General features: G+C 38.2%; 1 protein-coding gene across 4 annotated transcripts; it reads left to right on the forward strand.

Moving 5' to 3' along the window:
* The first annotated feature begins 15625 nt into the window (after positions 1-15625).
* Positions 15626-237890, forward strand: GLRA2 (glycine receptor alpha 2). 4 transcript variants are annotated; one of them, XM_050775257.1, is made up of 10 exons: positions 15626-15837; positions 16266-16443; positions 18545-18678; positions 64477-64544; positions 71381-71604; positions 92259-92341; positions 95037-95174; positions 96902-97116; positions 184244-184393; positions 236335-237890. In XM_050775257.1, the coding sequence occupies exons 2-10, from the start codon at positions 16376-16378 to the stop codon at positions 236611-236613; spliced, it is 1359 nt and encodes a 452-aa protein (XP_050631214.1). In that variant the 5' UTR covers positions 15626-15837; positions 16266-16375; the 3' UTR covers positions 236614-237890. The 4 variants fall into 4 exon arrangements, with proteins under 4 accessions (XP_050631214.1, XP_050631212.1, XP_050631213.1 ...); XM_050775255.1 differs by having other exon boundaries at positions 15833-16443; XM_050775256.1 differs by lacking the exons at positions 15626-15837; positions 64477-64544 and adding an exon at positions 64636-64703 and having other exon boundaries at positions 15846-16443.
* Positions 237891-288358: the final 50468 nt, after the last annotated feature.

Raw genomic sequence — 288358 nt, forward strand, 5'->3', positions numbered from 1 at the left:
ATTTAAACTAATACAACCACTGTGGAAAACAGTGTGGAGATTCCCTATAGAACAGAAAGTAGAACTACCATTTGATCCAGCAATCCCCTTACTGGGCATCTACCCAGAGGAAAAAAAAAAGGTTATAAAGAAAGGATACTTGCACACACATGTTTATAGCAGTACAATTTGCAGTTTCAAAAATATGGAACTTGCTCAAAGGCCTATCAGTAAATGAGTAGATAAAGAAATTGTGGTGTGTGTGTGTGTGTGTGTATGTATGTGTATATATGTGTGTGTATATATATGTATATATATATTATATATATATATATAAAAAAATGCAATACTACTCAGCACAAAATAATGGCATTTGCAGCAACCTGGATGGAGTTGGAGACCATTATTTTAAATGAAGTAACTCAGGAATGGAAAACCAAACATCATATGTTCTCACTCATAAGTGGGAGCTAAGCTATGAGGATGCAAAGGCTTAAGAATAATACGGTGGACTTTGGGGACTCAGGGGAAAGGGTGGGAGGGGGTGAGGGATAAAAGACTACAAATTGGTACAGTATATACTGCTTGGGTGATGGGTGTACCATATCTCAGAAATCACCACTAAAGAACTGATGTAACCAAACGCCTCCTGTTCCCCTAAAAAACTATGGAAATAAACAAGTTTTTTTTAAAAAAAGAAAAAAGAAATATTAAAGGTACAAAAAAAAAAAAAAAAGAAAAAGGAAATGAAGCTTGAATTGCTGAAGACAGCATTTAAATTGTCATTTAACATTCTTATATAAAGTAAAATAATTCCAGTATCTTGGACTCTGAGAACCTGTTTCTCTCTCTATTTGGCAATACCTTTTTAAAGCGGTAGAGAGTTTTGGAGTAGGATTAATACCAGGTAAGCCTTGAATTAGGGAGAAAAGCCAGAGAAAGAAAGATTCTTTAATTCTCCAGTTAAAAATGTTAATTCTGGTCAACAATTTTTTTTAGCATTTGAAAACTCCTCAGGATGCCCCTTCACCTTTTTACTCCCTTTATTTTTCTCTTTGCTTGTCTTCATCTTCCTTGGTTTTTCTTTCTGCTTTATTCCAGTGTGGTGTCCTAGTATAGTTTTAATCAGATTAATCTGTGCACAATCCCTGCCTTTCCTAATAAAATCGCATGTTTTTGCCTTAAAACCCATTAATATGCTGTATACTGTTTATATTTACCCATTTGTATAGCAATTTCTATGTTTACCACTTTTTTTACATCTTATAATTTCATTTTGAGAGGATTTTTCTTCTTCCTGAAGTAGTCTTTTATTTTATTTTTCTTTCATTCCCTTCCTCAAGTTCTAATGGTAGTAAGCATTTCAGTTTTGTCTGTTGAGTATATTTATTTCACTCCTGTTTTGTTTTTTAAAAGAACTTTGCAGATATATAATCCTATGTTGGCAGTTACCTTCCCTGAGTACATTAAGTCATTTCACTGATTTCTTGTCCTGTTATTATTGCTGATAATTCAGCCATTCAACTGTCACCTAGTAACTTTAAAAAATCTATTTCTAACTGATCTGAAGGTTTTTTCTTTGTCTTTAGCTTTTAAGTTTCATGTTCCATACAATGTATTCAGGTGTGGAAATTCAGAATTTTTCCTGAATTTCATTGGAATTCCTAATCCTGATGATCCCAGTTTTTTAAATCAATTCTGAAAAATTTTAGCCATTGCCTCTTCAAAAATCAACTCACCTGTTATTTCTTTGAATCACCTACTTGATATGTGTTAGATCTTTTCCTTCTATCCTCGGTGTTTCTTAACTTCTCTTTGATGTTTCCAAATTATTTGTCTCTGTCTGCTATTTTCTGAATAGTGCTTTTTGTCTGTCTTCCAAATCAATACTTACAAGTTAAATCTAATATTATTTTAAATAGTTGGACTTCTAAATGTTGATTATTATACTTTTCATTTCTAGATATTCTATTTGGTTATTTTTGAGTCACTTGTCTCTTATTCTTTGCCTTTGTAATTGTTAGACATATTTAATACATATATTCTAGGTCTGATAATTCTAATATCTGAAGTGTTTGAGTATCTTAGCTATTACTCATTGCTTCTCCTGGCTCTTACTCATGATGTCCTTGTTATGTCATGTGTCTTGTGATTTGTGTTTGCAAATAATATCCATTAGAACTTTAGCTGAAGAAAAACCTTGAGATGTGTGTTGAAATTTGTTTCTCCCAACTGAATTTTCATTGCTTCTATCAGAGATACTTGGAATCACCAACTTAAAATAACTTTAAATACATTTTTGGTTTGAGGTGTTTGGATCATAGAGTTACTACTAATTATAATCATAAACCTGTATGATGTTTTCCCTTGTTCACAAATTCTCAGACACTTTTAAGTTCCATTTAGAGTCAAGTTTTGAATAGGCATGTTTCTGGCTATCCCTACTTTTGTATAGCACACTTCATGGCTCATATAGTAGAGGGTCTTCAAATAGATTATCCACCTTACCTTGGCTCTAGGCTTTCTCTCTTATCCCCTCCCTCCCACACCAATCTGCATTAAAACTAAAGTCATAGGTGTTTGGAATCAAAAGGTACTCTAAACTAATCTGTCTTTAGCATTTAAATGTCACTCTAAATTTATGCTTTCTTGCTTTGGACCTCTGAGAATTTTTCTTACTTCATGGTCAATTCCCCTTTGTTTTTAAAAACATACATTTTAGCCATAAAATTTAGATGTTTTGTAGTGAAAGGTTTTTCAATCTATTTAATCTTATTTATTGCTTGAATTAGATGTCATAGAACTCTCTCTGCAAATATTAATACTGGCAATTCCTTTACCTAACTGTTGTAACTAATCTTCAGAGACAATGCCCCAGTGAACCGTACCTTCTGGAATTCACACCCTAGAGAAGTCTCCTCCTATGTTGAAACTGAGCCGGCCATACATAACTAGTAAAATGGAAGAAACTGTGACACTATATGACTCCCAAGGCTAGGTCATATGAAGCCTTGTAGCAGCATCTTCCTTGTTTTTTTGGAAGGCTCACTGTTGTGATGTACCTTCTTATACCCAGCCACCATGGTGTAAGGAGCCCAACCTCCAGAAAGAGGCCACATGTAGGTCCTCTTGTAACTGTCCCAGGTGAACTCCTATTCACTATCCAACAGCCAGTACCAAATACCAGTCATATAAACAAGCCATCCTGGAAGTTTGGCCCAGTTGAACCTTCAGATGACTCAAGCCTCAGTTTCCATGTAACAGCTAGAGAGATCCCAAACAAGAATCTCTGGATGAGCCCACTCAATCTACTGGATCATAAAAGATATTAACAAATTATTGCTTTAAACCAGTAAGTTTTTGGATAGTTTGTTACACAGCCATACATTACCAGATCAACAGTCAAGACTTTTTGAATTAGTAGCCCTTGTATCTCTTTGCAAATCTGTAGTCTAACATACTATGCTGATATTATAGGGCATTTAAATTTTCAAACTCTTAGAACAAGAGCACCTAATTTTTGTATCATATATAATCTAAACACATCAATGTGTATATGAGTATATAAAGGTCGATAACTAATAGAGATACTATTTACTCTATGAGTACTATTTACAACTATATGAAGGTCGATAACTAATAGAGATACTATTTATTCTAGGTATAAATTATTTAAATATGAGTGCCATTTAAAAAACATTAGAAGGTTGTATTAGTTCATTCTCATGCTGCTATAAAGAACTGCCCAAGACTGGGTAATTTCTATAGGAAAGAGGTTTAGTTGACTCACAGTTATGCATGGCTGGGGAGGCCTCAGGAAACTTACAATCATGGCAGAAGGGGAAGCAAACATGTTTTTCTTCACATGGTTGCAGGAGAGGGACTGAATGCCAAGCAAAGAAGGGAAAGCCCCCTATAAAACCATCAGATCTTGTGAGAACTCACTATCATGAGTGAGCATGGGGGTAATAACCACCTTTGTGATTGAATTACCTCCCACCGGGTGCCTCCATTGACATGTGGGGATTATGGGAACTACCATTCAAGATGAGATTTGGGTGGGGACACAGCCAAACCATATCAAAGATCATATAAGAACACATCTTCATAATCTCAGTATTGAAAAATATTTCTATTCCAAGATAAAAACAGTAAAAACCATAAGGGGAAAGATTAATAAATGTTACCAATAATATTTTATTTATAAATTTTATAAATTTTATTTAAAACATTTGATTTATAAAATTTATAAAATTTATTTTAATATGATCAATAAAGTAAAAAGCTACAAACCAGGAAATATTTGTAAGACATACAACTGGCAAAGGATTGTTATAAAATAGTCTTTATACATATAGAAGACAAAGGAAACAACTTAATTGAATAGTTTTCAAAAAAATTAACAGGTATTTCACAGATGGAACACAAATGGTCAGTAAACATATTGAAATGGTACTGAACCCTTAGTAATCAGATAAATGTACACCAAAATCACAGTGAGATACTATTTAACATTGTCCAGGTTAGCAAAAATTAAAGTCTGAAGAGGCCAAGTGTTGGTAAAGATATAAAGTGATATCTTTTTTACTTAGTTATAACCTTTTTACATTATGTCAAGGGCATAAATTTTATAACACTTTAGAAAACAACTTGGCATCCTCTAATAAAATGGAAGCTGTGCATACATTAGGACCCAATAGTTCTTCTTCTAAATATGCATGCTAGAGAAACTTTGCACATGTACAACAGAAATGTATAAGAATATTATGCAGCATTATTTATTATAGCAAAAAACATAAAACTGGAAATGATCCAAAGCCCATCAGCAGGACAATAAATTGTGTAATGTTCAAAGGATGGAGAAATACAGCATGAAAATGAATGAATCCTTGATATGTACAGTTACATAATATTGACCAAAGTCACAGAACACATTCTCATTCTCATTTTACTGTCTAAAACATGAGAAATTAAACTGTGTGTGTGTGTGTGTGTGAGAAAACATAAAATGCTAAGAAAATGTTTCAGTATAAAAGTTAACATAAGAGATCACATAATAGACTACCATTCAGTAGGATTCAGAGGTGTTGGTGATTTTTTGTGTCTTATGTTATCTGTGGCTACAGGGCAATTTACTTTATTATTATATATAATTTATATGTATTACACACATTTGTATGAGTGTGTAATATTTCATCATATGCCATTTTCAAAATGCAATGAATATTTCAATTAGCAGTGAAGTTAATCAAAAATGAAGCTTAAAAAGAAGTCTGAGAGAGAAATCCCAATCCAAGAAATGAGTAATGGGAACTGATGTAAATATTCAGTTTCTCAAATGAGTATTTAAAAGTTAGAGGTGACATCCTCAGTCTACTTTATATAGGTTTCACTCAGCTTTTTCACATTTCAACTATAGTCAGATCCCATTATTCTATTGTCATGTTTATCATGACACCTTCCAAGGCAGCATGCACCCAGGAAGCTTACACACTGCCCAGGCCTACATGGGTTACTTGGCAGCCCAGTAGCTATATTTTCATTCTGGGTTATATGTCAGATTAGGTATTATGGAGTTAGTATGTCATATTCCTGATTAATAACATATTTGAGGCTCTAACAAGATTAATTTTATAAACCTGCAAGGCTAAGAACCAGGATTTAGACTGTGAAGAATACATGGATGAATGCATTTTGAAATATCTTGGGTATCAGTAAGCTGATCTCCCTAGATACTGTAACCTAGAGCCCGATTTTCATAATATTTATTTTCCTTATTTTCACGTATAGATAGGTCATAAGTCCCTACAAAGAAGAAATAATGTTTCATATTACTTTGTATTATCTTCAAAGAAATAACAGTATTTTGCATACAGTAAATACCTGACTAATATTCGTTGACTGGTTGATTGGTATAGGACTGTTGGGTACACATGCACTAATGAGTTAGCATCTATATTACGTTTCAAAATAATAATAAAGTCATCATTGTCTATAATGAATGTAATTCCATGTCAGCTACAAAATGCTAACTTACTTGCAAATATAAAAATATTGCTATTGTTCAAGTTCAAATAATTCACTCTTTCCAAATTCAGCTTCTTTTCAGCATGCTCTGAATCCAAGACAATCCAGAAGAGGCATTTTATGGGATGGGGGGTAGACACTCATGAAGTCAATAACAAAAGTTTAAAATGTGAGAACTCCCCAAAATACATTTTTCAGTGAGGGCATCATGATAATGAAGGTGATGTCAAGGGATTTCTCACATCAGTGGCAGAACCAAACTTAGAAGATTCTATGACAAGTGCTACTGCAACAATCAATCTCATTGTTATTCATTATTATCATCTTTAGAATTGTAGCAAAGGAGAAATCTTTCTAATGCATCCAAGTGGAATTACATTTTATTTATTCTCCAAATTATTGTTTGTCCTGTTAATGTTTATGAAAAGAAATGCTGCATTTCTCACATTAGCCAACAGGGAAGCAATCACTTGCCATGAATCATCACTGGAAATATAAATTGTTTCAAGCATTTGACACATTTGTGGCCTGTGAACATTGAACACTAATAAGCAGAACTCCAGTCCTAAAATGATTTGTCTGACTTCCAAACAATTTAATCCAGAAATGTTCTGGACAGACATCCAATGGCCTGCATGGAGCCTGGAAGAGCAGTGATTTCCCATTTAGGCTTCCTGTCCTTGAAGCTTGCCTCTCTGTATGGTGGGCATCTTTATGCCTTCTGCAAAATAAAAAGGAGAGAAGCAAGCTGGATTTTTGAAAGTGAGAGAGAGTAAATGCAGAGTGACATCAGCTCTAAGTGTTCTTGCTCTGTGGACAATGCTGGCCATTGAAAACAGCTTCAAATTCTTCAGTGCCAATGCTTGTAGCAGCCTGCACAAATCATCATACAGAAACTATGCTTTGTTTTCATTTTTTATTCCTGTTCTTCTAACAACTTATCCAACAGAGTGGGATCTATAATATGCCTTTCATTTCCAATATAACCATTGCAAGGAAATAAAGGACAATATAAACCATTGCAAGGAAATAAAGGCCAATCACTGGCCATGAAAGTCAAGAGCCATTGTGGACTCTGCAGTGGTAGCTCAGAGGTCTCACTTTGAGAGAGAGAGACTCTCTACGATCCCTGAGATATTTGTGAGGTTTAATTTAAGGTGTCACCTTGGCTGGATTAAGAAATACCTAGAGAATTGGTAAAGCATTATTTTTGGGTGTGTCTGTGAGGGAGGGTGTTTCCAGAGGAGATTGGCAGATGAGTCAGTGGAATGAGTGGGAAAAATCCATCCTCAATGTGGGTGGGCACCATTCCATAGGCTGGGGTCCTGGATAGGACAAAAAGGCAGAGGAAAGGCAAATTCATTTCTCTCTCTCTCCTGAAGATAGGACACATTTCTCCTGTCCTTGAACATCAGGGTTCCAGGCTCTCCATCCTTTGGACTCCAAGACTTGCATCAGTGCCCTCTCCCAGGTTCTCAGGCCTTTAATTTCAGATTGAGAATTACATCATTTGCTTCCTTGGTTCTGAGGTTTTTGGACATGGACTGAGCCATCCACCAGCATCAGGGTGTCCAGCTTGCAGATGGCCTATCATAGGACTTCTCAGCCTCCATAAGTGCATGAGCCATTACACCAATAAATCTCTGTCGTATATCTATATAGGTATACCTCAGAGATATTGTGGATTTTGTTCCAGACCATTGCAATAAAGTGAATATCATAATAAAGTGAGTCATGCAAATTTTTTGGTTTCCCAGTGCATATAAAAGTTATGTTTAGTGTATTAAAGTATGCAATATTATGTCTAAAAATAATGTACATATCTTAATTTAAAAAATACATTATTGCTAAAAAACGCTAACTATCATCTGAGCCTTCAGTGAGTTGTAATCTTTTTGCCGGTGAAGAGTCTTGCCTCTATGTTGATGGCTGCTGACTAAACAGGGTGGAGGTTGCTGAAGGTTGGGTTGGCTGTGACAATTTCTTAAAATAAGACAATATCGAAGTTTGCCACATAGATCGACTCCTCTTTTTATGAAATATTTCTCCATAGGGTGCAACGATGTTTGATAACATTTTGCCCTGAGTAGAAACTTCTTCCAAAATTGAAGTAAATCCTCTCAAACCCTGCTGCTGCTTTATCAACTAAGTTTATGGAATATCCTCAATCCTTTGTTGTCATTTCAACAGTGTTCACAGCATCTTCACCGGGAGTTGATTCTAACTCAAGAAACCACTTGCTTTGCTTATCCATAAGTAACAACTCCTCATACGTTTAAGTTTTATCATGGGTTTGCAGCAATTCAGTGACATCTTCAGGATCCATTTCTAAGTCTAGTTCTCTTGCTATTTTCACCACATCTGCAGTTACTTCCTCCATTGAAGTCTTCAACCCCTCTCAAAGTCATCCATGATAGTTGGCATCAACTTCTTCCAAACTCTTGTTGATATTTTGACATCCTCTCATGAATCACAAATGTTCTTAATGGTATCTAGAATGGTAAATCCTTTCCAGAAGGTTTTCAATTTACTTTGCCCAGCTCCATTAGAGGAATCACTGTCTATGGCAGCTATAGATTTACAAAATGTATTTCTTAAATAATAAGACTTGAAAGTCAAAATTATTCCTTGATCTGTGGACTGCAGAATGGATGTTGTGTTAGCAGGCATGAGAAAAACATTAATCTCCTTGTACATCTCCATCAGGGCTCTTGGGTGACCAGAACTCTTGGGTCCATTGTCAATGAGCAGTAATATTTTGAAAGGAATATTTTTCAGAGCAGTAGGTCTCAAGAGTGGATCTAAATGTTCACATTAGCTGTCATCCAGGCTTTGTTCCATTTATAAAGCAGATGCACAGTAGAGATTGCATACTTTTTAAGGACCCTAGGATTTTAAGAATGGTAAATGAGCATTGTCTTCAACTGAAAGTCACCAGCTGCATTACCTCCTAACAAAAGAGTCAACCTGTCATTTGAAGCCTTGAAGCCAGGCATTGACTTCTCTCTAGCTATGAAAGTCCTAGATGGCATCTACTTCCAATAGAAGGCTGTTTCGTCTACATTGAAAATCTGTTGTTTACGCTAACCCCCTTCATCAATGATCTTCGTCTGATCTTCTAAATAACTCGTTGTAGCTTCTACATCAGGACTTATTCGAGCATGTTGCATTTTTATGTTATGGAGGTGGCTTCTTTACTGAAAACTCATGAACCAACCTCTGTCAGCTTCAAACTTTTCTTCTGCAGCTTCCTCACCTATTTCAGCCTTTATAGAATTGAAAAGAGTTTTGTTGGGGCCTTGCTCTGGATTGGACTTTGGCTTCAGGGAATGTTGTGACTACTTTGATCTCCAGTCCAGACCACTTGAGCTTTCTCCGTATCAACGATAAGGTAGTTTCACTTTCTTAACATTTATGTGTTCCCAGAAGTAGCACTTTTAATTTTCTTCACGAACTTTTCCTTTGCATTCATGAGTTGGCTGTCTGTGCAAGAGGCCTAACTTTTGGCCTTTCTCAGCTTTCCATATGCTTTCCTCATTATGCTTAATCATTTCTAGCTTTTGATTTCAAGTGAGAGACATATGACTCTTCCTTTCACTTGAATACTTAAAGGCCATTGTAGGGTTATTAGTTGGCCTAATTTCAATATTGTTGTGTCTCAGGGAATAGGGAGGCCCCAAAAGAAGGAGAGAAATGAGAATGGCCAGTCAGTACAGTAGTCAGACCACACACAACATCGATTGATTAAGTTTGCCATCCTATATGGGTGTGGTTCATGGTGCCCCAAAACAATTACAGTAGTAACATCAAGGATCACCATTCACAGGTCACCATAACAGATATAATAATGAAAAAGTTTGAAAGATGGTGAGAATGTTGTCATTTCAACAATGCTCATAACATCCTTAGCAGGTGTAGATTCCATATCAAGAGATCACTTTCTTTTTTGTTCATAAGAAGTAACTCCTCATCCATTCAAGTTTTATCATGAGGTTGCAGCAATTCACTCACATAATGTGACACAGAGACACAAAGTGAGCACATGCTGTTGGAAAAATGGTGCCAACAGACTTGCTCAATGCAGGATTACCATAAATCTTCAGTTTGTAAAAAACGCAATATCTGTGCAGCACAATAAAGCAAAGTGCAATAAAACAAGATACGCCTATATATACATATCCTATTGGTTCTGTCTCTCTGGAGAACTCTAATACAATATTATAGGTAGTTAAGAAATGACAATCACTAATACTGATATCACAAGCCATGTGGCTTAGTAAATATAATGGCCACGCATCCTCATGCCAGAGGTCTTCTCACCTAGAAATCTATTTTAATCTACGGCCCTATAGTGAGAAGAGAGTCTGTTTGAGACAAATAAATCTCTACCAAAATTCAGGAGGTGCGTTTTATCAAGGTGAAATTGTCTTTATTGTTCTCTGTGAGAAAGCATCTCTAACAACAAAAGATTTGGTAAAAACAACTTCTTGCCTTCTCTAATTTGCCTCAAACCTCTACTTGGTGGGTGTCTATTGTAAATTAATAGGTCTTTTTTTTACCTTCTACTTCATATTTTCAAGTGGAGGAAAGAATGTACTTGAGGAGGACATTTTTTCTGTAGGAAACCTTTCAGTAAAAGTCCTGACACAGGATATTGATATATTGGATATCTTTTGACTCTTTATTTGAGGAAATGGATGCTGAGACTCTTAATATGGGCATTCCATTCAACATATTTGTGTGTGTGTGTGTGTGTATCTTAATATAATAGTAACCAAAGTTTAATGGAATGGAATCACAAAAATATAATTATTAAAAGTAGTTGTGGGCGGCCGGGCGCGGTGGCTCAAGCCTGTAATCCCAGCACTTTGGGAGGCCGAGATGGGTGGATCACGAGGTCAGGAGATCGAGACCATCCTGGCTAAGCCCGTGAAACCCCGTCTCTACTAAAAAATACAAAAAACTAGCCGGGCGAGGTGGCGGGCGCCTGCAGTCCCAGCTACTCGGGAGGCTGAGGCAGGAGAATGGCGTAAACCCGGGAGGCGGAGCTTGCAGTGAGCTGAGATCCGGCCACTGCACTCCAGCCTGGGCGACAGAGCGAGACTCTGTCTCAAAAAAAAAAAAAAAAAAAAAAAAAAAAAAAAAAGTAGTTGTGGGCATACAGTAGGCTTTCAGTGACTTAAAAAATAACAGCAATCACATGTAGTGAGAAATAATTTTGTTCATGAGTAGTAAATATAAAAAGTATGACTGTCACTTAATCATATAGACTTGAGAAAATTGATCAATTTACACAAACTATAGATTCCTCATGAAAATATATAGGTATCAATTATTTTTCTGCCATATAATGTGGGTATTTTGAAAACTATAAAGCATTATGTATATGTTAGAGGTTCTTAAGTTTTATCAGTATCAGTAAATGATATTGACATTAAGAAAAGTGTTTTTGTTTATATCTATCTTTTAAAGTTTAATATGTAGCATCATGTAGACCAAATATTGTGTGTTGGTCCTTATGACATCATAGGATGCGTCACAATCTTTTCATTTCTCTTGTAAAAAGAGTACAAAATAAGGTTTCCACATGTCTCAACCAGTTAGAATTTGGTAAGTTAAAGGCATAGGAGAATTAGACTTCAGTTTCCATTGCATTGCAAATAAAACCTTTTCAAAGCTCCTAAGTCTTACTGTCCTTGAAAGTGGAATTGTCCAGTGAACAAAGTTAAAACATGAATTTTAACAGTGAGTAAATGAGATTAAATAAATTAAGTAAATGAGATTAAGACTCTAAAAACACATCTTCAGGTCTGATTTCATGTGATTTTCAAGAGTATTCTACATGGAAATATTTTATGTAACATGTATTTATGTAATTATGTAACACTTTATGTTATATATGTATTTTACATATTATGAGAATGAGACTGAGAAGGATTAAATTACTTGTCCAGTCACATAACCAATGAGTATTAGAGGTAGAACTTGAATCAAGGATATTAAATTCATAATCTTTTACCTTGAATTTAATTTTATGCTTTAGACTGCTGAGCCACTGAACTTGGTTTCCTTTCAAATAATCATAGTTCTTAACTTGTTACTTCCCTAACAAGTAGTTTTTTGAAAGAACTATCTGTGAACTATACATATGTACTTATATTATTTTGTTTAAGCCACAAATTTCTGATATATATTTAAAATTATATACTAGTTATCATCAATACCATTATGATGATTGTCATTATCATTGAATGTATGGCGATATAATGGTGGACCAAAACATGTACTCTCTCTGTCCATTGCAAAGCTTGCTACATAAGCAAACAGTCATACACATGTATAAATACAATGATGATGAGCTCCTTGAGTCAGAGTTGGAGAGTACTATGAAGGCCTGTAATAGAGTTGTTAGAATAATGCAGGTCAGGAAAGGTCTCCCAGAGATTTGAAAAGTAGGGTGGTATTAACCAGACAAAGATGGGGGACATGAATACTTCATGAACAATACAGTAAGCATTAGGGACTAAGAAAAAAGACCAATATGGCTAGAGGGGAAGAAATGAAATGGTTAGTGGATGAGATGAGGAACAATGTAGGCATGGGCCAGACCATGTGGAACCTTTAGGTCATTAAGTAGTTTCCTTGCTCTACACAAATATCAATGGAGAGTCATAGTATTAACCAGGGGCTGTGACATAATCAGATTCTGATTTTGAACAAATCACTCTGGTTTCAGCATACGGGATGAGGTAATAGAAGACCAGCTGTTGGTTCAGGTAGATTAGTAAGAGGATGGCTGCAGCAGTACAGGCAAGAGATAAAGATATCTCAACTGGGGTCATGGAGGTTGAGATGGAGGGAAGTGGGAAGATTTGGGAGAAAAAATCAATAGGGATTGGTGAAGAACTAGATATGGTGGATGATGGAGATGATGCCTTGGCCTTTGGTTGGTAACAATGAAACAGACACAGTAGAATAGGAGTAGGAGTTGGAGGAATTATCAGAAGTTCGGTGTTGACATGAGTTTGAGGAGCTTTTGAGACATCCATTAGGAATTGTTTAGAAAGCAGTTGGATGTATAGGTCTGGGTAGAAATATACATTTCTGTGTCATGTGCATAAAATGATAATGGAAATTATATTACCGTAATATTTTCTAAGCGAGTGTAGTGCGAGAAGAGGAGACAGCCTAGAATATAGCCTTTAGGAAATACAACTTTTATAGGCCAGGTAGAAGAGGATATGCCTGCCAAGAAGACAGAACAGAAGGCAATCCAGGAGTGCACTGTGTCACAGGGTCAATAGAGGGAAGTGTTTCAAGGAGGAAGAAAAGGCCAACGACATTAGGTACCATGGAAATGTCAAGTAAGATGAGAACAGAAAAATGTCTTTTGGACTTAGTTACAAGAAATTCACTGGCAGACTTAGTGAGAGCTGTTTCTGTGGATTGATAGGGCTGGAATCCAAATTTAGGAGAGCTGAGAAGTAAAATGAGGAGGCTAAACTAGATCCTCTCTAATGTCCCTTACAACTCTACAATAATATAATGCTGTGATTTCATGCTGCTGGCCAGAGTCTCCTTTGTCACAGATTTCCTTACTCATCCTATTCCTGGTTAATAACACAACTCTTGTTAAAAGAAATTATTTGGCTGGGCATGGTGACTCACGCCTGTAATCCCAGCACTATGGGAGGCCGAGGCAGGCAAATCACAAGGTCAAGAGATCGAGACCATTCTGGCCAACATGGTGAAACCCCATCTCTATTAGAAATACAAAAATTAGCTGGGCATGGTGGTGCGTGATTGTAGTCCCAGCTACTTAGGAGGCTGAGGCAGGAAAATTGCTTGAACCCAGGAGGTGGAGGTTGCAGTGAGCCGAGATCACGCCACCGCACTCCAACCTGGTGACAGAGTGAGACTCCGTCTCGGGGGGCCAGGGGTGGGGGGAAGAAATTATTTACAAAGACTATATTACTTTAAGCATCATTACAACCTTAAACAAATTTGACAGAAATCATTTTCTTCTATCTTTATACCTATATTTTGTTTTAGAAATAATCTTGAACACAAAAAAAATCTTGTGCTATTTTTCCATGTATAACCAATTGAAGAAATATTTCCAGGAATTGATTTTATATATTTTTTTGGGTCAGGACAGCAGGGATAAAATCAGGTCTAGAGTTTCCATGTGGATGAATTTGGAAGTGAACAGATTTGAAGCTGCAGTCCAGGGATGTCTCACACTACACCATACTGTTTTTCTTTTAAATTGAATCATTTTCTCTAGGCTTTGAAAGTTAAGAAAACACATTTGAAGAATTGATTTTGTATGTAAATAGAATGCTTGGGCACACTGCATTTCATCTAAAAAGAGATTCCTATATTTTCACTGTCTTACTGGGATAGAAATCTTATGAAAGGGCATATAGACTCTTGCTACTCAAAGTGTGATCTGTGGACAAGCAGCATCAACTTCAGCTAGGAACTTCTCAGAAATGCAGAATTTCAGGCCCCACCCCAGACCTACTGGATCATAATCTGCATTTCAGCAAGATCCTCTGGTGATTTATATTAACATTAAAAGGTAAAAAGAACTTGCCATCTTTTTTCTCTGAATCTACTTCTTAAAAACATAGAATTCATTGTTACTCTACTATGATATTTAAACTGATCCAAAGTTTGTCATTTATGGAATAAAAATTAATCATATTATTTTGTTTTAAAATTAAGACCTCCGGTAAAGTGCATAGGTGACTAACAAGGAATATTTCACAAAAAAATAGGTTACTCTCCTAGCTTATAGTAGGACATGCGCTTTTTTATTTCCCCTTCCCAGAAGCTGCTAATTATCCGCATTGGACTATCTACCCTTCTTCTTTTTTATTAATAATAATATTTGTAATTTTAATTTGAAATAGCAGGGCTACTTGTCATACTTTTGTACAGATTTATGAACTTCATTATTTTCAGTCCCTTTAGCCAATTTAGGAGAATACCATATGCACTTTATTACATGACTGTTCCCAGTGATTAACATCTGGAATGGGCAGATGAACTAAACTCCCAGTTGCACTTTTCCTTGCTCCATTTCTAACATGGAGCCCTGCTCTAACCGTTAACCATGGCAAGAAAAGATTGCTACTGCCCCCTGCCGGCCCATTGTCTCATTTCCTTTTCTACAAATCTGTGACTTGAGGATGCCCAAGGATTTTGAGCCACTGAAGAAAGCTCAGTTGGAAGGGGCTTTCCCTAGTAGAGAGGTAGAGAGATCCTTTGGGAATAGGCGGCTAAAATCAAATGAAAACATTAAAAAGGCGAGGAAGGCATAAAGGACTTCTAAATTAAATTATCGATCTTCATGAACCTTTTTCTGCACACGGGCTTCTCTGTGCCAAGGAAATGTTTCCTTCTCTTCAGCACAGGACTCCTCTTTTGCCTCTGGCTTCCACTTACAAAGAGTGAACTGTCCACACCCTTATTATAATTTCAGTACTCTGAATCCTGTTCTCTGTTTCCCTCAATTTCGTTTTCCCACGATTAAACCTTATTCCCTTTTCTGTTTCAAACTCCCGTCCCGCCCACCCACCGACAGGCTAGCATTTCCAGGAGCTCAGACCCCACTTCCCTCACCCTCTCCAGACCTCTGTTCTCCTCTTGCTGTCATCGTACCCCCTTCAGTACCCCCTCGCTGAATGGCTACTCTTTGCCTTCGAACAGCAGGCACGTCCCCTCTTGAATGCTTTTCTCCGACCCCCGCCTCAAGCAACTGAAAAAGGAAACATGCGCACTTCAGAGCTTGGAGCTGTCCGAGTGCTGAAATTTATAGGCTGGGTAAGATCACGTCTCCGTCTCTTTCTATAGCCCTCATTCCAGCACAGGATCTCAGCAATTTTTCTCTCTTTCCCCCACCCACTCCAGCGCGCAGAGTCCTTTCTTCTCTCTCATTTGCAACTTCTTTTTAATAGGAAACATTTTCTAGAAAAAGGGCTTTGCTAAACAGAAAAGATATAACACAAAAGCCACAGCTATCTAGCATGGCATTGTCACCAACTCCCTTTGCATGGTGATGCGATTAAGGTAGAAGCATTTTTATTATTCAGGAAAAGGAGCTGGGGGATTCATCAGTTCTGAGGCTTTGTCTTTCTGGGTTAGCTGATGGTCCCAAGCCTCGGTTTGACCTGACCATGATGCCCAGGACTGGCACTTTTTCTTTTTTCTCAGCAAACTGTACAAAACCAAATCTCTTTTTGATTTTCAAGGAAACTAGGTTCCTGCCAAATTTTGAATCTGGACAGTAAAGAGATACTTTGTCCTAGCATCTTTCTGGAATCATTTCGGGATATTTTCCACAAGCAACACAGAAACAGGAATGAACCGGCAGCTAGTGAACATTTTGACAGCCTTGTTTGCATTTTTCTTAGAGACAAACCACTTCAGGTAGGTGAAACGACTTTGCATGTTGATATTTAAATTGTTTAAAAGAGAATGTGTCATGTAATTGTTATGTATTTCTCTGTGCCCTGGACTATATTATTTTAATTTTATAGAGGAAAGTTATATATCTTTTGTTCATTTTAAGAGCCTAATAATAGTGGGAGGGTGGTAAATTTTCACAAAAGCAAGTTTTATGATGCATAGCCGCACTCTATGCAATTCAACACACATTTTCACAGCCAATGTGATATTAAGGTAGTCTGATGAGTTGCATGCTCTTTACATTTCTATATAAGGGTGATATTTTTGCTTTCAAATTTTTCTGAAAGTAATTTAAAGGGATATTGGGTGCAGTGTTTTTCATATAAGATGATTATATTAATTTGGCAGGAGCATGCTCATTTTAGATAAAATATAAAAGATCCCTAATTCTCAGCCAACTTGAGACTTCTATTATATTTCAGAAACTGGAGGCATACTATGAGGATTACAATTTAGGAATTTTCTTGAAATATCAAAAATTTCTTTTTACTACTATATTCTACTATTCAATCTGTTTGGAAATTGATTGCCTACCAAAATTTAATTAATATGACATAATTGTATTTATGTACGTATGAGAAGTGGAGTATGCATAATTAAAGTGAGAAATTACTATTTTCATGCTTGCATTTTCTACATAGTTTGCGAATAGTTATCAAATCAATTGATACCTCAAAATATCAAATCATTACCAGTAAGTAATATAGTCATCTAATGACAGAGAGTAAAAGACTCAGCAGAGACAGGAGATGCTCTTACAACAAAGTATAGAACTCTAAATTTAATTTTCATTAAATTTTATGGCATTTTTTCACAGAACCAAGATAAATGGAACACATAGTAATAATGCTATGAATACCGGGAAAACCCACTATGTTCCTTTCAGGTTTACACCTCCTACTATGATTAAGAAAAAATATAGGCTGGTTTTTATTAGAATCATCATCATCATCATCATCATCATCATCCTCACCACCACCACCATCATAATCAAATAATACTTGATTAATCAGATGATTCTGCATATGAGAATGTGAGTATTTATGCATGATCATATCAATTTTTAACTCCTACAAAATATTTATATCATCTTTGCACTTATTTTGAATACCCCTTCTTTGAAAAACGGGCAAGAATGTGGTATTTTCTTAGTGATAGAATTCAGAAGACACTATTTGTTAAACTATTGAAAACAAAGCTTATAAAATATATAGTTTAGGGAAGAAATTTCAGTTAACCACTATGTATTGTGAAATAATTAATTTTGCTACAAAGCAAATACACTATGTCTAATAAGCTCTTTATTACTTTTAACAGGAAAATGAAAATCTGAGAAATTTTTAACCAACTTTCAGTGTTTTGGTGATAAAAAGTCAAAATGATTTAGAAGTGTGTTTTCATTAATATTTTTTAGAGAGCCAACAATTTAAATGCTTATATATAAATAACTGATAAAATAATAGAAGTCACATACATGCTCACTGTTGACCTATTTTAAAATGAAATGAAATGTCCAAATGAAGGTTCTCTTTTAGATATCACATTGAAAAATATTAATAGTTGATAGTTGGATTAGAACTAGCAGATGGGAAAATAAGCAATGAAATAATAAGTTTGTTCTGCCCATCTTATTGTATATTTCTTATAAAAAGTAGAGGACTTATATTTAGGGCTGAAATGCTGAAACAATTTTTTAAGTCAGATAGAAATGATTTTAAGACAATCACACGAATTGAAAAAACATCTCATTTTTCTGAATAGTTTTAACTATATATACATAAAATCTACAACCCAAAACTACATTGTCTGTTCTCAAACATCTTATGGTTAAAGTTTGGAAACTTGAGAGATGTGACTCAGGATTTATAGTTCCCATCATTTAAAGTTAACTTTAGAACATGTACAAGTTCAGAAGTTGGCCAAAGAGTTTGGATTTTTCTAGTTTTCTTCATACTAACATATCAAATATCTTTACCAAAATGTAATGTTAAAAATGCAGTGAGCATTAGTTCTTAAGGGATGCAAATGAAATTGTTGCTAAAAGAGTTAATGATGTGTTTAGGACGGCTTTCTGCAAAGACCATGACTCCAGGTCTGGAAAACAACCTTCACAGACCCTATCTCCTTCAGATTTCTTGGACAAGTTAATGGGAAGGACATCAGGATATGATGCAAGAATCAGGCCAAATTTTAAAGGTAGGTTCCACTTAAACTTACATTAAGCCTTTGAGAAATCTTCTAGATGTTTGAATAGTTAACTGAAAAACATTTTCAGAGCTTTTAATTAAAATGACAAGTATAGTGTTCATTTTGCTGTTATTTTGCACCAGTTACTGATATTTTCATTTTACCTGTCACTTCCCACATTTGAAAACTTTCCTAGTTTGTGTTCTCTTTCATGAATAAAACTAGTGTCATAAATTATGGCCATAGTCCCTATTTTTTCGTAAGTGGGAATGTGGCTGAAAGTGAATACAAGAGCAAGTGACAGACTTGACTTGCTTGAATATCTACCAGGATGCATGCAAGTTTCAATGGTTACTCCAAAATATTTGGTTTTGATTTTAAATACCTACATCAAAGTAGAGTTTAAATCTCTATAAAATATGCCACTTTACATACTTTCAGGCCTCTTTAATTTTTAGACTTTGTAAGAAGAGGTTCTAATTTTTTGTTCCCTTTTGTTTAAGTATTCTCATTGTTTATTTGAAATTGTTTATTTGAAATCAACAGAGATCACAGAATTGTAAAGTGCACATGTCAAAGATGGTGGATACTTTCTTTGTTCAATTAGAAGCAAACCAATGTTTTTTGTTTTTATTTGTTGAACATTACAAAAATGTAGTTAATAGTCTGCAGAAATGCTTTTTAAATATATTTAGTTTATTTTTATTCTGAATCAGAAAAAAACGAATAAGAATCAATTATTAATAATTGAATCATGTTGATGCTTTAATTTTTAAATACATAGTTTAAGTGATGTTGTCTTTTTCTTGTAATGAAATTTAACATAATGCATTGTGAAGTGTTTATAACATTTTGTAAAAGGAGAAACCTATAATGTTCTGGATATTATATAGCAATTCATGCATTGCTTACTTTTGTTTATTGGCAATTTAATGGCACACTTTTCTTCAGTATTGATTAATTTGTATTATTGGCAAATATAAGCATGAAAACTAAATTTTAAATTCATTTCTTCTTTAAATGTTACACCTCTGAGTATACCCAGCTATGAGCATATTTTATAAAGAAATATGTCAGAATTTTGGCAAAACAGTATTTTTTAAGTATCTCCAAGAGAGACAACTGAACTACATTCAGAGAAGTTTTTCTGAAAAAAAAAATCTTCATGTTCATCCCGTTTCTTAATTTTGTGGTCATTGCTTTGGAAGTCAGTATTTGAAATAAAATCTTGTGAATAACAAACTGAGAACCAGCTTTCAATGGGATTGCTCGTTCATATATTTATCCACTAAGCCACTCAACAACTTTTGAGTCTGGATTATCTGCAGAATACTAACTGTTGGGTGCTTTGTAAAATTGGGAGATGAAACAGTTTAGGTGCTTTTATCAAAAATTTTAGTGGAGGGAGGAGATGTTACATGCATACTTTTACTATTAGATAGAAATAGGAAAATACCATTAGGAAATATAGGTAAATTGCTACAGGATTTCAAGAAATGGAAAGATAATTTCCTATTAAGATATTCATGGAAAGCTTTATAGAGAAGGTTCAGAGATGGAAAATTGTTTCACGTTTACAAGCATCTTGTTTCATAGCTGTTATTCATTTCTTTCTAAAAATACTTTTTCAAAAGGGCAGGAAAGTGCAAAGGGTAATAAAACAAACACGCATGTTGACATTGCTACTTTAAGTGACCACACAAGAATGAGCCATTGTTTCCACGTCCAATTTTTTCCTGGTTCTTCTGGGGATATCACCTTTGGGAAATGATATCTATCATGGTTCCAAAGGATAAATAAATGAGGAGAATGTCAGGTTCAGCAAAGTGTGGCCACGTTTTTTTTTTTTTTCGATGTATCTACTACTTAAAAGTCTAAGTACAGGATATTTTAATGACTTATAAAAAAGAAATGGGGCGGATATCACAGAAGACTCTAACGTTAGTGGGCTTCATTGAGTTTTATCTCCCTCTCCCTTTAACTCTTCACTTCAATGAACACTGCTACCTCTTCATAAAATTTATTTACATAGACCATTTATATCAGATCAATTATCTGACATCTCCCAAAGTTCTCTTCATTTGGGGGAGCTTGGTTATTCCTGGATTTAAAACACTCCCCATTATTTTAGACTAAAATAATTTTTTCTTGAAGTTCCCATGGAATTTTAAATGTCTAATATCCTTCTACATATTTATATTTTATCAATCCACTCCCACACCACATCTGAGAGGGCAGGGAAGTACCTTATTTTATATATACATACACACATAAAATATTGGTAGTGTAGGGAAAATAAGTTATCCTTTTCTCCAGGATAAGGAAATTAGAACAAAGACAGAGAGGAAAAGGTAGATCAATTATGAAGATTAGTGCTTCCAACTAGTTGTTGTAGTAGAATGTGAGGGTGGTAACTTTTGAGAGACCAACCAGTAGTCATAGTGGCAAGCAAAGATGATCTTAGCTGAGGTGAAGAGAAGGAAAGAGAAGACAGAGAAAATAGGGAACTTGTAACAAGGAGGAGGCTTAGATAAACACTATAATACTTACCATAGTTGATTAGTAATGTATCAATGAGGAATTTAATATAGTCAGTAGAAATGAAAGAGATTAGGAAATGTGATTGCATATAGAATAGTGACAGTCTCCCTGTAACTGTGAAAAAGCAATTGTCTGTGATAGCTATAAACATGATACTGATGATGATGTTGACAATTAAAATAACGGTGACTGATAAGAAGATAGAAGGGCAAAATTTGACCACCAGAATAAAATCAAGAGCCAAATATGGGCCACTGAGGTAAACAGAATGGTTATTCTAGAATTCTTATTAAATATTAGCATATTTCTCTGTTTACCTTGCTACCCTGCATTGGCAAGGGCAAAAGAAATGCATACGTATAATTTTTCTTATTGGAAAGAATTTTTCCTGTATACATTTAAGTCAGTAAAATATTGCATGTCTATTCCATAACCCTGATGGGCTTTGAAAGATGTCATAATGGGCATATATATAAGAAGGAAAAATGGATGTAAGCTAGAAAAGATAACTACCAGAAATGATTCAGACTTAGACTCTGTAATTGAGAGATATTCTTAGAAACTACAGGGGAAAAAAACAGCTTTTCTGATGTGTTGAAGCACAAGTGTATAAACAAAGTCATGAGTCAGAGTTGTCAATTGAATTTTATCTATAAGATCCATAGAGACCTGTTTCAGATCTTGTCAAAACATACATTCAGTGAAAATCCTCAATTCAGATAAAAACACAAGCTACATCCATTCACAATTACCTGGTTCTGAAACCATGGTAAATGTTGATTCTATATCAAGAGATGAGCCTCTTTCCCCACTTAGGTGACTTGTCTCATTTTCAGTTGATTTATCATGGTGTTATTCCATCATCCTATCAGATATTCTTCTGTCAGCATTATTGTATCTTGAAAATGCACTTTAAACATTAGGCATTTAATGAAATGTTCAAATCTGGGCAAAATGCATTAGTTCTGTTTCTTTCTCTTTGAAACAAAGCCTTTATGTGTTTTAATGAAATTTTCTTTGAAAATAAAATTAACTTAGCGTTACATCCTAGTTTTCATCCCAATGTGAATAAATACATTTCACTAAAACATTCTTTTTGGGATAGAATCTAGAGTAGATAATGCCAGGAGATAATTATTCATTCCACTTCTTTGTGCCTGCCATGCACACTATTTTTTCCCACATCTAGAGACCTAAGTTGGAAAGTGTAATGTGTGACATTAAAACCTACATTTGCCTGAAATATGTTTTTCTGCAATTTCCAAAGAGCTAGCAGCTCAAGAGGTGTTTCAAGTATCATAGATCCACTTCCATGAAACCAGAGGTCTTCAGATTTTGCCCCTTGAAAATGATCATGTCTGTAGCCAAGTGGAGCTAAAGTTCAAATGTTGTGAATACCAATCCCTATAGAAGGTGCTTGAGCACAAGCGTCCAGCGGGGACACTTGGAAAGGGTGCTTCTTTCAGTTAGTGATAATGCAACCCCATCATCGCCATTTCTTTGATCAGCCTGGTGGGCATCAGACATTACTATGGAACCTGAGAAAGAAGATCAAAATGCTTGCAAGTATCAGAAGCATTGTGCCTGAGTGCAGAAAGTAGCAGAAGCCTCCAGGCACCTGAAAAAGTAACTTCATGGTCATGCTGACATTGTGGTTTTATTAGGAAATACAGACAGTAATTGGCCCAATTATAAATCACCTTGGAAGTGATTATGGAATTATCTGGATTATCTGCTTGACAGTTACCGTCCTCACAGAAGAATTCGTATCCTCCCTTAATTCTAGGTCTCCCTTAATTAATCAAGAGGCCTGAGGTAAATCACTCTTTAATGGCTGAGATGAAAAAAAGCCCTAATGGTACTAAACCCACATTGAAACATATGAGAGTAATTGTTAAAAAGTATACAGAAAAAGAGTTTTCAGGTGTCTACAAATGTCAAATATGAGTCAGAGTTGTCAATTATAAAACTTTTAAAATGATAATAATACAGCATATGATTTTTTGAGACATTATCTTTTAATTATGAAAGCAGTCATTTTAAAATGGCCTAGAACTAAGCCCAATTTCGAGACAGTTGACACTCTCATTAGGGAAATTACTCTTGGCTAAATGTATAGGCTATAGTTATCAGTGGGAACCATTCATTGAAGAAATTCAAGGACAACTAAGGGAGAATAGAAAGAAGGAAAGGAAGAATAGATTTATTTTAGGATAAATTATTATAAAATTACCTTGCAAAGTACATACAGCATGGGGGACTATGTATATATTAGTATGTCTATATATATGCACAAATGTTGTGTTTATATATGCAATAGAATGTCCCTAAAAGATACACAAGAGAGTGGAAATATCAGGTGCTTCTAAGAAAGGTGACTGGATGCCAGGGAGACAGGGGTAGGAAGAAAAGTTACTTTTCTCTGCACGCTTCTTGAATGCTGATCATTACATGTATTTCCAATTCAAAAGGGTAATTGTTAAGCACTTCTAGAGAGGTAAAGCTCAAGGGAGCGCCTCTCTTGGGTAGTATGGTCCATGGTGGCAGATTAGAGTCAGTGTCACTCTTACTTTAAGTGCAGTAACATGCACGTGGCCTGATTTCAATAGTACCCAAGCCCTTGAAAGAAATCCCTTGCCCAATAACTATTCTAACCTAGCTTGCTATTATAATGGCTAAAATTACAGCACTGTTGCTTCTGTTCTTGGATTAAAGATTTTATTTCATATTAAAACCACTTGATGGAAATGACAGTAAGCCCAATTAGTCTTTTACTCCATAATTTGAATGAGAGTATTTGGTTGTAGTCTGGCACTGTGGAAGAATATTGATGGTGCAAGGCATTATAAAACAAGACAATAGGGGGAAAAGGTTATTGAAAGGAAAGGCTGGGAGTAACAAAGGGAAACATATATGATAGTTTCGTTCAGAGACAATATTGATGAAGATTTTTGAACATCAAAAATCACTGGCTGTGTCACAATTTATTATACAAATGTGTTGGTTGGTGTTCATACAACTTTTGTGTGCTGTATGAACACCAATCAACACATTTGTATATACTAGGCTCCTACTGTGGACCCACAAGGTTTTTTGGGGATTTGAAGTGGCATCAAGAGGGCATCTACAGCATTCTAGTGCGCCCTGGTAAAGCATATTCCAATAAGTCTGTCAGCATGTCTTTTATTCCGTAGTGACAGGGTAGTATAGTGGAAAGAGCCCTGAACTTGGATCCAGAAGACCTATGTTCATGTCCTGGTTCAGCCATTTTTGAGAAAAGATGTCTTCACCTATCTGTGCCTCAGATTTTCTTCTGCCTTTACCTACCTCACTTGGGTTGTACTGAGGATCAAATGATACCATGAGCGTGAATTATTTGTTTTCAACTGTTACTAATATACAGATAATTTGAATTATTATTGCAATTCCTCCATTTTTCTTTTATAGTCAACACTTACTGTGTATTGTGAAAACAGCTGCTTGATTTTCTAAATGGAAGAAACAAGTTAGAGAAATTCGGGCATCTCAGATTCCTACCAGAGTACCCATAATGTAGATGTCATATGCCTCCGTTGGTTTTCCTTTTATTAGTTCGGTGGGGAAATTTCCAACCTGAAATGACTATTTCATATTCCTAAATAGAAAACAAAGAGGGAGCCATTTGTGGGAAGGAATTATCTTTACACATTCAAATCCCATCTCTGATTATTTTCTTGGACTCATTTTAAAAAATAAACCAAGTAAGAGAAATAGAACAAATTTAACTTAGTCCTATAAAGGACGACCTTAAATTTAACTGAAGATAATATGACTGCCATTTCTGATGTATTTTTCTTGTCCAGTTACTATAGTTGCAAGGTTCATTGCACAATAGTACTGAAATGATTTCCTATTTTAGAATAAGTATTTAAAAGAGAGCATTTGGTCTCACAACATGGCAGGTTAAGTGCACCAGAAATGGAAGCCCATAATTTTTTTAGTCTTTGAGAAAGTACTGCATTGCTCCTTGATTGATTCTGGGTGACCCCATATCCTTAATTTTCATTATTGAATGAACTTAAATATTTTATCCTTAGTTTATAGAGCTTGCTGGTCCTCCATGTCCTGAAGGATAATTCAGTCAATTTTGCTGATAATCTGAGACTTAGATGGCAACAATATTCAGGTCTCTTGGTGCTTAATGAATGGACAGTATAATGTGTTCAGTTGGGGCAGTTAGGTTTAGAATAAGAAAAAAAAATAGTCATTTGTTTGTTTTTGATGGTGTCGGATAATTTTCTTGCTATGTTGCATCAGCCATTGTGGAACAGGATCTTAAAAATTGAACTGTGTTTGATGAAGCCTCAATAACAAGGTCTTTGGAAGCATTCTGGGCTCTCTTTGGAATTAACGCCTAGGATGCTGTCCTGACTGTTGCGTGAAGCGTTTGCTCATTGACTTCTTTCCTGAGAGAGCTACTCTGCACACTTATGACTGATTACAGACACTTTCAGCCATGCAGAAGCCACTAAAGGAAGCATATGAGCAAAAGGCATAGGCCTCAAATGGATATTCTAATGTGTGCAGTACATGTAAGAACAAAGTCACTAGGTTACTCATTTGGAGTCTAGTTTGGCCAGCCAACAAAGTGGTTATGAGGCAAATACAAGAGAGAGAAGCTGGACCCTTTCTTTGACTCATGCTATGGTTTGTGTACCCATCATTCCATTATTAATATGATACACCAAATAGTGGCTCTGTATACTCATCCAAAGGGCAAAATAAATTCTGGATTCAGTAAAAGTATGAAAAGTCCATAGGCAATTATCATTTGAGAAAAGGCATCTTCACCATCTGTGAAGTATGTATATGACGGATAACTCTTGTTTTCTGTTTTTTCTTTTTTTCTGATGAGGGTGGAACATATTTTCTTGTGGGGAAGAAAAACCACACTTACCTATGCACTGTCAAAGCAATATAATAAATTTGTGGCAAGGGAGTATAAATGTAGGTACAAAAAATTACATGTAATAGTTTCACATCTTTATATTTGAGTCTAAACACACAGTTAATTTGTTAAATCTTTTAATAAATAATTAGTGACTAGTCACCATGTGCCAGGCACCATTATTAGGTGCTAAGTATAGAGTGGTAAATAGAAATTTAAGCTTTCAAATGTCAGTTCTTACTATCTCACTTAAATAAAAACTGGAATATAATTTGTAGGTTGAATGCTTATTATCCAGGATCTTTGCAGGAAAGAGACCACACATTTCAATGGCATGAGAGAAAAAAACAACCCTTAAAGGGAGAGTGTAGTATTCTGGGACTGTCAACAAAACTGAAGAAGCAGGGGAGGGAGTGATTACCAGAACCTGGTGAAGGCAGCTATATAGAAGGGTCACCTAATGAAACCTGTGGAGGAATGTAGTCAATTTGTGCTATCCTAGCAGGAAGTAAGCCTGAGAATAAATATCCAGACCTTGCCCTCCTCCCGTTTTCTATTCTCCTGTGGGAGCCTTTCATTAGCCAGATTCAACTAACAGAGAGCAAGGGAGCCCACTGATACAAACCCTGAAGGACAGCTTCCTAGGGTACAGAGAATAGAATAGAGGGGTTGGGGTGGGGAAATGGAAGACAACCAGCACAAATGTCAACTTATGAGCAAACTCACCCCTCACCATTCAGGTGGTTGAGCAGACATCTCCAACACTGATGACAAATTTAGTAAGCCGTCTTTGATCAGTTTGGAGACCATTTGGATATATTATCCTAATAGATAAGTGCTATCCCCAAAAGCAGAGAAGAGAGAGAAATACAGTGTAATGTGATTGTTCTGTCTCCTAAACAGAAAACAGGAAGATGTGCAATAAATGGATTGGTGTATATGTGTGTGCGAGAGAAAGAAGGAAGGAAGCGGGGAGGGTGCAAGATGGGGAGGAAAGGGAGGAGACACTAGAAATAAAGGGAGAGAGACAGGAGGAGACAGAGGGGAGAGAAAGAGAGAAAGGAAAAAATGAGGGATAGAGATGGGAGGGAGAAAGAAAAAGAGAGATCTTCCTGTGGAGCATATGAAAGTAATTAATACAGTTTCCTTTCTGTCTGATTGAATATATTTGCTAATATTAACGTGCTCGTCCCTACAGTAATTCCCTCCAGGCTCCCCATGCTGGGATATGTTGTGGGTTTGGATTTGAGCAGAAGACTTAATGCCAAGTCTCTCTGGGGAAGCATTTATCAGATAAATTCTTTCCCTTCATGCTCTTTTGTTCGGCATAGATCTGGAGAAAGGGTGTTAGAAGAAAAGATTGGGTAAGGGGTTAAAAAGGCATGAAGACCAGGGGCAGAGTAGTGTGCATTTCTAGGAAATGGAGAGTTCTGGGAACAGTTGCTCATTTCCCACTCCTTGGCTGGTTTGATTATCACAGTTGTAATACAGCTACTTATCTTGGCAATTCTCCTATGTTAGGAAAAGCCCAGGACTACTTTACCGCACAATTTTTACCTCATTTTAAAACCAAATGTACATAGAAGGTAATATAATGTATCTTCTTCTAATTTATTTGCATTTAAATACTTCAAAATGTTGATTTCTAAGAACCACTTCATGACCAACAAGACAGTCAAGATTTCTTTTATCAGGCTTTTACTAGAAAAAGCATTTTGCCCATTTCCCACCACCCAAATAAATGCATTCAGAAAACAAGGGATCTGTTTATTTATATTTGAACCTCAGAGTCTCTGAAAAGTGAATGAGACACACATTAGGCAAACCAAACTTAAGTTAGATGATGTGATTCAGGAAAATTTATAAATATAATGTACAGTGCTCACAATGGATTTCTCATATTCTACTTTTTCCTTTGAATTAACTCTGGTTTATTACGTAAGCGTTGTATGTAGTGTGCCAAATCAAAGGGTTTAGGATTTAATACCAAAATTAACAATCAACCAGATGTGTATCTCAAGCTACATTTTTCAGAAGACCTGCTTCAGAGCCACCTGAGAGTCTGGTTAAAAAGGCAAATCCTGGGCCCCACACCTCTCCATCTACAGAATATATGGATGATGGGATCTTGGAGTATTCATTTTGTCAACTTAAATCTATAAATTTGGAAAAGGAAAGGAGACTTTATTTCTTGTAAAGGGTTCTAGTCTTCAAGGTGATCATCCTGCAGCCTGGGAAGCATGTCTTTGGACAAGACTAGAGACAGGCACTTCAAAGGAGGAGTGGTTGGGATAGGAACTTTATGTTGAACAGGTTGGCTAAACATACATATTCAACAGGTTACAGAAGGCTATGAATATTCACAAAGGTGGTTCTGATGCATGTGTATAAAGTAAACATGCATGTAACATACAACCCATGTTCACTTTGAGGTGGAGACTTAATATTTAAATGTCTTACAATTAAAGCCTATATGTCAAAAGGCCTTTTTGGGACACAGAGGCATGCAAGAGTGAGCTCTGTAAACCAGCCAGAATCATCAGTCCATGGTTCGTGGTCTTCTTATTAGGAGAAAGTTACTGACATCAGTCTCTTGTCCCATCAAAACTGTAGTTATGGTTGATGGAACAGGGGATCAGTTAGTCAGCCTCTGTGAACTGGATGAGTTGTAATTGTTTTAATATTGCTTGAGACCAGTCCTTATTTAACTGCTAGAGAAAAAAAAAAAAAAAACTTTGTGGCAGTTAGAACACAGTTTATTCTTTAAGTGTAGGGGTGCATGACTTACCCCTTGCCTAGCATGGTTTTAGGTCCTGTATAAAATTTCATATCTCATTGCCACAAAGAGTCTGTTCTGTCAGTCTTATGATCTCTACTTTAATATTAGTGCTCATCAGTTGTTGTGTCTAAACCCCAAAAGAGAGGAGGTATAATGAACTGTGTCTAACCTCCTGTCCCATTGTGGCTGGGAACTCAATTTAAAGGTTTTTCTGGAGTCCCCTTGGCTACAAGAGGGTCTATTCAGTCAGTAGGGGCTTAGGATTTTATTTTAAGTTTACAACTTTAACGAAGTCATTACTCCCTATAGGTTAAGACCTACAGGACTAGAATAAGACATTTTTGCCCTTATATCAGAAGGATGATACCTTCTTTATAGTACTTTTTCCCCAAGATCCTATGTGCCCATGTTGTTTTACGGAATGAAGGGGGGAAAATCCCACAAGAGGAAAAAAATACCGAAATTGAGACTCATGAGGCCTGATTTTAACTCCAGTTTTGACAATTATGACCTGGAGTATGCCACTTAACCTCTCTGGGAGTCACTTTTGTTATCTGCAAAAAACAAAAAAAGACTTAGAACAAGATGTCTGTTTACTTCATTTCTAACTTTGATGGTCCCTGTTTCTAATAGCCTAAATTAATATCTTTGGGTATGTCCTTTTGTAAATTGTTGACTTACCCAGAGAACTTGGATGCACCCAGTCTTCTGAGATAATGTTTCCTTTCTGGGAAATTATTAATTCTGTCCAGCATTTTTCACAGTTGCCTCTACCTTATTTCAGCTCCCAATATTTCAAGAACTGTTATTGCAGGGAAGACCCTGGAAACTTATGAGGCGATTACTGAAGAAATAAGCTATTACAATTTTTGCCTTGCTCTTGGTTTGGAGGTAGCAAATTCATGTCCAAAGGCTGCTTCTGGGAAATGTAGCTATCAAGTTTCTTTAATTCAGCGTCTGGCCAAAGATGTTTCCCAAAATTCTAGTCCATGAAATGTTCTCTGATATAAGTTTTTAAATGTAAAGTAAGTATAGGAAATTCTGCAAAACATCCTTTGAGAGAGACCTAATATCCATTTGCATATTAAAAATTGTGAGAAAATATGTAGTAAAACTAAGTACACAAATAAGTATTTTAAAAACTTTTTTACGCCGGGGTTTGCCTGATGTTCACTTGATCACAGATTTCTTATCATGAGTAACATCCTGGAGAACCAGTGTTTAATGGAATACCTTGGAAAATGTAGTTTTGGTCAAATCCAGAAACCTAAACAAATTTTGCCATGAAAATAGATGATAATGATGATGGGGAACTTAAATATACATAAAATATAATAATTTGCTAGAAAGAGATTATTCATAAGAGTGAGAAGGGTCCGGCATTCAGTAAATGAGGCTTTCATTTTGATATATGTTCAACATTAGCATTATGATGCCACAAGAGAATTACTCTACAAGTTAGAATATTATTGCAGTCTATTTTTCTCCTGCTTCATCTACATGAATGAATAAATAAACAGTGGCATTTTGAAAAGCATAGAGAAAAGAAATTAGTCAATACATCAAAATACTTGGAACTAATAATCACCTACTGTTTTAGTCTTTATGATTTACAAAGCTGACAAATAATAAATACATTTAAACAAGTGATCTTTAACCTTGAACTAGAGACATTTCTTCGGCAGTATATGACAAAGTTTCACACCTGTATGAAGAATTTTCTTTTGGATTGCTATCTTCTTTTTCAGGCAGCTTTCAAAAATGGGTAAGTCTTGTAGTTGTGCAATTTCCACTCATTTGCTGAGAATATTTTTTCCATCACTTCCTTGCAATGAAATTTTAAAAATTTAATTATATACTAAAAATCTCATTTAAAATGGAAATCATGCAATATTTATCTTAAATAACTTGTGCAGATTTAAGATTAACTTCCTATTTATTAGTATTAAATCATTCTAAGTTTCTCTGCTTAAAAATGATAATGTTTCATATACTTCAATACATAAATTTCCAGGAAACACTATTGAAAATTGTTTGCAATGAAGATGGATGCAGAAAATGAAATGTCTTTGAAATATCACTAAATGTCTTGGGGAAAGGATGATTACATATAGATATTCTTAAATATAATATATATTTAACTTTTAAATTACTAGTTTCTCCCTCATGCTTTCTCTGAGAGTGTTTGTCAAGTAAGCAAGCATGATTTTTTGTCTTCCTTCTTCTCACTCCAGGCTCTTAGGAAGAGATAAATAACAGAGTAGAGGTACGGAAATAGTAAGCCACCTCAGACTTAATCAGTGGCTCCTGAATCATGTCATTTATTTTACACATGTGATGGAGCCCCTACACATTCTATATCAAACTAATCCTTTATTTGAGACAAAGTATCCACAGTGATGACATTAGCATTGCTAGTATTCCACTGTACAGCCCACAGATAATGGGATACCAGTTGTCTTAGTGCATTTTGTGTTGCTATGATAAAATACCACAGACTGGGTAATTTTGAAGAATAGAGATTTATTTCTTGCAGTTCTGAAGGCTCAGGAGTCCAAGACTGAGGAGCCTGCATCTGGCGAGGGTCTTCTTGCTGAAGCATCCCACGGTAGAAAGCAGAAGGGCAAGAGGGCATAAGGAGGAAGGGGAAGGGAACTGAATTCATCCTTTTATCAGGAAGCCATTCCAATGAGAACTAACCCACTCCCATGACAATGACATTAATCCATTCATGAGGGCACAGCCCTCACGACCGAATCATCTCTTAGAGGCATCACCTCTCAACATTATTGAATTGGGGATTAAATTTTCAACACATGATCTTTGGGGGGGTACATTAAAACCACAGCACTGATTAACTTTGTCTTTTGATTGAGGTTGGCAGTCTCAGATACACTGCATCTTGAAGAAGAACTGAATAAAGGTTAACTATAAAGAAGTTATTTGGGCAGGCACACATTTGCTTACTTTGACTTCGAATTTTGTTTTATATAGTCTGAGTGCCTGACTTAGATCCTTTGCTATCATTTGCTTCCAGGGTCACAGCTTCTCCATTTCCAAGGCACAGATGGTGTCATTAGATATTGGGGTATGAGAAAGTGGCTTTGCTGAATTATTACAGATGTCAAGGAATATGAACAAGAGGATAAGATTTTCTTTGGAATCCTGAAATTTGCTTTCCAAAGGAAGTATATACAGTGTCTTCCCAAAATATAAAAATTTAAGACATCATCCCTGTTTGAAAGGAAATGTTACATATGCCCAGGGTCATGCCTTGTGAATAGGAAGCCCCAGCACTGAAAATTTCACTTTTTTCAGAGGCCTTTTTAAATAGATGAATGCCACGCTACCTGTTCTCTCCAAAATTTAAGGTCACAGTTTGTTAATAAGGTTGCCATACTATTCAGTATTTATTTTATCTGAAATATTATTTCATTTCCTAGAATCCATGCCCACTCTGTAACCAGTGGCATGCTTAACCTGATCTTTATCAAACTAATCCTGTATTATCAGATATATTTTATCGAGCTCTCCCAACATAAAAGGAATTATCCACAGTCTGGAATATGTGTTCCTTTTATTTCCCCCAAGTTTCTGACTCACGTTTGTTTATCATGCACATATGCCTCATTTAAGTGCATCCTTTAATCAAATATTCTGAGCAAATATTCCCACTTAAAACCCAGCAGGCGGCTTCCTGTTCCATAGATCTCCTGAATGCCAACAAAGTTTATAACATGCAGGGCTTTCCGCAGAGTGTATGAATTTGTGACTTGGGGCAAATATCTTAAACCCCATTAAGAAAAGGATTTCCTTGGCAAAAGAATACACTTATCTCAAGGAGAAAACTGCACAATTCTACTTGTCAACCAGCTCTGCAAATAGGATAATTACACACGTGGGATTTTTTTTTTTTTTTTTCTGCCTACAGTTGAAACTCGGTTTGCAAATGGCTCCTGGGTAAAAAGTCTTCTATAGCACCTCCATTCCCCAAAATGAGTTCATTTAAGAGGTGCCAAGGTATAGTTAACAGCACTGTACTTTGGCTGAAGGAATCTTTGTGAAGCTCAGTAAGAATGGATTGACACGTGAAGCTTTCATGATTGAGTTATTCCTTCATCATGGGGCCTCTCTCATTCCCTCACAGATTGAAAAGAATATAATTATTACATAAAAATTTGGAGCCATGTGCTAACAATATGTGCCATAACAAACCGTGTATACATAAAGTCTCAAACAAGCAGGTACCCTCTCAGTGTCCAACTTTTCATATAAATGCCAGAATAAATTATCCACTTCAGTGATAAAGCAAAGCACTTGAGGGTATTAACAAAAAGTGTCCATCAGTGACATCATGTAATATGCTATATACATCACAGAATGACACCTTTAAAAAATATTATTGATTTTTGATGGGTGATGTGGCAGGTGCAAAGAAGGCAAAGAAATAAAGATGGGATAATAAATAGATCGTAAAGGAAAGCTAAGATCAGAAATAAACTCCTGTACTTTTTATAGAAAATCCATAGTGCAGCTGCTCTGGGGTGCCTGATTGGCTATATCTTTATCTGAATGCACAGAAAAAGCAAGCTGAGCTGTCACCCAAGGGAGTGCAGAGCTCAAAATACTAGTATCCTTGATATTCTAGGTCTCTCATGACCCTTGAAACTCTCCTAGGCCTTCTCATCACTTTGGATAAAGTGCATACACTTGCACATGCCTCACAAAGGTTTCTATGTTTAGATGCTTTACTACATCTATCTGAGGTTGAGTTTCCAAGAAGCAGACCCTGTGCAAAAGAGATTTACTAAGAATAAGCAATCAGGGGAGACATATAAGAGAGTGAGGAAATGAGACAAGGAAGTGGGAAAGCCAAGCATATATGTTGTCAATTTCAACATCTTCATTCCACATCTCTAGCCACACCTTCCCACTCTATGTTCCAGCCTCGATGCCCCATTTGCCATTCCTCAAACCTTTTATTTCTGGTGCTTGGCACTTGCATTTCTCTCTACCATGCCTGTCTTTCCAACAGCTTACTCTCTACTCAGACTTCAGGTTAATGTCATTTCCTCTAGAAAGCCTCTCTTAAACTACAAATCCCAACCTTTCCTATGTGATCAGTCTAGAGTCTATCTTATGATTAGTTGCTTCTCTATTTCTTTCCATCCTAGATTAGTTCAAGAAGGCTAGGATTGAGCTTATCTCATTCTACATTGTATCTCCAACACTTGACAGTAGGTAGGTTGTCAATAGACATTCATCAAGTAAACTTAAAAATTGACAATACTAATCCTTAATCTCAGAATCTGTACCAATGCAAACTTGAATATTAAGAACTGAACTAAGTTATTAAATTATTATGTGCTAATAATTGTGATTCACTTAAAATTCATGAAGTCCTTTCATGTGTATTATCTCATTTGACTCCTTACTGCATTTTCTTGAAAAGAAAACAGCCAGAATTTTATCATTCTTGTTATGTAGGGGAAGAAAAAGTTATTCTGTTGCCAAATAGGACTTGGACAAACACTATCTTTCCTTACATATAACCTAGGATGGAGGGGAGTATAAGTCATTAGAAAATGACAACAGGGACACTCATTCTCCATCTGCAATACTTTATTGAATATATTTGTAACATAGCTACTGCCCTTTCTATTACAGGTTGAACTGAATTCATCTTTGAAGCCCCAGGTTTTTGTGCATTTTCTGTTTATCTAGAAGCTTAATAAATATTTAATGTTGAGTAAGTGGATTTATTTACATGTAGACATGTATCACGCATTTATTATGCATAGGACACTGCACTAAGTACAAAGTACAGGGTGATTCAAAGGAGAATTGTTACCTTATCAGCATTCTAACCTGCAACTTTACTATCCCACCTTCTTCTACTTTACCACTGTTTCAGTACCAATATCCCATTTATAAAAAGTTTTCTTTTCCATGCCTAATACTGAACACAGATGGATATTGGCATCTAACTTATCCAAATAGAATCTCCGGCCTAAGGCACTCTCCCACTCAGTGTCTGCAGTGTTCAGTAAATAAAACCAAAGGCGCATAAATCATACATGTTGATAATATTGGATATACCTGGATTGCCAGGGAGTTCTGACTGCTAACGTAATATCAGGTTCACTTCATGGCTATGGCCCATACTTCCTTCCAACCAGTGGAGTCTGTGGTTGGGCATCTTCTAAAATTCTCCTCTTGAGCCTCATCTTCCAGCTTTACAAGAAAATTGAAGAGTAGTTCTCAAGTTCAGGATTCTCCCAGATTATGAGGCAGTGAACCAAAAATCTTTACAAAAGACTAGGGGGGCTAACTAAGGTATCCACTAATAGTGATGGCCTTTATTTTTCTCTAGAGGGCCCTTGATACAGGAGAACTCAGTTCACTGAGGGGGAAAAAGAAGTAGCTCTAGGCTTTATAAAAGAGGAGGTGCTTGAATTTGGTCTTGAGAGACAAACAGGTGTTCAATGAATGAAAAGGAGAATTAAAGATAGAGAACTGTCCACGTCTGGAAAGAGCATTGCTAGTTTGGGGGATAATAAAAGATGAGTATATCTAGAGGAAGTAAAAGGTGGAAATCATAGAAGATAAGCCTACAGCATAAAGTTAGTTAAGGCCACAGTGTAAAGAAGATTATTGAAGCATAGATTTAACCACAGGTAACAGGAAGGCAATCAAGGTTTTTAAGCAGAAAAGGAGCATAATTACGTATGATTTCTAAGAAGATAACTCAAGATACCTTTCTTTTTTTTTTTTTCATATGTATTGTTCTGTTCTCTTCTTTTTTTATTTATTTTTATTATTATTATACTTTAAGTTCTAGGGTACATGTGCATAACGTGCAGGTTTGTTACATATATATACTTGTGCCATGTTGCTGTGCTGCACCCATCAACTCGTCAGCACCCATCAACTCGTCATTTACATCAGGTATAACTCCCAATGCAATCCCTCCCCCCTCCCCCCTCCCCATGATAGGCCCTGGTGTGTGATGTTCCCCTTCCCGAGTCCAAGTGATCTCATTGTTCAGTTCCCACCTATGAGTGAGAACATGCGGTGTTTGGTTTTCTGTTCTTGTGATAGTTTGCTAAGAATGATGGTTTCCAGCTGCATCCATGTCCCTACAAAGGACACAAACTCATCCTTTTTGATGGCTGCATAGTATTCCATGGTGTATATGTGCCACATTTTCTTAATCCAGTCTGTCACTGATGGACATTTGGGTTGATTCCAAGTCTTTGCTATTGTGAATAGTGCCGCAATAAACATACGTGTGCATGTGTCTTTATAGCAGCATGATTTATAATCCTTTGGGTATATACCCAGTAATGGGATGGCTGGGTCATATGGTCATTAAAAGTCAGGAAACAACAGGTGCCGGAGAGGATGTGGAGAAATAGGAACACTTTCACACTGTTGGTGGGATTGTAAACTAGTTCAACCACTGTGGAAAACAGTATGGCAATTCCTCAAGGATCTAGAACTAGATGTACCATATGATCAAGATACCTTTCAAAGGATATATGTAAAAGGTAAGGGACCAGGGTGCCAGGACAATCATCCACAAAAGAGAGATGATGAAGGTTTGGGTTTAGGGAGTGGCAATGGGTTAGAAAGCAGGGGCAAGATTCACAAGATAAACTTAAAGTAAAATTGCATCAGACAAGATGTAGAGGGTACAATAGAAAGAGTAATGTTTGACTCAAGGTTCCATTTTGAGCAACTGAGTAGACAGTGATTTTGTTTATTCGTGTAAGGGACATACAAGGATATCTAATCTACAGTTGAAAATGTTAATCTGGAGCCAAGAACAGATACCAGAGCTATAAATGTAGGAATAGTAGTCATCATATAATGACAGTATTGTTAAGATCACCCAGTGAGAATGTGTAGAATAAATATAGAAGATGAATAAGAATAGGATTTCCATGAACATGAACATTGAAAGAATAAGAGGAAGAGAAGGACTCAACAAGGGATACAGAGAAAGACTGGTTAGAAAATCTGGAGGAGAACCAGAAAGAGACGCAGTCATTGATATTAAGGGAAGAGGGAGTTTTGCAGATGAGGAAAGCAACCACGACAAGTGCAGCAGCTGAGTAGAAAGAACAAGAGAAAGAGGTCACTGGATTTGACCATTGGGACATTTTTGACCTTAGCAAAGTCAATTTCTCTAGAGTGGTGATACCAAAGCCCATACTGAGTTGGTAGAGTAAATGAGATTTGAGAAAGTGGGGAAAAGTCAGTCTGTAGATTTATCATTTAAAAGATTGGTGCCAAAGAGAAGGAGAGGGATTGAATATTAGATTACAGAGTTTGAGGAAAGGGAGTTTTTTTTTTTTTTTTTTAATTAAGATGAGAAGGGTACATTTGTAGAATAAAGGAAAGGGAGATTGAAAGTATGAGTGAGATAGAGGATAATTGATGGAGGAGAGTTCTGGAAGGAGCAGGAAGAATCAATCTCATAAGGTAGATGAAGAGATTACCCTTGCACTGAAGGAGGAATACCATTTCCTTACTCTGATAATAAGTTTTACAGGTGGAGAGGAAGGCAGTCAGATAAGTTCACATCCAATGATCTGTATGTTCTTGGTGAAGTAGTATTCTGTCATCTGCCATAGAGGGGCTGCTGCCACAAGACTGGGCTGCTCCTGGGCACAGTCACCATGAAGCTAAAAAGGACCACCAGGCCCTTGATGCTTTGATACGTGCCATCTTTGCTACCAGGACAGAACACAAAGATTCAAAAAGCATTTAAAAATTTTAAACACATCATGAAAACAGACTTTTCTAAAAAAATTATACTTCTCAGTTGGCTTATTGAGTAGGAAGATACTTTATGTTTTTCAAACATATGTCCCAGAAGATCAAGCCAGAAGGTATTATGCACAATTCTCAGACAAAAGATGAACATAAGAAATGGGACTCAGTGTCCAAGTTATCCATCAGCTGACTTCTTAGCCAGTGCTTTATTCCTCACTGCACCCATCCATATATTTCACACCATTTTCGTTGTAGGAACCCAGAAATTGTTAATAATAACATTGCTGGTTTATATTAATGAGTCCTTACTATGTGTCAAGCATTTAAGCACTTTGCATATTAACTCATTTAATCATTCCAATAACCTTATAGAGAAGGTTATTATCATACATGTTATTATAATCCCAATTTTACAGATAAGAAAATCGAACAGAAATCTTATTTGGTTGCTTATGGTCATTCAGCTAGTAAGAGTGCAGAAATGGCTTTTGATTCCAGGCAGTCAAGCATGAGTCTGCCCTCAGTACTATTAGTGGGATAGTAAAAACCTTAAAGATTTGTGTTGCTCTACACCAAGCCTATAATCATTTCTTAATTACAGCCATGCTAGGGGCTTGTGAATCTGGAGGCGTGCCTAAGGGTGTGTTTATTATTTAACTTTACATCCTCAGATTTGAGCACATTAATAATCCTCCATAAATATTTGATGAATAATCACATGAACGAGCAAAGATGATTCCTCTCCAAACACCCAGCAGCTTTCTGCTTGGGATGTATTGGAACTACATTGCAGATCGTGGGGTGGAGGTGTAGTAGAGAACAGTTGGCGGCTAAGGAGAACAGAATAGATACAGGGCCTACTGCCTCCATGGACTACACATTGTATGATTTTGTCTCTGACTAATGGCATTTCATAAACATTTTTTACATCTTTCAGTGCAAATTTGTGATGGACTTAAACATATTTCAAGAAAATGCTATGATAGGCCGGGCGCGGTGGCTCAAGCCTGTAATCCCAGCACTTTGGGAGGCCGAGACGGGCGGATCACGAGGTCAGGAGATCGAGACCATCCTGGCTAACACGGTGAAACCCCGTCTCTACTAAAAAATACAAAAAACTAGCCGGGCGAGGTGGCGGGCGCCTGCAGTCCCAGCTACTCGGGAGGCTGAGGCAGGAGAATGGCGTGAACCCGGGAGGCGGAGCTTGCAGTGAGCTGAGATCCGGCCACTGCACTCCAGCCTGGGCGGCAGAGCGAGACTCCGTCTCAAAAAAAAAAAAAAAAACAAAATGCTATGATATACCAAAAACATGCCCTTTTATATGACATTTTATCTAGTCCTGTAGTCTGCTTCCTAGAGTTTTTCTCTAGGTCCTAGGAATGTTTTCATTTAACAATGTTAAATCATTTGGGCAGAGTGAGAGAAAACTGTAAGTCTGAGACATGAAGTCTATAATTTATTCTCTTTAGTATTACTTTCCAACACACACAAAGAGCCCAAGCTTGCTCAGGGAATAGGAAAGGGAAAACTTTGGGGGCTGCTTACTGGGATGATGTTCCTTCAGAACTAAGGAGACTGCTCTCTTAAATAATTTACTTGTTCTTTTCTTAAGCAGAGGAAGTACTTGCTGCTTATGTAGAAATTCAAGTTAACTTTGTAGCAAGGTACAAATTAATTACAAAGTATTTATGAGGGACATTTATGATGTGCCTAATGTATAGCAACTTTGGGAACTTATAGAAGCAGTGATAGGCAACTTTTTTATTATTATTATACTTTCAGTTCTAGGGTACATGTGCACAACAGTGCAGGTTTGTTACATATGTATACATGTGCCATGTTGGTGTGCTGCACCCATTAACTCGTCATTTACATTAGGTATATCTCCTAATGCTATCCTTCCCCCCTACCCCCTCCCCACAATAGGCCCTGGTGTGTGATGTTCCCCTTCGACAGGCAACTTTTGTCCTTAGCAATGCATCATCTTCCTCAGCAAATGAAATAACAGACATAAAACAAGTCTGAGCAACAGAAGCCAACTCCTGTCTATATAATTATACAGCTATATATGGAATTATGTCATGGAGACTAGAAGTTCTGAATAAGGGGAATTGATAATGGCTGAAGTGTAAGGAAGAGGTGGAAAATGAGGTGAAGACTTGGAGTATGGGTGGGGTATACAAAGTCAATGTGTTCCTCATGATGTGCCTGACAACATATTAAGTATGTCATATGCATACTCTTATTTGTTCTCTACAAAATTGATAAGTACTACTCTTACCAATTTCGTTTTTCCAGATCCAGAAACTAATGTTTCAGAATCCTTAGAGCTGGCACAGCTGTGAAAGACAGAGAAGCTGGTCAAATCCAGGCAGTCTGGTGCTGAGGCCCACATACTCAGCAACTGTACTACACCTTATGGTGGCCTAGGCAGGCTAATAGTGTCTGTGTTTGCAAATATACAGTTCATATGACTGGAGATGAATGTTTTGAGAGGTATGCATCAACCCAAGCCAATACCCAAAAAGACTCAGTAGGATTCTTCCCTTTTGACTTGGCAGACTTTCTACCTCCATTGCCTGAGGGTAGGAGAATGAGGCCATTTCTCATCACAGGACTTGCTTTTCTATAATACTGCTCTATTGTGTCTGGTACAACACACAAAATTAGAGACTCTTTAAAACCTCAACAAATCTTGTCTCTAGCATGAAAAGATCATGGGTAAAAGCCCTGTTCTGTTTCATTAGCAACTCTCATGTCCTCAAATTATAACCGACTCAAGGTCCCAAGGTGATGTCACTGTCTATTTCCATGAGCACACAGGCAATGATGGTGTCTAGTGGGAGAATGACCTCCTCAATTTCAAGTGTTAACTCAACTGTGATGAATGAGAGGAGGCCACATGGCTTCTTCAATCTTGGAGGGACAACTGTATTCAGCTCATTATCAGAGATCGTCTCACATTGAGATGGAGGTAGAAACATGTAATATCGAAATCCAGACACAGAACAGTTTCTCCATCACCTTAAAACTGTCTAACAGTGCAAAATGTGGGGGCCTTCAAATCAGAGAAAGGATATGCAATAAAGAGCAATTATGCAGATTCAGCCTTCAATTGCTGATTATACTTTGGCTAGTGATATATACTCACTATAAAATAGAGCCATATCTTCCCCTCCTCTGCACATGAAGAGATACATCAATCCATTGCAAAGAACCTCTGCTCTCCTTTCCCTTTCTCCTTTTCTCGTGCACAACTTGTTGCCTCCTCTGCTATGTTCCCTTAAATAGTACTGCTATTATCACATGACATTGTAATTAGTCTAATCCATGTCTTTCTGCCTTGACAGACTCTGGTTTTTTGGAATGCAAAGATTCAGTACATTTTGGTATTCCCAGGACCTTACAAGGCACCAGTGTCTGTGTCTTTCCCATAACCCCAGTCCCTTACCATATCAACTTGACTTCTACGTGGTAGCAGCTGCATTTCTTTGTTGAGGGCATTCTCTGATCCAAGCCATTTTGTCCACCCTTGTGGCAGACCAGAACTAAAGGTGAATTAGTGTCTCCTGACAGTACTCTCATCCAATGACTGATGGAAATCAATTTAACATACACCAGCTCCTTCTCCCCTTGGGCAGAATAGCTCTGAGGAGTCCTTCTGTGCTGGCTTCCAGAGTTGCTCATGGGACAAGGCTTAATTTGCCATCAGAAAATAATGGACTTATTAACACACCTTTTCTTGTTTGCCTAACCTGTCTCACTTCCCCACGTCTCATCCAGCATATTACTTACATCCCTAACAAATGACTTTCACCTAAATCCTGACTCAAGAAGAACACAAACTATGTAAGCACCCAATATACAGAAGGACTTCAAAAAATGTCCTTTTAATAAAATTGAATTACAAAGATGCATAGTATAGCATGAGATAAAACATGGAAGTGCTATGCTACATAAGCGCTGGGAGGCTATCAGTCAAATTTGAGCACTTGTAAACACAACAAGCACCATGATTTCAGGATTTCCCTTTGCAGTAGGAAGGCGGCTGTCCTAGTTGTTAGTAGAGAAGAGTACATTATCAGAAGCTCTGGCTTCTATTTTTAGACCTCTTGCTGACATAGAAAACCTGTTTCCTAACAGTACAGTAGTGACCTTCCCACCCTCAGAGAAATGGTGCAGAATGCCTAAGGAAGAAACAAGTCCCCATTTGTGGAAGCCACAGAGGAACAGAGGAGGGAAATGAGAGCTTAGGTACTAGTTGTTGGCAGACATGGTGTTTTAAGATCTCTTTTGACAGCTAAATAGAAAGTGCTGGGTTGCCTGGCAGTGCAATGGCCTTGAACAGGATTTAGGTCTCCAAGCTGCTAAAGCTTGGCTCTGAGCCCAAGATGTCCAAAGAGCAGTAATCTCTTTCTTTTTTTAAAACCTCACATTAAAAAATAATTTTCCAAAATAAGGTAAAATCATGACCCTTATACGGTTATATAATTAATACATGTTAAAGATTTTATTTAACTCATTAGTCAATGAGGGAACCAGGCAGATGGTACAATCAGTTAAAAAAAAAAAAAAACCTCAAAGAACAGAACAGACACATCTATAGATAAAAATATTGAAATAAATGTGCAAATCGATGCAAAATTAGCCTCTTCCACAGTGGGGGAAGGAAGTCACTTGAACCTCTACAGGACAGAATTTCCATACCTATAAGCAAGGGATATTTTGCATTACTATTAGTTATAGAATTTGCAGAGTTGTAAAACAGCTCCCATAGAATCAGAGTCGGATAACACTGAAAGGTATGCTGTATAGACAATGTGTAGATTTTACTGAAGCATAATTTTTCTTTACACTCATGATCGTTAGATTTAATAATGCAATATTTCTCCAATAAGGGGGAATTCGACTTTTTCCTAGAGCTTACTTATACTTTTAAAATCAGGTCATTTTCTTAACACTGTGTGTAGGGATGAGAGTAATCAAATGCAGGGCAGAGATAACTATGCTTGAGAAAAGTACATCTGATTGTTAAGTAAAGAAAAAAATCTCAAGGTTCAGGAGGAAGATCCTTCCTTGATAGGGGAAGGAAGGAGATGGTAACAGAAAAGAAGTAGCTGATATTTCACATTTGCATTATCTCATTCAGTGCTCCCAATGAACCTGAGAGTTAGGTGAAGATACTTCTCCTTTTACAGATGAAGAAATGGGAGCCCAGAGTAATTAAGTAGCCTACATAGGGTCATACAAATAGTATCTAGTAGATCCAGCATTTAAACCTAGTCCTTTTGGCCCTCAAGTTTATGATTGTTTCCATTATGCCATACTGTACTGGTAAAGGATGATGTTAGGAGGGAGGGCAACAGTTAAAAATTTCCTGACTCCCACCTCAAACAGGGCAGTTCAGCAGTGGTTTCGAAGAAGCATGTAGCAGTGCTTCTCATTGGTGATTGTCATATTTTTGTCATAATTTTCTCATTCTGTTGAGTGCTCTGGAGAGATAAACAGAATTGGCTTCTGATCTCATAGGCTTAGCTTAAACAATTGATTTAAATGAATTACTTCTTGAAGCTGAAGAAATGAAGGCTGATTAACTGGGTTAAAATGCCTTAAAAGTTGTTCTGAATCAGATTTCCTGGGATGCCACTAAGAGTTCCTTACATAAAAATGGCTTACATTCTTATCAATAGTATTCATTGGACATTTATTGAATGCCTACTATGTGCTCAGTACTACATTAAGTGCCAAGGGAACACTACAGTGATTCAGATAAAAGTCATGCCCTGTCCAGAGCAAACTAGAAAAGATAAGACACATACAAAAATTGACCATAATACAACAAGATAAGGGTTATATGTAGAAATGCTGGGAAAGATGATATTCATATAGGGAGAATCATGAAGAATTTCATCAATTAGGTATCATTTGGTTTTGGAGGATAGGATTTTTAACTTGGAAACAATTACGTATATGTGTGTGTATCCTATCAGCCAATTCCATTATTATAACTCCGAACATAGTATAGTTTCTTCTTAAAAATTATTAATGCAAAAAAATTCTATTTCCAATTTGTCAGGGCCTAACAAGTTGGTGAACTTGTTATTCATTTCACAAAGTAGTAGAGGATTCAATTAACTTGAGAGAAAGTCATCTTTAATTCTATTTTTGTTACTTCCTAAAAGGAAAGGATATGTCATTTGGGTTCATGAAAAATTCTCAGGTCTTTATATTTCAAAACTAATTCCAAATGGCATTCAAAATCCTTTTCTTCTAAGGCTAACTGGCTCTTTATTATCCACCCCAATCCCAAATAGCAAGAATCCCATGTTTTCCAGCAATTCTTTGTCTGATGACATTTTATTATAGCATAAATAGAAATACATATATAAATTATTCTTACAAATTGTTCTTAACCTGAAGGTTCCATTTAGTCTCTGAGATCTTTAAAATAGGAAATGAAGCTTTTTACCACAAGCAAAGTGTTCTGAATCTCCCAAAACATAAACTCTTCACTTTAAGGTCACTATGATCCTGCAGTGAACAAAAAAGCAGCAGTTCACTTGTATTGTTAATGTGGTTCTTTGTTAAATTTTTGGTTCTCTGACTCATCTCCAAATATCGGAGTCTTGGTTGACATCTCTCTTGCTACCATCACCCTTAAATCTTCCCCTACCTACCTCCATAAATGGCTTCTTTCTAATTGTGGGAACTGGAAATGTGTCAAATTATTAAGAATTTTTGCTTGTTAATTAATTTATTTAAAAATGAGTGTTAAATAATAAATCCTCACAGAAAGGCTAAGGTCTATAGCTTTGAGGATTTAGTAAGGCATTCTACAGCAACTGATTGGGTAAGTTTGTTAATAACGTTTAGATACATGGAATACCAATTAACATAGGATTCTTCAAGTTAAAATGGTCTGAATGTCACATCTACAATCCTCATTGATTTTGGGAAACCTCTTTAAATCCTTTTTGTAATGTAAGGTATTGAATAAAAATTCCATGCCCATAAAAGGTAATTATATTTCTAGACTTTAATTTTTCATGTGTAATTGTTAAAAATAGACTTTAGTGTAACATTAAGTCATAGTAAGTGTCATGCTAACTCTCTGGGTTTGCTTTTAAGTCACTAAAATATGAAAGTTTATCTTCTTGTATTATTTAAAAATCAATAAATTTTTTAAAGGCAAAAAAAAAAAAAAAAAAAAAAAAAAAAAAGGCTTAGTAAAAATGCCCTCTCTGTGATACTTGGTTGGGCATACACGTTTTGTTTCATCTGACATTTCTTGCAGAGTGACTCAAGAGCTTTTCAGCAAATTGTTTCTGCCTTGTCCTTAATGCCTGATTTTCTTTTATTTAGCACCACAATTTACCATCTACTTGTAGGTAATAATTAGTAGAAGACCAAGTATATACTAGACACATAATGGGTACTCAATAAATATTTGTTGATTTAATGAGCAACTGAGGATTTGTAACATGCAAATACACAGAATTCAGCAAATGTCTGCAAATTCAATTTTCTGATTAACAAACCCAACAAACGAGTGTAAATTCTATTATACTGCCATGTTTTCACCTACAGTATGTCTAAATATTTTTTAAAATCCACACTCTTTGCTGAAACATATGAGACTTTCTCATAAGAAAGTCATATGACCAAGGCATATTATGACACTAGCATTTGTTTGGTGAAGCAGAAGAGTAAACTGAAGCTCATTTCGTTATTACATAAAATGTGATCTTTGTTAAATAAACTTTCTACTCATCCTGCAATTTTACCTGCTTTTTATAATTTAGTGGTTATCAACTGAGGAGATTTTGTGTCACAGAGGACATTTAGCAATGTTTAGACACATTTCTGATTGTCACAACAGGGGGTGTGGGGGATGTGGTGCTACTGGCATCTAGTGGGTAGAGGAGGGGGATGCTGCTACACACCCTGCAATGCACAGAACAACTTCTGACCAAAAGAATGATTTAGCCCAAAATGCCAATAGTCCCAAGGTAGAGAAAGCCTATTTTAAATAAAGAAGCTGGCTGCAATAATCTCAAGTTCATGATGGCTACATGGGTTTTCCAGACATGAAGAATGTTTATACATAATTCCCAGAAACAAGAAAGGTGTAAAAGGTGGTTGGGTCCTGCCGAGAAGTCCTGTAAAGCTAAGAAGAAAAATCAAAACAAAACAAAGTTTACAGAGAAAAGAGAATGGAAATAGGATAAGATGGCCATTATTTCAGTAAAGATTAGCATAGAGGATATTGGAAGTTCTAAGTTGTAGTCTCCAAGATTTCAGTTTATATTAAAATGGGTTTGACAATGTATTTCCTACATAGGCATATTTTTACAATCCAATGAACGTGCAACAATGATAGTAATACTACTACCATTACTATAAATAATAGTAACTGTGATCTATTAAGGAACGATTACATGCCTTCCATACATTATTATTAATTATCACAATTACCATCAAAGTAAGCATCATTATTTCTATTCTGCAGAATTAACAGGCTCAGAGAATTTTTGGCAGCTGTTTAAAGTTGACAGGTGGTAATAATCAGAGCTAGTGTTAAAGGTAAAACAGACTAGTAGCCACCATACTTCAAATATATCTTTAAGTAGTATGACCCAAAGTCCAGGTTTTCTCAGGACAGTCCTGGTTTCTGCCTGATTTTCCTGTATAATTATTAATAGCACTCATTCACTCTTAAAAGTGATCACTATGAGACGATGGATTCTCTCTTATATCTTCTCTTTAAACTGTGGAGAAATCCACATCAGGCAAATATAGAAACTTGCTGGCATTCTCAAAGCCCTTTGACATGTATCTGAGCCATGTGTTTATTTGTCCATTCACTTATCTTTGTGTGGGAGCAGTTGACAACTGGTGGCCATTTGTGGGAAGGACCTGCAGAAGATGCTATTTGGTTCTTGATATTTAAGCTACTTTAGGTGTTAATTAACTGCTTTGTCTAGAATTTTTTTTTTTTTTTTTTTTCCTGAGACAGAGTCTCACTCTGTTGTCTAGACTGGAGTGCAGTGGCACGATCTCAGCTCACCACAACCTCCACCTCCCAAGTTCAAGTGATTCTCCTGCCTCAGCTTCCCGAGTAGCTGGGATTATAGGCATGTGCCACCATGCCAGGCTAATTTTTGTATTTTTAGTAGAGACAGGGTTTCGCCATTTTGGCCAGGCTGGTCTCAAACTCCTGACCTCAGGCGAACTGCCCGCCTCCGCCTCTCAAAGTGCTGGGATTACAGGCGTGAGCCACCACCACCCATCTGCCTGGCAATTTTCTAATTTCTATCAGCATGGCTTGTCCAAAGCAAATGGTTTTGCTAGCTATTTCATCAGGCTGTGGGAATCAGTAAGCATCCAGCATATTTACTTCTCTGAATGTTTTACCTTTTGCACAAACCTGGAATGTCAGCAAACAAGCTGAAGGCAGTAAGACTGGTAAAATCATTTGAGTATGTGTTGAGCAGAAGAATCAATGATACATAATTTATCTATGGTGAATTTTCAAGTGGATTAAAACAGCACAGTGGGTTAGGTTGTGGGGCCATTTCTTTTTTTCTTTTCTTTTTCTTTTTCTTTCTTTCTTTTTTTTTTTTTTGAGACAGAGTCTTGCTCTGTCACCAGGCTGGAGTGCCGTGGCTGCAACCTCTACCCCACTGGGTTCACGCCATTCTCCTCCCTCAGCCTCCCGAGTAGCTGGGACTACAGGTGCCTGCTACCACACCTGACTAATTTTTGTATTTTTTTAGTACAGACGGGGTTTTGCCATGTTGGCCAGGTTGGTCTCAAACTCCTGACCTCAGGTGATCCACCCACCTTGGCCTCCCAAAGTGCTGGAATTACAGACATGAGCCACCGCGCCCAGCTTTTTTTTTTTTTTTTTTTTTTTTTTTTTTTTTTGAGACAGAGTTTCGTTCTTGTTGCCCGGGCTGGATTGCAATGGCACGATGTAGACTCACGGCAACCTCCGCCTCAATTGTGGGGCCATTTCTAATTACAATCATGACATTTAAAAAATTTCTCTATTTTTTCAGATTAAATGCCTTAAATTCTCCCTTATAAAGGGAGTGCCATGAAGAAAAGTCATTCCCTCTCCCTTATGATCCTCCCATCCTCCAAGGCTCTCTCTTTCATGGGCATCAAAGCACCATGCAACACAGGAAGCCATAATAAGAAACAGGGCTTACTCATGTTCAGATATCAAGGCTCTGACCCTTAACTCTACATCTTCCTGCTTCCTCTGTGTGCTTTATTTTCCCCCTTTGTCTATTGAGCTAATGGAAAGAATCTTTATGCTAGACAAAATCCTTTTATTCTAAAGGAAATTTAATTTCTGTATATATCAGGCACGTACATTTAATATTCCATTCCTATCCAAGGCCACACATTAAAGCAATTGTGGTACTTGAAGACACATTAAATTATTTATGAGAAATTGCAAAGTGAAAATGCCATTTTTTTCTATTTGTGACAAGAGAGAAAAATAATATTATTTTCATCTTGGAACTCAAAGATTTCCCTCTGTTCTCAAGTAGTCTTTTACCTTAAAAGGATGCTGGGAAATAATTAAGGAGAACTAACAAATAGTGACTAATTGTCTTGGTGTTACACGGGATACCCTATTCTTTCCCAATGTTTATTTTTAAATAGAATCCGTCATAATGCTTTTCAAAAAATAATATTTGGCCAGGTGTGGTGGTTCATGCCTGTAATCCCAGCACTTTAGGAGGCTGAGGTGGGAGGACTGCTTGAGTCCAGGAGTTCAAGACCAGCCTGGGCAACACAGTGAGACCCCCATCTCTACAAACAATACAAATTTTTAAAAATTAGCTGGGCATGGTGGTGCACACCTGTGGTCCTAGCTACTCGGGAGCCTGAGGCAAAAGAGCAAGGCTGCAGTGAGCTGTGATTGTGCCACTGCACTCTAGCCTGGGCAACAGAGAGACCCTATCTCAAAAATAATAATAATAATAATAACATTTATTGTTAACTTAGAAAGCTATGGTACATACAAATATATATATACACACATATACACACACACACACATATACATTAACAAGTGTTTTAAAATATAGTCATGAATAATAGAAAACATTTTTGTTATCTAGGTTTTGAATATGCAAAATACTGAAGTCTCATGTATTTTTATGAGCAATGTAAGTCATTATAATAACTGAGTCATATATTTTTGTATTTGTTGTCCATATTATCTGGCTTAGCCATTTCACTTCCATATTATCTCCTAACGCTTGTGATAAATAGCGTTCTGATTCAGGCTTGATGGTTTTTCACTTGAGCCCACTCCAGGGCATCTGGCTCTGAGGCCATCACTTCCCATCCAATCTTTCTGCTATGACTTTGTTCATGCTACAGAGCACAATATCATACTCATTGTAGATAGTCCTACAGGCAGTCCCTATGCTCTTCCATGTCCATGGCTAGTCCTCACTTTCAAGCTATGGAAAGACCATGGAATTTATAATAATTCCTGTTGTTCTCTAGCCTCCTAGTCTGATTAGGAGCAGGGCCAGGCAAAGTTGGCTTACAGACCAAATCTGGTCTACCACCTGTTTTGTAAATAAACTTTTACTGGAACGCAGCCACACTCATTTATTTACATATTGTCTATAGCTATTTTCACTGCAAAAGCAGAATTGAGTAGTTATGACAGAGGCCTTGTGGCCCACAAAGGTTAAACTATTCAGTATCTGGTTCCTTAAAAAAATGATGTTGACTAGGGCACTGAGTTTTTAAGACAGCTCAGCCAGGAATTAATACATTGGTCAAATCCAGTTACAAATAGAGCTTTTCACTCACATCCATAAGTTATGTCTGCAGACTAGAGAATCATAAATTTAGTCTTAAACAGGTAACTGGGAAAAGTTAAGCTGACTTTACTGATTTTCCTCTTCTATTGCCTCTCTATCCTAGATACCTACTCTGCAGCCCCAAATAGAACATTTCTTCCTTGGCAGGAGCACAGAGTTTCATAATAGCCCTTTGATTGCCTTTAGTCCTTTTAATAGTTCTGTTGTTATCATCTAACATATATATTGTTCAATAAGAATGTTTTAATTGAATTAATAAATGAAAAACGTGGATCAGCATTTTGAAAGCTACGTTTTGCAGAATGCTTGCTATCTTTGAAATGTGTTCCATGAAAAGGATGGTCTATCTAAAAAACAAAAAAATCTATGGTCAAATAAGTTTGAGAAATCATGACACACACAGTTGTTTTTCAGGAGCACCATAGTTCACATAGGTGTATTAAAGTTTTGGAGAAGGGGAGGGTGACTTCAACAAAATGGCACAGTAGGCAGCTCAAGCTCTCAAAAAAGAGTAGAAACTGTCAGAACCAATTTTGTCAGAATTCTGGAAAACAGTCAAAAGTTTACAGCAACCAAATGTCCACAAAATCCAGAAAAAGATAACTTCAAAATGGTAGGAAAGTTTCATGGTATTTCTACTTGCCCTTGTCCTATCCCCTCCCTGGTATGGCAGTAGTTTTGGTTTAAAATTGGTAGTAGCCTACACTCCTAGTATGGGGCCCTGGTCCCTTGATCTGGAAGGAGTAGACCAAACCTTATTCACAAATTATTTTATGTGTCTGTTCTAACCTTTCTATAGGCTGCCAAAAGGACAAATGCAAGGAGTTTATATTTGTTTTCTAGGGCTACCATAACAAAATACCACAGACTGAGTGGTTTAAACAACAGAAATGTACTTTCTCACAGTTCTGAAGGCCAGAAGTCCAAAATCCAGATGTTGACAGGTTTGCTTTCTTTTGAGGTTCTTCTCCCTGGCTTGTAGATGTCTGCCTTTTCACCGTGTTTTCACATGGTCTTTCCTTTGTGTAAACACATCCCTGGTGTCTCTTTTTTTCTCTTCTCATAAGGACACCAGTCATATCAGATTAAGGCCAACCCTCACTTAAACTTAACTAACCCTTTATAGACCTTATCTCCAAATATGGTTACATTTTTGAGGTACTGAGGGTTAAGGCATATGAATGTGGTGGGGGACACAATTCAGCCTATGACAATGCTCATCTCTGTTTTTACCTAACTCAGGATGGAAAGGCAGTGAGTATTAAAAAAATACTGCAAGTCAAACTAAAAATCTTAAAGGGTAAAATATTATAATTGAAATATACAATAGACCATCTAAGAGCTTGGGAGTAAAACCTAGAGATTTTCTTAGGGAAATTAGGACATTCAAAATTGGCCATGTATATGGCAAATTTAGAAAGCCACTGCATTTTCAGGGAAATATGTATGCTCAGAAAAGACCCGAGCAAACCCTTACCTTTCACCTTGGGCTGATCCCTAGATTCAGGTCAAGCCCAGCTAATTGTTGAAGAGCTCTGGCATAGAGCCAATCTGCAAAGACTGGGAGAGGTATGTTTTGTTTGCTTGGTTGGTTGGTTGGTTGGCTGCTTGGTATTTTAGCTCCTGATATTCAAGAAAATCTCTCATAAAATTCTAGCTGAACACAGGCTGAGAAACAAAGACTATAGTGACCATACATGAGAAGGAATATTATAGTCTTTGCAGAAATAGTTTTGGAAAGTCACTAAGCAAATGGCATACTATACCCTTCAACAATCAAAACATTCAGCAAACTCTAGAGAGGGTAGATAATTTTCAGTTACCACATTATGATAAATATACAGTTTTCAACAAAAATCACAATGAATAAAAAACAACAAGAAAGTATTGGCTAATTCAAAGGAACAAAATAAATTGATAGAAATTATCCCTGAGGAAGTTCAGACACTAGGCTTACTAAACAAGGACTTTAAAACAACTGTCTTAAATATGCTCAAAGATCTAAAGGAAAACAAAGACAAAGAATGAAAGGAAATCAGGAATATTACATAGGAATAACAATATCAATAAAGAAATTATAAAAGTATAAAAAAGAACAAAATGAAAATTTTATTGTTTATTTATTTTTAATGTTTGTAGATTTAGAGAGTACAAGTGCAGTTTTGTTACACGGACATATTGCCTAGCAGTGAAGTCTGGGCTTTTAGTGTACCTATCACCAGAATACTGTACATTGCACCCAATACGTAAGTTTTCATTCCTTATCCTTCTCTTGTCCTCCCTTTTGGAGTCTCCAATACCTATTATTCCTGTCTGTATGTTAATGTGTATACATTGTTTAGCTCCTACTTATAAGTGAGAACATGCAGCGAAATTAAAATTTTAGAACTGACAAATACAATACCTAAAATAAAAATCTACTGAGTGGGTTTAAAAGTAGATTGCACTGTCTACAATAGCTAAGATTTGGAAGCAACCTAAGTGTCCATCAACAGATGAATGGATAAAGAAAATGTAGTACCTATATACAATGGAGTACTATTCAGTCATAAAAAAGAATGAGATTCTGACATTTGCCACAACATGAATGGAACTGGAGTTTATTATGTTAACTGAAATAAGCCAGGCACAGAAAGACAAACATCGCATGTTCTCACTTATTCGTGGGAACTAAAGATCAATTGAACTCATGGACACAGAGAAAAGAGGATGGACATCGAGAGAGTAGACGATGGACTGAGGGGGAAATGGGGTGGTTAATAAGTACAAAACATAGAAAGAATGAATAAGACCTACTATTTGATAGCACAACAGGGTGACAATAGTCAATAATAACTTAATTGTACATTTTAAAATAAAGAGTGTAATGAGGGGATGAATACTCCATTCTCCATGGTGATTATTTCACATTGCATACCAGTATTAAGACATATCATGTATCCTATAAATATATATACCTACTATGTACCCAAAAAACTTAAAAATATAAAAAAAAAACCAAAACCAACAACGACAACAAAAAACCAGTAGATTGAAGATGATAGAAGTCATAGTTAGAAATTTAAGATAGATGGATGAAAATCACCCAATCTCGGTGAGCGCACTGGGCCTAGTGCATCAGGGTGCAGGGGCAACCTGAAGTATAGGTCAGAGCTGGGGAGGCATGGGGGCACGTCTGTCACTGTCCTGGGGACCATCTCCAGCATGGAGCCTCACAGCGTGGAGACCTATGATCCTGACACCTGCAGATGCTGAGCTGACCAGAATTGGAAGCCAGTTTAAACCTGGGGGAGATCAACATACTTTTGGATTAAAGGGAGTCTTCAGGCTTCAGCATCCTGTAAGACTTTACTTTCCCTTTTTGAAATGTCAAGAATATTTGCAGTGTTCTGGGGAAAAAGTGCTGGTCAGTTTTCCAGTGCGAGCCATGATTTATTTCTATAACGATGAGTCTGATTCAGATGATGAAGAGCAAGAGGAAGAAACCAGCCCTTCCATTTTCTGTCCCAGCAGGTGAAAGGTCTGGAGGAAAATGGCCTGGGGGAAAGGGCAGAGACAGGAACATAAACCGAGGATGGCAACCTGAAAGAAGGGGTGGCCTCTGTGTGGAGGACCAACTCGCCTGTGGTGACTCCTCAAGGGGCAGGGAGTGCTCCTCATTCACACGAATAGGGCTCTCTCCCATGCCAGCTCCACAGGGGCTGTCTCCTCCTGAGCCCTCCTCCAGGTCCTGCCCCCCATGCTTTTTTGAGGACAGCCAAGCCGGGAGACGGTGCATCCTCTACTGAGTTTATAGAGGCTGGGGGCTGCTTTGACTGCCTCTGGTCAGTGCTGTAACTCATGGCTGGAACTTAGCTCTTACTTTTCTTTCTCTTGGTGATTCCTTTTTAGTGCACTTATACATACCTTTGAGAAAAGATTTTAGGACAAAGAGAAGGTTTGTGTCAACATGAGTTCTTTTTTTTTTTTTTTTTTTTTTTACTTTCAAATGAAAAAATGAAAATTTATATATATATATATATTTTAAACATGAGTTCTTATCAGGCGGAACCATCTTTCAAAGTTCATTCAGCACAGTCACTCTGCTGATCAGATTACAAATTATTCTATATAGATTATTAACCCTCCTCCACCTCTCAACCTGAGACTCAATTTTTAGCTATTTCTGCTTTTGTAAAAACAATTTAGATATTAAATTTTAATTTAAAATAAATAGAAATTCTGTATCTGAAAGGTAAAACAGAAATAGAAAATTCACTAGGGTAGTTTAACAGTAGGTTTGAGCAGGTAGAAGAAAGAATCAGTTAATGAAGATAGGAAAATTGAAATTATCAAGTCTGAGGAGCAGAAAGAAAAAAGAATAAATAAAAGTAAACAGAGCCTAAGATACCAATGGGAACCAATCAAAGAGACCGATATACACATTCTGGAAGTTCCAGAAGAATAAAGAAAGAGTGGAAAGAATATATGAATAAAAAATTTGAGAAATAATGGTTCCCACATTTTATGAAATATATAAATCTATAAATCCAAGAAGCAAAATAAATTCCAAGTATGGTAAACACAAAGAGATCCACAATGATACATATTATAATCAAACTGTTGAAAGCCAAAAGCAATGAGGACACTGTAATAACAGCAAGAGAAAAGCAACTCATGACATACATGGGATCCCTAGTAAGACTATCAACTGGTTTCTCAGTGGAAACTTTAAGGGCCAGAAGACAATGGGATGATATATTTAAAGTGCTGAAAGAGAAAAAAAAAAAAAAACTGTAACTGAAAGTTTATATCCAGCAAAACTGTCCTTAACAAATGAGGAAGAAATTAAGACATTACTAGACCGGCAAAAGCTGAGGGAGTTCATTACCACCAGACTTGGCCTACGAGAAATGATAAAGGGAGTCCTTCAAGCTGAAATGAAAGGATGCTAAACAGTAAGTAAAAGTCTTATGAATAAATAAAGATCTCCCATAAAGGTAAATGTATGGGAAAATGTAAAAACACTATTATTGTATTTGGAGTTTATAACTGCACTTTTATCTCCTACAGGATTTGGAAAGACAAACGCATAAAAAATTATTAGTTGATTTTATTGTGCATGCAATAAAAAGATATAATCTGCAACAACAAAAACATAAAGGAGAGAGAATGGTGTTGTGTAAGAGTGGAGCTATTGTATGTTATTGAAGTTAAGTTGGTATCATTTCTGACTAGGTTGTTATAAATTTAGGTTGTTAAATGTAATTCCCATGGTAATCACAAAGAAAATATGTGAAAAGTTAACAAAAAAGGAAATGAAAAGAAAATCCAAATGGTTCACTACAAAAAAATCAACTAAACATAAAAGAGGTCATAACAGAGGAAATGTAGGACACAAAAAGCTGTAAGATATTCAGAAAACAAATAAAATGATGGAAGTCCTTCCTTATCAGTAATTACTTTAAATGTAAATGGATTAAACACCCTAATCAAAAGACAAGTATTGGCAGAATGGCTAAAACAGACCATGATTCAACTATATGCCATCTACAAGAGACTCACTTTAGTTTCAGAGTCACAAGTAGGCTAACAGCAAAAGAATTGAAAAAGATATTACATAAAATAGTAACCAAAAGAAAGTTGAGGTGGTATACTAATGTCAGACAAAATAGATTTTAAGTCAAAAATTGTTAAAAGAGACAATGACATTATATATGAGAGAGATCTCTAAAGATGTTCTATTTATTATTAAAAATAGTTGGAAGTCTCCAACTATTGTAGAAATGTTTATTTCTCTCATCACTTTTGTCAATATCTGCTTTATATATTTTGGAGCTCTGTTGTTTGGTGCATACGTGTTTAGAATTATTATATCTTCTTAATGAGATGACCATTTTATCAATATATAATATCATTGATTTCAGGACACTAAACAAGCCTCAGTAAGTTTTAAAGTATTGAAATAATAAAATGTATCTTTTTCCACTATAGTGGAATGAAGCTAAAATCAATAACAGAAGAAAAACTGGAAAATTCATAAATATTTGGAAATAATACTGTCTTAAACAAACAATAAATCAAAGAAGAAATCACAAGGGACATAAGAGATGAATGAAAACAAAAACACAACATACCAAAAACTTATGGGATAGAGTGAAGGCAGTGCTTAGAGGAAAATTAGGAAAATTTATAATATAAATGCCTACACTTAAAAAGAAGAACAATCTCAACAACATAACTTTATGCCTTGAAGAACTAGAATAAGAAGAGCAAACTAAACCCAAAGTTATCAGAGAAAGCAAATAATAAAGATTAGAATGGAGAAAAATGGAAAATAGAAAAAGAGTTGCAGAATAAACAAAACCAAAAGTTTATTCTTTCAAATATCAGCCAAATTGATAAACATTTATCTAGACTGACAAAAAAAGAGAAGACTCAACCAAAATCAGAAATGAAAATGGAGTCATTACTATTGACCTTATAGAAATAAAAAGAACTTTAAGATTATGAATAAATTAGATAACCTAGATGAAATGAACAAATAAGTAGAAACACACAATTTACCTACACTGATTGAAGATGAAATTAAAAATCTCAACAAACATATAACAAGCAAAGGGATTAAATCAGCAATCAGAAACCTCACAACAAAGAAAAGTTCAAGACCAGATGGCTTCACTGGTGAATTCTAGCACACATTTTAAAGAAAAATTAACATGAATCTTCAAACTCTTCCAAGAAGTGGTCAAGGAGGAAACGCTTGTTAACTTATTCTACGAGTCCAGCATTACTCTAATACCAAAGCCAGATAAAATCACCACAAGAAAAGAAAATCACAGACCAATATCCCTTTGTAGTGAGTGCTTGTGATTGTATGTTGTCTTGACATACATTTTACATGTAAGTTTAACTCTCTCATGCCAGAAAGAGGGCTCAGTCACCCTTGACATATTCTCATATTCTCCCCACCTGAATGCTAGCCAGAGGTGAAACTTAGAGGCATCTCTCCTGCCTAGCAGGGAGGACTCCCTGCTTTCCTGCTACATCCTTTAAAGAGACCATTCAGACATTTGCCTGCGAACTTAAAGTGATCACCTCTCGGTTACAAAATGACCATTTGAAACTAGTTCCTGCTCACTTTTAAACCACGAATTAAAGCCCTCCTGTGGGAAGCCTGTTTAGATAACACCCTAGACTGAATAAAAGCATTGGCCCATGGGTCCCTTCTCTCTCTCTGCCTGTGCACCCTGACCTCTACATGTGTGCAGTCTCTGGGCATGCTATGTACCCTCCAGGGTACATAAGTAGTAAAAATTAAACTTTCACGTTGCGGTTGTGTCATTAAAGCTGTTCTGGCAATCTGACCCCGACAGTGGGGCAGCCCCAAAGTGCACAGATGTAGATTGCCTCTGCTGGTGCTCTTTTGTCCAAGTCTCTTAGCTGCTGGAGGACAGTATTTAATAGCTAGATTGATAGAGTTTCATTCACAACACCCTTATGAAGGTGTATTTAAAAATCCTTGACAAAATATTAGCAAACCATATCCAACAGCACAGTAAAAGGATTATACACCATGACCAATTGAGATTTATTCCAGAAATACAAAGGTGGTTCAATATAAGAAAACAAATTAAAGTAATATACCACATTAATAGAATGAAGGAGAAAAATACACAATCACCTCAATTTATGCAGAAAAGGTATTTGGCAAAATTCCAACATCCTTTAATGATTTCAAAAACACTTAGAAAACTAGAAATAGAAGAAAACTTCAACATGATAAAGGGAATTTATTAAAACTCACAATTAACAACATGATCCAACTATAGGCCATCTACAGGAGGCATACTTAAGAGTGAAAGATTGAAAGTTTTTCCCTCTAAGATCAGAAATAAGACAATACCTGTCCTCACCACTGCTATTTGGCATTGTATTGGAAGTTTTGTCCAGAGCAATTAGACAAGAAAAATAAATGAAAGGCATCCAAACTTGAAAGGAGGAAGTATATCTTTACTCACAAATGACACAGTCCTACGTATAGAAAACCCCAAAGAATCCAAAAGAAAATTGCTAGAGCTAATCAATTCAGCAAAATTGTAGCATACAAAATGAACACACAAAAATCAGTTGTTTCTGTATACCTGCAATAAACAATTTGACAAGAAAGTTAGAAAAAAAGCACTTCCATTTATAACAGTATGTAAAAGAATAAAATACCTAAAAATAAGTTAACCAAAGAGGTGAAAGTTTTGTACACTGAAAACTATAAAACATTGCTGAAAAACTCAAGACCTAAATAAATGGAAAGACACCCCTTATTAAGTCATGAGTAGGAAGACAATATTTTTAAAGTGTCAATACTACCCAAAGTTATCTACAGATTCAATGCAATCCCTATCAAAATTCCAAGAGCCTTTTTTGGCAGAAGTGGAAAACTCAATCCTCAACTTCATATTAAATTGCAAGGGGCCTTGAATAGTCAAAATAACCTTGAAAAAGAAGAACAAAGTGGAAGGACTCACAATTCCTAACTTCACAGCTTAATACAAAACCACATTATCAAAACAGTGTCATACTGGCATAAGGATAAATATATTGACCAATAGAATAAAATCGATAGTTCAGAAATAAACCCATACACCTATAGCCAATTGATTTTGACAGGGTTGGCAAGTCCATTTAATGAGGAAAGACGAGTCTCCTCAAGAAATAGTGCTGGGACTTGGCTGGGCATGGTGGCTCACGCCTGTAATCCCAGCACTTTGGGAGGCCAAGTCTGGCAGATTACCTGAGGTCAGGAGTTCAAGACCAACCTGGCCAACATGGTGAACCCCTGTCTCTACTAAAAATACAAAAATTAGCTGGGCGTGGTGGCCCATGCCTGTAATCCCAGCTATTCTGGGGGCTTAGGGAAGAGAATTGCTTGAGCCTGGGAGGCAGAGATTGCAGTGAGCCAAGATCATGCCACTGCACTCCAGCCTGGCCAATAGAGCAAGACTGTGTCTCCAAAAAAAAAAAAAAAAAAAAAAGAGTGCTGGGACAACTGAATTTCCACATGCAAAACAATGAAGTTGGACCTCTCTTATACCATATACAAAAATTATCTCAAAATGAATCAATTACCTAAATGTAAGAGTTAAAACCAGGCTGGGCGCGGTGGCTCAAGCCTGTAATCCCAGCACTTTGGGAGGCCGAGACGGGTGGATCACGAGGTCAGGAGATCGAGACCATCCTGGCTAACACGGTGAAACCCCGTCTCTACTAAAAAATACAAAAAACTAGCCGGGCGGGGTGGCGGGCGCCTGTAGTCCCAGCTACTCGGGAGGCTGAGGCAGGAGAATGGCGTGAACCCGGGAGGCGGAGCTTGCAGTGAGCTGAGATCCGGCCACTGCACTCCAGCCTGGGCGACAGAGCGAGACTCCGTCTCAAAAAAAAAAAAAAAGTTAAAACCAAAAAGCTATTTTTTAAAATATAGGGTTAAAGCTTCATTACCTTGGATTTGGCAATTGATCCTTGGATATGAAACAAAAGTATGAGAAACGAAAGAAAAAATAGATAAATTAAACTTTACCAAAACTAAAGGCCAAGTGTGGTGGCTCATGCCTATAATCCCAGCACTTTGGGAGGCCGAGGCAGGCAGATCCCTTGAGGTCAGGAGTTTGAGACCAGCCTGACCAACATGGTAAAACCCCGTCCCTACTAAAAATACAAAAAATAGCTGGGCATGGTGGCGGGTGCCTGTAATACCAGCTATTTGGGAGGCTGAGGCAGGAGAATCATTTGAGCCTGGGAGGCAGAGGTTGCAGTGAGCTGAGACCATGCCACTGCACTCCAGCCTGGGTGAAGGAGTAAGATTCCATCTCAAACAAACAAACAAACAAAAAACCCTAAAAACTTATATGCATAAGGACATTATGAAGAAAGTGAAAAAACAGTAAAGAAAATATTTGTAAATCACGTCTGAGGAGGGTTTAATATTCAGAATATGTAAAGAACTACAATCCAATAAAATGACAAAATACCCAATTCAAAAATGGGTAAAAGGCTTAAATCGATATTTATCCAAAAAATATATAAATAGCCAATAAGTACATGAAGAGATGCTCAATGTCATTACTCATTAGGGGAATGCAAATCAAAACCACAATGATAAACCATTTCACACATCCTAAGACGGCAATAATTTTAAAAATGGAAAGTAAGTGTTGACACAGATGTGGAGAAATTGGAACTCTCATACATTGCTTGTGACAAAATGGTGCAGATGCTGTGGTAAACAGTTTGGCAGTTCTTCAAAATGCTAAACATGAAATTATCGTATGACCCAGCAATTCCACTTCTTAGTATATATCCAAAAGAATTAAAAGCAGGTACTCAAACCTACTTTTATGTAAATATTCACTGCAGCATTATTCATAATGGCCAAAAAGATGAGAACAATCTAAAGTGTTCATCAACAGATGAATAATGTTTCATATATACATACAATAGAATATTTTTTCATCATGAAAAGGAATGAAATTCTGATACATGCTACAACATGGATGAACCTTGAAAACATTATGTTGTAAAAGAAATGAGTCACAAAGGACAAATATTATATAATTCCACTTACATTAAATATCCTACATAGACAAATTCATAGCGAAAGAAAGTAGATTAGAGGTTACCAGAAGTGGCAGGGAGGGGAAAGGAAAAGTTATTTCTTAATGGTTACAGAGTTCTTATTTGGTGTGACTGAAAAGTTTTGGAAACAGACTGGTAATGGTTGCACAATATTGTGAATGCAATGAATGCCACTGAATATAGTTCAAATATATATTTATATAAAACAAATAACATATGTGTTATAATATATAATACACACACATATCTATATAAAACACCACGATTTAAAAACAATAAAATGCTTTGGGAAAATCTACATTAAAGAAACTACATAACTATTCAACAGTGCTTTCCAAACTTGTTTGACCTTAGAAGTTTTACAAATGGACTATATTTCAAAGGACATTTATGAAAGATAGAAACAAAATACAAGTGATCATAATGTTGAAAGGGAGAAAGATGGTCTGCAGCTACAAGTCCCCCTTGTTAAAGTGCAGACTGCTTCAGCAGGTCTCAGATGGGGCCTGAGGACTTGGCATTTCCAACAAGCTCCTAGGTGATGCTGATGCTGCTGGTCCTCAGCCCACAGTTTGAGTAGCAGGGGATATAATAGTGCTATATATGAAGAATAGCACTATTCTTCATGATCCTGTTCCCTACCATAGCCAATTTGATCAACTGATCTGAAAGCAAAGATGTTAATGGACAATAACAATTTATTATGCCTCCAACATAGCATAGTTATAATTTTACATGGATTTCTAAGATAAATGCCTTATTCCGAAGAAGATACTCTGAGAAAGTGATATATAGCAACAAAGAAGATCAATATGGGATGGGGATTGTCATATTTTGTGCAGGGGGCAGGTGAGGTGGAATTATTTTTTCAAATACTTTTAAAGTATGCCAGATCTATGTTTTACTTCCATTTATATTTGGATTGCATACTTGAATTATGGCCAGATCACTCTTTCTCATAAGAATAAAATAAAAAATAAAGGAAAAAATGAGAGCAAGAGAGAAAGGGAAGGGGGTCAGGAAGAAGGGAAGAAGGGAGATAGGAGACAAGGAAGGAATGAAGGATAGGAATGATAGTGCCATGAAAAACTAGATGTCTACATAATTCTTTTTACCAGTCAGATTCTCATTCAACTCATTTTTGAATATCACTTTGCTGATAAATCAATTAGATGGGGTTAACTAGTGTAAAATGTTTCCTTCTATAGTTTACAGAACACGTTCATTCACTGGTGATCACATCTAAGAACATGTCCCTATCAATCAGAACACCTGAGCAGACTATTGTGCTAAATGCAGATGAAAGGTTGTGTTGACACATACTAGGATAACTCCTAAAAGTTGGGGGGGGGGGGGTGGCGGGAAACAGTTCTCTACAATTCAACCCAAAGAACTTGCAGGTCAACTTCCATATTTAGGTAGCTTATATCACTAGGATAATTGTATTGGCCTCAGGCATTTTACCCCTGTAGTTAAGAAAAATGTCCTTAAAGTTAGGCAATTTCTGCCTCGTATAAACTCTGTGACCTTGGGAAAATTAATGATCTTTATGCCTCAATTTTTCTCATCTGAGAAATGAAGGTAATGATAATTATTGAAGAATGAAATAAGGCATTCACTGGCACACAGCAAGGTTCAAATATATGTCAATTCTTAGTATATGCATGTGCTAATCCCTCATCAAAAAACATTTTTTCTTTCTAAGGTTTTATATAGAAATGAAAATGAACCTTGAAACAAAATGCCCAAAATTGAAAAAGTCAGATGTAAAGGATTAAGAAAGGCACAAACCAATGTAAAATACCATGGTTAGCAGATCAGGAGGGCAACAGGATATTATGAAATGAGGGAAGTGCAACAAAATGGTTTAAAGTTTAGGTTTTTGGAATCAGAATGATGAGACACTGAGTCTCAGCTTTTCTAATTACTGTGATGTGACTTCAAGCAATTTAACCTCTAACACCATGTTTCCTCATCTGTAAACATTTACTAGAGCAATAAACAGATTCTTCTTTTGTGAGGATTATACTAGATGATTTTTTAAAATGCACTTAGCACAGTGCAGCAATATATGGTAACTTAAAAATTACTTTGACTTCCAGCAACATACTCATAAAGCCACTTACCAGGAAAGATAAAAACAAATATATAATGGTATGACCCAGCTTTCTAAATGCTTCCAAGCCAGTTGGGTAGGCTAGACAAGCAGAAAGTGTACAAGACAACCAATGTTTAAATTTTCAAATTTCTGCTTTTAAATGACATTTCTCTTTTTCCTGTTTATTCTTCCCATCATTCATGTTTTTGGTCTATCTTGCATATAAGAATTCAGGAAAGTTTTCCACCTTGAACTGGAAGATCTCAAAGGAAATATTTCATTGTGGAGAGAAAGGGGAAAAGCAACCATATATAATTTCTTGTGACTTGCCTCTGCCTTGTCTCATTTATTTCTTATTAGCAGAAAAAAATGTTTGTTACAAAATGGAATTTTATAGCCAAGAAAGAGGAGAAAGTATCTATTTGGCTTTGTTTTATTTTGAGCAATCAAAAAAGAAAAAATCAAGCAGAGTAGAAGGTGACCATGGAGAAGAATTCATCATGGCAGATGCTGACATAAGAGGGGCAGGGACAAATTAAAAATACTTGGAGCATTTCAAAGATGTCTACTGAAAACTGTTTTGGTAATATGATGGTGCCTGTGATTCTGTGCCTGCAAATATTTTTTTAAAAAATCACAATTACATTTCAAAAGGTAGACTTAAGGAGGGCTATAAGGGGCCCTCTCAAATGAATGAGTTAAAGAGGCGAAAGAAGAGAAAAACACACTGATAGTCCTGGTTTGCGTCTATCAAAATTCATTAGTAATAAGTATCCAAACTATTTTAAGTATAAATCCTGTTATACAAAAGTATGCATAAGAACACACTTGTACTTTCATTAGGAAAAGAGAGTTCTGAGGGTTATAAGGTGTTTTTCAAGGGTCATAGAACTCAGTACCTATCTTTTCATATCCCCACTGCAGAAGATTACACAGATATGAGCAAACACACATATAAAAGAAATCACAATTACTGTTTCATTAAAAACAGAAAAACTAGTTATGTTTCAAAGAATAACAACACATCTCTTTTACCAAAACACCTTGCTCCTTCTTTTACCAAAAAATTTTGCCTGGGGAGTTAAATTAGCCATTGTACACCAAATTTCCTCATTTCTAGAACCCGACATGGACTTCTGAAGGAGTTTAAAAATGCAGCGTTTAAGTGCAGCCATAACTTGTATTTTCACTACCAGCCTTTGAGGGAGGCCTCAAGCCAAATTCCTCTTCTTTCAGATCCTACAGATTTGTTGGGTACTGAGCCAACTAGGGTGTTTCTTGCACTGGGCTGCTGATCCTTTGTCACATAAAGAGAGACACATTTCTACAGGAGAAGGCAGCAAATAAATAGATAGTTCATGGCAATATTAGCTCAGAAAGCATTAGGGGAAATTTCCACAAAGGCAATAAACATCTTCTCCAGCAAAATGTTAAGCAGGGAATCATTAGACAGTGATTTACTTACTGACAAAAGGTAAGAGAAAAAGAAAGCTGCAGTCAGGCTAGTCACTGGATCTCTGGAGATAAAAATGGACTCTTATTTTGTTCAAAGCACATCTAGGATGCAATAATCCTTGCTTTACACCATATTTACTAAGGTAACAATATGGACATAAATTGACATTTCTGTTTGCGTTTATGTCTTAAAATAAGTTAATTTTATTTGTTATATTTCTGTACATCATTTTTCATTGGTGGTCAGAGAATATAAAGAAGGAGTGGCGTAAATTCAGAGGTGTCAAGAAAATCAAAGTAACTTGCTGATTTAAAGAATGTCATACAAAAGGAGGTGGATGTTTCTGACTCATCCATAACTTAAAATGCAGCTCCATTTTGACCTCATGACCAGGCTATTTCATCACTATGAGGCAACCGCTGTTGATGTCTACAATGTTGATGATCCTAAGGTCAAAAATAAAAAAGCCACCACCCAAAAGGCTATTTTAATAGAAACTTATGACAGTGAATTCAGTTCAGTAGTTTTCAGCTTATATTTTCCAAATCCAAAACGCTTCAGGGTAAGTTGCCATTGCTTAACAGCCATTATCCAAAATACAAGTGGGAATGTTTTCATTATGCACCTCTGGGTAAAAGTTTTTTTTTCAATCTCACCATGATTTTAATTTTATTCAAATCTCTAGCCAATTGCACAGATGTTAATGGAGGTGTATTTTTGCTTCAACATCTATTGCAATATTCTCATTGCATTCTGCAGGTCCTCCAGTAAACGTTACTTGCAATATTTTTATCAACAGTTTTGGATCAGTCACAGAAACGACCATGGTAAGTCCTGCAATGCCACTGGCAAGAGAAAGACATGACTCAATTATGCCGTGAACACAAACTGTCAAATTTTCTATTGTTCAACTTGCAGGGCCTCCTGTAAATGTTACCTGCAACATATTTATCAACAGCTTTGGGTCAGTAGCAGAAACTACAATGGTGAGTGGGGCTGAGCATTGAAGCCATCGTGTGAAGGAATGGTACGTGGGATTGAAGTGCACTGTGGCATATTTGTGAGACATTTACTGAGTGCCAATTTCCAACTTTGCTTGCCTCTGAAAAGCAATACTTTATACTACTTTATTTTGTAAAGTCATTTGTCAAGTGTTCATTACTCAATATTCAGTAATCTTATATCCATCATGCCAGAGAAATTTTTAAAACATTTGATGTTTTAATGGTTTTCTGTAGAATTATCCACAATAAACATGATGCATAGTTATGGATATTTAAATAGGTGCATCTCCAATGCTTCAGAAGTACAAATTTCAAAGTTTGAGAGATGTAATAGTATCACCAGTTTTTTACATGAAATGGAATTTTTAAGATAGTTGAGCCTCCCTTTGATGCCACATTTAAGATATATTCCAAAGGGCTGAACTTAGAAAAATACACACACACACACACACACACACACACACACAATTTTGTTGGCAAGAGAAAGTAGTTCCAAGTCCATGACAATTATACCATATGCATGCCTTTTCCAAAAACAAAAAACAAACAAAAAAACTGTAAACTTAAAGCTAATTAGAAGCTCATTATAGAGTATGAGTAAACATGTTTCATATATGTGAAAAAGATTTCAGATACTATAAAATCTACAGTGCCTTTAAATTTTTTTTTTTTTTTTTTTTTTTTTTTTTTTTGAGATGGAGTCTCTCTGTCACCCAGGCTAGAGTGCAGTGGCACGATCTCGGCTCACTGCAACCTCCACCTCCCGGGTTCAAGTGATGCTTCCACCTCAGCCTCCCAAGTAGCTGGGATTACAGGCGCACACCACCATGCCCGGCTAACTTTTGTATTTTGGTAGAGACAGGGTTTTACTATCTTGGCCAGTCTGGTCTTGAACTCTTGACCTCAGGTGATTTGCCCGCCTCGGCCTCCCAAAGTGCTGGAATTACAGGAGTGAGCCACCATAGGATCTCACTCTTCTGCCCAGGTTGGAGTGCAGATCATGGCACACTGAAACTTCAAACTCCTGGGCTCAAACGATACTCCTGCCTCTGCCTCCCAAGTAGCTAGGACTACAGGTGTGCATCACCACATCTGGTTAATTAAAAAAAAAAAATAAATGTGGCAATGAGATCTCACTATATTGCCCAGGCTGGTCTCAAATTCCTGGCCTCGAGCAATCCTCCTGCCTCAGCCTCCCAAAGCGCCAGCATTACAGGCATTAACTACTACACCCGGCCTTCTAAACACTCTTCATAAATATCATGGTCATGTTACCTGTGACATAGCCTATTGGATCATTAAGAGTTCTAGGCTACAGCATGGAGGTTGCATTTGGGTGAGATATTTTCTTGGTCCCCATATTATTTACTTTAAGTCCTAAATCAATTGGCTGGGTCTAATTTACATGACTATGTAAAGTTTACAACCATTCATTTGATAAAACCAAAATCAAGTGTAATTGAGTTTGACTAAGTATTATGGTGCCTGATGTCCTAAAAATAATAAGCATAATGCCATTGAGAAATTTTAAAAAGTTTCCTTGTTTTTATGAATTTTCTCTTTTTGGCAACTAACATCATGTTTAATAAATTACTGTACTTTGTGGTGTCCTTCATGTTAGGAAGAATTAATTTACCTTTACCACTTTTTTCCCACTGGCAAAATTAGACATAATTCAACTCCACTACCCATTTTGATATTATTCTGAAACATTATTACCCAGAAATGAGACTTGTGAGACTTTGACAGGATGTAGTGAATTTAAAAATTTACCTAAATAGGATAGTTTTGATAGGGTTATTAAATGACTCATAAGAAAAGCTAAACATAGAAAGAGTATATCAATTTCCGGGTTGACATTCAGTTTCTGTCTCTCCCCTCTTGGCTTTATCGTAATAAGAGGGGAGGCAAAGCTTCCAGTAGCCCAAATCACTGTCACCAGCTTTACACGATGGCATTCAATGAAAATATTTGCACGACCTAATGCTGATTGCATTAATTAGACTCCCATGTTGCTTTGATTAAATCTCCTCATTGCATCGTATTCTCAATCAAAAATGTAAATGTGTACCTTTTCGATGTTCATTACTGCAAAACAAGCTAAACATTTAAAGAGATTAAAATGGAAGCTATGGATATCCTTGTTTTCTCCTATATTGAACAGCTACTGAAAGTTTAATAAATGAGATGCTCAGGTACTTCCCAGTCACTTATTTAGTGACCTTTGTCATGCTTCTTATCAGAAAATTTGGAAACTGTTGCTCAAGGGTAACATACACAGCCTGTCTATTCTGCTGTATAATACAGATTGAATTGCATGGTTAGAAGACTGATGTATATTGTGCTTCTTTTGTTTTACTTCTTAGCTTTGATATAATGACAAACTTCATTTGCTTTAAAAATATATTTTGTTTTATTCAATTTTGGCTTTGGTGAAAAACTACAGAAAATATTTTTTGGAACTCTATCATGCTTGTCAAAGAAGAAATCCTCAGGCCACCTAGGGTAGGGAATGGCAAATTTTTTCTGTAAAAGGCCAGACAGTATACTTAAGACTTTAAGAGCCAGATAGTCTCTGTCACAACTATGTGATTCTGCCCTTTTGGCATGAAAGCAGCCATAAACAATAGTAAGCAAATAGTTGTGGTGGTGCACCAATAAAGCTTTACTTACAAAAACAGGCCAAGGCCCAAGTTAGCAAATAGGTGTGGTTGTGTACCAATAAAGCTTTATTTACAAAAACAGGCTGAAGCCAAATTTGGGCCACAGGCCATAGGTTGCCAGCCCCAGATTTAGGGCATCAGTATTTAAGTGGATGCATAATAAGAATGTGAGAATTGCTCCAACAAGAAAGGGCCTTATCTTCCAAGATAATTGAGGCCCTGCCTGGGACTCCACCCGGTAAACCAGTCTTAATTAGCTCAGGCTGTGATAACAAAGTATAGATTGGTTGGCTTATAAACAACAGAAATTTATTTCTAACAGTTCTGGAGGCTGGAAGTGTGAGATCAGGGTACTAGCATGGTCAGGTTCTGATGAGAACTCTATTTGGGTTACAGACTGCTGAATTCCTCTGGTATTCTCGCATGGTAGAAAGAAAATTATCTGGAGTCCCTTATATAAGGGCAGTAATCCCTTTCATACTGCTCTACCCTCACAACCTCATCACCACCCAAAGGCCCTGCTTCTACCCTCTAATACGATCACATTGGAGGTTAGAATTTCAACGTATGAATTTTGAGAGGATTCAAACATTCAGTCCATTGCACACCCAAAGTGTCATCACAGCCCAAGTTTTCTTTACCATACCCCTACGATTTCACCATCCATAAATTTACTGATAGTTTCACAAAATTTGACTCAGAAAAATTGGTCAAAAAAATTAAACAGAAACAGATTCTTCCCTGAACTGTCTTTAGTTGTAGTCAGAATCCTTAGCTTTATGCACAGTGATGAGGTCATTGAGGACATTGATTAGTGCTATTTTCTGGGGTAATAGTTTTGATTTCTCTACATTTTCCAGAATAAACTATGTCCAAGAATGCCTCAGAATTTTGAGTTTCTAAATCTGTTGACTTTCCTCTCTTCCCTTACACTTCACTCTCACCCCACTATCCAAAGAGCATTATTAAAAGTTTTAGTTTGGGGTATTTGTTTCCAAATAAAAGGCAATGATTATGTATTTAAAGAACTCAACATGGCTTTCTTTGTTGCTATCCAGTCTGCCCTTCCTATGGTTAATGAAGTCCCACTAATTTATTGTAGGTATTGCCTGCCCACAAAGTATAGGCCTGCTTACAGACCTAATACCAATGATCACTCTGATATGTTAGTGTCAGAGATATGTACTCACAGGACAACACATTTGTGTTACTCTAAGGAATATTTTTATGTATCATTATTTTTATGGATATATCATTCAAAAATGCATTTTTGTTCATTAAGAGACACAAAAATCTGTCAGTGGTCATTGCTAGTTGCCCTAGCATTAAGAGTATTCAGTGGAACAAATTTTGTGTGTCCCAAAGACTTAGATGACTAATAAGGAGAAAATGATAAGATAGGTTATATTCTGTTTTTGAAATGCGAGTTTACCATTTTCTTTTATTTTTCTCTTTTCTTTAGTTTCTGATGGCAAGTGAATTTACAGGATGGGGAGTATATTTGCAACCCCTGTTTCCTTATATAAAGGCAGAGTTTGAGAATTTTAGTAATGTCAGTAAGGGTCAAGGGTGCTTTCATACTACCGTCTGTATATAGCTTTCCCCCAAGTTTGGGCCATCAGAAAATAGAGAAAAGATGCTCTCTTCCCAGCTTCCAAATGACTGCCTGGAAGGATGTAGGTAGATAGTGTGTGATTTGGACATATGGATGCTGGAACACTATCCATGACACAGCAGTAGATCCTACTCTGCTCCTCATGATAGGACGGTGAACTGAAAGTGTACAAAATGTGTCTGCTCAGAGAACATCTCCAGAATATAATTCTAGGTCCCTCAAATCCTTCCCCAAAACAAACATTTCACATGCTTTGCTGGTTTCTTCTGCAGAATGAAGAGTTGTTTTATCTCCAATCTGAAATCACACTCCTGAAGAACTCAGATTAAGGAGATAGACAGCCCCTTATTAGAATGCATGTCATGCTATAACTTCTGAAATAAGACTATGAGTCCCCTTTCATTCTATAGCTGCATAAACAAGTTATAAGAAGATGCTAACTTATCAGGGATAGCAGGTTGCTACATTTCTTATTTCTGACTTCTTAAGGAAGAATCAAGAATCTATTACAAGTCTGACTTTTTTTGTTGTTGTTGTTGAAATGGAGTCTCCCTCTGTTGCCCAGGCTGGAGTGCAGTGGTGCAATCTCCGCTCACTGCAACCTGCGCCTCCCGGATTCAAGCGATTCTCCCACTTCAGCCTCCCGAGTAGCTGGGTCCACAGGCATGCACCACCACACTTGGCTAATTTTTGTATTTTTAGTGGAGACGTTGTTTCACCATGTTGGCCAGTCTGGTCTCGAACTCCTGACCTCAGGTGATGCACCCACTTCAGCCTCCCAAAGTGCTGGGATTACAGGCGTGAGCCACAGCACCTGGCTCAGGTCTGACATTTTTTTAAACAAATATATAAGGTGACCTTGGTCTCTAAATTAGCAGTGCAATGGTAAAGCTTCAATTTATCATAAAGTAACTGCCCCCTATAACTTCAAACTCAAGGTTAACTTCTCATATTAAAGCTCACACAGACTTGAGATTAGGCCTACTTTGGGCACTCTTCCCAAGAGCTGCTACCTCCAAAATGCTCTATGAACTTGATCATCAGAATGAATGTATTTGAAAAAAAGTCATGGGAATTTGTATAGTTTAGTAAATAGGTAAAAAACCAGAAACTGTATTGAAGCTTTTTTCCATACACCCTGATCTTTACAACTTAATTATTTTTTTCCCTTTTGATCCTGGGGGAATTCGCCCAAACTTGCCATCCTGAAATTGTCTCCAGAGTAGAGTGACTCCCAGTGGAGTGACCAACTATCCCAATTTGCCTACACTGAGGAAGTTCCCTGGGTGTGAGAGTTTTGGGGCCAAAATTGGGAAGTTCTCAGGCAAACCAGGACAAGGTAGTCACCGTTAGAGTAATGTAAACAATGACCAAAAATCCAGGTGCCAAATATGTAGAGATGGAGCAAGTAAGGGTAAAAAATGTAAAGAAAGAGAGTAAGAATGAATTAGTATATATCACACTTGTGGTCACAAGTAGCAATAGTGGATAACTACTAGCTCTGAAACCACAGACTGGCTTGGTTAGGGAATACTGTTGAAGCCTCAATCGGAGTCCAGATTATCAAGTGACGTAGTACTTTCAATGAACCTAAGGTCTTTGAGTAGAAGTCCCCAGGAGAGCAGTCACTGCCCCCAAGCTATTCATTAGCACAGAAGAAAATTCCCAGACCAAATGGGAATGCCAGGGGTTTACCTAAGGCTCCCACAGTGTTCCGATTGAGAACATGAAACATCTCTGTTTGGATGAAGCATCAAGTTGGCTAGTGTAGATACAACACATTCAGAGAAAATGATAAAATAAGAATTTCAAAAGTAAGTAGCTGCAAGGAAAATATTTTGTCAACATGAAAGATCTTAATGTTTATGTTGATAAATTTTAAAAATATTGCCCCATCATGTCATAGTTTTTATAAGATTTTCACTACTCAAATTACACAGTGGGTTTCCTTCTGCCCACAGCATCTGAGCAGAAAGGGACCAGAGATCATGTGATTTCTGATTTGGAAAATAAATCAGTTTTATTTGACAATCTGCCATCACAGACTGATTTCTGCGTTCATTGTTTACCTTTTTCTGTAGCAAAATCAGCTTGAGTTAGTATTATCTCATCCCAAAATGAATAATTCAAACACTAAAAAATTCAACCAAGTCAACCTGTTTTATTGGTGTTCTGGTTTGGTTGAATCTTCCTTTTTCTTTCTTCTACCTTCTGTCCCCTCTCCTAATGGAACTAAATGGTTTATTTTGACCAAGGTATACACAGTTTGGTTTACTTGGACACCAAAGCTGTATCAAATTAGGGAGAAGAATGAGAGGGAAATGCAAATAGAACTCTTATGCCAGGGTAATCAGTAACACTTGTCCATGACATTTCTGTAGGACTACCGAGTGAATATCTTTCTGAGACAACAGTGGAATGATTCACGGCTGGCGTACAGTGAGTACCCAGATGACTCCCTGGACTTGGACCCATCTATGCTAGACTCCATTTGGAAACCAGATTTGTTCTTTGCTAATGAGAAGGGTGCCAACTTCCACGATGTCACCACTGACAACAAATTGCTACGGATTTCGAAAAATGGCAAAGTGCTCTACAGTATCAGGTAAGCCTCCACTGGCTGCACGTGTTCGCATCTCCATTTCTCTGCTAACATAGAGCTGCCTGATTCTGCAGGGTAGGATGTATATGAATATTTGACTTTTGTGGTTTCTTGTTTATCATTTGAATTTTAAAGTTGGTGGAGAGTATCAGAAGTCCCCTTGGTCTCGTAAATGTGATTCTCCATAACAAAAATGTATTTGGTAGGATGGTACATGGTTAATGGTATTGTGTAATCACCTGCACAAATGTGTTCCTGATTGCTTCAATAAAGGAAGTACAGGCTATTCATTTCAATTGCCATTAAGCATAATATACGAAATCTCATTTCAATAATTCTGTCATTCTGTAACATTCAAACACACACACACACACACACAAATTCAATAGCTCAGCATAGTCATTAACAACATACTTTTAGTTGGATAAGTGGAAACCTGGTTCCAATGTCAGCTTTGCTTCTAAGTAAACATGTGACCTTGATCTCTTAACTTTTCTTGGACTTGGGCCTGGGACAGACAACTCCTGAGACCCATTTTTGCTGTTATATTCAAATATCTTCTCCAGAAGTGTTATCACTCTAGGCTCAAAATAATCTCCCCCTTTTCTGAACTCTAATAGCAATTTCTCTGTAAGGCTCTTATTTTTTCCTGCCTTATATTTTGGTGACTTCTGTTCATGAGTATAGCATAAAAACATGGATTTCTGGAATTAGATCTAGAATCAAACCCAAGTTTTGCCACTTACTAAGTTATGTAACCTATAACCCTCAGTTACCTTAATTTTAAAATGGGAAACTCCATGTTTATCTCTGAATATTCTTGTGTGAATGAGTAATGTGGTGGTCAGCAAATATTTTCTGTAAAGGGCCAGATATTATCTTAAATGTTGCAGACCACATTGCCTCTGTTGCAACTACTCAACTCTATCATTATAGCTCAAAAGCAACCATAGGTAATATGCAAACAATTGGACATGGCTGTGTCTCAATAAAATTTTATTTACAAAAATAGGTGGTGGACTGGATTTGGCCCTTTGGCTGTAGTTTGCCAACCCTAGATATAAAGTATATTAAAAATACTTGCCACAGTACCTGACACAGAGTAAATGTTTGATAAAATAATGGCTATCTGTATTTTGAAATCAGTTCTTTTTTTTAATGCTCAGCATCTCTAATCATTAAAGAAATGCAAATGAAAACCACAATGAGATACCATCTCACACCAGTCAGAATGGCTATTATTAAAAAGTCAAAAAATAATAGATGCTGGTGAGGTCACAGAGAAAAGGGAACACTTATACACTGCTAGAGGGAATGTAAATTAGTTCAGCCATTGTGGGAAGCAGTTTGGCAATTTCTCAAACAACTCAAAGCAGAATTACCATTCGAACCAGCAATCCCATTATTGGATATATACCCAAAGGAATATAAATCATTCTACCATAAAGACACATGCACGTGTATGTATGCTCATTGCAGCACTATTCACAATAGCAAAGACACAGAATCAACCTAAATGTCCATCAGTGGTAGACTAGATAAAGAAAATGTGGCGGCTGGGTGCCGTGGGTCATACCTGTAATCCCAGCACTTTGGAAGGCCGAAGTGGGCAGATTACGAGGTCAGGAGTTCAAGACCAGCCTGGCCAATATGGTGAAACCCCATCTCTACTAAAAAGTATAAAAAATTAGCCGGGCATGGTGGTACGTGCCTGTAGTCCCAACTACTCAGGAGAATTGCTTGAACCCAGGAGGCGGAGATTGCAGTGAGCCGAGATAGTGCCACTCCACTCCAGCCTGGGTGGCAGAGTGAGACTGTCTCAAAAAACAAAAACAAAAAACTGGCACTATACACCATGGAATACTACACAGACATTAAAAAGAATGAGATCATGTCCTTTGCAGCAACATGGTTGGAACTGGAGGGCATTATCCTGAGTGAACTAACACAGGAACAGAAAAATATTGTTCAGTGAATAGTACAGAATAGTACAGTACTGTTCAATTGAACATGCAGTACAAATGCTGCATGTTCTCACTTACAAGTGGGAGCTAAGCATTGAATATATATGGACACAAAGAAGGGAACAACAGACGCTGGGGCCTATTTGAGGGTAGAGGGAAAGAGGAGGACGAGAATCAAAAAACTGCCTTACAGGATACTATGCTTATTGCCTGGGTGGCGAAATAATCTGTACACCAAACCCCCATGACATGCAATTTACCTATACAAGAAACCTGCACATGTATCCCTGAACCTAAAATCAATGTTTAGAAAAATTAATGTTCTTTTTCAGTAGTAAGCTCTTAGCTCTTTCAATTCAAGATATTTGGTTTTTGTCTTTTTTGTAACATCTACCAAAAGTCTAGGACAATGTACTGTATATGAGAGATAGTACATTGAATAAACTATTGGCATTTAAAGGTCCTTAATAGAATGCCCCCCTTCTCTATATAATTTTATTACCAAAAAAGTGGACAGCTAGTCTCCTTGCAAATAATTTTTCCAAGTTTGCAGACTCACCATCATCACAACCTCATTTGACAACTCTATATGTGATTTGGTTCTGTACTGTAAATTCCATTCTTATACCTAATAATTTCACACCCTGCTGATGGCTGAGAGCCCCAATGTCTTGTGGAACAAAAGAAGCTGCTCATTTGTAAAAAGTGGCAAAGTCACTGCTTGCACAGAAAACCAGGAAACTTCCCCCAATGACCATTTCATTTTTAAGGAAACACAAAACATTCTCCATGGTGATGTGTTTGGTTGGTGTAAAATGCAGTACTGAGCACAACATAAGTCGATCGGACCTGATAAAATGGGACATATGTAGAGTGTGGCGCTAGGAAGGAGAGTTATAAAAAGCAGCGCAGAGCATCAGCTGCCCCAGCTAATCCCCTGGGCGTTGGGTGGCATTTGCTCTAATGAATACCAGGCATCACATACTGCTGAAATAAAATCAGGTTGTTGTTGCTGTTGTTGCTTTCTTGCTGTTTTACGGAGGTCTTTACATTCTAGAATCATCAAGAATATAATGCTCCCAAGCCTAGACCCAGAGGCAATTCTTCTATCTCTGGTTCCCAAGCATAGCACATAACAGGCCCTGAAATGCCCTAACAATTGTTTTGGATTAGGTGGGGTTTGTCCTGTGGCAGGCTGTTTTATACTTTTCTTTCATTGTGAGTGTTCTCTGAAATCAAAATAAAAAACCTTGGTAAAGGAGAATTGGGGATATCATTTTAAGAAAATACAAGCTGTTGGGAGATTTGAGCTGTAAGAATCTAATTTTTTGCTTTGAAGGGCTTTTGATGAACCAGATACTGTGCTGGGTCTAGAGATCCAGAACTAAGTAAGATGTGGTCCTTCCCCCGCAATGACTTCAGTCTAACAAGGCAGGGGGAAACATGATAAATTAAGTAATAGGAATAAATAGGAAACAAGGAAAACAAAAGTGGTTCTAATTTTGCAAATGAATTATGTGACCAAAATATTGCCAGAATTTGGGAGTTGGCATCCACACTCCTGTTTGTCACTGGGCTCAATTTAACTAGAGGTCAAGGAGTAACTAGTGCTAATATATGCCCAGCTGCAGGTTTGACTCAAGTTTAAGGCCAAGGCAGGTACAGTTGTGTCCATGTCTTTTTTTTTTTGTTGAGACGGAGTCTTGCTCTGTCGCCCGGGCTGGAGTGCAGTGGCCGGATCTCAGCTCACTGCAAGCTCCGCCTCCCGGGTTTACGCCATTCTCCTGCCTCAGCCTCCCAAGTAGGTCCATGTCTTAAAGGTGCTGAAAAGTTCCTACTGAAAAGTTCCATTAGGAAGTAATTCCCCTGCATACTCAGATTTACAACACAAATACTCCCAGGAGAGGAAATCCACTGGCTTAAATCCACACTAAACTCTAAAAAGCTGATATAAAATTTATTTCTGAGGATGAACATATTGGATTCCTAAGAGTATAAATGGGATAGAATGAAGAAAGGTTGAGAATGATACAAGGAAGGGGCTAGAAGTACCAAAAAAAAAACCCTAAAACTGTCTCCACATACACAGTAAATACTTAAGCAATTATTTAATTATGTAAGCATGTGGTCCACATTTTAAAAAGTAATGTTCTGTCTTGATACTCTGTATTTGCATTTTCCTAAAACTTAAAGCAAATACCACTTGCATTTAATCTGGGGAAAATTCCATGTTTTTCTTAGCTTTGTAGGTGTAGGGGTAGAATTAACTCTCTATGGACACCAAAGTTCAAGGCTTTGATGGTCAAACAAAACAAATAGAGAACTATACAGTTCATTGATTTCATAACAAGCAAGATCACATTTCCCAATACTTCATATATCTGTATTCCAAAAGGTAGGGCTCTAAAAAAAAGAGAGATGGCAGTAGACTAGAGCTCCCTAAGTATCCTCCTTATGAACACTTAGGGTACTTGACTAAAATTCAAACAAATCTTTTAAATAGGAAGGAAAGGCCTTAGCTCAGTGTTAATAAACCTTTTATCCAGTGTAGTAGGGCACAGTCTTTGTTGATGAAAAAGGACCAAATCCATTTCTGTCCATTTTTCTTCTTTAGTATTCATTCTTTAATGTTTTATCTTACTCTGTTTTTTTCCTAAGTTTTTTGTTGGCCCGCCCCATTAATTATTGATCACCTCTGACAAAAGTATACATTTTGATTTGTAAACCCTCTTCAGAGAAAGTCAGTAATCCGGAGACCATGCTGGGCCTAAAGATCAAGTACTGAGTAAGATGTGATCCTTCATCTGGGATGGGGAAAGAGAGTCAAATTCTAAATTCAGAGAGAGTCAAATTCTAAATTCACATTACTTACAATGAATCCATACTTGAATCCATACTGAAATAGTGAGGTGAATTTTGAAGGTTGTACATATTATTGTTTAAACAATATTTGTTGAATTTAATATAAATGAGTTGGAATAAAGGTCAGGACATCATGGGATATGGTGGACAACATGAAAGAAAAAAGGAGAAGGAGAGCATTTTTGAAGAACAGCTTGTCTCACATGCCCACAGTATCTTTGCTGATATTGTCTTCTTTTTAAAAATCCCATTGCTTCTGAGAATTTAGTCAGAAATATGACTTTTATAGAAGGATTTTTTTTTTAATTTGAAGTTACCTTGTAAAATATCTAATCCAACACGCTTGTTTTAGTGATAAGGAAGTGACTTCTTTCAGAACTTGGGTTAATCCAAACAATGGAGTTAGTAAGTAGGCAAGCTAGGACAAGAATCAGGGCTCTTCACTTCTGTTTCAGTGCTGTCATTTCCTACCCCCACATTAATTCCTCATTTACTTCAACCCAAGTCAAAAGATACACACACAATTCATGTTGCAGCAAAGGGCATCATTTCATGCTTTTTTATGGCTGCATGTATTCTATGGTATATATGTACCACATTTTCTTTAATCTACCATTGATGGGCAGCTAGGCTGGTTCCATGTCTGCTATTGTGGATAGTGCTGTGATGAACATACAACTTCATGTGTCTTTTTGTAGAACAATTTATTTTCCTTGGGGTATACACCCAGGAATGGGATTGATGGGTCAAATAGTATCTCTGTTTTAAGTTATTTGAGAAGTCTTCAAACTACTTTCCACAGCGCCTGAACTAATTTACATTCCCACCAACAGTGTGTACGTGTTTGCTTTTCTCTGCAGCCTTGCAGCATCTGTTGCTTTTTGACTTTTTGATAGTAGCCATTCTGACTGGTGTGAGATAGTATCTCATTGTGGTTTTGATTTGTATTTCTCTAATGATCAGTGATGATGAACATTTTCTCATATGTTTGTTGACCACTTGTATGTCTTTTTTTGAGGAGTGTCTGTTCATGTCCTTTGCCCATTTTTAATGGGGCTATTTGTTTTTTGCTTGTTGATTGGCTTAAGTTCCTTATAGATTCTGGATACTAGGCTTTTATCAGATGCATAGTTTGTGAACATTTTCTTCTATTCTGTAACTTGTCTGTTGACTCTATTGATAATTTCTTTTGCTGTGAAGAAGCTCTTTGGTTTAATTAAGTCCCATTTGGCAACTTTTGTTTTTGTTGCAGTTGCTTTTGGGGACTTATCCAAAAATTCTTTTCCAAGGCCAGTGTCAAGAATGGTGTTTCCTGGGTTTCTGTCTAGGATTTTTTTTTTCTTTTGAGACAACATCCCGCTCTGTCACCCAGGCTGGAGTGCAATGGTGTGATCTTGGCTCACTGACAACTCTGCTCCCAGGTACAAGTGATTTTCCTGCCTCAGCCTGCCAAGTAGCTTGGATCACATGTGCATGCCACCATGCCCAACTAATTTTTGTAGTTTTAGTAGAGATGGGGTTTCCCCATGTTGGCCAGGCTGGTCTTGAACTCCCGACCTCAAGTGATCTGCCTGCCTCAGCCTCCCAAAATGTTGGGATTACAGGGATGAGCCACTGTGCTCGGCCCTGTCTAGGATTTTTATAGTTTGAGGCCAGACACTTAAATCTGTAATCCATCTTGAGTTAATTTTTGTATATGGTAAAAGGTGGTGGTCCAGTTTCATTCTTCTGCATATGGCTAGCTAGTCATTCCAGCACCATTTTTTTGGAAAAAGGAGTCCTTTCCCCAGCTTGTTTTGTCAGCTTTGTCAAAGATCAGCTTGTGTGTGGCTTTATTTCTGGGTTCTCTATTCTGTTCCATTGGTCTATGTGTCTGTTTTTGTGCCAGTACCATGTTGTTTTTATTACTGTAGCCTTATAGTACAGCTTGAACTTGGGTAGTGTGATGCCTCCAGCTTTGTTCTTTTTGCTTAGGATTGCTTTGGTTATCTGTGCTCTTTTTTGGTTCTGTATGAATTTTAGAATAGTTTTTTTTTTTTTTCTAATTGTGTGAAAAATGACATTGTTAATTCGATAGGAATAGCATTGAATCTGTAAATTGCTTTGGGCAGTATGATCATTTTAATGATATTGATTCTTCAAATTTATGAACATGGGTTGTTTTTCCATTTATTTGTGTCATCTCTGATTTCTTTCAGCAGTGTTTTGTAGTTCTTCTTGTAGAGATCTTTCTCCTCCTTGGTTAGCTGTATTCCTAAGTATTTCATTTTTTTGTAGTTATTGCAAATGGTATTGTGTTCTTAATTTTACTCTCAGCTTGAATGTTATTGGTGTATAGAAATGCTACTGATATTTGTACATTAATTTTTGTGTCCTAAAATTGTACTAAAGTCATTTATCAATTCAGGAGCCTTTTGGCTGAGTCTTTAGGGGTGTCTAGATATAGAATCATATCATTAGCTAAGACAAATAGTTTCAGTTCCTTTCTTCCTATTTAGATGCCTTTTATTTCTTTCTCTTGCCTGATTGCCTTGGCTAGGACTTCCAGTATTATGTTTAATAGGAGTGGTGAGAGAGGATATCCTTGTCTTGTTCCAGTGCTCAAGGGGAATGCTTCCAGCTTTTGCCACCCAGTATGATGTTGACTGTGGGTTTGTCATAGATTGCTCTTATTATTTTGAGGGATGTTCCTTTGATTCCTAGTCTGCTGGTGGTTGTTATCATGAAAGGATTTTGAATTTTATCAAAATATTTTTCTGTGTCTATTGGGATGATCATATGGTTTTGCTGGAACCTTGCTCAAAATATATGCTCACGCCTGTAATCCCAGCACTTTGGGAGGCCGAGGTGGGTGGATCACGAAGTCAGGAGATGGAGACCATCCTGGCCAACATGGTGAAACCCCATCTCTACTAAAAAAAAAAAAAACGTACAAAAATTAGCTGGGCATGGTGGCGGGCACCTGTAGTCCCAGCTACTCAGGAGGCTGAGGCAGGAGAATCACTGGAACCCAGGAGGTGGAGGCTGCAGTGAGCAGAGATCACACCACTGCACTCCAGCCTGGGCGAAGAGTGAGACACTCTCTCTCTCTCTCTCTCTCTCTCTCTCTCTCTATATATATATATATATATATACACACACACACACACACACGCATATTTTGTGCATTAGGTTATTTAAGCTAGTTTTTGTTTGTTTGTTTAGAGGAAGAGGTCCTTATCTTTATTAAAGAAGCTATGACCCTCCAACTGTTAAGAGCTTTGTTTCCAGATTTACTGCATGCCTCCAGAATGGGTATACCTAAAGGTGAAGTTATTAAGAAAATATTGTTTGCTTTCAGTGTGTTATTAAACTGACCAGTTATCTGGGGGCCTCATGCTACCCTCTGATAAACCATAAATAATTATAAAATTGCCCCTTAACAATAGCACCCCATATCACCAAAGCATCTGTTCACCTCATCATCAACCTTTATCTGACCTAAAACTTATTCCTTTATGGCACTGGAGGTGATTTGCTTGTTAATCCCTTTTGATTCTATTTGCAATTCTGGGTGTTGATAATTCAGTATTCTGCCTTCCCAGTAGTACTGGAGTTGTAATAGAGAACCCTTGGGGATTGGCATGCTTTTCCCTCTGATGATAGATTACAGGCACCACTGAGAGTAGGTACAGTGCAGATTTCTAGACAGACATCCAACGGTGTTCCTCCAAACAATCTTGTCTAATGACCAACTCTACCCACATACATAGAAGGCTCGCTTTTCTCACATGGCCTTCCATCCTTGACTGATCCTATAGTCTGATGCAAGAACTTCAAAAGATTCTAACTTTAGTTATAAATTTTTTTATGGCATAGGGAATAAGGACATTCTCTACTTAGATGTCAGAGCCAAAAATAAAATGCACAATGAACTGAGACCTGCCTTAAATGTTACCAGTGGTGTTGCTTTGATTACCTTACTCTCAATTTTGATGAGACATGTAAGCCCACATTTTCTATTAGAAGGCAGCTATGAAAAACTATGATTTCTTTTCCTGTGCATATTTGGACCATTATTTATCCTTATGTTCTATAATCCAGGCAAAATTACATTCTCATTTTCTAACTCTGTGTCCAAATCCTCATTAGTATTGTAACTTGACTTAATGAAGTAATTAATGTCTGTAACATAAGCGCCCACATCAGAATTAAGCAGTCTTCAGAGAAGTGCTTGGAAATGCCATGGAAACCACAATGATTCCATTCTTCCTAGAGGCGAGCAAGGTTGGGAGGGTGGGAAGCGCGGGCATGCACATATACTAGTGGATTCAGCAGGAGCTGTGGTGTGGAGGGGCTATTTTTGGAGAGAGGCCCTTTACAAAGGTATGGCTGAGGGTGGAAGTGTGAAGGTCCAGAAAGTGTGTTGTATATATGACAGACTCTCATAAAGTATGGAAAACTTTGTTGAGCTCCTGCTCAGGTTAGAAATACACAAACACTATGGGACCTAATATTGATTCAGACACAACAGAGTAAGGATCTTGTATTAGTCAGGGTTCCCTAGAGGGACAAAACTAAAAGTTACATATGTTTATGAAAGGGAGTTTATTAAGGAGAACTGACTGACTCACACCATCACAAGGTAAAGTCCCACGATAGGCCGTCTGCAAGTTGAGGAGCAAGGAAGTCAGCAGTGGATCAGTCTGAGTCCCAAAACCTCAAAAGTAGGGAAGCCGACAGTGCAGCCTTTAGCCTGTGACCAAAGGCCAAGAGCCCCTGGCAAACCACTGGTGTGAGCCCAAGAGTCCAAAAGCTGAAGACTTGGAGTCTGATGTTCGAAGGCAGGAAACATCCAGCACAGGAGAAAGATGAAGACCAGAAGACTCAGCAAGTCGGTTCTTCCATCTTCTCCTGCCTGCTTTATTCTAGCCGTGCTGGCAGCTGATTAGATGGTGCCCAGCCAGACTGAGGGTGGGTCTGCCTCTCCCAGTCCACTGACTCAAATGTTAATCTCTTTTGGCAACACCCTCATAGACATATCCAGGAACAATACTTCGCATCCTTCAATCCAATCAAGTTGACACTCAGTATTAACCATTAAAGATCTTATGCTTGTTTGGAGGAAAAGAGAGACTTGATCAATGAAATACATGGCAGTTAGCATGACCACATATCCTTAACTGTTTACCTGACTGGACTAGCCATAGCAACCAGTAGGTTTTCTTCCATTTAGAGGTAACTTTCCATTTCATTAACATTAATCAGAGTTTGCTCTTCAGTCAGTGGTACAAAGAGCAGAATACTGAGAAGATGGCTCAGGGCATTGTGATCTCCACACTTCCTTTCATCATTTACTATATCTCCCAGGATCATAGAACAGCCTCTCCAGCCCCATAAGTTTATCATTCTGGGTCTCAGTTTCCTCTATAAAATGAGACTGAACCAGGGACTTAGACCAAGTATGAGGCTCCTTCTAGCACTATTATAAGTTTTTAACTCAAAATAACCTCCCTCTCCTTCCCAAACCACAAAACACTTTCCTGATGAGTAAATAAGAGTGCATTCTTCATGTCCCTTAGGGCTTGAGTCAGCAGAGGAGATTCAGAATTTCAAGATGCCTGTCTTAAACTACTTGGATCTTTGAACCCTTTTCTCCCCAATTAGATATACAACTCCTGAGAAGAGGAACCTGATTTTGGAGTAGGTTAGGGAGGATTGGACTACCTGTAATTTAAGAGGCAGCGTTAAAATATTCAACGTGGCTGGGCACAGTGACTCACACCTGCAATCTTAGCACTTGGGAGGCTGAGGAGGGTGTATCACTTTAGCTCAGGAGTTGGAGACAAGCCTGAGCAACATGGCAAAATCCCATCCCTACAAAAAATTTAAAAAAAAAACAAACTAGCTGGGCCTGGTGGTGTGTGCCTGTAGTCCCAGCTACTTAGGGGGCTAAGGCAGGAGGATCGCTTGAGCCCAGGAAGTCGAGGCTGTAGTGAGCCAAGATCATGCCACTGCCCTACAGCCTTGGTGACAAAGTGAGACTCTGTCTCCAAAAAAGAAAAATTCAACATATAGTTTACATGACGACAAATACTCAGTACCAAGTGCCCTGAGAAATTTTCCAGTCGCAAACTAGATCACTTGTACCCTCTAATTCAATCACCAGGAATATCTGTGAATTATTATTTTAGAATATGTTCATAAATCATGGGTTTATATACTTTTAGACAATTACACAAAGATGGTTGGCTGGGAAAATAATTGACTGACTATTTAGACTAAAGGAATCATGTGGTAGATTTGAGCCAGCAGAGCTGAAGAGTTAGTCTGCTGTTATTACTCATCACCTGAACTTTCTCATGGCAGAAAGCCAAAGGAAAACCAGAGGTCCTGGTGAGGCTGCTCAACTTACATTAATGTGGGCTTCTACCCGGTCCACACTGCTACTTTTGTAAGGCTCCCTGGATTGCATTAATACCAAAATAAACATGCATAATATCACCATGGCTCTTATGAAACATATGAATTACTTTAGTGCATTCTCATAGCACATAATCCAAAGGAAAAGGTACTTTATTTTAAAATGGAAAAAAAACATGTCCATCTGCGTGTCTCAGCAGTCTCTCCAACAAGTTTCTTCTCGCTTGTGGCATTTAAAATTACAAACTAACATCTGTATCAAAGAGGATACAATATTTATCATTGGACAGTCACTGAAAATTATTAAGTACATGTATGAATACAATTATATGAAGTTCCACATGAGACATACTCTCAGAGCAAAACCATCTCATTTCTGATTGACTGGTTATTTCAAATGACAATAAAACAAAGGTTTTATTTGATGTTTCATTTTAGTATGGGTATTTTGCTAAACTTGAGCAGTCAGATGCAGGATAGAAAGCAAAATGTACGCTAGGGGATTAAAGACAGAATTCTATTGGGGTGGGACAAATGTCAGTTCTGAGGGTCAGGAATACTTGGATTCAAATCCAATTTTACTAAGTGACCATAAAAAGTCATTTAACCTTTCTTTGACCTGCAGTTTTTCTCAGTTCCAGATTCATAATAAATGTTCAATGAATGTCTTAATTATCCTTGAGTTGGCTGTAGGATAAAAGGGAGTAAGGGTGACAATGCCCCTTACCTTCCTTAACACATATGTATGGACATACTTGTACTATTCAGGCTCCACTCACTTTCCACACTTAGTCCAAAGCAGATGGATACTCTCCTTGCCTTGAGTTTCCTCTTTTTGGGAGACATGTAGCTCATAACAGAGGTGACAGTTGCATCTACTTTCAGATAATAGTTTAGCTGATGCTGTTGCTCCCCTTTAGCTGCTTGTTAAAAGCAAACTGAGGAATTATGCTTGGTTTCAAAGTGTTATCCAGTCAAGGATGGACCATCCTATCATCTGACCAGAACTCCATTCTCTCTCCAACCTTTGCCACCAGAAACAGTGGTCAGTAAGTCTCCACCAGTTACCACAATGGAAGTCTTTTTAATGCAGCAAAATACCAGCCAGGTAACACAATTTTACTCTCAGTTGTCAACAGGTACGAGGTTACTTTGGTTTTCTCAAAACCATATCTGCAGTTCATAAACGTGCTTACACATGTTCTCTTTCCCCCTTTTTTAAAAAGTAAAATAAAACATTTTAAAAATTGCTACATTGTACAGTAACTTTCTCTTTTTCTTCACCTCAATGCCACTATTAAATATAATACTAGATGCATAGTGACAATGAAAAAGGCAGTTCTCATTTATTTTAATGTGCAGGCTACATTTTATCTTCACCAATGTTTGGATATATAAATAAATACTAGATGTGAAATGACTTTGAAATGTAAAATGTAACTAAGATGTCGGGGAGTATTGATTATTTAAATCTTTGGTAATTTGAGCTCCTTCCTCTGATGGTGTTCAGTTTATCCCTCTTCTATTCAACACCTTCAAAACATTTTCATCCAGGAAATATCAAAGCATTTGGGGAAAAATTTAGCTGCAGATTTATCAGTTGCTCTCCAAGTTGAATCTAATCCACATTTGGACTTGATTAACATGGGCCAACCATATGTGTGCACACTTTCTGAAAGGACCACACACAGATGGGAGCAGATATTGTATTTTTGTCCTTCCCAGCTACTATTGCTCATTGCATATGGGTATTTTCTATGATGCCTTTATGATATTTGGTAAACATGGACCTTCCTGCTCAGCCACTGGGATTTTAGTCAGGGGAGAGGAGAACAGCTAATGAGCCAAGCAGTGTTGCCATTTATCTCCTCCACATCCTAAGGTCAACAGGGAAAAAAAAAAAAAAATGAAAAAGAAAAAACAGCAAAAGTGCCTATTTGGAATTAATGGAGAGGAAAGCGTCTAACCATACAGCTCAGAACCAACCTGGGGTTTAGGTCCAGCCTTAGACAATATTGAAAAAATGATGTGTCTCTGGTGCCCAGCCACATTTTTCTGAGCCCTGTCTTTCATCTAGTTTCATGTTTCCCTTTGATTTTCTTAGTATGACAGTCTGCCCTTGGAGATATCAATAGGGAATCTGGGAATCTATCAATTCATTTACACAAAGAAGGAAATGAGTAACAGTACTCGAAACACATTTCTCTTCCTAGCTTTGCATCTTAATAGTCAAAGAAGCCTTTAGCTAAATGTTTATCCATTTATTATATATAGCAGCTAAGAGTTGGAAGGTGTTTGAGCAAGGATGTATTGGGACCTTTGTGGAACTCCCAACAATTTGTACACCATTAATTTTTCCAACTTTGATTAGGAGGAAAGCCTTCCCAGGTGCAGCCACATCTGTGGCTGCCCATGGACCAGGTGACAAGCTCAGGGCTGGAGTAGGCAGGACTCTCTCTATGCGTTACATGATGTAAGTTCAAAGTAGCCATTTCGTCACAGAACTTTCAGAAATGGTAAGTTAAAAAATTTCATTCCTTGCCTGCCTAACCAGACTTGGACAATTCCTTTTGTTTTCTGTGAATAAAGATCCTCATGTGGGTACCTCAGGTTCGATTCAGGAGCATCAAGACATGCTTCTCTGATAGACCGAAAGGGCCCTCTAAGGATCCAGGTCTGTAAGAGTAGATAACCTGCTCTACCTGATCACTGAGAGTGCTTATCTAGGTCCCAAGGGAGTAATTAAAGGTCCTTTATTTGATTCTGTTCAGGTGTGTCTGATTCACATCATCAGAAGGATTAAGTGGGAGAGTTGCAAACAACTTCGAAAAGTTGAATAATAAATTGAAACTATTAGGATATATATCTGCAATTCTGATATTAAGTTGTGATCTCCTTCAAGAGACACACTGTCTTATTTTAGGTGCCTGGTGCCCAATAAATACTTGCCAAAATATTGCTGAATGGATGTATAATACTACATTACAGCCCAGATGGAGTCATGCTTAATACCAATCCCTCCACCCTAGGACCTAGAGCTAGTCTTCCCATGTACTCTGTTCTTTATGACCAGTACCATGAGATTTTCTAAAATTTTTGTTGTGGTTCATTCAACGCATGTTGCAGCCACCTCCCTAACTTCTTTTGAAATTTCTTGGTGGCCTATTTTCCAGACATCAGAGACAGTAACCTGATATGCTGCCATCACCCTGAGTAGAGTTCACTGCCTACTTTTGGCCTTTGCATACTGGCATGTGTTAAAAGGCATGATGGTCTTGGCTTCTTCTCTATCTCACCTAGAAACTGTCCTCCTACCCCTCTTAGCAGCTCTCCCAGTTTCCTAGCCACATCTATCACATTCTTGGTTGCCAGTGGACTGATTTTGGCTTCACTGCCCTGACTTAACCAGTATACCTCTCCATGTGACTGAAGCCCATGATCATCACCCCTAACTTGTACCATTACCCCTAGTCCAATCACTTAGCAGCCTACTTGAGGCTAACTGTCCTACCCTAATGTCGAGAGGCTGAGGGAGGAGAATCGCTTGAACCTGGGAGGTGGAGGTTGCAGTGAGTCGAGATCATCCCATTGCACTCCAGCCTGGGTGACAGAGCGAGATTCCATCTCCAAAGGTGGAAAAAAAAAGAAATAATATTTCCCAAAGGAGTGCTACTGTTACTAATTGTAGACCCCTTTCTTAAAACCTTCACCTTTTTGTCTATCACATTAACAGAAATCAAAGTCATCCCTTGGGATATGCTTAAGTAGTACTCCTTAAAATGTGCTCCAGGACACCAGCATTGGTGTAACCTGGGCTGCTTATCAAGAGGGCCTGATAATCTGCATTCTGACTAAGCCCATCAGACAATGCTTATGCCTACCAGAGACTGAAACCCACTATACTAAAAGATGTTTGATCAGTCAGCCAGCCTAGCAGTGTTTTTGATCCCAGTGATTTCCTAATCTTCCCTCCCTCTCTCCATGTGTGGGTTGTATTAATGATGCACTTTTAACTTGACTTCTAACTTGCCCCCAGGCTAATTTCACTTAAGGTCTAGGTGGGTTAAGATGACACTCCTGTTTGATACTTGATGCATCCTGTCAAATCTCCCTGACACTAGAATGTCACATGGTTCAGAAATTTCAAGGTACAACTGGGAGGAAAGAGTCAACGGATCAACATGGTACAGGAAGGCCTTCCTTATGTTCTCAGTGAAAGAGTGGATAGTGTTCTAGGACATTGGATGACAAAGCCCTGTGGAAGCAATAGATGTCTCACCTATCTGCCCAGATTGCCAAGAAGTTCCTATTTTAAGAAGTGTTCCTTGCACTTAAAGTTTTCCTCATATTCAAGAGGGTAAATTTACCTATAAGAGGAAATCCTTCAAGCTGGTTGCCTTCACTTATAGTTTATAATCACAGAGATGTTGAGCAGGATGGGGATGTTTGTTGGGGGAGGCCCAGAGATTTAGTCAAGATCAAATAGCTCTTTATGGGTAAGCCAGGTCTATCACCCAGGTTTCTGGGCTGCCGGGAGAGGCCGGAGGAGTTTTTAAAACAACAGGCCATGAGAATTCTGGGTGTCTGAGGAAAAATGAAAGGGGTATCCCTGAGCAGGTACAAGGCAACTAAGGTGTCTATGACCAACTCTGCTGGCTTCATAGACAAAGGAGGATAATAAATTGGTGACAGATTATTTTCCTTTTTTTTTTTTTTTTTTTTTTTTTTTGAGACGGAGTCTCGCTCTATCACCCAGGCTGGAGTGCAGTGGCCGGATCTCAGCTCACTGCAAGCTCCGCCTCCCGGGTTTACGCCATTCTCCTGCCTCAGCCTCCCGAGTAGCTGGGACTACAGGCGCCCGCCACCTTGCCCGGCTAGTTTTTTGTATTTTTTTAGTAGAGACGGGGTTTCACCGTGTTAGCCAGGATGGTCTCGATCTCCTGACCTTGTGATCCGCCCGTCTCGGCCTCCCAAAGTGCTGGGATTACAGGCTTGAGCCACCGCGCCCGGCCTGACAGATTATTTTCCTAAGGAGGAAATGTGAAATGTGGTAGTGTGGGAAATAATAAAGGGAATTTGATGTCGGTTAAAGCTGTATTCAAATCTAACTTTGGTCACTCACTGGTTTTATAAGTTTGGGAACAAAGCTTAAACTCTGTGAGCTTCCTAGAAAGGAAATTAGAAAAACAAAGAAGAAGAAAAAAAAAAAAAAAAAACCACTGAGTTCTCAGCTGAGACAAGATTCAGGGATAGGGTCCTGCTTGTTAGGAATTTATCTCAGTGGGGTCTCCCATGCTGTTAATAGTTTTGACTCCCAAACTGCGGAGCCCCTCTAGGATAGTTAGATCTGCCCCAAAGGCAGCAATAATTGTGTGTGAGACCTCTGCTTCCTGAAGAAATGTGAAAAGGTCGTTTTGCAAAACCATCAAATTCAGCAAGCCTATGATTAGGAATATTAAAGTTGGGTTGTTTCTAATAACAAAGCAATATATAGTTGAATTCTGTGATGTTCTTAACATGCTCTTTTAAGGTGTGTTCATTTTCATTATTATCATTATTTTTAATTTCTTAAAAGTAAACTTTTCAAAACTATAATGAAATTTCCAGATTTTTTGGTTTTGATTCACTGAAACCAATTATCCACATACCATCTAGTTATTTTCATATAATGAACATTTTTTAAAATTTTAATTTTAAGTTTTTGAATTGAAAATTGACAAATTATAGTTTTATATGTTTATGGGGTACAAAGTGATGTTATGATTTATCAATAGAATGTGGAGTTATTAAATCAAGCAAATTAGCATATCCATTCCCTCAAATACTTACTATTTTTTATGGTGAGAACACTTGAAATTTACTCTCTTAGCAATTCTGAAATATATAATGCATTATGATTTACTATTTTCACCATGCTATGCAATATATCTCCAAGAAAGAAAAATCTAGTCCTTCTGTCTAATTGAGGCTTTGTTTCCTTTTGCAGTGCTATTCATAATAGCCAAGTTATGAATGAACATATTTTTGTATGATGAAAATATTTATTTCTTCTTTGAAAAACAGAAAAAAATAGATTCTCATTATGGTAATAACAATTTTAAGCTCATGGAGCCTTTTGAATTTTTTTCACCCTTAATAAGGTGCCAGTTCTGATTTTTTTCTTTTTTACTTTTTTTTGGTTCTTTTATTCTGTCCTCATTTCAAAGAGTTCACGGCATTAATCTCCACAAAATTGTGTTTTCAAAAAAATAAAGTCTTTATGCTGGGAAACAAAAACTAAATATCTGTATATCTATACCTATATCTACACACGAACTCCATAAATGACAACAATTTTTCCTGCCTAAAATGTTATTTTTAAGTCAGTTGTTTAGAACTATAAGCCACGTTTTTTCCTTTAGAGACATGTTTGGGTTCTCAGAATAGCCCACAGAAGGTAGCTAATTTATTTAGCAATGAATGTGAAATGCTATATGTTTGTGACAAATTTTTAATAATCATATGATTATAATAGCAAAAAATTACTGAACAAAATGGAATTTTATAATTTTACTTTTCAGTTATTGTTTGAAGAAAGGCACATCTAATTACATGAAGATGGGAAAGCTGTTATAAATAGTTTTTATGGACATTTTCAAATAATTTATACTTCTCAATTCAGATAATGCAAGATAAAGAATAAAAACAAAATATGAATCATCCCACTAACCAAAAATATCTAATCTTAATATAATGGTGTGTTTATTTCCAAGATTTAAAACATGTTTTCACATTACACTGTTTTATATCTTTATTTTTCCAATCATTATATTTTAATAATTTTGATGATTGTCAGCATGGATTCTTTGTCTAATATGACTTCAAATCGCAACCCTTTCCTTTCTTTAAAATACACGTGTTAAATTTTGTTTCGTTTGCTAGATTGTAAAAATGAACAGAGAAAGGAAAGATAAAGCAACCAGGAAGGCAGAGCAAGAATGAGCATGACAGCAAAGGAGAGTTTAGGCAACAGTGTGAGATTTCGTGGGGTCTTTGGATATAAAAGGTGTTTGAGATACGATGAACAGAATTTGAAGCAGTCAACTTTAGAAAAATAGGGATTGTAGTATTAGGATCAAATGAGAATAAGCATCATCTTACCTACCTCATCATTTGGTTGATGACAAAACAAATGTTTAGCAAGTTTAAGGTCTTGTTTGGGGGAAGAGATAGTTAGAGGCAGTGCTAGGAAGGGAACCAAGATTTACTAATTCTCAATCCTAACTTCCTTCCTTGAATCTTGGAGATATAGAAAAATGGGAGAGCAAGAGGTGTGCATCATTCCCTTGAGGATTAAAAAGGGATATGGTGGAAATGAGATGGTAGCTCAACGAATATCCTGATATAAGGATCAGCCAGAGCTGACTGGAGTTCAAAAAAAAATTAAGGAAAGAGGAAAGTGGAGCAGAGTAACCCTTACTGGGTGCAGAGAGCTGAAGACTATGTACAAACCATCGTTTGTTTGTTTGTTTTGTAAGATAATGAGTAGTTTGTTTTTCCTTTTTTTTTCTTTTTAAATTTTTTATTTCCATAGGTTTTTGGGGGAAAGGTGGCATTTGGTTACCTGACTGAGTTCTTTAGTGGTGATTTGTGAGATTTTGGTGCACCCAGCACCTGAGCAGTATACACTGAACCCAATTTGTAATCTTTTATCCCTCACCTCCCTCCCACCCTTTCCCCTTGCATCCCCAAAGTCCATTGTGTCATTCTTATGCCTTTGCATCCTCATAGCTTAGCTCCCACTTACGAGTGAGAACATATGATATTTGGTTTTCCATTCCTGAGTTACCTCACTTAGAATAATGGTCTCCAATCCCATCCAGGTTGCTGTGAATGACATTAATTCATTCCTTTTTATGGCTGAGTAGTATTCCATCATATATATGTACCACAGTTTCTTTATCCACTTGTTGATTGATGGGCATTTGGGCTGGTTCCACATTTTTGCAATTGCGAATTGTACTGCTATAAACATGTGTGTGCAAATATCTTTTTCATATAATAACTTCTTTTTCTCTGGGTGGATACCCAGTAGTGGGATTGCTGGAACAAATAATAGTTCTACTTATCTTTCTTTAAGGAATCTCCACACTGTTTTCCATAGTGGTTGTACTAGTTTACATTCCCTGTAGAAAGGTTCCCTTTTCACCACATCCATGCCAACATCTATTTTTTTTAATTTTTATTTTTGATTATAGCCATTCTTGCAGGAGTAAGGTGATATTGCATTGTGGTTTTCATTTGCATTATCCTGATCATTAGTGATGTTGAGCATTTTTTATGTTTGTTGTCCATTTGTATATCTTCTTTTGAGAATATTCATGTCCATAGCCCAGTTTTTGATGGGATTGTTTTTTTTTTTTTGGCTAATTTGTTTGAGTTTATTGTAGATTCTGGATATTAGTCCTTTGTCAGATGTATAGATTGTGAAGATTTCCTCCCACTCTGTGGGTTGCCTGTTTACTATGCTGACTGTTCCTTTTGCCATGCAAAATAAACAAAAACATAAAGTAGGAGGAGGACACCCTATTCAACAAATGGTGCTGGGATAATTGGCAAGCCACATGTAGGAGAATGAAACTGGATCCTCATCTTTCACCTTATACAAAAATCAATTCAAGATGGATCAAGGACTAAAATCTAAGACCTAAAACTATAAATATTCTAGAAGATAACATTGGAAAAACCCTTCTAGATATTGGCTTAGGCAAGGATTTCATGACTGAGAACCCAAAAACAAATGCAATAAAAACAAAGATAAATACGTGGGACTTAATTAAATAAACCATCATCTTTAAATGGGTTTTTCTAGCTCAAGAACTACTTGCTCCAGAATTATCAAAATTCTAGAATAAATGCTAAAATATACTGTTAACCTATCCATGTAGTAAATGAGAAGACTGTGGAGTTAAGCATTTGCCCATTTGATGTAAGAAGAACTAGCACTTACCATGATCAATTACACTTATTACATCATTTCTGTCCTTGAAGCAAAGTCCAAGGTATAATTCTAAAATAGTATAAACTTTATATCTTTTGGACATTAGTGTGGGTAAGAGTCTATTGTTCTTGTTAAGTTATATCTCAGTGGTCTTGTTTATTCTAGTACAAAGCTGAGAACAGCACCATTTTTGGGGAAGGAGGGAGAATCAGAGGCTGGAAGATGAAAAATAGAGTAAGAGGTTATGGTGAAATACTACAATATTTTTAAAAAATTATCAATGACTGTTCTTCATTTTGAAAACAAAAAGCACTGCCCTGATTTGGAGCTTAGATTTCATTATTTGAATCAATGTCACTTTTCTTAATGCCAAGTGTCTTTTGTTTGTTTCTCAACAAGTGGACTTCATAGATTTAAAAATGGTTTTTAATTTTTTTTTGTTTGTTAAGACTCACCTTGACCCTATCCTGTCCCATGGACTTGAAGAACTTTCCGATGGATGTCCAGACCTGTACAATGCAGCTGGAGAGTTGTAAGTCACCACTGTTGAAATGACTCCCTGCTTGTTTTAACCAATGACCTGGTTCTTTCAGTATGTAATTAAAGAGAAAGGACCCTTATGACTCATTCCCTATATACTGACCAACCCCCAACATCCTAATGGAAAGACAAACCAAAGTGTGTGTGTGTCATACAAAATCTCATTATCAATACAGCATAGACAACCTTTCAAAGTAAAATGCCAAATAACTTTCCTTTGTCCCCCCCACGCCGCAAAATAGCCTGATTTAGTAAGCTTTTCATTGAAATGAAAATGTCTCCTGGGAAAATTAAAATTATTAGTCATTAAATTTTTATAGTGAATCACTCTTTAATCAGAAAATTGAGTTTCTTTCCATCTTATGCCCGTATAGACCATCACCCCAAAAGGAATTCTGGCAGGATGGGATAATTGCTTTGAGAACAAGACATAACGACCTTGGGCAGAGGAGGATGTAAGAATGAGGAGCATGAGATGAGATGGAATTAGAATAAGAGGCATTTCTCTTAGATAAGCAGTGGATACACAAAAGCATGGTGAAGCAAGTAGAAAACCCCCCATCTACTTTGTCCCCTTTATTACCTAACCCTGATGCCACTAAAATCTTTGACATGTGTCACCATAAGTTGCTGATGCCTCCAAGGTAACAGGATTTTCAGTTAAGAAACATGAATTTCTTTCTGGCTTGGTCGATCAGTTTGTTTGTAAAATGCAGAGAATAAGAAGTGCCCGTGACCTACATGGATGTTAGGAGATTTAATGAGGCAGGGGCAAGGAAATACTTTTAACTTCTTGGCTTAGAAAAATAATATGTGTAAAAAGACATCTATTATTTAAAAAGAGGTAGTGACAGGGTTGGTTTCATTCTGATCATTTAAAATCACTATGGATTTTCCTTGAAACATCCCAGAGAAATAAACAAAATGATGAAACCTCTTTAAGAAGTTGTCATAGATAAAATGAAAATTTCTGATTCAAAATAGGCCTTATATACTTTTTTCCTTATCGCTCCTTCTCTTGAGAAGAAAGCTGAGAAAAACATTTTCTTACATAATGATTCCTTCTTTCTATTTTCTCTACTGCTCCAAAATCTCCCGACTCAACCCAGCACTTTTATTTTTTCTGTAAAACAGTAGCCGTAGCTGTCAACTGATGCTCATCCAAGGCTTAGAAAATTTGGATTAGTAAATAAGCTCAGTCCTGGCATGAATAATGAAATCAAAGAAACATCATGTTTACCACTAACTTTGGATGTGAAGGGTGGGAATTATAATTTTTTTTCCTTTTCTATCCCATTATTACTTTCTTCATCCCTACCTCTTTACCTCTGCTGTCTTCCCCATGCTGAGGCTTCAGGGTGACTGACAAGAACTTTTATTGTGGTGGCCAATGAGAAGCTTAACAGACAAGAACATGGGGTATTTTGTGAGCTTAGAGTACTATTTGCTGGAGGTTTCCAAGGTGTACCCATACAGATAGGGTTTGCCATTCTCTTTGAGGATCATCAGTGCTTGTATAGGGCCTCTTTGTATCTCCTTGCTTTAAATGTTGTTGTTCTTTTTTTTGGGGGGGGGCTTTATGTTGAAAAGGTAGTCCTTTTCAACATAAAGAAACAGGAAAGTAGATTACAATTAAACTTGCCATTGATTTCTGGGTAGCTTTGGTGAGTCACTATCTTGCAGTAAATAAGAATAAGAATCCATACACTTAAAAAAACCATGCTGAGGTTTTTGACCAGCCAAGACCTCACATAACATCCCCTGTCCTCATCACTCTTATTTGAAAAGTTCAAATATTACAAACAAGGGGAGAAGGTAGAGAAATGGTGCATGAAAGAAGAGTAGGCTTCATTTCTAGGGTAGAGAAAGATCCAGAAACAATTGACAGATGATGACCTAGCTAGCAGGAGCCTGGAGACTAAGAGCTAACTTTGGATTACCAAACTGATAACAATCTTATTTTGGATGATTTGAGTCATATAACAATATGATTTTTCATAATAGGTAATCTGTTTTACTTCATATTAATAATTATGATGAGTGGGCCCATTTAGCAAGACACTAGCACAAATGAATATTCTTAATTTGCATATCCCACAATTTCCTCTTAGGTTACCTGCCAATAGTCTTCCCCATTTGCTAAAGTAGAAGGACTTTAACATAAGCTTTCTGAATGCAAAGCTAATAGACCCTAGGAGGAGGGCCAAGTCTGCAATGGGAATGTTTTAGGCAGGCCCGTGATGAATTGATTCTCATTTAAAAAAAGAATGGTTTTCATTTGAAGTACTAAGACTGGCACTGTGGATTGGATTGTCTTATTGAATTGCCAAAGCCTCAGCTCTTGCAAGTAAAGACAATCTTCAAAGGATTCTTATGTTTGTTTACTTGTTTGTTCTTCAGAAAGAGTTAGTGAATAAAAAGGCAGAAATCAATAAACTTTTTAGATTCCATTCTTTCATTACACAGAAAAAAAATCCACCCATAAGTAGCTTTCTGTCTTAAATTTCTTTGGCTCCAATGACACAGAGTTGTAGTGATGATTGCAGCTCTTTTATTAAGAATGCTGTTGAATTGACTGAGCATATGTCCGCTTTAGATGGTTTCCTTGTTTGTTTCTTTACATGGGTAGACTTTCAAGCTTTCTTGGAAAGCCATATTCAATTTTCACTATGATTTCTTTACCTCAGTTGGGTACACGATGAATGACCTGATATTTGAGTGGTTAAGCGATGGTCCAGTGCAAGTTGCTGAAGGATTAACCCTGCCCCAGTTTATTTTGAAAGAAGAGAAGGAACTTGGCTACTGCACAAAGCACTACAACACTGGTAAGTGATTTTTTTTTTTTTTTTTTTTTTTTTTTTTTTTTAGCTGTTAAACACAAGTGAGCTCCATTTGCAGCTTGGCGTATATATCTCGTTACTTTAATTGCTGCATATTTACCAGGCAAATAGACCTATGTGGCATGGACCTGATTTGACTCAAAACTCCCTCAACAGATAAGATTCCCATACTCTCTGGAATAGGTCAGCAAACACAAGAGGTAATTTCTCCAGAACATAGAGAGAAGGAGAGAGGATTTAGGATCTTTTGCTGTTCCCTAGCTGACCATCTGTTGTCAAATGAGTCTGGGGAAAGGTGTAGAAAACCTCATTAGTGGTGCAGAAAACATGAATTCTGGCTCCTTTCTGGCATCCGCTCTTGCCATTGGATGCTTAGGTAAATTTGCACCCTCTGCCTTACTGTCTTAGTGCCTAGTGGAAAAGAGGGACAATAACACAGGTCTTTGTAAACCCAGAAATAGAGCTGTTGTGTTCTTCAGTCCTAGATAGTAATAGAAATTTGGATGAAAGTCAGCTGGCAGGAATTCAGCTGGCTCTAAAGTCATGTGTTATCAATAGTACTGACAGACACATGGGGTTGGGGGACAGGTGGTGGAGGAAGAACTTGAGGTGGTAGCAACAAATAGGCATCTGTTGTTTTCTGGAAGATTTTACCTGTCCAGAAAAGTTGATGGTTTTTCCCAAGAAAAACCATGGTGTTCAGTACCATGCAAGTTGATCATGGAGAGACAATCAAGACATGATGGTTTGTCCAGTAACTGATCTAGGTCCCTTGCTGGGGAAAACAGTTTATGCACACTTGTTCCAGCAGCCAACGGTGATACTTATGAAGTAACCAAAACCTGATTCCAAGGATTTTTTTTTTTCTGACCAAGGATTCAACCCGATGTCTTGTAATCTGTATGGAATAAGCAAAATTACCTTCTGGGGTTCTAACTCCAAGTCAATTAAGGAGAAAAAAAGTGGGAAGAGGTAGAAATATCTATCTCTTAAATGTTAAAAGTTTTAATGCCTTTATATGACCTCCTTTTTACAGGGAAAGAAACAATGTACATAGTTCCTAGGCATATGCTAAATGTACTGAAGCAATTACCCAGAAGGCTAGGAAATTTTTACAATGACTAGATTATACACTGGCTTATACAAATGTACATTTTTCTCTTGCCATTAATAACACAATGATAGATACACAGTTCTTTAAATACTTTGTAGTTTTATGTAAACTGTACTTCTTTGGAGGAAATGGCTTCAACTATTATACAGTGTATGTCATGTGTTACATATTATATGCCATATAGTATATGCTATTAATAGAATATACTATATATTACATATTATAACCACACAAAATTTGAATATTTTATTTCCACTGGTAATTTTCTGTCAGTCTTGTAAATTCTGAAGCTCTGTCTAAAACAATCAAGCTGCAGCAAGCACAGATTTTAAAAATTAAATATGCCTATGGTTTTGGTCCAGTGACTCTTTAGATCACACATTCTCACACTATTATTATCACTATTATTCCACGGTAATTATTTCTATTACTGGTTCAGTTGGAGAAGAGTTGAATTGGTTATGTAGGGTGAACATTTTGTGCAATCTTCCAAATCCATCTGCAGTAGTCTTTTTTTTTTTTTTTTAAACAACGTGGGATAGCGGAATTGGAAATATAAATTCAGACTGGACTTTAAATGATCATTTACTCCTTCTAGGAAAGTTTACCTGCATTGAGGTCAAGTTTCATCTGGAACGCCAAATGGGATATTATTTGATCCAGATGTATATCCCAAGCCTGCTTATAGTAATTTTGTCCTGGGTTTCCTTTTGGATAAACATGGACGCAGCCCCTGCCAGGGTCGCACTGGGCATCACCACCGTCTTAACGATGACCACCCAGAGTTCAGGCTCCAGGGCATCTCTGCCAAAGGTAAGAAATCTTGCTTGATAACAGATTACATGAAAGGTTCCCAAAGGTCTTGTGGGCTGGAGAGTTCTGTGAGGACAGAAATGTTGGCCACTCTATGACACTGTCGTAGATAGGAATGCAATAAGAGGACAAAAAGCTGAGTTTGAGAGAATTGGGGATCTGGGAACATGGGGAACCCTCAAAATCATATCATTTAGAGGAAAGGGAAATTAGTATTGAGAGTGAAGAGAAATGAGTAGAGGCAGAAACATGGCTTAGAGATTCTAGAAAGCCCTTGAGTGCTTTTGACCTCAGTTGTTTATGAGCCATGAAGCTTGCAAGAATTGGAGTAAGACTGATGCAATTTAGGCCATATTTTCAAGTATTTATTGGTGAAACTATTGCAATTCATATGTTCAATGAAGTCATTTATAGTAATAAAAATTTGAATTAGGCTCCTGGAAATTTACACAGAAGAGCCATATCAATGAATATATGAAAGAAATTAATGTACAGTATTAGGGTGCAGCAATCTGATATATGAAACATTGCTATGCCTTAATTTCCTTTAATGGCTGATATGCTACTATTTTTGAGTGACACAGTTACCTAGAGAAGGAACAGTAGAGTCATCCAAAATGGTGAAAATTCCTAGAAATGTGGCATGGTGACAGAGGAGTGTGGGATCGATATCAGGGACATATAGACATTTTGTAGCACCTCAAATAATAATCCATAAGTGGCTGTGTAATCTATTTTTATAAAAAGCAGGCCATCTGCATTTGTAAATATTGCTTAAGTAATGATAAATGTCCCACTTTTGAAATGCTCTAGCATCCCATAAGTGTGCCTTTGTGTGCTTCCCCATTCCACTGAGTACAATGAGCCATTGGCTTCAATTTTCCAGAATATGAGTTCAATTTAGGATTCAGTGTACATTGTCTCATACTGGTTGAGCAGTCTCTCCAAAATGCATTTCAGGAAAATAACAAAGATGTAATCCCATATATTTTTGCTGGCTTGAGTTTATGTTTGGTTGTGCTGAATTTGACATAATGAGAAATGTTAGACCATGTTCCACATTATTTCCCATATCTAGAATATAAGATGACATATGGAGGAGGTCTGTGGTTATAATAGAGGTGGGCTGAATACTGGAGAAATATTTACACAACTTATTAAGTCCCATGCCTCCAAAGATAAACATTAGGTTTTATATGGTCATGGAGAAAGGAATAGAGATATCTCTAATACTTTTTTATCTTCTAGAGTAACAAATAGTATAATGTACCTGTATTATTTTTCTATTGGAATACAGATGTCAGAAATACAGCTTTTTAAATCTGTATAATCAAAAATCAATTTTACCTAATAGCACTTTTAATCCACTCTGCGCCCCTCCCAAACAGGTCATTTGCTTATTTCTTATTAGTTATTAGCTACTGCCATTACTGCATGCCATGCCATTAAACCTCAGGATGTACAAACATATATTTTACAATTTAATAGACAGCTAAAATACTGGTGACAAATTGTAAGCATATAATGTCAAAATATAAGACATTTAGCCTCCAACTGTTCATTGCTATGAAAAGAGTAGTCATTTATCTTCAAAATGGGAGTTTGAGTTTTTATAAATTTGTTATTCATTTTATAAAGCTGTTATGATTCTGCATCAATGGTCAAAACTATTGCTAAATAAATGTTCACTGATCAGTGATCTTTGTATGTAGAGGCAATCAGGAACTCAGATAAACCAAAAGAGAGTATAATCAAAAATCATTTTATACTTGGCTCTGAACTCATGGTGGTTATCCTTTTGCCACCATTACGTTTATCTTCCTCCATGTACTTTTCTTATGCTGTTATTAAACATGGTTGGCTTTCAACTGACCATGAGGAAATGTAACTTATGTAGATGATGGTGTGAAACAAACATGGGATAAAAAGTGAGTCATGGAAAATAAAAATTGGTCATACAGTTACTTATACATGTGCATTCATGTAAATACTCATTTTAATTTATAAACACTGCAATTCCTGACCAGATGCTCCACTGTGGTGATTGTACAGTTACTGCAGGGCCTCCTTCAATGCCCTGTACAGAGTACACATGCACATTACACTTTAAGATGTTTGTTATAGAAAAGATAGAAAACACAGAAAACATGATTAACGTTAACCAACCATTAAATAACTGTTGTTAAGACTTCGATGTATTTTCTTTCAGTCTTTTTTTCTATGTGCATTTATGGGCAAGCCCACTCACATGCACACACAGAAAACTGAGATCAAACTTTTACACCATCTTAGATATTTAGCGTTTTCTTTTTTGCTTTTGTAAGTATAATAATTATAAGTACATTTGCATAAGAGTGTTTGTAGCCCACTGTGTTCTAGATAACGTATATATAGTTTTTAATTTTTAAAAACTTTCAATGAGAAAAAGGAAGGGACTGAGCATGTTTAGAGTGAATGAGGGAAGATCTATGAGAAGATATTTGATGGGATATATGTTCTATGCAGGCAAGAACTTTGTCTTGTTCATTCTGTTAACTTCAACACCTAGAACAGTATGTGGCTTAGACTAGACAACCAATACATCCTCATTGGATGGATAAATTAATGAACAGCCATGTTCTCCCATGTGAGGCCATGTTGAAGACATTAGGTTGGTGCAAAAGTAATTGTGGCTTTTGTCATTAACAGTAACGGCAAATATCGCAATTACTTTTGTACCAACCTAGTAGATTAGACTTGAAGCAGAATCTGTGGGTAAAAGTTATACAGAAAAGTATTTGAGTTTTAATGTACAGAAGAATCTCATAATAATATGACATGTACTATAAAGGATTGGAATTTTTCTACAGTATGTCTCCCTTTCCAAAAATTCTCAAGCAGACTTTGTGAAGTTAAGAATATATGAACAAATTTACAAGAAAAAAAAAACAACTCCATCAAAAAATAGGCAAAGGACAGAATAGACACTTCTCAAAAGAAGAGATTTATGCAACCAACAGACATATGAAAAAATGCTCATCATCACGGGTCATTAGAGAAATGCAAATGAAAACCACAATGAAATACCATCTCATGCCAGTTAGAATGGCGATCATTAAAAAGTCAGGAAACAACAGGTGCTGGAGAGGTTGTGGAAAAATAGGAATGCTTTTACACTGTTCGTGGGAGTGTAAATTAGTTCAACCATTGTGGAAGACAGTGTGACGATTCCTCAAGGATCTAGAACTGGAAATGCCATTTGACCCAGCGATCCCATTACAGGGCATATACCTAAAGGATTATAAATCATTCTATGATAAAGACACATGCACACGTATGTTTATTGCGGCACTATTCATAATAGCAAAGACTTGGAACCAACCCAAATGTCCATCAGTGATAGACTGGATTAAGAAAATGTGGCACATATACACCATGGAATACTATGCAGCCATAAAAAAGGATGAGTTCATATCCTTTGCAGGGACATGGATAAAGCTGGAAACCATCATTCTCAGCAAACTAACACAGGAACATAAAACCAAACACCACATGTTCTCACTCACAAGTTGGGGTTGAACAATGAGAATACATAGACACAGGGAGGGGAACATCATACACTGGGGCCTGTCGGGGGCTGGGGGGTGGCTAGGGGAGGGATAGTATTAGGAGAAATACCTAGTGTAGATGATGGGTTGATGGGTGCAGCAAACCACCATGGCACGTGTATACCTATGTAACAAAACTGCACGTTCTGCACATGTAACCCAGAACTTAAAGTATAATAATAAAAAAAAAGAACAAAGACATATTTTGAAACATATGCAGGACTTGATCTAAATCTTAGAGCTTTTACTTCACTCAACCTCTCTAAGTTTGTTTCATCATTTCTAAAATGAGAACATGATTATCTACCCCTTAAAAAATTAAATGAGGGTGAGATGAAGCAGTACTTATATAAATTGTTTAGCCCACGTTTTCTACATCGTTGGTATTCAACTCATTCTGGTTATTTTTATTGTTACTGTTCCCTGTACATAATGTAGTAGAAAAGACTGCTCCATTGGATGAGAGGTTATATTAGAAAATGCATAAAGGGCCTTATGAATAGAAGATGTCCTGTTCCTTGGATGACTCACTATTCACTTATAGTTGTACTGTCAATGAGATTAAGGAAAGTTTGTCATATGTGTGTGTGTACATGATACAATTAGTCCTCCATATCTGCAGGTTCTGCATTTGCAGATTCAACAAACCACTGATCAAAAATATTTTTTAAAAAAAGCAAAACAACAATAAAAATAATACAACTAAAATAACCAGTACAGCATAACAACTATACAATATTTGCATTGTATTGGGTATTATAAGTAATCTAGAGATGATTTAAAGTATATGGGAGGATGTGCATAGGTTATATGCAAATAATACTCCATTTTATATAAGGGACTTGAGCATCCACAGATTTTCGTATTTGCAAAGGTCCTAGAACCAATCCCCTGTGAATACCAAGGGACAACTATGTATGTATGGGCAAATACACACGTGTGTGTTTTTTACAGATAGTTGATTAAATGGGTTAAGCTCCAGAGGGTCTGAATAAGATACGACTCAATTTTTCCCCACTCGCTGCCATTAAATACCCCCACTTGGCTATGTCTTCTCTGTCCCTGGAGGATTCTATAGATTCTCAGTACTATACGCTATACTATTACACCTGGAATGTGTATTTTTCAATGTAATAGACAGCTAACATATCAGTGACAAATACCTTAGGATAGTCTATTATCAGACTTTAAAAAAATTATCTAGTCTGAAACAAAACTTCAGTCTCATGTACAATTCAATGCTCTTTTCTTCCCTTGCCGCATGTTCAGGCCTGACTTTTGCCTTGAAAATGTACAGCGACGTGGAGCACATTGTCTGTTCCTTCACAGTTACTCCCCTATATTTCCAACTTCTTTCCTCACTCATGTTGCTGACTTCACCATTGTTGAAGGCTGAGGGTAATGGGAAAGATGGAGGAAAGTCGCATGTGACCGACGCTATGGTATACTATTAGTGCCTTCTCTAATGGCAAGCCCCCAAATGCTGGATTTCTTGCGAGGTGAACTTGAGTTTTTTGGAGTTCCCAGGGCATCCCACATACTACACCATTTCCAGATGAATAATGTACTCTCTGGGTGATGTCTTATCATCTCCCCTTAGCTATCATCTCCTAGCAGCGTATCCCATACAACTTCTTACTCCTCAGGTCCCCTTCCTCAAGAAGATAGCCCTCCTGGTTGACGTGTTTTCCAGATGACTCACATTTAGCTATCTTCCGCACCATTTATTAGGCTTACTAAGAACTTGTGCATTATTGCCTTGCTAAATGACAGAAATGCAACTTAACCAACTGCTAATCTTTCTGCTTTCACCCTACTATCATGGGTATTCCAGCTAACCTACTGCCTTCAAAATTCATTCAGGTAAGAAACAGATATTGGTGTTCACATTTTCATATAAAACCCAAATGACTAAGGACAAATAAGAGATTCTCTTAAGAACTCTGATCCAGGGGTAACTTGTTGGAATTTGAGCAGCTTACCAAATATATGGCGTATGGAAGAGATACCAGTCTCTTCTCCTACAGGGGTAGGTATAAGCCACCTTCTACCCATGTTTAGGAGAATAGGGAGAATGCCACAGCACTGTCCACAACAAATTCCATTACTTCAATTAATGTTTTCAAATGTCTGGTTTTCTCTAGTAATACAGGGTGTTGGATGTTAGAGTCTCTAGACAGCATTTTCTGTCTTCTAGAAAGTACTGTATCTGACATGTATGTGTGCAGTGTCTCCCTTTAGTGTAAGGCTTTACTAAAAATGCTGAGGCAATAGGAATATCCTATTCCCATACTGTTACACATATAAATATACACTCTTAATTTTAGACTTTTATCCCTATGAGGGCAAGGACTTCATTGATCATGGAAATGTGCATGTACCCACCCCTCAGCACAACACCTGGTTCACAGTAGGTGCTCAGTAAAGAGTAAATCAGTGAATAAATGAACAGTGTTGAAAATACTTGTAATCAATGGGTATTCCAGTATAATCCAATTGATGATTCATCCATCCATTTATTTATTCAACTAACACTTATTGAATGTTTTATCTGTGCCATGCATTCTTCCAGGAGTCAAAGATAAAACACAGCCCCGACCCTTAGCGGCTTGTAATCTGCTAGGCCAGAGATAGGCATTTGGAATGGTGATTATTCAACAATGTAGAATATAAAGATATATGAAGTAGGATGCCTAACCTATTAAGTGAAGGAGGGAGGAATGGGTGGGTGAAGAAGGGAGAGAAGAGAGGGGCAGGGAGCAAAGGAAGTAGAGAGAGCAGGAGCAGACTTAGGAAAATGGCCTGAAGGAGGGAGCCTGAGCTGAATCTACGAGGCATATTAAGTAGGTGAAGTAGGAGGAGGTAAAGGGCATTCCAGGCAACGAGGACCTTCTACTCATAATATTTGGGCTACACTTTTAAAATAAGGCTTTCTAGAAGAAAATCTGGGCACATTTTTTTCAAACATGCTTCACACATTTTAAACACGTTTTCAAGTAAGAAATTTGTGTTTATTGATTCCAAGTTAATTTCCTACCCTCCTGCCAACCAATACTTTTTGTGTTTCTGTTCTTGATTTTTTGTTTTTCAGAAGTTCAATCCCTTCTCTAAATACAGGAAAATCAAATACCAGCATGATATGTGTTTCATATCATGATATGTGTTTCATCGGTATCTTCCCCTTTGAAGCTATAAAATTGGTTTTTAAACATACATCTCTGCCAACCCCCAAGAAGCTATTGTGCTGGCAATACTTCTTTTAACCGTTTAGAGCATAAAGCCTCCTAGTGGCAGACTAAAGGCTGCGTGTTGTCTTTCCCACCCTCAGAAAAGTATGAGGATGAATTGAATGGAAGATGGAAGACTGAGACATCCGGCAGGCTTTGCATATGGCGAAACAAGATTAAACGATTATTTTCCTTTACTCCATGTTTGTCATCATAGCTAGATGATTTATAGCCACTCCTAAGTGTGTCTTGAGTCCTCATTTGTGGCTGAAGCCCAGAGACTATAGAAGTGAAAGCAAACACTGAGATAGCTAGAATGACCTAGGTGTGCAGATGACTCTGACAGGTCCAGAACTGTCTGTTTGAAGCGAGGATCCAGAGGCACTGTCTTTCACCATTATTAACTGGGATGGCCTATTTCCTGTATAAGGAAATTTCTCCTTACTTTTCAGCCATCTGGTCAACTAAGACCAGCTGGACCATTTCAAGCAGCTGACAAACCCAGGACATGCTTGGAATTTAAAATGAAAGAGGCCATACATAGTTTTGCCACATTTGGTCTTGCTTTAATCCCCCTACCAGAATGCTTCTAAGTAGAGACTGCACTAAGAGAACTATTAAAACAGTAAGACTGATACCTGTAGGAGTTTTTAAATAAATATTTGTTTGGATATCTGTTTTAGCTCTAAAAAATAAAGATGATTGCTCCTTGAATCAGGCATATTCCCAGCAAATTTGAATGACTTTCCCAGTATTTCTGAAAGAAGCTGGAAACAATAATATTTTGTACATAATCAGGATCTTATGAAGTTCTTGGATAAAGATTAAAAAGTGAGAAAGCCAAGCAAATTGATCTGCAGGCCTGCTTGCTTTAGCCAGATATCTGCATATGTAGACGACTTCATAAACTTTCCCTCCTGACATTTCCCAAGCCACAGCAAATTGAAGAGTCATTGATGTAGTGAGTGTGTGAAAAAAATATGCAAAGAGATGATGTGTGAGAATTCTCTGGGGACGGAGCTGAAGCACCATTGGCACTTTAGTTTAAGAATGTTGTTGGCAGCCTTTTACACGGAAGCTAACAGTGAGAGAAGCTATCCAAGCTATGCTTTTGCTCAAGTCCTGGTGAGGCTCATAAGTCTTTGGGGATGGCATATGGAAATTCAGGATTATTTTGAACTCTTTCTCTTTCCATTTCACTAAAATGGGTAACTATGGGTCCAAATGGCTTGGGTTCTTATAAACACCACACAGTGAGGAAAAAAATGAACTATTGTGGAGTATGCAACATAGTGTCAGGCACTGTTATAATACATGATCACATTACAGACAAGAAGAAACAGAACTTCTGTCCTTAAGAAGACACAAACATAAAATAGAAGATTATAATTCAGTGCAATAAAGGCAGATTTTTTTTACAAAATGGCTGTAATAATTTCCCTCCCTGTATCTACACCCTTGGGTAATAGCTTCCTCTTACACTGACTATAAACTTGTTCATGTGACTTGTCCTGGTCAATGGGACAATGGCAAATGTAGCACAACTAGAGGCTTAAAAAATGCTTGCATGTTGAAGTTAGCTCTCTCCTGCTACTCTTGGGATGCTGTGACCACTACTCTGTGACTAAGACCAGGTTAACTTGTTGAGTGATAAGAGACACATGGCCCAGTTATCTCAACCACCAGGTGAGGCCATGCAAACACATGAGGGTGTCCAGCCACTGCCATGTGGAGCAGAGATGATCCATCCCAGATGAACCCAGCCCAAATAGTTGAACCATAGAATAGTGAACAAATAAATAGCTGTCATTTTAAGCTACTACATCTTGGGGTAGCTTGTTACGCAGCAAAAGTTATGGCTGCTAAGAAGGATCCTTGATCTAGTCTGGAACTTCCTGGAAGAAGGGACATGAGGAAGCACCTGAACTAAATTTTTTTTGAAAATAGATGAAGTTTTTATTTGGACACAAGTTCTTCACACCACCATGTTTTAAATAAAATGACTGATATTAACTTTAGTGTCCTTGGAACAAATCTATAATAAGTATACAGGATAAGAATATAAGAATATCGCCATTTAGTCTGGTGACGTTCTTTCTAATTTCGAAACCACTCTTAAAATTTATCATCTCTTCCAGGAGGCTTCCTCAAATTCTTTGGAAAAGTTTCCTCATAGCTTTCCATAAGAAGAAGCCCCAGTTAGGCAATTGTTGAGTGCCTACCTCTCTTTATAATATTTCTCTCATGGCCCAGGAAGGAGCAGGATGCTGACGATAAACACACCAATTTGAGCACTCACTAACAATTGGGCAAGCTTTCCATTTTTGTACATACCCTTATACTAAATATGCTTATTTCATGAGACAGAATTATGTGTTTGTATATATGCATGATAATGTCATTTATGTAAAGGGTATTATGTTTATGAATTAAACATAGATATAGTATGGTAATGTCATTTATGTAAAGGACATTATGTTTATGACTTAAAATAAATATAGCATAATAGGGAATATTAGCTTTCAGCTGATGCAGTAATTTTCTATTGTAGTGTAGCAAACTTTGCTACTTAAAATACCCATTTATTAGCTTGTAATTCTGTAAGTCAAAAGTCTGTCTTAGCATGACTTCTCTGCCCAGGGCCTTATAAGGCTGAAATCAAAGTGTCAGCTGGGATGAGGTTTTCTCTGGAGGTTCTGAAGAGAAATGTGTTTCCAAGATCATTTTTGTTGCTGGCAGAATTCAGCTCCTTGCAGCAGTAGAGATGAGGCCCCCGTTCCTTGCTGCTGGCTGTGAGCCAGGGGCTGCTCTTAGTTTCTAGAGGCTGTACACATTTATTTACATGACTGTACACATTTCATTACACGTGGTGCCTTCCATTTTCAAGTCAGGAACAGCGCATTAATTCCTTTGTATATTTCAAATCTTTTGACTTCCTCTATACCCAGATTTAAAGGGCCTGTTAATTAGATCACGCACACCTAATAATCTCTATATTTTAAGGTCAACTAATTTGGGATCTTAATTATATCTGTAAAACCCCTCCATAACAGTCTCTAGATTAGTGTTTGATGGAATAACTAGCAGGATTATGCAGAGCCAGGACTGGAAATCTTCGGGACTTGGGATTTAGAATTCTCCCTACCACACCTTTGTACTGGAATACTCTTTAGATAGTCTCCCTGACTCCATTTTGCCTTGTATATTGTATTTTCAACACAACATCCAGAAAACTCCTATTTAGCACCTCCCTGTTGAACATCTTCCTGTAGCTCCCTGTTGAACATCTTTCCGTAGATCCCCATCCCACTCAGAGCAAAAGCCAGTGCCCTCACTATGGTGAACAATGCCATTCATAATCTATCCCCTATTTCCTCTTGACCTCATCTCCCACTAACCTACCCCCTAGCTCACTGCTTCAGGCACACTGACCTTCTTGCTGTTTCCCAAATACAGAGGGCATGTGCTCTGGGCCACTGCAATGACTGTTTTCTGTGACTGGAATATTCTGCCATCAGATAGCCACTTGACTACCTTCTCTACCTTCTCCAAATCTTTATTCAAATCTTATCTTCTCAGCAAAGCCTCATCATTACCACTCTGACCTAGGCTCTCATCAATACCCTGACCTGACTCAACTTTCCAAATTTTTTGTTTCCCCACAGTACCTTATTACCTTATAGCCACACTATCATTTATATCAAACTCTATTACAGATTATGTTTACTGTATATTATCTGTTTCCCTTAGCTTGATTGTAAGCTCCATGAAGGCAAGGTTCTTTATCTGGCTTGCTCCCTTCAGTAGCATCTAGCTCATGGTATATGCTCAATAAATATTTGTTGATTGAATAATGAATGAACATTTACATCTCTAGAGTTGGGTCATTGAGAACTATCCATCTAACCTTTATCTAAGACATGAAAAGAATAAAAGGGAACCTACCCAACCAGGGACCCCCTTTTTTCTACTGGTTATTCTTTACCACAGAGAATCCTGCTGCATATAGTATGTTATTCTAATATAATAACATTTTATAAGTTTCACTTCTCTGATAGTATCAAGTAGTGTTATATTTCTTTTTGATATATATTTCTTATAGAGTAATCTAATCAAAGATATAATAAAATGAAATAGTGGTTTAGATAAGAGGGCATCAAGACAGACTATTTTTACCTCAGCTTTGCTTCCTCAGCACTGTCATAACTAATTTGGAGGTTTCTTGGTGTGCTGACGCAAGCCTCCATTGTCCCTTCTCGCTTCTCCAGTTTGTTAGGATACAGGCTTGTTCTCTGAATTCTGATAAAGCTGTCTAAAGATCTTCTCATCTGGACTCTATACAGCAACTCTGGACCAAAGGTACAACCCCACACTCTTCCACAGGAGCCCAAATGCCAGAAAATTAGCACCCTTTCTTTAGCAAGGACTGAGAAAGGTTTTATTTTCTTTGATCTTAAGGTGTCATTAAAGACTATCTGTGCATTTGAACCTAAGGATTGCTTTGGACTTCATCTATGACTTAAGAGGCCATGAACTCCAATCTGAAACAAACTACAAACTAAAGCAAACCATTTTCCATCCTTCATCACAAAATGGGGACTGGCACTCCAGTTTGCTTTCCAAAAATGACTATACCTTAAAGAAACTGGAATATCAAATATATTCCAGATTACACATGGACTGGTCTCATAAAATCTTAAACTTTTGCGTTAGTAGAGCACGGAGCCTCAGCAATCTTGTTAGGGATGAGAAAACTGATGTTGATGAAGATTAATCCACTTTTCAAGAGCCACTTGAAGTAGATGCCACTTCTTACATGAACCCCTTATGGTTTGCCATTAAGTATAAATGGCCTCCCTTACTTCCATGACACTTTCTTGCTTCCGTGCCACTTTCAATCATTGCATTCTGACATGAGGCTTAGTGATCACGGCCCGTGTGTACTTGCTCTAATGAACTGTACTATAAGTTCCTTTTGGTGAAGGCCGTATGTTGTTCAACTTTGCATGACCCATATGAATTACACAGAAGAGCCCATTAATAGTTATTGGGGAAGTACTGTAAAGAGACAGTGTTCAACGGCTCCTGATTCTCTGTGATCAAAGTAAGAATTAGTGTTGGAGTTTGTCTTAATAAGGAAGGGTCTCTAAAGCAGGGACCTCACACTTTGCTGCACATTAGAATCAGTTGAGGAGATTTCACAGGTTTCCCAGATCCTATCACAGACAAATTAAACCAAACTATCTGGGCATAGGGTCCAGATATCAGCATTTCTTTTTTAAACTAAAAGTTTGCTCTGATTACCTTTTTTTTAATATGTATATACACACACACAAACACATATTCTTTAAGTTCTAGGGTACATGTGCATAACATACAGGTTTGTTACATATGTATACATGTGCCATGTTGGTGTGCTGCACCCATTAACTCATCATTTACATTAGGTGTATCTCCTAATGCTATCCCTCCCTCTGCCCCCCAGGACCCAACAGGCCCCAGTGTGTGATGTTCCCCTTCCTGTGTCCAAGTGATCTCATTGTTCAATTCCCACCTATGAGTGAGAACATGTGGTGTTTGGTTTTCTGTCCTTACGATAGTTTGCTCAGAATGATGGTTTCCAGCTTCACCCATGTCCCTACAAAGGACATGAGCTCATCCTTTTTATGGCTGCATAGTATTCCATGGTGTATATGTGCCACATTTTCTTAATCCAGTCTATCATTGATGGACATTTGGGTTGGTTCCAAGTCTTTGCTATTGTGAATAGTGCTGCAATAAACATATGTGTGCATGTGTCTTTATAGCAGCATGATTTATAATCCTTTGGGTATATGCCCAGTAATGGGATGGCTGGGTCAAATGGTATTTCCAGTTCTAGATCCTTGAGGAATCGCCACACTGTCTTCCACAATGGCTGTACTAGTTTACGCTCCCACCAACAGTGTAAAAGTGTTCCTATTTCTCCACATCCTCTCCAGCACCTGTTATTTCCTGCCTTTTTTTTTTTTTTTTTTTTTTTTTTTTTTTTTTTTGAGACGGAGTCTCACTCTGTCACCCAGGCTAGAGTGCAGTGGCGCGATCTCGGCTTACTGCAAGCTCCACCTCCCGGGTTCACGCCATTCTCCTGCCTCAGCCTCCCGAGTAGCTGGGACTATGGGTGCCTGCCACCTCGCCCAGCTAGTTTTTTGTATTTTTTAGTAGAGATGGGGTTTCACTGTGTTAGCCAGGATGGTCTCTATCTCCTGACCTTGTGATCCGCCCATCTCGGCCTCCCAAAGTGCTGAGATTACAGGCTTGAGCCACCGCGCCTGGCCATTTCCTGACTTTTTAATGATCACCATTCTGACTGGTGTGAGATGGTATCTCATTGTGGTTTTGATTTGCATTTCTCTGATGGCCAGTGATGATGAGCATTTTTTCATGTGTCTATTGGCTGCATAGATATCTTGTTTTGAGAAGTATCTGTTCATATCCTTCGCCCACTTTTTGATGGGGTTGAGTTTTTTCTTGTAAATTAGGTTTTTTTTTTTTTAATAGATTCTGGATATTAGCCTTTTGTCAGATGAGTAGATTGCAAAAATTTTCTCCCATTCTGTAGGTTGCCTGTTCACTCTGATGGTAGTTTCTTCTGTTGTGCAGAAGCTCCTTAGTTTAATTAGATCCCATTTGTCAATTTTGGTTTTTGTTGCCATTGCTTTTGGTGTTTTAGTCATGAAGTCCTTGGCCATGTCTGTGTCCTCAGTGGTATTGCCTAGGTTTTCTTCTTGGGTTTTTATGGTTTTAGGTCTAACATTTAAGTCTTTAATCCATCGTGAATTAATTTTTTTATAAGGTGTAAGGAAGGGATCCAGTTTCAGCTTTCTAGATATGGCTAGCTAGTTTTCCCTGCACCATTTATTAAATACACCCTAGTTTTAGGTCTAACATTTAAGTATTTAATCCATCTTGAATTAATTTTTGTATAAGGTATAAGGAAGGGATCCAGTTTCAGCTTTCTACATATGGCTAGCTAGTTTTCCCAACACCATTTATTAAAAAGGGAATCCTTTCCCCATTTCTTGTTTTTGTTAGGTTTGTCAAAGATCAGATGGTTATAGATGTGTGGTATTATTTCTGAGGGCTCTGTTCTGTTCCATTGGTCTATATCTCTGTTTTGGTACCAGTACCATCCTGTTTTGGTTACTATAGCCTTGTAGTATAGTTTGAAGTCAGGTAGCATGATGCCTGCAGCCTTATTCTGTTTGCTTAGGATTCTCTTGGCAATGCAGGCTCTTTTTTGGTTCCATATGAACTTTAGATTTTTCCAATTCTGTGAAGAAAGTCATTGCTAACTTGATGGGGATGGCATTGAATCTATAAATTACCTTGTGCAGTATGGCCGTTTTCACGATACTGATTCTTCCTATCCATGAGCATGGAATATTCTTCTATTTGTTTGTGTCCTCTTACTTCGTTGAGCAATGGTTTGTAGTTCTCCTTGAAGAGGTCCTTCACATCCCTTGTAAGTTGGATTCCTACGTATTTTATTCTCTTTGAAGCTATTGTGAATGGGAGTTCACTCATGATTTGGTTCTCTGTTTGTTATTGGTGTATAGGAATGCTTGTGATTTTTGCACATTGAGTTTGTATCCTGAAACTTTGCTGAAGTTGCTTATCAGCTTAAGGAGATTCTGGGCTGAGACGATGGGGTTTTCTAAATATACAATCATGTCATCTGCAAACAGGAACAATTTGACTTCCTCTTTTCCTAATAGAATACCCTTTATTTCTTTCTGCCTGATTGCCCTGGCCAGAACTTCCAGCACTATGTTGAATAGGAGTGGTGAGAGAGGGCATCCCTGTCTTATGCCAGTTTTCAAAGGGAATCCTTCCAGTTTTTGCCCATTCAGTATGATATTGGCTGTGCGTTTGTCATAAATAGCTCTTATTATTTTGAGATACGTCCCATCAATACCTAGTTTATTGAGAGTTCTTACCATGAAGCACTGTTGAATTTTGTCAAAGGTCTTTTCTGCATCTATTGAGATAATCATGTGTTTTTTGTCTTTGGTTCTGTTTATATGATGGATTACATTTATTGATTTGTGTATGTTGAACCAGCCTTGCATCCCAGGGATGAAGCCCACTTGATCGTGGTGGATAAGCTTTTTGATGTGCTGCTGGATTCAATTTGGCAGTATTTTATTGAGGATTTTTGCATTGATGATCATCAGGGATATTGGTCCAAAATTCTCTTGTTTTTGTTGTGTCTCTGCCAGGCTTTGGTATCAGGATGATGCTGGCCTCATCAATTGAGTTAGGGAGAATTCCCTCTTTTTCAATTGATAGGAATAATTTCAGAAGCAATGGTACCAGCTCCTCTTTGTACCTCTGGTAGAATTTGGCTGTGAATCCGTAAGGTCCTGGACTTTTTTTGCTTGGTAGATAATGAATTATTGCCTCAATTTCAGAGCCTGTTATTGGTCTATTCAGGGATTCAACTTCTTCCTGGTTTAGTCTTGGGAAGGTGTATGTGTCCAGGAATTTATCCATTTCTTCTAGGTTTTCTAGTTTGTTTATGTAGAGGTGTTTATAGTATTCTCTGATGGCAGTTTGTATTTCTTTGGGATCGGGGATGATATCCGCTTTATCATTTTTTATTGCATCTATTTGATTCTTCTCTCTTTTCTTCTTTATTAGTCTTGCTAGCGGTCTATCTATTTTGTTGATCTTTTTGAAAAACCAGATCCTGGATTCATTGATTTTTTGAAGGGATTTTTTATGTCTCTATCTCCTTCAGTTCTGCTCTGATCTTAGTTATTTCTTGCCTTCTGCTAGCTTTTGAATGTGTTTGCTCTTGCTTCTCTAGTTCTTTTAATTGCGATGTTAGGGTGTCGATTTTAGATCTTTCCTGCTTTCTCTTGGGGGCATTTAGTGCTATAAATTTCCCTCTACACACTGCTTTAAATGTGTCCCAGAGATTCTGGTATGTTGTGTGTTTGTTCTCATTGGTTTCAAAGAACATCTTTATTTCTGCCTTCATTTCGTTATTTACCCAGTAGTCATTCAGGAGCAGGTTGTTCAGTTTCCATTAGTTGTGCGGTTCTGAGTGAGTTTCTTAATCCTGAGTTCTAATTTGATTGCACTGTGGTCTGAGAGAGAGTTTGTAATGATTTCTGTTCTTTTACATTTGCTGAAGAGTGCTTACTTCCAACTATGTGGTCAATTTTGGAATAAGTGCGATGTGGTGCTGAGAAGAATGTATATTCTGTTGATTTGGGATGGAGAATTCTGTAGATGTCTATTAGGTCTGCTTGGTGCAGAGCTGAGTTCAAGTCCTAGATATCCTTGTTAACTTTCTGTCTCGTTGATCTGTCTAATGTTGACAGCGGGGTGTTAAAGTCTCCTGTTATTATTGTGTGGGGGTCTAGGTTTCTTTGTAGGTCTCTAAAGACTTGCTTTATGAATCTGGGTGCTCCTGTATTGGGTGCATAGATATTTAGGATAGTTAGCTCTTCTTGTTGAATTGATCCCTTTAGCATTATGTAATGGCCTTCTTTGTCTGTTTTGATCTTTGTTGGTTTAAAGTCTGTTTTATCAGAGACTAGCATTGCAACCCCTGCTTTTTTTTGTTTTTCATTTGCTTCGTAGATCTCCCTCCATCCCTTTATTTTGAGCCTTTGTGTGTCTCTGCATGTGAGATGGGTGTCCTGAATACAGCACACTGATGGGTCTTGACTCTATCCAATTTGCTGGTGTGTGTCTTTTAATCGGGGCATTTAGCCCATTTACATTTAAGGTTAATATTGTTATGTGTGAATCTGATCCTGTCATTATGATGTTAGCTGGTTATTTTTCTCGTTAGTTGATGCAGTTTCTTCCTAGCATCGATTGTCTTTACAGTTTGGCATGTTTTTGCAGTGGCTGTTACCAGTTGTTCCTTTCCATGTTTAGTGCTTCCTTCAGGAGCTCTTGTAAGGCAGGCCTGGTGGTGACAAAATCTCTCAGCATTTGCTTGTCTGTAAAGGATTTTATTTCTCCTTCACTTATGAAGCTTAGTTTGACTGGATATGAAATTCTGGGTTGAAAATTCTTTTCTTTAAGCATGTTGAATATTGGCCCCCACTCTCTTCTGGCTTGTAGAGTTCCTGCTGAGAGGACTGCAAGACACCAGCATTTTTTAAAGCTGCTCAGGTGATTCTAATATGTAGGCAGGGCTGAGCACTGTAACTCTAAATTTTACTGTTGTCTCGGGAAGTTTTTTCATGTTTACTATGTTCCAGCATATATATTCGTTTAAAGTTCACATCAACCCAACGAAGTAGGTACTATTAGTATCCCCACTTTATATACGAGGACACTAAGGCACAGAAGGGTTAAATACCTTGCTCAAGGTCATACAGAGCTGGACCTTAAACTAGAGCTAGATCTTGAACCCAGGCAGTCTGGCTCCCAGTTGATGTGATTAATCACTATGCCATACCACTTTTCATAGTGAACAATTATTGAGCTCCTTTTAGATGCCTTTGACTGTACTAAACCCTTTACATAGATTATCTCATGACATAAATATGAGGTAAGTAGTATTTTGTATCACCAATTTATAAGTAGGGAAACTAAAACATAAATAGCTTAAGGAATTTGCGGACAGTTATATTTGTAGCAAGTGAAGAACCCAGATTTAAATAATAGTCAATTCAAATCCTCTAAAAGGAAGAACTAAGAATTTTAAGTCCCATCACATTGTCCATACTATGCTAATTACAGGTGGTAGCCCTTATTTGTGAAATAAGTTATTTTCTAGACTGTAAAATCCCTGTCTTTTGGCTAGGCATACTGAATTCACTGTATATTACATTCAGTTCACATATTGTTTATCATTTTATTGAAGAGGCAATGCTTGCCTGATTGCCCTCTTTCATATTAAGAATACCTTATAATGGTTCCTGAGGCTTCCAGTGTGCACCCTGGATTTGTTGACAAGCACATTCCTCCTTAGCACACTTTCTCAGTTTAACTCAGTTGCTGTTTATTGCCTCTATCAGCTGTAGCCATTTTAACCATCATTTTCATCAATTCACAACATGTGAGATTATGTTAAGAGTCCAACCAGATATAAGACATTAACTATTATTCAGTGGCAACTAAAAGGTTGAAGGAAAGCAGATTGGATGATCATCGACAATAAAATGGTTAAAAAGATTGTAGCCTGTTAATTCAGTGAAATACTAGATGTAAATAAAAATGAAGGAACTGCAGTCACACATAACAAGAGATGAATCTCTCAAATTTAATGTTGAGGAAAAGTTACCAAGAACAAAAGAATATCCGCTGCATACTTTTATGCTTATTCAGTTGAAAAAGAGCAGGGAAAGTTAATCTGTGGTACTCAAACCAGAATTATGATTGGATTTGGAAATTAGGGAAAGTAGCAATTGAGAAGGACCATGAAGGGCTAGGTTTTCAGGAGCAAGTAATGTTCTATCTCTTGACCTGCGTGGTGGTTAGGTGGTTATGTTCATTTTGTGGTGATTCATTAAACTATACGGCTCCAAGTTAATGTGATTAATCACTATGCCATACCCAGTTGTGATCTGGGTACTTTTCAATATTTATTTATTTATTTATTTTTTATTTATTATTATTATTATACTTCAAGTTCTAGGGTACATGTGCATAACGTGCAGGTTTGTTACATATGTATACTTGTGCCATGTTGCTGTGCTGCAGCCATCAACTCGTCAGCACCCATCAACTCGTCATTTACATCGGGTATAACTCCCAATGCAATCCCTCCCCCCTCCCCCCTCCCCATGATAGGCCCCGGTGTGTGATGTTCCCCCTCCCGAGTCCAGGTGATCTCATTGATCAGTTCTCACCTGTGAGTGAGAACATGCGGTGTTTGGTTTTCTGTTCTTGTGATAGTTTGCTAAGAATGATGGTTTCCAGCTGCATCCATGTCCCTACAAAGGACACAAACTCATCCTTTTTTATGGCTGCATAGTGTTCCATGGTGTATATGTGCCACATTTTCTTAATCCAGTCTGTCACTGATGGACATTTGGGTTGATTCCAAGTCTTTGCTATTGTGAATAGTGCCGCAATAAACATACGTGTGCATGTGTCTTTATAGCAGCATGATTTATAATCCTTTGGGTATATACCCAGTAATATTTAAAAAGATAAGTTAAAAACAGATTGCAACAATAATGAATACAAATAGAGAACACTCACATAATTTAGGAAGTTTCCTTTTTCCTTTTCCAGAATAAAAATAATACAAGCTGATATTTATTGACTCTATGTGCCAGACCTGCTTCTAAGTGCCTTTTATCCATATATTATTTAATCTTCTCAACCCTATGAGATAGATATTATTGGTCTTAGATAAGAAAATTGAGTCTAAACTTTACAACTAGTAAGTGCCAAAGCCAGAATCCAAACTTCACCGGACCCTAAACCCTATTCCTTTTTCACTATGCTGCTCTCCTTCTCATTTTATAGTGACTAATATCCCTTCAACCTTTAAAATGCATGTCCTCCATGCCAGTTACAGCTTGTATGCTTAAGGGTTGATTGATGGGACTGGAGGGTTTTGGAAGCCTAGAGATTCTTTCCATATTCTTAAGTTATTGTTCACAATTTTGAGTAATCACAGTGAATCCTCCATCTAGTTCTGAATTCTCACTGGAACAGTCCCACCTTTTATCTTTAGCTTCCCATTGCTGTCTCCTACTCACTTCCTGAATAACTCTTTCGTATGGAAAGGGTTATTAAGAGCTTTCTGTCATTGGAGAGAATCTGAAGGTAGGTACAAGATATTAAACAGAAGTTGGCACCTAATAATGTTTCTTGCCCTATGTAACCCTAAGTAAAAGAGTTCTTAAAAATGAATTAATATTTTGTAATTGGCTCATATAGAAGACCATTTCGTTTTACAATAAACTTTGTTAGTTCCAAATCGTATGTATAGATTTCTCTTTTTGTGGGACTCTGTAGAAAGTATGCTTGACAAATATGGAAATAGTATTGATTATAGGATTAGTCTAATATAATTTCAACAGGCAAGAATTAGGTAATGGTCATAGACACAATAGTCCAGACTTTCAAGTATGGTGGGGGTATTCTGGTTTGACAGCACCAAGACATAAGTTCATTTTAGGGTATACTAATGTCCAGGCATATTGGGGATTGCTCGTTGGGCCAGGTATAATGGGGATTACATGAGGACAAAGATGATTCTTTTACTCATGTATTTAGTTTTTAAAATATTTATATTCTGAATTCTAAGACATACTTTTTCACATTTTCACATTTCTGAGTTTGGGTTGCATCTTAAAATTGAAGGCAAAATAGAATTTAATTAGAGATGTTTGCCTTAAAATTTGAAGGCAAAATAGAATTTAATTAGAGATGTTTGCCATAAAATAATGGTGCATCTTATGATTGCTGGCATCTTAGATTTAATGAACTACTATACTAAACTTCTAGAGCCAGCCACAGTGCTTGGCACTGGGCATACAGAAGTGAGTAAAACAGACATGTTCTCAGCCCTCAGAGAGTTCACATCCCACTGTAGAGACAAATATTAAGCATGAATTAATAGATAATGCTTATTAAGAAGTAACTCTGGGTGTCATGAGAACATGTAAGAAGGAAACTGGTGCTTTTCCAGTTTTCCCAAGGAAGTGAAGTCTAAGTGGGATTTTAAGGCTTAATAATAGGTACCTATATAAAGGTGGCAGAGGATGACCCCAGACAGGGAAACTGGTCTGTAGGATTTGAAGTTGGAATGAGCCAGTAAACTTCAGAGAATTAGAAAAAAAAGACTGTGTGGCTGGAATGTAGAGGACAAAAGGGGAAATGGCAAACACGGAGGCGCATAGGTCACACGGGACCTCATGGGCCCCAGTAGGAAGTTTGAGTTTCCTCATTATGGGGATGTAACATAATCCAATTTATTTGTTTAAAAGAGCCGCACTGATTACTGTGTAGAGTAAGATTTGAGAGGGGATAGGGTGGATGTGGGGAAACTAGTTGGGGAACTACAGCTATAACAAGGGAGAGGTAGCTTAGGCGAGATATTGGCTGTTGGAATGAAGATAAATGAATGCATTCAAGATAAATATTGAAGGTAGAATTAATGGGACATAGCAATTGATTATATATAAGGAATTGGTGGAGACAGAAACAGGGCCAAAGCCAACTACTGAAGACACATCATAAGGGATGAAAAAAATGAATACCCATAGGCTTGACCCAAGGACAACACATTAGGATTGGAAGGAATAGGGGCTTTGAGTACAACCTGGTGTCTTGTAACTCAGACATGAATAACAGAGAAGGAAGGCTGTGAGGAACAATGAAAAGCCTTCTCCATAAAGCACCGGGAGCACAAGAAGCACTGATTTGTAGCTTACATACCAAAGAGTAGTGTCATTAGGTACCGAAGCATACTTCCCCATTTAGGGCTATTGTTGGAGCACAGTGTGATTCAGTAGTGCCCATCTGAACCAGAAAAGTAGTGGGAGAATTCATTGCCTGTGGTTTTCATCAACAGGAAACAGTAACTGCAGCCCTACCTTTGTGACACCACCAAACCGTAGGTTCATGACCATCAGCCTCTGGCAGAAAACACCACTCAGGGTTTTCTAAATTGAGATGTTTAGACCATTTAGATTTCCTATGACTATTGATATGTTTAGGTTTAAATCTACCATTTTGCTATTTGTCTTATATTTGTCCCATTTGTTCTTTGTAACCTTTTCCTACCTTCTTTTGGATATCATAGTTTTTATTGTATGTAGCCTTTGTTAGCCTATTGTCCATAACTCTTTTTGTGTTTTTTAAATGCTTTAGGGTTTATAGTATATACCTTTTACCTATCACAGTCTACCTTCAACTAATATTATACCCCTTCTCATATAGTATAAGAGCCCTACAAAACAAACTTCTATTTCTTCTCCTCCAGCTTTTGTACAGTTGTTATCATATATTTTATTTCTTTATATATCATAAAGCCCACAATTCATTTTTATTATTTTTGTCTAAACAGTTATGTTTTAAATTATTACAATAATTTGAAAAAACCTTCTGTATTCACCTTGGTAGTTACCATTTCCAATGTACTTCATTTCTTGGGTAGATACATAATTCCATCTGGTATCATTTTTCTTTTATCCATGGGAATTATTTTAACATTTTTTATAGTACAAGTTTGCTGGCTGTAAATTATTTCAGCTTTTATATGTCTGAAAAGTCTTTTATTTCATGTTTGCTTTAAAAATATATTTTTATTGGTTATAAAATACTACATGGACCTTTTTTTCCCTAATAAGTAGCTTAAAGATGTTTCTCTAATTGTCTTTAGACTTGCACTGTTTCCAATTTAAAAATCTGCTGTCATCTTTCTTCCTATGTACATAATTTGTCTTTTTCCCTCTGGTAATTTTAATTATTTTCTTTTTTATCTGGTTTTGAGCAATTTAATTATGATGTGGCTCAATGTCATTTTCTTAATGTTTCTTTTGCTTGGAGTTCATTAAGCTTCTTAGATTTGTGGATTTATAGTTTTCATCAAATTTGGAAAAAATGTATCCATTAGTTTCTCAAATAATTTTTCTGTACCCTCTTCTGTATCCTCTCCTTCAAAGCCTTAAATTACATGTACATCAGGCTACTTGACATTGTTATACAGCTTACTAAGCATCTGTTCTCTTCTTGGTCCTTTATTTTTCCCCTGTCTTAGTCCATTTGTGCTGCTATAACAAAATACCACAGACTGCGTAATTTTTTTAAATTTTTTTATTTTTTATTATACTTTAAGTTCTAGGGTACATGTGCACAACATGCAGGTTTGTTATATATGTATACATGTGCCATGTTGGTGTGCTGCACCCATTAACTCGTCATTTACATTAGGTATATCTCTTAATGCTATTCCTCCCCTCTACCCCTTCCCCACAATAGGACCTGGTGTGTGATGCTCCCCTTCCTGTGTCCAAGTGATCTCATTGTTCAATTCCCACCTATGAGTGAGAACATGCGGTATTTGGTTTTCTGTTCTTGCGATAGTTTGCTGAGAATGATGGTTTCCAGCTGCATCCATGTCCCTACAAAGGACACGAACTCATCCTTTTTTATGGCTGCATAGTACTCCATGGTGTATATGTGCCACATTTTCTTAATCCAGTCTGTCACTGATGGACATTTGGGTTGATTCCAAGTCTTTGCTATTGTGAATAGTGCCGCAATAAACATACGTGTGCATGTGTCTTTATAGCAGCATGACTTATAATCCTTTGGGTATATCCCCAGTAATGGGATGGTTGGGTCAAATGGTATTTCTAGTTCTAGGTCCTTGAGGAATCACCTTTACACAGAACAGAAATGTATTTCTTACAGTTATGAAGGCTGGAAAGTTCAAGATCATGGCATTGGCAGGTTTGTTGTCTAGTGAGAGTTCGGTCTCTGCTTTTAGATAGTGCTTTGCACACTGTGTCCTCTGGAAGGGAGAAACACTGTGCTCTCACATGGCAGAATGCAGAAGGGCAAAAGAGGATGAACTCCTTCTGTTAAGCCCCTTTATAAGGGCACCTAATTCTATTCATGAGGGTGGAGTCCTAATTACTCAATCACTTCCCAATACTGTTGCACTGGGAATTAAGTTTCAACATAAATTTTGGAGAGCACAAAACATTCAAATCATAGCATTCTGTGTGTTTCATTTTAGTTTTTACTGTCTTATTTTCAAATTTACTAACCTTTTCTTTTGCAATGTCTAATTTGTTATTAATCTCAATTCAGTATATTTTCCATCTCAGACATAGTACTCATCTCTAGAAATTTGATTTGGGTCTTTTTTATGTCTTCCATGTCTCTTGTTAACCTAGTCATTCTTTTATCTAGCTTTTTGAACATACAGAATATAGTTATAGTGGGTTTTGATGTCCTTGTCTGCTAATTCTAACATCTGTGTCAATTCTGGGTTGGCTGCAATTCATTTCTTTTTCTCTTAATCATGTGTGTTAATTTCTTCTTTGTATGCCTGGTAACTTTTTATTAGATTCCAGACATTGCGGTTTTTATCTTGTTGGGTGCCAGATATATATATAATTGAAACTTTCTGGGACAGTTACTTGGAAACAGTTTGATTTTTTTTTTTTTTTTTTTTGTCTTGCTCTTAAGATTTTTTAGATAGGCAAGACCCTTTTGAGCACTCTGTTTAATGCCTTATGAGTGATCAAGTTTTCCAATCTGGCTTATGGAAAAAAGCACTGAGAATTCCAAGTTCTGTTTTCTCTAATTCTTTTGAAGATTCTTCCCCTAGCCTCAGTTACTCTTCTCACATGCATGCACTTATCAGTACTTTGCTCAGTGCTCCAGAGGAATCCTCTGCAGACCTCTGGAGTTCACACATACATATACACTCTGTAGACAGAGAGAGGGAGAGAGTGTATGTGTGTGTATATATAGTCTTGTGTGTATATGTGCATATATATATATAAATGTATATGTATATATGTATATACAATGTATATGAAGACAATATATACGATTGTCTTCATTCTGGTGCTATTCTCTGTGAACTCCAGCTTCTGTGGACTCAACAGATCCTCAGATCCATCTTTTCAATTCTGGGAATTGGTTGGGCTCTGCTTAGATTCCTCCTCCCTGCATCATGACCTAGAAACTTTCCCTAGACAGTAAACTGGAACAATAGTAGGACTAGCCTCATTTGTTTCCTACCTTTCAGGGATCACTGTCCTTTTTTACTTAATGTCTATTGCCTTAAAAACCATTTTCCAAATACATTTTAACCAAATGTTTTAGCTGATTCAGGATGGAGGGTAAATCTGGTCCCTGTTACTCCATCTTGACATTAAGTGGAAATCACTGCCATGGTTTTGAATCCTTGATTTCTTTTTAAAATTTGACATGGAATGTGAATAAATTGAATGTGACAATGTAGATAATTGAAATAATTATCACAACTAGCATTAGCTTGTAAATGCTTAGTTCAGTTCTAATCAATGAAGACTGTATTTATTAAATATATCGTCCATGAACTCTAAGACTGAGAACAAATTTTTATAAAGGAATTAATAATTGGTATGTACAGTCATGAATATTAATATTCTGATAGAAATCAGCTTTGTTCTACAAAATGTTTCATCAAAAGGTTTGTTTCAAGGTAATGTTGTTCAACATATTTATGCTTATAATTGATGAATATTCTTAACTCTTTTTAAATAATATACTGTAGACTGCTTTTGGGGGTAGGGGACCTTATCTCCCATCCATCCAACTCTCTCTACATGTCAATGAACCATTTTTCTTAATGGTTCGTACTTAACCCCGTGGATGCTGCCACTAAATCACATATTCACTTTAATTTGGTTTAAGTCAATTTAACAAATATTCAAGGTACACATACTGTATTAGGTATTAAACAGGTCAAACAGATAATAAGATAGTTTCTTCCCCATGAGGAATTTATGATCTAGTACAAGAGGAGTCAGAAAACATCATCTGCAAAGGACCAGACAGTAAATATTTTAGTATTGCAAGCCATAAGGTCTCTCTCACAATTATTCAACTCTGCAGTTGTTACACAAAGACAGCCACAGACAACATGAAAACAAATGAGCATGGCTATGTTCCAATAAAACCCTTGATCTAATAGAAAAAGGCAGAGAAACACAACATAGAACAATAGATACATCACAAAGATGACAAGAAACAAGTGTTATGGGATGTCAAAGAAGGGAGATTCATATCTTAATACTTGATTTGTAAATACAATGAATTGGCTAGGTGCGGCACCTCACGCCTATAATCCCAGAACTTTGGGAAGTTGAGTTGGGAGGATTGCTTGAGGCCAAGAGTTTGAGACCAGCCTGAGCAACATGATGAGACCCTGACTCCACAAAAAATAAACAATTAACTGGGTGTGTTGGTGAACACCTGTAGTTTCAGCTCCTTGAAAGGCTGAGACAGGAGGATAGCTTGAGCCTAGTTGTTCAAGGTTATAGTAAGCTGTGCTTGCATCACTCCACTGCAGCCTGAGTGACAGTGAGACTGTGTCTCTAAAATGACAACAATAACAACAACAACAACAACAAATGAATGATTTAAGAGAGGCAGCAATATCTGAGCTAATGTATTTAGACAGAATTACAAAAAGCAGGAATGACAGGGTGTATTAGTCCATTTTCACACTGCTATAATAAAATACCCGAGATGGGTAATTTATAAAGGAAATAGGTTTAATTGACTCATAGTTCCGAATGGCTGGGGAGGCCTCAGGAGACTTACAATCATGGTGGAAGGGGAAGCAAACACATCCTTATTCACAAGCCAGCAGGAGAGAGAAGTACAGAGCAAAAGGGGAACAACTCCTTATAAAACCATCATAGTGCATGAAAACTCACTCACTATCATGAGAACATCTAGGGGAACTGCCCCCATGATCTAATTACCTCCCACAAGGTCCCTCACCCAACACATGGGGATTACAATTCAGATTACAATTCAAGATGAGATTTTATTTTTATTTATTTTTATTATTTTTTTTTTGAGATGGAGTCTCACTCTGTCACCCAGGCTGGAGTGCAATAGCGTGATCTTGGCTCACTGCAACCTCTGCCTCACTGGTTCAAGTGATTCTCATGCCTCAGCCTCCCAAGTAGCTGGGATTACAGGCACCCGCCATCATGCCTGGCTAATTTTGTATTTTTAGTAGAGACAGGGTTTCACCATGTTGGCCAGGCTGGTCTCAAACACCTGACCTCAAATCCACCTGCCTCAGCCTCCCAAAGTGCTGGGATTACAGGCATGAGCCACCACACCTGGCCTCAAGATGAGATTTGAGTGAGGATATAGAGCCAGAACATATCACAGGAGAAAACCTGAAATGACTAACAGTGATGAGTAAGCACTGAAGATTTTGGGAAGAAGTACATAGTTCTGTTTGGCTGGCATGTTGATTATACTAAAGAGTGTAATAGAAAAATAAGGAAAATGTAAGGTCTTTGGATCAACCAAGACAGAAATAATGTCTTCCTCTTGTAGATCTGCTAAGCTCCTGTCTTTGATCTTTTATTTTATTCTGTCTTATATTATGGTTATTTTTGCACTTCTCTTTGTTCCCCTACTAGACAATCTTCACATTTAGGGCAGTGATTATATACCATTCAACTTTGAATTCCCACTGTTTCTAGCACAGAGATAGAACCCAGCAGCAGAGCAAAAATATTTCATGGTTGGTAATGAAAACATCCACTTCAGCCCAAATCATTTGAACTTACCAAATAGACATTGAGGTCCTACAGAAATGGTTTAAAGACTAGCCTACTGACAAGGAATGAAAATGTTCATTCCTTATATTAGCACCTTTATTTTTCAACAAGGGTTTTTGTTAGAGATCTTTCAACTGTATGTGGGTTAATTCCCTCATAATGTAGATTTGACCATAATTAGCAGCCACTTGAAATACAACTTCTAAGTTGCAATTCTCAACAGTCTGTTTCGAGGAGAAAATCCATATGGATAAGTACTGGGGTTTTAGTTTTTAATCAAAAGGTTAATTAAGTGAATTAATCTTTATGTTCGAATACATTTTGCATGGAATTTGGAATAAATAATTTAAATGGGTTAAAATCAAATCAGTATAATATTAAAATGAATACTAAAGCTTAGGAAATGAGCTAACAGCTTATGTGTTCTATTAATTATGTAGCAGTAGACAAAATTGTCTGTCAAGTTTAACCTGAGAAGACAGGAAAGCTGATAATAAAGTATTCTCAAATCCTCCTGGATTCACTAGTATCATCATAGAAATCATTTTGTAAAATGTATAATGTTTCACAACGACATAGTTTCCAAGCAATTCTTTAAAGAAAAACACCAAGCAGTTAGCATTTAAATAAATCTTTTGAATTGCAATGAGAGTAAATAACTGCAGAATTATAAATTAGCTGTCATGTCCGCTGAGAAAATGAAGACAGACAGCAAAAATGGAATCTGACCACACACGTGTGGCTGAAAGAAGAGGCCCAGAATAATTTACTGAAGATTTTCTAGAAGCAAATAGTGCCACCATCCATCATCAGGATCTGTTTATATAATACTTGTGGTCTGTGAGACTACGTAGGTGGTAGCTTATGAGTAGGAATGTTCTTTTGTTAGTAAATGTCACCAAATAAGCAAATAAGTTAAGAGAAATATGAAGGCCAAAACTTGTGTTACTATTCAGGAGAAAATGGACTGTTTAGCAACAATACAATGTAGACTTCAAAATGTGAAAAATGAAGGAAATTTCTGTCATTGTCTTTAAGGGCCTCCAAAGAAGTATTAATTTGTTCTTTATGTGAATTTAATGAGGTCATGTGAAATGTATGTCTCATGTTATGTCTATTGAAAACAATTCCTAGGGAGGAATTTTGAGTACTGTATATTTCCCATCCCCAAATCATGGGCATCAAACATTGCAGTTTGAATTGAGAGGAAAGAGATGCTTCCCCTTGTACCCCAATAGAATCAATGCTCCTAGTATTTCCTGGACCAACTGAGATTGGGTCAAATGAATATGATAGGGTATGTCCAAGAAACACAGGAGTCAACTGAATCAGTTCCCAGTGACCAAAGCTGGAACTATTTAAGCAACAAAATAAGTAAAGTAGTGTTGAATTACCCACATTGTAAAACAAATATCCATAAGGCCATACTGATATAAATAAATGACTGCATAAAAATAATTGAGGTAGAATAAACAAATCTCCCATGTAGAATTCCAAATAACTCATATAGATATATTCTGCCCTCAAGGAGGTAGAGCATAACTCCCCATTACTTAAATGTGGGCTGCACATAATGACTTCCTCCTATAGGGTACAGTATGGAAAATGGAAAAAAGAGTAACTTTACAGTGGAGAAACCTGACAAATACTACCTTAGGTGATCAAGGTCAGTATCAAAATTAAGTCATATTGATTGTATATAACCTCGGCACGGTGTGACGAGAAGGGCACTTTGTGGTCTTCCTGCCAAAAACATATAATCCTAGGCTAATCATGAGGAACACATCAGACAGTTCCCAACTGAGGGACGTTTTACAAAATACCTGAGCAGTATTCAGCACTGTTAAGTTCATCAAAATTGAAGAAAGTCTGATAAAGTGTCATAGCTAAAGGGATCCTAAGGAGAGAATGTTGACTAAATGTAACGTGGTATCCTGGATGGGATCCTTGAACAACAATAAGAAAAAAAGTTAGATAAAAACTAAGATATCAGTATTGATCTATTAGGTGTGATAAATGTGCCACGCCATAGTAAGATGTTAACACTAGGGTAAACAAGGTGTGCAGTATAGGAAAACTATATTATCTTTACAACTTTCTATAAATCTAAAACTATTCTAAAGTTTTTAAAGTTTATTTTAAAAAGTGATCAATATTTGAAAGCAACTGAAATGTCTCAGAATCTAAGAATGGATGTGTGCTTAGGCATTCAAAATGGACCGGAGGGCTGGAAAAATCTGGAGGAATCCTCTTTGTCTCTGAATAAGAGATCTAATTTGTTTTATTATCTCTCTCATTCTTCCTTGTCCCTTATCCACAAAAGGTAGAAAACCTGGCTATGGACAGTGCCAGGATATTCATGTTAAAAAAAAAAAAAATACTAGACACCTGGAGCGGAACTGCTCTTTCTTTTGATCCAATTCCAAATTCTCAGAGGAAAGGATCATTCACTTTGAGGCAGGAATTGACTTCTGATTCCTATCATCTGTGATGGGGGTAGGGTCAGGGAAAGGACTCTGATTAGCCTAGCTTAGGTCCCCTGATCACCCTGGACAAATGAATTGCCATCAAGGGAGTAGGGTTACATGTATGTACCTCACTTCCCAGTGTATCACCCCTGTGGATGGTGGGGAACTATGGGGGAAGTGGAATAAGAAAGAAAAGGTGCTTCCTCCAGGATGAAAAGTGGTGGAAAGGACAGAACAGCTTCTACCCAATAAAGCTAAAGGAATAAAAATAAAGTATCTAAGTGAGGGAGGAAGTAGACTTAATATGAAATATAAATATTTAGCACTTCTGAAAATATGCAGGTCTAAAATCTTCTATCCACACTTACAAAATCTCTTAAGCTCTGAAAACCAAAAGGTTTCCCATAGCTCATTTGGCAGCAAAACCTGTTCTGAACTGATGGGAGGCTAATTATAGGCTTTGCAGATCCCATTTAGTGTGACTATTCATACTGTTTTCCAAAGACATATTAATGTGTTTGATTACAGGGTCTTCCCCAAGCCCCGCTGGGAGTAAGGGGCATGTAATAAATTGTATATGTCACAGTATTACCTTAATAAAATCTGAATAACTCTGAATTACAGTGCATAATTGCTCCCACAGGTTTCATATAAGGGATACATTTATAATACTACACATAATGAAGTAAATAAATGTCCATTTTTATGTAGCTCTGAAAACAACCACAAAAATAAAAACCATACAAGAAAACAAGAACCACAAAAATAAAAACCATACAATAAAACAAACATGCTCTTTTTTTAAGCCATCTAAACAAATCCTGGATATAAGCAAAGCTAATACTAGTATTACATTTTAGAAATAAAAGAGGGTTACTTAGAGAAGATTTTACTAGAGACAGGGTAGGGTCTGAGTACCAGGTCTCCTAACCAGTAGTCCAATGTCTTTGAACTGCCACCCTGCATTTCAGATGAAAAAGGGTTATTGAATTGGCATTGTTAGCATGTAGGTAAAAGGGTAACAAAGCAACTTTATAGGTGGCTTCTTTGATATTTGGAGAAGTATGAAAAGGAAGGTTTGCCAAGGATTTTGGGGGAGGGTGGTGGTGGGAGGATGAAGTAGACTGTACAGGAATCTGCACAATGTAGTTTCAAACCTATAATTATAACTTTTGCCATATCTTCAAAGAAACCTATTTTCACGGTATTTTTCCTTGCTTTTGCAACTAACAGCTTTCATGATCTTCCTTTATTATTTATATGAAGGCCAAGTTTCAAATATTGTTTCTCATTCAAATAAACATGTGGCCACTTACTAATGAGGAATTTTATTTTGTTATTTTTACATTAATGGTAATAATGAAATATTTTTATCCTTCCATAAACCAGTGATTTCCATTACTTTTGGGTCTGAGGACCTTCCTTTTAATATCAAAATATGCCATGTCTCCCAGATGAAAGTAATTTTATGTTTAGTATCAACTTCCTGAAAATACAATTGCAAACACAAAAAGTTATAAATTCAGGTACATTCACACCAGCACCTATATGCATTTGATAATTAGGAGCATATAAATAGAACGTATAATATTTATTCTACTCACAATGTTTTGTGGAAATATGAATTCCTAGAAATGTTTGTCTCCCTGTATTATAGCCCATTCCTGTTTTGACTAATTTAATAAAATTTACTAATGTTAAAAGCCAAACAATCGAGTAAATGGAACTTAAAATATGTATTTGATATATAATTCAAATACCATAATGTGCTTAGAATAATGCCTCTCACAAAGTAGGCACTCAGTAAACACTTGTAGAGTGAATACATAAATACTAAAATTCTTGGTGAGGCAGTCTTCTACAGTAGATAAAACATCCAGGGTTCATACTTCCTTGGATCTGAATCCTTTGTTGCTAGTAAATACCCTTGATCAAGCCAATTTTTTTTTTTTTTTTTGAGACGGAGTCTCGCTCTGTCGCCCAGGCTGGAGTGCAGTGGCGCAATCTCGGCTCACTGCAAGCTCCGCCTCCCGGGTTCACGCCGCCATTCTCCTGCCTCAGCCTCCCGAGTAGCTGGGACTACAGGCGCCCGCCACTGCGCCCGGCTAATTTTTTTCTATTTTTAGTAGAGACGGGGTTTCACCATGGTCTCGATCTCCTGACCTTGTGATCCGCCCGCCTCGGCCTTCCAAAGTGCTGGGATTACAGGCGTGAGCCACCGCGCCCGGCCTGATCAAGCCAATTATTACACTTGCTACCTCTTAAGGCTGCCGTAGGGTCTTACATGATATATTCCATAAGTAAAGTCTAATGTGGTATATTACATAAAAGGTAATTATCTTTCTCTCTCTTCCTTCAAATTCCTGCCAATCTTCCTCAAGGAGTCACCCAAACTTCCTTCCCAGGAGACTCAATGGGAACCACTTCCCAGTGCTGAGAAATATGATACTGTAGACCTTATACCTCATGAGGGCAGAGACCCATTCTGTACCCAGCACAGCAGACATCTTGGTATGAAGCAGGTGTTCAATATGTATTTGTTGAATGAATAACTAGAGGAAAATTGAGAATTTCCCAATGGAGGAAATCCTGCATCAGAGAAGGAAATCCTCAACATTTAAATAGTTAAATTAGGCAACTTAACAGTCTTAGAGGAAAATTCCCTCCTGCACTGCAATTACTTATGTTTTTCTCTATTCAGTGACAATGCTTTCCTATTTTAGTGCCAGTGTGGGAACCCCAGGGACAACTGTCAAAACCAGCTCTTCAGTTCTGTGCCCTGTGCTTTCTACCCCTCAAACAGTGCACATCATTAGTGATGCTGAGACTTGTTTTGCCTTTGTAAAATTTCTAAATTCTAACAAATGCCTGGAGACCAGATCGAAACAACTGAAATTCGTGTAAACTTGAGGAAAGTTTAATCTCATTTAAATAAATCCCTGTTTGTTCACTTGCTTTATTTGTTCTTTTTATCTTTACTGTGAATGTTTTCATATAGATATTTAAAAACTTTATTACTTGGCAGAATATTTGTAATGATACAAAGAACTGCTACACAGATGTCAAAATATTCATAGTAAAAACAGTTTTTAAATGATATATAGAACAAGTATATTTCATATGTGAATTTCACATATTTGGTGGTCCAATCAGTATTCCCAGTTGGAAGAATACCTTGCAACTCTGTTCCTATGCCATTGCATGGTTTCTCCTTCTTTGCATTGTCACAGTATAGTAATGCCCAACCCAAACCATGGCATGTGGATACATATTTTAAATTGATATAATTTTTAATGTTTGCTTTCCTTAAAGATTTATGTTTATGGTTTTTTTAAAAAAGCAAGTCTTAAACTTCCCACTACTTTGCCAAGAGATAGGCAATATATAACAGGCACTTTAAAGAAAAGAAACGTGCAATGCCTCACCATGTTTGCTTGGAAGATGCCTAACATTATGTGGTAAACTCATCACAAAAAACGTAATCACTCACCAAATATATTGCTTGTACCATGAACAAAGGAATATCATGCAAATGAAAAGAAAATAAAGAAGAGCTAAAATGTCCTGTTCTGTTGCAAGTAAAACATTTCTCAGACACAAAGTCTTCTTTTCCTTTTTCTCAGAGTAAAACATATGTACATTAAAATGCATAAAATGCCCTAATGTTAAGGGTACAATTCATAAATTTTTATGTATGTATACATTTCAGATCAAGATATGGAATATTTCTAGTGTCCCAGAGGTAACTACTGGTCTGACTTGTTTAACTATTGTTATTTTTGCCTCTTACTGAACTTCATATAAATGGAATTTGGCAGTATGTGTTCTTTTATAACTGGCTTCTTTCGCAAAACTCAATCCCTGTGAGATGTATCTATGTTGTTTGTTTAACTGTAATTTGCTCCCTTTTGTTGTCCGTTCTCCTGTTGGTGGGCATCACTTCCAGGTTTTAGGCTATTATGTATTAAATCTGCTATGAAAATTTGGTACATATTTTTGATGGACATATGCACACGTTTATCTTGACATTATATCTAGGAGTAGAGTTGCTGGGCTATAAGGTATTAACATGCTGGCTCCAGTGTATATTGATAGTTTTCCCAAGTGGTTGAAACAATTTACACTCACCTAGCAAAATATGAGAGTTCCAATTGCTCCACATCCATGCCAACACTCATTGTCAGGTTGCTACTTTTTTCATTGTAGCCATTCAGATGAGGTTTACTGGTAGCTCACTGTGGTTTTAACTGGCATGTTCCTGATTACTAATGATACCAAGAAAATACCTTATCTCATGCTCAGTAGCCATTCAGTTGTCTTCTTTTGTGAAGTGCTTGATCCAAGTTTTTGCTCATTATTTTCTTACCCAAGCACAAGTCTAGATTTGAACTCTTTATCCAAGTACTCTATGTTGAGTTCTACATGATTTTAATAAACCAGTCTAATTAAGTTTATAGGTAATAATTTTTGCCTTTTTTGAAATTCTCTGTGGTGTTTTCAAAAGCAGTGGTTTTAAAAGGACCATTTTTTTCAAGAGCAGCATTCTATATGGTAGGAATTCTGTCTTGCATATATTATCAGAAGTAAGATAAAATCCCACAGTTTAGTGGTTCAGATGAGATATCTGGGTTCAAGCCATATGAAGTTAGTTTTATTAACATACCTCTGATACCTCATCTATAAAATGGGAATCATAATAGGACCTGCCTCATAGTGTTGAGATCATTGGAGTAGACCTACATGAAGTTCTTTGGGTGATGCCTAGTACATAGAAAACCCTCATGAAGTTTGGCTATTGGTAACATTCTTGGGGTGTCATATTAGGCCCTCATTGTGTCCGTTAAGAGAAGGTTAGAACATTATCCAACACACTGGGGAAGCATTCACATGTTGATCTGGACCACTCAGACATAAACTGGGTGGATTGGGTCTGAATCTCCAGGCCTAGCTGTGTGAAATGACCAGTGAAATGATTACTGAAGCCTGTTGTAAATGTACTTTCTGGTCCGTTTGGCTTTTCAGACCCACCATATGCCTAATGGCTCTGTTGGTATATGAGTTAGGAGGGTTCAGGCCAAATTATACATATTCGTGACTGGCAAATTGTTCAGTCTGGCTCTGGGTAGAAACTAAAAGATTTAGAGGAAAAGAGTAGCTCCCTTTACAGGCAGCCCAAGACACAGGAGCACTTTAATAAAATAGAAACTTAGGTTCCACAAGAATCATCTTGTAAAATCTGCAGTATGCTCCTATAAAGGTTATATATTCAAGGGCATCCAAGTGGCCAGAGAAAGCAAGTCAAATGTGACAGGAGAGGAAATTGCCTAAATAAGAGAACCTCCTCTCTGCCAGTAACTTACAAGGGGCCATGGGGTTTCTCTCTCATTAAGTCCATCTGCCTGGGCTGGGTGCCTGGCAGTGCTTCTGCTAATGAGAATCTGCTCTTCCTAATATTGGAAGAAATAAGTCTTCATCTCTACCTCTTTGCATGTGCCAGTGGCATGTCAGAAACAATTTTTCTGTGCATTTCAAGGCACGACCAAGTACGATTATTCAGTCATCCAGCTCCTTGGCCATTGGATGCAGAGGACAGAGAACAATGCTGACTGCCTGTCATTCTTCTGCTGAGTCACTGGATTTCAGAAGGGAATCAAATCCTTTATCAATCTATGCCATCAAGATATTAGCATCCCATAAATGCTTATGTGAAAATGTGCAATGATTTGCATCTGGCCATGATTTTTTTTTTAACAATACATCATGTTATAGCTATATTAATTTCTTGTTATTATATATCCATATAGCATGTAATTGTTTTTATTTTGCTTAGTTTTTTTCAACTTTCCACTTCGTGAATTTTAAGAAATTGACATAAGAATTATTTGGCTCAAAGGAAAGATTGAGTCCTTTTGCATATTCTTATTGATCCGGTAGGGTAGGCAGATTTCTAAAAATCCCCTTTCCTGTCAAGATTACACCCCCTTTTCCCCTAGAACCAGTGAGCTGATAAGATATCATTTCCATGATTGCATCATATTATATGGCACAGTTGACCCTAAAATAGGAAGATTATCTAGGTGGGCCAGATCTAATCAGACTATCCCCTAAAAACAGAGATATTTCTGGCAGAAGAGAAAGTCAGAGAGATTTGAAGCATAAGAGAGATTCAGCTGTGGCTTGAAAACAGAGGTGACCACAGGAGAAGGAATGTTGGCATCCTTAAGGGATTGAAAGAATCCCCTGGATGACAGTGATCAGGGAAACAGGTATGTTAGTTATGTAACTGCGAAGAACTAAATTCTGCCAATAATAGGAATAATAACCTTTGAAGAGGACTCCAAGCTCCAGGTGAAAACACAGCTGGTTGATGCATTCAATTTAGCATTGTGAGACACAAAACAAAACACTCAGCCATGATATGTCAGACTTCCAACCTACAGAAGTGAGCTAATACATGGGTGTTGCTTTATACCATTAAATTTCTGGTGATATGTTAGGTAGCAATAGAAAAGGAATATACCTGGTTTCTTCTCATTGCGTTCTTTTAAATGGCTGGCTAGTAGATGATAATTGGGTAGAAAAAATTAAATGGCCTGAGAAATACCAAGGGGTTAGCTTGGGTTATTTGAAATCATTGGGTTATTTCACTAGAAAGAGACTCCAATTGACACCATCATGCTGGTAATTATTGCAATATAACTGGAACAAGGAAGAAAGAATATCAAGTCTGCCAGTGCTATCATAAGAGTTCACCAGGTGCTGAGTTTGACAACCATTTTTCCTTCAAATTTGAATTATACCAGGAATGTGATTTGCTTTTCGAGCTCTCCTTTTATACTTGGCATATAGAGTGCTTCCCCATTCCTGTAACAACACGGGCAAGGTTCAGTAGTGCCATGACAGCTCCATCAATGCAATGGGAACATGTTGACATTACATGTCTTTGTCACAAAATGCATTATTAAAGCATACATAGCCTAGGTGTCACAAGGTGCTAGAAAAGTGGAAGGTGAGAAGTGGTGATTAAAAATATTAAATGATTTCCAAGTACTCTATGTTGAGTTCTACATGATTTTAATAAACCAGTCTAATTAAGTTTATAGGTAATAATTTTTGCCTTTTTTGAAATTCTCTGTGGTGTTTTCAAAAGCAGTGGTTTTAAAAGGACCATTTTTTTTCAAGAGCAGCATTCTATATGGTAGGAATTCTGTCTTGCATATATTATCAGAAGTAAGATAAAATCCCCCAGTTTAGTGGTTCAGATGAGATATCTGGGGTCAAGCCATATGAAGTTAGTTTTATTTACATACCTCTGATACCTCATCTATAAAATGGGGAAACTATAATATATGGATCCAGAAATCCTGGAAGAGAAACAGGATGAAAGGATGGGTCCTGGGTGTGCCTAACACAGAGCTAAAATAAGAAACTGTTGAGAGAGAATACACTTCTCAGTTCCAGCAGTCCCTGGGAATAGAATACATCTGCAGCCCTTCTACTCTGGTGTGGTCCACTTGCCTTGGCTCTGCTTCCCATGATGTGCCACCAATCTTGTTGGATTTTCTCTACACTCCTGACCTCCTTTGCCCTTCTTCTTCTGTGGCCAGGGACAGAGCCCTTTCAGTTCTAAGGATAAGATTTTTTTTCAGAAAGATTTCCCCATAATAGTGCCCCAATACTGCTGTTTTCCAAAGCACTCTCCTCAACAGAGGTCACATCTCTTGCTTTGTTGGATGAGTTTAGACAGACTAGTGGGATAGTCAAATTAAGAAATACAGTAGTTTTTTCAGGAATAGGGAAATTGAGGGTCATGGATTTTCATAAATGAATGGGGCAATGTAGATATTTAGAAAATCCCTCTTTCAAAGACTATGCTAAGCTTTCTAAATATTATAATAGATATATTCTTTACAGAAAAAAGAGTGGTTTTCAAGACCTGCTACTTCAAATGAGATAAAGAAGTATGGCAGTCTCTACAGCCAAAATCTCAAAATAAAAAGCCCAGGGTGTCAAACTGGGGTGACGTATTTTATTATCCTTGCTTACAGTGTTTCTTTTGCTTACATAAGATTTTAGAGAATGGATTTTATTGTGTTTTTTTTTTTTCAAATTAAAAAGCTTTAAAAAAAACTTGAAGGCTTGTTCTACCAAGCAATAATTTTATTCCCTACCTAAATTAGTGGTTCTAAATTATCTAAAGTATTACTCTGTCCTTAAACATTCTTGCTGGTCAAATGCTGATTTGAGGAGAAGACAAACAGAATGAAATAATTCAGTTCAGTATCGGCTTTTCAGTTTGATAAAAGCAATTTATTTCCTACTTGCTTATCTTCTACCTTTCTAGTACTGAATTCTAGTGCTAACCACAGCACTTTAATGGGTGCTGTAAATGCTGTTCATGGTTGAATCTCTGAAAACATAATACCTAATCCTTCATCGTTTTTAAATATATTTTTTAAATTATTATACTTTAAGTTCTAGGGTACATGTGCACAACGTGCAGGTTTCTTACATATGTATACATGAGCCATGTTGGTGTGATGCACCCATTAACTTGTCATTTACATTAGGTAGATCTCCTAATGCTATCCCTCCCCCTTACGCCCTCCCCACAATAGGACCGGGTGTGTGATGTTCCCCTTCCTGTGTCCAGGTGATCTCAATGTTCAATTCCCACCTATGAGTGAGAACAAGTGGTGTTTGGTTTTCTGTTCTTGCAATAGTTTGCTGAGAATGATGGTTTCCAGCTGCATTCATGTCCCTACAAAGAACACAAACTCATCCTTTTTTATGGCTGCATAGTATTCCATGGTGTATATGTGCCACATTTTCTTAATCCAGTCTGTCACTGATGGACATTTGGGTTGATTCCAAGTCTTTGCTATTGTGAATAGTGCTGCAATAAACATACGTGTGCATGTGTCTTTATAGCAGCATGACTTATAATCCTTTGGGTATATACCCAGTAATGGGATGGCTGGGTCAAATGGTATTTCTAGTTCTAGATCCTTGAGGAATCGCCACACTGTTTTCCACAATGGTTGAACTAGTTTACAGTCCCACCAACAGTGTAAAAGTGTTCCTGTTTTTCCACATCCTCTCCAGCACCTGTTGTTTCCTGACATTTTAATGATTGCCATTCTAACTGGTGTGAGATGGTATCTCATTGTGGTTTTGATTTGCATTTCTCTGATGGCCAGTGATGATGAGCATTTTTTCATGTGTCTGTTGGCTGTATGAATGTCTTCTTTTGAGAAGTGTCTGTTTATATCCTTTGCCCACTTTTTGATGGGGTTGTTTGTTTTTTCTCTTGTAAATTTGATTGAGTTCTTTATAGGTTCTGGATATTAGCGCTTTGTCAGATGGATAGATTGCAAAAATGTTCTCCCATTCTGTAGGTTGCCTGTTCACTCTGATGGTAGTTTCTTTGACTGTGCAGAAGCTCTTTAGTTTAATGAGATCCCATTTGTCAACTTTGGCTTTGGTTGCCGTTGCTTTTGGTGTTTTAGACATGAAGTCCTTGCCCATGCCTATGTCCTGAATGGTATTACCTAGGTTTTCTTCTAGGGATTTTATGGTTTTAGGTCTAACATTTAAGTCTCTAATCCATCTTGAATTAATTTTCGTATAAGGAGTAAGGAAAGGATCCAGTTTCAGCTTTCTACTTATAGCTAGCCAATTTTCCCAGCACCATTTATTAAATAGGGAATCCTTTCCCCTATTTTCTTTTTGTTTTTTCCCTTTCTTGTTTTTGTCAGGTTTGTCAAAGATCAGATGGCTATAGATGTGTGGTTTTATTTCTGAGGGCTCTGTTCTGTTCCATTGGTCTATATCTCTGTTTTGGTACCAGTACCATGCTGTTTTGGTTACTGTAGCCTTGTAGTATAGTTTGAAGTCAGGTAGCGTGATGCCTCCAGCTTTGTTCTTTTGGCTTAGGATTGTCTTGGCAATGTGGGCTCTTTCTTGATTCCATATGAACTTTAAAGCAGTTTTTTCCAATTCTGTGAAGAAAGTCATTGGTAGCTTAATGGGGATGCATTGAATCTATAAATTACCTTGGGCAGTATGGCCATTTTCACAATAGTGATTCTTCCGATCCATGAGCATGGTATGTTCTTCCATTTGCTTGTGTCCTCTTTTATTTCACTGAGCAGTGGTTTGTAGTTCTCCTTGAAGAGGTCCTTTACATCCCTTGTAAGTTGGATTCCTAGGTATTTTATTCTCTTTGAAGCTATTGTGAATAGGAGTTCATTCATGATTTGGCTCTCTGTTTGTCTGTTACTGGTGTATAAGAATGCTTGTGATTTTTTGCACATTGATTTGGTATCCTGAGACTTTGCTGAAGTTGCTTATCAGCTTAAGGAGATTTTGGGCTGAGACAATGGGGTTTTCTAAATATACAATCATGTCATCTGCAAACAGGGACAATTTGACTTCTTGTTTTCCTAACTGAGTACGCTTTCTTTCTTTCTCTTGCCTGATTGCCCTAGCCAGAACTTCCAATACTATGTTGAATAGGAGTGGTGAGAGAGGGAATCCCTGTCTTGTGCCAGTTTTCAAAGGGAATGCTTCCAGTTTTTGCCCATTCAGTATGCTATTGGCTATGGGTTTGTCATAAATAGCTAGTATTATTTTGAGATACTTTCCATCAATACCAAATTTATTGAGAGTTTTTAGCATGAAGGGCTGTTGAATTTTGTCAAAGGCCTTTTCTGCATCTATTGAGATAATCATGTGGTTTTTGTCTTTGGTTCTGTTTATATGCTGGATTACATTTATTGATTTGCAAATGTTGAACCAGCCTTGCATCCCAGGGATGAAGCCCACTTGATCATGGTGGATAAGCTTTTTGATGTGCTGCTGGCTTCAATTTGGCAGTATTTTATTGGAGGATTTTTGCATCAATGTTCATCAGGGATATTGGTCTAAAATTCTATTTTTTTTTTTGTTGTGTCTCTGCCAGGCTTTGGTATCAGGATGATGCTGGCCTCATAAAATGAGTTAGGGAGGATTCCCTCTTTTTCTATTGATTGGAACAGTTTCAGAAGCAATGGTACCAGCTCCTCCTTGTACCTCTGGTAGAATTCAGCTGTGAATCCATCTGGTCCTGGAATTTTTTTGGTTGGTAGGCTATTAATTATTGCCACAATTTCACAGCCTGCTATTGGTCTATTCAGGGATTCAACTTCTTCCTGGTTTAGTCTTGGGAGAGTGTAAGTGTCCAGGAAATTATCCATTTCTTCTAGGTTTTCTAGTTTATTTGCGTAGAGGTGTTTATAGTATTCTCTGATGGTAGTTTGTATTTCTGTGGGGTTGGTGATGATATCCCCTTTATCATTTTTTATTGCATCTATTTGATTCTTCTCTCTTTTCTTCTTTATTAGTCTTGCTAGCGGTCTATCAATTTTGTTGATCTTTTCAAAAAACCAGCTCCTGGATTCATTGATTTTTTGGAGGGTTTTTTGTGTCTCTATCTCCTTCAGTTCTGCTCTGATCTTAGTTATTTCTTGCCTTCTGCTAGCTTTTGGATGTGTTTGCTCTTGCTTCTCTAGTTCTTTTAATTGTGATGTTAGGGTGTCAATTTTAGATCTTTCCTGCTTTCTCTTGTGGGCATTTAGTGCTATAAATTTCCCTCTACACATTGCTTTAAATGTGTCCCAGAGATTCTGGTATGTTGTATCTTTGTTTTCATTGGTTTCAAAGAACATCTTTATTTCTGCCTTCATTTCGTTATGTACCCAGTAGTCATTCAGGAGCAGGTTGTTCAGTTTCCATGTAGTTGAGCGGTTTTGATTGAGTCTCTTAGTCCTGAGTTCTAGTTTCTTTGCACTGTGGTCTGAGAGAGTTTGTTATACTTTCAGTTCTTTTACATTTGCTGAGGAGTGCTTTACTTCCAACTATGTGGTCAATTTTGGAATAAGTGTGATGTGGTGCTGAGAAGAATGTATATTCTGTTGATTTGGGGTGGAGAGTTCTGTAGATGTCTATTAGGTTTGCTTGGTGCAGAGTTGAGTTCAATTCCTGGATATCCTCGTTAACTTTCTGTCTCATTGATCTGTCTAATGTTGACAGTGGGGTGTTAAAGTCTCCCATTATTATTGTATGGGAGTCTAAGTCTCTTTGTAAGTCTCTAAGGACTTGCTTTATGAATTTTGGTGCTCCTGTGTTGGGTGCATATATATTTAGGATAGTTAGCTCTTCTTGTTGAATTGATCCCTTTACTATGTAATGGCCTTCTTTGTCTGTTTTGATCTTTGTTGGTTTAAAGTCTGTTTTATCAGAGACTAGGATTGCAACCCCTGCTTTTTTATTTTTGTTTTCCATTTGCTTGGTAGATCTTCCTCTATCCCTTTATTTTGAGCCTATGTGTGTCTCTGGATATGAGATAGGTCTCCTGAATACAGCAAACTGATGGGTCTTGACTCCTTATCCAATTTGCCAATCTGTGTCTTTTAATTGGACCATTTAGTCCATTTACATTTAAGGTTAATATTGTTATGTGTGAACTTGGTCCTGTCATTGTGATATTACCTGGTTATTTTGCTCCTTAGTTGATGCAGTTTCTTCCTAGCATCCATGGTCTTTACATTTTGGCATGTTTTTGCAATGGCTGGTACCAGTTGTTCCTTTCCATGTTTACTGCTTCCTTCAGGATCTCTTGTAGGGCAGGCCTGGTGGTGACAAAATCTCTCAGCATTTGCTTGTCTGTAAAGGATTTTATTTCTCCTTCACTTATGAAACTTAGTTTGGCTGGGTATGAAATTCTGGGTTGAAAATTCTTTTCTTTAAGCATGTTGAATATTGGCCCCCACTCTCTTCTGGCTTGTAGAGTTTCTGCCGAGAGATCTGCTGTTTGTCTTATGGGCTTCCCTTTGTGGGTAACCCAACCTTTCTCTCTGGCTGCCCTTAACATTTTTTTCTTCATTTCAACTTCGCTGAATCTGACAACTCTGTGTCTTTGAGTTGCTCTTCTTGAGGAGTATCTTTGTGGCATTCTCTGTATTTCCTGAATTTGAATGTTGGCCTACCTTACTAGGTTGGGGAAGTTCTCCTGGATGATATCCTGCAGAGTGTTTTCCAACTTGGTTCCATTTTCCCCGTCACTTTCAGGCACACCAATCAGACATAGATTTGGTCTTTTCACATAATCCCATATTTGTTGGAGGCTTTGTTCATTTCTTTTTACTCTTTTTTCTCTACACTTCTCTTCTCGCTTCATTTCATTCATTTGATCTTCAATCGCTGATACTCTTTCTTGCAGTTGATTGAGTCAGTTACTGAAGCTTGTGCATTTGTCACGTAGTTCTTGTGTCATGGTTTTCATCTCTATCAGTTCTTTTATGGTCCTGTCTGCATTGATTATTCTAGTTATCCATTCATCCATTCTTTTATCAAGGTTTTGAGTTTCTTTGTGCTGGGTACATAGTTCCTCCTTTAGCTCTGAGAAGTTTGATCGACTGAAGCCCTCTTCTCTCAACTCGTCAAAGTCATTCTCCATCCAGCTTTGATCCGTTGCTGGCGATGAGCTGTGTTCCTTTGGAGGGGGAGATGCGCTATGATTTTTTTAATTTCCAGCTTTTCTGCACTGCTTTTTCCCCATCTTTGTGGTTTTATCTGCCTTTGGTCTTTGATGATGGTGATGTACTGACAGGGTTTTGGTGTGGGTGTCCTTTCTTTTTGTTAGTTTTCCTTCTAACAGTCAGGACCCTCAGCCCTAGGTCTGTTGGTGTTTGCTTGAGGTGCACTCCAGACCCTGTTTGCCTGGGTATCAGCAGCAGAGGCTGCAGAAGATAGAATATTGCTGAACAGCGAGTGTTGCTGTCTGATTCTTGCTCTGGAAGCTTCATCTCAGAGGTGTACGCAGCTGTGTGAGCTGTGAGGTGTCGGTCTGCACCTAGTCGGGAATGTCTCCCAGTTAGGCTACTCAGGGGTCAGGGACCCACTTGAGCAGGCAGTCTGTCCGTTCTCAGTTCTCAACTTCCGTGCTGGGAGAACCACTGCTCTCTTCAAAGCTGTCAGACAGGGACTTTTACATCTGCAGAGGTTTCTGCTGCTTTTTGTTTAGCTATGCCCTGTTCTCAGAGGTGGGGTCTACAGAGGCAGGCAGGCCTCATTGAGCTGTGTTGGGCTCCACCCAATTCGAGCTTCCCAGTGGCTTTGTTTACCTACTTAAGCCTCAGCAATGGCAGCCTTGCTGCCGCCTTGCAGTTAGATCTCAGACTGCTGTGCCAGCAATGAGGGAGGCTCCATGGGCATGGGACCCTCCGGGCCAGGTGTGGGATATGATCTCCTGGTGTGCCGTTTGCTAAGACCCTTGATAAAATGCAGTATTAGGGTGTGAGTTACCCGATTTTGCAGGTGTTGTGCGTCTCAGTTTCCCTTGGCTAGTAAAAGGAACTCTCTTCCCCCTTGTACTTCCCAGGTGAGGGGATGCCTCACCCTGCTTCAGCTCTTGCTAGTCGGGCTGCACCCGTTGACCAGCACCAACTGGCCGACACGCCCCAGTGAGATGAACCTGACATCTCAGTTGAAAATGCAGAAATCACATGTCTTCTGTGTCGCTCACGCTGGGAGCTGGAGGCTGGAGCTGTTCCTATTCAGCCATCTTGGGTGCCCCCCAAGCCTTCATCTTTATGTGAAGAACAATTTGATTTGTATCACGAATAAAGTTGTGGCCTGCACAACTTTACTATATGGTCATTAATGAGAAATGTTGGTTTTAAAGAACAGATGTGACTTCCATGATCCATATGAGTAGCATAGGTAGGTGAAGATGAACAGAAACTCCATGTTCGCTCTGTGCATGGTTTGATTAATTGACTTGGGTAGACAAACGATGATTGGAGGGTGGAGGGTATATATTTCCTTGATTTGAGCCATAAACCTTTACATACAGATCAAAGTGTCTAATACACAGTCTTCCTTTCCTTATACTAGTAAAGGTGAGAATTTAGTTGATGCCTTCATTTTCCTCTTCTCCATTCCTGATGGCTGCACATCATTCATATTTTTATTGGGTTCTATTTCCCAGTATCTTCCTCTGGGATGGATTATCTACTTATCAGTAGAAAACTGAGAAAATTATGGAGAAATGACAGTAAACTCTATTTTCTCTCCTTTCTTCTGAGCCCATAATTAGACACCATGCCCAAATATACATGCAAATGGCAGAGCCATTTTTCAAAGCAAAATACTTTGAACATAGATCCAAACAAAACACAACTCTAATTCATTATCTCACCTCTTTGCAATTAACCTAAAGGAAAAACCAGAGCAAGAACACACCACAGCTTTTGGAAGAGTCCACTTGGGGCTTGCTGGACTTGGTGCATCATTAGATAACTTGGTTTCCCACAGAGTGAGATGATGTGCCTTGAACAATAATTAAAGGGCTTTCATCTGTTGGGTTAATTAAAACTGCCCATTTGTTTGCCTATGCCCATGCTTTGCTGTCTTCCTTGTACAATACCTCCATTGATCCTCTGTGAGCTGAGAAGTATCACAAATTTAGTCTACAAAAAAATAGCTCTTCTACCTTCCAACCTGACTGACAAATACATCATTAAAGCCCTCCCTCTGGAAAAAGTAGAAACAGTTGGACAGTGCTCCAGAAGACCATGACTAAGTAGTTAGGGAGGGGAATTACATTATCATAAGAAATAAAAATAGCCAATTTAATTGCATGCCAATTATGTACCAAGTCCTGTTCTAAAAATGATTTCTACATATTATGTTATTTAATGCTTAACACAACCCCATATGGTGAATATACTGCTATTATATATGAAGAAATTCAAGCCTACAGAGATTAATTATCTAGACTTAGACTGCATAGCCAGTAAGTGGCAGGGACAAGATGAGAACCTAGAGATTTATAATTCTGTAGCCATGTGCATTATGGTTCCATTCTAGGTTCCTTTAATGGGCACAAAATGCTGTACTTGTATTGACTGCTTACTTGGTACTGGGCATTGTTCTGAATTCTTTACCTGATTACTCTTTTAATTAACTCATGTAATCAAACAAAAAATGAGGTAGGGACTATTACTATTCCATTTTATAGTTTCATAAACTGAGGTAAGTGAACCTCAATAACTTGCTATCTTCAGAAAGGACGTATGGCAGAGCTAGAATTTGAATTCAGAAAATCTCCAAAGACTGCACTTTTTTTTTTTTTTTTTTTTTTTTTTTTTTTTTTTTTTTTTTTTTGAGACAGAGTCTGGCTCTGCCGCCCAGGCTGGAGTGCAGTGGCCGGATCTCAGCTCACTGCAAGCTCCGCCTCCCGGGTTCACGCCATTCTCCTGCCTCAGCCTCCCGAGTAGTTGGGACTACAGGCGCCCGCCACCGCGCCCGGCTAGTTTTTTGTATTTTTTAGCAGAGACGGGGTTTCACCGTGTTAGCCAGGATGGTCTCGATCTCCTGACCTCGTGATCCGCCCGTCTCGGCCTCCCAAAGTGCTGGGATTACAGGCTTGAGCCACCGCGCCCGGCCCAAAGACTGCACTTTTAACTGCAACTTCTCCTTGTATCACTAAATAACTAATTCAAACCTTTCTTGTGATAGGAAGTCAGCAAAGTAAACTTAATTTGAGGAGCCAGTCTCAGTCTCATACCAGTCCAGTGGACTTGAAAGAGGATAACTGGGATGTGCAGGTAGACATACGATAGAGAAGACTTAGGGTGATATAGTCGAGAGGTGGGAGTTTAACAAAGGTAGAGAGAATCAATTAGTGGAGCAGGGTGTGCATCCCAGTGGCAATAATCTCACAGCTTTACCTAGGGAGGCACGATCCTTTAATTGTGTTAAAAATAAGAAGTGACTGTTTACTCTGGGCTTCCACTTTCCCTTCTTGCCATATGTGTCCCAGGACATTGTAAAAGACAGTGACAGCCACCTTGGGTCAGGGTTTTACAACTGCAAAACCTGATTAAATCAGGCAAAATAGGTCAACATTCTGCCTTCACATTAGCTGTACAGAGCCTGACACAGGGAAGCATGAACAGATGTTGGGCAGTGCACAGAGGGATCCAAAAGCATCTAATTAAACACAGAGAAAAGTGCAGAAGGAACCAGGAGAGTTACAAGCTCAGGGTTCACCTTGGTACAGGGAGATTCAGGAGCCAAGAGCCATTGGAAGGAACACCAATGTGGGCGCCCCAGAACACATTTGTCCCAAACATTTGTCTTCAACTGTGGGGTTGAGAGATGCATGAATTTAAGCTAAAGGCTGATTTCAATCATGATTATAATAGTTTGTATAACATGTTAAATTTACAAATGACTTTCCCACCCATTGTATTACTAATTTCCAGAGCAGCCTTCAAAGACAGGCAGGAGTAGATCTCCTTTACAAAGGAGGCAATTAAATGTCCAAGCCCTACCACCAGTGCTTGGCAGTACCAGAGTCGGAATCCATTTCTTATAACTCCCAGTCCGTGTATACATAAGGCTGAAAGGGCAATTTGGAGAAAGGGAAAACAGGAGACCAATGGGACCCTGCTAATAGAGGAAAACATGCTACAAGTCAGGAGAATAGGTATTAAGAGAAAAATGGTAGGAAGCTAAGGAAAAACACCATTTATTTGAGGTGAAGATGGATGGATGTTTGTGGTTATGTAGATGAAGAAGCATTCACGTTTATGTGGTCATTTATCTAGTCAGATCATGGGAAGGAACATAAAAATGGTGGCTTTTGAGACGGCTAGGATATTCTTAGGGAGAAATGAAGTAGAGATAATTTTAAGGTGAAAGAGATAGCTTGAATGAATGTAAAAAAGTAGAAATTAAGGGCATAGATGAAGAAAAATGAATTGTCCAATTTAAGTATTGCAATGGATATGTAAAAGGAAATAGTGAAAAACAAAGCTGGAAAGGTTGGAGGATAATATCATAGAATCCTTTAAATGCCAGGCTAAACAGTCTGATCTTAATTCATTAGGCTTTGAAAAGCCAACAATAGTTTATAACATGGAAGTAACATAATGTTTGCTTCATGGAATTCTTGTGAGATTTTAATGAAAAGTTGATGCAAAAATGCTTTGTAAAAATATTTAATAAATTAATATAATTATATTCATTCGTTTATTTAACAAGTACTTATTGAGAGCCTATTATTTATTAGGCATGGTCTAGGCATTTTACACAAACAAATAAGACTTATCACTATGCACTGAAGCTTGCAGTCTAGTGGGGAAAATGAACATTTAAATAAATATCTCGTACTCGAAGGTAAGTGTACATATGATATTATGAAAATACAGAGGGTTTGATGAACTCTTCCTGGAAGAATCACAGGGGAAATGATATTTGAACTAAATCTTGAATGAACATAGATCTAAATAAAGTGACTAAAATTATTAACTTCTAGAAGAAAACAGCAGGGAAAGTCTTTGAGACATTGGGTTAGAGAAAGTCTTCTCAGATCACAAAAAAGCACAAACCATTAAAAAATGATAAAATAGACTATTAAAATTAAACTAACATTTAAGAAAATGCAAAAGCAAGCCATATACTTGGAGAAGATATTTGTAAGACTGATATCTGACATAACTGAATAGAATGCTTATATCCAAAACACAAAAAAGAGCTCTTAAAATTCAGCAGCAAGGGAAAGAACCCAGTAAAACAATGGGCCAAAAAATTTCAACAGGCCCTGCCAAAGAAGGTATACAAATGGCCAATTTAGCTTAATTTAACTTAAATTTAACAATTTAATGCTCAATATCATTCGTACTAGGTTAATGCAAAATAAAATCATGAGATATCATTATACACCTACTAGAATAGTTAATGTTTAAAAGAATGATTAAATCTAATGTTGGTGAGAATGTGGAGTAACTGAAATCCTCATGCACTTCTGGTGGAAATGCAAAATGTTTAAAAATAATGTGGTAGCAAATTATAAAATTAAAAAATATGGCTGGGTGCAGTGGCTCACGCCTGTAATCCCAGCACTTTGCAAGACCGAGGTGGATGAATCATGAGGTCAAGAGATTGAGACCATCCTGACCAACATGGTGAAACCCCATCTCTACTAAAAATAGAAAAATTAGCTGGGCGTGGTGGCACGTGCCTGTAGTCCCAGCTACTCTGGAGGCTGAGGCAGGAGAATTGCTTGAACCCAGGAGGCAAGGTTGCAGTGAGCCAAGATTGCGCCACTGCACTCCAGCCTGGCGACAGAGCGAGACTCCATCTCAAAAAATAAGAAGAAGAAATAAAATATACTTACCATGTAACACAATGATCCTATTCCTAGGTATTTACCCAAGAAATATTAAAATATACATCTACACAGAGATTTGTATATGAATGTTCAGAGTAGTATTTTTTTTATAATATTCCCAAATACACAACCCAAATTCCATCAGTAGTAGAATGACTATGAATACTGTAGTGTATCTATACTATGAACTTTAAGAATGTAAGGACTGGTGGTGATCATTAAATATATGTGTACCTACAGAACTAAAACTAAATTATGGCTATAAAGAAGAAAACATAGTAAATAATGGCTTTATGTTCTGACAATGCAGATACAGTACATCTAGCAAGAATTAGAGAAGGAGAAGAATAAACTCACAACCTTGTAATTTAAAAAAGTTAAGCCACTTTAAATTAATTGTATTTTTAATGTTGAGAGATTATAATAACTTTTAAAGTATATAAAGTCCAAAATGCAATACATGATATTTCTTCCTAATATTTAAGTTTGCTCTGACCTGCCTAATCTGACTCCAAATATTCCTAAGTCTTCTTCCCTACCGCTCATCAGGATACATGGATTTTTACTGCTTACTCTAAAAAACATGGAGCTTAAAAATGTTAAGCAGATATAAAAAGTGATTTTCTACTTAAAGTATAATAATAATAATAAAGTGATTTTCTAAAAGTTGATCATTAAAATACTTCATTGTTCTGAATTAGTTGACAACAATGAAATAATTGCTCAATGCAAAAATTCTAGGTAAGCCAAAAAAGTACCAAGTTACAGATTCATATGACAAATAATATTCCAGCCCAGGTAGTATTGTGTTGCATACATTAAAGCTTAATAGGAATATTTTAGTTTCTGATTATCACAGGACTACTGAACTAATCATCTTCAATAATTAATGAAACATTGGTGCAAGGAAAACAAAATCTAAACACACCATAATTACTACAGGGAAATCTTTGATGAAATATTATAATATATAATAAATAACAATTTTGAAAGCTTTTTCAAACTGTGTTTTAATCATGTTTGCCTCCATTAAGCTGCTAAGTTAATTAAACAGGCAAATCAACTTGAGACAAGGAAATTGATTTTCTACATAGGACACTCTCAACAGAGTAGCAGACATAAGAAAACGATCAATTTTTCTTCATGGTGTGCAAATTAAGTTCTGTTCAGAAAAAAACACAAAATCCCTGTTTCCTTGTTCTCTTCTGCTCTTTTGTTCTTTAGTGACATGTTAATCAAGTAAATATGGCAGGAAGGTAAAATACATCTGAATATTCCCTGTACTTTCGGGAAGTCTCTTGTCTCAGAGAGAGCTTCCAACCACTCCTTCCAGCCTCCTCTCTAACAAAGCCTGGGCACTCAGGCTTTCTACCCACTGAGAAATTCTAGCAACAATCTATTTACCATGGACCAAAAAAAATAAATAAATAATAACTTGTGCATTGCAATTTTTAATTATAATAGTCTATTCCTTTGTCTTCCCTTTCATCACAATTTCCCCCATCTCCACGCCTTTCCCAGGTGGACAAGGATCTTATTTTCATTTGCATCCCAAATGAGAAATCAGGAGGATCCACATTTGCCTGTATTTATAAGGCTAGAGAAAGCTTAACTGTGGCATCCCAAGCTTGAACTCTTTGACATGGGATTTTATTGTTTGTTTTAAGGACTTCATCAATGTTCACTTATAATCTGAAATAAGTGAATGGAGGGATCTTTGCTTTGATGCATAAATAAAAACCAAAAGAATATCCCTTTGTGAATTTTGATGCTGAAAATTGTGTTCCTGTTTGGAGGGTAGAAAAAGGGAATTCTCCTATGTCCTTTGCTTATTATGACATTAGTAAAGATCTCTATAGTCCAGAACATATATCTCAACAGTCCAACTATCATAGTGTAATATTCGCTGTAGAGTGTGCCATCTCTGAGATAATTTTGTACAAACATGAATATATTTTTTACTCTTTTGTTGAATGTGACCAACACCAAGACATTTATCACTTGTGAAAGAACTTGTAGTGCTTCATGAGGGAAGAATTTTTAATACATAAAATTCAAGCAGGAGCTTTAAATCCAGAAAACTGTTTTCCCATACTTTGTAATTCCAAAGCTGGGAATAGAAAGCAGTGTAGGTTTTTTTAGATGTAAATATCTGAGTTGTCAGAAATTTCAAAGTAAAATTGGTATTACATTATATAAATATTATATATTATAATATACAGTCATGTACCACACAATGAGGCTTTTGATCAATGATGAACCACATATACAATGGCGGTCCCATAAAAGCATAATACTGTATTTTTACCATGTGTTTTCTATGTTTAGGTATGTTTAGATACACAGATAGTTACCATTTTGTTACAGTTGCCTACGGCATTCAGTAAAGCAACATGCTGTACAAGTTTGTAGCCTAAGAACTATAAGGTATGCCATATAGCCTAGACGTGTAGTAGGCTATACAGTCTAGGTTTGTGTAAATACAATCTGTAATGTTTGCCCTTCAAAACTGCCTAACAACACGTTTTGCAGAATGTATCCACATTAAGTGACATATGATTGTATATAGCCTAATGCCATGTTATTATATTCAGATATCCCCCAGTAATATCAGATCTATTATGAAATAAATGTTTGTGTCTCACCAAAATTTCTTGTTGAAACCCTAACCTCCAATGCGGTGGTATTTGAAGATGGGGCCCTCTGGGAGGTAGTTAGGTTGAGATAAGGTCATGAGAGCAGGACTCTCATGATGGAATTAGTGCCTTTGTAAGAAAAGACACCAGAAAGCTTGCTTGCTCTCTTTCTCTCCCTCCGCTATATGAGCACACAATGAGAAAGCAGCCATTCACAAGCCAGGAAGAGAACCCTCACCAGAACCTGACAATGCTGGGACCTTGATCCCAGACTTTCAGCTTCCCGAACTGTAAAAGAATAATTTTCTGTTGTTTAACACACAACCTATGGTGTTTAATTATGACAGTCAGAGCTCACAAAGGCCTAACTTAGAACATATTCAACTTTGCTTAGTATGCTTTACCAAGACTGTCATCTAGCCACTGCTTTGCTTGCCTGAGCAGAAATTGAGTCAGGATTACAGGATATAAGTAAGGGCAGAAAATCATCCTGATGTCCTTGACAGAATAACACTGCTTTTGTTGTCCCTCTGCATTTCTCTCCACATATATAGGCATCTCTCATTTTATTGAACTTGATTGCATTTCACAGCTATTGCATTTTCTACAAATTAAAGATTTGTCACAACCCTGCACCAAGCAAGTCTATAAGCACTCCTTTTCCCAAGCATGTGCTCACTTTTTGTCTCTGTGTCATATTTTAGTAATTCTCACAATATTTGAAACTTATTCATTATTGTTATATCTGATATGCTGATTTGTGATCAGTGATCTTTGATTTTACTATTGTAATTGTTTGGGGGTACCAGGAACCATGCCCATGTAAGATGGTAACTTAATTGATCAATGTTGTGTGTGTTCTAACTTCTCTATGAACCAGCTGTCTCCCAGTCTCTCTCCCTCTCCTCAAGCTTCCCTATACCCTGAGACACAGCAATATTGAAATTAGGCCAATTAATAACCCTACAATGGTCTACATGTTCAAGTGAAAGGAAGAGTTGCACATCTCTCACTTGAAATCAAAAGCCAGAAATGATTAAGCTTACTTAGTAAGGAACGTATGTCAAAATTCAGAATACGCTGAAAGCTAGGCCTCTTGTGCCAAACAGTCAAGATGTGAATACAAAGAAAAAGTTATTGAAAGAAATTAAAAGTGCTACTCCAGGGAACACCTGAATGAATATTTAGGTCCACTGTTGAGATCCCACTGCTCAGAAAAAAAGATTCTTTTCAAAATATTACTGGTCATTGACAATGTACCTGGTCACCCAAGAGCTCTGATGGAGAGGTACAAGTAGATTTAACATTTTTTAAATGCCTGCTAATACAACATCTATTCTGCAGCCAATGGATCAAAGAGTATTTTTGACTTTCAATTCTTACTTTTAAAAAATGAATTTAATAAGGCTATAGCTACCATAGACAGTGATTCTTCCAATGGATCTAGGCAAAGTAAATTGAAAACCTTCTGGAAAGGATTTACCATTCTAGATGCCATTGAGAACATCTGTGATTCATGGAAGGAGGTCAAAATATCCATATTAACAGGAGTTTGGAAAAAGTTGATTCTAACCCTCATGGATGACTTTGAGGGGTTCGAGACTTCCGTGGAGGAAGTCACTGCATGTGTGGCGGAAATAGCAAGAAAACTAGAATTAGATGTGGAGCCTAAAGGTATGACTGAATTGCTGCAATCTCGTGGTAAAGTCTGAATAGATGAGGAGTTGATGAAGAAAGGAAGTGGTTTCTTTTTTTTTTTTATTTTAACTTTCAATTAAAAAGTAAACTTTAATGTTGAAAATGCAAACTTGAGGAAGACAGAAAAGATCACACACGAAGCTCACCTCACACTTGGAAGGTTGCACAGAGGCTGGGCAGAGGCGCTCCTCATTTCCCGAATGGGGTGGCCAGGCAGACGCGCTCCTCACTTCCCAGACGGTGGGTAACTGGACAGAGGCGCTCCTCACTTCCTGTACTGTGGGCAGCTGGGTGGAGGCGCTCCTCACATCCCAGACGGTGGGGTGGCTGGGCAGAGGCCCTCATCACTTCCCAGATGGTTGGCGGCTGGGCAGAGGTGCTCCTCACTTCCCAGACAATGGGCAGCTGGGCAGAGGCGCTCCTCACATCCCAGACGGTTGGCGACCAAACAGAGGTGCTCCTCACTTCCCAGACAGTGGGCGGCCAGGCAGAGGCGCTCCTCACTTCCCAGATAGGATGGCAGCCAGGCAGAGGCGCTCCTTACTTCCCAGACAGTTGGCAGTTGGGCAGAGGAGCTCCTCACTTCCCAGACTGTGGGCAGCTGGGCAGAGGCGCTCCTCATTTCCCAGATGGTTGGCGGCCAAGCAGAGACGCTCCTCACTTCCCACATTGGGTGGCAGCCAGGCAGAGGCGCTCCTCACTTCCCAGAAGGGGCGGCCGGGCAGAGGCACTCCTCACTTCACAGACGGTGGGCTGCCAGGCAGAGGCGCTCCTCATTTCCCAAAACGTTGGTAGCTGGGCAGAGGCGCTCTTCACTTCTCAGACGGAGCAGCGGCTGGGCAGAGGCCTCCTCACTTCCCAGAAGGGACGGCTGGGCAGAGGCGCTCCTCACTTCCCAGACTGTGGGCAGCCGGGCAGAGGCGTTCCTCACAGGAAGTGGTTTCTTAAAATGGAATCTACATCCTGGTGAAGATACTGTGAACATTGTTGCAACAACAAAGGATTTAGAATATTCCATAAACTTAGTTGATAAAGCAGTGGAAGGAGTTGAGAGGATTGACTCCAATTTTGAAAGAAGTTCTACTGTGGGTAAAATACTATCAAACAGCATCACATGATACAGAGAAATCTTTTGTGAAAGGAAGAGTGAATCAACACAGCAAACTACATGGTTGTCTTATTTAAAGAAATTGCCAGCTGGGCACAGTGGCTCATGCCTGTAATCCCAGCGAATTGGGAGGCAAAGTAGGGAAGATCACTTGAGGCCAGAGGTTTGAGACAAGCCTGGGCAATATAGCAAGACCGTGTCTTTACAAAAAGTTTAAAAATAAGCCAGGCATGGTGGTGTGCCCCTATATTCCTAGCTACTGGAGACACTGAGGCAGAAGGATTGCTTGAGCCCAGGAAGTCAAGGTTGCAGTGAACTATGATTGTACCACTGCACTCCACCCTGAGTGACAGAATGAAACCCTGTCTCTTAAAGAAAACAAAACAAAACAAAAAACACTGAAATTAACACTGTCACCCAACCTTCAGCAACCACCAGCCTAAGCAGTCAGCAGCCATCAATGTCAAGATAAGACCACACCACACCCTCTACCAGCAAAAAGATTACAACTCACTGAAGGCTCAGATGATTGTTAGCATTTTTTAGCCATAAAGTATTTTTAAATTAAGGTATGTACATTGCTTTTTAGACATAATGTTATTACATTGGGCTATTTTTTAGACATAATGCTATGTCTAAAATTTTAGACATTTTTAGATATAATGCTATTGCATATTGCTATTGCACACTTATTAGACTATAACTTTTATATGCACCAAGGTACCAAAAAATTTGTGTGACTCACTTTTTTGCAATATTCACTTTATTGCAGTGGTCTGAACCAAACCCACAATATTTCTGAGGTATGCCTATAGTTAGCATGTGGGCATGTTTTCTATCACTAATGCATTTTAATTCTCTGAAATCAGTATCCACCTCTAGTGAACTTACATTTAAACTCAGTGCCCTAAGCATGATGGATACTGAAATATTTTTGGTTGAAGGACATGCTACCCTGGATGTTCAGAGTAGTTGTATTAGTCCATTTTCACACTGCTGATAAAGACATACCCGAGACTGGGTAATTTATAAAGAAAAAGAGGTTTAATGGACTCATAGTACCACGTGGCTGGGGAGGCCTCACAATGATGGTAGAAGGTGAAAGGCACATCTTACATGGCAGCAGACAAGAGAAGGAATGAGAACCAAGAGAAAGGGGTTTCCCCTTATAAAACTATCAGATCTTGTGAGACTTATTCACTACCATGAGAACAGTATGGAGGAAACTGCCCCCATGATTCAATTATCTCCCACTGGGTCCCTCCCACAACATGTGGGAATTATGGGAGCTACAATTTAAGATGAGATTTGGGTGGGGACACAGCCAAACCCTATCAACAGTATTCCAAAATGGAGGAACGGGAGAGCTGTTTGGATTAAAAAGTAATAATAATAAGCCAGGTGTAATATAGAAAAAATAATAATAAGCCAGGTGTAATATAGACACTGAGCAGAGACTGCTCGCACATGGAGAATTCTCTAAAGATGGAAGTAAGTGATTATTTGGGTAAATCCCAGAATCCTGAAATTTCATTCTGTAAATATGGAGAATTTAGGTAAAAAACAAACCAGGCGAGATGGAGGCACGCTAGGTTATGTGGAGCACAGAGCTGGGTGTCTGCCAAGGTTCTCTATTATCTTTGAAGTGGTAGGTTCCTGTTCTCCCCACTGTACTCTGGACAAGGTCACCTGAAACAGGCTTAACTTCATTTTTGTTCAGCCACTCCTGAATTACTTCCTTCTGTAGACTTGGAAAGGTTATGGCCAGATTATGTTCTCCATGTCAAATCTCTGTTATTCTTGATGAAAATAATCCAAACTGAGGGTTCCTGCACAAACTCCCCACTTGAGTCTTTGATGTCCACTGTTCGCTAGAGAAATATGAAGTTGGCTCCTGCAGCTGCACTTTTGGATTTGTTCCATTCTCAGAATAGGCCCAGAAGGATGTTTCTATAGCTTGGTACATATTCTCAGCTCTTAGAATATTTTCTTAATTGCTTCCCTCCACATCCTCCCAGCACTTGTGAGCTATGCTTCCACTGGGCTTCATTGCCTGCATTTGTACATTGTTGGTTTTCCATTTTTTCCCAAATACGATGTAACCTGACTATTAAGTATGGGGTCTTTGCCATGAGTCCATCTGTGTTGTAATGTGGCTCTTTGTACTTATTTCATAACTATACAAATACTTTTTTTTCTAACCCTGGTCACTTATCTCTAGAACTTCCCTATTCAAAGTGTGATCCACAAACCAGCATAGGCATAACCTGGGAACTTATTGGAAATGTAGGATCTCAGGCTCTGTCCCAGACCTACTACATCACAATCTGAAATTTAACAAGATCTCCAGGTGATTCAGGTGCAGTTTGAAATACACTGGGCTACAGTGGTGGTTTTTGAAGCTGGTTTTACAGCAGTCACATGGAGAACTTTTAAAGAATATCAAAGTTGGGTCCCACTCCTAGGGATTCTAATTTAACTGATTTGAGGCAGGGTCCTAATATGGATATTATTTTCAAGTTTTATGTTTGTTCCACATTTATTTCATTTCACAGCTGAAACACACTTCCCTGGAATAAGCAATATTAGGTGAAATTTGTGCCCTTTTAGCTATACATGTTGTATATTCTATGTTACACTAGATGATCCTTGAAGGCCACTTCCACATTTTCTATGTTTTGTGAATCCTCCAAATCATCCTTGGTATGGTGTTAAGTGTCTAATGTTTGTTCAATGACATGTTCATGGTTGATGGGGTACTAAAACAGGAGGGAGATGACTAGCATTTATGTCCTGGCCCTGTAAGCCATGACCTCTTTGACCCTGAGCAGATCAATTAAACCTCTCGAAAGTCAGTATTTTTGTTCAGTCAAATGTGAATGACTTCTAATGCTAGTAGTTATTCAGTCATTCATTCACATAATAAATGTGTATGAACATCTGTTCTTTTCCAGCTACTGTTCTAGGCACTGAGGAGATAGTGGTCAACAGCCAAAACAGAAAAAGCCTTTGTCCTCATAGAACTTATAATAGGAGATATAAATAACAAGAAAATAAATAAAAAATATGAAGCAGGATAGAGGCATAGGTAGTAATAAGTGCTAAGAAGAAAAATAGAGCACAGTTAAGTGTTGGAGCATGGTAAATTGTTAGGTGACAGTGGGGAGAGTTTATTTAACTGGGTTATCAGAGAAGACCTTTCTGAAGAGGGGACATTTGAGCAGAGACTTGAATGGCATAACAGGAAAGCTAGGCAAAGATCTGGGGGTGGGAAAGATCTTTCTAAGCAGACAGCCTCCAAGAATAAAAGTCTTGGGTCAGAAACAAGCTAATGATGGTCAAGCGCTAGACAAAGAGCAAGGGTGGTTGTAGTAGCATTCTTTGTGGATGTCTCTAGTCTATGACTTAAAGGATCCAGTAGATGTATTTAAGTCTTAAAAGTATCAAAGCTTTACAGCATTTATGGAAAACATAAATCACCTGCAGGCATAAATACCCAATATTGGGGCAGCACAAAAGTAACAGAAACCAAGAGTGTCATCATCATTGGCTCAAATTCTCTACTTTCCAATATAGTAATATTTTACTTTAGGGTCAGCAGGATCGTGAGACCCAAACACATACAGAGATAATATTTACTTCTCTAGGCAGTGCCTTGAGTTCAGCAAATTTACTCCTGCTCTCTTGTGTGATGTAAAGGTCCATTTAGGTACTCTTCTGCTTCTGTCTCTTCCCCTTTGAGTGAACTGCTCAGAAAACAAGATCAGTACAAAGAGCCAGCCCTCTGGGCATGGTGTCCTGGGTGTTGGGGCATGGCTCTGATTCCAAACTGTTTGAGTCTCTGGTTCCAGCCAAGGGACTGAGTGGCATTAACTTTGTTGCTGTCTTGCTTCTTGAACCATTTTGTTTCAGATATCATGGTTTTATTTCTACAGTTCACTGCCAAAGTCCATCTAGGTTCCATAGATTTGTGTCCCAATTATAGAAACCTTAATTGCAAAATCTTGAAGTTAAAATATCAGCCCTCAAAGGAACAATGCTTGATGATGGTGATTGGTGGTGGTGGTGATGATGATGATGATGATGATGATGATGATGATGATGATGAGTAATGTAACCACAATGGATCTCCTCTTTTTCACGTTATTTGACTCTGGCAATGCACATTAAACATTCATAATATAACAACATTGACTTACACAAAATAACTTTAACTCCATTTCATCTCTCTTCTAATTACCTTATATGTGTTATCAAATTTGGTACCCCTTTTGTGTTAGGCACTGTCTTCATTACCAGGAAATTGAGTCACATAGACATTAGGCAACTTGTCCAAAGTTATACACTTAACCAGGCCTCAAACCCCAGCATTTCTGGTTCCAAAGCTTGAGTTCATAGTCATATTGTATGCCTTCCTGAGAAACACCCACTTATTTTATAAAATTCGGCTCAAGAATCTACTCTCAATGAAACTTTTTCTTATCTGCCCCTCATCAGGTATACACACTATGGCAAAGACTATATTATTATCATTTTCAATTCTTATTCTGTGTCAAGCTCTGTGCTTGGTGTTGTGCTTGTGTAACCCTTATAAAGTTAGGCTGCCTTCTGGCCATGCAATAAAATGGTTCTATTCAAAGTACTATACTGTAAAATTAAATTGTTTTAGTCTTTATTGCATTATCTTTAAAACCTCCAGAAAGACAATAGCATTCGTAACACAGAACAACACTTCTGATAATCTTTCTCTCTCTCTGTCCTCATCCTCCCTCATCATAAGCCATGCATGAGAGGTGTATCCAATCCCACTTCTTCCAGTCTCTGAAAATCTTTCCTCAAAACTCATTCCAGGTTTGATTTTCTCATCTGTCTCTTCCTCGTTTCCTTCTTTCCTCCTTTTTCTTTCCAAATCTAGTTTTTTTCTCTCTAGAGTAGCTTTGTATCCTTTCCAGTATAAATAAATCTACTGTGTCTTAAGCTTCTTCACATTGGCAGTTCTACACACCCAATGAGATGAAAGCTGAATCAACCAACCTCCTCAAAGAGGCAGCCCTAGCAACAAAGGAACCTTAGAAGAAAAAAGAAAAATGCGGCAATGGCCATTCAAATGTTTATATTTTGCCCTTGTCATATCTAATCATCACTCTTAAATGGCTTTAAATTTTTGCCATCTTAAGATGAAAAATTGAGGATCAGAGATGGTTATCTCTTACCCAAAGTGATAGGGTAAATGAATACAAATCCAGAATATGAATCTAGTCTGAGTAAATAAAAGCCCTTGAGTTTAGCCAGACTAGTCATTGGATGTGTTGCCTAATCTTTTCACCCTGCCTTAAAGGCTCCAGTGTCCTCTACAGCAGGGATCAGTGAACTATGGCCCATGAGCCAAATCCAGCCCACTACCTGTTTTTGCGAATAAAGTTTTATTGGAACATAGTCACACTCATTCATTTACATAAATCTATGGCTGCTTTTGCATTACAAAGGCAGAGTTGAGTAGTTCTGACAAAGGCTGTATTGCTCTCTTAAAAGGCTTACTGTATGGCTTTTTACAGAAAGTTTGCTGACTACAGCTCTAGAAGACCCTCATAGCACCTCTTACAGTTAACCAGAAACAGGCCAATTCACCAAAAATCTATTTGTAGATTACTTATGACATTTACCATACTATATTTACCAATCTAACAAAAATATATTTATTTGAACTACTTATAGGATTTAAAGTAATTTGTGTTGGGTGAAATTGTTTTAACAGCTTTTGAATCATTCTGCAAAGGTTTCTTTGCTTGGTTTTTATGTTGTTTTCTTAATTAATATGTCAGTGATGCTCAGCTTTTCATTGTCCTTGCATCCTGCTGAGTTAGCTGGAGGGTTTGGGGTAGAGAAAGGGGACCCTGAGTCTGGGGGAAGGCAGAGAGGAGAGCGATTTTAGAGCACTTCCTTGGCTGCCATCAAGAGGAGTGAACCTGGGAGAAAGGAGAAAGGCCAAGCACAGGGAGATAGGAGACCCTGCAGCTGGAGGAGAGTATGACAGTCCAGAACTCTGGATTCTAGCTACTCACAGCGCTAATGAGTGAGCCCTATTATCCCATTGAATACTAATTTCTGTCAACCCACAAATAGTTTTAAAATAATTTGGTTATTTGATAAATTTGTTCAATGTGACACGTAGATCATTGAGTGGATTTATCTGTTGCAAATTGGGTTCTGGCAAATCGTTTTAGTTAAGTTCATCAATAAATATTTATGGGGCATCTACTATGTGCCAAGTACCCTTGGGATTTATCAGTGAAAATTTAAAGACCCCCATAATCTTCTTATAGGTTATATTCCATCTGGGGGAGACAGATAATAAGTAATATATACAACAAATAAGCAAATTAAATGGCACTTTAGAAGGAGTTAAGTGCTGTTGCGGGGGGGGCAGGAAAGAATCAACAGTGTAATGAAGATTGAAAATACAAATGGAGGAATACAATTTTAAATAGTATGGTCAGGGTAGGCCTGATTGAGAAGATAATATTTGAGCAAAGACTTGATGGAGTGAGGAGAAAGGCACATAGATATCTGGAAAAGAACATTCCAGGCAGAGGAAACAGTCAGTGCAGAGACTCTACAGTGAAAGCGACAAAGAAGACAGTGTGTCTGGAGTAGAAAATGAAGGGAGAATTAGAAAATGAGGTCAAAGTAATTATGGTGGATGGACCATGTAGATCCTTGTTGAACACTGAAAGGATTCCAGCTTATATACTAGGTGAAATGTGGGCCATGGAGGTTTTTGGTATGACTTAGGTTTTAAAAAGGATACTATAGCTGCTTTGTTGATTATAGACTCTGGGTGAACAAGGGAGGGAGCAAGGATACCAGTTAGGAGATTATTGAAGTTATCAAAGTGAGAGATGGAGACTGGGACCAGTGGCTAGCAGTGGAGAGATGAGAAAGGGTCAGATTTTGCTGCATGTACATTGAAGTAGAGTCAACAGGACTTCCCGATGGATTGGATATGGGATTTAAATGAAATAAAGTAGTTAAATGTTTTGCATAGTAACTGAAATGATGGAGTGAGCAGCCTACTTGACCATGAGAAAGACTGCAAGTAGAATAAGTTAATGTGGACAGCTGTGAGACATCAAAGCACACTCAGTGAATAGGCATTTGATATAGGAGTGTGGAGTTAATAGAAGGTTTTGGCTAAAGATACAAATTTCACTGACTGAAATACAGCTCCTAGCATTTCTTTGTTTCGTTTACCAGACTGTAAATTATTTGATGGCAAGACCCTGTTTCATTCATTTATCTCCAGACCTTAACATGGTGCCAGAAACATAATGAATAACACTGTGTTTTGCTGATATTCAAAGATGCTACATGAATGAATGAATGAATGAATGAACAGACACATACTTTTATGAAGCTAATTTATGCACTTTGAGAAAAGAACATTTTCCTCCTATGGAAGGAAAAGACCTCAAGTTGTTTCATTTACCTCTAATGGTATTCAGAAAGCTTGCATGTTCAAGCAGGTATCATAGTAAAGAATCAAATATGGCCTTTGAACTTGGCAGTGTGCTATCTTTTCCATCATTTAAGTTGTATGAAGAGATAATACATATTTTGACAGTCCAAGTTATTCTTGCGTTAAGAGAATGACTCATATTGATCAAAGAAGAGTTGTCCATTTCTAGACAAGCTGGATGATCAGAGTAACTAAAGTCTAAAGTAAAAGGTCAGGAATATTCATCCATCTGAGAAAAAAAATGTATAGCTGACAAACTAAGACAGGAGAAAAATAATAACTTCTAGGAAGTAGATAACTTTATTATAGCTTAATTTAAAAGTAGAAAATGGCCGGGTGCGGTGGCTCAGGGCTGTAATCCCAGCACTTGGGGAAGCCAAGGCAGGTGGATTGCCTGAGCTCAGGAGTTTGAAACCAGTCTGGGCAACACGGTGAAACCCTGTCTCTACTAAAAATACAAAAAATTAGCTGGGTGTGGTGGTAGGCGCCTGTAATCCTAGTTACTCGGGAGGCTGAGGTAGGAGAATCGCTTGAACCTGGAAGGCAGAGGTTTCAGTGAGCCAAGATTGTGCCACTGTACTCCAGCCTGGGTGACAGAGCAAGACTCTATCTAAAAAAAAAAAAAAAAAAAAAAAGGTAGTACACATTTGCCAATATCATCCACAGTCTAAGAATTAAGAATATTTTTGCAGATTACTAATCAATTTTTGAGGTTCATAATGTCTCAAGCCTATGATGTAATCAAAGTAGCAACTCTGTCCAAATAAATAAACTAATATAAATATTTTATCAATTTTAATTTCCAGCTCCTATTTAAGAAAGGGAATGGAATAGTTAGGTAGATAGAACTGATATATCAGGACACCTGAGATTTATTATTTTCCTGAATATTACCAAGTTTGTTACTATAATTCCTTCTGTTGAATTGTGACAAATGAGAATAAATTATACATTTTCAGATATTTGTTCCTTTAGAATTCATAAAGTAGAATAAAACACATACACACACACATTTACATATACACAGAGACCTATTAATAAAAATTCATGATCAAGAAGGCAGTTTTATTTAAAGGAGCAGATATAACTGGATTTCAGAGTTGCAGAAAGCTTGGCTCACATTTTTTTACATTAATTTCAGTATATATTACTGCACAGAAAGATGAGCAACACTATTTACTTAAGCCAACTCATTTTTAAAACTGTAATTTTGGATGTGAATGATGATAGAAAGCAGAGAAATTATCCTGATGAGCATTCCAGGCTCCAAACAAAAGATATATGAATGTTCAGGCTTTAAAGGTTTAGGCACATATGAGTTATAAAAATATTTAATTTCTGAACAAGAATAGATTCACATGAATGCTATATAAAATTTTTTTAAAGTCTTCCCTGACCACATATACTATGGGCACAATACCTAAGTTTGTATCTCTGTTAACAGGTCAACAATTTATATATATATTAGCAGCACATTACAGTTACAAAGTTAACTTATAAAAGGATTAAAACTTGGATACTGATGGATGCAGCTGGAAACCATCATTCTTAGCAAACTATCACAAGAACAGAAAACCAAACACCGCATGTTCTCACTCATAGGTGGGAACTGAACAATGAGATCACTTGGACTCAGGAAGGGGAACATCACACACAGGGGCCTATCATGGGGAGGGGGGAGGGGGGAGGGATTGCATTGGGAGTTATACCTGATGTAAATGACGAGTTGATGGGTGCAGCACACCAACATGGCACAAGTATACATATGTAACAAACCTGCACGTTATGCACATGTACCCTACAACTTAAAGTATTATAATAATAATAAAAAAAAAAACAAAAAACTTGGATACTGAACTTTTCTATGACAGAGCACGGAATGTCTTTTCACTTGTTCAAATCAACTTTTGTGTTCTTGCACATTTCCTGTTGTTATTTTTCATTATATTTTGTATGAATAAAAGTTATTAATTTCTATACATTTTGTATTTTACTACTTTACTGAACTCTCTAAATATTTATACTAGTAGTTAGATTTTTCAGTTGGTTCTCTTGAGTTTTCCAGATAGACTGTCATACCATTCACAAGTAGCTACCATGTTACCATCTTCTTTCTAATTTGTATACCTTTTGTTATTTTTCCTAAGTGCCTTAATGTCTACCTTGAGTACAATGTTGCATAATAATGGTAACGTAGGTATCCCTGTCTTGTTCCTGATACTAGTCATGATTCTATATTTCCCCATTAAACACAGTTTTGACTTTTGTATATATATTTTCCCTGAATTAGTGTTATTAAAGATTTTAATGAAGAATTTAGGTTGAATTTTGCAAAATCTGTTTAGCATATCAGTAGCTGATCATATAATTTTTGCATTAGATTCCAGGCCCAGATGGATTCATAGAAGACTTCTAGTATACCTTGAAAGAGTAGACGATTCTAATTTGTTATGTCAATTCCAGAACCTAATGTATGAAAGAAAAACTTCTAAATCATACAGCAAGCATAACAATGATACCAAAATTACAAGATTACACACACACACACAAAATAACTGAAGACAAGTCTCACTTAGGAAAATGGATGTAAAAATGCGAAGTAGCAAACAATTCAGCTAGAAATTTAAAAATAATAAGTTATGACCAAGTATGATTTATTCAATAATGCAATGATAATTTATTATAAGAAAATCTATTACTAAAATATTTCATGTTAATTTATCTAAGGAGAAAAATCATATGGCTAAATGCTGAAAACTGTAGCCCTTGAAAAAATTTTTCTAGGGAAATGGGCTACTTAGATTTTTGAAAAATATCTCCTGAGTTTCAGTAAAGTATATTTTTCTACAAAACTGTCCATTTCATCCTGGTTTTCTAATGTATATATGTAAGTTAAACAAAGTAGTCTCTTATGAATGTTTTAATTTTCTATGTTCTTTCCCACTGTTTCTTATTTTATATAGCTATATTTTCTCTCTTTCTTGATTAGTCTAGCAGTTTATTTAAAAAGCTAGTTCTTCGTTGTATTTATTATTCAGCTGATATTTTTTTTAACTCATTAACTCATGCTTTTATCTTTACTAATTCCTTTATTCTATTTTTCCCTGGTCAATTTTGTTGTTTACTGATAAAAATATTAAATATAAATCTCACTCTGAGTACGTCTCTAGACAGGTCATATAAATTGTGGTACAAATTGTTTTATTACTATTTTTTAGACACTGTGCAATTTCAGTTTGTATTTCTTCTTTGGTTCGAGGACTAAGAAATTCATGCTTTCCCCAGAAAGTAAAATTGTTTTATTTCCTACATTTTGTTGTTTTATTTTTAGTTTTATCACATTATGAGACAAGTTTGCTGTATTTTTAATTTTTGAAATTTATTGAGATTGTCTTTGCAGTCTAGTACATGGTTGATTTTTATGAATATTCTATGGGTACTTGCAAAGAAGGCATATCCTTTATTTACAGAATTCAGAAAATACCAGTTAGATTTTCCTTGTTACTTATGTTACTTAGATCTTCCATTTGATCTCACTTCAACTGTCAGCTTACTAGACATTTCCATAGACATCTTCTCAAACTTGCACAACCTGAGGCCAGATGATCTCCTTTTCTCTGCTTTTCTAGCACCTGTACTTCCGGCTACTTTAACAATTCTTGCATTGTATTATAATTTACTTGTCCATACATTCAAGGTCCTTGAAAACAGGACCTGACAGCTCTTGGCACATAGAAGGACCTCAAAATCATTTGTTGAATGAATGGATGAATATTTTATAACGTTCTCCCATTTAGAATTTCTCTTTAAAAAGAAGGCTGGAGAGGAGGGGTCAGGGAAGGAGACAGTGGTAAGAAAATATTATAGATACATTGGATGTGTCTGGCAAGTGGAAAATCTTCCAAACAAGTTCTATAATTCTCAGCCAGACACTGGCAGCCTAACATGTTGGTACTCAAATATGGATCAGTAGCACGCCATCAGCCCAATTGCAACAGGAAAAATGGCCAGTGTTCATCACCAGCATTACCTGTTTCCCTAATTTTGTACCCTGCCTCTGAAGACACCACTAATCTCATATTATTTTTCTGGTTTCAATGTTTAGAAACTTCCTCAGTCCTTTTCTACCTTTTGAAATGAAAATTCCAATTAGGCCAGTCTCTGTTAAGTATTGGTTTTATTAAAGTAACTTGCAAGGAGTTGTGACTGACTCTATCGACTTAATTTTTCAGGACATATTTTCATTGCCAAATGGGAGCCTGCTAATCTAAACAAATCTTCTGAATAGCCCCTCCACTTTCATGCCTAATCATGCTTTGTGAATGCATGGAATCAGCATAGTTTATTGGAGGCAGCCATATACAATCTTGCCCTTTCCCTTTCGTTTCCTCATCTGAAAAATGAGAAACTCCATTAGCTGATTTAGAAAGTTGTCTCAGCTCTGAAGTTCTGTCATTTAGCCTTTGTAAATTATTTTAAATAACCCCAATCACCATTGGAGATTTGGTGAGGGTAAGCAAGGCAAATATTGAACTTACAATAAATCCTCAAATGGCAGATGGCATGGTCGGCGGGGGTGTATAGTCAGTCTTTGACTATATCCACAGCACTGAGGTATGGCACAAATCATCTTAACAGTGGATAACCAACTATCAAAGACAAAGAATGGGGAAAGGCCTAAGAGATCATCTGGTCCATGTTCTTTCCATAGACGTAAATCCCCTAGAAAAATGTAGTGTAGGTTAATCAAATATTCTTATTAATTCTTAGGTGCAAGACACCAGGAAAACTGAAGCTGAAAGAATTAGAGTAAAATAAAAAATATTCCAAGTGGCAAAACTAGAATGAGTATGTGATGTCACAGTGGAAACAAAGCTGGACCAAGAATCTAGCTCTAGGCTTGGTTTTTCTCTTAACTAGTTCTTTGACATTAGGAAAATCTCTCAAGCTCTCTGACCTCAGTATTTGCACAAGTATTGTATGTAGAGATAGAATGAGTTATATATTAACTTTTTGAAAATTTAATGTACCCTACACAAAATACATAATAATAATTCTTCACAATGACAATGTGCTTCATGTGAGACAAAATCTGGCAAAATGATACAAACTTGGTATTTTCATAACGTTACTCATTAACGAAAAGCCTTCATTATCACCACCATGAGTCATAACATTAGATAAAGCTCAACAAATGTTTATGGTAAAGATCACATTCAATTATGCATTATAAAAGCATAAATGAATCTCTAGCATTTGAGAGACTATACAGTTGATATCCAGTTTATCCAAAATTCCATGGAAATAATTTTGCCTAGCTTTCTGAAAATTAATAATTAATAGTTTTAGATGTAAAGGTAAAACTGAGCGTTTCAAACCAAACAGTAATTTTAAAACAAGAATTGTAGTGGGAAAATTAGCCCCTCTCTGATAGCACTGATGTCAAGATACAGCAGTTTTCCCAAATCTCTTAAGTGCTACTATCCAGGAAGAAGTCACACAAGAGTGACTCCCATGTTTAACTTTAATGAAGATCCTAAATTGGATGAAACTATTAATTAATCTAACTAATTTGCAGCACTCAAGGCATTGATTCTAATGGCAGGATAGAAGTATAAAAGGTAATTCCACCATGATGATGAGAGTTAACATGTTTGAGCATTTACAAGGTACCAGGCCCAGTTCTAAAGCATTACCTACTTGTTATTTCACAGATATCTCAATACTTATAGCAAACCTATTAGGTGGGCTCCATTATTATCCCCATTTTTCAGCTGGGAAAACTGAAGCACGGAGTCATTAAGTATTGTGTCCAAACTGTACAGCTAAGAAGAGGTAAGACAAGATTTAGACCCTCAAAGTCCAATACTAGTGCTTATAGGGTTTATCACCACTCTAACTCAGCACTGATAGAGTGGAAGTCAATCATCTATTCTCTTGTATTTATTTACCTCTGTAAAACAGATTACACAAGGGCAGGAACCAAATATTAATTATCTTTGTATACATCTCAGCATCTCACACACAAGAGTCTACGATGATTTGTTGACTTACTGCTGAAAATATGCAATTCATCTTGGGGCCCCATATCTGTGTATACAATGACAAGTGGAAATTGAGATGAGAATTTATTTAAGTGATTCCATAATAAACCCTTACAATGAAATGTTTTAAAATATGAATTATCCAGTTTTGCTTTTTATGATCATTAAAATTAGAGAAAATTTGTTGATTCAGACTATATTAGGTAATGATTAGCTTGAATTAAAATATAGGACTAAAGCAGGAATTCATAATGCTTTTTTCTATAAAGAGATAAATAGGTAACATTTTAGGCTTTCTGGGCTTTAAGTTCTCTGTTGCAGCTACTCAACTCTACCATGGTAAGTGGAGACTAGAGAGCCGTAGAGAATATGTAAATGAATGGGTATGGCTGTGTTCTAATTAACTTGTATTTACAAAAGCAGGTAGCAGAACAGATTTAACTGATGGACAGTAGTTTGATGACTCCTGGACTTGAGCTTAGGTAAACTGATTTTGAATAGCTGCTTTTATACATGTTCAAGCATGGAGCCTACTTAAATGAATAGATTAAAAATGAATATATTATGGTTTTTCTTCTCATAATTACACTAATTAATTATCCTCCCAGTTATCTTGCTTATTATTTTTAAACTGAACTTTTCTCTTTAAAAAGTTAAAAAAAGAAAAAAAAGAAAAAAACCATCAAATGTTTCCAAATTCTGGATTCATGAGGCCCAAAATAAGCAACTTATCTCCCCTTTCTCATCCTTTTTATCTATATTTCTTTCTCTCTCCTCCACAACAAAGATAACATATATTAACTGTCAATTGCTGCATAACAAATTTCCCCCAGATTTTAGTGACTTAAACAATATTTTAATCTTACAGTTTTGATAAGCATTTTTATCTTGTAGTTTCTATGAGTTAGGAATCCAGGTACACCTCAGCTGGAACCTCTCTTTCAGAGTCTCCCACAAGGCTGAAATCTCACATGATTTCATAGCTGAGGCTGTAATCTCACATGAAGGCTCAGCTAGAGAAGGATCTACTTCCAAAGCTCACTCATACAGTTGTTGGCAAGATTCCGTTCCTCCTGTGCTGTCAGACTGAGGCCTCAGCTCCTCACTGGCTACTGGCTGAATGCTACCCTCAGTTCCTTGCTAGGGAGCCCTCTCCACAAAGGCAACATGAGAAAAGCCAGCAAGAGAGTGCCAGCAAGAAAGAAAGTGCAAGCAAGATGGAAGGCAGTCTTTTATAACCTAATTGTGGAAGTAACATCCCATCAATGCTGACACATTGTATTTGTTAGAAACAAGTCAGTAGGTCAGCCCATAGTCAAGGGGAACAGATTATCCAAGGACATGAATACCAGGAGACAGGAATCATTGGGGCCCATTTTAGAAGGCTGCCTACCACACACTATTATAATAAAACTAACTCTGCATTGGTCTTTTAGTGTAATGCTGTTTGTATTAGTCCGTTTTCACACTGCTGATAAAGACATACCGAAGACTGGGCAATTTACAAAAGAAAGAAGTTTAATCTACTTACAGTTCCACGTGGCTGGGGAGGCCTCACAGTCATGGCAGAAGATGAAACGCACGTCTCACATGGCGGCAGACAAGAGAAGAGAGCTTGTGCAGGGAGACTCCCATTTTTAAAATCATCAGATCTCGTGAGACTTATTTACTATCATGAGAATAGCACAGGAAAGACCTGCCCCCATGATTCAGTTACCTTCCACTGGGTCCCTCCCACAACACATGGAAATTCAAGACGAAATTTGGGTGGGGACACAGCCACACCATATCATTCTGCCCCTGGCCCCTCTAAATCTCATGTCCTCACATTTCAAAACCAATCATGCCTTCCCAACAGTCCCCCAAAGTCTTAACTCATTTCACCATTAACTCAAAAGTCCACAGTCCAAAGTCTCATCTGAGACAAGGCAAGTTCCTTCCACCCATGAGCCTGTAAAATCAAAAGCAAGTTGGTTACTTCCTAGATACAATGGGGATACAGGCATTGAGCAAATACAGCCATTCCAAATGGGAAAAAAATGGTCAAAACAAAGGGGCTACAGGCCCCATGCAAGTCCAAAATCCAGCAGGGGCAGTCAAATCTTAAAGTTCCAAAATGATCTCCTTTGACTCCATGTCTCACATCCAGGTGACTCTGTTGCAAGAGATAGGTTCCCATGGTCTCAGGCAGCTCCGCCCCTGTGGATTTGCAAGGTACAGCCTCCCTCTTGGCTGTTTTCACAGGCTGGCATTGAATGTCTGCAGCTTTTCCAGGTGTACAGTGCAAGCTGTCAGTGGAGCTATCATTCTGGGGTCAGAAGGACGGTGGCCCTCTTCTCACAGGTCCACTAGGTGGTGCCTCAGTAGGGACTCTGTATGGGGGCTCCCAACCCACGTTTCCCTTCTTCACTGCCCTAGCAGAGGTTCTCCATGAGGACATCACCCCTACAGCAAACTTCTGCTTGGACATTCAGGTGTTTCTATACCTCTTCTGAAATCTAGGCAGAGGCTCCCAAACCTCAATTCTTGACTTTTGTGCACTCACAGGTTCATCACCACGTGGAAGTTGCCAAGGCTTGAGGCTTGCACCCTCTGAAGCCACAGCCTGAACTCTATGTTGGCCGCTTTCAGCCACGGCTGGAGTGGCTGGGATACAGGGCACCAAGTCCTGAGGCTGCACGCTGCAAACAGCACGGCAACCTCAGGACTAACCCACGAAACCACATTTTCCTCCTAGGCCTCTGGGTCTGTGATGGGAAGGGCTGCTGCCAAGGTCTCCAACATGCCCTGGAGACATTTTCTTCATTGTCTTGGTGATTAACATTCAGCTCCTTGTTACTTATGCAAATTTCTGCAGACAGCTTGAATTTCTCCTCAGAAAATGGGATTTACTTTTCTATTGCATTGTCAGGCTGCAAATTTTCCAAACTTTTATGCTGTTTCCCTTTTGAAACTGAATGCCTTTAACAACACCCAAGTCACCTCTTGAATGCTTTGCTGCTTAGAAATTTCTTCCACCAGATACCCTAAATCATCTCTCTCAAGTTCAAAGTTCCACAAATCTCTAGGCCAGGGGCAAAATGCCACCAGTCTCTTTGCTAAAATGTAACAAGAGTCACCTTTGCTCCAGTTCCCAACAAGTTCCTTATCTCCACCTGAGACCACCTCAGCCTGGACCTTATTGTTCATATCACTATCTGCATTTTTGTCAAAGCCATTCAACAAGTCTCTAGGAAATTCCAAACTTTCCTATATTTTTCTGTCTTCTTCTGAGACCTCCAAACTGTTCCAACCTCTGCCTGTTACCCAGTTCCAAAGTCACTTCCATATTTTTGGCTATCTTTTCAGCAATGTCCCACTCTACTGTACCAATTTACTGTATTAGTTTGTTTTCACATTGCTGATAAAGACATATCTAAGACTGGGCAATTTAGAAAAGAAAGAGGTTTAATGGACTTATAGTTCCATGTGGCTGGGGAAGCCTCACAATCATGGTGGAAGGCGAGGAGGAGCAAGTCACATCTTATGTGGATGGCAGCAGGCAAAAGAGAGCTTGTGCAGAGAAACTCCCGTTTTTAAAACCATCAGATCTCGCAAGACTTATTCATCACTATCATGACAGCAGCACGGGAAAGACCTGCCCCAATGGTTCAATTACCTCCCACCAGGACCCTCCCATAAAACATGGAAATTTAAGATAAGATTTGGGTGGGGACACAGCCAAACCATATCACTGTTAAAATCTTTAATTGATGTCCTGTCAACGGGAGTAATTTGTACCTTCATAATATCCACATCCTTATAGGCTCAAAATGTAACTGTGACTCTGTCTTCCTAAGGAGCTCAGGGTGGGACCGATTATACAGTATTTCTGCAAATAAGGTGCTCTCATTATCTGACCCCAGGAGAGTTGGCATATGCTGAATAATTATTGCATAGTATTAGACAGGAAATACTAGTTTCTGTTTCAGCTCCATCATTCTAATTTTATAAATTTAAAACTAGCTGTGCAGAGCAAAAAGGGAAGTGATGAGTGTTAAATGATATGGGTAATATAGGTCTTAAATTGATTTGGTACTTACTGCTTGAAGACTGTTTTTTGATTGATATCAACACTCCATTCTTACTGGTGAGAGGCAAGCCATCCAGGCATAGGATATTTGCTAGTAAAAAAATTTTTTCAGGATGTGTGGTTTCTTTGCTATCCTGGTTCTAAATGGCAATGATGTGACAGGCATCATTTTTGTGATAGGCTCTCCTGATCTAACTTGGGGTTTGTCATTTGTTTCAGTAAACTGCAGACCCTGTAACAAGCATTTGGATGCAGTTTATTTGAAAGGTGGTCACAAGAAAGACAAAAGAGAATGTGGAATGTAAACAGTGAAAAGAGAAAAGGCAAACAAGTGTATTACTGAGTTGGTTACCATGAAGGACAACTAGTGTTCAATTCTGCTAGGCATCCTCTAAAAACTGTGTAGAATTCTCTTCAGACTTGCCCCAACAAGTACCAGGAAATCTAGGGTCTTTATCCACCAACTCCCATCCTTCCATGGTTGAGGACTGCCCCTGGTAGTGTTCTAGGCTTCCTTGCATGCATGTCAAGAAAGTTTCTAAGGTACCAGAGAAATCTCTTAGGCAGAAAAGCTGAGCTTGGGGTGAGTTGCTGAGGGTTTATGTGAGAATTGTCCATTGAATCTGCAAGTAAACTCAGTGTATCTGCTATGCACATGGTATTGCACGTGCAATTGTTTTTCCTGAATTAGTCCTATTTGCTTCTAAGCAAGGAATTCACTATTTTAGGCAAGTCTTGCCTGGCACATAGAGGCATTCAATGAAAGGACATTATCAGATGATACTGAAAGTGCTAAGAAGGCGGAGCAGAGGGCCTGAAGGCTGTTACTGGGACACACAGCTCTGATCACCTTGAAATTGGGAACACATACTGCTATTGATGGGGTTTCCTCTCTCATCACTTTTTATTTCCCTTGAGTCACAGAATCTTAGAATAGCAGAACTCTTAGAAATTATCAGTCTAATCCTTTTATATCCCCAAGTGGGAGGATGAGGCCCCAAATCGTGAAATAATGTGCCCAAATTTGCAATGTTAGCCAGTGGCAAAGCTGAGGTTCACATTTTTGGCATCTTCTCATGGCCCTCTCCAACACAGGCTTGCTGCTTTCTCTTACTTTAGAAATCATACTTGATTTCCACCAAGGGACTGAGATTGATCTAAACTTTCTGAAGCAGATGTATGCAACTGATATGTTAGAAACTGAGGCACTCAATGAGCCCAACCAAAATATTTTCACACTTATACTTTATCTTTCAAGCATTCTATACACTTCCATATTGAAAAATAACAATGCTGTCTGATGGCATGGCCTTTTTATTTCTTCAAAGAGCTTACACTTATGTCATTTTATTCAAAAGGCAGTAGGATTTCTTTTTAATCATTACAGACTCCTGTAGGCTAGTATCTATTGCAAATAAGTATCTAACTATTAGTGGGTGATCTGTGCTTCTGGTTTTTTGGTAAGCAGAAAGGAATGGAGCTGACTTGTATCAAAACGCTGCTCAACTATAGGAAGTGGATACAGTAGAGACATAATTTTGGTAATTTTTTACTAACAAAAAGTGAGATCAACAGCCCAGCCAGAAGCTTTTGAACCACATTAATTACAAACCTTTGACTGACCTGTAACTTCTTTTCTTGTTTTCTCCTCCTCACATGGAACCTGGAGCATGGTGGGTGCCTGGAATTTTTCCATTTCAGTTTCACTTTGAATAGTATGAAACAGTAGGTAGCTGATTAGCTTCAAGAGCTTTAGGCTAGAACACACTAGGCTTGAGCGCCCAGAGTCCCATGCCAAGAAGGGAAGGTTTCTGGCAAGTTGGCTCCTATCGAGACATCCTTGATGACCTGCGGCTTCTACTGTGAGCTCACATTAAAGTACAGAGCTGACACTAAACCAGTCCACAAGCCAGAGTCTGGGTGGCAAAGCTTCTTGGCTACCACTGACTCTACCATTCAATTGAAATTCATATTTCACACTATACTCTCATATGTTAAATGCTCTATGGCCCTCCACTAAAGGAATCCTGTTCTCATCTCCAGGATGTAGCATCACAGTGGTCAGAGGATTCAGGTGCATTGGTGGGGGAGTTCAGCACCAGGAGGGGCCTCTTTGTACCCTGGAGTTATCACAAGATTCTAGGTATTTTGGGGAAATGATTTCTCCATCACTGCAAGTTGAATCAGGCTTCTAAGACTGCCTCTATTTTGTAGTCCAGAATCACCCATTCCCTACATATCTTACCCACTGGTCATCTCAGGAGTACATCATCCATGATTGTTATGAGATGATGACACATCTGCACATAGTCACTCAACACAGGTATACCCACTCACTCTGGTAAGGTTCTGAGTTTGAGAAATGTTCAGGGGTGAAAGGTTTGGCCACTGCTTCCTTCCTGATTTGGCTCCTCATCCCACTATAGGAGGCATAGGCAACTTGGAAATCATAAACCAACAAGCTCAGTACAGGCAGTGGAGACCTGTCAGTTCTTCCATATGCCTCCGCCCATCACTGTAAACCTTACCCACCATTCCAAGGCCTTTCCAAATAACAATTATTAAACTTCCCTCTTTTATTTCCTTGCTTGTAAGTATGAATTTTGAACCTAGGATAGGGTGGGGAGTAAACGCACAAATAGTATACAAGTAGTTGAGGCACTAATTGCTGACTGAGAAAATGAATGAAGATTGTGGTTATCTGCCATCTATGAACACTTATCTTCACAGTATGTCCATGGCTGTAGGTGTGACAGCACTACTGCTGTTTCTTGCTTGCCAGTCCCACTGCATGTACCTTCTCACCTCTTTTCCACATCAGATGTTGTCATCTGGTGTAATCACAGTCTGTGAATAATTCTCCTGACTCATCGCCAGACAGGGAGGTTCCCACAGGGGTCAGTGAGGCAGAAAAGCACAGAATTTGGAGTCAAGCCAGACTTAATGCAAATCGCAGCTCAACCATTCTTTTGCTGTGTGATCTTGGTAAAGTTAATGAGTGAACCCAGTTTCCTTATCCTTATAATGGAGATAACTCATAGAATGCTGGTGGTGTAAGCTTTTTGTTGATGATAGCAGTGGTGGTGATTTTGTTCTGTTTGCTTTTTGTAACAGTATGTATCAGTCCCCATGATACACAGGAGTGCTCACTGCAATAAAGTTCCATTTATGTGAATTTAGATTATGTGAATTTAAAACACAGCAATATAAAAACACTAACAAAGTCTTAGTCCATGCACAAAACATGAAATCCAAGATATTCTACTTTACATTATTCCTCTGGGGAAAACTGCCTTGAATTATGCAAGTTTTGAATTATGCAATGTCTTCAGGGGCTCGTCCCTTACAAGCCAATGTGTCTGAGAATCTACAATCTGCCAAATGAGTGTTAAGATTTATATAAAGTATCTTATTCAATCCTTCAATGACCCCATGAAACTGGAATGTGTGGGCCCCTACTTTGATATGAAGAAATCAAGATTCCAAAAGGTTAAGTAATTTTTCCAAATTCATTGGTCATTCACCTAGGATTCAAATCCAAGTTGGTCTAGCTTCAAAAATGTTCCTTATTTTTCAGTTTCCTCCTTTCTTCCATATCTTCATAGTCTCCCCAGTTTTTCTCCTCTTTCTCTCTCTCTCGCTCTTTCATGCGCGCGCGCACACACACACACACACAACACACACACACGCTGACTACACAAACATTTATTAAGTGAAGCATCATCTCATCATCTCCCCAAAGCCCATTGTTGTCTTTCCAATTCTGAGATCACCCAATTGGCTCTTTTCTTCATTGAGATTGTTTTTCCACCAGTGGGCAATTTGTTCCGAATCCCCACTTCCCCCTTATTCCTGCCCTTGATGGATAATAAACATACATCACTTGTTTTGTCACTGAAGGTGCAGGCACAGGAAGCAGACTATGGCAGGAATCAGTGTGCTTGTCTATCAGCCAAAAATATAGTGACATGGCAGACATAAGCACAGGGAAGAAGATGCTGCATTGCCCTACTTCCTCCAGATGCTAACCCCTCCTTCACCTTGACTCTCTCAGATGCCTACATTTGCCGGAGGCTGAGACTTGGGGGTGCCTTTCTGCAGAGTGTCCCTATGGTGCCTCTAACAATGGATATCACCTGGTGTTGCTTGTATATTCCAGGGCTGGCAGTTTTACTCTTCTTGTACCTCTCCACCCAGGAAACTCACATGGATAGTAAGTTTTGGCAAGCTACTTTATACAATTTTCTGACCACCATAATGGAGAGAAATATATTCATCTTTAGAAATAATATCAACTCACTAGGTCTGTGTACCATCCAATGCCCAACAAACTAATTGGTCCTCAAAAATCCATTTATAATTGGTCGGTTCCTGCAGATATCAGGCTTAGAGGCATTGCCACCCAATGTCTATTTCTGCAAGCAGCACTTTCGTAAGTAATTCTTTACTTAACCACTCGGCTTAGAACCCAACAATAATATTAGATATAGAGAGAAAATGGGGTGAGGGTGATGACACTGGGATGGGCCAGTAGTCAGTGCTGTCATCATCCATCTCTGCCAAGGAAATCTGATTTTCCCAGCATTAAACGGCAGGTGTGAGCTCTTTAATTAGGCAATAAAAATGGCAACTTGTTGTGGGGAGGGGATCATGGGGAGGGATAGCATTAGGAGATATACCTAATGTAAATGACGAGTTAATGGGGGCAGCACACCAACATGGCACATGTATACATATGTAACAAACCTGCATGTTGTGCACATGCACCCTAGAACTTAAAGCATATATAAAAAAAGAAGGCATACAGAACTTTAGACTCCCATAAAAAAAAAAAAGATAATTGACTGCTTAAAGCAAAAAATGAAACTGATGCATTGTTAGGTTTATAATGTATGTTGAAATAAAATGTAAAACATAAATAGCACAAAGTCTAGTAATGAAGAAGTGGAAGTATACTGTTATAAGGTTTTTGTACTATAAGTAAGGTCTGGCATTCAATATGAGAGGTGTGGCATCTCTAATTTATCTCTATAAACCCTAAATCAATCACTAAATCAATGAAGAGTTATAGCTAAAAGAATAACAAAGGAGATAAAATGGAGTCATAATATTCAATCCAAATGGTGGTAAATAAAGACAATAAAGGAGAAGAAAGAAAAGATGAGAAAACAGAAAAAAGGCAAGGTGGTAAATTTAAAGCCGGCTAGAATAATAATCACACTAAACATAAATGGCCTAAATGCTCCAATTAAGAGGTAGCAATTGTCAGACTGGTTTAAAAATCAAGAGTCAAATATAAAGTCACAAACATGTTAAAACTAAAAGAATTGGGGATATAGTGTGCTAACACTGATTAAAAGAAAATTGAAGTGGCTATATTAAAACTAGACATAGTAAATATTCTTGCTTTTTAGAGCAAATAATACTAACAGTAATAAGCAGGGTCATTTTCTACTGATAAGGGGGTCAATTCAGTAAGTGGACATAACAATTATAAATATGTATGCACCTAATGACAAACTCCAAAATGTATGAAACAAAAACTGATAAAACCACAAGGAGAACTAGACAAGTCACAATCCACATAGGCAGAGATTTCAACCTTCTCTCTCAATAACTGATAGAATATATGAACAGAAAATTAGTAAGGATATTAAAGGCTTGACACAGACTATCAACCAATTGACATAATTGAATATTACAGACCAACACCAACAGAATTACTTTCAAGTTCACACAAAATATTTACAAAATGAGCCCATAATCTCTGGGACATAAATCAACCCTCAATAAAATTAAAAATTGTATTAGTTTGTTCTCATGCTGCTAATAAAGGCATACCCAAGACTGAGTAACTTATAAAGGAAAGAGGTTTAATTACTCACAGTTCAGCATGATTAAGGAAGTCTCAGGAAATTTATAATCATGGCAGAAGATGAAGGGGAAGCAAAGCACCTTCTTCACAAGATGGCAGGAAGGAGAAGTACTCAGCGAAGGGGGGAAGAGCCCCTTATAAAACCATCCGATCTTGTAAGAACTCACTCACTATCATGAGAACAGCATGGAATAAACTGCCCCTATGATTTAAAAAAAAAATGTCAACTTGGCAGTAAAACTATAAACATGAAATTGTACAGCACCATGAATCTTTGGCACTAGGATTAATTTGACTATCTGTATTTTTTTCTCATGATACACTTACTGAATATAGGTAAGAGACCAAACAGAAAAAGCAAAGCCAGAATTCTCATTACCACCTCTGTTAATTACTAGCCATATAAAGTTTAGATATGCATTTAATAAACTCATTTCCCCCCAAAATGGAAATGGAAAGCATGATGGTATACTTTATAGCATTCAATAAAAGATAAGTTGATTGGAGCTACCAAAGCCTTCTATTTTATGTAACAGAAGCACATCTCAGGCTACTGTGGCCAACAGGTATCTCTCATTTCAACAGCTGCATTAATCAAGGTTAATTAAATATTTTCCACATATAAATTAGATACAATGAAATTGTACTGTACAGAAGAAAAAACTTCTATTCTGCTTTATCAATAGTTTTCAGGCATAGTTTGAGAATAATTAAACATTTTTTATTTGTATAAACGTAAGTGGCACAAGTGCAATTTTGTTACATGGATATATTGTGGAGAATAATTAAACATTGACTCAAGCAGGTGGATATGAGGAATCATTCCACTTAAAGAAAGAACATCTGAATATTTTGAGATTGCCCTATGAATACATTTTGTTTCTTTTCTATTTCAAAACAACACTTGATCATAGTCATTTGTGATTTTTCTCCACTGTAGTGAACTGCTCTCTGTACATGTTCATTAGCAATCCTCCTTGATTAGCTGCTGGAGGAATGTCACAGTTCTCTGGGGTCAGCCTAGGGGCTAGGAATATGGATATACTTTAGTTGGCACATTATCACATGGAAGTGCCTTGCCCATGAGGAATGGAGAGGGCATCCAAGCTGTAAGGACATTCAAGTAATCCTTGTACAATCGTGACTCATTATTTCTGTCCTGGGGATAAACATCATGTACAAAATGTCCCAACCAATAACAGCAACTGGCTTCATGGCACAGGAAACAGTATAGTGTCTGAACACAGACAATACAAATTGTGGGGCTAAAGGAAATAAATTCATGACTTGATTTTCCACTTTGAAACTGAAATAAGGATGTAATTCATGAAAAAAAAATTGACTCTATTAAACTTGCCAAAGTTTTCAAAAATGCCAAGACAGTATTAAAAAGAATATTAATGGGAAACACCTCTAAGAAATGTCTATATAATGCCAAACAACTGAGCAACTAACCAAATTCCATGATCTCACTTATCTGTTCAAACAACAGATAAATGCTAATCTAGCACCATGAAACCCTAAACCACTTGACTGGTTCTACTTTCCCAGCAGATATATTTGCAAACTACATAAGTTGTAAAGTCATATAAATAATAAGTATTCTCCTTTCCCTTAATGAAAATAAATCCAGAGTAATTTGGATATCAACAACTGTCATCACTAAAAGACCAAAACTACATTTTTCTTCTTTTTAGTTCTCTTTTTTTTTCTGTAGCTTACCCTTCATATAAAGCAATAATTGTGAAAGAAATTTGAATTTATATAGCACTTGGAAAATTTGACAGTCAACAAAAACTTATGGGGACACTTACTATATGCACAAAAACGTCCTTGGTGACATGGATACAGAAGACATTACTGGATCTATATTCCCCCAAGTATCCTATACTTTAGTTGGGTGGATAAAACACATATGCATGAAGCAAACACTAAACTGGATGATTCTATCTTTAAGTGCATTACAAATTCTAAAGACGGGCAAGGCCGCCGTCGGCTAGAATTGGCAAAGAAATTATCACCTTGGGGATGGGATTTGGTCTACTCCTTGAAGAATTATCTGGAAATAAACAGATATAAAATGTGGGAAATGTTTCTATGCTGGGAGAAGGGTTTTTCCACCTTATAACACTATTAACATTTGGGACTGGGTAATTATTTGTCATAAAGAGCTGTCCTTTGCATTGTTGCGTATTTAACAGCATCCCTGGCCTCAACCCACTAGAAACCAGAGCAACTCTTTACTTCCCAGATGAAACAACCAAAAACATCTTCTGACACTGCTGAATGTTCTTGGGAGCAACATCACTTCTGGTTGAGAACCACTGGACTAGACATAGTTACCTAGGTTTTTTGTTTGTTTTTGTTTTTGCTTTCTCTCTCTCAGGGTTTTCCAACCTCAGAATTATTAGCATTTTGACTGGATGTCTTTGTTTTGGATGCTGTCCTGTGCATTATAGGATGTTTAGAAGCATCCATGACCTCAACTACTAGATGCCAATAGCAGCGCTCCCTGGTTGTGACTACCAAAAATATCTCCAGACATTGCCAAATGTCCCCTGGAATGAAAAGTCAACCTCATTTAGGAACTACTGGTGTAGACAAAGTCATCAGTGGGAATGGATTTGGCTTACTCAGGGCTAAGCAAAGTGGCTTAAACAAAACACCAAGCTTGTGTTACGAAAGAGTGCCATAAGATTGATTAACTAGGATAGACACATGCTGTGCGGGGCCTTGAATACCAGAGACTGCAATAGGCAGCCACAGTAATTCCTAAGCAGATGTGTTTCAAAATGAAATTGGGGTTTTAAATTTAATTTCACAGAAGCAAAAGACTAGGTGCCATGAGGAAGAACTGAATGCAGGTGGACTGGTTAGGAAGTTGTTATAATAACCAGACATTAGGTGTTGATGGATAGGATTAAAGTGATATCTTTGGAATGGAGAGAGTAAAGAGTAAACCCAGGGTTGCTTTACAGACAGAAATGTTGAATCTGTGCAATAGATTGAATATTAGAGATGAAGATAACGGAGGGGGAAACAGTGGCAAAACCAGGTTGCTAGTGAGAAGGAAGATTTAAATGAGATGAATAAGAAGGAGGTGGCATTTAATATGTTTAATTTTGCAAATACTAACTGTAGCTATTTTAGAATTATCACAGAATGCTGGTGAGAGGTCAGGGCTGAGGGAATAATTTGAGAACTTTGGAAACACAAAACCTTCATATCCTGAATAAATGCATCCACTCCTATAGCTTTCTTCTTAATTCCTGTAGCTTGATAAAATAAAAATTTCCTTCTCACTCACATTATACTCTACTGTGCGGTGGGTGGGTGGCTGTAGGTCTTTTGGGGATCCAATCTTCTTCCATGTTATGGCACTGCCATCTTAAACAGGTGACACCTAAGGTGGCTGCAGAAGGTATAGTCCTAAGGGCCTCATGGAAGATTTTAGAGGTCCTAACATGTATAACTTCTGCCCATATTCCATTGAGGATCCAAGAGAAGTGGAAAATCTAGCTTACTGGTAGAGGAAATGAAATTTAGAAGAATATAGCCAGTCTCTGTTATAGCACTCAACATACACACACTACCACCACCACTACCCTGACACACAGAAATAAGAAGAAAGCTATCGGAGTGGATTAATTCATTGAGGATATGAAGATAGAGTGAAAACTGAGGAGGAAAGAGTTCAAGAAATGGAAATACCAAATGGAATAAGATGTCCCAAAGAGAGTAAGGAAGATCAGATGATTCAGAGATGTTGTTGATTCAGAGATGTCAGAGAGCCTGGAAGAGAACCAACCTATATAGAGGTGAAAGTGCCAAGAAGAGGTGAGGTAAATTTCCATAAGGAGGATAATGTCTACTTTGCTGAGACTCTTGCTTTCAGAGACAAAATAGCATCATGATAATTGTTTAAAAAGGGAGTGAGGAAGGAAGGAAAGGAAGGAAAGGAAAGGAAGGAAGGGAAGGAAGGCACCTTATACATCTATACTCCACCTCAAAACCATCATTAGCTTATCTTTACAAATTTTTGAAACCCCAAACCTATCAGCTTGACTTTCAATGCCTTCCTTTGCCAGCCCAGCCTACCTGTCCACCCCTCACCATTACCTCCCAGGTGCCCAGCATATCCTGGTCACTGGGTTGCTCATTATTTGCAAGACCACTATACTCTCTCCCATCTTTATGGCTTTGATTTTACAGCTTCTTCTACCCACCAAAGACCTGGCTCTTCTCAAGCCCTAAAACAAGTGCCACACCACCTAGAAATAAAGCCTTTACTGATTTTTCCATCGACATTAACCTCCCCATATTCCACCAGACTTTTTGTCCTTCCTTTACTTTGTCATGTGGAACCATCTACTTTATATCAGTTATATGTTCATGTGACTGTCTCCCTCTGTAGACCATGGAATTCTTAAGTGGTGAGGCAGGGTCACTAAGATGTACAACCCCAATAAAAAGGAGATAACATTAAAGTCTAGGTCAGAGGCTGGAAAATGTTTTCTGTAAAGAGCCATATGGTATTTTTGGCTTTGTGGCCATTTGGTTTCTGTCACAACTACTCAACTGTGCCATTTTGGTTCAAAAGTATCCACAAACAATATGTAAATGAATGAATATGGCTGTCTTCAAATAACAGTGGACTGAAGTTGATCCGTGGACTATAATTTGCTGCCCCATGATCTATGTGAATGATACTTTCTGGAGCACAGCATGAGTGTGGTCCCCTGAAATATAATCTGGGAAGTCCTGGGGAGAATTAATATACTTCTTAGTCATCTTTGTATCTTTTACCCCATCTCCCACCAGCACCTAGTACAGCCCTCCATGTAGTAGGCTCTCAATGTTTGTTTTTGTTTTTCTGAATTAAATATGCCTGAAAAGATACCAACTGAGTTAATCATAACAGCATTTTGAGAACTTCATTACCTTTTAAAACTATCTTGCAAGTTTGTAGTAAAGTCGTTCAAGAAGGAATCATGTAAGTCCAAGAATCATAAAAAGAATGTGACAAGGAGGCTAGGCGCGGTGGCTCAAGCCTGTAATCCCAGCACTTTGGGAGGCCGAGACAGGTGGATCATGAGGTCAGGAGATCGAGACCTTCCTGGCTAACCCAGTGAAACCTCGTCTCTACTAAAAAAAAAAAAAATACAAAAAACTAGCCGGGCGAGGTGGCGGGCGCCTGTAGTCCCAGCTACTCGGGAGGCTGAGGCAGGAGAATGGCATAAACCCGGGAGGCGGAGCTTGCAGTGAGCTGAGATCCGGCCACTGCACTCCAGCCTGGGCGACAGAGCGAGACTCTGTCTCAAAGAAAAAAAAAAAAAAAAAGAATGTGACAAGGGAAGATGTGAGCTCAAAACATCTAAGGAATAGGAGCTGAAAGAAGAGAATCTGACATCAGAGCTGGGTAAAAGCAACAAAAAGGCATTTCAGTTCTGAGAAACCAGCACCAAGGAACATCACATCATATGTGATAGATGTCTCACAACACCCTCTAAATCCATGTGAATAATGCATTTAATGCCAGCACTTCAATGCTGGAAAGATGTTCATGATTTGGAGGAAACTCGGAGACCAACCAAAATGATTAAAAGACTGGAAGGACTCATTTATGAGCAGCTATAAAAGAAGCCAAATATGAGCTTGGTCTGCTGATTGCTAGAAGAAGATGGAGAAAAGGTGTATAAATTACTGAATGCTGTAAACACTAGGAAGAGGAGGAATGATGGTCAGCTCTATTGGACTTAGCTCTTGGTATGCATATATCTCGGGCATTAACACATTCCTCTCATTATTGGGTCTTAAAACATTTATGGGCCATCTGAATAATATATAACTAGAAATGCTGTGATTGGTAATGTTCTATTATTACAGGAAAATAGGATTGCTCCAGAAGAGCAAATACAAGACAAACTATTGTTTATTAAGGAAGCAAATGTTCCAGGAATGTTAGGCGAGCTGAGAAAATAAAAACTCACTAATAGTCCACTCTTAGAAGTATCAAATATATACAGTTGTGGGTAGCAGTATATCATTCATAACTGTTTAAAGCACAAAGATGCAAAAATAGCTAGATATTTCCTCCCTTCCTTCTCTTTCATTCATTCATTCAGTCAGTCAGTCAGTCATTCAACCATCAGTCCATCTATCCATCATCAATCCATCCACCATGTATTTATCCACCAATCCATCTATCCATCCCACATAACTACTGCCTTTGCACTATTTGCTAGGTCCTGTGCTGGTGATACAAAGAAATACTGCACAGGGCCTAAACTAAAAACAAAAACAAAAAAAATAAACCTACAGTCTAAGAGTAGGGTCAGGGAATACTTTAAAATATAATTGGCTGGGCACAGTGGCTCACGCCTGTAATTCCAGCACTTTGGGAGGCCGAGATGGGCAGATCATTTGAGGTCAGAAGTTTGAGACCAGCCTGGCCAACATGGTGAAACCCTGTCTCTACTAAAAAATACAAAAGTTAGCCGGGTGTGGTGGCACGTGCCTGTAATCCCAGTTACTCAGAAGGCTAAGGCAGGAGAATCATTTGATCCTGGAAGGCAGAGGTTGCAGTGAGCCTAGATCGCGCCCCTGCACTACAGCCTAGGCAACAGTGGAAGACACCATCTCAAAATGTGTATATATATATATATATACATACACACACACACATATATATGCACGCACACACACACTCCAGCCTGGGCAACAGTGTGAAACACCATCTCAAAATATATATATATACATATATGTGTATATGTATAGATATATAAATTTGTATATATATATACAAATTTGTATATGTATATAAAATTGTAAGTTGAGTGAGATGAGGGACATCTTCCATGTAAAAAGTGGGCAAAGAAGGAACAGATAAGTTCAATAGAGAGTGATAAGGGAACAAAGAAACGTGGCCCCTAACTCAGATGAGAGAAAGGAGAAAGGTTGGGGATGCTTCCCAGGGGAACTGATATCTCAGCGAAGTACTAAAGAATTCTGAGGCAACTATTAATCAGAAGGAGTGGGAATAACCATCCCAGGTAGGAAGAATAATATGTTTCAAGGACTGGAGATAACAAAGTGCTAGATCATTTTGTCACAATACATGTGGAACTGACACAAGTACTTCGGATTGTTTTAGACAAATAGTGTAAGGCAGGTGGTGATCTTAAAAACAATAATTAGAGGCCGGGCGCGGTGGCTCAAGCCTGTAATCCCAGCACTTTGGGAGGCCGAGACGGGTGGATCACGAGGTCAGGAGATCGAGACTATCCTGGCTAACACGGTGAAACCCCGTCTCTACTAAAAAATACAAAAAACTAGCCGGGCGAGGTGGCGGGCGCCTGTAGTCCCAGCTACTCGGGAGGCTGAGGCAGAAGAATGGTGTGAACCCGTGAGGTGGAGGTTGCAGTGAGCTGAGATCCGGCCACTGCACTCCAGCCTGGGCGACAGAGCGAGACTCCGTCTCTAATAATAATAATAATAATTAGAATATATTATGATTGTGGGTGAGTTTTATGTTCCTTATTAATTTTTGTTCCTTCCAAAATTTATCCATTCACAAAATCACACCCTTCTCTGGCCAAATAATTGCAAACATTTATAAGGACTTATTCTGTGTTTGAAACTATTCTAAAATCTTTATGTATATTAAGTGATTTTATCCACTTAACAACTCTACGGGGTAGGTACTATTATTGTTCCTATTTTAAAGATGAGGAATAGAGGCAGAGAGAGGTTATATAACATAACTGAATTATACAGATAGTAGCAGAGCAGCATTTCTTAATTGGGGCATCTTACTCCAGAATCTCTGCTTTTATGTCCACTGTGCTCCTGCAAACCTTCTAATTCAAGAGCCTATTTTCATATCTTTACTTCTGTAACTCACCTAAAAGTTGATCCAACAAATAATCAGAGACACAGTCAAATATTTTGGGAGAAGAATGTTTGTAACAGCAACATTTATAGTCATAAAATATAAGATAGAAAGTAACCTATATGTCTTACAATGTGAATGTTTAATCATGGTATAGACCATTAGGCAAGCATTAGAAATTATGATCTAGAAGAAAAATAAATAACATGGGAAATGCTCAGTATAAAGGTCAAAGGTAAATGCAAAGATACAAACTATGATCCTAACAATGTGTTTGTGTGTGTTCGGAAAGGAAATCCACTAGTCAGACTGAGTTCCAATTCCGATCTTGACTCTGTCATTTATTACTTTTGTGACCTTGGGTAATAATTTCATCCCTCTTTACCCCAGTTTTCTCATCAGAAAATTGGGATGAGTTGTTGTAAGGCTTAAAAAATTCACACACATAAAATGCTTAAAATACTGGCTGGCAAGCACTTGACAAATACCAAAATACAGGAAACTATTTAAAAATTAGAACTGGATTGTACACATTCAGATGGTAGTTTAGTAAGTATTCTTTGTAGTCCAGGATGCAATACTTTGTAACTTCATCCAATTATTTTTCCCTTTTACAGCTGAAAAAATAATTTTAAGTTGAGAGAATGAGGGGCATTTTCCATTGCAAGTAGAAAGTATTTGCTTTCAGAATCTACTTTGTCAAATTATAACACTTACTAAACACTTAAGCAAACACTGAAGGGTTACCAAAGTTTTCTTTTTAACCAGATACCTTCTCAAGGCTAGATTCTTGATATTTTACTTTGGTTGAATACTCTTAAATTGTGAGGATTTAAAACTATTTAGAACTGTGTTTTCATGTCAGTTAGGATCAGTAAATTGAAGAAAATTACAAATTGGCTTCTGAAGAGCCTAAGGCCATACATAGTTTATTTCTCATCCATGTTTTGAAATTATCTTAATTATATTGGTTTTTAAACGTTAATTTAAAAAAATAGAAGTGAGCAGTTTTAATAATAGCACCCATCTATTTTGCCTCAAGGTTTCATTTTTCTTTTTTTAATTAAGAGAATAATTATTTTTAATTGACAAGTAAAAATTGTATATATTTATGGTGTACAACATGTTTCAATATATGTACACATCATGGAGTGTCTAAATTGAGCTACTTAACATATGCATTATTTCACATATTTATTTGTAGTGAGAACACTTAAAATCTACTGTCATTAAGGAAATTCTTGAAGTCATCTTTGGACCCGATCTCAGGAATAAAGCTACTGGTTCGGGGGCATGTGACTTTCAGTGCTCTGCCCAGAATCTTCAAAGTAGAATCAATGGCTTAAGCACTTTCTTAAGAAAACGCTGGAAAATCCTTGACCAAGGAAATTAGGTTATTTTGCTGCTCACACCATTAAGAATCTGGTTTCCTGGCAAGCTTTCATAGTCTCTCTCTCTCTCTCTCTCTCTCTCTGTGTGTGTGTGTGTGTGTCTCTCTCAGGTCTCCTATGTAAAAGCGATTGACATCTGGATGGCGGTGTGCCTTCTGTTTGTGTTTGCTGCCCTACTGGAATACGCAGCGGTGAACTTTGTCTCCAGGCAACACAAGGAGTTCCTGCGCCTCCGAAGAAGACAGAAGAGGCAGAATAAGGTATGATTGCCCCTCAGTTCAGACAATGTAGAGCTTGAGTTGGTTAGCCAGGCAATATAATTCAGAAAACAGAAGAGCGCACAATAAGCAAGAAGCCAAGGTTAATTTTTGTTCTGATTTGTCCTACTACACTGACTTAGTGCTCAGCTTAGGCCTTTAAAATTGGGGAGGACTGTCAGATTCAGCAAATAAAAATACATGTCATGGAGTTAAACTGGAATTTCAGATAACAACAAACAATTTTTAGTATAAGCACATACCAAATATTGCATGGGACATACTTATACTAAAAATTGTTTATCTGAAATTTGGATGTAACTGGGCTCCCTGTATTTATCGAGCAACTCTAATTGGGGATATATACTCAATTTGACCAAGTTACTTTAAAATCCTGGTTCTTCTAAATATTGACTCTGTGTGTGTGTGTGTGTGTGTGTGTGTGTGTGTGTACATCACTGATCTGATTGAGTTTTTTTCATCAATTGCTCTGGTTTTATGTAAATTATTCCATACCCATGTAGATTACAACATGATAAATCTAGTGAGACTGATCTTATGATCTCAACTTAAACTTTAGTGCAGAATCCTAAGCTTTACACTGTCCAGAGACTTGAGGTTTGAAATGCATAGCTCAAGATCTCCAGTCCTGTGGTTCCCAAACTTGCCTGCACATTAGAATTGCCTGAGGGTATTTTAAAAATCCCAAGCCTTAGACACAACCTTACACCAATTAAATCTCAATGTTAGGAGGGGCACCAGCCTCCGTATTTCTGCAGCTCCCCAGGCAATTCTGGTGTGCAGACATGCTTGGAAAACACTGTTCTGCTTTATAACCCAATCTTGTAGAGGCTATCAAAAGGCTTGCACCTGTTTTCCATTTCAAACTCTGGGAGAGAAACATACCCTTTGATATGGAGAATGTTACCTCCTGTAACAATACTGCTTGAGAACTAAAGTTAACATTTTATGTACAGTAGAGAGATTTTTCAAAATCTGTTCCAAAAAATATTTGATAAACTAATCCTGCTGGTGAAGTAATAGTTATATGCTACTCTGTTGGAATGAAAACAAAAATATTCCACAGTCACTATTAATGCTGCAAATACGTAGGTGTAAAGCTGAATATCTGTTGTGAGACATTGCTTATACTGAGGAGTTTATGTGGGTATGAGCTCACTGAGTTCTGACTGCATCCACTAAAAGCTTTCCTGCACATACTCTGGGCTGAAAGAGATAAATCTGTGCTGTTAGCTGCCCTGTCTCACTCTTCGCTACCTCTCAGGAACATTCTGTCCTGCCATAGATAAGGAGAACAAGTAAACAAGCACAAATATCCTCTTTGCTGTACGTTACCTTTTAATGTTGTGCCTTTCTCAATTTTCTCCTCACTGCCTCCTTGTTGGTGCTATCGTTTCTTTAATCACATTCACAGAAGTTCAGCACACAGCAGCAAGAGTTCAGGATCACTTGTGCCACCCAGAAAATATTCTTACATTATGATGGTATTTCAACACAAAACAGTATAGAACTCATGCTGCAACCGCCTCAGTGGATGGTTTAAGTCCTTCAACAACTTCTTTTACATATGGTAATACTGCTCAGGTTTCCCAAACTTACCTTATCGTAATAAGACTCACCTAGGACCCCTCTGAAACATACTAATTCTCAGTAAAATTCCTTTCAGATGTTGATTTATAAAGTTGGGTGGAATACAAGAATCTGTACTCTTAATAAGCCCTCTAGGTGATTCTTATGATGAGGTAACTTTAAGAAACACTATCCTGGCTTACTGACTGCATGCTCTCCTAGACCAGAGATGGAAAATGGGTTTCATTTTGCTTCACAATTCTAAATAATTGTTAGGGAATTTTTTAATTACTGTGTGAAGGATTCTTAGACTGTACCTGGGCTCTGTGGGAATGAGATCTGTCATCAATTAGCAATGTCTGGCATTACATAATAACAGATATTAAAGACTAATTTTTTAAAAAGTATAACTAGCAAACAAGTGGGGGTGGATATGGAATAATAAAAAGACAAAATCAATCTAAAAGAAAGAGGGAATGCAGAACAAGACAGATAAAGAGAAAGCAAATAGAGAAGTGGTAGATTAAACCCAAATATATTGTAAATACAGTGAAGGAAAATAGAATAAATACCTCTATTAAAAGACAAACATTTTCAGATTAAATTAAAAAATAAAACTCAACTCTAGTCTGCCTCCAATAGGCACACCTATAATATCAAGACACAGAAAGCTTCAAAGTAACTGTGGATAAAGATATATCATGCTAACGCTAACCAAATAAAGCCAGTTTAGCTCCATTAATATTAGATAAAGTAGACTTTAAGACCAAAATTATTACTAGAAATAGAGATATTTCATAATTAAAAGGATCATTTCAATAGGGGAATGTGATTACTATAGATACGTATACAACGAATAACATGGCCTCAGAATACACCAAGTTTAAATTGACAAATATAAAGAAGAAATAGACAAACTCACACTCATAGTGAGGAATTTTAACATACCTCTCTTAGCAACTGATAGAAACAAAGCAGACAAAAAGATCAGTAAGGATATAAAATATTTAATAACATAATTAACAAACTACACCCTCAAATGCAGTAAACACATACTTTTCAAGTCAGAAGAAACATTTTGGTACATTTACCATAAGTTGGACCATAACGCACTTCATAACAAATATCAAACCACTGAAATCATATTATCTGATTAAATAGAATTAGGCTAAAAATCAATGGTACAAAGATAACTAGAACATCTCTATAAATTGGGAAATAGCCAAATACTTCTGAAATAATTCAGGAGTCAAAAAGAATTCACATTGGAAGTTAGAAAATATTTTGAATTGAAAGATAAATTGTACATATCAAAATATATGAACTGAGCTAAAGCCATGCTTAGTGAAAAATGTATACTTCAAATGCATTTTATAAAGATAGAAAGCTGAAAATTGATTATCTAAGAATCTATTTCATGGAGATAGAATGAAGAATAAGAAATTAAATCCAAAAAGTGTAGAAGGAGTGAAAAAAACACGAAGAGCAAAAATTAATAAAATAGAAGAATGGTCCATTGAGTTTACTGATTATCTTGTCATGAATATTTTCAAATCAGCATTTGGGAAGAAACCAGATTGCAGTAGTTTAAAGTAGGTGAGGATATGGAATAAGCAAGTATAGATTACTTGAGAATTTAGCTCTCAAAGGGAGAGAGACGGGGTAAAACAAATTTCTGCACAATCTCACTTCCTGTCATGATTAGACTACTCACAGGTTAAATATACATATTTATTCATTCAACAAATGTTTATTGAGCACCTACTATGCTTAAACATGGAAACCTGTGAATATAGTAGAGAATGAGAGGGACAAAAAAGTAGAAAATGAGGTTGAAGAATAGGTAATTTCAAGATTTATTTGCAGGCCAGTATAAAGGACTTTATTTTATCCTAAGTGATTGGAATCCACTAGTTAGTTTCAATATAGCAAATAGGCTATTGAGTGGATAGTTGTGGTGTCAAGAGTAGCAGCAGATAAGTTAGGAGGCTATTGTAGAACTATAGGTGGAGATGTTGATGGCTTAGATTATGGTATTGGTCATAAGAATGAAGGACTAGCCATAAGTAGAAAGCTGAAACTGGATCCTTTCCTTACTCCTTATACGAAAATTAATTCAAGATGGATTAGAGACTTAAATGTTAGACCAAATACCATAAAAATCCTAGAGGAAAACCTAGGTAGTACCATTCAGGACATAGGCATGGGCAAAGACTTCATGTCTAAAACACCAAAGGCAACGGCAGCAAAAGCCAAAATGGACAAATGGGATCTCATTAAACTAAAGAGCTTCTGCACAGCAAAAGACACTACCATCAGAGTGAACAGGCAACCTACAGAATGGGAGAACATTTTTGCAATCTACTCATCTGACAAAGGGCTAATATCCAGAACCTACAAAGAACTCAAACAAATTTACAAGAAAAAAACAAACAACCCCATCAAAAAGTGGGCAAAGGATATGAACAGACAGTTCTCAAAAGAAGACATTCATACAGCCAACAGACACATGAAAAAATGCTCATCATCACTGGCCATCAGAGAAATGCAAATCAAAACCACAATGAGATACCATCTCACACCAGTTAGAATGGCGATCATTAAAAAGTCAGGAAACAACAGGTGCTGGAGAGGATGTGGAGAAATAGGAACACTTTTACACTGTTGGTGGGACTGTAAACTAGGTCAACCATTATGGAAAACAGTATGGCGATTCCTCAAGGATCTAGAACTAGATGTACCATATGACCCAGCCATCCCATTACTGGGTATATACCCAAAGGATTATAAATTATGCTGCTATAAAGACACATGCACACATATGTTTATTGCAGCACTATTCACAATAGCAAAGACTTGGAATCAACCCAAATGTCCATCAGTGACAGATTGGATTAAGAAAATGTGGCACATATACACCATGGAATACTATGCAGCCATCAAAAAGGATGAGTTTGCGTCCTTTGTAGGGACATGGATGCAGCTGGAAACCATCATTCTTAGCAAACTATCACAAGAACAGAAAACCAAACACCGCATGTTCTCACTCATAGGTGGGAACTGAACAATGAGAACACTTGGACTCAGGAAGGGGAACATCACACACAGGGGCCTATCATGGGGAGGGGGGAGGGGGTAGGGATTGCATTGGGAGTTATACCTGATGTAAATGACGAGTTGATGGGTGCAGCACACCAACATGGCACAAGTATACATATGTAACAAACCTGCACGTTATGCACATGTACCCTACAACTTAAAGTATAATAATAATAAATAAATTAAAAAAAAAAAAAAAGAATGAAGGAAAGTGGTTAGGTTCAGGAATCTTTCATTTGTTCCACAAAAATTTATTTACTTCTTACTATGTGCCAGGCACTGTGTAAATCCTCAGAATACATTGCTTCACAGGACAGAAAAAAATGCAACCTTTTGATGAAACTTACATTCTAGTGGTTATGCTTTGGAGGTAAAACCAATAGGTCATGCTGATGCATTTTATGTGAAGAGGTGAGAAAATGAATTGAATATGACTCACAGATTTTTGGCTTAAGCAACTGGGTAGGTAGTGTTACCATTTATTAAGATGGGGACTATTGTGACAAGTGCAGATTTGGAGTGGAACTCGAGTCATATTTTTATGCTCTTAAATTCAGATGCCCATGAGACATCTCAGTAGAGTTAGCAAGTAATTAGATAGAAATATGTGCTCAAGAAAGGGATAACATCTGGAAATGTATATTTGGCAGTGACCAGCAAACAGATACTGTTTTAAATCCACAAAACTAAGTGAGATTACACATTGAGATAATACAAACAAAAAAAGTTAAACATGGAAAATCACAGGTTCCGTAAACATAAAACAAAAAGGAAAGAAAGACTGAGCAGTCTTGCTGTTGAGCATCTAAATGCTCATAATTGAGTGTCATTTTTTGTATGATATAAAACCATTTTAACTATGTTTTATTGTTTGATAAAACTTTTTTTACTTTGCAATAGTCAACATTATAGAGTTGTAATGTCTGTCAGTGCCACTTGCCACTATCAAAATTGTCCTTGTTTGAATTAAATTAAGTGAATTACCTAATAACAATGAAGATACTGTTCTTATCTCAATTTACAGATGAGGAAACGAATGCAAAAAGAAAATAGGGTGAGGCCAGGTGAAGCAAATAGGGTGAGGCAAGGTGAAGCAAATAGGGTGAGGCAAGTGAGTCACACAAGTACAGGGTCAGATCCTGTTTTATTTTTTATTTAATGTTTTGTTCACCATGGATTTTTCGTATTAATAATGATATTTTAAAACATTACATTAAATATCATTTGAGTACTGGAGTTTTGGGTACCCCTTCAAATTTTGCCCCTGAGGCCTCACTTGTTTTCTCCTAGTTTGGGGCCCACCTAGTCATGAACTACTAAATTAATTTTCACAGAAATACACTGTGGCCTGAGTTAAATTTTTTTTTTAATCATTTAAAAATGTTCAATATTTTGGCCAGGAGCGGTGGCTCACACTTGTAATCCCAGCACTTTGGGAGGCCGAGGTGAGTGGATCAACTGAGGTCAAGAGTTCGAGACCAGCCTGGTCAACATGTGAAACCCAGTCTCTACTAAAAATACAAAAATCAGCCAGGCATGGTGGCATGCACCTGTGGTCCCAGGAACTCATGAGGCTGAGGCAGGAGAATCGCTTGAACCAGGGAGGTGGAGATTGCAGTGAGCCGAGAACATGCCACTGTACTCCAGCCTGGGCGACAGAGCGAGACTCCATCTCAAAAAAAAAAAAAAAAAGTAAATATTCCCAAGGCAATATGTCATCTCTTTAATTTCCTACTGAGAAACTGACCTCTAAAATAACATACAGGTTGATGTTTTAGAAGGTATAACAAAAAATAAGAGCAGATCATCTCCCAAAAAGACAATGGCATTAAGCTTTATTCAAGGAAGGTATTTATTGAGAGAACACCTGAGATTACATTTACATGCATGGGAAGAGTGTCTGGTGTTTACTGAGCAATCAAGTTATCAAATGGGGTCACTTTCAAGGAGTCGCCAGGCAATGTGCAACTAGGTGTATTTGCTTTGATTATCTTTTCTAGGTTTTGCAAAGCAGCCACTGTCAATTTTATCAAAACAGAGTTTCTCAGAAACAATCACGCCCAGATCTTCCCTGACAGAACTAGCCAACTCCAGTCTATTAGAAGCTGATGCCCCAGGTCTATGCAATAAAACTCTATTTTAATGTTATCTCCTCAGCTCCAATAAGAAATATGTGCACCATGTGAAGTTATAACAACTTCTCTACAATGCAGCCTCACCTGCATTTATCTCCCACTTTCATTTTATATCTGACTGCATCATACCTTACTTCTGGCATTGTGCATAATTTCAGATGTTTCCAGTTACCCAGATAGCCCTGACTTCTTTTTGGTCAGCTACTAAATAGAAATTGTGGCTGCTTGAGAACATGGTTATGGCATGTAGGCCACCTAATGACAAGTTGCCTTTTACTTATTTTTCTTCTATTTTGTTTTTAATTGACACATAATAAATAGTTGTATATACTTGTGGGGTATAATGTGAGGTTTTGAGGTTTTATATATTATATTATGATCAAATCAGGATAATTACTGTATCAATCATATGAAACACTTATTTCTTCACCAAATCATCTCTTCTAGATATTTTGAAATAAACAATACATTATCATTAACCATTTTCACCCAACTGTGCAATAGAAGACCAGAACTTATTCCTCCTATCTAACTGTTAACATAGTCCCCATTGACTAACTTCTCATCTCTTCCGCCCCCTCATTTTCTGTAGGCACTGATAACCACTATTATACCCTCTACCCCCATGAGATCAAAATTTTTAGATTCCACATATGAGTGAGATCATGTCTTTGCGGGGACATGGATGGAGCTGCAGGCCATTATCCTCAGCAAACTAACGGAAGAACAGAAAACCAAATAACACTTGTTCTCACTTATAAGTGGGAGCTGAATGATGAGACTGCATGGACACAGAGGGGAACAACACACACTGGGGTCTTCTGGAGGGTGGAGGGTGGAAGGGCAGACAGGATCAGCTAAAACTAGTGGGTACTAGGCTTAAGACCTGGGGTGATGAAATAATCTGTACAACAGACCCCCATGACACAAGTTTACCTGTGTTAACAAACCTGCACTTTTACCCCTGAACTTAAAGTTTAAAAAAATGAATAATATAAAATAAAAGGCTGCTTGTTTTGAACAACTATGTGCCAACAAATTAGAAAACCCTGAAGAAATGGATAAATTCCTGGACACATAGAGCCTATCAAAAGTGAATCACAAAGAAACAGAAAACAAAAACAGACCAATAATCCAGATTTTAGCCTCAAACCCCAACACAATGGCCCAGGCAGGAGAACAACTTAGAAGTCCTTATTCTTCCACTTGGTAGGCCCGTAAGCCCCATACTGTCTATTTCCTCTCCAATGTTCTAAGGGTTTTAGATCTTCTCGTTCCAGTGATACAGCAAGCCCAACTGGTGAAGGCTAGAAGACAAGGACCCGGTGTCAGTGGTCACCTGGGAGTGGATCATTTAAATCCATGGGGTTTCACCTCCAGAAAGTACAATTCAATCCATGTTTAGAATCTCTCCAGTTAGACCAGCACTTCTATTCTTTGGGAGTAAAATCTCTGTCCTCTCTTATTGGAGACATCCCTTCAAATACTTAAGCATGGAGAGCTGGTAGGTCTTCTTGAATCTCTGCTAAATTGATCTAGCCCTTTTTATGATATGGCTAACAGCCCCTCACCATGCTGGTTACCCTATCTACAGTTTGCTAATGGGCATCTTGACGTATAAGTCACAGAATTTGAAAGGTCGTCTAGGTATGATCAATATATAACATGAAACAGCAGTAGTATCCCCTATCTTTATCTGGACTTTTGAATACTTTTAATAGAGCACTAAATTACAGTATTGCTTTTAAGTAGTCTGATTCTATGATTGGCTCATTTTGACCTTGCTAATTCTTATTAAACTCCCAGGTTGTTTTTTTTTTTTCTATTATTAACATGAATAGCTATCAAGTTATCCCCTCTTGATTATGTTCTTGATTTTTTTTCTAACCTAAATAAAGGACTTTATATTTATTCCTATAAATTTTCATTTTGTTGGATTTGGCCATTGTTCTAGATTATAGTAATCTTTGTGATATTGAATCAGTCATTTGGAAAATTAGGTGTCACTTCAAGATGTGTACCATAGGCAAATAAGTGTCAATGCCCTTTAGCCAAAGACCACCAGGAACAAACTTGTAGTTAAATAAGGTGGGTTTACTACTCTTTGCAGTGAGGGAGAACACATAGAATGAGGGGTGGGGGGTGCTGATCTCTACCTATAAATTGGTTGATTTGAAGGGGAAAAGTTAAGGAAGCAGGAGTTTACTCTCGAACAGATACTGTCAGCAAGTGGGGGAAATTCAATAACCTCAATCAATCTTATCTATAGAAAGGCCGACTAGAATGAGAATAAAACTGTAATTGGTTAAAAAAAAAAAAGTGGCAGGAATTTTAACCAAGAGAGAAGGATGTTTAGTATTTTGTAAGTAGCACAGTGATCTTGTTTTGTCTGTGCTTAGACAAAATCATGAAGTGGCCTTGTTTTGTCTCACTTTACCAAGGTTTTAGACCAACTTTGTCTAAGGCAACTTGGGTTGTGGTTTTCTCCTCCTAAAATGAAGGGGCTAAATTGTCAACATTGAAATAGAGGCTTTATGTCACAGTGCTGTGACTTTGGTAGGCAGTTTAATTAAAAGCAAAACCTCTCTGTACCTCAGTTTCAGAGGTACAGAAATGAATAATATTTACCTTATAGAACTGTGGTAAAAATGAGCTTTCCTGAATAAAGCTCATAAAACAGGCCCTGGCACTTAGTAAGTTCTATGTTTAGTGATTGCTCATTTTGTGTCCACTGTCTCTACCACATAGGTATGTAGCAAACTCTGGGTCATAAAGGTTTTTGTGTTCAATTTATTGGGGAACATGTTATACAAATCAAAATCAAGTATCTTAGAATAACTACAATAGCTCTTCCACTTCTACTCCTCTTATCTTTCTTCCACAAAGGGAAATTAGATTGCATGGCAAAATATGGCCTATATACAACTTTTTAAATAATTTTATTCATAGGAATAAAATAATGACTTTGTGTTTTCACTCTGCAGTGTCTAAACAAGAGAGAAGTAGACTAAGCTAGGTCTTAAATGCATGGAAACCTTCTTCTAATGTAGAGAATCCATTAAGATCCTTCAAACCCAATTAGAATGTAAATGGACTTTGAAAGAAGGCTGTTGGAATGCAGATATCACTACCACTAAGTCTAATCAACAAACAAATCTAAGCAAATGAAGAACTCATTGAATTATAATTAGAGTAGGGTCAACTTGGAGAATCCTGCTTAAGGCTTCTTACCCTTTTCTCTTCCTCTCCAAAAGCTTAGAGCAATAGTTCTCAACCTAGGGCAATTTTGCCCCCAGGGGACATTTGACAATGTCTGGAGACCTGTTTGGCTGTCACACCTGGGAAGGGGAGCTACTAGCATCTAATAGGTAGAGAGCAGGGATGCGGCTAAACCTCCTGGGATATACAAGACAGCTGCCCACACAAAAAATTGCCAAGGTGTAATGCTGATAGTGCTGCAGTGGAGAAACCCTGGTTTAGAGCATTGTCAGGCTATACTTCTTGATATGCAACAGTCTCAATTGTTTTCTCTTTCTTGTATGCAAATCATGTCTCACCTGAAAACATTATCTGCACATCATCAGGAGAGCTCTTTCAGTTCTGCTACCCTCAGTCAAAGTGAACTCTTCCTGTAAGATTTGTACACAGGTGGAGCCCACTGGGTGATGGCTTGTTGTCTTTCCCTTATAAAAGGCAAATTCTACCCATCAGCCTGTCTTTGACATTTGGTTTCTTTATCCAAATGTATGTTCAATCGAGTATGAAGGAAAGCTCCATCTGACTGGCTTCATTTATTAAGACACAAATCATGTGGATCCACACACCACATGTCCTAAGAAAACAGATTTATGACACTATGCTTCATGTATGAAGTAAGGCAGGGTCCACATCTGGAAAATATTAGGTGCAGACTCTGAATTAATATCCAGATTCTGTGAGATGGAGAGACTTCTACGTGGGTAGGAAAAACAATGTTATTTATTACACCTATTTAGGAAATGTTCAGTAGTGTGGAAAGTCATAATGAAAGCTTACTTTTAGGATTAATACCTGGATGTATGTGATTCAACAGGTACACACAATGATGTTTAGTGTAAAAAGAAAAAGACAGTGGGACAGCATTAAATAGAAGAACAGTGGTTTCAACCATTCTAGAAGGAATCCAGTGGAAACATTTTTATTCGGTTTGTTACTGAAACTGGGAGAAGGCATATAAGAAGCTTCACTATTTAAAACAGCAATAAGCACAGGAATTGAGAATAACCCATAATAAGCACACTTGTCTAGTTGCAGAAGACAATTAACAGTTCACAGACTTGCGCTGGTACAGACCACACCTTGAGCATCCTGCTCTAGATCAATGCTTCTCAAACGTTGGTGCAAATGAGAATCACCTGGAGGCCTAGAGAGACCCTTTTTTTTTGTGGATTCAGTAGGCCAGAACAGGACCCAATATTTTATTTTTCTAACAAATGTCAGGTGACAAGTGATGTTCCAGAAAAACCCTAAAATACCTTTAGTAATAGCAATACTATAATCATCCTCCATACCTTTGCTACTAATATGTCCATAGTCATATCCAAGACATTAACCCCAGTGATCAATTCCATTTTGGAAAATTGGCCACTGAAAGATTAACAAACAGAGAATAAGATGTTTTGTAAAAGATGTTTAGACTCAAAATCCCTATAGGTCTCCTTTTTCCTTGTCCTTGGAAAGGAAACTCCATAATCATAACTCTTATTTTTTTTCCTTTCAAGAAGAATATAGTGAAATGGTGTGTGTTCTCTTTTATTATTTAACATGTTTTCCATGTTCTGCCACCTGTTTGCACAAGGTGTTTAAATAAGATTTCACAGATCATTAATTAAAGCAACAACTGCTTCCTTAGCAAGCATGATGTTGAAAACGTTGTAACTGCCTCCCCAGGGAAGCCAAAGGTGTGTTTGCTTTTTATCTTAAAGGTTGAGGAGTTTAGATGAGGCTTCAACAGACTTGTATGGATAAGGATTTGGACTTTATTATGAAAGTCATTATGAATAAATAAATGTCATGGTACTTTGTAATTGACTATACCTAGGATATAGAGCTGGTGCTTGACAGGGACAAAAAGACCTGAAGTATTTTTTTTTTCGTTCCCATGAAACTTTTAATACCATCACTGTATATACATGTACATAGTGTTTTACATGGTCTCAAACAGCATAAAATGAAATCATACTGTATACATTGTTCTGCAATATGTTTTTATCCCTTAACATTGTATTTTTGAGATTTATCCATGTTGATATGGTTAGCTTTAGTGCATTAATTTTAACTGCATGGTATCTACTGCATCACTATATAAGAAGATGGGAATTTTTTTCTTATTATACTTTAAGTTCTAGGGTACATGTGCACAATGTGCAGGTTTGTTACATATGTACACATGAGCCATGTTGGTGTGCTGCACCCACTAACTCGTCATTTACATTAAGTATGTCTCCTAATGTTATCCCTTCCCCCTTCCCTCTCCCCCCTCCCCACATTAGGGTCTGGTGTGTGATGTTCCCCTTCCTGTGTCCAAGTGATCTCATTGTTCAATTCCCACCTAAGAGTGAGAACATGCAGTATTTGGTTTTCTGTTCTTGCGAGAGTTTGCTGAGAATGATGGTTTCCAGCTGCATCCATGTTTCTACAAAGGACACGAACTCATCCTTTTTTATGGCTGCATAGTATTCCATGGTGTATATGTGCCACATTTTCTTTTTTTTTTTTTTTTTTTTTTTTTTTGAGACGGAGTCTCGCTCTGTCACCCAGGCTGGAGTGCAGTGGCCGGATCTCAGCTCACTGCAAGCTCCGCCTCCCGGGTTCACGCCATTCTCCTGCCTCAGCCTCCCGAGTAGCTGGGACTACAGGTGCCGCCACCTCGCCCGGCTAATTTTTTGTGTTTTTAGTAGAGACGGGGTTTCGCCGTGTTAGCCAGGATGGTCTCGATCTCCTGACCTAGTGATCCGCCCGTCTCGGCCTCCCAAAGTGCTGGGATTACAGGCTTGAGCCACCGCGCCCGGCCTATGTGCCACATTTTCTTAATCCAGTCTGTCACTGATGGACATTTGGGTTGGTTCCAAGTCTTTGCTATTGTGAATAGTGCTGCAGTAAACATACATGTGCATGTGTCTTTATAGCAGCATGACTTATAATCCTTTAGGTATATCCCCAGTAATGGGATGGCTGGGTCAAATGGTATCTCTAGTTCTAGATCCTTGAGGAATCGCCACACTGTTTTCCACAATGGTTGAACTAGTTTACAGTCCCACCAACAGTGTAAAAGAGTTCCTATTTCTCCACATCCTCTCCAGCACCTATTGTCTCCTGACTTTTTAATGATTGCCATTCTAACTGGTGTGAGATGGTATCTCATTGTGGTTTTGATTTGCATTTCTCTGATGGCCAGTGATGATGAGCATTTTTTCATGTGTCTGTTGGCTGTATGAATGTCTTCTTTTGAGAAGTGTCTGTTTATATCCTTTGCCCACTTTTTGATGGGGTTGTTTCTTTCTCAGAAATTTGATTGAGTTCTTTATAGGTTCTGGATATTAGCGCTTTGTCAGATGAGTAGATTGCAAAAATGTTCTCCCATTCTGTAGGTTGCCTGTTCACTCTGATGGTAGTTTCTTTTGCTGTGCAGAAGCTCTTTAGTTTAATGAGATCCCATTTGTCAATTTTGACTTTTGTTGCCATTGCTTTTGGTGTTTTAGACATGAAGTCCTTCCCCATGCCTATGTCCTGAATGGTATTACCTAGGTTTTCTTCTAGGGTTTTTATGGTATTAGGTCTAACATTTAAGTCTCTAATCCATCTTGAATTAATTTTCATATAAGGAGTAAGGAAAGGATCCAGTTTCAGCTTTCTACTTATGGCTAGCCAATTTTCCCAGCACCATTTCTTAAGTAGGGAATCCTTTCTCCATTTCTTGTTTTTGTCAGGTTTGTCAAAGATCAGATGGCTATAGATGTGTGGTATTATTTCTGAGGGCTCTGTTCTGTTCCAAAGGTCTATATCTCTGTTTTGGTACCAGTACCATGCTGTTTTGGTTACTGTAGCCTTGTAATATAGTTTGAAGTCAGGTAGTGTGATGCCTCCAGCTTTGTTCTTTTGGCTTAGGATTGTCTTGGCAATGCGGGGTCTTTTTTGGTTCCATATGAACTTTAAAGCAGTTTTTTCCAATTCTGTGAAGAAACTCATTGGTAGCTTAATGGGGATGGCATTGAATCTATAAATAACCTTGGGCAGTATGGCCATTTTCACAATAGTAATTCTTCCTATCCATGAGCATGGTATGTTCTTCCATTTGTTTGTGTCCTCTTTGATTTCACTGAGCAGTGGTTTGTAGTTCTCCTTGACGAGGTCCTTTACATCCCTTGTAAGTTGAATTCCTAGGTATTTTATTCTCTTTGAAGCTATTGTGAATAGTTCATTCATTCATGATTTGGCTCTCTGTTAGTCTGTTACTGGTGTATAAGAATGCTTGTGACTTTTGCACATTGATTTTGTATCCTGAGACTTTGCTGAAGTTGCTTATCAGCTTAAGGAGATTTTGGGCTGAGACAATGGGGTTTTCTAAATATACAATCATGTCATCTGCAAACAGGGACAATTTGACTTCTTGTTTTCCTAATTGAATACCCTTGATTTCTTTCTCTTGCCTGATTGCCCCAGCCAGAACTTCTAACACTATGTTGAATAGGAGTGGTGAGAGAGGGCATCCCTGTCTTGTGCCAGTTTTCAGAGGGAATGCTTCCAGTTTTTGCCCATTCAGTATGATATGGGCTGTGGGTTTGTCATAAATAGCTCTTATTATTTTTGAGATATGTTCCATCAATACCAAATTTATTGAGAGTTTTTAGCATGAAGGGCTGTTGAATTTTGTCAAAGGCCTTTTTTGCATCTATTGAGATAATCATGTGGTTTTTGTCTTTGGTTCCGTTTATATGCTGGATTACACTTATTGATTTGCATATGTTGAACCAGCCTTGCATCCCAGGGATGAAGCCCACTTGATCATGGTGGATAAGCTTTTTGATGTGCTGCTGGATTCAGTTTGCCAGTATTTTATTGAGGATTTTTGCATCGATGTTCATCAGGGATATTGGTCTAAAATTCTCTTTTGTTTTGTCTCTGCCAGGCTTTGGTATCAGGATGATGTTGGCCTCATAAAATGAGTTAGGGAGGATTCCCTCTTTTTCTATTCATTGGAATAGTTTCAGAAGGAATGGTACCAGCTCCTCCTTGTACCTCTGGTAGAATTTGGCTGTGAATCCGTCTAGTCCTGGACTTTTTGGTTGGTAGGCTGTTAATTATTGCCTCAATTTCAGAGCCTGCTATTGGTCTATTTAGGGATTCAACTTCTTCCTGGTGTAGTCTTGGGAGAGTGTAAGTGTCCAGGAAATTTTCCATTTCTTTTAGGTTTTCCAGTTTATTTGTGTAGAGGTATTTATAGTATTCTCTGATGGTAGTTTGTATTTCTGTGGGGTTGGTGGTGATAGCCCCTTTATCTTTTTTTATTGCGTTTATTTGATTTTTCTTTTCTTCTTTATTAGTCTTGCTAGTGGTCTATCAATTTTGTTGATCTTTTCAAAAAATCACCTCCTGGATTTATTGATTTTTTGGAGGGTTTTTTGTGTCTCTATCTCCTTCAGTTCTGCTCTGATCTTAGTTATTTCTTGCCTTCTGCTAGCTTTTGAATGTGTTTGCTCTTGCTTCTTTAGTTCTTTTAATAGTGATGTTAGGGTGTCAATTTTAGAACTTTCCAGCTTTCTCTTGTGGGCATTTAGTGCTATAAATTTCCCTCTACACACTGCTTTAAATGTGTCCCAGAGATTCTGGTATGTTGTATCTTTGTTTTCATTGGTTTCAAAGAACATCTTTATTTCTGCCTTCATTTTGTTATGTACCCAGTAGTCATTCAGGAGCAGGTTGTTCAGTTTCCATGTAGTTGAGCGGTTTTGATTGAGTTTCTTAGTCCTGAGTTCTAGTTTGATTGCACTGTGGTCTGAGAGACAATTTGTTATAATTTCTGTTCTTTTACATTTGCTGAGGAGTGCTTTACTTCCAACTATGTGGTCAATTTTCGAATAAGTGCAATGTGGTGCTGAGAAGAATGTATATTCTGTTGATTTGGGGTGGAGAGTTCTGTAGATGTCTATTAGGTCCACTTGGTGTAGAGTTGAGTTCAATTCCTGGATACCCTTCTTGACTTTCTGTCTCATTGTTCTGTCTCATGTTGACAGTGGGGTGTTAAAGTCTCCCATTATTATTGTATGGGAGTCTAAGTCCCTTTGTAAGTCTCTAAGGACTTGCTTTATGAATCTGGGTGCTCCTGTATTGGGTGCATATATATTTAGGATAGTTAGCTCTTCCTGAGGAATTGATCCCTTTACCATTATGTAATGGCCTTCTTTGTCTCTTTTGATCTTTGATGGTTTAAAGTCTGTTTTATCAGAGACTAGGGTTGCAACCCCTGCTATTTTTTTGTTTTCCATTTGCTTGGTAGATCTTCCTCCATCCCTTTATTTTGAGCCTATGTGTGTCTCTGCATGTGAGATGTGTCTCCTGAATGCAGCACACTGATGGGTCTTGACTCTTTATCCAATTTGCCCGTCTGTTTCTTTTAATTGGACCATTTAGTCCATTTACATTTAAGGTTAATATTGTTATGTGTGAACTTGGTCCTGTCATTATGATATTAGCTAGTTATTTTGCTCGCTAGTTGATGCAGTTTTTTCCTAGCGTCGATGGACTTTACGTTTTGACATGTTTTTGCAATGGCTGGTACCTGTTGTTCCTTTCCATGTTTAGTGCTTCCTTCAGGATGTCTTGTAGGGCAGGCCTGGTGGTGACAAAATCTCTCAGCATTTGCTTGTCTGTAAAGGATTTTATTTCTCCTTCACTTATGAAACTTAGTTTGGCTGGATATGAAATTCTGGTTGAAAATTCTTTTCTTTAAGAATGTTGAATATTGGCCCCCACTCTCTTCTGGCTTGCAGAGTTTCTGCCGAGAGATCTGCTGTTAGCCTGATGGGTTTCCCTTTGTGGGTAATCCGACCTTTCTCTCTGGCTGCCCTTAAGATTTTTTCCTTCATTTCAACTTTGGTGAATCTGGCAATTATGTGTCTTGGAGTTGCTCTTCTCGAGGAGTATCTTTGTGGCGTTCTCTGTATTTCCTGGATTTGAATGTTGGCCTGCCTTACTAGGTTGGGGACGTTCTCCTGGATGATATCCTGCAGAGTGTTTTCCAACTTGGTTCCATTTTCCCCCTCACTTTCAGGTACGCCAATCAGACGTAGATTTGGTCTTTTCACATAATCCCATATTTCTTGGAGGCTTTGTTCATTTCTTTTTACTCTTTTTTCTCTACACTTCTCTTCTCGCTTCATTTCAGTCATTTGATCTTCAATCGCTGATACTCTTTCTTCCAGATGATTGAGTCGGTTACTGAAGCTTGTGCATTTGTCACGTAGTTCTTGTGTTATGGTTGTCATCTCTATGAGTTCTTTTAAGGACTTCTCTAGATTTATTATTCTAGTTAGCCTTTTGTCAAATCTTTTTTCAAGGTTTTTAGTTTTTTTGTGCTGGTTACGTAGTTGCTCCTTTAGCTCTGAGAAGTTTGATTGACTGAAGCCTTCTCTCAACTCGTCAAAGTCATTCTCCATCCAGCTCTGTTCCGTTGCTGGCGATGAGGTGCGTTCCTTTGGAGGGGGAGATGTGCTCTGATTTTTTGAATTTCCAGCTTTTCTGCACTGCTTTTTCCCCATCTTTGTGGTTTTATCTGCCTTTGGTCTTTGATGATGGTGATGTACTGACAGGGTTTTGGTGTGGGTGTTCTTTCTGTTTGTTAGTTTTCCTTCTAACAATCAGGACCCTCAGCTGTAGGTCTGCTGGAGTTTGCTTGAGGTCCACTCCAGACCCTGTTTGCCTGGGTATCAGCAGCGGAGGCTGCAGAAGATAGAATATTGCTGAACAGCGAGTGTTGCTGTCTGATTCTTGCTCTGGAAGCTTCGTCTCAGGGGTGTACCCAGCCATGTGAGGTGTGAGGTGTCAGTCTGCACCTAGTGGGGGGTGTCTCCATTAGGCTACTCAGGGGTCAGGGACCCACTTGAGCAGGCAGTCTGTCTGTTCTGAGATCTCAACCTCCTTGCTGGGAGATCCACTGCTCTCTTCAAAGCTGTCAGAAGGGGGCATTTACCTCTGCCAAGGTTTCTGCTGCTTTTTGTTTAGCTATGCCCTGTCCCCAGAGGAGGAGTCTACAGAGGCAGGCCAGCCTCCTTGAACTGTGGTGGGCTCCACCCAGTTCGAGCTTCCCAGCAGCTTTGTTTACCTACTTAAGCCTCAGCAATGGCGGGCACCCCTCCCCCAGCCTCACTGCCACCTTGCAGTTAGATCTCAGACTACTGTGCTAGCAATGAGGGAGGCTCCATGGGCGTGGGACCCTCTGGGCCAGGTGTGGGATATTATCTCCTCGTGTGCCATTTGCCAGGACCATTGGTAAAGGTCAGTATTAGGGTGGGAGTTACCCAATTTTCCAGGTGTTGTGTGTCTCAATTTCCTTTGGCTAGGAAAAGGAATTCCCTTCCCCCTTGAGCTTCCCAGGTGAGGCGATGCCTCGCCCTGCTTCAGCTCTTGCTGGTCGGGCTGCACCTGTGGACCAGCGCCAACTGTCTGACAGGACCCAGCGAGATGAACCGGGTACCTCAGTTGAAAATGCAGAAACCACCTGTCTTCTGTGTTGCTCACGCTGGGAGCTGGAGGCTGGAGCTGTTCCTATTTGGCCATCTTGGGCACGCCCCCTTTTTTATTTTTATTTTTTTATTTTTTGAGATGGAGTCTCACTCTGTCACCCAGGCTGGAGTACAGTGACGTGATCTTGGCTCACTGCAAGCTCCGCCTCCTGGATTCACGCCGTTCTCCTGCCTCAGCCTCCTGAGCAGCTGGGACTAGAGGCACCCGCCACTGCGCCCGTCTAATTTTTTGTATTTTTAGTAGAGACGGGGTTTCACTGTGTTAGCCAGGATGGTCTCGATCTCCTGACCTCGTGATCCACCCGTCTCGGCCTCCCAAAGTGCTGGGATTACAGGCGTGAGCCACTGCGCCCGGCCAAGACCTGAAGTATTTTTAAGGTGTTTTCTTCTAAGCATGTTCCATTTTTCTAGGTATTATGACAGACTGTTATTTTAGGGCTTGCAATATGGAGTTCTCTTTTGCAAAAATACAAAGCAACTTGTAGAAGTAGTCTTGCAAATGAAAACCCTGTCATTTTAGTGTCTCCCTCCAATTGCTACTTTCATCTGAGACCAATTCCCATTTTCTCCATTTCCTTTCCTACCTTCCTTCTTCCTGAATCACATTTTCCTGCCTCTAATTTTCTTCCCTTATTTTTCTATTTCCCTTACCCTCAGTCTCATCTCTTCAGACTATCTCATTTTGTTAATTCATTCATATACTCAGTGTAAATATCTTGTACACTTACTATGAGCCATCCACAAAGTCCAATAGGCTCTGCCCTTGGGAAACTCATAGTCCAGGGAAAAATAGGAAACTTATCTGCCTATTAGTCTATGTACATATGATAGGTATCATGATATGGGCCATAAAAGTGCTATGGAAAAACACAGAGGGGGCCTGTGGTAGATATTATCAATATCCCATCCATATTTCCATGGCACTCATTGTTCTATATACTCTGATGGGCTTCCTACTGCAAGCTTCACTCTGCCTTGATGTGGGGAGACAAAGGGTGACTTACTCCAGGAACAGCCCTCCACCAATCATAGTTGGGGCCCAGGAATAAATATCTTAGTTTCCTTGTCCCTCTGAGGTATGTTTTTATATTTGCTCCCAGTGGGATTGAGTCCCATTTGCCCATAGTGAAACTGACTTACCAATGCACCCTGAATGGATGTCTTTCCTTGCTTTGCCTCACTTCCCCATGCCTCTACTAGTGCTTCCTGAGATCATGTCCCAAATAAACTAACTGAACTCACATTTCTGCCTCAGAGTGTTCTAGAAAAAGCCTAGTAAGATAAGCACCAAGCCAATACCTGGGCTCCCTTAAATATGAGTACCAAAACAGAAGGCTGGGGAACTAAGCAGGTACCTGGCAAGGAAAGACTGCACCATGCTAAGAAGGTTGAAATTCCTCCTGAAGGTGATGAGGAGACTTAAGGGTGTTTACAGGAAAATGGCATGGTCAGATTTGCATTATGGAAAGAGCAGTCTAGCACTCAGTAGAAGCATTCTGGAACATGTTTTGAACAGTGCAGGACTGAGGCAGGAAAACAATAGAAGGTTCTTGTAATCAAAACCAGGGGTGATAAGGGCCTGAAAAGTATTAAGAAATTAAATGGCCTTTTAAAAAATAAGAAAGCAAAATCAACAGGACATGTACTAATTAAATACATGAAACGCAAAGAAGAAGAAGTCTAAGATGACTTCCAGGAGTATGGCTTTATCAAGAAGGGGACTGTAGTGTTACAAGATTGGGCTGGTGACAGGGGGAGGGCAAAGATTAAGTTCAGTGTGGGATAGGTGAAATGTGAGAGATGGAAGTAGCGATGTCCATGAGGCAGTCCAGCACTCAGGAGAGAGGACTGGGTTGGACAGACATGCTGAGAAATCATTAGGATACAGATGGAGGTTAAAGCTATGGAAGTGGATGAGATTACCCAGCAGAAGTGTACGGAGTGAGAAGAGAAGTGGAAGGGAAAGGTTGAGAAAGAGCAGGAAGGAGCAGGAAGGGGAAGGCAGGGCAAGGCAAGGCAGACAGCTGAGGGCAAAGCCCTGTGAGCACCAGTATATCAGAGACAGGCAGGGGGAAAGGAGCCTATGAGAGAGAGAGAGAGAAGGTCAGAGGGCCGTGTAATCACTCGGAGGCTAGAAAAAGAAACATAACCAGGAATAAAATTCATAGTATCTAAAGATGTGGAGTTCACATAAAATAAAAGCTAAAAAGCAGCCATGGATTTTAGGAAGTCAGAGGATATTAGTAACCTCAACAACAGCAGGCTCAGTGGAGAGATGGAGGCAGACACAAGATTTTAGGAAGCATAGTAGTGAAGTGGACAGTGAGGAAGTGAGGTCATTGAATGTAGCCATTTTACCCAAGAAAAAGAGACAGAAGTGGCTGAGGAGGCACATAGGCCTTGGATATTTTTGTTTGTTGGTCGGTTGGTTCTTTTGCTTTTTATTTAGTGTTTTTTTTTAATGAGCAACTTGAGTACATTTAAATGCTGATGAGAGGGTTGTTTATAGAGAGAATAATATTACTTACAGGAGTTTTGAGGAAAGGTGGGAGAGCATGCGTAGGTGGAGCCACTAGCCATACCCAGTAGAAGGTATTCCTTCTGATAACTAGGAGATGAAGGAAGGAATAAGGAGGAGGACATGGCAAGTCTGTGGGTGGGTGGGTAGGCAGGCAGGATTTTGAAGGAATCCCCACATGATGGCATCTGATTGTTTTCTGTGACACAGGAAACGCATTCATTTTCAGAGAGTAAAGAGGGAGGTGACAGAGTAGGAGGTGTGAGAACAGTGGGAAAACTTTGAAATGTTTGTGAATTGCGAAATACATCACCAGGAACCCACAGAAGTTTTCTCAAGCAGCTTTAGGGTCCAGCGGACGTAGAAGAAATTGGATATGTAGGGGCATCAATGTGCTGGATTCAGTGAGGTTCTCCAGAGGAGCTCAGCAGCCTAGAATAACAAGATGGTGGGTTCCACAATTGATCCAGGCAGGACTGACTGAAATAAAAATGGGCAACCCCTGGTTCAAAAATGATTAAGATTTTCAAGATGGCAACAGCAGAGCATTAAACTAAGCCTAGCACCCCTCTGTGTATGGACCCTGTGTGTCTGCACAGGTTGCATGCCCGTGAAGCCAATCTTGGATCCAAGCTGAGGGTTTTGCCAGACAGGATGGATGAATGGATAAAAATATGGATCATGTGATGGTCCAAGCGGGGTAGAGAAATGGGGATATTGTAAAGAAGAGATGAGAATGAAAGGAGAATATTTTACACATAAGTGAAATAAATGTGTGCAATAAAATGTGGCAGTTAGTCCACTTATTTACTTCTTTATTTGCGATAAAATAGTTAACTCTAGCTTTTAATTTCAATGATTCTTTATATTTCTATAGTTATCAAATTTAGTTGAAGTTCTAGTTTTGCACACAGACCTTCTTAAGGGAGTTTTGCTTTACAGATTTTTTGAAGGGAGTTCAATGTTTAAACAAGAAAGAAAACTCATATCAACTAGTCTCCTTTTTGTGTTGTTTTGTTTACTGGGGTAGATAGGCTCAGACAAATATTTCAATACAGAATGTTGTATGCTATGGGAAAGGTTTAAGTGCATGATTTAAAGTGATGACTGAGGACAAAGCATCTTCTCCACTTGGTAGTGCCAGGGAGTTGAGCCTTTGTCTGGGTCTTGACACATGAGTAGAAATTTGCCAGGTCAAAAGGAAAATTAAGAGGATATCCAGGGCCGGGCGTGGTGGCTCAAGCCTGTAATCCCAGCACTTTGGGAGGCCGAGACGGGCGGATCACGAGGTCAGGAGATCGAGACCATCCTGGCTAACACGGTGAAACCCCGTCTCTACTAAAAAATACAAAAAACTAGCCGGGCGAGGTGGCGGGCGCCTGTAGTCCCAGCTACTCGGGAGGCTGAGGCAGGAGAATGGCGTAAACCCGGGAGGCGGAGCTTGCAGTGAGCTGAGATCCGGCCACTGCACTCCAGTCTGGGCAACAGAGCAAGACTCCGTCTCAAAAAAAAAAAAAAAAAAAGAGGATATCCAGCTGAGGAAACAGTTGTGCAGAGGTTCAGATGTTAGAAACGACATGATGCTTTCACTACATCATAAAGAGTTGGGTCTGGAAAGTGCTAAAGCATGGGGCCTAAAAGGAAGGAAGACTTCAGTTGCTCTTGAAGTGGGAGCCACCAAAAGGCTTTAAAAATGATAGAATGCTACAATCAGATGGAAACTATGGAAATATTACTCTGTATAGAAAAGATCAGATTGGAATAAAGCACAAGATCAGGAAAATGCTGCTTCAGCATTTCAACTTAAGAACACCCTTAATTGTATAATTTAGTCTACACTTTCCCGAAGCCCCTCCCGAGAGGCATAGATCATTATTACTATTTTAGTTTGCCTTTTTGTAATTTTGCTAGAACCAGCTTTCCAAATCTGGGATGTATATTAGAAACTGAGCAAAGCGTGTCCTAAGTGTGAATATAAAAGTGGCTTTCTGGTTTGAATTCTTTGCAGTAACAAAGGTGTCTTATCATTGCTATAACAAATCACCACAAACTTAATGGCTTAAAACAGGAAAAACTTACTATCTACAGTTCTGGAGGTCAGAAGTCCAAAATGGGTCTCACTAGGTTAAAATCAAGGTATTGGCAGGGCTGTATTGCTTCTGGAGGGTTGTCACAGGGGTTCAAGGGATTGGGGGCCATTTCAAAGAAAACAATAGGACCACGCAGGCAGTAATACACAACGAAGTTTATTGGGTGGCACTTGGACAGGGTTGCATGAAAAGGTGGCCCCTCACAGCATGAAATAATCCAGAGGCTTAGCGAGAGGAGCCAACATACAGAGAGGAGAGGACGAGGGGACTCCCAGTGGGGAGGTGAATCAGAGGGGGATCACCTGTCTAGGCGATGCTGCTCAGCTGCAGTGAGGGAGCCTATGGGTCAGAGAGCTTCAAAGAGCAGCAGTGCCATAGGGCCTTATAAGTGCAAGGCTCTATCTTGTCAATGGCCAGCAGACACTAGGCATGGTTTCATGGGCTATGCAAAGCAGTCAGGCTCTAGATGGCTAAAAATCTGCTCATTTAAGCTATTTTTAAAATAATGGAATGTGTAAAATTTGAGTTTGGTGCCAGCAAGCTTTTGAGATAACAGGTCTCAACCTGTAGTGGGGAAATAAACCACCAAGGGCACAATACACAGAGGCCATCTTTGGCTCATTTATATAACAATGTTCTAGGGGAGAATCTGATTTCTTAACTTTTCCAACTTCTAGAGGCCACTTACATTCCTTGGCTCATAGTCCCTTTTCTCCAAAGGGGAAAGGTGTTCAAAGCTACAACACTGCATTTCTCTGACCCTTCTTCCATTGCCATGTCTACCTCTGACCACAGCTGAGAAAGGTTCTCCATTTCTAAGAGCCATGTGATTAAATTGTGACCACCTAGATAATCTAGGGCCCTCTCCCCATCCCTAGTTTCTTAATCACATCTGCAAAGCCCCTCTGCTTTGTAGGATAACATATTCACAGGTTCCAAGGATTAGGACACAGACATCTTCGGTAGGCATTATCCTGCCTGCCGCAAACAGCAATGGTTTCCACTGCAACTCTGAGAGCATCTGTTGGGCACTGTAGCATGCTCCGTGCACACTCAGGCCAGTCCAGAAGTGACAGGGGGTGAATGCTACTGGAGTGGCCCTCAACCAATGAGAACTGGGAGTTGGTGGCCAAATACCAAGCTTCCTCAACCCTTGGTAGGTCAAGTCTCAGTCTCTCAGAGGTTTGAGCCCCATTTGGCAACAGTGGTCACCTGCTGATTATTCACACATCGTTTATTGACTTTTCTCCTTTCCTTGTCCTACTTCCCCACTCTCTCACCACACTTCTGTTGTTGCCTCCCAAGTAAACCTCTTGCATGCAATTCCTCATCTCAGGGTTGCTTTGGAGAGAACAAAAACAAACTAAGGTGCAATGCCTCCTGGGCCAAGGACCTTATGAGAATCACAACCCATTGAACCCCATCCTTGGCCTCCCCACTAAACACCAAACAGATGCTGGAGGACCTTTTGTGCCTAAAGTGTGGAAACAGAGGGAATCTAGGAGCAGCAAGTGGCATCCCTGGGAGCCAAACAATGGTTTATTCAAATGACAGATAAACAACTACATTCTCTTTATTGTACCTTACAGTTGGCATTGCTAAACTATTTGAGCTGCTGAGTTTCTAAAACAGGTTTCATAACACAATTCTATTGCTTTATGTCCCTGAAATCAAGCCTGTGCCTTCAGCTCTACTAGTGTTTTATAAAGGCTATGATGGTAGATACCTTGAACTTTCTTCTTTCACTGTCTAGCTCTTAATTGCTGTAAGATTCTTTTTTTCTACTTTAAAATCCAGATCCTGCACAATGGTGTAAGATTCTTGATGGCAACCTGAGCTGTAGTTATTTCAGCATAACCAGACTCTCATAAAATGATGGAGTTAAATAACAGACAAGTCTGGTGCTTCCTTGGCATTACATCAGAGAGATGTGGGTTTGCCTAACCATAGTAGTAATTTGTCTCTATCACTGTTATTCTTGTTCGTAACAAGCTCATTTGGGGACAATATACTTAAATGGAGTTACTTCCCACCTGATTGATGAGGTAGCATCAGATGTGCGTATAACCATTTATAAAATAAATGACCCTGGCTCTGTGCGGGAGTGGGTAAAAGGAAACGACCCCTGCCTTCTTAGTTTTCATTCTAAGCTGCTAGACAATCCTAGATTTCATTTCTTCAACAAATATTTTTTGAATGCTTGCCTTGTACAGAGTTTTGTTTTAGATAAGGGGTAGATAAAAAGCAAAAACTGCTTGAAACCTGTCTTCACAAAATTTTAGAGGTCAGGATCAGAAAAAAAGTACAAAGGGTTTCTAATACGAGGTTGAGAATTTTAAGAACCATAAAAGAGTTATCGTTGGAGCTGTGGCAATTCCCACCGAGAGTACAGTGTACTTCCAGCTCTGAAGCAGGAGGGAGAGTCTCAAGAAGGAAGCAGCATTTGAAAAGTTCATTTTATCTTAGAATGTTAACTGTAAGTTATTCTAAACTCATCTTGTTATTGTCAGTAAATGAAACAGAGATTAAATCATTAAATAGGTAATGAAAACTACACTCTTTAAGATGGCATTTAATGCTCATTAGAAAGTAGCCTTATCCTGCCTTGTTGATACACATTTACGTCAGATGAACCTGGAGAGCTTCCCACTCCAAGACCTTCAAGAGGAAGGTGAGAGTCAGTGACACGGAAGTTTTGTTTGATCTAAGGCAGTGGTTCTCAGCCAGGAGCTATTCTTCCCCACCCCAGGGGACATTTGGCAATGTATGGAGGCATTTTTAGTTCTCACAACTCAGGGTTGGGGACTGTGTGTGTTGCTGAACTCTAATGGGTAGAGACCAGGGATGCTTCTAAACATCCTACAGTGCACAGGATGATGCCCATCGCAAAGAATCATCTGACCTGAATATGGATAGTGCCAAGGTTGAAAAACCCTAATCTAAGGGATAGAGGCATGCTGTGCACGCAGAGGACTGAGGTTTAGCTTCATGAGTGCAATCTGCTTAAGAATAAAGATGTCACTTCTGTCAGGAGTAATTAATTAGAGTTAGTATAACCCAATTGACAAAATAGAAAAACCTTTCATTAAGAATTTTCTCTTTTGTAAGTGAGCTCTTTCACTCTACATAAAGTTCTTTTTATTTACATCATATAGTAAATCGGGGACCCAAAATATGGTTCTTTGTATACTGGTAATGAACAGGGGCATGAATTTTGTTGGGTGTATGATTTAATTGCTTTTCAAAATGTTGACATGTTGACATAGGTGTAAAAATATCAGGAGGTTAAGTTATTAAATGCCCCCACTTCATTTCACTCTGTCTGCTGCTGCTAGGATTTGTTCAAGAGCAACAGAAGTCATACCAGAAATGACCTCTGGTATATTCTAACCAAGGTAACCCATTACAGCACGGTTCTCAATCCTGGTTACACACTAGAGACACCTGGGAACTTTCTAAAATCTAAACACCCAGACCCCACCTCAGACCATTAAATCAGAATATTTAGGTGTAGAGCCCAGACATCTTGGTTTTATAAGGCTTTCCAGGTGGTTGCGATGTGAAGCCAAGTTTGAGAACCTTGCATCTTTAAATTTCATCTGTTGACCAGCAGCATCAGCACCACCTACAGCTTGTCAGAAATGCAGCCTCTCAGGCCTTACCTCAGACCTGTGGAATCAGAACATGCTTTATAACAGGATTCTCAGGAGATTCACTAGCACATTAAAGCTTGAGAAGTGCTGCTCTAGAATATACTGCAGAGAGTCCACTTTTAAAATATACGCATATTGCAATATGCAGTCTAAAACAAGGTATACTATAAAGACATAGTAAAAAGCTCCAAAGCTTTAAATAGAATTATTTTCACTTGGTAAGAAATACTAAGTTTATTACTATGGCTGCTTGTGTTTTGCACGAAATTTTATTTATTTTTAATTGTGAAGGATTTCAATCATATAGAATAATTTAACCCTATGTTGCTTGTTGTTTTGTTTTTCTCAAGAAGAGTAATCACTAGCTATTCAGTAGCCTAGGATTATCATTCTGGTATTAAGAGCCAAATGGGAACCCCATGAAAGACCTTCTCCTATAACTCTGAGAAGGTTCCTTCTCAGCTCTGTGTTCACATACACAAGGAGGAAATCATCCGATATGGCATGCAACAGGATCCATGATAGACTGAGGAGCTTCACCTTTGTTAACAAGATTGAACTGTGCACACATGCATTGTAGTAAACCAATAATTCAAAATAGTCATGCAGCTTCATTCTGGAAAGCACAAAAAGCTTCAAATTATGGTAGTTTGGCAGTAATATCTCCACAGGGAGTTTATAAGGTTTGCTGAATGTCATACAGCCAATTCCTGACTGCCAGACCTGAGATGCCTTAATTCAACATAGAATCATTGAGTGTTCTTTCACACTTCCTGTCTTTTAGGACAGATTGATGAAAATAAAACTTACGAAAATACCTGTCATAAAGCTAGCCTTCATCATCCCAGCCAAGTACTGTATCCTGTCAGTATGTTTCATTACAGAACCATTTCCTGGAATTACTGCCATTGAATTTCTGTCCTCTTAATAATATATACATTTTCTCTCCAAAACATGCAAAAAAGAAGATGAGAGAGAAGCATGACATAGTGACACAAGCTTAGGGCAAGGAGTCCAGCTGGCTGAATCTAAATCCTGGCTGGTGCTTTATTTGCTGGGTGATTGGAGTCATGGCCTAACCACTCTGGGTCTTAGTTTCTAAGAGTCTAATAAAGTCCTTTCTCATGGGTTGCTGTTAGGAGCAAGCAAGATTATGCATGTGAAGAACAGTGCCTTACATACAGCCAATACTTACTAAGTATTTCCTTTCTCTTCCTTTCACCTGCTTTTTTACATTGGAATATTGCATGATACTGAGTTTGGAGTATGAATCCCTTCACCCTGGTAGTGAGCTTAGAACCTGATAGGTAGTTTTTTAACCCACCCCCACCCTCTACCCTCTAAAAAAAACAAAAACCAACAACAACAACAAAGAAACTATCATGGTATATCCTGCTTTGTAAAAGTAAATACTACTTAGTGAAACTTTTGTTGCCATTAGACATATTAATGTGTGTGGAAGTGTGCGTATGTGTGTCCTGGTTAGTAATGGAAAATATGTTTTCCTACTCTGAGTGACAGCAAAAAAGGTGTGTGGTGTGTGTGTGTGTGCACGCGCGCACATGTGTTGCATACACTGTTAGATGATGGTTTTTATTTTTTTCCAGCTTTTTAAAGGTATAATTGACAATTAGAAATCATATATATTTAAGGTATACAACTTGATTTGATATATGTATACACTGTGAAATAATCACCATGATCAAAGTAATTAACATGTCCTCCATCTCACAGTTACCAGTTTTTTCCTTCCTTTCTACCTTCTTTCCTTCCCTCCCTCCCTCTTTCTTTCATGAGAACACTAAAGATCTACCCCATTAGCAAATTTCAAGCATACAATACAGTATTGTTAACTATAGTCACCTTCTTGTACATTAGATCTCCAGAGCTTATTCATCTGGCAGAACCGAAACTTTGTATCCCTTGACCAACATCTTACCCTTTCCCCTCACTCTATCCCTTGGCAACCACCATTCTACTCTCTGCTTCTGTGAGTTTGATTATTTTGGATTCCACATATAAGTGAGAACCTGTAGTATTTCACAGCAAAAAGTTTTGAAAGCCAGTGCTCTCAGGGTGGATCAGGCCAGGTAAACAAATTCACCTGACCATCTCAGGCTTAAACCTTCTCACATACCCTCAAGAGGCAGTCACAGACACAGTAGGAGGGGTCATTTGGTTGCCATGATGACAGGGACAGGAGATATATGTTGCACTGACTATACTGCACCTCACTAAAACTTGCTAAGCCCTCGTTTTTGTTTGACCAGCCCACACTCACACGCCACCTGAGTATTATGATGCCCATGACCCAGTGGCCTCATCACTCTGTGACTTGCCTTTAGAGTTCAAGCTGTGTCATCCTCAGCTGGACACAACATCTGCCCAATTATACAGCACACAGCTGGAGAAAAAGAAAGAGACATCAGGCCAGGCACAGTGGCTCACACCTGTAATCCCAGCACTGTGGGAGGCCGAGGTAGGTGGATGACCTAAGGTCAGGAGTTTGAGACCAGCCTGACCAACATGGAGAAACCCCATCTCTACTAAAAATACAAAATTAGCCGCGCATGGTGGCTCACGCCTGTAATCCCAACTACTCAGGAGGCTGAGGCAGGAGAATCACTTGAACCCAGGAGGCTGAGGCAGGAGAATCACTTGAACCCAGGAGGCAGAGGTTGTCGTGAGCTGAGATCACACCATTGCACTCTAGCCTGGGCAACAAGAGAGAAACTCTGTCTCCACAAAAAAAAAAAGAGAGAGAGAGAGAGACAGCAACTCAAGAATTAAGTCCATTTTCTATGAAAATATATCTTCTTAGAACCATATCAGGTTTTTCTTTTCGCCTCTGATTATAACTATTGTATTGATATCTTTGAAAAGGAAAGGGAGAGCTGGGCTCAGTGGTGCATACCTGTAATCCCAGCTACTTGAGAGGCTGAGATGGGACGATCACGTAGGCAGGAGTTCAAGGTTGCAGTGAGCTATGACCATGGCACTGCCCTGCAGCCTGGACAACAGAGCAAAACCTTGTCTTTTAAAAAAGTGGGGAAAGGCTACAGACTCCCCATCATGTGCCAAATACTGTGTTACATACCTTGATGCACACTTGATGCACACTTTCTTAACTAGAAACTCAGTTGGTCAACAATTAGATCAACAGACACTGGCATTATTTTCCCATAGTGACCAATCTGTCTTCTGTGTTTACTTCAATCAATCTTCCCTTTGGGCCTATAGACAAGTTTTCTCTCTGAAATATTAAATCTGGTAACCGTAATAATGAAGCAGAGAAAAGGGGAACTCTTGGAAAGGCACTACAGATACTCCACCAAACAAACTCTCATTTTATCCATAATTTTCCATTTTCTTTTTTTCGGCAAGAGTTACATATAAGAAGCTATAAGCGTCAGTGAACAAACAAATGGTTGCAGGGAAAGCATAAGGGAGCTAGGGCACAGATGATCTGCAAAGCTAAATCATAAGCCAGAATAATGGAGCATAGACTGTGTTTCTCGTTCACTCTGCTGCTTTGATCTGCAGTTCAATGCTCTACCTCTGAGCTATACCCCCTCCTTACTCTGCTGCTTTGAATGTCCTTGAGAGAAGCAATAGGAAATTGCCTCCTGATGGTTTACAGTGTTCACCTGCTTCAGTAACTGCTAATTTTAAAACAGAACCTACAGTCCATATTCATTAAATAAGAGCTAGCTTACCAACATCATTCAAATTCAGGAGCTAAGATTGGCCAGAGAAAGCAGGTTTATAGTTTTTCACCTGGAGAAACACATTTGTTCTCCAGCTGTGGAAAGCAATGACGTGATGGCCCACAGACGTCTCTCTCCTCAGGACATGCCTCACTACTCCTCTGCTAGAAACCTCCTAACACTTCTCCAAGTCACACCTGGGCGATTTCATCATGAACCTAACCTGTGTCTTCTAAGTTGATAGGAAGACATCGAGGGCCAGACGAAATATAGATCTGATCCTAATGATTGAGTTCTCAGTTCTTGAGTTTACTGAGCCCCCTGCAGAAACAAACAACTCAACAAACTTCCACTCCAAAAAGCATTGACTTTCATCCCTCTGAGCTACTTCCAGCAGAAATTGAGCAGCAGCAGGGAAGACGGGAAAGAAAGTAGTGGCTATCTGGAAGGTTGATATCATTGCTTGAAGCCTCTAGGCTATCAAAACAATATAATAAAGACAGGCCTCTGTGAACACCATGTGTCAGCCTCTAAAAGGACATACATTCAGTGCCTATTTCTTTACATAATGTGAGGTTACATGTTACTATATTAGGAGTTTTCTTATTCTATATTCTATATTTTAGATATTCTATATTAGAGTCATCTTCAAAATTATAACAGCAGCAAAGGGACTTGTTGCCTAATTAAAACCCTTAAAATGATGAAATAAAATATGTAAGTCAAAGATAATTGAAAGAGGAAAATATACCTGAACTGAACTGTTGTTACGGTTGATTATATTAGAACAGGGTTTCTCAAAACTGAACTAGAAACTTCTGAGAGATTATGGAGGGCCATAGCAGGACATAGCTTATCAAATACATCTTTCCTGAACTTGGGTTGGTACCTTCAATGTGGTTTATCCTCTTAGACTTCTTAACTTAGCAGTTTTTATACACAGAGACTCCATAAATAGAAGATATATAAATTTTCACCTAGTCCCCTAACCCATTCGACATTTCCAACAAATGGTTGAATACTTGACTATTTCTAGCAATGGTGAGTTCATTACCTTCCAAGGTGGTATGTTCCATGTTCAGTCACAGAGTTATTAAAAGTTCATCCACATATAGAGTTGAATTCTGTCTCCCTGTAATATCAACCAATAGTCTTTGATTAGTTTCCTTGGAGCCATTAATACAAATATGAGTGAACTCAAAAGAGCCCTTCACTCTTTTGAAAATACTTGTCATATCAGCCAGGCTTATCTCTTCTCAAGGCCAGCCTTTGTTGTTCCTTCTGTTCTTCCTCATGTGTTGTCGCTTTCAGGAACATTCACCACCCTGGGAGGGTTCCCTTGCCCCCAACCTTATTCTCAATCTGTCCTGTTTGTTTGTATCTCATAATCCTATCCCTTTTTCTATCCAGTGACAGAGGGACAACTGTTTATAAATTGGGATATCGATGAGATTCTCTCTTTCAAGAATTCAAACAGAGGTTCTGATACCCTAATTAGATGATAGTGAGGACTTGAGTTGAACAGTTTCCCATAGAGTTGAGGCTGGTGTGGCCTGACTGGAACATGCATGATTATGGGAACCTGGTAAGAGAAGGGCAGAAATAGGAGAGAGTATGAGCCCTGAGAAACTGAGAATAATCTCACTTCCTGACTTGCTCATTGGAGCTCCCAGGCTAGATAGCCCTGTGTATACCATCATGCTAACATTTACTGAGCATACACTATATACCAGGCATGTAAGCTTTTAATGTACATTATTTCTCTGAATCCTCTCAAAAATCCCTGTAAGGAAGGAGATAACATCTCTATTTTACTACAAAAGACACTGAGGCATGTAGTAAGTGACTTACCCAGTTCCCACAATGGTTAGTGGCAGAGCCAAGATTTGAAACCAGAGTTTTGGCTCCAGAGCCCAGGCTTCTCACCTTTACAGGCCATTGCTTCCCTATCCTTGGAAACTTATGAGATTCTCTTACAATAATTTTCTTATAGTAATTCCTTAAAGACAGTCCCATTTATTTAAGCTACCATGAGTGAGCTTCTGTCCTTTGTAACAAATCTTCCGCAATTAAGATGCTAGATGGTTAAAAGATACCAACTAATGACCAAATGGCAGACGTAGTGCATTTTGTCATGTTATTATAGGAAAAAAAAAATGCCATCTAACTTTCCTTCAATTGCCTTGGCATAACATTACCTTTTCCATAGTATCTGGTGGTCTGTTCCTTTGCCAGAGCAGATATCTCATTATATTATAGTCATTTGTCTATATCAGGGTTTCCCAACCTTAGCACTGTTGAGATTTAAGGCTAGATAATTCATGCTTTGTGGTGGGGGCTGTCTTGTGCATACGCAGGATGTTCAGCAGTATCCTGGCCTCTATCCACTAGATGCCAGTAAAACACCTTCTCCCAGTTGTGACAACTAAAAATGCCTCCAGACATTTCCAAATATCCCCTAGGGGGTAAAATTGACCCTAGTTGAGAATCACTGGTCTGCATGTTCTAGATCCCCTCCACTAACCGCACACTGACTTCAAGTGCAGGATTTTGTCTTCTTTATCTTTGTTTCTGTCCAATGCTTGGTATATTAAGATAATCACTCTTAATTGAAAAAAAAAAAAAAAAAAAAACTATAGTTACTTGCATTAAACTGGTGTTTTGTAGTTTAAAGTCTGGAGTACCTGTATACCTGTATCCATATGGATATAGTCATGAAGACAAAGACATTAAAAGTAGTACCAAAATCAAGGGTTTAATATAGAAATTAGGCTTTATATGAATGTGGGGGAGTAACTGGGGAGATTAAGGTCAAAAAGGTTATAGTCAAAGGATGGGACTTAACATGAAGTTCTGAGTAGAAAACCACGAAAAGTCTGTGAAGTCACCAGGTCTAGGCACCAAAGTAAGATCATAAAGTGGGAGTCTACAGAAAGGTCTAGCCACTGTGTCTAACAAAGCAGCCTCTGCTGACCCCAGTGATTCCCAAAAGTAACAGCCTCTGCTTCCTTTCTACCTTCCAGATCTTCCAAGTTTCTCTTACTGAAAAATCCTAACCTGCAACCAATCCAGAAGAGAATTCTGGGAAATGTAGTTCTTCCCAACCTTAGGCAGATGCCTAAGGAGTGGTGGTGCCAGATAAACAACAGATAATCCCATACAATAACCACTTTGACACCAAGTGTGTGAATACATATAGAGAGAGACGTTGAAGCACAATAAAGATCTGGAGAATTTGGCAGTCAGGATCATCCAAGTTAGTAAACAAGCAAATGCTTGATGTGATTTGTCACTGATGCTATTATTATTGTTTTGAGTTTAGTAGTGGGTTCATCCTCTAATCACCTGACCCCTCCAGTCTCAACATTCACTTTGCACCCTGAACAGATGGCAAATGATATTAATAATCAAACAGCTCATACTCCAGATGGAAGATGTTCACCTTCATGCTTCTTAGAATTTTGTGTGTCTTTTGAGCACTCTAGCTAGAGCAGAATTGACAGAAACTGCTATGAAAGAATTTCCATATTCAAGGCATTGCTTCTCTTATGAGGAATTGAAATATCACAGCCATGTTATCTATTTCTAAACTACTCTCTAAGGCTACAGATGACATTAAATGAAAACATTTCTGCTTGATAGATTTTGAACAGAAAGCCAAACAATTATTTTTAAACAATTACTTCTAGTCCATTTAAAATGTGGTGCTGTAGGTGAGGTATGATCCAAAGAAGAGTGAAATAATATATTTCACTATAGAAAATTCAATTCAAAATATACATTGAAAAGACATAGACTTCAGAGTTTGCATGGCTCACAAAGCCTAAAAAGTTTACTATCTAGCCCTTTACAGAAAATGTTTGCTGACCCCTGGGCTAGAGGGAGAACAGCAGGAGTTAAGGTCTGAGAGGTGAAGGGTATGTTACAAGGACTTAAGAGAAGAGAGCTAAAGATGACCTGATTTCACTGGAAAGTTAACAGGATCCCTTTAGTTGCTATGTTGAGAATAGACATTGTTGGGAGGACAGGTCTAGAAGCCAGCAGACCATGTAGATGACTACTGCAATAATTCTGGTGGGAATTATCCTGATGAGCCACCAAGGGGTGGCTCAGACCAGCATGTAGTGTTGGAGATGGCAAGAAGTTATTAGATTCTGGTTTGAAGCTTGAGCTGATTTTATTTCCTGATACTAGATATGTTGCATAGCCCCACATAGGTGTAGGGGAGGCTAGAAAATTCAGACTTTCCACATACACATTTATGACCAGCCAAAACAAGGGTTCTCAAGTAGCGTTGATCTACTCATCCAGGAGACACTTGGCAAGGTCTGGAGACATTTTTGGTGTCACAGTTCAGGGGCGGGGTGCTACTGGCATCTAGTGGGTAAAGGCCATATATGCTGCTAAACATCCTGAAATTCAAAGCTCAGTTCCCAAGAACAAATAATTATCTAGCCCCAAGTGTCAATATTCCTACAGGTAAGCAATCTGGAACTAAAGAAAGATCCACCACTATGAGAAGAAATGAAGAATGGGTTTTGGTGGTAACTAGGAGTTGTATAGCCCAACTCAACTCCCTATGCCGCCACCCCAGCCATTTACAGGCTGTGGCAACATCAATTCCAAGATTTCTGCTCATATCACAACTACGTTCTGTTTGTTCTCCCCTGCCCATACATTTTCCCCATTACTGGGGGTGAAGTCTGTCATGAATAAGAGGCCCTACTGGCATTTTTTAATGCAGAGGCTTGTAAAAATAACATGTGTGATCAAGGCAATGAAGGTGATTTTGTATAATGATAGCTAAATGGTACACAGCACCACAGTGCAGGTATTAATTTGTTTTAAGAGATTTATGAAGAGAATATTCCATTAATTAGAATTTTAAGACTTAAAAATGGATGTTTGGTAATTACTATAGATTTACAGGGATTTGCTTTCCTTGCTAAATCCAAATGAATAGAATATGAGTTCAAATACCCTAACATTATACAAATACTCCTTAGTCTTTTGCTATGGGTGTTAACTGATAAGATCGAATTTATTTGGTAAAATATTTGAATATATCTAATACATATTGAATTTTCATTTAACTAGCTTTATTATTTTGAATTGTAAACAGATACATAAATAAAAAAAAGTCTTTATATTCTAAAATTTTTGTCTATTCCATTTATTTTCCTTGTAAAGAAGTATGTACTTTCTTATAAGATTCTTAATAGGGTGAATCTATTTTTCACACTATGTGGCTGCTCGCGAGCTTAATACTTGGCCAAAATATGGACAGTGTCTCAAAAATAGAATATCTCAGTTATTGAGCGACATTGTTAAGCTTAGGTTTGCCCTAATTTTACATAAATCCAATATGCAAAAATAAGCCATATGATAAATAAGCAAGGAAATGACTTTTCAACTTACAAAGTACTTTTTCATATTACCATTCATTCACGCCTTTATTTATACATATATACATTCAATGTAGGAAGATCCAGTCAAGTATTATTCTAGGTACTGGGGATATCAAAATATGCCAGAATGGGCCCCTGCACTTGAAAGTTACATGAAAGAGGCAGACATGTAAATAGCTGAATTTAACATGATGCAGTAGGTTCCATTACGGAGACATGTACTACAGGAGGTAAGGAAGAACCCATCCATGGCTCAGTCTCAGGGGTCAAGAAAAAGCATTCTGAATGGAATAATGGCAGAGTAGAATCTTAAAAGACATGAAGGAGTTCACCAGGTAAAAAGAGGTGAGGATTATTCTATATAAAGGGAAGCAGTTTATAGTCAAAGGTCATGTAATCCTATGAGAGAAGTAGGTGTAAGGCAAGACATGGGGGTCCTTGAATGTCGCACAAAGGAGCTTGGGAGTGGTCATTAAGGAGATGAGAAACTATTGAAAAGTATTAAGTCTTGAAATGGAAGCAACGGCCCAATGGCATCTATTCCACTAAAGTAGAAGGCAGGGATAGCTCCATAATCTATGCAGCACAGTGCAAAATTAAAATGTAGGTCTCTTGTTTTAAAATTATTATGAATGTCAAAATGGCTATAGCAGAGCATTAAGACAAGCACAGGACCCTTCTAAGCACTGGGCACTGTGTGACTGTATAGTATGCACACTCACAAAGCTGACCCTGTCAGAAGGTCTCAGGGCAGGGGTTAGAAAGAAGACAATAAAACCCTTATTTGCATGTGTCTACTCCCTGGTTGGGAAGAAAAATCTTAAATATATCAACCAGCTAGAGATTAGTCTCAAGGCAACATACTAGCTAGCATTATAGTCCCGTACCCACAAATTCAGAAAATGGCCAAATGTCCTATCTCTTCATTTTAAAGATGAGGAATTTGAAGAGAAAAAAAAAAAAATTGAGGGACTGTCCCAACTCACGCATCTAGGTTATAGTAAAGATGTGAATTCAACCAAAGCCTTTCAGATTCTAGCCCAGTGATTTCCTCTGTTCCTCTGCAATATCCAGGCTATTCAAAGTGAGTGGAACAGGATGGAAGTTCTTTGAGGGAAAAGATTGAGCCAGAGGCTGCAGAAAGGACTACGATTGGTAAGGAGAGAGTTATCTGCCAGGAGACAACTGCTGTCCTCTCCCTTCCCCCCAGGGAGCATAACTTTTCTGTGTCCTTACTTAGAATTAAGAGGATCACTCCAAACACAATTATTGAGTAATGATTAGGAATCAGGCAATGTACTAGAGAATAGGGCTACAGAGTTAATTTTGACATGCTTCCCAGGAGCTCACCCTCTGGTGAGCAAAGATAATAGTGGAAATCAGCTATCACTTGGGCACCTATCCTTTAATATGAATGGGAAGCAATGTTAAAGAAAATAATAAGAAGAAAAGTGGAAATTAATACCTAAAACCAACAGGTAACTAAAAAGCCTTTTTCAGAATAGGAGAATCATGGATGATTTGCACATCACCTTGTATGTCTCAGCAGTGTTACCATCAATACCTTCACCAACTCTGGAAACTTCAGGCTAAACTGAACCCCAATAAACCTTTGTACATATCTCAAAAATATGCCTCCTATTGTACTCTATTTCGTTATTTATGCCCCCTTCAAAAAAAAGCAACAACAAACCTGAGGTGTCCAAAGTTTAGAAGTAGATGTTAATTATGTGCTTCCAGAGCCAAGTCCAGTGCCTGCCCTATAATAAGAGCTTCTTTATTCAACATTACTGCTGATGGTCAATAAATTGAATGGATTGACAGATGAGGTCAATGTAACTGTGGGCACCCTCCAAGTGGAGGACTTGGGTACAGAGAGAAGCTTTCAGTGCATCAAGGTGAGAGAAGCAGGGTCAGTCACATCCAAGAGATACTTCTGCCATTTCACTCTTCTTTTATCCTTCTGCCAATTTCTTCACTTAAGAAAGTAAAAAAAAAAAAAAAAAGTAGCTATCAAGTCCTTTACTTGGGCTTAATTCTTATATATACTCTTACACACAGTTTTACCTCTCACTGATCATTTTAAATTGAAATAATTAAACTACCTTATAGGACACAGGCTCACTTTTCTAACCAGGTCAGGTTTTGATTGTATTCATTCACAATCCTTACCTATGTATAAGCCTGCTCTAATAGTTATTTGTAGAGACCATCTTTCTAAGTTTATGTCATAGAGTTGTATATAGTTATGAGTACATTCAACTCTGTGGAATGCATATATTATAGAAAAGGTTAAGTATGAATCACTTTATATGGAGTACATCATGAATTAGGTGAGCTTGGATTTACTAGCAACTGGAAGATCCTTCTGTAAAGTTAAAAAAAAAATCCATCAGTCAATAAACAAGGATTTATCAAGAATCTTTTGAGGATGCATTAGACTACTCAGTTATGAATCCAATTTCAAAGAAATCATCCACTGATTTATTGCTTTTATATGGTTCAGATACTTATTTTGAAAGGAAGCACACTTGTGTTTGGTTTTATAACAGAAAGAGATAGGGTGATGAGTAAATGTGATTCTCTGAAATGGTACCCCTGAGAAAGTCATCAGGTATGACATTGGTTTCCTGCTGATGTATCATTACTGAGATGAAGTCAAGATGTTTATTTTTCAAGCAGAAGTTACATTCTCTGTCAATATGACATTACATTATGGTGCTGCTAGTTCTTCAGGGATATGATTTCTACAGTAGGGTGGATATTGGAGCCTTAGGCAGTGATGCCATATCTCAGGTGACTAAGAGAAGATACAGGCAGCTCACTACACAGAGAGCTAGGTAAACTAGCCAGTTTACCTAGCATAGCTTACAGAGCAGTTTTCACCAACACTGTACTTAGATTGGCATTTTTAGTCCTACTTTTAAATTTGAAAAGCCAACCAGTGGTCAATCAGGAACACATCCAATCCCATATATTTGTAATATTTATCTTACTTTATGCCAGGAATTCTAGGTTTAGATAACTAGCTATTGAAAGTGTAATATTTGGCACAATGATGACTCAAGTAGCCTATTCCAGTTACACTGTGCTGACTAAACCACCTCAAACTTATTGGCACAAAACAACCATCTTACTATGCTCAGGAATTTGTAAAAGGTAGAGTAGGGATGACTTGTCTCTACTACATGATGTCTGACATATTAGCTCAGATGATTCAAAGACACATGGTTACTTGACAGCTAGGAGTTAGTATGTAGACTTGTTTGTTCACATGTCTGGTGCCTAGGCTAGGAAAACTCTAAGACTAAGACTGCTCCTTAGAGTGCCTACACATAGCCTTTCCATGTGGCTTGACTTCCTCACAGCATGGCAGCCTCAGGGTAGTTGGATTTTTCATATGGTGTCCCAAGACTCCAGGCCCAAGTGCACCAGTGAACACGGCAGAGCTGCACTGCCTTTTATGAACTAACATTGGAAGTCATACAGTGTCATCTTCACTTCATTCTATTACTTACAAACAAACACAACCCTGTCCAGATTCAAAGGGAGGGGACATAGACCCCTAACTCTCAGTAGGAGGAGCTTCAAAGTCACAATGAAGAAACCATGTGAATGGGATATATTGTTGTGGCCATCTTTGACAAATACATTTTGCCACAGTCCACCCTCTTCCCTCACAGTTCACATCCCTCCCACATGCAAAACATGCTCACTCCCTTTTCCAAGACCACCAATATTAAATGCACACCTACAGGAATAGTAAAACAGGAAGCTATTTGTTTTTTGTTATTGGTGTTTTCTTTTCTGGGTAAGGGGGAATAATTACCTATAAAAGACTTCAATGGGTGAAACATTGATTACAGGTATTGAACTAAAATGTAGCGCTCCTGAAGAACAGGAGAAGATACTTTCAAACTCTTCATCCAATAAGGGATCAATATCAAAATATACAAGGGGTTCAAACAACTAAACAGCAAAAAATCCAAATAATCCAATTTAAAAATGGAAAAAGTATCTGAATAGACATTTCTCAAAAGAAGACATACAAATGACCAATAGGTATATGAAAGAATGCTCAACATCACTAGTCATCAGAGAAAAGCAAATCAAAATCACAATGAGATATCTCACCCCAGTTAGAATGGCTATTATCAAAAAGACAAAAAATAACAAATGCTAGCAAAAATGCAGAAGAAAGGGAACTCATATATACTGTTGGTGGGAATGTATATTAATACAGCCATTATGGAAAACAGTATAGCTCAAAAAGCTAAAAACAGAACTACCATATAATCCAGCAATCCCAATACTGGGTCTATATCCAACGGAAAGGAAAACAGTATGTTAAAGAGATAGTGACACTCCCACATTTACTGCAGCACTATTTACAAAAGACAAGACATAAAATCAACATACATATCCATCAACAGATAAATGGATAAAGAAAATGTAGTATTCATACATAATGGAGTACTATTCAGTCTTAAAAAATCAAATCCTGTCATTCATAGCAACATGGATGAGTCTGGAGGACATTATGTTAAGGGAAATAAGTCAGGCAGAAAAAGAGAAATACTAAAATTTCTCACTCATTTTTGGGAGCTAAAAAGTAGATCTCATAGAGGTAGAGGGCAGAATAGTGGTTACTAGAGGAAGAGAAGGGTAGAAAGGAGTGAAGAATTGGGAGAGTTTGATTAACAGATAAAAAAGTACAGCTACATAAGAAGAACAAGTTTTAGTATTCTATAACACTATAGTAAACAAAAATTTATTGTATTTTTTTCAAAGAGCTAGAAGAGAGGATTTTGAATATTATCAACACAACAAAGTGATTAAGTTTTGAGATGATTTATATACTAATTAACTTGATTTGATCATTACACATTGTACACATGTATCAAAATACCACACTGTACCTCATAAACATGTACAATTATGTGTCCATTAAAATATATTTTAAAATGTAAATATAGCTCAAAACTCAGGATCTCATCATGTAAGTCAAATGAAGCATCTCAGGTTAAGCATTTTGGATACAGTTAAATATGAAAACCTGGGAACTAAAGAGACAGACATATACTCAACAGACAATATGGAGATATACAGAGGATAACTGTTATAGACTCTTCCATTCAAAAATAGGGGGAACGAGAGGCACATAGCAGTCACTGGTTAATAGGAATTCTGAGACCTAGAAAGGTCCGTGTTGGAAGATCCTTGTTTGGGGGATATATTCCTTGGCTGTCCTCTCTAGTCTTTGGGTCTGCTCTCTGGACTCTTATTCTGCTATTGGAAACATCTTTCTTTTTCTATAAGAAGGGGCACTTGTTTGCAATTGAGTAACCTTTTTAGTCTACTTATTGTCTTTAAAAGATTAGGAGTCTAAAGACCTCCTTTCATTTTATATTTGTTGTTTTCAGTCCAAACATACAATTCCTTAAAAACTGTTGGGGGCAGGGCTGGGCATGGTGGCTCATGCCTGTAATTTCAGCATTTTGGGAGACCAAGATGGGAGGATTGCTTGAGTCCAGGAGTTTGAGAACAGCCTGGGCAATACAGTGAGACCCCCATCTCTACAAAAAAATTAGCCAGACAAGGTGGCGCATGACCCATCCACCTTGGGAGGCTGAGGCAGGAGGATCACTTGAGTCTGGGTAGTCGAGGCTGCAGTGAGCCATGATCATGGCACTGCACTTCCAGCCTTGGTGACAGAGTGTGACCCTGTCTCAAAAAAAAAAAAAAAATACTGTTGGGGCTTATGTATAAATTTATAATCCACTTCATTAGACAAGAGCTATACTCACAAATATTTTCAAGATAAACCCCATTTTAGTTAGGAGGATTACGTTTTAGAGATGTATTGCATAGCATGCTGACCACAGTTAATAATAATGTACATTTCAAAATTGCTAATAGATTTTAAATGTTCCCACCACAAAAAAATGATTAGTATGTGAAGTAATGGATATGTTAATTACCTTGAGTTAATCATTCCACAACAAAACACTACATTATACTCCATAAATATATACAATTATTATTTGTCAATTATAAGCCCTTGTTATCTTAGGCTCCCTGTGAGTATGCTGTGTGGCCCAACACCCTTAATATTCATAGAAGCTTATTGTTTAGAGGAGAGAATCTATAAGGCATGTTCTTATGATCCTTATAAGACCTATTGTCTGTCTGAAAGAGCTTATAAGGTGCTGCTTTAGATATTTCTCAGGTTTTAACAAAGAATCTTACAGTCCCACCCTGTATATGGTTTTTCCCCTCAGGCCTGTTCTGATTTGAGGACCCTTTGAAGGCAGAAAAGACTTATTCTGGATCCTTTACATTTCCTCCAACTTCTACTTGGACACTTAATAGCCTGTTCTTCAGTGCTTTGTCCTCTCTCAGTTTGGTATCAGCAGCTAAAAGCCAAGCAGTAACCTTAGTGCTCTATCTGGAAATCTCTTTAGGTAGATGATGAGATTTATTAAGTATATTTTCTATTTTCCATGTTACCACAGGAAACAATGTTGGTAAACTTTTCCCCATCCTCCATCTTTCAACAGCAATTGCCTTTCTTTCCTCCCAGCCTTCCAACAACCTCCTTGAGGTCCTTCCAGCTTCTGTCTGCTGCCTGGTCCCAAAGATAAAGCCACAACACTTCACTTTTTGATACAGCATCAATTATCTGTGTAGCTACCTATTACTGCATAATAAATCATCCAACATCTTAGTGGCTTAAAACAATAACAAGCAGTTCATTATCTCTCACACTTTCTGTGTGTCAACAATTTGGGAAGATCTCAGTTAGGCAGTTGTGGTTCGGGGTCTCTCCTTTTGGTGCAGTCAGACAGTAGCTGGGGCTGGAACAGCTGGGAGTTGGCCGGGCATCATTCTCTCTTCATGGACTTACAGGGCTTTTCCATGTGATGTCTCCACATGGGCTACTTTGAGTTCTTCACAGCATGGTGGTCTCAGGGCAGACAGCTGACATGGTGGCTCATGGTTCCAAGCACACCAGGATTGGAGCTTCATCACTTTTTATGACCTAGACTTAGAAGTTACTTAGTGTCACTTCCACCAAATTCTGTTGATTAGGAGCAAGTCACAAGCCCACTGAGACTCAAGTGGAGGGGAAATAGACCCCATGTTTCAATGGAAAGAGTGTCAATGATAATATTGTTAAGAAAAAGCATATGGGATGGGAGATATTGTGGCTATCTTCGGCAAACACAATATAATATAGTCTATGACTTCTATATGACATATGGAAGCATGCAGAGGAGAAAGAAGTGGGAACTGCTTCTCTTCTCTTTGCCTTGCCAACATGCCACTATGCTATCCACAGACCAGTTTGAGAGGGCCGTGCAGGATGAATGTAGGGGATCCCACCAGATGACCCAAACCATGGGTACTCCATAAAGCTTTCTTTGGAATACTTAGCTGACATGCAGAATGATACTTATAATTTCATTTTATCCTCAGCATCAGAGCAAAGATTTATTCTGAATCCAAAATTATTTACAAGTATTGCCTTATCTGGGTAAAACTTGAAAAGTATTTAAAAGAATAATTTTAACTGTATTGGCTAATAGCTGATTTTAGCGTAAGTCACCTTCAGTATTTTTTGTCTTGCAAACAGTTTGGGGTTGAAAAGACTACCAGTCATGCATTAAAATATAACCAAGTGTATGCCTCCAGCTGAGATCTCCCTCTGAGTTAGAGACTGTCCATTGCAATCACCTACCCCATGTACCTATATGAATGTCTCAAGTGTACCTCAATCATATTGTTTTCCCCAAACTTAATGTGTCTTCTTTCTCATTGAATGGCATTAATATCTATCTAGTGCTTTAAGCTGGAGGTTAACCTTGACAATTTCCAATCCATCTCTAAGACCTGTTGATTGCCCCTCTATGTCTCCTGTTGGCACATTGCTCTCCACCCACACCACTACCCATTAAGTCCAAATCATTATCATCTGTCATCTGGACCATTGCTGTAGCTTTCTAACTTCCTGGATTCACTTTTGCCTTCCTCTAGGCAGTCATCCACATGGTAACCAAAGTGATTTATTTCAATATGCTAATCTGGTAATGTCAAGCAATTCCCATTAAAAGCCAGCAATGGCTCCCCTTGGTTCTCAAAATAAAGCTCCATCAGACACTGGTTTACAAGGCCCTATATGATGTAGCCCCTGGTTCATTTCTGAAACATTGTCTCACCCCACATTCCCCCTGTATTCCAGGCCTCAATTGCATCCCTCAATTGCAGCAAACCCTCCTATCTCAGACATTGCCAAACCCTGCCTTCATCTCTTTAATGCCTCTCATTTTTCAAATCTCTAATGAAATATCACTTCCTGGGGGATAAGCTTCTCTTATCTGTCAGATTAGACCAGGACCCCATTTAGTAAGCTCTCATAGCATCTTATAATTTTCCTTCAGAGCCCTTATTATAGTTAGTAATTATGTATTCATGTGATTACTTTATTGTTTCCCTTCATCTCAAGGTTGCAAACTCCTTGAAGGCAAGAATCAAATCTATTTTGCTCTCCACTGGATCCCCAGCACATAGCAGTGCCTGGCATCTCTGCAAGCCTTTTCCAACCACTCAATCTAAAACACTCCCTTCTATACCACTCGCCTATCTTAAGTCTCTTACCTTTTTTCCAAAGCACCCATTATTATCTGTGTGTCTTGTGTGTATATGCATTCGTGTGTATATATATATAGATGTGTATATGTATAAATATGTTTGTGTATGTGTGTGCATAATTTGTTTACTTGTTACTGTTTCCCCCTCTAGAATGTAAATTACAAAAAATCAGAGACTTTTGTATTCTTGTTCATTGCTGTAACTCTACCACATACCTGGCACACAATAGGTACTCAATAAATATTTGTTAAAAATATGAGAAATAAGCCAGGCATGGTGGCTCACGCCTGTAATCCCAGCACTTTGGGAGGCTGAAACGGGTGCATCACCAGAAGTCAGGAGATTGAGACCAGCCTGGCCAAAATGGTGAAACCCTGTCTCTACCAAAAATACAAAAATTAGCTGGGCGTGGTGGTGGGCGCCTGTAATCCCAGCTACTCGGGAGGCTGAAGCAGCAGAATCACTTGAACCCAGGAGGCGGAGGTTGCAGTGAGACGAGATCGTACCACTGCACTCCAACCTGAGTGACAAAAGAAAAACTCTATCTCAAAAAAAAAAAAAAAAAAAAAGGGCAGTTGCTCAAGAAATAAATCCTGGCAGTTCCTTCTTTAAAAATCAACGATAAAAATATGCTGCACTGAAAAAGAGATAATACATTGACATGTTTTTCTTTTGGAAAAATTGCCTTTCACGATCTGCCCAAAATGACACTTTGATAGTTTTAACTCATTTCAGCACACGTCATTAAGCAACAAGGGGCTATATTTGGTTTAGTTTATTTCAACTTTGTTGTTCTGCAAAGCTCAGTCAGATTCTTCATCCATAATCTTGAATGGAAGCCATTTGGGATTTGATAGGGTCAAAAACGTACACAAATCAAACACCAGAGACTTTGGAATCAGTTTTAGAATCAGACAGACCTTGATTTGAATCTCAGCTTCAACATTTATTAGCACTATGACTATAGGAAGCCACATAACTTTTCTTGGCCTCAGTTTCCCCAGGAAATATGTGACTTGAAGGGTCAATTCAGTAATAGGACTGACCATGGTTTTAAGTGAATGGTACAGACTCTTAATAAATGCTATCCATTTATTATTCATGTCTATTCCCAAAGTACCCATGATACAAAGGAGGAAATTGAAGCCCTAAGAGTTGAAGAAAATTTCCCAAGGCCATTCCTCTTATATCCAGGTGACAGAAATTACCAGGTCTGTGATTAAGTATCATTCAACCATCATTTGCTTGGGAGACTTTTTCAGTGAAAACCTACTGTGCCATTGGTCTATATCTCTGTTTCGGTACCAGTACCATGCTGTTTTGGTTACTGTAGCCTTGTAGTATAGTTTGAAGTCAGGTAGCGTGATGCCTCCAGCTTTGTTCTTTTGACTTAGGATTGTCTTGGCAATGCGGGCTCTTTTTTGGTTCCATGTGAACTTTAAAGTAGTTTTTTTCCAACAAATGGGATGTAATTAAACTAAAGAGCTTCTGCACAGCAAAAGAAACTACCATCAGAGTGAACAGGCAACCTACAGAATGGGAGAACATTTTTGCAATCTACTTATCTGACAAAGGGCTAATAGCCAGAACCTACAAAGAACTCAAACAAATTTACAAGAAAAAAACAACCCCATCAAAAAGTGGGCAAAGGATATAAACAGACACTTCTCAAAAGAAGACATTTATGCAGCCAGCAGACACATGAAAAAAATGCTTGTCATCACTAGCCATCAGAGAAATGCAAATCAAAACCACAATGAGATACCATCTCATACCAGTTAGAATAGCAATCATTAAAAAGTCAGGAAACAACAGGTGCTGGAGAGGATGTGGAGAAATAGGAACACTTACACTGTTGGTGGGACTGTAAACTAGTTCAACCATTGTGGAAGACAGTGTGGTGATTCCTCAAGGATCTAGAACTAGAAATACCATTTGACCCAACCATCCCATTACTGGGTATATACCCAAAGGATTATAAATCATGCTGCTATAAAGACACATGCACACATATGTTTATTGCAGCACTATTCACAATAGCAAATACTTGGAACCAACCCAAATGTCCATCAAAGATAGACTGGATTAAGAAAATGTAGCACGTATACACCATGGAATACTATGCAGCCATAAAAAAGGATGAGTTTGTGTCCTTTGTAGGGACATAGATGCAGCTGGAAACCATCATTCTCAGCAAACTATTGCAAGAACAGAAAACCAAACACCACATGTTCTCACTCATAGGTGGGAATTGAACAATGAGATCACTTGGACACAGAAGGGGAACATCACACACCGGGGCCTGTTGTGGGGTGGGGGAAGGGGGGAGGGATAGCATTAGGAGATATGACGAGTTAATGGGTGCAGCACACCAACATGGCACATGTATACATATGTAACAAACCCGCACGTTGTGCACATGTACCCTAGAACATAAAGTATAACTAAAAAAAAAAAAAAGCAAGAAAGAAAACCCACTGTGTTCGGACACATACGTTTTCCTAAGACAGACTGGAGAGTCCATTATGTCCTTGCATTGAGTAAGACTCACTACAACCTTCAGTTCCAACTAAGAAATTTCCTATTCCAACAGAAAGGAGGACCAGTCCAAACAAAAAATCTGGGTGAGAAATGCGATGGAAAGAGAGTCCCCATGCCAATTTTTAGGAGTCCTTTTACTTCCTCCTATCTCAAGAATAAAAGAAAAATTACAAATATAGACTCTGTTAAAATCTTTTCATTTGTAAGTGCCATGTTCTTTAATTATATTGAAATCATTTGCTTATGACAAACAATTCACTACAATGCAATTCCGATGAGCTTTAGGTTCAATTTCACATCTAGACAAGAATTATTCTAAACACAGGAATGAGCAAATTTTACAATAAGTAAAACTGATGCATAAAATAAATAAAATTAGATAAATTTCAAGCAAATTGCATAGTGCCATGGCAGTGCTTTATACAGCAGACAGGATTAAGGAGATCTTATCAAAGTGGGATATAAAAATTGCATATATTGAAACCTTGACTGGATGATTCATTTTCTGTGAGAATTTAATCAGTGAATAACAAAAGAGGGTCAGCTAGAAGTGTTTATTGCTCAGTTACTAAAGATGGAAGATGATGGATAATTAACTAATTGAGTTCCTGGATAATCAGAAGAAATGGAGAATATATGCCTAAAATTAATTCTTTCCTTACTGGAAGGACCTAACTGACTCTACCTGTAAATATGCTCAACTCAGTTGTGGCTACAGATTGTTCTTTATTTTAGTTTCAGTTTATCCATGACTCAAGCTGATTTCATATAGGAATCTTGTCATATTACCATAACATTTTATTCTGAACCTGCTAGAAAGGCAGTTAGTCATTTATTATAACACAAAACAATTCAAATTGGTTGCAGTTATGTTTTCAGAATCAAAACCATCTCCTTTGATGTGAATACCGTAAAGTTCTATATTTAAAAGGCATTGAATGCATCATAATGGTAAATAAGAAGACCCTTAAACTAGCATTCATACCTCCTACATATAAAAACTTAAATGGATAATTTTTACCCACAACAGGTTTATTTTTGTGGAAGAGAATTTTAAAGAATTGATTAAATTAACTATAACTATGCTCAGAAGCATAATTTGAAATAGTGTTGAATAAATGAGGAAAGTATTTTCAAGCATAGGGAAAAGTCTCTTAAAATTCCCTTTTGTTCATTATTCAGCAAACGTTTATTAAGCCCCCACAGTTTGCATGACGCTGTACAATATAATGAGATTCTAACCTGGCATCTAGCTCAGTTAGTTGAATGAGTTAATCTTTTCAGCTGTCCATTCACAGTATGTGATGAAAGACTACAGAAATTAAATGAATGAGTCAGTCTGAAAAGACATGTGGACATGTATATTTAAGTTTCCTTTTGTTTTGTGTGCTAAAAACAGTTTACTACCTACATACCCTTTCTATTTCTTTAGGGGCTTCAGAATTTAAAAGAACATTATCTTACTGAGGCAGTGAACTATATGCTTCATTATGAGTTTCTAAAGGTTTATAGAGGTGAGAACTGTAATTTGAAGATTCTGCAGATATGCAAAGGAAAAAACAACATAGTAAATTTGAGCAGATAAGGAGAAAGGTATTTTGAGGGGTTGTTTCTATTTGAATAGTAATTTTAGACTTAAAAATACAGAATAGGTCATACATTTTAGACATGGACATCAGAACTCATCTAGACCAGTGGTTTCCAACATTTTACATTAGAGTCATTGGATCTTTAAAAAAATAGATCCTAAGTTCTCATCCCCAGAGACTAGTTTAGAAGGGGCTGGGAGGGGAGGCAGGCATACATGTATTTGTAAAAGTTCCCCAGCAGCCAAAGCTGAAACCCACAGATCCCAGCTCAGCCTTGACATTTTTGGCATGAGGTCCCTGAGGCTTTGAAAGAATAAGTAGCTTGCCTAAGGTCAACACAGCTTATAAGCCTTGGAGCAGGCACAGAACAGAAATATCCAAATTCCCAGAGCAGATCTCTCTTTACTAAACCAACTGGCATCATTTCTACTTCACACTGGTTGAGATCTAATTACCAATTAGTAGTAGCTGGGAAGTCCAAGACTGCCTATAACAAGTCCCCTCCTCCTAATGACTTGTATGTGCTTCCTTTTCTTGCTAAGCACTAAGTAAGTCTTCAGATAGTTATGAGGACACTGATGACACTGTAATAATTAATCTGGTTATTCCACATTTTGAAAGGCTTCACTTATTTAAAACTTTTGCATCCATAAAATGTATCATTCATATTTTCAGGCAAAGAAAACAGATTTAATATTTGAATCTGAGTCCCACTTAAGTCTTCATTATCGAGTTTATATAGCTGAGCACATGGAAGTACTCCGATGTTAGGCTGGATTTTGTTTGCTGACTTCCTTATATGATAATACCTTTAGTTTGGCCCCTTCTGCCAGATTCTGAAAGCTCCATGCAGATAGAGCCCTTGTCCAACTTCATCAATTCTCTCCCAGCACCTAGTACAATGCCTGTCACAGAGGCAACACTCAACAATTAATGGTTGAATTAAAAATCCTTTATTATATTTTTGTTAAGAAATGAGACAGAGTGCCTTTAGCCAACTTGCGTAGGACAATCCCATATAAATAAAAGTATGGAAAGATGGCTTTATAAAGTAGTAGTTTTACAGTTACTTTTTAAAGAGCTTTGGACAGATTTTTGTGATACAATGGTCTGATTAAAGGTTACAACGAGGCCAAGGCAGGAAAATCACATGAGCCCAGGAGTTTGAGACCAGCCTTAGCAACATAGTGGGACCCCATCTCTACAAGAAGTTAAACAAAAAACTAGCTGGGCATGGTGGCTCACACTTGTAGTCCCAGCTACTCAGGGGTCTGAGCGGGGAGGATCACTTGAACCTGGGACGTCGAGACTGCAGTGAGCCATGATCATGCCAGTTCACCCCAGCCTGAGCAATAGAGTGAGACTCTGTCTCAAAAAATAATAATGATAAAGGTTATAATTAATGTTTTTTTATTGGAAGCACTAGGTGCATTCATTAATAAATTCTACTAATGTATCAAGCAAATGAGGTTTCTGTTTTTTAGCCTGATTTTCCAAGAGATCAAATTTACATGGTGAAGGATGACACAGAATATTTGGCAATTATTCACAATTGCTATCTCTCCAGCTCAAATTCCAAGTCATTGCCAGGTTGCAATGGAATGTTCAGCCATGTTTAGGGCTGGCTTCACCAGAGATACTGTATCACAATGGGCAATGTCGATAAATCAAAAGCCTCAAGGACTCTGTTGAACTCTCTTCTTCATTTTCAGGCTGCGTGTATCTCCCACAAAGGGAGGTGGCACCTGGGTACTATACTAATCTAGCTAAATGAGCCACATAGAAGTAAATCTGTTCTGCCTTCCAGGTTCTGCAGCTGCCCATCTGAGCATGTATACTATAATCTCTTCTACCTATTCTGAAGTCCTTGCACCACTCTTTAAACTGTTACATGCTCTTTCAGTCCCCATTTTGCACATAATGAAGTGTAATTAACTGAAATAGCTCTTCTCACCTTCCTTATCTCTCCAGGGATCTGCTGTTGAACTTACAAAACTCATTTAAGTACACAAGGTACAAATTGTCCTTGTTGTACCATCTGAGTTACGCTTAGGCTGTCATTCACATCAGAAGTCCTTCATTTAGTATACCTTTTATATGTGGCTGAAGACACTACTGACATGCAGTGAGCATTAATGAAATAAAATTAATACCAAGTTTCCTTGTCTTTTGGGAAACATAACCGTTATTATTTTCTGGCAAGATAAAGAGTTCAGTGCCTCTGGTGACTCCGAGGAGTTGCATATTATTGTGGAAGGCAGTAATCTAGTTACAGAAGAAGATAATTCAATTGATGGCTGTTTACAGCTAAGTCATTTCAATCCCACCTTTTCAACCCCACCATTTGACCCCCTCCTTTGACCCAAACATAAACCCAGATCCCATACATTTTTCTCTAAGGCTATTTGTCCTTTATACCAAGGAATAAATATAATTTTTCAGGCTTTTATCTAATTTATGTAGAAATAATCAATACAAATATCACTGACATCAGCTAAAATGACACATTTAAATATGGTAGAAATGGTTCACCAGCCAAATAATCAATGTTAAAAATCAACACTGGAAAAATTATATTATTAATGAATATTTAATCTCTGCTATATAAAAGAGATGAACTAGAGGGCTGGAGGGGGAACAGGTATATATTTAAGGGGCTCATCTTAGATGTAACATCAACATTAAACCTAATGTTAATGGAGGAATTGCGCTGTGAATGAACAACAATACTGTAAGTTCCTTAGGGCCAGGGACACAGCACAGGCTCAGTAAATGTTTTCTGAATGAATGAATGAATGAATGAATGAGTGGTCCTCTTGATAGATTTACAGTGCAACATTGGGATTTGGAGAACTGCTTTAAAATCTCTATTCGCATCTAGGGATTAATAAACTAGATTTTGGAAAAGTCTAGAATATAATGTAGGTGTTTCTGTTTATTAATTAATTAAAATGACCACAAAGTCATTATTCTTACCCTTAATTTCTCGGTCTGAAAAGTTAATGAACTGTATCTGTTCCATGAATAATTGAGTTGAACTTGAAAGAGAACTCCCTATTCCAAAAGCCTCCCACACCACCAGTTAACTGTGATTTATCCTTTTACTTCTAAAGAATTTTAAGCATCTTCCATCTAACTTGACTGACAACCAATCTGTGCTTCCTCTGTCTTTATTCTGTCAGGAAGAAGACGTTACTCGTGAAAGTCGTTTTAATTTTAGTGGTTATGGAATGGGTCACTGCCTCCAAGTAAAAGATGGAACAGCTGTCAAGGCCACACCTGCCAACCCGCTCCCACAACCCCCAAAAGATGCAGATGCCATCAAGAAGAAGTTTGTGGACCGGGCAAAAAGGATTGACACGATATCTCGAGCTGCCTTCCCATTGGCCTTCCTCATTTTCAACATCTTTTACTGGATCACATACAAAATCATTCGGCATGAAGATGTCCACAAGAAATAGATGTGCCCTACAGACCCTGGGACCTTATTGCCTCAGTGTTGTGCTTGTAAATACACAGTGAAATTGTCTTTATAACACTTTGACAGAGGAGAAGATTGAGGGAGGGGGGAGGGAGGGTCATGGGGATGGGTTTCCTGGCACCTACAAGAAAAAAAGACAAGTAATATGGGTGATGAAGAAAACTGTACAAAATTGAGGGGTTGCAGAATCACGGGAACATAATTCCCTTCCATAGTCTTTAGCATTGTTCTTTCAGTCAGACATGATATGTGCATCAATAAGACACGATATGCGGGGTCAAGTTCTCAAGGGCTGTTTGCCTTTTGGTCCTTTTAGTTTGGTTTGGCTTTGACTAATTCTGGTACTGAAAAGTTAGTTATACGCACACACACACACGCACACACACACACAAACACACACTTCAAAAATGCTTAACCGTCTGACCATAGTGACTAGCCTACAGTGAGTCGAGGACCAAACTTTTTCAGGAAAATGCTGCCTCGTTTTTAAAACAAGCCGCCTAAGCTATGTTCTTTACAACGTCTGTAATTAGTGTTTCACTTGAGAAGTCTTTTTGTGGGTCGTAAATTATTTCTACTTATCCAGTAAATAACAATGACAAAATAAACGCCAATGACAGAAAAATTTCTACTTTACTGTCCATATAGGTGTGCATTTTAAATATTTTTCTTTCCAAGTTAAAATTTTGAAAGTTCAATTGTGTATTGTGTAATTAATTTGATAGTGTACCCTCTTAATAAATGCCCACTTTATTTTATATCCAAGTTAGTGCACTATATATATTTTTTTGCTTTGGCTATATTTACATGTGACTTTAATTGCCCAACTGTGACTAGCCATTGCAGCTACTCAGCTACTGTATTTATGGAGATGGTGTGTCCTGAACAGTGTAGCTCAGGTCAGCTTGAACTTTCCATTTCTGCTCTCATTGTAGGTGTAACTACTAGTCCTAATGTCAACTGATCCATGATTTCTACTGTCAATATAAGTGAACATTGTTTTAAATATCCTTAACTAACTTAAAGAATTTTAAAATTGTACTGTGATTTTCATAACCCGTTGCCTTTTTGGTACCAGAGCTACGTGGTTTGAATTCTGGCTACATGTTTTAAGTAAGAAAAAAAAAAGACGTATTTTTGCTTACTCAGATAAAACCTGTAAAAATATAAGGAAATAATTAAATTTTACATGTGCTGTACAAGGGGTTATTTTAAAAAGCATTTGTTCAATTTCAATAAAGCTAAGTGTGCCACAAACTTCTCTAGAGGCTTTCATTTTCATTTTGAATTAAAATGTAGATATTTAAGTTTTTATTTGAAAATTTTTATTATTATACTTTAAGTTCTGGGATACATGTGCAGAACGTGGTTTGTTACATAGGTATACACGTGCCATGGTGGTTTTCTGCACCCATCAACACATCAACGACACTAGGTATTTCTCCTAATGCTATCCCTCCCCTAGCCCCAAACCCCCTGACAGGTCCTGGTGTGTAATGTTCCCTGCCCTGTGTCCATGTGTTCTCATTGTTCAACTCCCACTTGTAAGTGAGAACATGTGGTGTTTGGTTTTCTGTTCCTGTGTTAGTTTGCTGAGAATGATGGTTTCCAGCTTCATCCATGTCCCTGCAAAGGACATGAACTCATCCTTTTTTATGGCTGCATAGTACTCCATGGTGTATATGTGCCACATTTTCTTTATCCAGTCTATCATTGATGGGCATTTGGGTTAGTTCCAAGTCTTGGCTATTGTAAATAGTGCTACAATAAACATATGTGTGCATGTATCTTTAGAGCAGAATTATTTATAATCCTCTGGGTATATACCCAGTAATGGGATTGCTCGGTCAAATGGTATTTCTGGTTCTAGATCCTTGAGGAATCACCACACTGTCTTCCACAATGGTTGAAATAATTTACACTCCCACCAACAGTGTAAAAGTGTTCCTATTTCTCCACATCCTCTCAAGCATCTGTTGTTTCCTGACTTTTTAATGATTGCCATTCTAACTGGTATGAGATGGTATCTCATTGTGATTTTGATCTGCATTTCTCTAATGACCAGTGATGAGGAGCTTTTTTCATGTTTGTTGGCTGCATAAATGTCTTCTTTTGAGAAGTGTCTGTTCATATCCTTTGCCCACTTTTTGATGGGGTTGTTTGATTTTTTCTTGTAAATTAGTTTAAGTTCTTTGTAGATTCTGGATATTAGCCCTTTGTCAGATGGATAGATTGCAAAAATGTTCTCCCATTCTGTAGGTTGCCTGTTAACTCTGGTGATATTTTCTTTTGCTGTGCAGGAGCTCTTTAGTTTAGTTAGATCCCATTTGTCAATTTTGGCTTTTGTTGCCATTGCTGTTGGTGTTTTAGTCATGAAGTCTTTGCCTATGCCTATGTCCTGAATGGTATTGCCTAGGTTTTCTTCTAGGGTTTTTATGGTTTTAGGTCTAACATTTAAGTCTTTAATCTATCTTGAATTAATTTTTGTATAAGGTATAAGGAAGGGATCCAGATTCAGCTTTCTACATGTGGCTAGCTAGTTTTCCCAACACCATTTATTAAATGGGGAATCCTTTCCCCATTTCTTGTTTTTGTCAGGTTTGTCAAAGGTCAGCTGGTTGTAGATGTGTAGTGTTATTTCTGAGGCCTCTGTTCTGTTCCATTGGTCTATATCTCTGTTTTGGTACCAGTAGTTGTTATGGTTACTGTAGCCTTGTAGTATAGTTTGAAGTCAGGTAGTGTGATGCCTCCAGCTTTGTTCTTTTGGCTTAGGATTGTCTTGGCTATATGGGCTCTTTTTTGGTTCCATATGAAATTTAAAGTAGGTTTTTCTAATTCTGTGAAGAAAGTCAATGGTAGCTTGATGGGGATAGCATTGAATCTATGAATTACTTTGGGCAGTATGGCCATTTTCATGATATTGATTCTTTCCATCCATGAGCATGGAATGTTTTTCCATTTGTGTCCTCTCTAATTTCCTTGAGCAGTGGTTTGTAGTTCTCCTTGAAGAGGTCCTTCACATCCCTTGTAAGTTGTATTCCTAGGTATTTTATTCTCTTTGTAGCAATTGTCAATGGGAGTTAATTCATCATTTCACTCTCTGTTTGTCTATTATTGATGTATAGGAATGCTTGTGATTTTTGCACATTGATTTTTTATCCTGAGATTTTGCTGAAGTTGCTTATCAGCTTAAGGAGATTTTGGGCTGAGATGATGGGGTTTTCTAAATATACAATCATGTCATCTGCAAACAGAAACAATCTGACTTCCTCTCTTCCTGTTTGAATACCCGTTATTTTTTTCTCTTGCCTGATTGCCCTGGCCGGAACTTCCAATACTGTGTTGAAAAGGATCCATGGTTTCATTTTTAAATTAAACATTTTAACATGTTTATTTTGAGAAATGAGTATAAAGCATTTTAATATTCTTTTATGTAAATCTACTGTATTTCAATAAAAATGTTTAAAATGAATACCAGAAGGCAATAATTTGCCTGAAGACCTGTCTCATCAAAAAGAGAAACTGAACTTTTAAACAGACAATTTTACTTTTAGAGCATGTGCCCTGTTAAAGTAAATGGAGACCAGGCCTGAAGAATCCTTGGGAAGACAAAGCCAGTTAGACCTCATAAATGATCTTAACCTTGCTTGATTTGTGAACATAAGCAAAAGTTAACTTGGACTATTTCTTGTAAATGCCTATATTACAGAAAAAAAAATGAAACTTAAGGGTAACCATTCGGAAGCCACCAATTAACTTATATTACTTTACAATTTGGTATGTTTTTGCAGTGACTGCTACTGGTTTTTCCTTTCCATATTTAGTGCTTCCTTCAGGAGCTCTTGTAAGGCAGGCCTGGTAGTGACAAAATCTCTCAGCATTTGCTTGTCTGTAAAGGATTTTATTTTTCCTTCACTTATGAAGCTTAGTTTGGCTGGATACGAAATTCTGGGTTGAAAATTCTTTTCTTTAAGCATGTTGAATATTGGCCCCCACTCTCTTCTGGTTTGTAGGGTTTCTTTGGAGAGATCCGCTGTTAGTCTGATGGGCTTCCCTTTGTGGGTGACCCAACCTTTCTCTCTGGCTGCCCTTAACATTTTTTCCTTCATTTCAACCTTGGTGAATCTGATGATTATGTGTCTTGGGGTTGCTCTTCTCGAGGAGTATCTTTGTGGTGTTCTCTGTATTTCCTGAATTTGAATGTTAGCCTGCCTTGCTAGATTGGAGAAGTTCTCCTGGATGATATCCTGAAGAGTGTTTTCCAACTTGGTTCCATTCTCCCCATCAATTTCAGGTACACCAATCAAACGTAGGTTTGGTCTTTTCACATAGTCCCATATTTCTTGGAGGCTTTGTTCAGTTTTTTTTTTTTTTCATTCTTTTTTCTCTAATCTTTTTGTCACCCTTTATTTCATTAAGTTGATCTTCAATCTCTGATATCCTTTCTTCTACTTGATTGCTTTGGCTATTGATGCTTGTGTATACTTCACGAAGTTCTCATGCTGTGTTTTTCAGCTCCATCAGGTCATTTATATTCTTCTCTAAACTGGTTATTTTAGTTAGCAATTCCTCTAACCTTTTTTCAAGGCTCTTAGCTTCCTTGCATTGGGTTAGAGCATGCTCCTTTAGAGCGGGGGAATTTGTTATTACCCGCCTTCCGAAGGCTACTTCTGTCAATTCGTCAAACTCATTCTTCATCCAGTTTTGTTCCCTTGCTGGCAAGGAGTTGTGATCCTTTGGAGGAGAAGAGGGGTTCTGTTTTTCAGAATTTTCAGCTTTTTTGCACTATTTTTTCTTCATCTTATTGGATTTATCTACCTTTGGTCTTTGATGTTGGTGACCTTCGGATGGGGTTTCTATCTGGACATCCTTTTTGTTGATGTTGATGCTATTCCTTTCTGTTTGTTAGTTGTCCTTCTAACAGTCAGGCCTCTCTGCTGCAGGTCTGCTGGAGTTTCCTGGAGGTCCATTCCAGACCCTGTTTGCCTGGGTATCACCAGCAGAGGCTGCAGAACAGCAAAGATTGCTGCCTGTTCCTTCCTCTGGAAGCTTCATCCCAGAGGGGCACCTGCCAGATGCCAGCTGGAGCTCTCCAGCATGAGGTGTCTGTCGACCCCTGCTGGGAGGTGTCTCCCAGTCAGGAGACACCAAGGTCAGGGACCCACTTGAGAAGGCAGTCTGTCCCTTAGCAGAGCTCGAGCACTGTGCTGGGAGATCCACTGCTCTCTTCAGAGCCAGCAGGCAGGAACATTTAATTCTGCTGAAGCTGCGCCCACAACCACCCCTTCCCCTAGGTGCTGTGTTCCAGGGGGATGGGAGTTTTATCTATAAGCCCCTGACTGGGGCTGCTGCCTTTCTTTTAGAGATCCGCTGCCCAAAGAGGAGGAATCTAGAGAGGCAGTCTGGCTACAGCGGCTTTGCTGAGGTGTGGTGGGCTCTACCCAGTTCAAACTTCCCTGTGGCTTTGTTTACACTGTGAGGGGAAAATTGCCTACTCAAGCCTCAGGAATGGTGGACACCCCTCCCCACACCAAGCTCGTGTGTCCCAGGTCAACTTCAGACTGCTGTGCTGGCATTGAGAATTTCAAGCCAGTGGATATTAGCTTGCCAGGTTCCATGGGGGTGGGATCTGCTGAGCTAGACCACTTGACTCCCTGGCTTCAGCCTCCTTTCCAGTGGAGTGAACTATTCTGTCTTACTGGCATTCCAGGCACCACTGGAGTATGAAAAAAAAAAAAACTCCTATAGCTAGCTTGGTGTCTGCCCAAACGGCCGCCCAGTTTAGTGCTTGAAACCCAGGGCCCTGGTGGTGCAGGCACCTGAGGGAATCTCCTGGTCTGTGGGTTGTGAAGACCGTGGGAAAAGCATAGTATCTGGGCTGGAATGTACCATTCCTCACGGAACAGTCCCTCACGGCTGCCATTGGCTAGGGGAGGGAGTTTCCCGACCCGTTGTGCTTCCCGGGTGAGGCAACACCCCACCCTGCTTCGGCTCACCCTCCATGGGCTGCACCCACTGTCTAACCAGTCCCAATGAGATGAGCCGGGTACCTCAGTTGGAAATGCAGAAATCACCCACCTTCTGTGTTAGTCTCGCTGGGAGCTGCAGACTGGAGCTGTTCCTATTTGGCCATCTTCCCAAAGGTAGATTATTTAAATCACAATGATAACTTGGATTTTTGCATCTGGTCTTCCTCGTAAGTTTGAAGCACTTATACAACTATTATATTATTGATGCGTTAGTATCTCCATGAAGAAAGAAAAAATATGTTCTTCTCATTGCAGAAACAGAGAAATGGAAGTATTAGTAGCATTGTGAGGCCAGGCGTGGTGGCTTATGCCTGTAATCCCAGCACTTTGGGAAGTTGAGGCAGGCAGATCACAAGGTCATGAGATCACGACCAACCTGGCCAACATGGTGAAACCCCATCTCTACTAAAAATACAAAAAAATTAGCTGGGCATGGTGGCACGCTCCCGTAGTCCCAACTACTTGGAAGGCTGAGGCAAGAGAATTGCTTGAACCCGGGAGGTGGAGGTGGCAGTGAGCTGAGATCGCACCACTGCATTCCAGCCTGGCGACAGAGCAAGACTCTATCAAAAAATAACATAACATAACATAACATAACATAACATAACATAACATAACATAACACAACACACATAACAACATAATAAAATAAAATAAAATAAAATACCAAGAGCACTGAGGAAGCATAAAATCTTAAGGTGAAACAAAACTTAAGTGACCAACCCTTTAGCTACCCATCCTGACTTTGTCAAGAATGGAGTTCCAAGATGAAAGAAAAATTATGAGAGCCCCTGTGAAGTAGAGGTAACTCGTGTTGACTCCTGTAGATTTTCCTTAACCAAAGATATTAATCAGTATTCTGAGGAAGATATGGATTCATAAGACAATGTTTACGGCCTTTTAAACCTATTCAAATATTGAATAATTTTCATATAGAGGAATATTGCAGAATGCTAAGAAGCCACCACTTTTAACTTTACGAGAGCTTTTAGCTACCACCTTTAACCACTTTGGAGATAGGGAGACTAGCTCAGCCACTATCAACAGTGTGACCTTGGATAAATTACCTGACTTTTCAGAATAGTTGTTTCATAGAGTTTCAAGAGAACTGACTGGAAAAAAAATGCAGCTAAAGCCATTAGCATGGTGTCTAACACAAATTAAATTATCAATAACTGAAAGATAATAAAATAATTATTGTTATGAATAGTATTGGTTATCCACCGGGCAAGAAGCTTCACAATGTCTAGCCTTGTCAAGTTTAATGACATGCTTTTTGCATCATTTTAAAAATACTGTTTCTGTCTTATTGGTCATTCCTTTCCAAACAAATAAGGTGAAGTATTTTTTCTCAATTCTTTTCCTTCCTCTGCAAAACAGTAAAATTGAGGCTAACATGCCTCCCATAGATGGGCCTAACCCCATAAGTATCCCAGGAAGAACCCCAATGCAGTATACGGCAGAGTGGGTAGGCACTTTAGGGAGAAAATCCTAAGACAATTGATTATGTTTAATCAATGTGTGTGCCATATAATTGTGGAGGGAGATCTAGTCCCCCCATTAGAAAATTGAGAAGAGATTCACACCAAAACATATCTGCCAGCCACTAAAGTAGGCAAAGGCATCTTGGATGGCAAGAGGACTTCTTGACTTTTCTCTGATTCTAGCCTACATTCAGTGAAATAAACTCTTAAATGCACCAATGTGGGTTATATAAAATAAATAAGATGAAATCTCAGAGAAAATATTTTGAGTACCACATATGCTGGTGAAACAGATTAATTCTTTATAATGTTACTGGGGATTTTATTTGGGACATTTTTGTTTTGTGATAGTATTTCAGGGAAAATAGTTCACAAGTAAAATTATGGCTCTGAGGAAGAGACCTTCTTACCTGTTTTCATTAGATTGGAAGCCTTTGGGAGAAAGTGGCTATGTTTCCATTGGTTATCCGCAATGCCTGCCAAAGCTCAAATTCCCAACGGATATTATTACTATTGCTAGAAAAACATAGGTGAAGGAGGATATGCTGTGCCTATTGAAAAAGTTACATAAGTTTTCCCCAACCCAGAAATTACAGAAGGTAACTAACTACTGCCACGATTTTTTCAGATAATGGATTACTGGAGGATTTGTCTTTTAAACATTTTTCAATTCCTACCATTTGGTTTTAAAAACACATAGGGATGACTTAAGGCTTGAGACTCTTTATGGCATTCTCAAATAACTTGGCCCTAAACCAATGCTACAAATGAGACTGGCTGTAGATTTTTAAAAATCCTTCCAAGCAGTGCTAGCTTTAAGCTCCTCATCTATGCCACTGAACAGGACTGCCAAATTCTAAAAGCAAAATTTCCAATAAAGATTAAATGAATATCATTTTACATTTCACTTACTCCATTAATACCATATAAGAAGGTTCTAACCAAAACACAGCACAAAATTCCATATCATATGATTCACAGCTTTGGAAAATAAAATCTATTCAGAATTTTTTTAGGGTTTATGCATTTTAAGCCTAAAACCAATTTGTGGGATGAATCTAAACCATATGTCTGCCAGAAATTCTTTTTTAATCTTTCAACCTCTGCTTTGAACCTTTTCTTGTTTTCACCAATTTGGAGTTTTTTTTTTAAAGTATAATTTGAATGATTCAAGCAATGTATTTTTTCATAGATCACAAAGTAGAAGAATTAAAGATAACGCTACAACTTCACATTTACATAATGTTTTCAAAATATCAACATGTTTAATGCCTATGACAGCATTTGATTCTAACAACAATCCAAGGTGCCCAGATCACAAAGAGTCAATACACACCCTTTGATCAACAGATAAACAGAAGCTCCATGAATTAAACTCCTTGCCCAAGATCCCCTATCATATTAGAGTTTGAACATTCAGCACAATTTGTTTCTTAACTCCTCAGACTGTATACACTTTCACTATATCCACACTAAGAAAAGAAAAACCTGGAAATTAAAAGGTCATGGTACCACTGATCCATGCTCATGAATGACAATATAAATGGCAGAAGAGAGCCCAGAATGTTTATGTTGAAAATGCTTAAGAGAAATAACTCGAAATTGTGCATGCAGTATTAATAACATCTTCAGAGTCAAGATCTTGTGTGATTGATTGGCCCAAAAGATACAGGGGTTGAAAAAAAGACCAACAAAATTCCACTTCAAAAGGTGTTTATTTTTATTTTTGAAGGAGGGAAAATGACGTTTGCTTTGTTACACATGCTCCCACATGAGAAAAGAGGCACTATTTCTACTCTGGGTGCAAATGCAGTTTAAAAATAACAATATATAGTTTCCCAAGATGATGGAAGTGTGTATTAGATGTTTTTAGACTATGAGCTAGCATTTAGAAAGGCCATTATCGCTTTGGCACAAATGATTCATAAGCAGGTAAATGTAGCTTGAAAGAGGAGTGCAAAGCTCTAGGGTGCTCTTTGTGAAGTGTGTACCACACTGGCCCTCTTGCAGTAGGACCCAGGGCTGCTCATGGAACAGACAATTTGGTCAGTCCTCATACAGACTGAAGCCTCATTAGAAGCTCCAGGTCCTCAAAAATGATGAAACCAAGGGCAAGGAGACCCTTCACGTGCAAGGATCAGGACTAACCAAGAGTTAATCAAATTCAATGAATAATCATTTCTTATACTATTTCTGCTTCTTGAGGAGAAATATTTAGGGGCAGGGTAGTAGGGAAGGGAGAAGAGGTAAAAGGAAGACAAGAGCCAGAAAGTTGCCTTTTAGACACAAACCAGACAATGTCACTGTTTTAATCTTCAATGCCTCCCGATATTACTCAGAGAACAAGCCACAGAGTCCTCACTTTGGCCACATGATCTAACCACATGAACTCCCATCATGCTCTGCCATACCTTCTCCCTCCAAGCATAGTGGCCACCTTACCAGTGCTTAAACATGCCAAGCACAATTCCACCACAGGTCCTTTGCACTAGCCAATTCCTCTACCTGGCACCCTCTTTTCCAATACCAGGAGGTTGGCAAAAGTTTTCTGTAAATAGCCAGGTAGTAAATGATTTAGGCTTCACACGCCGTACAATCTCTGCTACAACTACTCAACTCTGCTATTATAGCATGAAAGCAGTCACACACATTGAACAAACAAGTGGGTGTGGCTGTGCACCAATAAAACTTTATTTACAAAAGCAAGTAGCAGACCAGATTTGGCCCACAGGCAGTACATTGCCAATCCCTGCTCTAGATACATACAGGGCTTATTCACTCATTTAATTCAGGCCTCTGCTCAAATGCCTTCTTATCAGAGAAGACTTCTCTGACCACCTTGTATAAACTAGCACCTCCCAATCATTTCTATTTCTCATTTCTACCTTATATTTTTCATGGCATTTGATACTTTCTGACAATTGATATTTTTATGTGTTTATTCTCTAACACACACACATACACACACGCACACACACAAACACACATGAAGGACAGCTCTAAGTGAGAAATTGGAACCTGGTTCATTATTGTATTCTCAGGATCCAGACCTGTGCCTGGTATTTAGTAGATGTTTAATCAATATTGTATTTGTTCAATGAATAACTGAATAGTTAATATTTATTAGGGAGTTAATTGGGTGTATGGAAGGCTTAGAGATAGAACTAAGGAACCTAATATTACCCAGTTAGATAAAAATTACCATCAAAACTTAAGTAGGTTTTGAGTCTATAACAATGAAGGAATTGCACTAGATAAACATTTTCTAAAGTGTGTTCTGAAAAACCCTACTATAGATCCTTAAGGGTCTGGGACATTAGCAGTCATATCTGGATTGAGTCACTATAGTTTCAATGATTTTATCAGATGGCATGGGTATACTAAATGTGGGCTCTCTAAGAGGTAACCCAGAGGATCTCCTGCATTCTGAACATATTTCTTCTTACCCTCACTATGTACTAGTAACTCACTTTCCTCTAAGTAGTCAGAATCAATCACCCCAGGTAGTACAGCAACCCCCTTCTTTGCCTACTGACTCCCTGGCACAAGAAGCACCAAGTGCCCGGTAGCAGTATCAGTTCAATGAAATCACTGTTTTGTCATCTGAAGGAAGCAGAGGCAAAGATTTCAGAAAAGGTTTTACACTTGAGGTTTTCTATCTAAACACTCTTAAATCATAGTTTTCAAAAGGATAAAATCATGACTCTTAGGCAAATATAAAATTAGCACAAGTCCAAAATTTAGCTTATTAATTGATGAAAAAACAGTAAAATGTTAAAACCAGACCAAAGAGCATTTGAGAAATGGGGTATTTACAAGCAATGTTAGGATAAGTTTGCTGGGTTAGATTTTTCTAAAAACTGGCTAATGTCCAATAGAGTTCATAAACAATAACCTTTATGGTTATCCGCTCTTTGGACAGAAATTATTTGAATTTCTATTAGATAAAATTCTACTAGCTCATCTCTGCCTCTACTGATGGGTGAAATAGCCTAGAAAATACTATGCCATGCCCAGCACTACACTAAAAGAGCACCTGTAATCTTTTTTGCCTAATTCCAAGTTTCTTACAGACAAGTGCAATTCAAATGTAATGCTTAACTATCATCTGACTATCAACATCATACCTCAACAGGACCAATACCCAGAGAGTTAAAGTGACATGGGCCATATTACTTAGCATGTTAATGTGCCTTTGAGCTCAAACCCAAAGTCCCCTGAATTCGATCCTGATTCCTTTCTAACCACTCCCATGAGCCTTTTTCCATATATTCTAGGTAGAGAAAGTTTAAAAGGGCAGTTCCTCTCCTTTAAGTTATTCTACTTCCACATGATTATTTGCCCACTCTTCTGGAAGGCAAGTGTCATAGTTCTAAAGGCATAGTTTGTGAAGTCACATCTGCATTTAAATTATCCCTCTGTCTTTTGTTTGCTGAGTGTCCTTGAGCAAAGCTTTAATGCCCTGGGACTGAAGATAATGTAAAATATAATAACATATACCTTATACAATTGCAGGTGAGGTTTAAATTGATTAGTACCTGCACTTAGTGGGTACTAAATAAATATTAGTTCTCATTTCCCTTCCCGCCCACCTTTAATTAATAATGTTTTACTTCACTAATGATGCCATTCAGAACCTATCACCTATAAATGAAGTCTATTCCTTTGTGGTCTACTGTAACTACCATAATTTTAAATCATTGCCTAAACATCAAAAAGGCTGGTTGGAAGTGAAAAGGCCATATCTAGAGACAGTCTGGACAAACTTCTTTAGCAAATGGTGACAACAAGGTTTTTTACCGTTTTGTTTTAATCTAGTACAGAAAGGTAAACATTTTCCTAATTGAAATGTTAAAAAGGCTTATGTTGGCATAAGCAGGGCTTTTGCTATATATAACTAATATTGATGTAGTGCCAGTACAGTTTATAAATTGCTTTAACATAAATTCTGCCAAATCATCCTGTGAACACAGGGATGGTGGCCTTGGGCCAGTTTCTCTCAAAGCCTCAGTTTATTCTGTAAAATGGAGAAGAATAATGGTTTCCCATCAGAGAGACTAGCATGGAGTAGGCGAGTAGGCCTTCAGTTCATAATAACCATCATCAAAACCATAAGTAGCATCACCACCACCACCATCATCATAACCTTATGGATAAGGAAACTGAAACAGCACAGGTTAAGAAACTAGTTCACTGTCACAGAAGTGGGACCTGCCATCAGGTATTAGCTGTGTGGCTCTAGGCAATGTTTATAAGATGAGAATGATGAGATTTGCCCCATCTCCCCACCTTTCAAGTCTGCTGTGAAAATTAAATGAAACCATGAATGTCAAAGGTATCTGAAAACTATTCCATGTGTGAGAAAACTGGGGCACAGGGAGGTTAAGTAACTTGCCTAGGGCACACAGCTCATAAATGTCACAGCCAAGATTCAAACCCAGGCAATCTTTCCGCAGAATCCATACTCTTAATCACCAGATCATATTGCTTCTTCAATAAAAGAAATTATCATGATGGAAAAAATGTTGTATTACCCTCCCCTCTTTATCAGTTATACTCCCCTCCAGGGCTTCTACGTGACATGTTGTGTCTTTGTTTGTTTGTTTTTTTTTTGTAGCTCTTGTCATATCATCTTTAATTACTCATTTCCTTACCCATTTCCCCTACCAGCCTATGAGCTTTTGAGGTCACTGTATTAGTTTCCTAGGGCTGCAGGAATTTATTCTCTCACAATTCTGAAAGCTAGAAGTATGATATCAAGGTGTCAGCAGGGCCATGTTCCCTCCAAAGTCTCTAGAAAAGAACTCTTCCTTGCCTTTTTCTAGCTTCTGGTGATTCTGGTAGTCCTTTGCATTCCTTGGCTTGCAGTTGCATCACTCCAACTTCTGCCTCTGTCTTTACATGGCCATATTTTCTCTGTATGTCTGTCTCTAAAACTCCCTCTCCTTAAAAAAAAAAAAAAAACACCTTAGAGGGCCCATGTTAATCCAGTATGACCTCATTTTAGCTCAACTAATTATATCTGCAAAGATCCTATTCCCAAGTAAGGTCACATTCTGAGGTTCTAGGTGAACATGAATTTGGGGTACACACTATTCAACCAAGTATAGGCACCAACTGTGTCTAATATTTTTATAGAGTCCCTGGCCCAGTGTAAAATACATACAGATTAAGCCAGAGATAGCTTGGTGACTGAGCATGTAGGTGCTTGAGTTAAATTCCCTGGGATAAAACACTCTTTCTGCCTCTACCAACTGTGAGCCTTTAAGCAATGGTTCCAAATGCTCTACGCCTTGGAGTCCTAATGTTTAAAACAGTACCTATTTCACAGGGTTCTAATGATATTGAAATTAGTTAATTCAGATTAAGTGCTTAGAAAAATAACTAGTCCATAAGAAGTATTCAACAAAGATTATTTTTAGACAGCAAACACAATATTTTTAAATGAAATAATGCAAGCAAGGAGTTCCAGAAAGCACTAAAACAGCCTATATTCAGCTGTTAATATTATAAAATATTCTCACATCAACCCTTTCTTTGTGTGTAGTATTTTTAGAGCATCAATGAACATTCAATTTAAAAGAGAGAATGGCTGTAGGAGGGAAAGAGGTGAAAAGGAAAAGGCTTGTCTTCCCTTCCCCCTCGGGGGAAAAAATTAAAAAGAGCCATGGAGAAGCAGTATAATTTCTAAGAGACCATGCCAGGAAAATGGAATTGCTTTTCTGAAAATAGAAGATTAATACCTGGAGGGTCTAAAATGTAATTATGGTATTGATCTCAGGAAAGTCTTGGATGGATCTAACTTTTTTTTCCTCTTGTGGTCTCTGTTATCATTAAAATGGGCTCACATGTCAAGGTCGGCAGACTACAAAGTACCTGCACAGAACACATCAAGGCAGGCAAAAAGGTCCTGTTAGTGGGTTCTGGGAGGTATCTCAAGGTAACTTTTAATGTATGTCAGCATGGTTCACTCATCAATTTTCTCAATGACTTTGGTAACTGATTTAATAAGCTGTTAATGAAGTGTCAAGGCAACACTAAAAGCTACTGTGTCCTAGTTCCATCCATTTTGTGGTGTGACTGCAGGAACAGAAGGACCCCAAACCTCAGGATTGAAATGAATTAAAGCTGATTTTACATCTTTCCTCTCTAGCACCATTGAGGAAATGAATCTTTTAAAAATTCCAGATATACTTCCTCCTGTTAAAAGGTAAACTTAGGCATATTAAAATTTTAAAGAGTTTATTTGAGCAGTGATTCATGAATCAGGCAGCACGAAACTACAAGTGGTTTGGGCTCCACTGACACAGGACAAGAAGAAAACTTTTGTAAACAAAAGTTTGGAAGCAAAAGAAAGTGGAAGCAAAACAAAGAAAACATTTGATGGGTTAAGGTAGAACAGTAGCCTTAGAGTCCCTAGTTTGAAATTAGTTGGTGGTTTCTTATTAGTTAAGCTTAAGTTTCATTTCCTAGGATATGACCATTTGCTCTGAGTTGAGTTTTGGTTTGCTTATGCAGGAATCCAGGGTGCTGGAGCCACCTCAATCTAATTGGCCCCTCAATTAATTATTTTAACACTCCTCATTTCCCTTCCCTTCCAATCAGTTCAGAATCCTGCAACCAACACCTTCCCCCCTTGGTTGGGCAAACACATAACCCAGTGTTTTACTGGGAGGCTCTGGCTACCTCCAAAATGAATAAAAGTCTTGAGACTGATGACTGGAAACTCTGGGTTTTTTTTTTTTTGAGATGGAGTCTCACTCTGTCACCCAGGCTGGAGTGCAGTGGCACAATCTTGGCTCAATGCAAGCCCCGCCTCCCAGGGTAACACCATTCTCCTGCCTCAGCCTCCCAAGTAGCTGGGACTACAGGCGCCCGCCACCATGGCCAGCTAATTTTTTTCTATTTTTTAGTAGAGACAGGGTTTCACTGTGTTAGCCAGAATGGTCTCGATCTCCTGACCTCGTGATCTGCCTGCCTTGGCCTCCCAAAGTGCTGAGATTACAGGTGTGAGCCACCACACCCAGCCAAAACTCTGGATTTTTAAAGAAACAGCCCTAACAACTTGTCATGAATATATTAGGGGAGTTTTGGGGCAGGTAAGGGGAGCAAGATGAAGATGTATCTGAGGCCTTTTGGAGATCTCTGATTTTATGATTATAGTTTCACTAAATCATTGAGTCAAAACTTTTAGCATTCTACATCCCTCGTCAGAGAAACTATGCCAGCTGCAGATAGTTTCAAATGATTGAAATCTTGTCATTCTAGAATGAGAATGAGAAATTAGGCTGGAGAGAAAAGCAGGGATGAAAATAAGAAGTCACATGCCTGGTTAAGGATCTTGGGATTTATCTTGTAAGCAATGGGATGCCATTACAAGATTTTAAGAGTGATTTTGCATTTCAGCACATAATTCTGACTACAAAGTATAAAAGAGATCAGAAGGGGATGAAAGGATAAAAGAAGAATGAAAGGATAAATGTAATTATGGTATTGATTTCAGGAAAGCCTTGGTTGGATCTAAGTGATCTCTAAAGTTTTGAAATTAAATATTCCTGTTGAAACCTGACACTGATGAACATCATTTGAACAAAGGAGAATTTCCAGCCTAGACAAAGACAGAAACAAAGCAGACCCTAAAACTTCAAAAAAAACTTCACCAGTGAAAATTTGTCAAAAATCATGGCACTACCAGCAGAAAATTCAGCAACGTTCCACTTCCAGTTACAGTCAAGAGTTAAGCAAAGTATGCAAAATGGTAAGGCTGTATAACTTTGTGGTAAAGCGCATTTGAAACCTAGATTTGAGTCTCAAATGTGCCACTTTCTCTTCCTTTTTGTTCCTGCTCCTTTGATGTATTGCTTCATCTCTCAAATTCTCCCATCTGTAATGGGAACAAGGATAGCAGCACCAAATTTACAAAGCCATTGTGAGATCCATGCATGTAAAGAATTGGAACATTACATGGTTTGTGATGAAGGTCATTTCTCCCCAACTCAGTGGTTTCTTTACACATGGAGAGAGCTCACTAGGGTATTCTTTCTGGCCTCTGTCAGCCCCTCCACAGAGTGACTGGATCTGACTAGGGAGTTTGAAGGTGATTTTCTGCCGCACTCCTCTTTCCTTTTTCTTGGGAGATGCCTACCTTCCAAAATGGTATGTTGTGCTCTGGTCTTGCCTTATGTTTTCAACATAATGGGAATGTTTTCTGTGGAGAAAAATGTTTTCAATATTTCCCTCCAGGGAAAGCTTACAGTTCTCCAAACATGATCTATGACTCAACAGATAAGTCTAATTCTAGAGTGCAGAATTTTCAAGCCTGCTTGTCCACAGATATAAATCACATTTTCCAATATAAGCACTATTTGCAACAAAATTGACACAGGTATACCACACAGAATTTGTTCTTGATTAATGTTTTCTCAGGTTTTTAATAGCTAAACTTTACCTAAGTACTTCTCAGTGGAATGAGGGTTGCATTAAAAAACTACATTTATGCCTTTAAAAATCAATACAACATTTTTAACAAAAGAACGTGTGGGAAACATCTAGAAGTTTCACTCCAAATACAATTGGCATTTAGAATGAATCAAGTTTAGATGAATCAGAAGGAAGTACACATAGCTATTTTAAAGTGCTCCAAGTATCAACAGAGGGGATTTGTGGCTAGGATGTTCCTGGTACTAAGAAAAATATCACTGCAGACAAAGCAACTGTTTGTCAACAGCCATATTAATTTTGGTTGGTTTGGTACCAAGGAAACAATGTTTTAAGCATTATCTCATTATATGACAGTTTCTTCTTTGTGCATGGACATTTTAATGTGTTTTAGTTGGTTGGGGGTTTGGGGTTGATTTGTAATGCATAATTAATTTCCCTATTTAAAATAATTGGAAGAGGGCTCCTTTAGTATTTTCATATAGAACAACTGATTTCATTAACACAAAACCAATGTCAAGCTACAGGTGTCTGCATTTGGGGCCTCTCATCTGCCTTACCTGTTTGTCTTATTTTTCAACTGGTTAACAACTCAATGAAAAAAGGAGATGGCTATTTGCTGGCCCCAGCTAATAACTAGAATGCAGCAAGTGTGACAGGGTGTCATCTCCAAGATCAGGTTACAAAAGACTTTGACGCCTGTCTTGATCTCTCTGTGGCTTTTATTGCTTGCTTACTCAGAAGAAGCAAGTTACTATGTAGTGAATGGCCCTGTGGGGAGGTCTATATAGCAAGGAACTGAGGGAGGCCTCTGGCCAATATCCAGCAAGCAACTGAGGCTTTCAGTCCAATAACCTGTGAAAAACTGAATCCTACCAACAGCCATATTCTCCACCAATTGAACCTTGAGGTGACTGCAGTCCTGGACAACACTTTGATTGTGGCCTTGTGAGAGACACTGAGACAGGGGACCCAGCTAAGCCATGCACAGATTCCTGACCTACAGCAACTGTGCAATAATAAATGTTTGATGTATTAAAGCCACAAAACCCTAAGGCAATTTGTTATGCAGTAATAGCTACCTAATACACTCAGTAAATGTATGCTGATAACAACAACAACAAAAATGCATGATTTAATTATTCCTTGAAGAGTGCACATGATTTGGATACTTAGATACTTCCTTCTTGGAAATAGACCATGACTTTCTGAACATTCTCTGGTATTTGTGGAAAACTAAATAGGGGACTTGCCAAAAACTAGGTTGGATCCCATTACTTTAAATCAAGGCCAAATTTAGAGCATCACTATCCAGAAAGGAGCTTCGATGTCACTAGCCAAATCCCCTCATTTTACAGAAATGGAAACTAAGGCTCAGAAGAGCTAAGTGACTTGCTCAGGACCATGACAGTGTCATTTTAGAACCCAGGGCTCCTGATTCCTGCACTAAGGCTTTTCCACAACATCTCTTGATAGTGTATAGAAGACAGGAAGATCAGAAAGGCTGGAGAACCCTGAATATAGAAAGTATGACTTAAGCAGGGCTTGAAAGAATAAGTAGGGTTAGGGAAGGCATTTCACACAAGGGATCTATATGACAGAAACAGTGATGGGACTGTGTCTCATGTGAGGGGTACCAAAAATCAAAATCTCCATGATTCAGTCAGTCATCCTGAAGCTCATATGAAAAGCAAGGATGAGGAAGCCTTAGAGCAAAATGGCACATACAAGGAGCAGGGTAAGGAGGACAAATTTTGGTAGACAAACAAACCAAGGAACATTTCTGTGAGACTTTATGGCAGGAAGCAGAATGAATGTGGAAATAAGATAAACGGGTGGGCAAGAAATGTGACAGGCATCAGAATTTGGGAAACTTTATAGTTTCATAGACTTGAAGCAGAAGGAAAGAAAGAGGAAAGGCTCACACTTTAGACGTAGGGCTCGGACGTGTGCTTAGAATATGCCAAAACCCTTACCTGGATCTTATGGCAGGATCCTCCCTTATATGACCATATTGGCTGCCAGATATTGTTATGTAGTGTTTAATCTATACAGATGTACACTACAGCCATGTGCTAGGCTAATAAAGCTTTGGAAATTGATACATAAAATTCATGTACAAAAACCCACCTTTAAATAAATTATTGAAAAATTAATAATTTCTTTGAATTACTGATTCCTCATACCCAGGCTTAGGAATCCCAAATGTAACATCTTATCATAATTGGTTTAGCAAATCCAGTGATAATTCTCTGATTCTTGACACAGACACTGACATGTCAGAGAGGAGTCAAAAGGGCAATGAACTGGAGCCATAAGTCTGGATTCTAGTCTAGTGTGACTTAACCTCTCTGCATTTCTTATATTGGTAATTCAACTGCCCCATAAAGATAATAGTAGCTGCCTGTCCTATGTCACAAAGCTTCTGTGAAGCTTGAAGTCTGAAAAGTGTTAAAGGGCTGTACAAATGCTTGGCTACACAGAAAAAGAGATTCCACTAAGTTTTCCATTGCAGCCATGAAAAGGCCCTTTTTCAGTCTGTAATGGCTTCCTTTACAAAGAATAAAGAGTTTCAAAGGCTAAAATAACATAAAAATTGCATTACATTGTCACAGGAAGTACAATAAAAAAAGGGCTGAAGACGATTCACAAAGATAATCATATTGAGGCTCTGTGAAGTAGAGCATTCAATTCCTATGATCCTCAAACATGTTTTCCAGGTTTCAGCCATGGAGGAAGTTCCAAAATCCAAATGATTAAGGCAGGGGAAAATGGTGGGATGAGTGTGGGGACTTCCCTGGTGTATTAGTTAAGGTAATGCTAGCTTCTTTAACAGATAAGCCCACAAATTCAGAGGCTTAACACAACGGACACCTGTCATTCACTCAAAGTAACGGATTGGTAGGTAGCTTTTCTCTCTTCTAAGTAGTGATGTGGGACCCAGACTCCCTCAATGGCTCCACCAACAACATGGGCTCAAAGTCTACTGCCGAATCCTCTGTATCTGTTTGGTGTACAGGAAAATATAAAGAGAAGGAGGAACACCTGTTTTCAGCTACTTATACTTGGAGATGACATACATCACTTCCACTCATATTCCTGTGGTGAGAACTTGTTATACATTCTACTAGGCACAAGCGTGGTAGAAAATGTTGTTCCTGGTTTGCCAGCAACAACTCAACACTATGAAAGGGGAGCCCAAGTCTCTGGGGGACAGGAAACCATCTATGCCTCACTTGGGAACAGAAAGAACACAGATGTCTACTGTTTTGTATCCTTGCCTCTTGCCAGCATTTCTAGGGAATATATACATCAAAGGTTTTTATAGCTGGAAATGTTACCAATAAAACAAATAGCTTTGCTTGGAAAGCTGCTGACATTTATCCTTAAATCATATGAAAATAGGCCTTCATAGTTCTAAACCAGAGATCAGAAGCTAATGGGAGGACATCATTAAAAAAAAATAAATAAATAAAAAAAAAAAAAAAAAAAAAAAAAAAAAAAAAAAAAAAGCAGTGAAGTCAAACCAGGCTAGGTTCTAATCCCTGCTCCAGCCCAAGCAATGAGACCTTGCATAATTTATTTAACCCTTCCAAACTTCAATGTCTTCAGCAGCATACCCTCAATAACAAGATCACTGTAATGACATGCCAAGTGCTTGGCTCATAAAAGGCACTTGTAAAATAGTGCCCTCATGGGTAATGATCATTCTGTCTTCTAACGGTGCAGATTAATGTTGTCTGTTTGGAATTTTATATAAATGGAATCACACAGTAGGTATTCTATCTTCTGCTCAATATGTGCTTGTGAGATTCATCCATACTGGTGCACGTAGCTACAGTTTGTTCATTTTCATGCTGTGTAGCATTGTGTGTAAGATATAAAACAATCTGTTTATCCATTGTACACTTGGTGGGCATGAGTATATTTCTGCTTTTTAGCTATTACGAACAGTGCTGCTCTGAACATTCTGGTACTTAACTTTTGGCAAATACATGTATTTGTTGGCTATATATCTGGGAGTGAGTTGCTGGGCTATGGGAGATGTATGTGCTCAACTTTAGGAGATGCCATGAACATGGCTTGTGGGATGCAGGTAATGTTCTCTTTTTGGATGGGGGTGTTAGTTACTGGGTACACTCAGTTTGTGAAAATTCTCTAAGTTGCATACATCAATAAAAAGTGTTTTAAAATAATATCTTTAACCTGAGAGACTCCAAAGGGCTTAAATATTGCTCACAAGTGCCACAGCGTTTGGAAGTAGATAAAAGGTAAAAGGAGTAAGAAGGGAGAAATGTGAAAATAAGTCATAAAGAGGGAGGAGAGGGTGAGGACACATAATAAGGCTGCAGGGTATCAAAAGCCAGAGATATCTACCACTTTTCTAAATCATGCCATTTCTGTTATATCTAAACCTTGACAACTGCAAAAAGGTCCAGGTCACTTTTTTCACAGTGACCCTGGCATTCTTATTTGGGCTAAGTTTTAGCGCTGCTAAAAATACAAGTCTTCCCTATGGGCAATCCACTACATGTCTTCCAGATCATAATGTGTCTTTCTGTTCCATATGTCACCCTGTCATTTCTGTCATTGTGATTCTTTTTTCCTTTGTCATTTTGGTATGCTGGGGGAGTTAGGTTGTGTCTGTGTATGTCTGTGTTTTGTGGGGGTGGGGAGTCATCCTAACCAATCCCAGTTCTTGCAATTTATATATTACCCTAATCACCAGTAAGACTTTCAATATCATAATCATGTAAAAACCATTATCTGCTAATATCACCTCCAGATAGCCTGGTTTTCACAGGGGTAACTACAGGTAATAACTCAAGCTTATGCTCATATGCTTCTACATATTGAACAAGGTACCCATGAATACCTGTCATGTGGAGTTATCCCATAATAACAAAAGGCCACTAAGATTACAACACTAGCAATCACTGATCAACACATTTGGCTTCCTTTTATAAGTGACTGTATAAATATTAACATCAAAGGGAAGTTTAAGAGGTTACCCTTCCATTTAGTCTAAGATAAAATTGAGGCCAAGAGACTTGAATAATTTGTTTTAAGACATAGTATGACAAAGAAAAAAAATCCAGATTTTTTTCTTCCCTATCTAGCATCCTTTCCCTATCCCATACCTTTAAAGGACTTCTGTTTCTCTTCACATGTAGTTGACATGAAATGAACATGATTCCAACATTCTCCATTTCCCATTTCAATCGTAAGTCCCCAGATCTGATGTCTACATAAATGAGTATCTTGGCTTTTGCCTAAAACAAATGTATTGAGAGAATATTGTTGGGAAATTTCTAGAGGAAACTGTATCAATTATTTATTTCCTCAATTGTCAAGGTTTTTCTTTTTACTTTTTTTTTGAAACTTTTTTAAAGTTAAAAAATACAAGAATAGTACAAATAACTTCCATAAAACTGTACCCAGACTGCTCAATTTTTACATTTTGCCACACCTGCTTTATAATTCTCTCTTCCTCCCTCCTTCCTTCTTCTCTGTCTCTGGCTCTCCTTCTCTCTCTCTCTGACACACACACACACACACACACACACACTATTAGTTTTTCTCTATTATTAGAGAGTAGATTACATAAATTGTGCCACTTTACCTCATAATACTTTAGTGTGCGTTTCCTAAGAATATGATATTTTCATATATAACCACAATACAATTATAAAATTTGAGAAATTTAATATTGCCACAATATTTTTATCTTTTCTACAGTTCACATTCCAATTTTGTTAATTGTCCCAACAATGTCCTTTAAAGCATTTCCTCCACCCAGTCCAAGATCCAATCCAGTATGACATTTTATATTTTCTTTTCAAGCCTCTTTACTCTCCTCCAATATGGAAAAGTTCTTTGGTCTTTCTTTTCTTTAATGATACTGACATTTTGGGAAAATGCAAGCCATTATTTTTACAACAGAATTATTTATCTAGGTTATATCAGTTATCTTTTGCTATATCATAAACCATCCCAAAAGTATGTGGCTTAAAACAAAAATTTATTACAACAAATACTTCTCATTTCTCACTATTCAGTGGCTCAGCTAGATGCTTCTTCTGGTTGGGCCAGGTTGGCTGAAGCTGGGTGGTCTAGGATGACCTCATTCACATGTCTGGCAGTTGGCTGAATATCAGCTTGGGCAATAAGGATGACTTAGCCATGTGTCTCTCACTATCCAGCAGCCTAATTCAGGCTCATTCACATGGTAGTGTTTACAGAGTTCCCAAGCTCAGGAAGAGAGTAAACCCCAATGAACCAAGACCTTCCAAGCCTTCACTTGCATCATGTTTGTTAATGTCCTATTCGCCAAAGGAAATCACAAGGCCAGCCTAGGGTCAGTGTGGCAGAGCACTTCCCTAGATCACAGATAGAAGGAGAATGATCTGTGGCCATTTTTATAATCTACCACAGCAGGCAAAAGCCAGAAATAAAATATTTTTTCAAGAAACAAAGACTATGCTATTAGAAAGAATATGCACAGGCTCTGAGCACAGTTTGGGGAGCTGGCAGAAGTTTACACAGCTGCATTGCTCCAGAGAAGCCCATGTTTGCCCCCTCCCCTTCCATGAACCAAGCTGCTGCAACATGGTGCCATCTTGTAACCACAGGCACTGTGAGAGTGTGTCCTGCTCCAGGATCCAGTAGCCACTGCATCTCCTCATCCCTATGGCTTTACAGCCATGACACCATACACACATACAATAGTTCCCCATCTGAACTGCTGCAATTAAACTCAGAGAAGTAAAAGGAGACATTACAGCTGAAGACATAAAAACATCATAGGGGAGACTATTATGAACTATATGCCAAAAAACTGAAAAGTCTAGAAAAAATTGATAAACTATAAACATACAACCTACCAATATTGAAGCACAAAGAAACAGAAATCCTGGACAGACCAATAACAAGTAACGAGACTGAATGACGGCCACAGTGCTATATTCTACCAAACATATTTTTAAAAGCAGTAAATGTTAATTTTATTTAAGATAAAAATGTATTACAAAAACATAATTCTAAGCTGGTTGATTAACAGTAACTCACAAATATGTATATATGTTACCCTGATATTTGATATTGTAAGGACTCATGCCCTTAACAAAGATGTGAAGCTAAATTGCTGTGAATAGGGTTGATGGGCAATATCACACACACACAAAATGAGAGGGGTTGACTCAATCTCAGAATAATGGTCATTGGATGAGAATCCCTATTCCCTTTTTCTAAGATTTTTAGTTTTTTTTTTTTTAATGTTTATTTAAGGTTCAGCGGTATATATGCAGGTTTTTAAAAATATAGTCTACCAAACGTCGAAAGAAGAACTAATGTCAATTATTTTCAAACAATGCAAAAAAAAATTAAGAAGAGGGAATTCTTGCAAACTCATTCTTTGAAACCAGCATTATCCTGTTACCAAAACCAGAAAAGAATACACAGCAAAAATAAAAACTACAGGCCAATCTCCCTGATGAATACATATGAAAAAATCCTCAACAAAATACTAGCAAACCAAATTCAATAGCACATTAAAAAGATCATTCATGTGGTTTAAGGTATACAAACCAGTAAATGTGACATATCACATTAACAGAATCAAAGACAAAAACCATATAATCATTTCAATAGATATAGATAAAAGCATTTGATAAAATTCAATGTCCCTTCATGATACCAAATTAGGTATAAAAGGAATGTACCTCAACATAATAAAGGCCACATGTGACAAACCCACAGCTAGCATCATACCAAATGGGAAATAGTTGAAAGCTTTTTCTCTAAGATCTAGAATAAGACAAAGATGTTCATTTTCACCACTTCCAATCAACATAGTACAGGGGTCATAGAGCAATTATGCAAGAGAAAGAAAATAATACAAATTGAAAAGGAGGCCATCAGCTTGTCTCTGTTTGTACATAGCATGATCTTATATATTTAAAAAAAATCCCTAAAACTCCACACACAAAACTGTTAGAACTAATGAAGAAATTCAGTAAAATTGCAGGATATAAAACCAACATACGAAAATCTGTAATATTTCTATGTACCGGTACCAAACTTAATGAAAAAGAAACCAAGAAAGCAATCCCATTTACAATAGCTACAATAAAAATAAGATACATGGGAATAAATTTCATCAAAGACATGAAAAATTTTCTACAATGAAAACTATAGAATATTGATGAAAGAAATTGAAAAGGATACATATAAATAGAAAGCTATCCCTATGTTCATGAATTAGAAAAATTAATATCATTAAAGTGACCATACTACCTATAGCGATCTATAGATTCAATGCAATCCTTATGAAAAGACCAGTGATATTCTTCACAGAAATAGAAAAAAAATCCTAAAATTCATATAGAACCACAAAAAACCCTGAATAGCCAAAGCAATTTTGACCAAAAAGAACAAAGCTAAAAGCATCACACTCTGTAATTTCAAAATATATTACAGAGCTATAGTAACCAAAAGAGCATGGTACTGGCATAAAAACAGACATATAGACCAATGGAACAGAAAAGAAAACTCAGAATATAAAAGAGAACAGAATAGAGAAATAAATTCACATACTTACAGCCAACTGATTTTCAATAAAAGTGCAAAGAACATATATTGGGGAAAGGACAGTCTCTTCAATAAATGGCACTGGGAAAACTGAATGTCCACATGCAGAAAAATGAAACTAGACCCTTACCTACAGCCATATACAAAAATCAACCCAAAATGGACTAAAGACATATAAGACCTGAAATAATAACACTAGAAAAAGAAAACATAGGGGAAATGTTTCATGACACTGGTCTGAGCAAAGGTTTTTTTGGATAAGACCTGATAAGCATGGGTAACAAAAGCAAAAATAGACAAACAGGATTAAATCAAACTAAAAAGCATCTCCACAACAAAGATAATGCTCAATAAAATGAAGAGACAACTGATAGGAGAAAGTATTTGCAAACTATGTACCTGACAAGGGGTTAATGTTCAGAATATATAAGGAACTCAACTCAATAGAAAAATAACAACAAAACCAAATAATCTAGATTTTGAAATGGGCAAAAGACCTGAATACAAGTTGGAGGTCACACAAATGTTTATGATTAGGCACAACTGAAGCCTGTCAGAAACAATATGAACCTGTGATCAATTAAGCAGCCGACCTGTCATTACCTCCTCCTCCTTGCTCTTGTTACCCAATAAATATGAAGGGCTGAGAAGCTCAGGTGGTGGTCTTTGCTCACTAGAAGCAGGGAGCTCTTCTCTTCTCTCCATGTTGCCTTTCCTTAAAACAGTTTCTTTTGTTTTTTGTTATCATTTCTATGTTTGTCCCTTCATTCAGTCATAATGATGGTCTCAAGCAGTAACAGTAGTAACTGCTGTAATGATGGTCTCAAGTAGTAACAGTAACTCTCGTAGTGATGGTCTCAAGTAGTAGCTGTGGCAGTCAGCCACAAATACATATTTCTCCAAAGATAACACACAAAAATGGCCAACAGGTATATGAATAAACGTTCAGCATCACTAATCATCATGGAAATGCAAATCAAAATCATACTGAGATCTCACTCCAATTAGAATAGCTATTATTAAAAAGACAAAGTAATTAATGCTAGTGTGGATGTACAGAGAGGGGAACTCGTATGCACTATCGTGGGAATGTAAATTAGTACAGCCATTATGAAAAACAGTATAAAAGTTGTTGAAAAAATTAAAAATAGAACTATCATATGATCAGCAATCCCACTACTGGATCTACATCCCACAGAGTGGAAATCATGTCAAAGTAATATCTGCACTTCCACATTTATTCCAGCATTATTTACAATAGGTAAGATATGGGATCAATCTAAATGCCCATCAACAGTTGAATGGGAGGATTAACTTGCAACTGTCACTCGGATGGACAGAGCAGTGTGTAGGACTCACATCATGAACTTTTATTCCAAGAACTACCACAGAAACATTATCTGGAAAGCCAACAGACTCCACAGAACCTTTGAAGGAAGTGGATTGCTGCTACAGGCCCCTGAAGACAGCCAAAAAACTGTGAGTGCTCTAAGACTGAAAGGGAGATCATCTGCCCCCAAACACAGACCCTCACTGGGGAACCTGGAGGTCCAGATCATGGGAAAAGGATCTTACCTTATCTGGCGCTGAGAAGAATTTAGAAAGCCGAACAAAATACGGGGTAGAAGCAGCAGCAAAAAGAGCCCTGTGGGCTCTCTCAGTCCCCAGGAAAGCCATTTTTAACTGTCTCACAAGGATCCTTGGGGAGGGATGCCAGAGGAACTGGGAAAAGACCACAGGGAGAAGAAAACTTCCAAATGAACTTTGTAACAATGTTGACTGCATGTGAAGTTTCCTGGACAGAACCTGGGGGAGAAGGCAAATCAGGAGTGCAGACACAGCACAGAAGCCATGGCAGGCAGGGAGGCATGAAATCTGAAAGCCCTACTTGCTTTCTCAGCTGGGAGGCTGGTAGCCTGGGGCAAGTTCTTAGCCCTGCTCACCTGCTGACTGGAAATAAACTAGGTGTTGTTGGGGAGGCACGGTGGGAGTGAGATCAGCCTTTTGGGCTACTTGGGAACCAGGTGAGGCCTATAACTGCCAGCTTTCCCCCATTTCCCTGATGCAGCTTTCCCACTGCCTTGCAAGACACAGCAGAGGCAGCCACAATGTCCCTGGGAACATAACTCCATTGGCCTGAGAACCACACCCATTCCCCACAGCAGCCACAGCAAGTCCTGCCCAAAGAGACTCTGAGCTCAGACAAGCCTAACCTTTCTCCCTCTTAATGGTCTTTCTCTACCTGTGCTGATAGCAGAAGACAAAGGACATATTCTTTTGGGAGCTCTACGGCCCCACCCACCGCCTCATCCTCCCTATAACTACCACAGCTGATGCTCTCTTGAAAGCACCACCTCCTGGCTGGAGGCCAACCAACACAAAACTTGTGCAATAAAACTACAACCAAGGACCCTCACAGAGTCCACGTCACTCCCCTGCCACCTCCACCAGAGCAGGTGCTTGTATCCACGACTGAGAGACCTAAAAACAGTTCACATCAGAGGACTCAGTGCAGATACTCCCCAGTAGCGACCTGGAGCCTGGTAGCTCTGTTGGGTAGCTAGATCCAAAAGAGAAATATCAATTACTGCAGTTCAGCTCTCAGAAAGTCATATTCCTAGGGGAAAGGGGAGAACACTATATCACGGGAGCACCCTGTGGGGGACAAAAGAATCTGAACAGCAGCCCTTCAGCCCCAGATCTTCCCTCTGACATAGTCTACCCAAATGAGAAGGAAGCAGAAAGACAATTCTGGTAATATGACAAAACAATGTTCTTTAACACCCCCAAAAGATCACACTAGCTCACCAGCAATAGATCTAAACCAAGACAAAATCTCTGAATTGCCAGAAAAAGAATTCAGAAGATTATTAAGCTAATCAAGGAGGCACCAGAGAAAGGTGAAGTCCATCTTAAATCAAAAAAATATACAAGATATTAAGGGAAAAATCTTCAGTAAAATAGCATAAATAAAAAACAATCTCAACTTCTGGAAATGAAGAACACACTTAGAGAAATGTAAAATACACTGGAAAGTCTCAGCAACAGAATCAAACAAGTAGAAGAAATAATTTCACAGCTTGAAGACAAGGCTTTCAAACTAACTCAATGCAACAAAAACAAAGAAAAAAGAATTTTAAAAAATGAATAAAGTCTCCAAGAAGTTTAGGATTATGTTAAATGATCCAATCTAAGAATAATTGGAGTTCCTGAGGGAGAAGAGAAATGTAAAAGTTTGGAAAACATATTTGAGGGAATAATCAAGGAGAACTTCCCTGGTCTTGCTAGAGATCTAGACATTCAAATACAAGAAGCTCAAAGAACACCTGGGAAATGTATCACAAAAAGATCATTGCTTAGGCACATAGTCATTAAGTTATCTAAAGTCAAGATGAAGGGAAGAATCTTAAGAGTTGTGAGGTAAAAGCATTAGGTAACCTATAAAGGAAAACCTATCAGATTAACAGCATATTTCTCAGCAGAAACCCTACTAGCTAGAAGGGATTGGGGTTTGATCTTTAGCCTTTTTAAACAAAATAATTATCAGCCAATAATTTTGTATCCAGTGAAACTAAGCTTCATAAACAAAGGAAATATACATCTTTAATGCATAAAGAATTTACCACTACCAAGCCAGCACTATAAGAACTGCTAAAAGCAGCTCTAAATCTTGAAATAAACCCTTGAAATACACCAAAATAGAACCTCTTTAAAGTATAAATTTCACAGGACCTATAAAACAAAAACACAATAAAAAAAAAAGGTATTCAGGCAACAAATAGCATGATGAATAGAATAGTACCTCACATGTCAATAATAACATTGACTATAAATGGCCTCATATCCAGTCAAACTAAGCTTCATAAGCAAAGGAGAAATAAAATCCTTTACAGACAAGCAAATGCTGAGAGATTTTGTCACCACCAGGCCTGCCTTACAAGAGCTCCTGAAGGAAGCACTAAACATGGAAAGGAACAACTGGTACCAGTCACTATAAAAACATACCAAATTGTAAAGACCATCGACACTATGAAGAAACTGCATTAAGTAACAGACAAAATAACCAGCAAACATCATAATGACAGGATCAAATTCACACATAACAATATTAGCCTTAAATAAAGAAAGAAAATGTGGTAAATATACACAGTGGAATGCTATTCAGCCATAAAAATCAATGAAATCTTGACATTTGCAACAACATGGCTAAACCTAGGGGACATAATGCGAAATGGAATAAACCAGGCACAGAAAGACAAATACCAAATGATCTCACTCATATGTGGAATCTAAAAACATTGATCTCATAGAAGTAGAGAGTAGAATAGTGGTTATCAGAGACTTGAAGGGTAGTGGGGAAAGGATGATTAGGAGAAACAGGTCAACAGGTTCAAAGTTATACTTAGGAGAAATAAGTTCTGGCATTCTAGTGCACAGTAGAGTGACTATGATTAACACTATTGTATGTTTCAAAATTGATTAAGAAATGATAAATGTATGAGGTGATAGATATGCTAAATACACTGATTTGATCATTATACAATGTATATACATGTCAAAATATCACACAGTACTCCAGAAATATATACAATATTATTTGTCAATTTAAAACAAGTTAAAAAAAAAAAAAAAGCCAGTCAGGTGCGGTGGCTCATGCCTGTAATCCCAGCACTTTGGGAGGCCAAGGTGGGTAGATCAATTGAGGTCAGGAGTTCAAGACCACCCTGGCCAATATGGTGAAACCCCGTCTCTACTAAAATTACAAAAAAATTAGCTGGGCGTGGTGGCGTGAACTTGTAATCCCTGCTACACAGAAGGCTGAGGCAGGAGAATCGCTTGAACCCGGGAGGCCGAGGTTTCGGTGAGCCGAGATTGCGCCACTGCACTCCAACCTGAGTGACAGGGTGAGTTTCTGTCTCAAAAAGAAAAACACTGAATTATATACTTTAAAGTGATAAATCGTATATAAATTTTACTTCGCCAAAAAAAAAATTAAAACTATAAATAGAACAAAAACATAGGTCAGTTCTCCTAAGGAAAGACTGAATTTTATCCCTATAGAGGTAATTTTTAAAGGTTTATTTTGTAGAGACAGGGTCTCACCATGTTGCCCAGGCTGATCTCAAATTCCTAGGCTCAAGCAATCCTTCTGCCTTGGCCTCGCAAAGTGCTGGGATTACAGGCATGACCCACCATGCCCCACCTAAAAGATTTTTAGGATTAACATACAAGTTTAATATTTGAGAAAGAATCTGGATATTTTTAAGATGAATTGGACAAGGGGAATACTGGCAGGGAAGTCAGTTGCAAATGATTCCAGAGGTGATGAGTTTTAATTAAGGCAGAGGGGGTAGAGAAAAGAGGATGGCATAAGATAGAATCTTCAAACAGAATGTATAGCATTTCATGATTGGGTATAGGAATGAAAGATTACAAAGGACTGGGAACACAGTGCTGGTAGAAGTAGATGGCAGTGTTACCCAAATTGAGTGATGTACCAGGAACAGGTATGAGGGGAGTCCTAGTCCTTGAACACCTGCAGATCAGGGAAGGGTGTAGACAATGGATTAGCAGTATGACTGCGACATCTGGGCAAAGGCTGAACTTTTAGAACACTAAGAAACAATTGCTTCTTTGACCAGCCCCAAGGAAAGTGAGTCCATTCAGCCCACAAGTGTCATCACTTTCCAGAAAAGTGATTATAATTTTGATAGAACAGACAACAGTCTCAGAGGCTCTAGGGCTCCAAGGGTGATCTCTGTGGTTGTAGGTGTAAGTGGGAAAAGAATACTGCCTTCTCAATGTATAAAAATAGAGTACGGAGAATGGAAATGGAGGTTAGGTGGAGTCCATCTGAGTCCTCTGAGTCCATTTCTGCTGCTATAATGAAACACCACAGATTGGGTCATTTATAAAGAACAGAAATTTATTTTATCGCAGTTCTAGAGGCTAAAAAGTCCAAGATCAAGGTGCCAGTAGGTTCACTGTCTGCTAAGGATCTGTTCCTTTCTTCCAAGAGGGCACCTTGTTGCTGCATCTTCACATGGTGGAAGGCAGATGGGCAAAAGGGATGAATGCTATGTCGACACATGGCAGAAGAGATGGGAGGAAATAAACCCACTCCCTCAAGCTTGTTTGTAAGGGACCTAATCCCATCCATGAGGGTGCTGCCCTTATGACTTAATCATCTCTTAAAGGCCCCAACTCTTTATTTTATTTTATTTTTTGTAGAGACAGGTCTCTCTGTTTCCCAGGCTGATCTCAGAATCCTGGGCTCAAGCAATCCTCGCACCTCAGCCTCCCACAGTGTTGAGATTACAAGCATAAGCCACTGTACTGGGCCAGGCCCCAACTCTTAATGCTGCTACCTTGGCAACTACATTTTAATATATGAATTTTCAGGGACACAGTCAGACCACTGTGGCCCTCATGCTTCTCCTGTTTTCTTTACAGTGGCACACAACTGCAAAGAAAACAGGCACACAACTACAACAGGTGTGCATGATAGCCAACTAAAGCAAGCCAGCGAATCTACAAACCTCCACACTTCTCCCAAGGAAAACGGCAGCTAAGTCCTCTGACTGATCCAGGAAAAGACAACAGTTAAATGCAAGGTCCTTTACTTCAGAAACCAACATCAATACCAGACTCAATAAACCTTTAGAAGATCAAATATTTTTGTGGTTCACAACTACTATAACAGCAGTCAACTTTTCTCCCTGTATCAGGCTCGCCTCCTTCCAATTCGTTTTCCAAAATGTAACCAGGTAGATATATTTTAAATGAATTTTGATATTTGATTTTATTTACTTTAACTCTTTAATAAGTTCTCAGCATAATGTCCAGATTCTAATGTGGTTTGTGGGGCAGTGAGCAATCTAGTACTGACCTACCTTTCCAACTTCCATTTTTAGACTACTGTCTCCTCTGAACATTTGTACTTCAGAGAATGATCTAAACTGAGCTTGGAAAGGTAGGCTGGTGCTAGATTGCTTAGTTCTCCATTAGCTATTTTAGATTGCCCCCACCTTGATTACAAAAGTCCAGTGCCTTGATCCTATGACCCACTTCCACTCCTAAATATCTACTCAAAATATACCACTGTTCACCAAAGTAATGTACAAGGATGTTCACAGCAACACTATATGTAATAGTCCCAAATGAGAAAAATCCAGATCACTCACAATAACATAAATAAATGTGGTATCTTCTAAAAGGGAATACTATACAGTCACAAAATAAAAGTAGCTACGGCTATATGCAACCAGACGAATGAATCTCACAAACTTAGCATCGCGGGGGAAAGGCAGGTACAGAGGAACTCATAGTATATTATTCCAAGTACATAAAGTACAAAGATAGTCAAAACTAAACTATGGTGTTGCAAATCAGGACAGGGTTACCGTTGCAGAAAAGGAGGGTGGGTCACAAGGGAGCTTCTAGGAAGCTTATAACTCTGCTTCTTGATCTGTATAGTTATATGGGTGTTTGCTTTGTAAAAATTTGTCAAGCTGCACAGTTAAAATTTATGCACTATTCTGTTAAGTCATATCATGATAGTTTACACTTTAAAAAATTATCTGCCTTCTTACTCAGCATGCACTTTTGCCTAGCTAATGCTTGCTCCTACAACTTTCAGTATCACTTCTTCCAGAAGTTCTTCTCTAAACTCTTAAACTATTTTAGTTCATCATGCTGTGCGTTCAAAGTTCCCCATTGTTCTCCTATCTTAACAACTCTTCACATTTAATTACAAATAGTTGTTGAATCAAGTTTTGCAAATTGGCTTTATATATCTTTTCAGGCACATTGTGAAAGTGCACAACTTTTAATAGAGGGCATGCGAAGGGAGTAAGATTTAATAACACTCCCCAAGGGTAGACTATCAGCCCTGGTGCAGTGCAAAAGATAGAAGGGTGAACTAGTTATCTATTGTTGTGCAACAAATTACTACAAATTTAGCAGCTTTAAACAGCACATATTTATCATCTCATAGTTTCTGTGTTTCATAAATCCAGGCACAGATCAGCTGGGTCTCTGTTTTGGTGTCTCCCAAGGCTGCAATTAAGGTGTCACTTGGGCTGCATTTCTTTTAGGAGTCTCAGGGTCTCAGGCTCATACGGTTGTTGTTGGTCTACCTTGGCATACTGTTACTTGCCACTGTACGACTGAGATCCCTGCTTTTTTCTTTTTTTTTTGAGACGGAGTCTCGCTCTGTCGCCCAGGCTGGAGTGCAGTGGCGCGATCTCGGCTCACTGCAAGCTCCGCCTCCCGGGTTCACGCCATTCTCCTGCCTCAGCCTCCCGAGTAGCTGGGACTACAGGCGCCCACAACCGCGCCCGGCTAATTTTTTTTTTTTATATTTTTAGTAGAGACGGGGTTTCACCGTGGTCTCGATTTCCTGACCTTGTGATCCGCCCGCCTCGGCCTCCCAAAGTGCTGGGATTACAGGCGTGAGCCACCGCGCCCGGCCGATCCCTGCTTTCTTGCTTGCTGCCTGCTGAGCGCCATTCTCTGCTCCTAGAGTCTGCTCCTATTCCTTCTCACAGTCCCTCTCACAGGCTTCTCAACGTGGTAGCTTCTTCAAGGCCAGCAAGGGAGTGTCTGTTGCTCTAGTCAGCTAAAAGGGACTTATGTAACAGAATTAATTATGAAAATGACGTCCTATCATCTCTGCCCTATAAGTTAACCTACTCAGGGGATTAATATCTCATCACCTTTTTCACATTCTATTGGCTAGAATAAGACATGCGAGAAGCAAGAAGCAAGTCCAAGGCTCTCCCTCAAGGGGAGGATATTATACAAGGGCATAACTCATTTGGGGTTCTCTTAGAATTCTGCCAACCACAAAAGAGTAAAAAAATCCAAAAACACATATGTGGGAGCCAGCCTCCAAGATGGTACCCAATGATCATACCTTTGTATAATCCCCTCTCACATTGTATCATGGTTGGTTTATGTGATCAGTAAAGTATGGCAGAAGTAATGGCATGTGACTTCTGAGGCTAGATCATAAAAGACAATGCAATGTTCACCTATTTGCCACCAGTTCTCAGGAAGGCTAGCTGCCATGCCATGAGGACTTTTAAATAGCCCTTTGGAGCGCCCCATGTGGCAAGGAACTCAGACCAACTGCCAGTGCCAATAAGGTTGCCAGATAAAATACAGAATTCCAGTTAAATTTGAATTTCAGATGAACAATGAGTAATCATTTAGCATAAGTATGTCTCAAATATTGCATGGGACATACTTATATTACAAAATTTTTCATTATCTATCTGAAATTCAAATTTAACTGGGCATCCTGAGGTTTGATTCTGTGTCTGTTTCCCATAATTTGGTAACCCTACCTGCCAGGGGCCATGAGAGTGACCCAGCTTCCTCAAGCCCTGCTTCAGTCAAATCATCTGATCTGCAACTGCAGCTGACATTTTAATTGCAACTTTAGGAGACCCTAAATCACAGCCTCCTATGGAAGCTGCTCCCAAATTCCTGCCCCACCCAGAGAGTGAAATAATACATACTTGTCATTTAAGCCCACTTGTTTAGGGAGTAATTTGTTACACAGTAAGAGAGGACCAATAAAATATGTAACTGTCTACCCATTATCTTGGCCAGCCAGCTTGTCTTTTTTTATGAGATACAATCATCAAGAACAGTTCCACCATTAAAGGAGCAAACTCCGTTCTCCAGTTGAAGAGTAAGAAGATAGCTCAGAAATGACAGTTAAGTTCGTCACTTATTAATGAAATGCCTCAGCATCTATTTAATTGAATGAAATCTGTCAAACAGGACTTCTCATTAGGGAAGTCAGAAGGCATTTTTTGTTGTTCTTACTTGCTGGAGTTGGCAACAGCAGCTTCAACATAACAAAGCCTGACAGCTTGATTCAGCCTAAAAATGCTGATGACAGGCAAGTGATGTCTACTGTAAACAGAAGGTCCCACAGTTCCTCAAGCAAATATGAAAATGGCAAATGCACATTACACAACTGAGAGATCAGGCAGTGTCCACTCTGCCGCTGGAGAAATGAAAAGACGTTTAAAAATGATTTACACATTATTAAACATGTAGCTGGAGAGAAGAAAGGAAAAATGGGTAACCAAAGGATCTCAAGAGTAGTGCTTCTTAAATGGGGGCTATTTCTTCCCCCTCTCCCAGGGTACACTTAGCAACTTATAAAAACATTTTTGGTTGTCACCACTAGGGGCAGGTACTACTGGCAGCTATTGGGTTGACACCAAGGATGCTGCTAAACATCCTACACTGCCCCCACATCAAATAATTATCCAGCCCAAAATGTCATCAGTGCCAAGGTTGAGAACTGCTTAAGAGAGATATAAACCCACTATGTGTTATACTGACAAAACAGATTGCTGTAATTCTCTGGTATTCAGGAAATTTCTACTATGAAAACATTTAGTTCATTGATCTAGTCTATGCTCTTTGATTTATTCATTCTACATTCATATATTCATATATTTATTTGTTCATTCAACAAAATATTATTGAGTGCTTCAGAGTGCCAGGTGTTTTGGGAAAAACTAACATGTATAAGAAATTCATTCAGCTATTAAAAAAATTAGTAAGCACCCAGAAGTAATATGAGGGATGAATCAAATAAGTGTTCTTCCTTCAAAAAAATACAAAATTTAGAGTTAATAGTAAAGTGAAGAAAAATCCTATTGACTTAACGAAGCTTCATGTTAATATAATTCTAATAATGGGTAAATTTCTTAAGACAAACATTTGAATAGCAGTTGTCACTGTAGGCCAGTTGAAGAATACATCATTAGGCCAATGTATAAAACTAACTGGATATATGTGTTTTCATTAATTCATCTTTATTTTTCTTTTTTTAAATTTTCTTCAACTTATAAGTCCAGGGGTACGTGTGCAGGATGTGCAGGTTTGTTACATAGGTAAATGTGTGCCATGGTGGTTTGCTGCACATATCATCCCATCACCTAGGTATTAAGCCCAGCATTCATTAGCTATTTTTCCTGATGTTCTCCCTCCCCCAACCCCCACCCAATCAGGCCCTAGTGTGTGTTGTTCCCCGTCCTCATGTATACATGTGTTCTTGTCATTCAACTCCCACTTATAAGTGAGAACATGCAGTGTTTGAATTTCTGTTCCTCCATTAGTTTGCTGAGGATAATGGCTTCCAACTCCATCCATATCCCTGAAAAGGACATGATCTTGTTCCTTTTTATAGCTGCATACCCCATGGTGTATATATACCACATTTTCTTTATCCAGTCTCCTTGATGGGCATTTGGGTTGATGCCATGTCTTTGCTGTTGATAATAGTGCTGCAATGAACATACATGTGCATGTATCTTTATAATACAGTGATATATATTCCTTTCTGTCTATGCCCAGTAATGGGATTGCTGGGTCTGATGGTATTTCTGCCTCTAGGTCTTTGATGAATCACTATACTGTCTTCCATAATGGTTGAACTAATTTACACTCCCAACAGTGTAAAAGCGTTCTTTCTCTCCACAACCTTGTCAGTATCTGTTGTTTTTTGACTTTTTAATAATAGCCATTCTGACTGGTGTGAGATGGTATCTCATTGTGGTTTTGATTTTTCATTTCTCTAATGATCAGTGACATTGAGTTTTTATTAATATGTTTTTTGGCCCCATGCATGTCTTCTTTTGAGCAGTATCTATTCATATCCTTTGTCCATTTTTTAACGGTTTTTTTTTTCTTGCAAATTTGTTTAAGTTCTTTGTAGACTCTGGATATTAGACCTTTGTCAGATGGAGAGATTGCAAAAAATTTCTCCCACTCTGTAGGTTGTCTATTTACTCTCTTGATAGTTTCTTTTGCTGTGCAGAAGCTCTTTAATTAGATCTCATTTGTCAATTTTTGCTTTTGTTGCTATTGCTTTGGGCAATTTCATCATGAAATCTTTGCCTGTGCCTGCGTCCTGAACGGTATTTCCTAGATTTTTTTCCAGGAATTTTATAGTTTTGGATTTTACATTTAAATCTTTAATCCATCTTGATTTAATTTTTGTATATGGTGCAAGGAAGGAGTCCAGTTTCATTTTCTGCATATGGCTAGCCAGCACTCCCAGCACCACTTATTAAATAGAGTCCTTTCCCTATTGCTTGTTTTTGTCAGATTTGCTGAAGATCAGATGGTTGTAGTTGTGCAGTCTTATGTCTGAGTTCTCTATTCTGTTCCATTGGACTATATGTCTGTTCTTATACCAGTACCATGCTGTTTTGATTACTGTAGGCTTGTATAGTTTGAAGTTGGGTAGTGTGATGCCTCCAGATTTGTTCTTGGCTATTTGGGCTCTTTTTTGGTTCCATATTAATTTTAAAGTAGTTTTTTCTAATTCTGTGAAGAATGTCAGTGGTTGTTTAATGGGAATTGCACTGATTCTATAAATTACTTTGGGCAGTATGGCCATTTTCATGATATTGATTTTTCCTATCCATGAGCATGGAGTGTTTCTCCATTTGTTTGTGTCCTCTCTGATTTCTTTGAGCAGTGGTTTGTAGTCCTCCTTGAGAAGGTCCTTCACTTCCCTTGTTAGCTGTATTCATAGGTATTTTATTCTTTTTGTAGCAATTGTGAATGGGCGTTCATTCATTATTTGGCTCTCTGCTTGCCTGTTGTTGGTGTATAAGACTGCCGGCAATTTTTCACATTGATTTTATATCCTGAGACTTTGCTGAAGATGCTTATCAGCTTAAGAAGCTTTTGATTTGAGACGATGGGGTTTTCTAAATATAAAATCATGTCATCTGCAAATAAAGATAATTTGACTTCTTCTCTTCCTATTTTAATATGCTTTCTTTCTTTCTCTTGCCTGATTGCCCTGGCCAGAACTTCTAATATGATGTTGAATAGGAGTGATGAGAGAGGGCATCCTTGTTTTGTGCTGGTTCTCAAGGGGAATGCTTCCAGATTTTGCCCATTTGGTATGATATTGGCTGTGGGTTTGTCATATACGGCTCTTATTATTTTGAGGTATCTTCCTTCAATACCTAGTTTATTGAGTTTTTAACATGAAGGATGTTGAATTTTATCAAAGGCCTTTTCTGCATCTATTGAGATAGTCATGTGGTTTTTGGCATGAGTTCTGTTTATGTGATTAATCACATTTATTTATTTGCATATGTTGAATCAACATTGCATCCCAGGGATGAAGCCGACTAGATCATGGTGGATAAACTTTTTGACCTGATGCTGGACTCAGTTTGTCAGTGTTTTATTGAGGATTTTTGCATTGATGTTCATCAAGGATATCGGCCTGAAGTTTTCTTTTTGTTGTTGTATCTCTTCCAGGATTTGGTATCAGGATGATGCTGGCCTCATAGAGTGAGTTAGGGAGGAGTCCCTCCTTTTCAATCTATTGGAATAGTTTCAGTAGAAATGGTACCAGATCTTCTTTGTACTTCTTATAGAATTCAGCTGTGAATACATCTGGTCCCGGGCTTTTTTTGCTTGGTAGGATATTTACCACTGCCTCAATTTCAGAACTCGTTATTGGTCTATTCAGAGATTCAATTTCTTTCTGGTTCAGTCTTGGAAGGGTTATGTGTTCAGGAATTTATTCTAGATTTTCTAGTTTATGTGTATAGAGGTGTATGTCATGTTCTCTGATTGTTATTTTTATTTCTGTGTGGTCATTGGTTATATCTTCCTTATCATTTCTGATTGTGTTTATTTGAGTCTTCTCTCTTTTCTTCCATATTAGTCTAGCTAGTGGTCCATCTGTTTTATTAATTTTTTTCAGAAAACCAGCTGGATTAGTTGATTTTTGAAGAGTTTTAGTGTCTCTATCTCCTTCAGTTCTGCTCTAATCTTGGTTATTTCTTGTCTTCTGCTAGTTTTGGGGTTTGCTTGCTCTTGGTTCTCTAGTTCTTTTAGTTGAGATGTTAGGTTGTTAACTTGAGATCTTTCTAGCTTTTTGATGTGAGAATTTAGTGCTATACATTTTCTTCTTAACACTCCTTTAGCTGCATCCCAGAGATTCTGATATGTTGTCTCTTTGTTCTTATTTGTTTAAAAGAACTTCTTGATTTCTGCATTAATTTCATTATTTACCCAAGAGTTATTCAGGAGTAGGCTGTTCAGTGTCATTTTGAGTAAAGTTCTTAATCTTGAGTATGTTGTGAACCAAGAGACTGTGTGTTATGATTTTAGTTCTTTTGCATTTGCTAAGGAGTATTTTACTTCTGATCATGTGATCAATTTTAGAGTAAGTGCCATGTGGGCAATGAGAAGAATGTATATTCTGTTGAATTTGGGTGGAAAGTTCTGTAGATATCTATCAAGACCACTTGATGCAGACCTGAGTTCAGGTCCTGAATATCTTTGTTAATTTTCTGCCTTGATGATCTGTCTAATATTGTCAGTGGGGTGTTAAAGTCTCCCACTATTATTGTGTGGGAGGCTAAGTCTCTTTGTAGGTCTTTAAGCACTTGCTTTATGAATCTGGGTGCTCTTATATTGGGGTGCATATATATTTAGGATAGTTAGCTTTTCTTGTTGAATTGAACCCTTTATCATTATGTAATGCCCTTCTTTGTCTTTTTTGATCTTTGTTGGTTTAAAGTATGTTTTGTCAGAAACTACAACTGCAACCCCTGCTTTTTTTCTGTTTTTCATTTGCTTAGTAAATTTTCCTCCATTCCTTTATTTTGAGCCTATGTGTGTCTTTGCACATGAGATGGTTCTCTTAAAGACAGCACACTGATGGGTCTTGGGTCTTTATCCAGTTTGCCATTCTGTGTCTTTTCATTGGGGCATTTAGCCCATTTACATTTAAAGTTAGTATTGTTATATGTGAATTTGATCCTGTCATCGTGATGCTAGCTGGTTATTTTGAAGACTTGTTTATGTGATAGCTTCATAGTGTCACTGATCTGTGTACTTCAGTGTGTTTTTGTAGTGACTGATAATGGTTTTTCCTTTCCATATTTAGAGCTTCCTTCAGGAGCTCTTCAAGGCAAGCCTGGGGGTGATGAATTCCCTAAACATTTGCTTGTCTGAAAAGGATCTTATTTCTCCTTTGCTTATGAAGCTTAGTTTGGCCAGATATGAAATTCTGGGTTGGAAATTCTTTCCTTTAAGAATGTGGAATATTGGCCCTCAATCTCTTCTGGCTTGTAGGGTTTCTGCTGAGAGGTCCGCTGTTAGTCTGATGGGTTTCCCTTTGTAGGTGACCTGGCCTTTCTCTCTGGCTGCCCTTAGCATTTTTTGTTTCATTTCAACCATGGAGAATCTGATGATTATGTTTCTTGGGGTTGATATTCTCATGGAGTATCTTAGTGGGGTTCTCTGCATTTCCTGAATTTGATTGTTGCCTGTCTTGCTAGGTTAGGGAGGTTCTCCTGCATGATATCCTGTTTTCCAACTTGGTTCCATTCTCCCTGTCTCTCTCAGGTACCCCAATCAGTCATAGGTTTGGTCTCTTTACATAATCCCACATTTCTAGGAGGTTTTGTTCATTCCTTTTTGTTCTTTTATCTCTATCCTTGTCTGCCTGTTTTATTTCAGACAGAGCATCTTCAAGCTCTGAGATTCTTTCCTCTGTTTGGTCTATTCTGCTACGGATACTTGTGATTGCACTGTGAAGCTCTCATGATATATTTTTCAGCTCCATCAGGTTGGTTATGTTCCTCTCTAAATTGGCTATTCTGATTATCAGCTCCTGTGCTGTTTTTTCATGATTCTTAGCTCTTTACATTGGGTTACAACATGCTCCTTTAGCTCAGTGTAGTTCATTATTACCCACTTTCTGAAGCCTGCTTCTGTCAATTCAGCCATTTCAACCTCAGTCCAGTTCTGTGCCATTGCTGGAGAGGTGTTGCAGTGATTTGGAGTAGAAGAGGCAATCTGGCTTTTTGAGTTTTCGGTGTTTTTATGTTGATTCTTTCTCATCTTTGTGGGGTAACCTACCTTCAATATTTGAGGTCACTGACCTTTGAATGAGTTTTTTGTGAAGTCTTTTTTATTGATGTTGTTGTTGTTTTCTGTTTGTTTGTGTTTAACAGTTATGCCATTCTACCGTAGGGTTGCTGCAGTTTGCTGGGGTCTGCTCTAGACTCCAGTTGCCTCGGTTTCTCCCGTACCTGGAGGTATCATGAGTGAAGGCTGCAAAACAGCAAAGATGGCAGCCAACTCCTTCCTCTAGAAGCTCCGTCCCAGGGGGATGCTGACCTGTTGCTGGCCCCCACACACCTGTAGGAGGTGGCTGGAGACCCTCATTGGGAAGCCTCAGTCAGTCAGGAGGAATGGGATCAGGGACCTACCCAAAGAAGCAGTCTGGCTGCAGGTGTGCTGTGTTGGGGGCTGGAGGGCGGGGGGGCCTTCCTTGTCCAGACCACCTGTATTCTCCAAAGCTAGCAGACTGAAACAGTCGAGTTGACTAAACTGCAGAGATGGTGGCTGCTCTCTCCCTGGGAGCTTCATCCCAGGGAGATAGCAAAGCTCTGTCTATAGAACCCTGGCTGGAATGACTGAAGCCCCCACAGGGAACTCCTGCCCAGTGAGGAGGGATGGATTGGGGTCCTGCTTAAAGAACCAGTCTGGCTACAATCTGGCAAGGCAGCTATGCTGCATTGTTTGAGACCCTTCCATATCTGGACTGTCTGTGTTCTCCACAGCCAGCAGGCTGGAGTGGCTGAGTCAACTGAGATGCATAGGTGGCAGCCACCCCTCCTCCCAGGAACTCGAACCCATCTCAGGCAGACTCCAACCAGCTGCTGTTGGATGGCTGGGATTCCAAGCCAGTGGGTCTTAACTTGTGAGATTCCATGGAAGTGGGGCATGCAGAATGACGCTGCCTGGCTCCCTGGATTCAGCCCCCTTCCTAGGGATATGTACAAATGGATTTCCTGCCTTGCCCAGGATCCCAGGGCCAGAGTATATAAAATTCCTGGATCTCAGTGTGTGCCTGAGCAGCTGCTCTGCCAAGACTCCACATAGCTCTGTGTATCAGACCCAAGGCCCTGGTGGCCTGGGCTCAGGAGGGGATCTCCTGATTCAAGGGTTGCAAAGATTCATGGGAGAAGCATGGCTTCCCAGGTGGAGTTGCATAATCACTCACCGCTTCCCTTGACTAGGGGTGGGAGTTCCTTTGGCTCCATGCTGCTCCCAGGTGGGTCATGGCCACACCCCTTCCCCCACCACCACCCCACCTACTTTTCTTCATTTCTCATGGGTCCAGCTGTTTGCCCAGTCAGTTCCAATGCAAGAACCTGGATATCTCAGTTGAAGGTGCTGAATTCATTCACCCCTTTTCGTTCCTCTCCATGAGTGCCACAGACTGCAGCTGCTTCTAATTGGCCATCTTGGATCCCAACCTATTTTTCTTTAATTTAGTACCACATATAGTAATTTATGAGGAGATTTTTAAAAGGTATTTGTGAACAACAGCAATTAAGTGAAAGCTAAAACTTTAGTGATGATTGAAGAGCTGGCTCTAGGATGCATGCATACCTTGCACAAAAATGCAGCTAAAAAGAAAGCCTAAATAAACATTTCAAGTCAGCAATGGCAGGGGTCTGTGAGAGCTCTGAACATACCTCTTGTGAATAGTAAGGTGTCATAATATTACTATGGGAATTGGAAAATAGGAGGATCTAGGAGATTTAGAACAGGTTTCAAAGGCAAGCAAGGCAAAGGTATAGTCATAAAGTAGTCTGGCTAACATGCAGGATGCTGGAAGAAAAAGGAGAGAGAAATACAGGTACAGAGCCCATGACTGCATTTGAGAGGATGCTCAATGCTCAATGAGATTCTCACATCTAAACAAAGGCATGGAGGAGGGGAGGAAAGGAATACTGAACCTTTATATTGTTCAGTATTCCTTTAATAAAACTGTCTTTAGCAGAGGGTATTGCTTGGCTCTTGTAAAGAGCAAGAGTGGGACTCTAGTGAGAGATACCTGAAGCAGGAGGCATATATCACCAGGGTACTCTATATGTGTCCACTTTCCTCTTTCCTGGTACCTTCTCCATGAAGTGAAACCATCTTTTCTCACAACCTCACATCTCTATACCCAATGAGGTTCCCTCTCAAAGAAGTCCCGGGGAAGAATCTAATTTGTCTGGCCTGATACACAGATCCATCAGGTGAACCAGACAGAACGGTGTGGTGAGCTTCTATATTTCACAGGACTCACCCAAATCATATAATTAGACTGAGAAAGGAGCAACTGCCCAAAAGAAGGAGAGCAAATAAAGATCTGACAAAATAATAAATGCCTACTTCTTAAATGTCCAAAAATAGCATAGTAGATAAATTCGAGTATGAAAAATATTAAGTAGCTATTAAAAATTTAAATTATTGTTTTATAAATTTAATGAGATCCCAATAAGTGCCAATCATTTTTGTCTAGAACCAGTCATTCTAACTGAAAAGTTAAATGACAAAATATACAAGAATAACTAGGCAAAGGCCAGAAGAATAACAAAAGTAATGAAGAATGACAAGTGCTACTAGATATTAAAACATATTCATAATGTCAAAAGTATTTAAAAATATGGAGCTGATACACAACCAGAAATGCCAATGCAACTGAATAGTCCAGAAATACAAAATAGAAATCCACATGAGGATTTAGCATATGATAGAAGGGGGCATCTCAAACCTATTTGGTAAAGTTGGGCTTTTTATTCAATGGCATAGGGACAATTGGGTAGCCTTCTGGAAAAAGAAAAGTTGGCTCCATACTTCACACTGTGCACGAAAATCAACTCCAAATGGATCAATTTTAAATTTTAAAGGTAAAACTTTGAAATCTTAAAAGTACTAAAGAAAGGAAAATGGACAAATTTCCTAGAAGTAGAAAAAACTTTCCTATGATTTATGGGAAGTATATAACTCAGAGGAAAAGTACAAATGTTTTAATAGTCATTGTCTTTCCCATCTTTTCACAGGTAACAAAGGGTCAGATTCTGAAAGCCCTGGCCATGTCTCTTTATTGTCTGTAAATGGTAACATTTCCTTTTGAGGCTCCCTTCTATTTCCACTCTGTTATTTTTTTTTTTTTTTTTTTTTTTTTTTTTTTTGAGACGGAGTCTTGCTCTGTCACCCAGGCTGGAGTGCAGTGGCACAATCTCGGCTCACTGCAAGCTCCGCCTCCGGGGTTCATGTCATTCTCCTGCCTCAGCCTCCCGAGTAGCTGGGACTACAGGTGCCTGCCACAACACCCGGCTAATTTTTTGTATTTTTAGTAGAGACAGGGTTTCACTGTGTTAGCCAGGATGGTCTCAATCTCCTGACCTCATGATCTGCCCACCTTGGCCTTCCAAAGTACTGGGATTACAGGCATGAGCCACCGCGCCCAGCCTCCATTCTGTTATTTCTATTTCTCTAATCTTTTTTTTTTTTTTTTTTTTTTACTTCTGTATCGTCATTCTGACTTTCTATTTCTCCTTCATTCTGGGGGATCCTTCCTTTGACTTGCCAGCTCCTATCTCCGCTCTTCTATACTTGAAGACTTTCTTGCTGCTAATGGTTTCCCTGCCTGCCTTCCTCTGTCTTTCAATACAATTGATACTTGGCCAGGCATTGTGGGACAAAAGAATTCAGAAGAACTAGCTGAGTCAGGAGAAGGTGTTGCAAAGACAGCCAGGACTCCTGTAGCTGCTGGGAAGCAGTAAGGGAAGGAGGATAACTATTCAAGACTAGCTCGGCCGGCTAGACAAGGGTGCAAGCTGTAGTCAAATCCTAAACTGTGGAAATCACTTTTTATAGCACAGTGGAGTCTCAGCTTGAGCTTATGCTGTGTCACCAAGGATAATTGAGGCTGTCTGGACCTGTCTGTGGGCTCAGTGCCAGAAATCTGTTTTGCTTATTTCTTTGAGCATTTAAGGGTTCTCTTGAGACAAAACAATACAAAATAAAACAAAATCCTGCACAACAAGCTTGATCCAGATATAGTGATCAGAGGATTAGGGTTATTTTGAGCACAGCATTGAGTTAGTTATTTAGAGTTATCTCCCTACCCAGCATCCACAATTGGACAAGTGTGTCCAATACCTACGGAGGGTCCTTGATCACATTCGTAAGATCTCTGTAAGGCATTGGGGCATAAGCAGCTGCTATGCAGAGGATGACAGAGAAAACGGAAATTCTTCATCCACTCCATACCAAGCCCTCAAGAAAGAACAGCAGTGACCAGTGGACAGGTCATCAATACCTACAAACTCATGGGGACAAGTCAGAGCCTGAGTTTCCAGCAGGCCTGATGGAAAGAAAAATTTGTGATTTGTTTGTGGGCACATCTGATATGCCCTGATAGCTCTCGAAATCACTGGAGTAGGGGTGGGGAAAGGGGAGGAGGAGAGCCCTGCAATGGCAGGAATGGTGGAAATGAAGAAAAAAGAGGTTTCCTCTGAGAAGCTACGCATCATCAGCTTGGGTGTGGTGTTTTTTCAGAGTGCTTTTTGTTTAATCAGCAATGATAAAGCAAGTAGTTCAGACTGATTTGGGTCCCTGATCCTAGGGAAAACGTCCACCTGCTTCAGGTTGTCAAAAACACCTGTTGGACATTTGGCCAGGATGGTTGGGAGGGCTGTTGGGGAAAGAGCACTGAGCCAGTTCAAATCTTGGCTCTGTCAGAAATGAGCAATGAGACTTGGAACTTGTGCCTGAACCTCTCTGGGCCTCCGTTTATACTTTGCAAAATAAAGAGGTTGTGCTATATCAGCGATTTGTAAATAGTATTGAATAGAGCACTCCAGTCTAGGGAGTGCTTGGGCTGAGAAAAGGGGGCTGTGAAGGCTGGCTGAGATGGCCCTAGGCCCCCAGCCCCACCTCTCCAAGAGCAACAGCATACATGTCAGTTTCACATATTGCAGCTACTTAGTTGTTTTTATTTGAGGGAAAACTTGACTGCTAAAATAAACCTGGACAACCACTTAACCAAAATAGTAATTCGGAGGAAACATCAGAGTAGAGCTCTGAGGACTAATGGGTACTATTAGAAAGAGAGAGGAGTGTTTATCTTGTAGGTGTGCCATTCTGAACTTCCTAAGGATTCTGCGCAACATGGAACTCACTAATGCAAGAAATGAAGACATGCCATCTGGGCCACACTGGGTGGGCTTGTAAGGCAGTCGGGGTATTGAAGCTAGAGAGAGGGGTTGGAAGATAAAGTAGAGAGAGGAATCACAGAAAGAGGATTACTGGGTACTCATGTGAAATGAGCTCAAAGTAACTGGAGGGTGCCTAGAGGGGAACAGTGGGGCGACAATGGTCTCCACAGGCATTCCTGCTTTACCACATGTAATAATGGAAGCCTTGCCAGGCATTGCTGGGTCTAAAAGCAGGTTAACAAAATAAAACCAATCATTACAATACTGAAATACTTAAAGGTTTATAAACTCAACTCCTAAAGATTCAAAAGCCTCTCTTAAATGAAGGTCTGCTGGTAGTGTAAATTAGCTTATTTTTCACGGGGGGGGGGGTCTACCTATTAGGACACCTGCTGAGAGTTATCTCTCAATTGGCAGTTACTTATCATCACTTCAGGAGAGCTTGAAAATAGCAAATTATTTTTCTAGGATGGGAAAGTAATGTTATTCTATCAGTTCAAATTCCTGAGATTACAATTTGCATTACTCAGTATGTTTTTAATTCTATCTGCTCCAAATACATAAATATTCAGTGCTGAAAATGGAATTCAGGGGATAATTACTGGATTCGTATAAAGCTGCAATTATAGTAATTTGATGATTTCAATTACTCTGGCTTTCTCTTTGACAAGGATGACTGAAACGCAGTAAAATTAGAACCAATAGGCCATATAAAGGTAAGATCACTGGACAGCATTTTGTATGGAAATATTCACTCCTAAATATGACTCATTAGCGTCACAGTAACAAAATGTTGCAAAGCTTTCCTTCTACAAAGAAGATTGGTACATCCCATCTTACCCAATAACATTCATTCTACTCCTCCTGTCCCCAACAAAATGTAACATAGGAAACAATCAATCACTACCCGATATCACAATCTTTCAATGACTGCTTCCCAAACGCTGGAGTGAGCAAAGCATTATGAATTCAAATCATGGCTCCTTTGGAGACTTGTTGTAAGATATATGCGAGTTCTCTGGATCTCCAAGACCTACATGTTGCTTGCAGCATGGCCCTCCAAATTCTTATATTTGGAATGTGAGATTCCTCCCTGCCTTCCTCCTCAATGTTCAAAACAAAACAATAGCCAATAATAAGAAAGAAAATAAAAATGAAAAACCCACCATGTATGAAAAATTCTATTATTTAAAGAGGGAAAGGGAGGACATTTTCTAGCATTTAACAGGTGCTGCTGTTAACCTACTTACATGGTTTCTGAGGTTGAAATAAACTCTGCACAGCTCCTGGAGATTTCTTTAATCCAGTGATTCTCAACAAAGAGTGATTTTGCTTCCTAGGGGACATTTTGTCTCAATGTCTGGTGATATTTCTGGTTGTCTTAATTTGGGGAAGTGCTACTAGGATGTAGTGGGTATAGGTCAAAGATGCTGCTAAACATCCTGCAGTGCACAGGACAGCCATTTACGATAAAGGATGATCCAGTCCAAAAAGTCACTAATGCTGAGGTTCAGAATTCCCACCTAACCCAACTGGGACATCATGCATCATTTGTCAATGGTGTTTAACTGTACTAAAATAGAGAAGCTTATAACTCATTCCATTGTGTCATATAATAGAGATTAACCCTAGATGATGGCCAGAAGAGCAAGAGGTTGCCAAAGACTGGCAAAGTGAGGCAATTTCAGATTTAACATATGTGGAAGACCTATCGTGTGCTAGCTTCCCAGGTAACCCCTTCAACTCGATGAATAATTCTCTGGAGTAGGTAGAACTATGCTCATTTAAAGAAGCACAATCTGAGACTATGAGTTTAGTCATATGTTCAAGGTCTCTCCGCTAGGTAGCAAGACAGAGTTCAATCCCAGACCATTTTACTTTCAACAGAGTTTGGAAATGGAAGGTGGTACATAACACATGGCAAGCATATGCTAGAGGAAATCATGTGATAGACATTGAGATTTCTTTTACAACTTCTGTATGTCCTTCCCATGGCTCCTGCTTAAAATGGTCTATAACCTGTGGCTTTGTTCAGAAGAAATCACTGAAAGCCACTTTGGTCCTACGCATGGGGCAAAGCACATGATGCCTGGGATTCTACTTGCCCCTGAGCAGTCCTTCATCAATAACTCATGACTTTGAGAGTATAAAAGCCCAACTCCTGTTCCTCAAGGTAAGACAAAGGCTGAGAAGTAACTTACACTCCAGAGTTCCTCTGCATGATCAGGTTGAAATACCCATGCAAGACAAAAATCACACTCTTCTCTGTCCTGCTTCCCTTACTCCTTCACCATTTTCTCCTGAGAGCACTTATTTAAGAAATCACTTGCAGGCCGGGCGCGGTGGCTCAAGCCTGTAATCCCAGCACTTTGGGAGGCCGAGACGGGCGGATCACGAGGTCAGGAGATCGAGACCATCCTGGCTAACACGGAGAAACCCCGTCTCTACTAAAAAATACAAAAAACTAGCCGGGCGAGGTGGCGGGCGCCTGTAGTCCCAGCTACTCGGGAGGCTGAGGCAGGAGAATGGCGCAAACCCGGGAGGCGGAGCTTGCAGTGAGCTGAGATCCGGCCACTGCACTCCAGCCTGGGCGACAGAGCCAGACTCCGTCTCAAAAAAAAAAAAAAAAAAAAAAAAAAGAAATCACTTGCACACAAATTCTTATCTCTGGGCCTGCTTCTGGGGAACCCAATCTAACACATAAGAAGAGATATCTTGGGGGGCCAGGGAGGTTGGGGTGCTTCCCAGAGTAAGAGGACATTTAACTGGGCTTTGGTGGGCGCTATGGTTTGAATGTACCCCTTCAGAATTCTGGTATTGCCAATGTGACAGTATTAAGAGGTGGGATCTTTAAGAGATGATTAAGCCATGAGGGCTCCTCCCTCATGACTGGGATTAAGGTCCTCATAAAAGAGGCTTCAAGCAGTAGTGTTTGTCTCTTGCCGTTCCACCTTCCACCATGCCCACCATCTGAGGACACAGCAAGAAGGCCCTCAGCAGACACCAAATGCCAGTGCCTTAATCTTGGACTTCCCAGCCCCTGCAGAACTGTGAAAAATAAATTTCTGTTCTTTATAAATTACCCAGTCTCAGGTATTTTGTTGTAGCAGCACAGAATGGACTCAAACAGTGGGATAATAATCAGAAGATAGAGAAGGAAGTGAGGACTAGATGATAGTGGAAGATAAGGTCTGAGAGATGGGCTGTACCCAGAATGAGTCGAACTAATGTATTTGGATATATCCTGTGAGCAATGGAAAACTATTAACAATTTTTCAGTAAGAGAGAACATTCCACATGAAATAGAATCGCTACATTAATAAACCTTAGTTGATACCAAACATGATTTATTGGACATTTTCCAAGTGCATTACTAAGTAATAGGGAACCTGAAAGTACAACAAAATGTAATAAAAGAAAATGAAAAATTCTTAGGTGTTGATTATTTTCTCTGTACAAAGGGGCTTTGTGCTCCAGAAATACAAGAATAGACCAAATTACTTTGAACTATGATTATAGCCAAACCACAAAAAGAAAACTTGTTTCCCTGAAGCCTGGGACCACTTATTTTACAAAATGCAACACTTACCTCTATAAGAAGCTAATTTTCTAACATGAAACAGGAAAACTACTCGGTATGTCAGAAAAAGTATGGTCGTTTTTTATTTGTCTATTATTAAATATTCCCTACTATGTGTTAAACACTGAATAGGTTATTTAAAAGTAAATATTAAAATTGAAGATTGAAATCACTTTCTGAGTTTTTAATCTCTCTTTTCTGTACATATAAACAGAAGAGTTACCTACGACATTAAATCTTTGAGGTCTAGAAAGCAAGTTATAAATGATAGTCAAGTAGAAATTGTTAAACTTTTTAAATGTCTATCTAAAACATTCTGAAAGAAATTATTTTGATGTGAATAACATAGAAGGTTAGAGTTCAGTCTATACTTGACTAACAATGTTACAATTCAATTTTAATTTAACATTTACTGCCTAGATCGGGGTCAGTAGATTTTACAGTAAAGAGCAAGACAGTAATTATTTCAGGCTTTGTGAGCCAGATGGTTTCTGTCACAATTACTCAACCCTCCATTGCGGTACAAAAGCAGTCATAGATATTATACAAACTAATGGGGATGTCTGTGTCCCAATAAAACTTTATGGACACTGAAGTTTGATTTTCATATAATTCTCATGTGTCACAAAATATTCTTCTTTGTTTTTGGTTTTTTTTTTCCAGTCATTAAAAAAATGTAAAAACCATTCCTAGTTCACAAGCAGGCTGTATAAAAACAGGTAATGGATGAATTTGGCCCAAGAAATTGGTGTCCCAATTTTGGGTTTCCCCAAAGCAGGGCTGAGGCAAGGGCTTGGGTACAGACAGTTTATTTGGGAGGCAGCCCCAGGAAGCAAGAGTGAGGGAACATGGAGAGAGAAAAGGAAAGAAAGAGATATCAAGAAAGAGAAAAAAACCAACAAAGTAGGTGTTGCCAAGTTGGTTACTGCAGGCAGTTGGGCTGTATCCCACTAGAGACTCTCTTGAGAAATTGGTAGAATATGCTGTAGGCTGGGTGCGGTGGCTCATGCCCATAATCCCAAAACTTTGGGAGGCTGAGGTGAGCGGATCACTTGAGGTCAGGAGTTCGAGACCAGCCTGACCAACATGGTGAAACACCATCTCTATTAAAAATACAAAAATTAGCCAAGTATGGTGGTGGACGCCTGAAATCCCAGCTACTTGGGAAACTGAGGAACGAGAATCACTTGAACCCAGGAGGCAGAGGTTACAGTGAGCCGAGATCACACCACTCTACTCCAGCGTGGGTGATGGAATGAGAGTCTGTCTCAAAAAATAAATAAATAATAAATAGTTTTGTTTTTGTTTTTTTTTTTTTTTAAAAAAAAAGATGAATGTGCTTTAGAAATGCCTCTCTGAAGGATGAGCAGCAAAAGGCTAGAATCATTATCTACTGAATATAGTCCCTTCACTTCAAGTTCCCCCACCTGAAGTCATTAAAGCTCCCTCTGCTTTGGCAAAAGCCCCGAGGCAAAAAAGTAAAGAGGTGGTTCAAGAACTCAAGATGAGATACTGCTGCCCAGCT

The sequence above is a fragment of the Macaca thibetana genome, chromosome X (genome assembly GCF_024542745.1).
Source record: "Macaca thibetana thibetana isolate TM-01 chromosome X, ASM2454274v1, whole genome shotgun sequence".
Taxonomy (NCBI): domain Eukaryota; kingdom Metazoa; phylum Chordata; class Mammalia; order Primates; family Cercopithecidae; genus Macaca; species Macaca thibetana.

Bases quoted from the DNA above. Each gene is read 5' to 3' on its own strand.
- GLRA2 (XM_050775257.1), top strand. From the start codon at position 16,376: ATGAACCGGCAGCTAGTGAACATTTTGACAGCCTTGTTTGCATTTTTC. The intron at 64,545-71,380 runs GTAAGTCCTGCA...ACATTTCTGTAG, and splicing joins CAGTCACAGAAACGACCATG to GACTACCGAGTGAATATCTT. The intron at 97,117-184,243 runs GTAAGAAATCTT...TGTCTCTCTCAG, and splicing joins CCAGGGCATCTCTGCCAAAG to GTCTCCTATGTAAAAGCGAT.